The sequence below is a fragment of the Nipponia nippon genome, unplaced genomic scaffold (genome assembly GCF_047370975.1).
Source record: "Nipponia nippon isolate SJK-2023a ecotype South Korea unplaced genomic scaffold, ASM4737097v1 scaffold_6, whole genome shotgun sequence".
NCBI lineage: Eukaryota > Metazoa > Chordata > Aves > Pelecaniformes > Threskiornithidae > Nipponia > Nipponia nippon.
In genome coordinates, this window is record NW_028262380.1 from 57356485 (window position 1) to 57629703 (window position 273219).

General features: G+C 39.3%; 2 protein-coding genes and 1 long non-coding RNA gene across 4 annotated transcripts; all 3 read right to left on the reverse strand.

Annotated features, from left to right (window-relative positions):
* Positions 1-10517: 10517 nt before the first annotated feature.
* Positions 10518-135077, reverse strand: DKK2 (dickkopf Wnt signaling pathway inhibitor 2). Of its 2 annotated transcripts, XM_087736705.1 has the most exons (6): positions 135038-135077; positions 133567-133668; positions 53694-53902; positions 14982-15132; positions 14151-14300; positions 10518-13620 (listed from the first exon to the last, which is right to left on the reverse strand). In XM_087736705.1, exons 3-6 carry the CDS (start codon positions 53826-53828, stop codon positions 13370-13372), a joined length of 687 nt encoding a protein of 228 aa, XP_087592831.1. In that variant the 5' UTR covers positions 53829-53902; positions 133567-133668; positions 135038-135077; the 3' UTR covers positions 10518-13369. The 2 variants fall into 2 exon arrangements, with proteins under 2 accessions (XP_087592831.1, XP_009472941.1); XM_009474666.2 differs by lacking the exons at positions 133567-133668; positions 135038-135077 and having other exon boundaries at positions 53694-54447.
* A 41838-nt stretch (positions 135078-176915) lies between these two features.
* Positions 176916-180329, reverse strand: LOC148051497 (uncharacterized). The gene is made up of 3 exons (XR_015699852.1): positions 178996-180329; positions 178813-178872; positions 176916-178015 (listed from the first exon to the last, which is right to left on the reverse strand). It is a non-coding gene; the product is annotated as an uncharacterized LOC148051497 (long non-coding RNA).
* Positions 180330-195243: 14914 nt separating this feature from the next.
* On the reverse strand, positions 195244-247197 carry PAPSS1 (3'-phosphoadenosine 5'-phosphosulfate synthase 1). Its single transcript, XM_087736320.1, has 12 exons — positions 246990-247197; positions 238887-239001; positions 235352-235587; positions 233862-234000; positions 231654-231772; positions 223711-223824; positions 221631-221742; positions 218366-218571; positions 215940-216075; positions 214220-214488; positions 210175-210404; positions 195244-198353 (listed from the first exon to the last, which is right to left on the reverse strand). Exons 1-12 carry the CDS (start codon positions 247047-247049, stop codon positions 198215-198217), a joined length of 1875 nt encoding a protein of 624 aa, XP_087592446.1. The 5' UTR covers positions 247050-247197; the 3' UTR covers positions 195244-198214.
* Between the last annotated feature and the right edge of the window lie 26022 nt (positions 247198-273219).

Consider the following 273219-nt stretch of genomic DNA (forward strand, 5'->3'; position numbering starts at 1 on the left):
TCTAGTGTATTCAAAAAATATCTTATGTATTATGTTGAAGTGGCTGTCTTTCCCTTCACTCCCTTCACCAGTCAAAACCAATTCCAAAATATTGTTTCACAATTTGTGTCACTAAATACAGATTTTCTGAAATTTGTCCTTGGTTTTCCTAGCTTAGATGCATTTGAAAAACAACGAAAAGGGCTCTAAGGGACAAAACTAATACAAGTAGAACTATGCATTTTATTAGAAATATGATGTTTGAAAATTTTCAAAAGCAGTTGAAAATTGTTTAAATTATATAGAAGCATGGTCCTTAAGACCTTTTCTTTTTTTTTTTTTTTGAGGGAAATGGGCTTGTTAACAGAAGCAAATAAAAAAGAGAAAGTGGTTTTTAGGTTTTTTAGTGGAAAGAGTGATATAAACAGATGTATGATGGTACAGCTGATTCAAAAACCAAAAAATTGTTAATTCTGACATGATATTTTTATCTTGAGAACTGTGTGAATTACCTTAGGATTTGAAATGAACTGTAGATTTTGTCCCTCTCTTTATCTAGTGCTTTTGGGATTGTTTTGAAGATGGTGAAGGTAATAGACATACAGCTTGGCTGCAAAGAGTAAGGGATGCTTCCAGATAAACTCTGTTATGTCATTGACCTCACATTCCTCTGATACATAGACTGCTGCTAAGTGCCCTTAAAAAGGGAAAGTTTTGTAAACTCAGGAATAGGTAAAGGATAATATGTAAAAGCTCAGTTTTCTGTTACTGCCCAAGCATAGCTGGGGTCCAGCATTTGTCCCAGAGCTCCAGACTTGGTCAGTAAATACCAGCAAGACTTCCTAGAAAATACCTGAAAGGCCCTTCCACCCCAGCATCGACCTTCCCAGTCCAGAAGTCCAAACACCCCTTCCCTTTCCACTGCAAAATCAACCAAACAGCAGGGAAAAAACTGACCTGAGGCAAAGCAACTTTCCAAAAACTAAAAATGAAGCAATTTCAAGGAAAAAGATCCAAGAAACTTACCCTGAGCAGAAACCTTGCCCCTTCAGGAGAAGGAGTGATGTGATAGTTCAGTGAGACTTCTCTGGTTTTAATGGTTTGGTATTGGCTAGCAAAGGAAATACTGATAGCGTTGGGAAGAAGGGAGGGAAGAAGGAGGCATGTTTTTCTACTTAGAAAAAAAAAAAACAAACAAACATGACAGTCGTATACAAAAGATGTTTCCATGTCCAACTTGCCTTTTTGAAGGCTGGCATCTTTTTATGGTCAAAAGCTATATAGCGTTCACTTAATTTATGCGTGGCAAGTATTGGTTTTCTTTAGATTTCATTGTATTTTGTATAATGTAATGAGTTTCTGTATTACAAAGCTTATTTTGTCTTATTTCCTTTTCCTGAGTTGGTAGGTGAATGTCTCTTAGTAACCACACGAATCAGACTGGCATGCAGAGCACCAAATAGGTGTCATGGTATCGGTCAACAGGGCCCGATGTGCCCAGCCTCTGTGGGCTTGTGCAGAATCACACCTGTGTGGCTCTGCCAGTGTCTGAGTTGTCCCTTTGTCTGAGCAGGGAGACACATGTCCATAACCTCTTCTAAATGGGGCAGGTGCTTGCTCTTCTGCCCCCAGGAGAAATGAACAGCTCTGCTGAACTGCACCACTCAGCTTATCCATCATGTCTCCTTGAGGGCTGCCTTGCGTTGGCTATGAGCGAAATCACTTTGCCTGTCCACGTGGGATGCACGGTGCTCCTGGGGGGCTGGTCAGGGTTTTTTATAAAACCTCAGGGTGCGCACAGCCTCTTCCTTTCCTGAGGAGACCCCTTCTTATGGGCCGTGCAGTGGCCAGGCTGTGTCACCTTGCTCAGCGTGGTGCAGCTCGAGCTGATGTCTGTGGCCCAGTTCATGTGGCCACACCAGTGTGAGCAGCTCCTCAGAGAGGCACCTGTCAGGAGGAAAGAAAGAATGCGCCTCTCCGGCTTATTTCCACCTCGGGCCTCGTTATAACAAAACAAGAATTGCCAGTTGGACCAAAGTGAAGCCGAGCTGGGAACTCTAGTTCTCCGGGAATAGGTTCAAGACCACCAACCATGTGCGCAGAGCATTTTACCATCACATCATCAGGACAAGCTGGAGTCCCCTTGGTCATGGCTGGACTTGGACCAGGGTGCTTCAGGTGAAAGGTCATGCGTTTTAAAATTGGCTTGACAAAGTGCCCTGTTCTTCCCCCCTTCCTAATTAATGGCCCTGTCTAGACCCTTTTCACAGTCAACTCTTCCACCTCCTTAGCTGGCCAAAGCCTGCACCTGTCCTCACTCCCCCTTGCAGGCTGTTTTTAATTCACAGCCCCAAAGTCTCTCTTCCGTCAGTCCAGGGTTAGGTTGCTGTATTTTCCAGGCAATAGATTAAAAAAGTAAGATTGACAAATGAGTTTAGCATATGACTGTCATGCATCATTTATTTTAAAAAAAAAAAAAAAAAAAAGCCTAACGGGAAGGTCCATCTACTGCTTGTTTGCCTTGCCCGTCTGGGAAATGGAATTTAAATTACCACATTGCTTTAGGAGCAGCTTGTAATCCCACTATAGCGAACTCATATGTTTTTCATGGGATGGGAACAGCAGATAATAAGAGTTTCTGTAGTTAGCATGATATCAGGTGTGATGGCAAGATAAGCTTTAAAAGTATTGTTGTCCTAGATGGAAACGTACAGCCACAGAAACAGCAGCTCTGCCTTCCTGGGAGAAGACGCTGAAGCAGTGCCATCAGCTTGCCTGCATTTGCAGGCTGTGTATCTTCCCAGACACCTGCAGCTTGATTCACATTCTCGCTGAAAAGATGGAATAACTTCCCAGAGCCTGTAACGGGCTCACTTTTATGCAGAGTATGAGGTTTTTCACTCTTGGTTTAGTACAGTATTTTTCTAGCCTGTTTTTGATTTGCAAACTCCTAATTTTTTTCCAACTTACGACAGGCGTGCTTTCTAGTTTAAGCTCTCTGAACATGGGGGTTTCATGGACCACAAGTTGAAAACTGTTGTGGGGCAGGATGGTGCTGTGTTTTCATTTTGCTTTAGGAATCGTTAACAGAAGAATCCCATCTGATGTTTGTGTTTCCAGTTATAGTTGGAAATATAGTAAAAATAGTAAAGATAATAGACCTTTAGCTGTGAACTAGGATGCTTTTGTGCTAAGTGCTGTACAAATACAGAATGAAAAGTCAGTCCCAGCACCAAAGAGTTTAAACTTCAAGTACAGAGAGATGGCTGCAGACTGGGGTGGAGGAATGGGTAAAACAAAACAATTGGGCCATCCTGGTGGTTCGGCTGCTGTCAAAGATGCTTGTGGCTGTCCTGGTTGTTTACAGGGAGTCTCTTCCAGCAACAAAGAGTTAATGTGGGTGAAAACTCTTTGAAAATTTAATGAGCAGTCAATGAGGGGGGCATCATCAGGCAGGGTGCCGGAGCCAGAGGGAGGGAGAGGTGCTCAGGAGGGCACGCGAGGTGTCCCTCGGGGGCCAAGGTGGCTCCGTACTCTGTTAGAGGTGTGAAGAACAGGGAACGAGAACCAGATGCAGTGACAGCCAGTATGTGAAGTGCTGATTAGAGGGGTACAAAAACTGCACCATGCTAGGGTTAGCCATGGGAAGCTTAAGTTACGGATAGTGATAGATCTTCCAGTATTGATCTTAGGCAGTACCTGACCCACTCTTTTCCTCCTGCTGTCCATATGCTGCTTAAACGCCTCTCTTCTGTGCACCAAGGGTACAATTCATCCTCTTGATCTGAAAACTATGGGTCTGGTATGAACTCAGCGTCAAAGCTCTACCTTTACTTAGTGGAGAAACAGAGGCAAGTAGCAGACAGTCATCTACAGGAGCAGGCTCTAACGTGGGGCGGGTGAATTATTTTCTCAGCATCTCTTGTCTGCATGACTAATCTCGTCATGACACCTAACCTTCGGACAGTTAAAATTAGCTGAAAGGAATCCTGTGCCAGGTCTCCTCTTTGACTAAACCCCTTTTTTAAGTACCTATAAGGTTTTTTTAAAGCATTAAAAATAACAACTTTAAAAATGTAGTAAACTTCAAGTTCCCAGGGATACTCAAAACTACTGTTTCTAGAGATAATGTATTTTCTGACCCTTGTACGGAACAGAAGAAGGAAAGTTACACTCCATTTCCCCTTGCCAATGTTACCCTCCTAAGAACTGGAAACCATTTCTGTGATGGGAGCTTAGACAGGGAGGGCTGGAGTCTACAGCTCTTGCTATGACCTGAGGAAATTTTCTAAATATCAAGGTTGCAGTATTACTTTTTGCAAAAAAGATGCAGCGCTGATAATGAACACTTCGTTAGTATAAAATATGTTTTTATCTAGAGCTGACCGAACATAAACATCCATGATCAAAAATGTTTTCTACCACCAAATGGAAGCAGTGAAAGAAAATAATAAAAAAAAAAATCTTTTCCACAGGTTTTCCCACCAGCTCTAGTTCTGATGAGCTTTAAACTACAGCATTTATTTGAGTGTCTCCACAGGTACTAATTTAAATGTCAACAAAGCCGATATGAGCATTTAACTGCTGATCACTTTAGCAGTTACCGTGCTCGTCCCAAAATCCCAGTTGCACGAATTTCCCTGGATACAAAAGCCTCAGATGTCCTCAGTACAGCTGTCAAAAACCTCCTGCTACCTCTCTTCAGCTATTCTATAATGCTAACACGTACTTTCAGCCAAAAGGACCACGATACAAAGGCTGATAAGGAGACTGAAATGTGAGTGGCTTTCAGTGTAGAAGTAGCTTGATGAGAAGTTAGTAGGTAATAGATGTCTCTCTCATCAGGCAGAAAAAAAATCCAAATAGAAACAATAAGGATTTGGGGATATTGGGGATAAGCCAGGTGTATTTAAATATGGAATGAGCCACCTCCTCTCTTGGTGACTTCAAATTGAGATGACTGTGAGGGAAATATTATTTGACATCATGTGCAAGTTGTGCTTTAGGAAAGTGTTTATGACTGTGTTTAAAAGGGCTAAGTGGGTAAAATACAGTAGCTTACTATGCTCATACCTACATATTACATATGCATTATGATGACCTACTGTTTCTGACATGAAGAATTTCAAATTCTTGCATCAGGTTACCTTCTCTCAGCTGCTTTATAGCACTTCATCATCGTCTTCACAGTAATTTTCTTTCTAAAATAATCAATAAACCCTTGACCCCTAAACCAATCATCCTTATTCTCCTCCGTGAATCTTTTCCTGCAACTGTTTTCCATTCCTGGGATGTTGTTACTGCTGATCTCTGAAGTCTTTTCAGTTCTGCATTGAGTGTTTTCTGGGTTTGCTTTTATTTTTCAGGAAAGGTGACCTGTGCCACATGGTGACACAAGGACATTTGATAACATGACTGAAGTGCTGCACCTCAGCTGCCGCCGTTGACTTCTGTAGGATTTTCTGCCTATTGGATCATTGGTAAATCAGCCTCTGTATACTCAAAGTGTTTATGTTTCAGAGACGTATTTTAGGAAATACTTAGACTGTACTGAAAGAAACAGGAATTTTAATGTTTATTTCAAGCTGTTGCGAAGTTCATCTCGCGTTTCCTTGACAGTTTGTCTACTCAATTTGTTAGTGCTCAGTAGGTATTAGAAACAACTGCTTATTTCTGCTTTCTTTTACATTTCATGCAATTACTTTGATTGAAATTCTGCAGTTGGGCAGTTAGAGGTGGAATATTCCTGAAAGACTCAGCAAATTCTAGCAGTCTATTTTTTTGAAGGCAGAAATGTGAATTAATAATCAAAAATAAAATTAGATTTGAACTCTTGGATGAAAACTAATTTCCTGTGTTGTTTCTAGGATACATAAAATTACTCTGATAACGCAGCTGAGGAGCTCATCAAATGCATGTTTGGTCATGTACAAATGAACCTCTTTGTTCAGATGGGGAAGACAACACTAGGGAAGATGACCCTTATTAAAGGTAAGACGCAACTTAAGTAATTACATCTTTTGCTACAATGTTTGCATGCAAAGCAAGATTTCTTCATATGGGTGTCTTCCTGTTCACTTATTCAGAGAGGCTGTATCATCAATGGTGATAATGACGGTCAATACATAAATTATATGGCCAGATTTATGGCACCATGATAGGAATTGCCTGGTTATATCCAATTATTTTCAATAAGTAATTATCACAGTGCACCCAGGGTGAAATCTTATTGCTGTAAATGCTGAAAGATATACAGTAGTGCAATGTGTACCCTGATGACAATATTATAGTCTTGGTGTCAGTCAAGCATTGAGGTGAGTTGGACTAAAGCACTTACATATTTTCCATTTGAATCATTAAGATAGTGCCCTGTACAATACGAGTGCTAAATGATTGCACTCTGTCATGGGTGACTTTTAATTTTCAGCGTTAAGCTTTAGAGGGAAAATTTCTTCATTTGATTCCTTCTGCTTTTTGAAGATGTACTTATTCTGTGCATCACACAATATGGTACGTAATTGCAATTGTATAACCGTACATTTCTACAAGAGCTTTTAATAAGTGAACCTCAAAATGTTTGGAAGTTGGTACTTGAATAAACATAAAGAATTCTGGATTCTGCTTCAAAGCTTCTGAACCTTTTGAATATATGTTTTGAGCTGCAAATCTCATGAAAACAGTCTCGGCCATGGGAATTATTACTGTATGATTCTATTTGTTGTCAGGCTAGTGATACAGTAAGAATTGTATTTTGGCGTTTCCACATCTGACTATGCCAGAACTAAAAATCCAGAGGTGCAGAAAAATGAAAATGAATCTGATAAACTCATAGATTTTGATACATTTTGAAGTCTCACTGGACACCATGGAAGCAGAGGGAAGGCCTCTTGCTTCACAGTTATTTACAGTCATCTTGATGAATTTCTGATGGAGATCATTTATGACTTGCAGACTGTTCTTCCCATAAACATTGATCGCCACACAGGTTAGAAGGAAGCTCCAGGATACGGAGCACTAGCTTTCAAGTAATTAAAAAGTTTTAATAACTTAATCCAGTAGTTCTCCAAACTTAACACAATATTGCTAGTTAACAGTGTGCTGCATTGGGAAAGGCAGTATCGCCGTCTCCTGAACTTAACTCAATAGGAAACTTTAATGTTATTTGAAACAGAAGAGTTAACGGTTCTTTGAGAGCACATCCGTGAGGATTTTCTTTTATGATCCGTTGTTATAAAGAAGCACTCCTACACTATCCATAACTGCTCAGACAGTGAGACAAAGACATTGCCCAAATAATTTTGAGGTGGATTTTTCTAAAGCTTTGGGTGGTCACTGGATTCATTAATATGAGGCATTCCAAAATTCCTGGCAAATTTCTTCCAGAACCATGTCATTCGTTACTTTGTATGTATCTATATAACTTGATGGCTCCATTAAAAATTATTGTCATTAAGGAAAGAAACAATATATGTGAGCCCTACGCTTACAGTTGTACTGAATTATTTAATGTTTGATTAATAGTTGATTTTAAAAAAAAGTTTGCAAGCCTATTGAGTGAATATTGATGAATAACATACTCTCAGAAATAAAGAATAGCTTATAAGGAATAGAAAACAGGAACATACATGCTATAGCAGCCACACAGGTATACATTTCTGATTTGTTGACTACTCTTTGGCCAACTTTGATAACAGCAGTGGAGAATTACAGTATGAGTTTTGTCAAGGACTCAAAGACTAAAATCTTTTTGTGTTAATTATGTATTTTTTTCCTCCTCTCTTTCTGAAAAAAAAAAAAAGAAAAAAAAAGCCTGTGCTTGTTAAAATGTTAATTTCTTCTAAACGATTATTTCCTCTGCTTCAGGAAGTTGGCATGCAGCAAACCACTTCTAAATCTAGCTGCAAGCCGGTACTGGAAAAAACAAAGAGTTTATTTGTACCAGACACTGGTAAATAAGTAATTGACACTCATGCTATAACAATAAGCAATTCCAAAAAAAAACAGGGAGCTGCCAGAATAAACAAGTTTGCAATGAGCTCCATCCAATGCTGTGTATCCATCTGGGTCAGTCCCATCTGTGGCGGTCACAATAATAGCTCTGGGACCAGCTGGAGTTCTGCAACGCAGCAGCTGTCTCCTGCTTTTGTCTCTTCCTTCCTTCTCCCGCAGTCTTCCAGTGGGATCCCTAGGCATGGGCAGGGCACAGGCTATAGCAGGGTTGTCCGAACAACGTTTCTGAGGGTTGGCGATGAATCCAAACACTCTGGAATTACTGGGATTTGGATACACAGAGGACCAAGGTGAGAGGCAGGCTGCTGCTAGAGGGACATGCTCAACACTTCAGCTTTTGAGGCACGAATCAGGCCCTCCCCGCTTTGGGCCAGTGCTGTGGGGACGCGGCTCAGGAACATGTGTGCCCTTCCTCCGTTCTTGGTAATTGGGTGGGATACGATGAACATTCACGGTTTTTGCAGTAGCACCTAATGAAATTTTGAGGTAGATTTTCCCCCCTCTCTGCCATTTCAAGCTTCTGGCTGGCTCTCTCCATTCACTCTCCCTCCTGGCCCCCATTTTCTGTGCTTTCTCCTTACCTCCTGCATTGCTGCCTTAAGCAGGTTTGTAAAAAGCTGGCAGAGCAGTGAGGTAAGAGGAGCCTGCAGCAGACATTTGCCATGTTTCAGCAACTGACAACAGTCCTATGACGTTGAAAGCAAAATGTAAGGTAAGAACGGGTGTAGGGTGTGTGTTGAACTGTAAGCACTCTTTGGTAGTAGTGGGCATGTGAAAAACTGTATTAGATAGTAAGGCATTTGAGCAGAAAGTTTCTGTTCATCTCGGTGAAATGTTGATTTAAATGAGGGAGCGCAGACCTCTAGACTCTGTTCCTTCACTCCTGTCTAATACAGCATCAGAAAGATGCCATACATCAGACTGGTGAGCTAGGTAAGAAAGCATAACTTTATTATTAGTGTGATTTAAAAACAAAATTAATGATGCCTTTGTGCGGAGTGAAACTGTGCCTAGCGCAAAAAACCCCTGCATTCCCTTTGTCAGGGACTACAGGTGAGGTTGTTGGAGGCGAGGGGCAGGGGTCGGTGTGTGTCGTGTCCCGTCCCCCCCCCACCCCCGCCGTGGACAGTGTGTCAGAACACTCAACTGACAATCCAAAGAGCTAGATTTCTTTATTTTTTGTAAATATTTATTGTCTACATAATTCTCTTAGCAATGAAGTTTTTGAAAGTTAAGAGGGTAGATCTTGAGAATCCTAAAAGCCTTGGCTTAGAGTATCTGCTGTATGTGTTACTGCTGGCTTTGGCCTTCAGGAGATCTTTTTTTAAATGGCTTTCCTAGAAGGAAAGGAAACTGGAAGGGATGAAAAATACTAATTTCTTTGATAGCATTTACCTTTTGCTTTTGGGGGTGATGATGCAGGGCTCTGAAGCAAAAGCAGAGAGGGCTGGTGGGTTGGTGACAGGGAACAGTATAGGAATCCTCCTTCTCAGCCACTGCCCGAGACACTTCACGGTGGGGTTTTTTGCTGTTGTGGAGACACTGAGGAGGAAAGTCGGAGTATGCAGAAGATGATGGCTAGAATTCCAGTGAATTGTGTTTTAGGTGTCAGGTGCTGGATGTATGCTGTTGGAAGTGTTGTTTTACAAGTAAGTGCATAAATCTACTTTAATTCCTTTCATTAAAAACCATTTAAAATCATAAATACTATAGGTCACAAACAACATAAGCCAAAGCAACTAGTACAGTAATAGACATCCACATGTATACTGTAAATCAAATATATGCTCTTACAGAGTAGAAATCCATTATTTTTAGGAACGTTAATAAGTATTTTCAAAGAGATGTTGCATTGCTGAGGCTATCCTAGGCTAATAGGAAGAATATTTGAATTGTTCAGCAATAATCTCTTCAGTACTTGTGGCATGACAGCAGATTTCTGAAATGTTACTGAGCCAAAGTCACTCTTAATTCCCCTGATGAGTGACACAGTGAGTGAGAGCAATTATCCCCAAATTTAGCTGCTCTTTTATTCTCAAACTGATGTATATTTCCCCAAAATATTAACTGAATGGCTTCTAAACAATCAAACTTCAGTCTTGCGAAACTGCTTGCATGCTAGTCAGTTCAGCTATGTTGCTCAGTATTTGTGGTGTGCAACGAACCGCCTGTGCCTATTGTTTTTGTTCCCAGATTAAATCTCTGAAGGCTTTGGCAGTCTCAAGCTCTGCTGAAGTCATTGGGCTCCGAGGAGGCTCACAACTTTATGTTGCTGTTAAAAGTGTCAGAATTTTCAAAGACCTACCCACCAAATATTGCAAATAACAGTAGCAAAAGCTTTTCATTTTGTAAAAACACTAGTGCGACTTGGAGACGATTCAATCCTCCAACTGTACATCTGTTTGAGCAAAGAGTTACCAGAAACAAGTAACAAGGATATTGAGACCATTGCTCAATAACCACAGCCATTATTTTGCAATATTTATTGAGCTCTGCAGGGGTTTCCCTGGGATCAGAACTTGGTTGGTTTTAGTAACAACATTTTCAGTTGTGTCATATGGATTGTTTCATGTTATTAGCGCTGAACACTGTTATCTGCCCTTTCAGAATTGCTAGTTATAGATCTTGCAACAATGCATTTGTATACAGTAACCTATAGCAAAATGCTGTGTAATTTGAACACCAGCTTTACCCACCGTGAGCCTCTCTGGTATCTATCGCTATCCCGGGCACGTGTCTGGGCGCCTTTCCTGTTTAACCTCGGCGATTGAACATTATGCATCCAGGTGCGTTATTTTCAAAACTTATTTATTCTTGAATGTTTAGGTGTAAACTGTCCCAAAAGAAGCGTATAGTTGCCACTTAAACCAGTTTTGTAGAAATGACATGTGGGGATTTTAAGATGATCATCATGTGCTTTACCAAAACTCAGCCTACATAGTCCTTTGAGACACAAGTACAACCAGATGCTTTTTCATGTACAGCTAAAATATATGTGTTTTTTTTTTCAATAGATTTGCATATCTTTCCAGAAAGAACTACTCTTCTTAAGCAGCAGGTAAGGAAAAGAATATGGGTAAAATATTTGGGGAGGAATGGGAAAGGACATTTAATATATTTAATCTTATTATACATTTTTCTACATTAAAGTCAACAGGCTGCAAATATATTCTGCTACAAAGCTTTGTGTAAGAAATATCTCTATAAGAAAATACATCTCATTAAACATTTCCTGTAAATAAATTATCCCAAATAACTATGTTTTGCAAGAGGAAAAAGGGGGGGGGGGGAGTAGGCCAATGGTAAGAAGAGCTAAAAATTGCTGAGAGCCCATTTCTGCAACCCCCCTGCTCACACTGGGTATCATTTTCTTTAATATGCAGTCACAATGAGAGCAACAGAATTCCTCTGCTGAGTATGTGCTGTGTCAGTGTAAATAACACTTGCAAAATTGGTTCCTGTACTTTTTTAATATCTTGAAATTATGCTATTTCTGAGCCTTATTCCTGTTTCAGTTATGTTGGAAAAACTCTGAAATAAGCAGACTTGCAAGGATAGGACTGCAAGATAAAACTCTGACTGAGACTACTAAAAAACGGAAGACCCTGTCTCTGAGCAGTCCCTCTAGGTCAATAAAAACAAACTCCAGTAGGGAAAGAGGCATGTGAAATACTCTTATTTAGTCTCTTATGAAAGACAAAGGCAACGTAGCTGAGGTCTGTCTTCTAATTAGGAAGTCTGAGACAGGTGGTGTAGCTAACATATAGCTTTAAAACAACCACTGCTGGAGACATGACAGTGGAAAAAGGTGTCTTGGGTATGGGTGACGTGGTCTTCAAAGTTACACTACATACGGGTGTACCGGCATTGTTCAGAACTGATTAAACAGAAAAGTCCCTTGTATTACAAAACATGAAAATGGGTAATTACAACTTAGCAGTAGGTCAATTATAGAATCAGACTTCATTACAGAAATAGCAGTCTTTTTACCAATGTCTATACAAAGGAATACTTGCAAATAAGTAAAATGAAAAAAGTTTGAAAAGACCTGGGAAGACAAGTCAAGGGATAGAGACTGTCCTTTTTTTAACCAGTACACAAACAATGTAGAGTTGTCAGTTGTTTCCGCAGTCCATGTACTTCCCTCATTCCTGGCAGAACAGTCCAGACTAGAGGACATCAAGTTCAGGCTGAATACGTGCTGGAGGCTGGTATGCTGTCACATCGCGTGATGTTTAACAAGTCATTTGCGGACGTACCATCTTCTTACATCCTTTTCTGCAGGAGAGGAGGTGCTCACAAGAGCCAACTCCTTTTTCTTTGCTGCCTCTAAGAAACAAATGCGTTATACTTCTGCAGAGTGCCATCAGTAGCCTGTTGCTACTAATAAAATGTAAAAATTTGAGTTTGTAGCAGTATGCTCTAAACACCTTAACAAATGTCTACATCATCTGCTATAACAGCAACAGTGACGCAACTTCATAACCCTGCATGTTAGGCACTTCAACACTCCGCTACTTCTTTTGGAAATATCTATAATGCAAGTACGCTTAGGCAAAAAAAATATATTCAGGACTAATGAGCAACTGTCTGTATATAATTCTGGATTCAGCATGCACCTATTTGCTTCATCTGTTCAACCCAATGTATACTAGCAGTAAACTGAGGCAAATACAAGCGATTAAGAGCCACACTATGACATTGAACTACAAAAAGCATTTCAATTTACCTATGTATAGGAAACCAACCCCTGTTTAAATACTTCCTCTTAGAGAAACTGCTGCTCTCTTGAAATTGTGAGATGGCAAGTTTTCACCTCTTTCATAAGGGCCTGCAAAACATAGCACTCTTGTCCTGCAGGAGTGCTTTCTTTGCTGAAGTGTCAGCCCTGAATGACAAGGACGTGTGGACATTCACAGTAACTTTATTTCCATTTCTCACACCTGCAATGTGACCAATAATGTGTTGACAGATGAGTCTTCCTGGCCTGCGCAGCTTCCTATAAGAGTACAATGCATACAATTTATTTAAGCAGTCGTTACCACGCTGGAAACCCACTGTACCCTACCACTGAACCCCTGAAACATCACAGGACAACACAGCAAGGAAAGTGACATTAATTTCCACTGTACTTGTTTGCATACTAGCATTTCCCACAAACTGTAGGTTATTTACAGAAGAGTCGCACAGCAGGAGAACTCGGGCTGCACTTGGGTTTACCACCAGCTCAAAAAGAAATGCATTTGGTGTGACTTCTACTCCTACCCTAACAGTTACTTTAGCCATTCTGCTTTCATTTGCAGTCCTCATTTCCCACCATGCTGTAATGCATTAAATACATAAAGCCACAGTCACTTAATACTATCTTCCCAATCCTCATTCAGATTTTCTGGCACACGTGAAGTCTTGATTTAGAAGAGGAGGTCGCATCTTTCCATACTTTGCAAGACAGCCCCTTGGCACAGTCACATCGTTGGAAAATCTCCAGTCCGTGGGACCCTTTCTTGCGCTGTTTGGTGCACACCTCCCCCTGATGCAACACAGGCTTGCAAATTTTGGTCCAGAAATGGCGAGCACAGCAGTGTCCCTCAATACAGTCTGATGACCGTAGGCAGGGATCACCTTCATGTCCTAAAAAGAGCAACCAAACTATTTTACTTAATGGGAAAAAGTGAAAGTACAGATTCAGTGCAGACTGATGCAAATGATGCTCAGAAAAAGGAGAGATGATATTTCCATCTGTGTCTATTTGAAGGATGTAAGCAGAAGGGAAGATATGAATTAGGAAGGTTCAAGGGGGTAATTAATGAGACCTGCCGTAAGACTTAGTAAGGAGAAATTCAGCTACAGGATTGTAAGCAGAATTACAAGTGCTTAATTAAATGACTGCTACAAGAGGAGGATGTGTGCAATCTTGCACAACTGAAAAATGGATTGTCAGTCCGCCTCTAATACAGAGAAGAAAGCAGATGCTATTTCAATCTCAGGAACTGTTGGTTGACGTTATATCACTTTTTGAGTCATGCTGTGAATTCTCACAATAGACATTCACTCCTGGTGGAATTACTGCCTATTTCTGTTTTGCATTGCTGTATCTTAACAGCAATAACATTATTCATAACATGAAGGAACAAAGCAGTGTAGGGCAAATGTGATCTTACCTTTTATGTGTGACAGCTTGGAGCGCGACCTCCCTAGGTTTTGCCATCCCAAATCCTTGCTAGCATAATGACCGTTCTTCCTGTTGCGTGGCCCTTCTAGAGCAGGGATGTGAGGTGTAAGGATGCTTTCAGTTACTGGTATGCAAATGCCTGCGAGGTAAAGACAGTCAGTCAAAGATTTGAACAAGAGGAAAAGCAGCCGAGAGACATACGCAGACCAGGATCAGGACCAGGACCATGAAAATGCTGGGGCTTGGCCTCAGTGACACTCAGCTCTAATGGCACCTCTGTCCCTGATCCCTGGCACCTAACTTCACCACAGCTCTGCTTCACTCACTGTCAAGACAGTCTCACTGTCACTCTGGCTTTATGGGCTGAGCACCTGGAGACTGCCTCGTAGACATCTCTCTCCAGTCTCCAGAGGAGAGTATGGGAACGCAAACACTACGGTTATAACCCCCCGGCAGGGAGAGCAGATCAAGGATTCATTAAGTCTCTTTCGCTTCCTTAAAAATATGCGTTCATGTGCAGTCTTCCAGTGAATCAAACCACATTGAATGTAGTGCTGTGATTTCCGTCAGCAGCAGCAGCATTTTTGGGTTTCCCCACCCTAAAATGGGAAAAAGTCTGGTAGTACACAAGCCTTGAACATAGAAATACTATAAAAGAAAATGAAGTGGAGTGGAATAAAGTAGAAAATGAAGTTCTCTCGGTTTAGAAAAAGAAGCACAGTCACCCAGAAAAAAAATAATGTTGCTGGGAACACTCAGCGAAATAGATGCTATCAAAATGCTGATATTACGGAGGAAAACCGAGAGTTGACTGACGTACCATTGTTGCAGCGGTTCCCAGGGCAGCACATGCCGTCTCTGTGGCAACGCTTCTTCTTCCTCCGGCACATCATGCATGCAGACGTTGCTTGATGAGGACTGTGACAGTATCGCCCAACTTCGCATTCCTTATCGTTGGTACAAGGATAGGCCTAGTGGGTAAAAGAAAGGTTTACAGTGAAGCACTGCTTTGTACAAGGCATGTATGCCACCCATTTAAAAAAAAATTAAAAAAATCACCAAAAACCCCCAAAGAAACCGACAGTTGAGATGCCATTCACTGGGGCCATGAGATGCAGGTAGGGATGCTCCACTGCAGCCATACAGCTGCTGGTGAAGACGTATCTGCTTAAAGAATCAGAGAGACACAACCAGCTCCCTGGTGGTTTCATCTTTTCTTGCCTCAAACATATGTTGGCACAAGAGAACTCATATTTTTGTGGGTTCAGGCCTCTGATTCATAGACAAGAGCTTAAAACTCCACAGTGAAGAATAAACAGAGCCATAAACTCCTCTCTGTCAGTAAAAATCCTGAAACGCACCCTGCACTAGGTAACGTTTTAATTTAAACTCCAAGGAGGCATTTTCCTTCGATAGTTGTCACACACACTGATGGATAAGTTCACTGTTCTCATGGTGAACATCTGCACCACATTGGTACAAGCTCCTTTGCAATTGCGCCACTCCCCACTGGCCCATGCCAGTTGGACTCCTTGGAAGTGAACAAACATCACTGGTCAGCATTTCACTTTGATAACCTTTACTTCACTTACGGGCTTAGTATACTCCTTCAGCTTGCCACCTGCTAAACACCACCCTATGGTATGCAGCATGGAATATATTATAAAGCACAAACTGTTTTGCACATATAGTTCCCTGCAAGCAGAGACACACGTATACAATTCTCCTATATTCATCAAAACCAGCATGATCTTACTGGACTTTTAAAAAAAGGGTGTGAAAGCACTGTATTCTCCCATAAAGAGAGAGAAAGAAAAGTTTATTCCTACAAGAGGAAAAGACATGATGCTTTAAGGAGACATAACAACACACACTGCCACATTTCAGGATCCTTTCTGCTGACTCCTACACAGCTACAGGTATGCTCTCTGTCTGCATCTAATTTTACTGCCTATTAAATGAATCATAGATTTTTTTCATTCCTCAAAATTATACTTGAGGAATTTGTTTAGATAAAAAGATGAGAATAAATTTTGGGCACTTTCTGGAAAATGACTTCCTCAACTAATTTTCTCCAGCATTTTAAATAAATCAAACTATTGCTTTTACTGTTTTCAAAATGACTCTTGCAATTAATTATTCACCACAAACAAGGAGCTCAACTGACTAATTTTTAATGTAGGCTGATTACTTTTCTAATAACATTTTAAATCAAGGCTTGATTATATTGTTCTCAGAAAAGAAAATCTTGGAGGCTATTGAGAATTTGCTCTGGAAATTGTTCTTTTAGATGGAGAACTTCTCGTTTCTCTGTCTTTGTGCCATTCTGCTGAGAATCACAGAAGAAACAAGAGGTCTATAAAACTAAGCAAGTTGCTGTAGTGCCATTAGTGGGAGGGGGAACCACGCCACTTCCCATGTGATTTCATTAGTTGTTTTCTTTGTGAAAATTTACTTTACAGTACCACAAGTGCTGGGTGGATATTTCCCAAGTGCTGCTGCCCCGTTACTTCTGCCCTCTGAATATGTGTCATTGAAGAATGATTCCAGAGTGCAGCTGTTTGGAGTAACCTGACATATGTGTAAGTCTTTCTCCCTTAAGAATAAACATTTCCTCTTGAGTTCATCCTCTCGAGGATGAACATCAAAGAAGGCCAGATCTTTTAGCTAGGAGTAGCAATAAGAGACAAATGCAAGCATTCACCTGTTTGGTATTCTTAAGGCACAAATGGATTCTACCTATTCTAGCGAAGCAGAACTGAAGTGGTCTTCCGTCAATCTCATCACTCCTTTCCCTCATTTTTCCAGCAAGAAATCATTAACACTGACTTAGAATTTATGATATAGTTACCATAAAAGTAAGGCTTCCCTGACTTAAATGAGACCTTACTAAACTAAGGATCTTACAATGTGGAAAAGCAATTTTATATAGACTTGTGCATGGTTATACTGAGTTTGGAAAACACTAACACTGCTAGCTGGGGGCAATGCAAATAAAAAACAGATGAACTAGCTAAAACCTGGAGATGAAGGCATTTTAGACCCTTGTCTGTCATCAAGACCTTCATAACCGCATCTTTTTTCCAGTATGGGCATGTGGTATACACCTGCAACTTGTCAGCAAGAAGCCTACTTGCAGTTTTCTTTTGGTTCCTCAAATGGCTTTTAAAAAAAAAGAGTTCCCTGCTCCTGCATGGTGCTAATGAATGCTCTCACATACCATATCTAGTGTCTGTTTTACTTTTGGCTTTTAGGCTGTGACATGTAAAAGATATTTTAAGATATGCATCTAATTGCCAACTCTCAGCTCTGTCTTTAAGAATGGTAAAAGTAACAAAAGGCAATTTTGGCATTAAAAATTACCAAGGAAAGTGACATAACTCAGCCTTTAGTCTTACTCTAGAGCCCCATCCTAAATAAAGATGACACTTTCAAAATGAAAAAAATAAGCCAAAACATTCACCTACCTAGGCAAATGACTGCAGCACATCAAAAAATAGTTTTGTGTTACATGTAGCTCAGACAGCAACTGGCAAGACCATTCAAAACCCCAAAAGACCAGCTGCCAGCCAGCTATATGAAAAACCCTCTTGCAAACGCCCAATGCCATCAATTGCCTGGATCTTTCTTCCAAACCCACCATCCATTTGATATCCTAGCCATCAATCACAGAGAGCTTGAAACAAAATGCCTACATAGCCTTGCGTCTGTCTCCTAGTCACTAGACATTCATTAGAATAACTCCTGCTCCCAGCAAAGTAATTTCTATCGCTGCGCAGTATTCGGTGTTAAAACACAAAAATAAAACAAAATAATATAGTGTCTACATAGCCTTGGCTAACGGGGGGAAAACGTGTTCATAATCGTCCCATTGTTGGCAGTAGCTGAGCCAAGCTATGTATAAATATGTATATATTTCTAAAAATACAGGATAAAGAAAACATACTTGTAAAAATGTACATGCTAACAATTGTCTATGCAGGAGTGAAGGTTTTCAAAATCTCCTACACCACAGTGCCTGAAATACAGACTTCACGTTTAGAGAATTGCAGAGAACATTTCCTATATACAACACAAAGACACAAATCAGTCCCAGATGGAGAGGGAAAAAGCAAGCTGTAAACCAGCTCTACTTCCACAGCAATGATAACTAATTCTACAAGGCACATCATCCCTTCACATTCTTTAGCTATACATATCATTTTCTGGTCGTAAATCTCTATCCACTAAACACAGCTTTGATATTATGGGAAACCAGATGAAACTGAGATAAAATATGTAGCACTCCCTGAAGCTGCATTTAAACAATCATCTTTAATTTTTTTAGCTCAGATTACAGGCAATCAAGTCACCCGTAGCATGACATAAACTAGATTTGCCTGTGATAATGAGTTGCCTTTTCAGAATGTGTTGTCTGATTAAAAGCGTTGTTGCCGAGATGTTTTCTCCTCAGTCTTTCCAATTACTTTTGTATCCTTGTATAAAAGATACTGTTGAATGCGAGTCCAAAAGCGTACAGCAAAGATGTACTGGATTTTTTGCGATGTTGGAGGATTCAGGCTAGATATTTAAACAGGCACTGCTCATGCTGGGCCAGGATGTCCCCTGTCCCCTGCGTGAGTCCACCAAGACTAACCTTTGCCAGCCAGGGCATAGCAACACATAGGTGTTAAACTTTTCTTTTTGAGAGAGAGAATATGAATCTCCATTCCTGCCGTACCTGAATTTATATTCAAAATGCCAAGTGTGCATGATAGAAACACTCAAGGAAAATGATGCAGATGGTAGAGAAGAAAAGTTGGGTTTTTTTATAGTTGAACAAGTCCTTCCAGGAGTACTACTGAGGCTCTTCCTTTTGTATTAACTTCACGGTGAGGCTGAGGAAAGGATTGACTATCAGCTTTTGTGACTAAGTGGCTAACGCCACTCACTTGATTTGAGGAGCGTGCAGGAGTGAGGTTTATTTCTACCTTTGTCTTCCCCTTTTGGCAGAGGAGATCTAACTTAGCAACTTTTCTCGGTGCAATGACGTTTTCTTGATATTTTTGCTGAGTCATTTACTATCCCGCATATTTTATATGGTCATCCTGAACCACAGAGTTTCACCGCAAGCTGGAGCAATACTAAGTGGTGGGACTGTTGTGCTATGGAGTCAGTCAGTCCAAGTCTTTCTCTCTGGCACTATAAAACGTAATGGAGAAGCACTCCAGGGGAGAGTAAGACAGATGCTGTAATGTGCTGAAGGGTGAGTGAGTAGACTGATAGCAGACACCCTTTGTTGAGCTTTGGGAGATAAGGGCTTGAATTTCAGCATGGCCTCCAGCAAATATTTGAAGACAATATTCCCGGCCAGTGTCTTAGTCACCAGGCTCTCATTTGCTCATATTATGATGTCTCATTTGTTTTTCTGCTGAAGCTACTTCACGCTGTACTAGCTAACTATGTCAGAGAAAGGCAGGAAGAGCCAGTGGCATTTTTACCTAGGCTGTGTCATCACTTATCCAGCACAAGCAGTCTTAGACACTGCTGGCTTCAGACCCACCTTCAACGCTGAGAGGAGCTGTCCCTAAATAAGTGATTTGGTGGAACAGATATCAGTAGTGACTCCCTCAGAAGCAGTTAACTTTTTTTTTTTTTTAAACACATCATAAAGTCCAAGTGCAGAGTTGGTCCTGGCAGGAGATCATGGCTGCTATCACTCCCAGCAGAAGAAACAGCATGGAGGTTATTCATGACTCTTTTACTGTGGATGCTGAGTAGCACTCAAGAAGAGAACTAAAGTCTCACATACCACATAAATGGCAATATCACTGCGGTTACTATACTGGACACTCGGCCAGCTTCTGTCTCATACAATCATCCCATGGTGGTACTGGGGACTGAGCTGAAGAACAGGAGAAAAGCCACAGCCAGTTGTGCCTATGGAAAGAGCGCTGTAGAGCTACCAGGTCAATCCTTCATCACTCACTCTCACTTGGCAAAGAGGCAGCAGCCATTGCAAAGGTGAGACAAGTGGCTCAAGAAAATGGACACATACATTATCCCCGGAACAGTCTTGCTTTCTAGGTATCAGTGTGTTAGAAATCAAATTCAGGCCACTACTCACAGTCTTGTACATACAGAATCCCTAGTTATTAATACTATATGCAAATACCTGTGCCACTAGATTATGTATCACATCTACCAGAAATGTCTTTTTCTGCTGTCTAAAGACTTCCCTTTTATATCACACCTATATAGTCTTTCATATTCACACCATGCCTTTGAGACAGCTTACCACAAATGAATTGGTACTGCAACTCAGTCTATTACTCACTTGTTATTTAAGGAAAAAAGGTCATTTTCTCTATTTCAGTTAATTATACTTTTATAAATTTTAAAATAATGACCATAAAGGAGGTGGAAGCTGACCTCTCTACAGCCAGTGTGCTAACTGATCAAAACTGGCCTGAACTATAGGCAAGAGGACAGAGTTTCCACCCTCCACACAAGAGATGAACAATAGAGCTTCTTTGCCCTTTAGTCTCGGGACTGCACGTATTGCTTAATATTCCACAGCCATCAGGCACGATGAAGCAACCAACTGGCTCAACCATGGTGAGAGCCTCTCCTTCCCATCCTGCTTTGGACAGGACAGAACTATCCTTCTGAGCAAGGACTTAGTCCCCATAGAGCAAACATATGAAATAGCCACAGGGGTGCCAGGTCTGCTTTTGCTTTTCTCTCTCTCTGAAGAATTAGTTAATCCAAATTAAAAGCATGCCAATAAATTAGGAAATGCAAACATATGCTTTAACCAAATAGCCTGCTGTCAAGACTAATTACAAAGAATGCAAGTCATTGTTTGGCTTCTTGGTTGAGCCTGATTCTGAGTTGGGATCTCAAATTTGTTTTGGCTTTTAGCAGATCAACATTGGTGGGACAGTTGCACACAACATGTGGCCTGTAGAGCTAGGTGAGTACGTCATTCGTCCCACTCACCTCTTTGGAGACAGAATAAAGATCCTCTCTATGAAAGTCAAGGAGAAGACATAACACAATCTCACAGGACACAAACCTTTGTAACAATGGAAAAAAGAGCTCTTCATTCAGAACCACATAAATGTGATAAAGCAAAATGGAGGGGGGAAGGGGGGAAGCCAAAGCTTTTGAACAAACCAATCAACCAAACTCTCAACTCTTTGTGGGTTGTTTTTTTCCCTGCAAGGCAATTAAACTACTTTCTGATAGCTTCTCAAGTGTATTCAGACAAGTCCATGTCTAACTGACAAACTTCAGCCTAGCTTTCTCCTAGCTGCTAAGCAAACACGTACATTAAGATGTGGATGGGAAATGACCGTCATTTACCACTATTTTGTTTTTAATCCCCAATGAGAAAAGAGTTTATCAGCAGCCATCTGGAGCAATGCAGTTTTCTCACAGCACTGCTGATGTTGCTTTTTTCTATTCTTAGCTCAACACAAGCATAGATGATAGCGAGGGATCTCACTGTGCACAAGCAGAAAGCCATGGTTAATTTATCCCACAGAGGAAATCATGCTGTGCTCTCAGACAGCTCCAGACATGGATCCTGTCTCAGACTGATCTCACCAGAAACTCTCAACTCTCAGTGACTGCTACAGCATAAACCATTCTAAAAGGAAAACTCACAGTAGTTGCAATGAAACAGATTTACTCCATTCAGTTGCCATGACAAGTTTAACGATTCAATTTTTCTCACTGAGCCTCCTTGTTGTTAAAATAATACATCTCTGACCCACTTCTCTGCCAGACCCAGAGAGAAAAGCACCATCTTCTGCCTCTAGATTAAGCACAGGCACTTTCTTCTAGCAATAACTTATTTTTAACTCTTCAACTTCAATAACTTATTTTTAACTCTTCAACTTCAATAACTTATTTTTAACTCTTCAACTCTTCACAGAGTGCTACATTGTAGATACTTATACTGCAACCTCCAAAGATCATTCCTTCAAACTGTGCGGCTAATGGCCCCAGAAGCCTGCATTATTAAGACAATAAATATTCATGTTTCAAAGTAATACTCAATCCACTGCTAGACCATCAGGGGAAGAACATTTCTAAAACGTGCAGTAGTCTAGCTCTCATGAATTGCTAGAGCCAAAGAAAACTCAGATCTTAACAACCAAGAAACAAACCTCACTGAGGTCCCTATGAACCGACAAGGCTGCAGGACTCACGTGGGTCCCGACTCAGGCTTTCCTCAACAAAAATGTCATGGAAAACAACTTCCCGTTACGCAAGTGGTAGGCAGTTGTGCAGGGAGCTGTGCTTAGGGGGAGCCTGTAGCTGCACCTGGTGGAGAGAGAGTCAAACACCTTAAAATAAACACAGGAGCTGCGTTGTCCTGTTGCGCGCAGAGCTAGCCAGCATGAGCGGTGCCTCCTCCAGTGCAGACAGAAAACCTCCAAAGACTCTTCCCATATGAAATCTCACTCATACTGTGACCCTATGTGATCTCCTGGCCCACGTGGTGGAATTCAATGAACGTTTTAGGTCTACAGAAGAACATCTTATTCAATAGCTTACAATTCAACACTTTTCTTACAGAACTACCTACATTTCGTGTCCTACTGGGAGGAGGTAGTGTGTGTTTAAAGCTGGCCTTGGCTTCAGGAGGACATACAGAGAAAGTAATCTGAAAGACTGCAAGAGGATCAATTAAATTCCTGGGTAGATACTATTATCTGAATGCCTCAATTTAGTGCATTTTACATGCATTATGAAAGTATAAACTCAAAGGTTTAAGGCTCTGAAAGTCATCCACCTTACAAGTTTATTCAACTTGATTCACCTTCAATTCCTTATCTAGGTAAAACCTGGAATGAGTTATATTTCCAAATGACTTAAAGGGCAGCACACTATGCCCAAAATATGCACAGATGTATGTTGTTTATACCACAGAACAGCATAAACTTATCATCAGGACGCAGCATATACATTGTAGTTCCCGAGGCAGCACAGCTATGGGTCTTCCTATTCTATCACACCTTTAACGCAAATTATTAACCTTAGATCCGTATCTATGGATCCATGATCTGCTGAATCATGCCATTTCAAAGGAAGCATACCATGTTTCCTGCCCTACGCACACTGTGCGTACACAGGTGCTCAAGTTTTACCTCCCTACCTCTTATTGTCACCATAGGATTAGATAGCAGAGCTTCCTTCCCACCATTTAGAGACCATGAGCCTCCTACGCTGCTTTATTTTGAAGGAGGCTTCCTGCTCCATAGAACTGGTACCTTACGGAAGACATGATTAAAGAAGGTTCAAAAGTTTGGGGAACAGTCAGTTTGACCCCAAATTTTATGGACTTTGTGTCAATGTGTATGATTCATATTGTCTGGTGAACTACCAGCAGCAGCATTACAACAGAGGGCATCAAAACAATGTAGTACTAAATCAATGTGACAGGAAGCCTCTAGGTCTCGATTTTGTCATTTTTGAATGCATCACCAAAGACTGCTCAAAGAATAAAGGTTTGCTAACACGCACTTTGTTCTATGTTCAGCCTTTTCAGCAGACTGTTCTTGCCCTTTTATCTCTGCCTTTTCCCCACCACTTTTCTGATGGTTTAGCTTTTTAGTTTTGTCTCCAATTAGCTATTTATCATCTGTTCCAGAGTAAGATTCTTCTGGCTTTTTGATCATGTTTACTGCAATGGATGAACAGCGGGTTGCCAAAAAGTGTTCCCTCTGGATCTATTAACTCTAGAAGTATGGAGTTTTTTATTAATCTAAGAATTAGTACTACCGAGATAGAAAGAGCTAGAAGATCCTATAGCTCACAAAACACCAAGCATTAAACCACAGGTAGATACTCAGATATTGTGGTTGGGAGTAGAATAACACTGTGGGGAACTGACAGTAAATTACTGTTCTAACACCTGGGTCTGAAGATCCCCAAATCATGACGCACTTTCAAGGTGGAGCTTTTATTGGGAACCACCTCTACAAGCATGTATTCACAGCAAGAAAAATGAGGTGACAGCTTTACCTTCTGTAGTATAGCTACTAAGGAAGTAAACTTCCTTTGCCTTTAAACATTCACAAAATCTAGAAAAAGCAAGGGGGAAGCCCTGTCTTACTGAAGTCAGTGCAAAAACTCCCTTTGTCTGCTGCAGCGCCTGGAGAGAGAATGCTTCCAGGTTATAAACATTTGTGCAGCGTCTGCAGTCCTCACCCTGGAAATGACTCTTAGGTATTCCTTGCAGAATATGCTTTGCATTGCAGAATACAAAGCATTTAAGATGCTAGTTTTCAAACTGCAGTTTCTCTGGCCTTCATGTTTAAAAGGACAGCCCCGAAAACATGAATTTGTGTCAGCTGGAGAGACAGCCAGATGCCGTATGTCTGAGAAGGATGAACCTCAGTCTCCATCTCAGCAGAGTGCTGACTGCAATCTAACATTGTTACTGCATGTCAGCATTATTGTTGTCTCCCTGATGGTCATTTAGGTGAGAACACCTGGCTCATACGCCTCTTTCAGTCCCCAGTTCTTTCTCTATGCATCAGAAACCACCATGGTCATCTGATATTCAAAACACCTTCCCTCTTTTCCTGCTCTACATGAGCCCCTCTGCAATGTGGTGGCCGTGACTGATCCATTGCGAGGGGAACTGAGAGGGACCGAGTCCTTTGAACTCTAAAGCACCTACAGAGAATTGAAATCGGACAAAAAAAAATCAGTCAGCTGAGTTTTAATATCAGAACAAACAAACAACGCCAGGGCACCTGCACCAGCTCCCGCTCTCCAGTCTCATGCACCACAGAGAATTCAGAGACGTGGCCCCAGAAGTTCATGAGTTTTAAGGACAGAGAAAGAAAAAAATAAAAAGAAAGGGTGATATTTCTTCAGTTCTTACATCTGGTCTGCATGAGCGAGACTGAGAAACAGGACGAGTCAATAATGCAACTTGGGGCTTTCCCCTTCATAACAACAGGAAGAATTACAATACGAGAGCACGGCTCCTCATCCTGACTCGTTCTAGGAGCAGTTATGCTCGTACAAGGAGCCAGCAGTGCTCACGCAGTGGGACTACCTGCAAAAGAGCAGCTGTCCTGGGAAAGGGCTTGGTCGCAGCCCCCTGAGGGCACAGGCAACCTCTGTGAAGTGGTTAGACTCATATTGCTGTTCAGCTGACTCCTCAGGAAAAGTAAAAGGAAAAAATATAATACTAGGCTATTAAGGCAAATTATCACACTTTACTCAAAGGAGGCCAAAGATAGCAGAAAAGGAAAGGACCCCTAAAAGCATCATTAAAAAAAATCATTGTACTCTTATTATACAATTAAGTTGGAGCTGCCTACCCAACTTCAGCCTGTGGTAAATAACGTAGCAATCAAGGTTTCAACACTATTTACCCTTTTTTCCTTTTTCTTTTAAAATGCTCCTGGTTAATTTTGCACAAACAAGAAATCAGGAACAGCACAGCAAGGCAAGAATAACTTGTGAGTAAAACCAGATGAACACCAACATATTTACATAGTGTAATGACTTCACTATTAATTCAAACAAACCCAGGCCCCAATTCTCAGAAGAGCAAGCTGAGCACATGCAGTCCAGGAGGCAAGAACAGGGTGGCTTCAGACTACGTCTGCTATGTCTGCAGCCCCTGAGTGAGTAGGGACTGCTCTTAGTTTCAGTCTGCAATAGCCACTGAGGGACCATCTTGCATTCCAGACGTTGTACTCCGACTACACCCACTTCTCAATCTTATGGGCCCCTTTCCATTTTCAAGCAAGACTTCCTTCAGTGCTAGCCACCATAACACAGAAGAGAGAAGACAATAGGATTTCCAAAGATATCTGATTCATAGAAAAAACACCTAATGTCATAGACATGAGAGAAAAAAGAGAAGGAAAAAAAAAAAAATCCAGACTCAGGTCCACTATCTAACAGGGGACAGTCCTTTCCTGATAAAGGTACCAAAAAAAAAAAAAAAAGTCCAAAGAAACAGGAATAATCCTACGCAATTTCTGAAACAAGCCAAAATGGACATTGTCCTATTCTAGTTGTTGTCAGCATGCAATTGCCTAGGATTCTGGCATTTAACATTGAATGAACTATAAATCTGTTCTCCACCCTCAAAATAAGGTGTTCTGCAGCTGAGACTTGTATTTATCCTCTTCCCTGCTATGTTTTACTGTGTCTTCTGAACTTATGTTTTCAAGTACTCTCTTCTTATCTGAAAATAATATTCTTTATGTGGAGTTACGGAATCTCTTCTTTGTTCCTAGATGTCTTGGATGTTGATCAACAAAAAGTCATTAAAAAGTTTAATCCTCTATGCTTGGCACTACATCAGTCTGAGAGCAGTTTCTTTGTAACAGCCTTTGGAATAAATATCCATTAAAGATTTTTTTTTTCCTTATACAGGTCACCCACACTTTATAGTGGGTGGCCCTTTCGTTTATCCCATTACTATATTTCCACTTCTAAAGCTAAGCCAGATGCAGCAACCTGATACTACTTTTTAGTTCACGCAACTTTATTGTAATGAAAACTTCCGTGTGTATCTGATACTTGTTAGGAAAGCCAAAGAAACAGGAACCATGGTAATATTGCACCACCTTCTTGACAACTTTTATTCTGCATGAGTTGGATTCTCCAGGCTACTGCATGCTTCATTAGCAAGCATTTTTCACATAGTCAACCCATATTTGAACTCCTCTTGTTGGTATTATTTGCGTTATTAACCATGCCCAGAGGCAGTGTCTAGGTGCTGTACTTTCTTATAATTCTGCATGATCAGTTCTTTTACTGCTAGATAGTCTTCATAAGCAAGACCAAACAAGGGCAGAAAAGATTTTAGGCTTTTGGTTGGTTGGTTTTGTTTACCTTTTTTTTTATTATTTCTTCTTTCTTTTCTCTTCTAAACAGATGGACTCAAGGGAGTGGAGATTAAATGGCTTGGCTATGCCAGGGCCACATAAGAATTCCACAGTGCACAAGTAATTTTCTTCAACCCTCATCCATTTAACTGTATGATTCTTTCCTTTTCTGAACTTGTACCCTTCCTTTCAGATGTACTAAATATAAGTGACTGTGTCTTTAACAATTATCTCCTCTATACAGGAATACAAACACAAATCAAGATGGCCATACAAAATATAGTCCTACTTTCTAGTCATACCCATGGAAGCGTATTTTACATAAAGAAACTGATTGCCTAAAGCATATTTTACAGATGAACTTACTCAGACTATTTAACAACTGCCAAACAATTCTTAGAGCATGGATATGCGCAGAGCTCTCCTTACACTCCATGCTGAAACCAATCGTTGCCCATGGCTATGTGATTATGGCAAAGGAAGATTTCCTTCCTTACCTTTTTGCTAGAGTGTTTGCTGGAAGATGTAAAGGAGATGTGATTTATTGTTTTCCCCGTACTTCACATGACAGTTGGGGGTGGGGGTGGGGGAAGTTTTAATTAGGCAGATAAAAATATTTATAACTAAGTCTTGGGTAGTTCAACTAGCAGCAGTGGAATTATTCAAATGCTTGAGGTTATTTATATGTTTACACTTGTGAGAATATAAATATATTTTTAATAGTTTACTGTACACAAAGCATGATTCACCTCTTAGGCAACAGATTATTTTCCTAGTTACATAGCAAGGAAGCAGAAAAGCAGACTAGACTGACATGAATGAAAAGTACTTAATCACAGAAAAGTAATGAAGTAATGGTAGATGGCTTTCCTCAGTCACGAGAAGGCTATTTCCCAAGTCAACCAATTCTTTTTCATTTTCCTGCTCTTCAAATTCTGCCGGAGACAGGACAGCACAGAATACTTTGCACTCGAAACAAGCGAGACAGCACATTTCCCTGGCGAGGTGCCCTTCGCGCCATGTCTTTAGCACTGTGCTCTGCAGAGCACTCGGGCTTGAGGATTTCTCTCCACCTGCACTGAACCAACGGTTACGGCAGTGCTGGTTACACACTTGCTCTGCCGAAAGAGCTGCAAAAACCACTAGGCAGCTCTTTGTGTATCCAAGTGTCTAAATTCACTTGAGCGTTTGCGTGCTTTGTGAAAACACGCAGGAAAACAGCAGAAAATGCACCCTTTCCCACAGACCACTCAGTCCCAAAACAGGCACAATTCCCACTGGCTTCAGAAGTTTCCCCCAAGTAGGAAAGTCAGCCCATAACGTAACAAAGTATCACTGTTAAAATGTTAGAGTGTCTCCTAAATTTGGTGAATTTTCCTTGAAACCAATTCAAAGGGATTCAAATGGGGTAAGAGCAAATGGCACTTCGCCTGCTAAGAGGATCTCTCAAAACTGAGGCACTGGGACACACAGCCTTGCAGCTACTTGCTGCCTCATTAATTCCAGAATTTAGGTTCCTGCAAGTCATGCAAAATGCTCACCAGAATAGAGTGGAGAGGGGCTAAACATCAGGTTTTGCCATCATTTCCTACACCAGTCTCTTGCCAGCCTTCCTACATGCATAGGAAGGGAAGAGGGGAGAGAGTACAAGACCTCTGTAGTGCTTTGCTGCTACAGCTTCATGTTTTGACCCCTGACCAGACGAGCATGAGTAGAAATGCCCCTGGAAAAGCTGGAATACCATTTTCACTGCTATTTGTTTTCCCTGGTATCAGTGGCACAGAAGCTATCAGCTTCTACTGCAGCCTGCTTCACAGGTGCTAATGCTCCACATGCTGTGCGTGGGTGCAAAGGCTAAGGGAAGGAGGAATGGCTCCCTCCACCCCCAGTCCCTGCAGGGGAAGGAAGAGCTGCTACAGAGTCCCAGTTCCTGCTGTGGGAAGCTGCTGCTCTGAACAGTCCCGTAAAGCCCGTTCCAAAGCCTGGACTCTCTGAGGCCATGTTAGAGTTACGCTGTTGCAAATTAATTTTTTTTGGACATACATAGGCATGGTGCATAGCAAACACTGGTATTATTCCTGAAAACCCGGACTTGGTCCCTTTGGTGCACTGTTCTCATTTTAATCAACATAACCTCATTTAAACATGACACTTCAGGACTTGGCCCAAAGGCAAGACAGTGCTCTACCTTGAAGGGTTAACAATTAGGATATATACTGTAGAGAGGTAAGCTTTGTCACTAAAGCAAAACCGTACATTTTCATCAGTATAATTAAAATGATCAGTCAAAATTCTTGGTTTGAGGGTGTCAGGCTGTCTTGAGCTTCAACAATAGGGCGTATGAATTACTTCATACTTAGCTTAAGTTTTAGATAGCACATAGTGTACTTACAAAGATTTCATCTAATTTAAGTACCTTTATCCAGGTTTATTCAATAGAAGAGATTTTTTTTTTCTCAATTAAACCAATGCAATCATGCTGAAGCCTACGGGTTGAATGTGTAGAACAGCATTGGGATCACCGATATCAGTGTAGATACTGAGAGAAGTCCCTCAGTAAGCCGTATCATACAAGTACTGCTCATCAGTTAGGTCTCTGTATGCTTCAGAATATTACTTGAACATGCAAATACAACTACATTACTATTTTGACATTTTTCTAGAACATTCTGAGAGAACATAATCACTCTGTTCCAAAACATCCCTCTCCAAATCTTTTCTCATTTTCTCTCATCTTGTGTTAACAAGATTTACCATGCTTGATCACACGATCTAGAAAAATAAATGAAGAAGCACATGCTAACGCAGTTAGCCCATTTTTCTTTAAACAGAGGACAAATCTGTATACACACACACCCCTTTGCGATCATTGACCTCACTATTTCTCTCCTTTATTTTTAAGTCCTCATTATAAAACTCAGTGAAGGGAAATCAAAGGCACTGACAAGTATCAGCATTAGCAGCAGTGTCACACCAGGAAAACCCAGGTGTTTGTAGAGCGATGGCCCGTAGGGACTGTGTGCTAGGAGCAAAATACAAATGCCTGCATCTTCCCCAGCACCTCTTCCAGCTATTTATACAAACCTTTGCCGACCTTCTTCCCTCATTTCTTTTCAGTGTCAGCTTCTTTTTACTCATGGCTAAGCCACAGTTGTTTACCATATACCAAAAAATTCAAGTTAATTATCTTAAAGTCTTCAAGTCAAAGTACATCTGGTTTGGAAATGAGAGTCTCTCTTAGGCCCGGCTTTCATGTAAATACACACACACACACACATCTGAATGGAAAAACGCCTGCGTGTTACAGATTTGCTGAGGAACGTGCAGTAGTACCCTTATCATTCCTATCGAGTGTAACTCAAGAAAGACTTTCGGAAAGTTCAAAAGAAAAGCAGCAAACTGTTGTTTTAATGAGACTCCATTAGGCAGAACTCCCTTCATGACTCTCCCGGATCATTGTTTTCATTAGCAAGCTACATGAGTAACAGCAAAGCTATTTGTACAGCGCTCGTTGCTCGGGCGCAGGCTCCCTCTCTGCCAGAGTGCTGTCTTTTAGATGTTCAATCCAGCACTGCTGTTATCTGCTCTGTGAGAAAAAAAACTGATGCAAATGAATGGAAATTTTGTGGCTGGCCAACAAAGGGGCTTTCCCAGCCAAAATCAGAACAAAGGTTTAATTTATTTAGGAAATCAAAAGGCTAAAAAGGCATGATCTTGCAATCTCTCCCTAACGCGAGCAGTCCTTGCTGTGATATATAATCCCGTGGTTTCGCTGGGCTTCACAATGGATTTACTCATTAAAGACTTAGCACATGAGTAAAGATTTGACGAGCAGGTCATCAATACATGACAGCATAAAAATATTATGCAATGTAAATTATGTGTGAGTTGGAAGCATTAAGTTATTTTAGAGCAACTTGGGCAAACTCTTGAAAAAGAGGCATACACACGGGCTGGTTTGTTCACAGAAAAGCTAAGACTGTGTGTGTCAATTTTTCTGAAACACCACATCCACTCATCTATGCACAGAGTAATGTCATGGTCTGACAATGTCCTCAAAAATCCATTTTGTACATCTGAAATGAAACTCTTTCAAAGCTTAAATAATCTGCTTTTGTAGACTAACCAAGTCTATAAATATTTAAGTCATTAGACACATTTGCAAATCTAAAAGTATTTTAAAAACCATTACTGCATTCAGAAAAAGCAGTTGTAGAGCACTCCATAAATCTACTTTTTCTGCTTACTCTGAGCAAAACCCGTTCCAATTTCAGAGTTAAGACTCCAGTTCAATACTACAGAACAAACACATCTGAGAGAATAAACCAGATTACTTTTTGATCCAAAGCCTTTCTCCGTTGGTAATTATGGCTAAGATGGTGCTCACATTTAGGCTGCTTCACACAGCCACCAAACCTACTCTAGAAAATGACCTAAGTACCTACAAATTGTCCAGTACATGCATGGCCCCATCGATTCTGAATGGATTACTGATGGAAGGTTGTGCCCTAAATGAGGGAATACAGGAGCTCTGTACTTTGAATATCAGGCTGCTTGTGGCAAAACAGAAAAGACCCACAGGTTTATAGTCAAGCCCCAGCTGAGAAGGGTGGTGGATCTCTACCACCTACTGTCAAGCTCTAACTTCAGTGCATAATGTTGCTCCTCCGCCAGTCCCTGCTGGATGCCTTCTCACGGATGGCACAGGAAGTCTGGACTACAAACGTTTTAGTTCTCCAGATTCTACCTAAGTTTTGTCCAAAAAGAGGAGCCTAAAATGACTGGTAAAACTTCTAGGGTTGTCTGGGAGCAGTTATACCTATCGTTGTCGCCAGAAGGGCGCCTGCCACTAAGGGAGCTCTGGAGCTGCTCCAGAGCAGGGTGCCAGGGCACAAGGCTACAGGCACGGGGCTTGCACTGGCAGGTGGCACCTCCCGAGCGTGCGTGCAGTAAGCAAACGCTGCTAATAACACCTCATTTCCCCAAGAGTGCACAGCTGTGGGTAAAGTACAGTGACCCTTCCTTTGCTGCCTTTCAATTAACTGCTAAATCTCATTTTCAAAATTCAGGAACTAACACACTTCAGAAAACAAAGATTATTTTAAAAAAACCACCACTTTTTACCAAAGAGTTTGCAAGAAGCAATACTACTGAAAGGCTACAAACAGTCTGATGTGGACTCTTGGAGGAGAATCACCAGGGAGCACAAGCAGGGAAAAACTTTTTAAAAATAAAAAGAAGTGCTTTTTTATAACAGCCTTGGGAATAACATATCAGCAAAAGGAAAAACTGCAACAAAAAGTGCTAAGAAGCAGACTTGGGTACCATTTAGAGACCGGTCTGCATCCATAACCAGGACTAGTGACTATTACGAGCCAGGCTATCATAGATTTTATATGAATTCTACCACGTTCAGGATTTCAAGAGAAGGAGACATACATAGGCTTTCATGCTTGAAAAACGTACCGCCTACCTATACCACATAAACATGCTAAAACCTATACAGAGATAACATTTGTGACTTAATTTTTAAAATTCCTTCCCTTATCTAGATATATGTCACATGAATGTATAGCAGAGATACAGCGTGGGACCATGCTGGCATATGGCAAATGATAACAGAATATAACAAACAACTACACCAATTGCCAGTATTGTTATAACCATGTTATATATAATTTTTTTCTACTGAGAGGCAGCAGAGGAACCTCAGTTACTGACAAGACCTGCATTGTTCTAAGCAGAGCAGAAATAGGAATTCCAGTGTAAATGCCAGAAAGGTTCAAATCTAGCTCTGTAGTGGATTTACAAAGAGCTGAATGAGGTCCAAAGTCTTTTAGGATATGTCAACAAATCAAATTGAAAACACAGCTATTCCAACAAGGGATCTGTATGTACTTACATACTGCATATTGGTATACCTGCCATGTCAGAATGGGGTTTAGTTAACGTGGTTAGGAAACTCTTCATTTAAGTTTTATTTGCTTTTCCCTTTTGAAAACAGCTTACTATTTTCTTTTTTTCTTTTATGGGCCACCAAATTACATGTGACCAAATGTACCTATTTAGTGAAAATGGGTTCCATTAGTATGTAATCTTATCCTTGCATTGTTTTCTTCTGAAGAAAAATAATGGAGAACAGGTGGTGATGCTTAGCATCAGGCTTCTGTTTCTAGAATTACAATCTACTGGGAGCCACCAGCAATCTCTGAAAGCTGTCATAAGCGCTCAGGAACTAGTATGATCCAGAGCACACTCAATACATTAAAGCGTCTTTTTGAAAATTTAAGTAGGTGTGACAAGAGAAAACTGGCCGAATGGCGCAGGGATTCTAACGTGTCCCTGCAAAGGGTCGTGATTTCCTTCTGCATCCCACAATAAATAACTCAAGCTGGCTTCCATTTCCACAGCAGAAATTAGACATTTAAAAAATGCAAATAGGTACCATATGCACTATAAACCTTTCTGGTTTAGTGTTCAAATGCAGCCGCATTCACGTTGTTGGAAAATATGGGATTTAAATTCTCCTAGAAGAACATTAAAAAGCTGTTCCTTTACACTTACTTGTTCTTTTCTCAGTGCCACAAGAAACCATCGGTGTTGATAAATATCTCCTTGATGTAGTTTGAAAATCTACTGATGTCACACCGCACAAATAGTTTTACCCAGTGAGTCACAACACTGCATGTCGAATGGACATGTCCTGGTTTTATCATCCCATCCTTGCCTTACCAAGTAGGAAGTTGCTTAGAAATAATTCTATATAACTGACAACTCTGTTTCCCAATGCATTCTCATGATGAACGTGAGACAGAAACAACACCAGCTGGCACACCTATACAAGCAAACAAGCGTTATAGCTGTGTTTTAAAATTTAGCTCCAAAGCTGAGGAGTAGGACAAAGACAACACATATTTGCGTGGCAATTTCAACTGACATACAATTTTACAAAACCAGACATCGAAGGCTGGCTGATATCCCTAACTACTGTTCTGCGTCAGATATGGCAAGATATACGCTTACAGGAGGAAATAGTTAACGCAGGTTTGTTTTGTGGCATTGTAGTTTGAGAACGATAGGAATTAAAAGAAGATAAAGTTATTTGCAGGGCCAGATTTTCTGTTGGTGGAAATTGGCAATCTCCCACTGATTTCCACAGGAATATGTCAAGTTGCACCAAGTAGTTAGATTCCGCATTCCAGATTTCTTGCATAGCTATACGAGAGCAATGTTATATTTATTATTACTATGGTTATTTCTTTTGGGAGACCTTAGTCAAAGTCAAAGCGGTCCCTGCAAGTTGAAATCAGTTGACACTAGGCTAACTTCTGTAGGCTTTGGGCCAGAGTATATATATTTTAGCCATCTTCAGTCTCACCTGTATTAGTTTTCCTCTAAAACAGGAGGCAGTGTGATGAGCTGCAATTCTATAGAAATCATATTCTGATTCAACAGCGCTTAGGAAATTATTTTACTGCTTCTGGTTTTCCTCAAAGTCTTAATGCAGAGAGAATGCCCTGATCTCCAACGAGTCCCATGTAAGTGTCTCTCCACTTGAAGCCCTGTGGCTACGACAAAAGAAAATTAAAAGGTGCCCACTGCTTTGAAGATAGTACAGAAGGAACTCCACTTTGCAGAAGTAAGACAAGCCCACAAAGCTGGGAGAGATGGCAAAAGAAAAGTATTAGGGGAAAGAAAACTGCAAATATTATTTTTCCTTCTTGGTATCATGCTAACAACAAAGTTTTTCCAAGACGAAAAATGCAACTGTTGTCACAGGTTGTTTTTAACATAAGGAACACTAGGGGTTTTTTGCTACAAAACCTCTTAGTCTTAATTAGCCTTTCCACCTGAAATCAGGTTGCTGAAGTAAGGGATTATGTTAAATTGTCCCATCAGATCCATCTAGAACCAGCTGGTTTCTGAATTTCCTTAATACAGTACATATTTCCTCCCATTTATCACCCCTGTTAATCCAGCTAAAGTAACTGAAATCTCTTCTAGCATGCGCATCACCAGCAAAATTCTTGACCAAAAGACTTTTGGTGATTAGCGAACCAGAAAAAGCGCACAGCGTGATCCCAGGAAAGCTTTCAGCTCCAACAGGTAAAATCATCCTCATCCTCCTTGTGAACTGACCAAATTTAAACATTGACAAACAATACACATGAAAGCGCATTATGCCATTTTAAAAGAAACATGTTTCACAATAATTTTACTTTAATTCCAAACTTCAAACTTATCTTCAAAAGATATTTGGAAAAGGAAATTTGCTTATGCTTTGAGCAGTGAATAAGACTGAATAATGAAAATTAGAATCGTAAATAATTTAGTTTTGAAGAGACCTAATTTCTAGAAGGTTTTTCCCCCTAACAGGAACTGAAAGTTTTCTGTCTTTATCAAAACTTCTTGAGAAAATGTTCTTTTATGACATTTTTCCTTTTCCTGGTATTAGAGATTGCAAAGGCAGTTCTAATAACATCAGAGTATTGGTAACAAACAGAAAATAAATTATAACATTCCTGCTTAATCCACATACCATAAATAGTCTTAGTATATATATGCATATATGTGCAGATATATGTCAGGCATAATGTAAAAAATAATATACAGGTCCAAATTAGGATATGCTACTACAGTGAGAAAGCCAGAGACATTCTCCTCACTACACCATCCCTAAAATTATGTCCTTGGCTAAAATCCTGAAAGGAATTTAAAGGCAGAAGTGCTTTAGTTACCTTCTGAAAAAACTTTTTCCACAGCCTGACTGATCGCTTGCTGAGTCGATTGCAGCACAAATTCACCTTAGCCTGGAGCACAAAGATTGTGGATTTAGCGCTTACAAATATCACAAATTTACAAGTATTGTATTGCTGAAATTTCCTTTCAATTCAGAGGACTTGCACAGGTGGACCAAAATCAGTGCAATTCAGGGAGAATGAGGTTTTCCAAGTTATAATAGCTTACAGAGATTTTTCTTTTCAGAAAAAGAACCTTGGATTTCAAATACACATGGCTGCTTGAAGAGGCAGCAGAGTTATAACACTGCATGTTAATAGGGTAACTGGCCCTTAAGTCCCTACACTACTTTTCCCTCCATGCTTGGATAACATACTACTACTACTAAACTTAGCTCCATGGTAGAAGTGAATTCTTCCCCTCGTGAAAGGAGAATATAAAGGCAATAATGATTAATTTAACCAAGGAACAACCATGCTAGAATGAATGATAAACAGGGAACTGAATGCTTGATTTTCCCGAAAGTCTCATTTTGTGCTCTATTTTTGTTGCCTGTCGGACATAATGATTTTACCATCTTCCTTCAAAGAACAGAAAGCTTCATTTTCCAAATGATGTGTTGCCAGATGAGTCTGTCCTGAATTGTGTCATTCTGAACTAGCTGGGAGATGGTACATATGCCTGAATTGTATATATTACATGAGGGATAGCGTTCATGGTACTGGGATTTCAACAGTTTGCTGATAAGCAAACTGTTTACTTTTCGCCCAGATTGCACTTCTCCATAAGCAGAACATTAGTACCTTGTAGCAACACACTTTGTAGACAAACTGCGTTGCCTTGCATTTGACACAGTTGCTCACCCTTCTCAGTTTGTAAAATCTGGATGCAATTTTCAAATAAAGATCACTTTGCTGAACATTTATTTCTCCTGTGGAATTACTTTACCAATGTTTGGTGAATAGGCTCTTTTCAACCTTGGGGGTTATTTACTTAGATTTTTATTCTCTTCAAAATGTTGGTGGAAAATGTTTGTCTGCTGGAGGGGCACCACATGCTTCTGATCTGAAGGTTGACTGACTTCTACTGCCTAAAAAGCAACGAGTCAGCAAGTACTAATACAGATGGGAGGTTAAATTATCATTAAGTATCTAAATGAACTGGGAATTACAGCCGAGTTTCAAAAGTCTGTTAGATTAATTGAGTTCCAGTCTATTTCAGAGTCCTGGGAACTTAGATTTCTATACACTCAAGAGTTTACTAAACTGAACGATATAATATCGCGAAGAGATGGATGAGCGAGCGTGAAAGCTGAGAAAGATGGAAAATGAATGCAACGTAACCTGCCGATTCAAGAGCAAATGCAGGTTCCCAAAGCAAATACTTTTCCTATCTGCAATAAATGGTGATATTCTTCTGCTTAGAATCTGTACAAATTGTGAATACAGCACATTTTTTTCATTGAAGGATTAAAAAGAAAAAAGCAGCTTTTTATGCCAAGAATTTTTATGGGAAAATGGAGCAGTCCCAGTGAAATCTTGCAGTTTCCATTACATTTTTTTTCTGTTTCCTCTTAAGCACTAAAAGCATTCACTAAGTTCTGATACTTCCAGGAATTCTGGAACCAGAATATTTTGTCAAAAAATGGAGTTCCAGAAGTAGAAAATATGTTAGGTATGCATCTTTTCAAAACAAATATTTCTAAGGCAAGTTTAGAAAAACTACTGTTTAAAGGAATATTGATTTAAACAGTATCATTTTCAACTGTGTACTTCCTATTAAACTTTATGACATTTAACACCAGTCTGTATTAATTTCATCTGTGTCTTTCTTCTCTGAAAATACGCTACTTCCCACTGGGTAAATGTTTGGATTAAAGTTATCATCTTTCAAATGTTTTGAGTTCCTTAAAATATCACACAGTTGTTTCAGAGAGGAGCATTTCCACATAATGGGGAAATTCAGATGACATAGTGTGACAAATTTTTGGAATCAACGCCATAAAAGTTTAGCATAACTGATGACTCAGCAGACCAAACATTAGACTAGAAACGATAGGCTTCCACGCATAGGTGAATCAAAGAAGGGATTTTAAAATTTTTTTAAATACTAACAATATTCATTAAGTCAGAGCTGGTAACTGGAGACTGCAGCTAGGGGGAGCAGTGGAGGGAACACAATATTTTTAGACTCTGCAAATTCCCACTTTTGCCTGATGCGGAGGGAGATCTGGTGAAAGTGGGAAAAGACATCCCCCTAGCACTTGTAACACCGTGACTCTTATTTAGGCTCCCTAAAATCTCTGGTCAAATAGATCTGAATTATCAAGTAAGAGATTCTTGGGTTTGACTGTAATCCTGAGTTGCTCTTTCTCCTCAGCTGTCTGCATCTGTTTGTAGATGGACCCAACCAACCCTGTACTTCCCTGGCATGAGAGTAGTTTCCATCAAAACTGTAGCAACTTTGGAGACGTTAGACTTTTCAGAAAGCTGTAAGGTTGTTCTAACAGCATAAGTGATAAATATAATTTGCACTAGTAAAGTGTTCTATTAACGCATCACTGAAATACAGAGTATATTTAAAAGGAGAAAAATCTCACTTTTGTCTTCCTCAGTTGCATATTTTCATCAGCTTAGAAAACACTTCACCAAGAGGCAGGAGGGAGTATTGACTGCTTCTGCCATGAGCTCGTGAGGAAGCGACACTTAGGCTGCTGTCAGGTCCAAGTTTGCTGACCTTGTCTACGGCGAACTCTGCCTTCAAACAGAACTGTGTATACAGAAGGGCTGAGAGATCTGAGCAGAGAAAAGAAGGTGGATCCTGAAGGCAAATTTAAGTCAATTCACCGTGTTATACAGAATTTACCATAGACGCTCACTACGAAATTACAGGATGCATTTAGGAAGTGTCTATAAAGTATGAAGATACTCAACCCTATGTGTAATGATAATTTGGGAGGGAAGAATTTACTCATGAGCAAAAAAGAGCTTGAGGAAGTAACAAAAGAACGCAAAAAGAGCCCCCAAAGCCAAAGACCTTCATTCTGAGTGATGAATGGCTTGAAAATCTGACCCTTTTGTGAAAGTATTTGCTTCCGTAGCTAAATGGTAGCAAAATTCTTTGAAAAGCCTCCCCTGACTTCTGTGTACTACATACTTTGTAAATCTGTCCTAAGCCTCTTTGTCTATTTCTTTGTTTTTCCATGTCCTTTTCATTATAGTCATGTTTTCCATTCGCCGCAGCAGCAATCTCTTTGGAATATTTAACATGTAGTCTAGGAGTCTCTCTGGATAACAAACCCACACTGAAGTCTGTGGGAGTATTCATGCTGATTTCAATGGGCGTTGAAGAGGATATGAAAATCAGTGCCCACTATCATAGACCCAAAGATCGAGTCCAGCAAAGTATTTAAATATTTGCCTAATACTTATATATATACACATCCTAACTGAGATAAACAAGACAACGCTGACGTTGAACCACATATGATCAAGTTTCCTGATAAATTGCAGTAACAAGCTAGGTTACTTATGACACTGATAAAATATAAATTTATATTGATTCATTACATTGATTAAAATAATAAATTATTGATAAACTACATAAATACATAAAAGTTGCCATAATGTATCAGAGCAAAGTGGTCAGGCCAGCGTCCTGCTAGTTGCAAATACTCTGAGGAGTAAGAAAATAGGCCAGTACAGGAGGATTTCTCCCAGACACATTCTCCCAGCTTCAGCCAACAGCAGCTTAGACACATCTGAAGCTGGAAGTTTTACGACTGTGTTTAGTACCTACCAGCGCAACATGAAAAAGTAGATCCTGGCTGTCTGATAATTTCACACTGTCTGCTCTTGGCTCTTCTTCTAGGGCAAACACTGAGTGATTGCTCCCCACTCACCATTTCCTCATTTTCTTCATTATTTTATATCTCTCTGTCCTGTTCTCCCGTGGGCATCCCTTTTCCAAACGGGGGCATCGTGTCCTATTTAATTTCTCCTTTGTTAAAGCAGTTCTGCTGCTGCGATCATCCCTGCTGTCCTCCTCCCCCATCTAATCCTGACTGCTTCTATATCATTTTAACAGTTATTTAGCACCATGAACTTAGAAGTAGTGTAAAAATGCCCTCTGTTTTGTTCTCAGTTCCTGATATTCTGCTTGGCTTTTTTTTTTTTTTTTTAATAATATTGAATTAATAATATTGTCTCTCTCGGCTGCTGCTGCACCATTAACTGATAGCTAAAGTGACTCTAATTTAGAAGTTACCACTGTACGTGCCTAACTGCCATCACATTATGCCATGTACATTGCTTTATACCTATAGAAATGGAATTTTACCTGTGGGTTTTATTTCTCAGATGTTCAGTATACTGACATTTACTGCAACTCTTTGTGGCCCATTTAAGTTCTTACTGTTCCAAATACATTTCATTAAAACTTTCTGTGCCTCACTAATCCCCCGTTTTCCAGACAATTTACCAGTAAGTTGAGCAGCATCAGTCTCTAAAAGATTTGTGTGAAACTTTGCGTATAGCCTCCCTGCATTATGAAAGCTGGCCGTTGAGTCCTGCTTATTTTTTCCTGTCTCCTGATCAGTTATTAGTTGTTCTAATCAGTTATGAAATGGGTTATGCCTTGGCAATTCAGTTTCTTTTAAGTTTTTCTACTTGAGCTCTAGCTCCGTTCACACAAGTATTTGAAGAGCAGTGGTGAATTACTTGCCAGAAATGCTGTGGTTTGATTTTGATCTGTCATTAGCCTGGTAAGAGAGTGCTGTTTTGAAACATTACCCTTAATATTATCTTTACAAATATGATTAAGGCTGAGTATTAAGAGAGTGGTTTTTGAGGCAGGCTGGAAGGAAGAGGGAAGCCTCAGCCTCGCAAATGTTATCGGGACAGCAGAGCATTTGAGGTCTTTTGTTCTGGAAAATATTCAGGTGAAACATACTGTGAAAATAAGCTTTAGAAGAAGCAAATGTTCACAAAATGTCCTCTAGTAGCTACCGTTTAAATTAATTTCCTGCCAATAGGGTCATTTAGGACAGAAGGGGATCAAAAGTAAAAGCAGTGTGAAATTTTACTAACAAGTGGTCAAAGCATACAAGCACAAAGACTTCCAGCGACGTCAACAGCACCAGGAGCAGCAGAGCTCCCCGTCCTGCAGTAACACAGACACGTGTTGTACGGCCGACAGCACGCGAACCGTGTTCATGGCTGGTCTTGTCTGCTCGTGCTGTTTCAGCAGCATGGGTCACCCCGGCTGAAATTCAGCCCTGCACCACCTAAGCAGCCCTTCAAGCCCTCCAGCTGGTATCTCACAGAAACTCGTCTGCCCTTCAGTCAATGGGTAAAGCTCAAATTCAAAGTGCTACGTCGCAAAAGTCTTGCATTTAAAAAAACAAATGAACAAACAAAAACCAACCTGCCAAAACCCCAAACAACGCCCCCCCCACACACACAAACTCTACAACTTGAGACCCAAATACTGACCAACAGCCAGAAGGAGCACTGGAGGTCAAACCGAGGAAAGAGAGGAAATCAAATCCAGAAACTGAGTGTCAGTCTCTGTTGTGCAATCTGTTTTCACAGAATCAGCTAAATCTGAATTAGTGAATTCCACTTCATCTTTTGCTCCTACCGCCGCTATATCCACGGTATCTGGGAAATGACTTAGACACATCTCTGGAGAACAGCATGGGTCTGGTGCTTCCAAAAGGCCAAAGTCAATATGTTCATGTGTCAGATACATGTGCCAGGGTAGCCGTCCCAGCTGCGCAGCACATGATGTGTCAACTGCTTTACATAGGGTGGGTCAGGAAGAGGCTCATTAAAGAGAAACGCTACAGCTCTGCTTGCAACATCTCTGCATCCTTGTCCAGTTTTACACTAAAAAAATTTACTGTGCTTTAAGAAAAGGGTTACTCTGGATGGAGATCAAAACCTGTACAGAAGGGCCAGAGGAACTGTCTGGTACATTAGATACAGATCCATTACCAATCTTTCATACCATTATTTCATCGTTGAGGGGACAACGTAAATTATTTTGATTTATCTTTTTCTGTAATGATAATTATAACAAATTATTCTGATGACCAAATTCTGACTGTCTTACATAGGTGATGAAAGACAAGAGAGCTCCTTCTCGCTGAGCATGCTTTGCAGCGACGGAGTCTCAGCTGGATGATTTCCTCTGAGCTGAATTTCTCTCCTGAGTGCAAAAGGCCACGACCCTGCTCCCTAAAGGCACGCAGAACCTAATTCCCACTGAAAACATTTGGGGAGCTAGGTGCATAAATACCCTTTAAATTCATCCTATCTGTAAACAGGGCCTAACCTTTGAGATGGCTTTCTGCGCAGAAGCATGTTGCACCTCTTGGATAAGACAGGCAATGAGACTGCACATTTTGCAGAGTACAGAGCCAAAGTGTGGCATTTCTGGGCAGCGTGAGCTTGCGTCTGTGGCCATGTTTTTTTGGTGCATCTGCTGGGAAATAGTGCTGGAGGAGAGTGAGTTACATCACTTCTTTGGGTACTAAATTGTCACCACCATTACGGACGTTCCCCTCAGTGGACCTGAAAGCTGTTCCTGAACAAGTGGTGATATCATGACGTGGCTGTTATAGAAGATAAGAGGTTTTGTCTCATTTTCCCCATGCTTGACCCTTCCACTCTGACCTTTTACTTGTAAAATAGGCTTCAGTCCCACCAAATTCAATAGTGACAACTGCACCCCAGACCTGGAACTCATACACTGCTATCATACCTGTTCGTACAGCTTAGACACTGGCTTCTGTTCATCTAAAACCTTTAAAGGAGACTTAAGACAGGGTTATCCTACTCTTCTTCTGTTTGTTCCTATCAGAGGGGGATTTTGTGGATAACTCGGTGAGACAAGAGCCTGAAAGGAGATACCCCCCCCTCCAGTGTCGAATGGTATCTCGGCTAGCCGGGCCTGACTCTGGTACATGCCTGTTCAGAAAAATGAGAGATTTTCACAGTGCTAATCCCTGTTACACAGACAATCTGCAGCCCATTTGCTATTCCTTTTTGGCTTTATTTTTAACAGGGCCTTAAAACATATTTTTCCTTAAAATGACAACATTCTTTTCTGCCCTCTTTGTTCGTGGGGCTTTGTGTGCTCATAAACAGTTTGAGAGTTCCCTTTGCACCTGTGGTGCACATGTGTGCCTGTAATAGAGACTCTCTTATCTACCCTTCACTGATAACTTAAGAGGACAGTGTTTAAGAAAAGGCACTATCCTTGTGACTGCGATAAACAAAACCAAACCCAAATCCCAAACCTACAGCAGTGACAGTAAGGTCAGCGTGCCTGGGGAAGGCTCATTAGAAATCTGCTTTCCCAGGGACTGAGGGGTGTCTCTAGTTTTGCTCTCTGGTATTTAGACCCTCCATAACCTAAGTTCATTGAAGTGCACCAATAACAGAAATCCCCACTTACATTTTAAATGAACGTCTTCTGCCTATCAGGCGTCTCCCTGCATGGTCTTTAAACATTTTACAAATGTTTTTTAATGAAGCCATTCAAAATCCCTGTCAAGCACAGGGCCAAATATGTGCTTCCCGGTTTGGCAAATCAGGAAAGCAAGCGGGGAAAAACTAAACATGAAACTTTGACTTTTAAACTCATTCTTCCAACCACCCGATTACTGTTCCCGTCCAGCGGTCCAGCCTGTTGTGTCTTCTACACTTCCAGTGAAATCCAAAGATAAAAAAACCTCTTGCATTTTCAATAATAATAATAACAATAATAACAATGCCTTTTAAGTTATAATTTATCTGTCTACCTCTGTTGTTTAGACAATAATTAAACCAAGATTTTCATATGCATATAGACAAACACGTAGGCTAAGAAAGCCTGAGTTCCTACATCTGAAATCCTTAGAAAATTTTGCACTACCTAGCACATTTTAGATATTTATGCAATACCTCCTATTTCCCACTTAATAAAAGATGCATCTTCTCTCCCATTCTAGTCACTTCTCTAGAGAAATGAAGGGACTAGTCTTTCTTATCCTCCCTACTGGCCCCGAAGTTGGAGCAGAGAGGCTGAGGGGAAGGCAAGCAGACCTGCGACTCTTTTCCAGCTGGCAAACCCTGCTCAAAGACACAAGGAAGCAGCCTGTACCATCCCAAGGTTTCGCTCCATCCTTCCTTGACCTCCCCGGAATCCGTGTTTCTTATTTGGAAAATTGTACCAAAAATGCTTTCCGATTAGCATAATCTGAGGAATGCTAAAGCTATGCTGCTACTCGAAAACAACTTGCTCAGAAAATGCCCCCTGGAGACTTGTTTACACAGCGGGGAGCAGATCAGCACGCATTAGGCTGCAGTGCTGTGACTTCTCTTTTCGGCTGCCTCATGCTGGTTATACTCTGCTTGCCCTGACATCATTGGCCAGGCCCTGGCACCGGGGTCTCAGTGGAAGGAAAACCCTAAGTCAGCCTAACCACAGAACAGTTTGGGATCAGCAAGACTTTCCCAGCCTCTTTCAGCTTAAGCAGTGATATAAAGTCTGAGAGAAATTTCCCTCCACAGAGAAAACCTTAATCTGCTGGTTAAACACCACCACACACTACAATTTGATACTTAATAAATTGTCATGAAGCTATAATACAAGTATTCACTTGGTCACTTATCCTTGTAGCAATAAAAACCAATTGGGACTGAAGTTCAGTTGCAATTTGTTGCAGCTGCTGTGGCAAGGACCCCCTCAGAAAGTAATTTCCAGAGGATTCTTCTTGTTAAAAAGCCATTTCCTTGGCGAGGAGTGGGAAGTCTGGAAGATAGCAATGGGGACAAAACCAAGCACAGAAGTTTACAAGCATTCCAGAAGAGCATTTTCAAACCCCTGTATTTATTCAAACAATTACAAAAACATTTTATGCAGCTAAGCAGTTTAGCCCCTCCACCAAAAGATAAAGTAGACTTTTAAGCCTAACTGTTGATAGGTGGTTTTCCTCATTACCCCTAAGATGACACACGAGGCAGCATCAACACTTGGCTCCTCCCTGGACAAGGTGTGGAGAGGGGATGGCAACCTCCTGGTTTCCCAGTCCTTCCACAGCTCCCAGGTTTTCCATTCTTCACTTCTGACCCACACCCACACTCTCTCCCCACCACAGGAGTTGGTTGAACTATTTTGTTATGAATAATATACATTGCAAATTTAGCTTTGTTGGGAGTAACAGGAACTGAGAGGGTCTGGAAGAACAACTTCCAGTCTCGCTGGGCAATCCCATGGTGTTCAGCTCACACGTTATGGCATGTAGTTGGTTATGCGGGTCAGATGGTATCATTATTACTACCCGAGTGGATGACAAACCGAAATTTAAGAATGACAAGTCTGGTAAAACTTTCAGGCTATGCTAAACACGTGAAACAGTCCTCACATTTACTTGGTGGCTCCCATAATCCCAGGGAGTTAATGAGATAATCCCCCCGCAAAGAGAAGACTAATGATGCCAGGCTGTTTATCTCCGTAAATGCTCATACATTTATCATCAGGTAACATACAAGCCGTGCCACCTTCTCTAGCCTGCCGAATGGTCACCCTGTTCCCTGATGCAAACACAGGATAGCAGCCAGCTTTTTCTTCCCTTCTGCTTCTTCCATTGTTATTTATGCCTTCATGTTACTCACCATATGGTCTCTCTCTATGTGAAAGCTATATGTTAACTATTTAATCACAATTTGTAACTCTTTCTTTGGTGAGGAACGCCATTGTCCTCTCTACCTCTGAAAGAGGAAATGGCCATTTGACATCTCTCTCCTTCCCTCCTGCCTGAAGAATGACTTGGGAGAGGATGCTTGAAAAAGAACGAAAGTATCCACCCAGTACTCCTCCTACCAAAGGGGAGAAGTAGAAGACTCACAGCTCAGTCTTGTGTCCTGGACAACCTAATGCCCCACAAGAGAGAGAGAAACACAAACTTTTCTTTTTTAGGATAGAAACCGGGATCCTGAGTCTCCTCAATTCACAATTAACTGGATGGGAGGCAGGCTCCGCTCTCTCATTTTCAAGCCAAAAGAGAAGAAACAAAGAAATATGGCAAGTTCTGGAGTCTGTACTAGCCCAGCCAGGCCAGGCCAACAGAAGCTTCATTTGGCCATTTTTCACTCAGCTGCTACTGAAAACATACTGCAAAACCAAACTGTCTGCCAAGCCCAAGGCTCCCTAACACCATCTCTTGCTTGCAGCTCTATGTCATATTGGACAGAGGTTTTTCTCCTTTTAAACCCATGCTCTATAAAAACTCACCCTGAACAGAGACCGTTTAAGCCAAAGCACCTCTGTGTTCTACTCCACACGAACACACCCACGGTAGGAAAATCAGGGAAAGCACTCAGGCACACCAGTAAATCCAGCCATGAGAGCGGGTGGCAGGTGGAGTCTTCCTTAGAACTTGCAGCATTGGGGAGCCCAAAATCCGTTTTCAGTAGTGACTTCAGAGAACAACCTCAGCTATTTGAGATGGGACCCAAGCCCCAGTTAAACACAGGACCTAGATTTCTATGGCTTCTTTTGAGTTGACATGAATACTTGACACTGGCCATCCAGAATACTGTGGCTGTACTTCATGAAACACTAGAATTTTGTTGTTAAAAAAAAAAAAAAAAAAAAAAAACTAAACGGAGGGGAGAAATTCCTATGAAAGCAAAAAGGTTAAATACAAGATGGCAAAGATGGCAGTACCTTTTTTTTTTTGACGCAGTCTAAATCTTTCTGATGCTTCTGAAAATGAATTGAACTAAGTTAACACCAACTAGATTAGTTAGGCTTAGCATTTTGCATTTCTGTTAGTGGTTTTACACAAAGTTCTGTCCCCAGCTTCCAGATACCTTGTTTTACAGCAAAATGTCCAGCTTTAGGATCTTTGCAGGCTGTCAAGAAGAGGTGCACCATTTTCTGTAGGAACACGTAGCGAAAGAACTAACTCTGGAAACTACCTTGCTCTGTGCAAAAGGAAAAAATAAGGGAGCTTTTTCCCCCATCAGATGCATTACTTTCCCTGATGCCATTCTAGTTAAGAATGAAATTCCAAGAAGAAAAGTTTCCTGCTGCAACGTAAACATTTTCTGTTTGCAATTCCTTTCAAGAGATCTCCGCTTTAGGCTTTTCAGACTTGCAGGGAAGAGATCACACTGACAGCAAGTCACTGCTTCACTCAAAAAAAGCTGCCAAAACGCATAGAACTGAACCCTGTCCTCTCATTCACTGGAGCGATAAATATGCTTTTAAAAGCATGCACAGCCAGGTTCACACTTACATGATGCACAGAGAATGAGGCAGAGGGCTTGCAGAGTGAAGCAACACCTCATTCCCGAGCATGTGCAGAACAGTCCACCTTTGCTTACTGCTAAAAATGCTAAACCAGTGCCATTTGCACTACATATGTGCAACATGCATGTCTCCAAGATTCATTACTGTGCATATGAAAATTCAATCATATCAAAGCTTAGCTTTAAGAAAGTCCCAAGGGGCTGAACTGAGTGCTTATGCGCTTTGAGGGGGAAAAAAACAACTCTTAAACTTTTTTTTCTTTTTTGTAGCATTGCTCTGCTCTTTCCCTTACTAAGAACAAAATCATAGATGGATTTAGGGCCGATCCCAAGAAAACTGTAACTAAGATGATCAAAACTCATTAAATTATCTGAAAACTGCTGTGCTTTGGTCATTTAGTATGACCATATGTATCCTTTTACGCCATCTCTCCCTCTCACTAACACTACTTTCTGTAGCTCATTCTAGAACAAAGGATTCTGCAATGAGCTTGGAAGTATCACAAATTCACCTATTTTCACATTTCATTACAATTTGAAAATTGCTTTGTGTTCTTGAAATTTTTCATTAAAATAAATCTGCCCTTCGGTCGAAAAGAAAAAAATTATACTGAAGAAAAGTGACGGTTTGGGGACACATACAGTCATTGCACATCCTATATGTGATCAAAAAAGAAGAGACGAATATTCATGTTCTCTAATGAAAATAAAGACTTTTGCATGCAAAATTAATTTTAAAAAGGTAGCAAAACAAACCGTCTGATCTTCTTGGCTTTTGTATGGGCCTTTCACATCCATGGATATGAAGCTCATAGAAGCTGGTTTCAACCTAAAGGTACCAGAAACACAGCCTAGAACATAGCACTAAAAGACAAGGATTTCCAAAGAATTATCCTCAGTTCTCTAAAAAAAAAAATAAATCTAAATACACTTAGAGTTTTACCAATGCAGGAGAAGTGGAGAGGCAGCTTCTGGTTTTCTTCCCCATTTCTGTAGTGTCATACAGACTTCAACTCCTCAAACCTATCATAAATGTCTAATGACTGCAGTGCCAACACTGACACGAAGCTCCACAGCAGGACACGGTGACAAGCTGCGTGCCAACCACGGGCCAAGCAGGGGATACCGGCTCCAAGTCTGGCCCAGTGCACTCTGACTTTTGCCAGCCACCACCAGAGTGTGCATGGGGGGGCAGCATGAGCTTGGCGGGGACTTCTGCAAGCCCAAGCAGAAAGGGAAGGTCTCTGCTTTGAAGGTGTTCTCCAAATTAACATTTTTACATATATATAAAACTTGTTTGGATATACTTAAAAAAAATTCTCAGATACACAAAACCTGAAGAGGAAAGCAATGCTCGAAGAACAAACAGAAGCAGGAGCTTCATGGAACTCCTCCTCTGCAGAGTTAAATTCCTCCTAAATGACATTTCCAGGGTGAGGCATTTGTAAGTACAACTGTAAAAGGACCAAAGGCTCAACTGACAAACCATGAGATACGAAGTGCTTGCAAGATGCATCCGGTGTTGAGATAATTAAACTCAAAATTAAACTTGTGCTATATTTGCATCTGCAAAGCATCAGTTAATCAAACATAATGAGTTAATCAGACTCATTTTTCTGAGGGCAAAATGTAATCATGCTTCATCATCTTTTGTGTTGTCCTTAGACTCTGACAGACTTGCCAGACAGCAACTAACTCTTCCTAAGTATTTACACATTCGATAACACATCAGAGTCCTGGAAGTTTTCTAGGCATTGTTGCAACATTAATAGGAAATAGTTGTAGTAAACCCACTTTATAGGAGCTTTTGCTCTACATTAAGAAGTCAAATAATAATAACAACGAATTGAAGGGGACACCAAGCATGACCCAGGATAATACCCAGATAATACTCTGCATCCCATTTTTGCAATCAAGAGACAAGCCACTCAGCTATTTAGCAAGATTGCTGCCAGTAAACGAGTATGTCTCCCAGATTCCTAACAGCGAACGGCAAGAGCAAAAAATACATTCTCTGGTGACCTCTGCAGATTTAGCAATTCTGTATTTTTTTTTAATTTAAAAAAAAAAAAAAAGAAGCTGTTGCTGGATGCAATTTCTAGGTATTATAATTAATTTATTTTTAATCCCACAGAGAAATAATTTATACTGTCTTGACTGCAAGCTATTCAAGATATTGCGGTTACATTTTTGGTGTCTTTGGTGCATTTTATTGTAACGTTCTCAGGGCACTGCAGTCAATTACTACATCTCACGCTGTTTTACTTGCTACAAAGCATCATCCAAGCATTTTCTAGCAAGTCCTTGTGGGTAACTACGTCCTGTTCAAGAAACACATGTATGTCCATGCGCTGATAGGTATGAGATCAGTGTCAACTTAGCCATTTGGATTAATGCCTTTTTGGTTTGGCTTCTGTGGTCTCAAGCCTCTTAGCTCAAGCTGTGACAGAGTTTAAAAAAAAAAAAAGTACATTTTTAAAATTAGACCAAGTACATTTGGAATACAAAGGCGCAGCTGATATTGGTCTATCGTGCTTCTGAAGTATTAAAACTTGTCCCAGCTTTTCACTCACTCCTCTCTCCCTTTTTCCAGACCTCATTATCTCTTACTCAGCCCCACAGTAGTGCCGGTCCCCTCTCTTGGCCATCCCAGTTCTTCCCCTCATTGCTGCTGCTCCCGTCGTGCGCGTGGGGGGAGCAGGAAGGATAGTCTCGGCAGGCAGCACAAACCCAACCAGCTATGCACCAGCAAAGGGAATGAGACACACGAATGCTCGGGAAAAGAGCTGAAAGAATGCCTCTTGGCCAGGACTTGGAAAGGGCAGAAGATAATAGCGCCCTATAAAGAAGGAAAACAGCTGGAAATAAAGTTTGGTAGGTCTCAGCCTACCAGATCATTAGAGGCGGTTGAATGTGAAGGATTGCAATCCCCAGCACTGGTGGAGGGGACAAGCCTCAGAAGAGAGGGGACTATAACCCAGATGCAAGAAGTCAAAAAGATAGGAAATGAATTAAAGAGGCTACAGAGCCATCATCCAGGAATCTACGGAACAGTTATGCCTTTCAATTACAGCTACAATACATGGGATTTTACCTTTCAAGTTGCATCCCTGTAGTTGAGCGAGAACACAGTGGAAGCTGTATCTAGCACGCAGAAAACTTAATCCACCTTCGTTGCTAATCTGGCCTTTTTCATTTATGACTCTATTCACTGTATTGTATTTATTTAGAGAGATGGTATGTCCAGAACAATTTCCTAGAAAGGCTACAGTACTGAGACGTTAGCTGTTCCTAGAAGCCATTTCTTTCTCTAAATCAAGTTTTGAAAGGAAACTGATGGCAGATGGTATATAGTACTGACCTCCCCAAAAGTAACGGAGTCTAACGTGCTCTATACGGTCCTATTTCTGAGCATATTTTTCCCTTGTGGAAATGCTGTAGATACTTTCTGATTCTCTGTGAAACTGGGAAAACATTAACAGTTTGCAGAAAGGGGAAAACAGCAGTGACAGTGAAGATCAGTGAAGACAGTGAAATCTCACCAATTTAGCACATCAGTGCTTCTCATTCTCTGCTGATCCAAGGCAGTAAAGGGAATAAGAACAGAGAATAAATAATATTCCTCAGAAAGACATAAAAATGTAAGTCTTACTGAAATCCACATTTGCCCCGCCAGTCCCTCCAGCAAGGCGGATCAGCTTGCTTTGCTCATGTGAGTATTTTCATTAATTTGAACTGGAACGCTGCCTGACAAAGGAGTGCGGGATCTTCCCTTTCTGGGCAGAAGCACTGTAACTACCAGCTGAAATACATCAACACTCCAGATAAGCCATGAACTATTGTATCCGTTGATTTATTGCTGATTAAAGACTCCCAAGTTGCTCCTAGTCCTGAGAATTACCATAATTGAAAATGTTACATTAACATATTAAAGAAATGTTCTGAAAGTGCATTAGTCTACCAAGCTGAATAAGTAAATCGGTTGCTGGCTGAGGGTCCTTTCATCAGTTTTGGTGAGAGTTCTCCGATTTCCACTATGTGTATCTGCAGAGAGTTGAATGCACGGCTCAGAGCTGTCACAACTGCAACAGCAAAATTCTATTAAGTTTTCCTTTAAGCTGCATATTGTTGGTCCTTACTAAAACTATTTCCTAGATGTAAACAAGACAACTCACCATTTAATGTTACCAAGGTATAAAAGGTACTGCTACTTTTGACACGTTATAAATTCCACTAATGCAACAGATTGTTTTAGAAAGAAAAGGATAGGCCTGTTCTTTTAGCAAGTGACATGCAAAACTTCAGCACAGTCCCATAATCTAAACAAATCAAGTACTAACCTAATAAGAGAGTACTTTAAAAAAAAATAATGAAAACATCACATCTTAATTGGTTGAGACGTGTGACACCACTGTTAAAAAATGCAGCGGCTTACCAACCCTGCAACTGGAAGTATCGCCAAAGATAAAGCATTATCACAAAAGTAACAACTTTTATTTCTTCTTCTTTTCTTCTTTTCACTGCAATTCAGTGTTAATTGTGTTGCTTCAGGCAGATGGCCGAAAGTAACATCTACAATTATTGGTAGTACACCTGAGTCATTTTCACAGACTACATCGGCATGAGACCGCACAGGAGCCGGGGACAGAGTCCCAGGGAGAGAGGGTGAAATCAGCACCGACAGCCCTTGACAGGAGGTCAGGCTCTGCTCCCTTGGAGCCAAAGTCACCGATTCTCCAGGGGTCTTTGCTTGTGCTACAAACAGGACATCTTAACGTGTGTGCCACCGCTTCTACCATTACGGATACTTACAATGTTGTCTCTGACTTGAAGTGTACCTTGTGAGTTCATGCCAGTAACTGGAAGTCCCCGGCAAACAATCCAGGTTGGCAAGTAAGGGGCAAATCTTGCAAATGCAACCGGTAGGCCGTGCAACTTGTTTTCCAGGAACTAGGTGAATTATAATCAATCGTTCTCAACATTGCACTGAATACACATCGAAGTGCTAAGGATGTTGTACATAGGGAAAGGTAGCAAGACTTCCCCAAAAGGCAAAAATTATATATCGTGTTTGGAGCTGTACAGCACAGCCCCACAAGTACCCACACTGAAACTCATGAGAATGAGATAACTCTCAGTGGGAAAATAGGTCCTATATACTGACTTTTTGCGAATACGCAGAAAACAAAACAAAACCCAAGGAGAATATATAAAAAAGCATATCATGCTCCTGTATTTCCTCAAGGTGATTTAACGTAGTAATTATTACACAATGTGCACTAGGAAAGAGAACAGTACTTTAGTAATATGAAACTTCAGCCCAGCATCTGTTACTGAACTTTGCTTAGAGGTAAGGAGAGGCGACCAAATTCTGGGTAAATTATAAAACAATTGAGTTGCTAGGGAAAGAAAGCTTGGAGGAGTTTAAAAACAAATTTCTCACACGCAAAAACCAAAACTACCACCACTGTTGTTATGCCTGCACACAAAACCAAATGATAACATTCAATTATAAGGAAGCCGATGTGAAACCCTTTAGCAGACTCAGTGGATTGCTTGAATTTGCAGCTTCTCTGCTGCTTTAAGGAAAATGTAGGCAAGACACAGACCCTTCAGGCACCGAGTATTTTGCCTTTTTAGTGCTGAACGTTGGCAGCTCCCTTGCTGCTACGCTGTTTGTTGCTTATGAAAAGCAGCTGTATTTGGAGGTACTAGTAATACCCAATAAACTAAAATCTATATTCTCTGAAGAAGTCTACCGCCTTCAACACCCCAACGCGCAACATTCATACCATCCAAGTTGAGACTTGATAGGGAAGTAGAGGACTGATGTCTTAAAATGCTGCGTTATAGTTTACCACAAAGACAGTTGAACGAAGATAATTTTCTATCAGACTTCCAAATTTCCAAGCAGGGCAGAAGGGAAAGATGACTGCATAAGCAAGTCAGGGTCTTTTTTTCATAGAGTTTCTATAACCTTTTCTTTCTTCCTTTCACTCAGACTTCATATTCAGGGCTGCTGCTCCCTGCTTATCTTAACTGGACATAACCAAAACTTCCACAACCACTGGAGTGTATTCTGGACAAGAAACCTAGAATTTATTTTCTGTCATATTAAGCAAATAGATGTGCCTTAAACTATACCACTGGGACAGCATGGTTTTTTTATTCTCACCATGGAGAAAAACATCAGAGATCAACTTGCTAGGTGTGACTTTTAAAACCAAGTTTTTTTCACCGCTGTGAACACAGTTTCCACTTTATGCTCAAATTTTCCTCACCTATTCAAACTCAATTCATTTAGTGTCTGAGAGTTAACAAGAAATGTCTTCCTTTCTAGCAGCCTTTTGAAGGAGTCAAACAAAGAAATGCTGGAGGTGATATTTTTTTAGATTACCCTTTCTTCCATCAGTTATTAATCCTACAGAGAAAAATGAAAGGTTTAAAACCTTCCAACTCCCACTTGCACAGTTCTTAACACCAGTTATGAGATGATACAGTCCCAGACAAGCCCGATGAAGTAAATTAATTAATTTAACACAGTAAAGCTTTGAAAACAATGCGAGGGGGGGCTAGCAATTACTTGCATATAGCATGCAGACGGACAGACACTCGAGCAACGAAGCAACATCCTACCTCTCCTTGCCGGTGATAGTGCTTGGGAGGTTTTCCCATCTGCTTTAGCATTTTGCCCTTCTTACTGCTAGCAAGCGTCAGTCCCTGGTGGATGCCTGCAGATCTGTTGGTTGCCTGAGTTGGAGCCTCCCCCATCAGGGTGGACTTGATGGAGTTCACCTTGGAGCTGGAGCTGTCTAGCTGGGAGCTCTCCACGATCAGGACCGCGGCTAGTAAGAGGAGACAGCAGGAGCACTTATTCCACATCAGCACGATCATCTCCCCTCCCCCCAAAAGGACTATCTTTTTTCTTTCTTTTTTTTTTTTTTTTAAGGCAAAGAAAACAAAAGAGAGAAAAAAAAGTTTTTAAAAATATCTCCCAAAGTTATTAACAAAGCAAGGGATTTCAATGCCACACACTCAAGGAACTGCTGTTCTGAGAGACACGGGAGAAAAATAATAAAAAAAAAGAATCCCCTAGGTAAAAAACGTGTCAAGTTAATAGGCACTGAGCAACTATCGGGTCTGTGAAGTGATGGCTTTTTCCTCCAGGTCCTCGAGAAGTCCAGGCAATTCTTTAGTAACTGAGAGCAATAAGCTACAAGGAAACTGCACCCAGGGCAGCTCCCCACCAGTGCCGTCACCAGCACGTTTGCTTAAGCTTCAGAGGAAGAGTGAGTGAGTTACTTCCCCCCACTCCTCCTCTCTCGCTGCACAAGCCAGCAGAGAGGAAACTCAAACCAGATCCAATCCAAGCAGCACCGGCAAAAGCTGGGCTTAGTTTTCTTTCACTCTCTCTCTCTCCCCCTCTCTTTACTTTTTATTCCCCTCCTCCCTTTTCTGTCTTTTGCCTCAGCCTCTGCAGCCAGCAGGAGTGAAAGCGCCCGGTCTCCTCCTCCTCCTCCTCCTCCTCCTCCATCCCTGCCGGTGCGGGGCGAGGGGCTCCGGGGCTCCGGCGGCGCGGCGCGGCGGGCAGGGGGAGCCCGGGGCGGGGGCGCCGGGAGCGGGGCAGACCCCCGGCGGGCTTCCTGCGCTGCTCCCCTCGCACTCGGGGGGCTCCGGCGGCCTCTCGCTGCCCCCCTTATTTTTAGAGCCGCCGGCAGCGGGTGGGTGTCCCTTCCCTCTGTCCCCAGCCCAGCGGAGGGACAGGCCGCACGGTGACTCTGGCGCCCTCCGTCCCCCCACCCAGCTCCCACCTCTCCGGAGGCCACTCTCCCCCCAGCCTGGCAGGGACCCCCTCTCTCCGGCCACGCACAGCCCCGGACACGCGTGCCACGCTCCGGTCCCCAGCCCAGAGGTGGAGGTGGTGTCGCCGAAGGGGATGGGGTGACAGCAGGCTTTCCCCGCACGGGCTCCCCGAAGCGCGCTGCGGAACTGAAGCGTATGTTGAGGTGCTCCAGCTCCGCGACACGCTCAGAAGTGCAAAGCACGCTAGTCCTGCAGTGCTGTGAAAGTACGGGGCTGACAGGCAAATCCTGCCAAATCTTATGGCTGAGCCTCCGAAGTCGTTTGCCTAGGTAAAGAGCACGTCCAGCCACTAACAGTGCACTGCACTATTCCTAAACGTGACACTTCTCAGTGCCACTAGCAACCCGAGAGACTTATTTTCTATCCATCTTCTCCATTTCCTTGGCATGAGCACACATCCGATTGCTGTGAAACATCCAGGTGCTACTAACTACACCCATGCGCTCCGAGGCACTTGCATCTCCCTGCCGTAGCACCAAACCCACTGGATTTCAGAAAAAGGAAGGTAAACAGGGACACAGCGCAAAATTAGCAGAACCGGGGTAAACCCAGCTCTTCTCTTTTCCCTGTTACCTGCAAAAGATTTAGTGGAGAGAACATCACCATGGGGCACTGCAGTGGAGCAGCTACCAGCCCCTGTCTTTCCCCTGGACATGTGAAGGCGGGGTGGAGGGAACAAAAGAGGGCGAGAGGAGCAGCTCTCTCGCTGTCCCACACGTTCATGTACAAACGCTACCATGTCTGGGAACAGCACAGAATTGTCATGTTTTCCCCTCTCCTGAGGGGTCCCTCCTCTAACCTATCAATCCTTTCCAGTTACTCTACACCTCTGCACACGGCCGAAGGGGCGAAGCAGAAATGCACCCCTGAAATTCCATTTCTTCTACATAACAGCCGTGCAAAAGGAAGTTGCTAAGGCAAGTAATACCAGGGCGGAGTGGGGCACTCTTTTGGCTCCCAGTGCTCCTGCTCCCAGTGAGCAGAAGCCCTCCTGGGGAACAGAAGCTCTCTGCGGGTAATACTCTGTGAACCTCACCACCTTGGGTAAGTTTTTTAAAATATTGTCTATCTATCGACACGTGACTGCTAGCAGTGTGTCCTAATGTTAGGGCTTGTATTGTATTAAACAGAGCATCTTGTAAAGAGTAGATTAACTTAAATGTTTTTCCACAGCTCAAACCTTAGAATTGTTTGTTGAATCCCATATCACAGGGACGTTTTTTTGTTTGGGTTTGTGTTTGTTTTTTTTTTAACAACTGAAATGACATATCAGCCCCCAAGACTGGATTGTAAACTGTCCTACAGGGCATGGCATTTGGTCTGACTCAGGCTTCAGATGAGCTCACGTTTACTGGTTTTGAAGTTGGAAGCAGTTTTATTAGCACCGACAACCAAACATGAAAAACCAAATACCGAAAAACCCAATGTTTCCCTTCTTCACAGCATTTCCTTTTTCCATCTTTATGCAACCTTAAATAAATTAAAATTACATGTCTATCTTCATCCCTGATAATTCCTGAAGACATTTGTAAGGAAATGTTTCTAAAAGATCAGAAAGCAATGTGCAATTTCACAAGAAACTGATAAAAACCAGTCCTTTTTGTTTTGGACACCCGGCCCTGCTGGTGTTTCACCCCTCCCAAGCCCAAAAGCAAACCGCTATCAGGGCCACAGGAAAAGCTCTAACAGATAATTTCATAGCAAGTTGGCAGAGAGCCACATAAACACCACACACACACACAAAATGGGTAAAATCACAGAGAAACACGCAATCCGCTCAGAGGTACATACGCGGCGTGTATGCACACGTCCATGGGCAGCCTCGCACACAGACACAGAAGCGCTGACGTCCACCCGCCCATTCGCGCAGGATCAAACCGAGGTGGAGAAACAAACTGGTAACAGCTCCCTGATTTCCAATAACAAGTCAATCCTGCATTTCCTCTTCCTATTACCACGGACTGCCCTAGTCACATTCTGTGTTCTCACTGGGGATAAATACGCTGCAGAGAACACTTAAGTTACAATTCACATCTCTCTTCCTGGTATTCTCCATATATCCCACCACGGAGCCTTAGCCCTGATCTGTCCTTCACAGATGGTACCAAATTTGTAAAAATATCAAGTCAGCAGGTTTTGCAAGATTACCACAAAAACTGGACAAGTGAAATATCATTTTCTCACCCCAAAGACATTTGATAAAATGATAATGTGGGTCTGAACTCCTGATCAAAATACATGGGAGGCTGTGTTAATTCATACTTCAGACAGCCCCCTTCTCCAAAATACAACTCAGAATCTAGCATATATTTAACTGGGCTCTCAATCTGTTAACTGACTTGTTTGTTAACTTTGGTGACAGCAATAGCAACCCCCCTCAAATTATAACTTTTTTGGCTGTTCTCTTGTGCGCACTAAAGAAATACTTCCACCCACTTGTCTTTTGCTTCACTGAGGGCTATAAGATGGCATATTGTGTTAGTATTCGGCTGTGACAGATACTCTTTAAAAAAAAAAAAACCAAACACAAAAAATATCCACCTGTGTTTCGCTTACACAGGAAGGAATAGAAATTTATAAGTCACTGGTGGCGTATTCTCCACCAGGGTTGCTTTGAATAAGGGAGGATTACACAGCGAACAAAATAAACTGATGAGACATGCAAAGAGAATCCATGACAATAAAAAACACAATATGATGACCTCATGCAAGTATCATTCAGCTCTTCTTGAAATGAATGGACATATGTGGTATTAAAAAGAGAGGCACACAGCACCTAAAGGACCAGACCGTAAGTAGACTCTGTGTAAATTAATTAAATATATATCTATGAATATCTTATTAAAATTATTACTCAGATTAATAAATGTAAAAAGCAAGCCACATTCCAAGTCCTTTTAAGTAAATCACAAAGTCCCCATATATTCATAACCTCTAGAAATTTGAAGAAAACTAGGGAGGAATGCTCACAGCTTTTCAGATATTTAAGAACGGGTGCCCAAACTCATTTTTTCAAATCAGTCCGGATTCAGCTAAGTATGAAGGTAATCAACGAGCTGCATTCAACTAAGTTTCCAGACATTAATTTAAATTTAGTGGGAATGGAAGTGGGTATCTTTCCAACAGGGCAAGACCTATCTTGTAACTCACTGGTCTGAAGGGAAGATAGTCTGCAACATGCCTGAGGAAATGGGAACGGGTTTTGCTTCGCTGCCCTGACAGATGGTTCCCTCCAGAGGAAGCAACAACCCACTTCACTGCAGGGCAACTGCTGCAGACCAACACGTTGCTTGAGACCAAAGAAATCAGAAGTATGTGGACAGGACACTAAACCTGCGTTGGAGGGGGAGCTTTTTTTTTTTTTCATCTTAACAAAAGGATGAAGGTAACAAGATCTTGGTTTGCCACAACAGTTCTTGTGCAAAGGATAGATAATACTTGCAAAGAAACAAGCTGTTTGGTAATTTTTTTTTCCCCCACTTTTAACCAGCATTCAGCCCACACTTTTGGAGGCTGGTTAAATACAGACTTCCAAACCTAGTCATGGATTTCCTATGCTCCTCATTGCAGCAGCTCTTATGTCCTTTAAAGACACAGATTTATTTCACAGTATCTACTCAAATAAGATAGTATGGAGGCAAAAATACCAAGAAGCATCTCTGTTTTTCAGATTTAGGACTGTGCCACTACAACCTGGGTTTTGAGAGACACCAAGAACTTCTAAAACTCTTAAGTGCCATGGAGGGTCTACCAGAGGAACCACCTACAAAAACCAGTGGTTGTTAAGTGCATGAAGTGCACTAAGCAGAGGTGGTCACACTACTGAAGGTCAGGCAGAAGGAGAGTTTGCCAGTAAGTTTGGATGCCTAGCTGGGAGAAGCTAAGGCCCCCATGCTTTGTGTGTGTGTGTGGTTAGTCAAATATTTCAGAGCAATAGTCTTTTGCTCAAAACAATATTTTACAGCTAACTGTACAGAATAATGGAAGAAGCATTACCCCAAAAACCACAGTCAGTGGCAAATGCTACATAACACACGGGACAGTCACTAGAAATCTCTGAAGTACCACATTGCAGAGACCGAACCTGCTCCTTGACCATTGCGTACATAACCACGAATCTTCCTGGGATCCTTCTGAGGTGGCATTTAGTGCCCCAACTTGGGAGGCAGACTGTTTGAAGACCCCCATGCTCAGCTTCAACTGCTAACTCCTCCTGCAGGTTTCCAGTAGGCAGAAGCAGAGGCTGTGCTGGTTACAACCCACGCACGTGCAGCACGCCGGTCAAGAGGGCAAATGTTCATTAAACACCAGCGGGACCTCCAGCTGCAAACACTGAGAACTACATCAGTGAGCCACAAGTACTCGGTTCTCATTTAATGTTTAAAATATCTGTATTTCAATACAGAAATATGCATTTATATCTCTTTGTGACTAAATTAGCATGCTTTGTGTAAGAAAAGTAGGTTTTCCTTTTGTCTTATTTGCTCCCATAAAGAGGACGCACACAACAAGTAAAGCTTGTACTTATTTCTAAATCAAGTATTCATACCCTGAATACATGTTGGAGATTTAAATGTTCCAAACACATATTTCTGTTTTACAAATGCTATGGTGTTTCTTTTAATTACACTTGTTTATAAATTTAATGAAAAAAAAATGAGTGGCCTCAAACAAATGAAGGTTTTTGTAGAATTTTTCCAGTTTCACTACTTATCCTTGCCAAAACAAAAAATGGCAAAAAAAAATATAAATTTGTTAGTATTTTCATTGAAAAATATCAACATTTTAATTGCTTTCCTACTATCTCTTTATTTTTCTATATGAGCTCCCCCCCCTTATATTCTTTGCCAAGGAGTTCCATTAGATTCCTGGTAGCCTTGTTTTAACTTTTCTTGGAGGAGAGGGGATTTTATGGAGCCAGGAATGGCATGGAAGAGTAAACTTTTTTCCTCTTGCTTTTTCCCCCCCTTTTGTCTCTGAAACTTTTTTAAAGAGGAAACGTTTGGAAAAGCCAGAGTCTAGCAGAAATCAAGACAAAAGCAATAAAGGAACACAAGAAATTAATATGTTCAATTTAAGAACAAAAAGGAAATACAATGAAAATGGGGAGATCATTTACCGACCTGCTCCAAAGGGCCCGAATTACACACTGTAAATGCAAAATATTATGGGCCAGATTATAATCCTGTGTATTTTACAGCATCTATATTTTAAACTGCTTGACTTCATTTGAATCATTTTTGATTTATACCAGCTTTAGTTCAGCCTAATGTCCTATGTTTTTCTTTCCCTTAAATAAACAAAATTACCTGTTCTTCAAATTAAATCTGTTTTTAATTCTATATAGAACATTTTGGGATACTTGTTGTATGAAAGACATTTTATAACACAGAGGTGTACTGTTTTTTGTTATTATTTTTTAAGTTCACCAGCTGCATTGAATTTCCATTGCCCCTTACAGCAACTCTCACAACTTGGATATGGCCAAATCTCCCTTAGCACTGCCCCTGGGGCCCACTCTGTCTTTTATTTAATTTCTAACTAAAAAATTCAATCAGGACCATCAAGCAATACATAGTTTTGCTAAGGCTGCAGCTCAACAATACATTTTCTTTAAAAAAAAAGCACATTTAAGGAGTTCCTTCCTCCCCTCTGTCCTCCAGCTCTTTATGGGGATGCATTTGGGGTTTTCTTTCCTTTTTCACCATTTTTATATTCAGCTCACAACCAAACCCCCTCAATTTTCCCTCCGCACACACAGAGAAGGCTTTGCATGCAGTACAAGGGCAAGAGAGCACAGGCACTGGTTGTAGGATGGGGACAAAAGGCAAGGGGATTCCCTCACTCCAGCATTTCCACCAAATGCATCATGTCCTGGGACTGTGGCCCCAGCAAAACAGCCAGAGGACAGGCTGGGGCATGCGATACCCAAAAGCATGACAGGTGGGTGTCAGCTCCAGAAATCCACACTAACGCAGTCTATGGCCACCACAAAACTCTTCTCCACAGGTAATATTTCTGTATTAGCATCAGGGGAACCGCTCGTTAGAGCTTATGCCGTGTTGCTACCAGCATTGAAGTCCATAGGTATGCCCGCTGCCCCAAGAGCTGGCCCACTCCTCCTCCTCTTTCCCTCTTGACAGAGGATGTGTGAAAGCCGCAGCCCTGCCCCTGCGACCCAGAAGTGCCAGGGAGCCCCTTCTGCAGCCGCTGGGACAGGCTGCCAGGCAGGTAAAGCTCTTCCTCCTCCTCCTCAGCCTTCATCCCTGACAGCTCTGTGCTGCGGGACACGCTGCCAGCGCAGTGTGGGGACAGCATAGCGAGGTGCTGGCAGCAGCAGTGCGGCATTGCTGCTCGGGACTGCCGGCATATCCAGCAATTAGAGCAAGCCAGCACAGCGCTCGCTGGGCTGTCACCACGAACAACCTCTGGCAGGGGTTTGATGCCAGCTGCAGAGCATCCACGTGCTGATGTCACGCCCGCCTAGCCGGGCCACATCAAGAGGTCCCAGCTCACCTCTCCCTCTAAAGGTTACCCTCTCCCCAAAACTGTCAGCAAGCACAGCCGCTGGTGTAATTGCTGCCTGGCCCGGCTGAGCCGCGACAGGCGGCCCCGGCTGCAGCCGGAGCAGGAGGCACGACTGCAGCCCAGAGAGAGGCAGGCTCGCAGCATGCAGCCCCGGTCATGGAAACAGGAGAAGAAATATCACATCCTTTGATTTCTATATTTTTGGGTCTAATTCCTCATGAGCAGGAAGGCAAATGATGCAATAAAACTGTTTTGAAATCCCTATTTATGATTTTTCTCCTGCTATTTTTTTTTTTCAAAAAGATAAGTACTGAATGTTACTGTTATTCCTCATAAATAACTCCTTTTCCTGATGAAAACAGTCCAGGATGGTGTCGCAGTTAATTAATGACACAGCATGCTGTGACTGGCTTGGTTGCTTACAGTTCAGGATTTGAATCAGCCCCTCTGACAACCATTAACCCTTCAGAGTGGGAATCACCGATTTCTTGAGGACAACGGAAGCAAAGGGAAACACTCCCAGCCCACCAAAGTTAACAGCCGTTGACAAACTTTGCTTCAAAAGCCAAATGTAATAACCAGTCAATTTAAATTATTTTAAGTCACTTCATTATTTTTCTGCAAAACATCTTCACTGTGTCACTGAACAGAACTCAGCCTGACCATGCTCCCAAAGAGGTACATCTTTCAGCATTGATCAGAGAAAGAAGTACTTTCCAAAAGGAAAGGTTTCAGCAAAACGCAGCAAAGGTGCGGGTCTCGTGCCCGGGAGGCCACAAGTCAGACCCCCTGGTCTCCCTGACGGGAGCAGATAAGCGCGAGCCAGACGTGCAGAGCAAGAGGAGCCGCAATGGTCAGGCGGTATTTTCTCCTCCTCCTCCCGCGTCCGCATGCAGGACTGCTGCTGGCCCCACCAGAGCGCTCCCCAGCACCAAGCGCCGCGAGGAAGATGTATGCGAGCTATGCTGTGTATGCACAGCACGTGGTTTTCCAGAAGATCATAACGCACAAACCAAAACACGAATTCGCAGTAGCCCAGAAAGACGGCTGACTTGATATGGAAATAGCTGAAATTTCAGCCTCCCTCCCCCAGCTGCATATGTTGCAGAGTTGTTAAAACAATAAAAACACTTATAATTAGCAAGTCCACATACACCCATTTTCTTTGCAATATTCTTGGGAATATTGAGCCAAGTTACTCAAACTTTCCAAAGAAAAATAACCGTAAGGAAAATTCCCTTCTCAGGAATGAAAGCAGCAGAAAATTATGAGGCTGAAAAGGGAGTTAGAATGGAAACCATTGTGCAACCTTAGCTATAATAAGTACTGAAAAAGCTGATTCCTGTTTATTACATTTATCTCGTGTTTTCTGATAAATGCAGTCACATCTGAAGACTGTATAAAACAGCAAATGTAAAAATATTTTCAATCATTTGCTTTGGCTTGTAAACCTACCTTAAACAAATGTTTAGGATGGTGTATCTACAGGCTGTAACAAATATCCCACTCTCAGAGAAAGAGCAGAACCTCTGCTTTGCAAAAAAGGGAGTTAGGGAGGTTGCTTCCTTCTCTGTGTGGTTGCTCAATTTTACTCCCCGTCTTTTTTTAAGAAAACAACTGAAAGATAAAGACATAAGTCTTCTAGAACATAAACCCCTATGCAGTTTTTTTTAGCACAAGTATATTGCTGTAGAATCAGGAAATCATATGACATGGCAAACATTCCTTATCCACTATATAAGAATTTATGCTGAATGGTTAGTTCATTAAATAGAGTCAAAATCTGTTCTACTGACAGGCCAATGCCAATTGATAAAATAAGAATCTGGTATTGATCACTTATGAGCTGCCTCTCCAATTGGGTTGTGTTCTAAAAAAAATGTAGACTTTATAAATAATTGTCCAAAATAAGGGACATCTCACTTCTCTTCTTAATGAAATAATGTTTTAAATGTCATTCCTGATCAACTTAGTCCTTTCATTCCATTGTGCTTGCAATAATTGGCAATATATAAAGTAAATGTCTAAATAAAAAGTAATTTTTGAAAAAAAAATTGGAACATTTTGTTCTGCAAATGGATTTCGTTTCTGGGATTTTTTTAAATTCCGATTTGTTTCAATTGAAACAGTTTTTCCATTGAAAAGCCAACTTAACGACTGCTTTCTGGCCACCTACAAAGGTGTGCTTTGCAGGGGACATGATGTTTCTTGCGAAAGAAGAAAAATAGCATTCCACATGCAATTTTCACAAAAGTGGGAAAAGAACAAATGAGTATCCCACTCTTGCATGGCAGAGAAAAAGAACCTCAAGCTAGCACCCAAGATACCCCATCTCTTTGCTCTATCTGTTGTTGAAAGTGGACAGAAAAAAAGAGGTTCAATCCATATTGTTTTAAAGACACTTCCTATATGTCTGCTAAATAAAGTAGCAGCAAAATCCAGAGTTATGGGACTTCTCCCCCCCAAGAATCTTCGAAGAGGCTAAAATTAAGATAGCCATTCAACAAACTATGCAGGCTGCATTCCTGGCTACTCGCATAGGTGATGGAGAGCAACTGTGAAGCTCAATAGTTACAGGCAAGAACGACGTGTTGCAGTTTTCCTCTTGTGCATGTATGTTTACACTCCGTTCCCTGGTTGCAGTCATTTTCCCATTTTTCTCTCAGTGTAAGAAGACGACAAAAATGATCAGAAGGGGAAGGAAGGGGAGCCTCTTCTCTTTGGTGTGCAGCCAGTGTGATAGAGAGAAGGGAGCTTGCTTCACTGCTCAACACACATATACCCCAGGGAGCATCTAAATTTACTCCCATTCTGGCATTTGGTAACTCAGCCCCGCTCTGGCCTTTGGTAATTCAAAGACAATAACTATGTAAACCTCAGCCTAAGCTTCCTTCCCAAAGCTTGGCTCTTCCTAGCACTGTGCTCCGGGGCCTGCTCTGTCCCAGATTTTTCCAGCTGAAAGAGTTAATCGGACCTTTTTGCCAGCCTTACTCAGCATAACTTTTCTGGGAAGAAGTTAGCATGTGAGCCTCAAGTGGTGACTCGGAGACCCCTGCCAAATGAATTCCTGGTTTAAGTCCATTGACACCGATGGAGTGACAAGAGGAACAGAACTGGTCCTTTGCCTTTTTTGCTATTATCCACAATAGGCAGCTCTATTTTTCTGCATAACAAGTACCAGAATCCTGAATGTACTGGCTGCCAAGAAATGCAGAACAAACAGACTTACATGTTTTTCCCTTTATTTCCATCATCTGACCTTTGCTTTTTATGTCTTAGGAGCAAGCTGCAACTTTATTTACATGTATAATCTAGATGAAATACCAGTTTGTGTGTAGAAAGCTATGTGGACTTTGATCTTTGAATTTGATTTTCCGTTTTTTTCAAAGCAAAACATAATGAATTAGTGGAAACATGGAAATGTTAGGTTTTAGAATGATTCTCATTTCATGTTTCTGATTCTTTCAGCCCAGGCTAGATCTTTTAGGCTTCCCTAGAGGCTCAAAGCCTTAGTTCATAGTCCAAAATATTAACTTGTATCCTGACATAGTAGGTACTGAAATCAGTCATATTGCCCAGTTGAATAATGATAGATTTTGAATCCCCATAGAAGTACTTGACTGCAACAAAAGCTGTTACTAGCCACCTCAAAATTGTATAAAGTACCAGTAGTGAGAGAATGAATGATTAAATTATTAAAACAGTGGAATTCAAATTATAAGAAAGAGAGCAAAAACTAACAGGGAAAGGGAACAAGTTCTAAGAGAGTCAACAGGAAGAAGTTAATCAGATAATAATCTAGGAACGTTTTATGGTTATTTTTTAAATAGGTTTTAATCCAAGTTGCAAACCTGCAACTTACTACATTGACTCTTCTTTCATTTGCCAGTCTGATCAATTTTGGACATTTCATTTATATTTTAAAATCTTAAGTGTTTTACTTCCATGTATCTGCCTGCACTTGGCTCTGATTGCCCATGTGCAAAGAATACCTCACTTCTACCCCATACTTTATGTCCGGGCCATGCAGTCTTCCTAATTTTACACACTAAATGAAAAGAAGTTGTTACTGATACATGCTAAATCTTAATCTTTCTTGGTCAGGAATTTTTCACAAAATAACAGTAAGTAGCCTGCAATATTGAAATGGGGGGAATGAAGAAGAAAGAAAAATAAAGTGCGGACTTCAATGTATGGCTTCTTTTTAAAACAAAGCATCGGTTCTGATATTAATTTTTAAATTCTGTATAAATTTACTGAAAAAAATCTTTTATATCCATGTCTCCATGCATCACAAGCATACTATTGTGATAGAACCATAATACTTTATCTAAAACTCTGAGCGAGAGAAGGTTTTTCACAGGGATTCTATAAGTAATCAAGGGGAAATTAATATGGATTTACTGTTACAATATCTGTTTTATTAATTTTTTTTAACATACATATTGTCTAACTACACGTCTTTTTTATTATCTCTCACAACTGTTGAATAGACCTCTTGTCAGTCTGTTAGATACCAAGCTTCCTGAGACAAATGAAACTATCTCAGTTTCGCAGGACTTGTAAAGCAAGAATGTATGTAACCTGCTTTCTCAAAACACACGTGCTGCAAATAAAGATATCAAGTGTACTGACGTTTCTGCATTACAGCTTAAAATAACATCCTGTGTGATCCCTATATGCTGTACTGTTAGCTCAGTTTTGGATTTTCTAAACACTGGGTTTGCTTTCAAAGAATAACGCTCCGGTTCCTGTACAATACATCAGTATATTGGCTCTTCAGCTGGGAAAAAAAGTTAAGAATGTGTGGGCTTTGGCTTCAAAATTAACCATGCTTTAGTAATCTAGTATACTAAACTGTTTCTTATTAATGTATCATGCAAATACTCTCCAGTCCTCCCGCAAGTCTGACACTTTCCCAACATATCAATAGCAAATGTTCTGTGAAATGCAACTTTTCTGATGTAGGCCACCCTGACTTTTAGTGTGATCTCAATCCACCATCCAAATCTTCATGGCAGATGCAGAATAGGGTTCTTTAATAAGGGAAACAATATTGAAAAAAAAATGTTTCTTGCTAGTTTGATACATCGAGTTTGTTTTTCTTCAGTAAAGAGCCAGCTACCTTTTTTTTTTCTTCCCTAATTATGGCTGAACAGAGTTAAGTTTGTTGTGTTTACCAAGTCAGAATGTAAGGTAATTTAGGGGGATGGCTGGTATCAGTCCCTCAATAATGTAACTATTTGACTTAAAATATAATTTTGAAGTGCGTCAGCTTAACCCCAGCTGTTTTCCGTCTTAAGGCAGATGAGACTGAGAACGTACCCAGGGACTTTTGTTACATGACAAACGAGCTTCGCAGAGGCTCTACGACAACTGTCCCCATCTCCCAGAGCAGATTTTTATTTAATGTTGCTGTTGCTATGTCACCTGGCAGCACTGGCCACACTCACGTCCCTTCTCCAGATGGTGGCGGTGACTAAGCGAACACACGGTGGTGTCGTATCAAGCTACAAGAGCTACTTTTAAGCAAGTTGTCTGGGTGCTGGCTGTAGAAGACAGCAGGTTAACCTGCCCTGCTATTCAAGTGGTTTTGTGGTTTGCCTGGGCTGACAGCTGCCCCACCGAGGTCGCTGCCGGCACCAGACTGACACTCACGCTCGCCGTTTCAAAGCTGCCTCTGCACGCTGGACTGCAGCCTGCAGCGCAGACATCACCATAGGTCCTGGCCCAAACAGGACATCGTTTAAAACTACTTATGAAGGGTAAGGGAGGAGTATATAGCCATTTATGTTTAGCTTTCATACACTTATGTTTTACATCTTTTGCACTTAATTAGAGCCAGTGTTATCTAGTCTCCTCTGTGCCTCAGCCATATCATCTTTCAGAGGCTTTTCATAGGCACAGTTGCAAAAGAGTACTTCGAGGAATGATTAGGGAGGATAACTTATTCTAATTTTTAGCTATTACATGTCCAAAGTGCAGCTTTTTATCTCTCCTCTGTTTTTAAAATTGTCTGCACAGATGCACGATGCTTTTTTCCACCATAAAATGTACAGTTACCAGTTCACAAAGGGAATACCAAAAGCACAAGAGAGAAAAGCCATGTGAGCTGTGGGAAGGCAGATCCAGGGTGACTCGGTGGCTGAGCAGAAGAGCAAGCTCAGAGATAGAAGAGTGCACACATCAGGGGTGGGAGGCAAAGTGAAGAGCTTTGGAAGCTCAGGTGGGGCTGGATGCTGACCAGACACTGGTACCCAGAGCACACAAATGAAAAACTTAGAGAAAGCAGTGCCACGATCAGTGACGTGGGTTAGGGAGAAAAATCTAACGGATGTGTTTCAACTGAATTGCATGCCAGAGAGGAGCTGGCAGGTTTCAGCAGCCACTCATGGACCACACAAACATTTCACCTCTTGCCTCTTTAGACATGGATGGGAGATGCAACACCCAACCTCAGCAAACAATGAAGTTCCAGAGTCCCTCTGCAGGGCTCTTCGCTGCCAAGTCCAAGAGAATCGGTGGACTTTTTTTTTTTGTTTGCTCTCTTTTCCATGTAGCTCTTGGAGCTAGGAGATAATGAAGAATGATGCTTTGGAAAAACATGGGCTACTGCTCAACCAAGTTCTGTTTGTACCAGTAGGAGTTTCAACTAAACCAAAATCTAAGTGAAGTCATCCAGAATTTGGCCCAGGACTCCCAAAGCAATGTCTTCTGCCATATTTCATTCATCATCTATTCTTAACCAATCAGTACTATACTTGTGTCCTCTCACTTCAGCAAATACAAAGTTGTTACAGTTGTAAATGACATAAGTGGCTTTGCACTCAGGCATAATGTGAAACACGATAAAAACAAGTGGGAAACCATTTTTGCTAGACTTATTTGGATTATGCCTTTTTTTAACCCCAAAATTGAAAGCAACTGGAAATACTTAGGAAATTCAGGAGATTTAGGGGTTGTTTATACAGCAGATGAAAATAACTGACCCAAATGCCTCTATATTTTAAAGCTCCAAGGTAGGAGAATAGTTTATATATTAAAAATAGCCAGGTCCTCTAGGTTCTATTGCCTACAGAAAACTTAAATCTAAAATAATTGTTTTTAAAAATTGATTTCCTTTAACATGTGTACAAGATTAAGCAGTTACAAACAGAAATACTAGATATTCTGAAATATTTATAGTGAATATCAGAGTTGCTTATTCTGGCAGCTTCCATAAGAAGGGATCAGTATGGTATCTACATTTTTTTTTTTCTGGAGAAACATCAAGAAAAAACGGTAAGAACAAAGAAGTGGGTAAAATAAATTCAGAGTAAATTGCAGAGCATACCTCTGCCTCAGTTCCCAGGTAAAGAAAAGGCACCATATGCATACTAAAAGACTAATCTAAACTTCCTTTCCAATGTACTCGAAAGAGCAATTGAAATAAGTGGGCTGCAAGTCTAACATTTTCTATTTGCAATGCAGCTATATCTGATTTATACCTTTTTTTTCCTTTATTGTTTCTCTTAAATCAGGATTTCTGTACCTTCGAGATTATGAAGTACGGTCACCTGCCCTCTAGTGAGCTACACAGCAACTGCACCTTACTAGATGGAGAATTGTCATCTCATGTAAGAGATGCTTCTTTACTATGTGCTATTTTTCTCTCAAAGGTATTCAACGTGTTTTCAGCTCAAGCCTTCTGAATCATGTAGTTCTCTGTGAGTCCCTATTTTGAGGGCAGGAAATGAAATGTCCTGAATTAGGGAACACAAATATTTAGTCCAGTGAGCAACATTTAAATCAAAGCTAGACTTTGGAACTAGAGAAGTCCTGTTGCTCCAGCTAAGTATCAAAGGCTCGGTGTATCAAGAACATTTTCATAAGAGTTTTCATATTGCTTGAGGGGAGGGAAAAATCCTAATCCGAGCAATAAATGCACAGGATGTTACTGATTCAGAAGCTGTGATAATTGTAGTAGTACACACAGTAGTGCTACGGCTTGGATGTGCTTTTCTGTGTTTTGGAAATAAGCTCTCTCTACCTACACCACTGAGTGAAGCGGACTGAGGCACATCTCCGAACATCTCCTAGCATAAGGCCCTGGGCAAGGATTTTCTGTATCATGCCCTTTTGGACTGGATCATCCAGCCACTTTTAGGCAGTAGCCATTTGGAAATGGAGCCCTGCTGGTGCTGAGAAAACAGTGCTTGCAGCAGGTTTATACTATGCTAATGCTTGGCTGGTGGATATTTAGCCTTCCTCTTCAGTGGGCTCTCATTAAATACATAAAGATATTTCACAGGCCACATGTGCCTTCTATGCCACAGGCTGGCATCTCCCGCGTTAAAATGATGCTCTCATTGCAGCTTGGTAATTCAGGTCTCAATCAGCAGCTTCACCATTCACACGAGTAAAGTTTAACACGTGCTTGAAAGTTTACGGAATTGGATTAAAACACAGGATTACCCAAAGCTTGCCACAGTTCCTTTTTGCTCATTTGTGCCCCCCAATGCATCATTACCCACACGCTTAAAGAGTCTTACTCTGTCATAACACATAATATTTGGCCTGACACTAATAAAGGCTGATCCATATGAAAAGAATAAGAATTGCTGTTGCTATTGCCAATGGTAATAATGAAGCGTCCTATTCACTTCGTACAAGTTACAGATGCGCAGAACGTGTGATTCCTAGTTTATGATAATGATTATCATTCTCCATAATTAAGAAAAAATTGCACTATAATTATTCTGAAAGCAACAACAAAAAAAATAGAAGAAAGTTTAGTATTAACCCTGTTTCTCTAGATGTGCTCAGAAAATGACATAATACGTCAGGAAAATTAGCGGCTCACGTACAGATTAAATATGTTTGGAATGTCAGTCTCATCTGAAAAGTAGAAAATACCTTTTTGAAATGTTAATTGAATTTTTTTGTGACAAATGAGGAACTGTTGTATCCAAGTTATGCAGTACAAGTAACTGTTGCTCACTACTTTGCTATGTTACCAGCTTTATACCAAAAAGCAGCATAGCAAATGTATTTTCCATTAGTTAGGCTTTGGCGTATTTTCCAGCCAAGAACTCTTGACCTATACACATCCATGAAGTCCTTCTTCAGCTATGCTAGGTTCATCTGTGCACTTAGCTGGTGGCTTAAATGTATTTCAGTCTGATTTTTGGGGCCCACCTACCTAAAGAGACATATCAGTCCTAAAATCCCCTTTCCATAGGGAATAGCTGCAGCTTATAAATACGTTTTTAATGTAAGTCTATCTCCTCCACGTAGGAGTTTACGTAGGAGTTACTACTGCTGTCTGAAAACCTTGTCATCCCAAATGGGGTAGTAGTTGGAATTTCTCCACGTTGGGCAACAACAACTGATCTTCATATGAAGATGGTTACCTGGATGCAGCAAGGTAGTTATTCCAGGGGAAATTGTGGCTGACAGCATAACAGAGTATGGTTAGTAATCCAAGTGACATCTTGGAATATGTAAAAGATTAAGTAATAATGTCTGGACTGGACCAGATCAAGACAAATCAGAGTCCAGTGGGAACTTTAGTGGCTAAAAGAGCACTAAATAATCTCAGGAATCCATCTAAAGATTCAAGATGAAAACAACCCCATTCCTTTGCTTATATCCCCCCTCGGACTGGTTCACAGTTTTGTTGGTGGTGGATGCCTGTCTCTTTAGTCAATGTCTAGCCTGTCTCTTTAGCCAATGTCTAGCCTGTCTCTTTAGCCAACACTTTATAGCAATAAAATGTTATTTATGTGAATAAAATTTATTTGTTAGCAACAAATTCCAATTTTTACCAAATATGGTCTCCTTTCTTTGTGTAGCCCATCATGGGTCATAACCAAAGGAAAAAACCCACAAAGTTTTACTGTTCACGTTAGAAGCCTTCATAATGGATGAATGTTTATTTCCAAAGCTTTCACCCAGAAGTAGAGATCAGAACGTGTTTGGGGGGAGGTAAAACTACATTTCTATTTGAGAGGAAGGAAGACCATCTCTTCTGTATTGACAATGGCCTGCTGAATTTCCTACCTACCACGTATCCCTACCAAACTAGAAAGTTTACGATCCTAAGTCAGTGCATTTGGAAATCTTGCCAAGAGAGCCTTGACCTGGTGTATGCACACATCATTTTTACAAATATGTATTTATTTTTAATATCAGTCTTGCTGTCTCACCTTCCCACCTAAGCCAGAAGCGGAGCTTTGGAATTTGTCACTGTCTTCCTATTAACTCTGTGTGAAAATGTTCTTCCCATGCTTTTAAGGCTTTACTCAGGACAATAATCTCACCTAAACCTGCAAACAGGCAACATAATATGGCAAAATAATGCATTTATAAACTGCTAAATAAAACAGCAAAGCAACTACCATTCATTTCTCCCCTGTCTAAAACCTTGTATCCCAGCCCTTCTCATTAATTTAATGTTTAGTAATCTGCTAGCACCATCTCCCCACTGTTGTAAAACACTTTTAGAGATAACTATCAAAATACCCCAAAGCCCAATATGCATCATCACCTTGATAACTAAGATAACTTGGACTCAGCTTTCAGAAAAAAAACAAGCTAGAGAGTTTTCTCTGAATGGTTATGGTATATTTTTTTTAATTCTTTTTGTTTGTCCATGCCCCAACTTAAAGAATTGTGCATGTAGGTTTCAGAGCTACTGAGGCCCTGCAGCTCACCCTGCCTTCAAGAGGGTCTTTCTATAGCTCTGACATAGACACATTGGAGGAGAGCAATAATAATAGCAAACCTCAGTTAAGGTTACATTTGGAGTCCCAGTAGAAGACATAACTTACAATTCATCCTTTTTCTCCTGAGATGACTAAATTATGTTGCCCCCTGCGGTCAAGTCTGTATGTATTTTAACTGCTTGAAGGTAGATAAGGGCTTGGGGGTCTTATGGACCATCACCTGGTCCATAAAAGAGACATTTTCTGAAAAATTAAGAGCAATGTTAGAACCTTTGTCCCCTCCACCAACTCTTTCAGGAACTGTTGTGCTGATTAGAGATGATGCTGGCATAGGTTCACACACTGCCCTCTAAATAAGAGAGATCATAAGGGCAAATCCTGTGCATTTCCGTATTAGGTCTCAATAGCAGTCCTACCTAAGTCTCTGAAAACACCCTCCCAGGCAATAAATGATAATCAAACATGCTTCAAAAGAAGCTAAGCAGAGCTCTGAAGACAGAACAAGAAAGCAGTCTACATCCACAAAACTCGTACTGTGTCATAAATCTAATCTATGTCTCTCGTTCAGAATTAACTGCTGTGCTCTTGCTCTAATGAAGTACAAGGCCAACATATTCTACCCACCTTCACTGAAAGCCAGTAATAAAGCTGTACGTGTCTCTGTGCAGCATCAAAACAGATTTCACATGATTGTTTTAAATAGCAAGAGGACTGCATGGAAAGATGTCTGTATTTTCTTAATAGCTGTAACCACACTACATAGCACATGTCAAAATTCTGAAAAGAGAACAGATTCCCAATGCTTTGTACAATGTATATAGTTTCTTTGCTTTGATGTCTTTGCTTCTTTATTGTATTAAATTATCTGGATTTAAAAAAGACAAAAAAAGAAAGTTGTCTTTTGTCTTATTACTGAACTGTCAAACATTATATGAGCTAAGAGAACAGCCAGGGCCTCTGGAACAACTTGGGGAGTGAAGGAAGGAAGAAGGGAAGTTGTTAAGTATCCTGACTATTTGCAGTTAGGTATTTCAGCCACAGAGATTGCAGGGGGACCACGTTGTTCTAAAAGTTACTGTGAGTGACTTTTAAAACTTACATAAAAAGGGATCTACCCTATTACTCCTTAGGGGAGTCCTGCATCCCTCTCCCACTACCTTTTCCTGCAGTTCTCCTCTCTCCCCTAAGCTTCCCAGAGGGGCTTTTGCACTGCAGGATGGAGCGGTGATGGCAAGTGTCTCTGGTCACTGCTCTGGGGCTGGGGGGCAGATTTCTTGCATGCTTTTTCTTCTAACAAGCAAGCATGACAGGGAGAAAAGATCCATTTCTCTTTTTTTAATATCTAGGGGAAAGTGCCTGCCAGCAGGAATTATATTCCTTCCACTGACTTTTTTTCTTTACCTGGAGCATCTTTAAAATCAATACCAGCTGTTGTGGAGAAGGATTTTGGTGCCCTAAACAGAGATTTATGACTTCAGGAGAAGGAATAAGAAAGAGGAGCACAGAAATCTCATAGAGAAAAGATTCTGCTGCCATGGCAGAGCTGTACATCAAATAGACCTGTCTCTGCAGAGGAGCTGAAAAAGTGCTCCTTCAAATTACTCATGCAATTGTAGACCTGGATAAAAACCCTGGCCCTTTGAAGTCAAAGGCAAAACTCCAGATAATTTTAGCCTGGCCACAATTTCAGCTTTGGACTCAAATTGAATGCAAATTTAACAAATCACCAGGCATAATATGGTTCAGGTTATTACAAAATAGGCACGAGAGAGAGAACTGGCTGTGCCGGATCAGCATCCTGTGTGCTGGAACAGAGGCCTCCCTTGCCCTTCGCTCTGGCTTATTCAGTGGGAGTTTCCACAAGCTCCGCTTGCTGCGCAGCTCAATAAAGGCACAAATTCCAGCCTGTAACCCTGAAAATAGAGTCGGCTTTTATTAAACTGAATGGTTCCTTTTGTAAAAATAGTCCCTGAAGTTCACTTTCAAGGATCTGGGAGACTGGAATCTGCTGACCTGGCTTGAGATCATCTAGGCCCTAGACATTCACAAATCTCTGTCTATAACATCAGAAATGTTCAAATGCTAGTAGATGGTGATAAATTGCCATTTTGAGGTCACAAGAGGGAGAATTAAGAGTTTAAATGGAAAAACGTTAGTGGAAGTGACATGAACTTACAGGTCTGCAATTGATCATATTTAATAAATGTTGCTCACATATTTCTTGATCTAGAGCCAATGGCTAATACAAGCATGAAGAAATGTAGGCTCCTCCACCCTCCATGTGCTGCTTCTGAGCCATAAACAAAGGCTGACAGAGCGTGGAAATGGATAAGGTCAATATTTAGTCCTGGAGTAGAAGCTAAGCATAGGGTGTAGGCAGGAGAGTGCAAATTTCTTGGGGCAGTGCAGGGTAAATCAGTTCCTGGAGGGCTCCACACAGCAATGGCTAAACCTCTTCTTGTAGCTCAGGTATGCTCTGCTGCTCTCCTTAGTGCAGACAAAGCATACATTCGTTTTCTAGTTTCTTACGTAAAATCATTGATATGTAAAATAAACAAAGCTAGAAAGATGACCAGCAGACACATAATATCCAGGAAGCTTTAGTATTTCCCCCCTTGAATTCCAATACTTATTAGAATTTCATTTAAGACAGGGAATTCACGTACAAAAAGTCATAAGAACGTAGACCAATTTTGTATGTTTTATATGCTCTCCTTTGAAGCCTACAAGCACAGTAGCAATATCATTGCTAACACTAGGAAATAAGCTCAGATTGCACATGAGATAGGGGAAGTCAGTGAACGTTGGTGGGACAAAGCAGGAACAAGGAACTTGGCTCTGCCACCAAAGCCAACATGCTATAGACCTATACACTGAAGCTCCAGTTCCAGCCTTTCGTGTGTTAGCATCAGGGCCAGCTTAGGCAACTCTTTCCCCTTACTTCCTTCTTCCCATGCCACCTCTCAGCTGAGCTGGGTCAGCTATCCATAGGCCCACATGGAAAACCAGGGGAAGGAGTTAATTTTACACAAACATAAACATGCACAAATGTTTACAGAAATAATCTTACGCAAATGAAAGGAAAAAAGGGTTATTTTAAACCAGAGTGGGACAACGATCTCATTTGCCATGCCACATGACAGCAGCATCAACAGTACTGTGGGCCAGCATGGGACTGGAACAAACTGCTGGAGTCAGAAGGAGAAGCAATGGATGGCACAGGGAAGGCTGCCTGCAATCACTGACTCTCAGCAAGATTAATACTTGTTTCCCATTGATAAATCAAGTCCCATGAATATCAGTAAAAGCAGAGCTGGGAGTGCTGTGAAGCTCTGATGTTTAGCACTGCTCAGGAAAAACTGAAGCTACCTTGCAATATGAAAATTCACAGCTCTGACTTTAAGAGGTGATGGTCAGTGATGGTTTCTCACCCTGATAGCAACTCTGATTACACCTGATTACAACTCTGTTTACACCTGATTACATGATTTGCTATGTCAGATCCCAGTCATAGCTGCAGGTATAGACCAATGCCACATTTAAACCATTACAGGAAAAAAAAAAAAAAAAACTAAACGAAAACTGAGGCAGGAAAAAGGTTTAAATGCATTTCTTAAGGTGTGTTAGACTTGCACCAGAACTGACCATACCCGAGTGCTATCATTTGCAAGGTTGGCATTATGAACAATTTTGGAGCCTGCTGTAGTATAGGAACAATTTCACCAATAGTAAACGCATTATTTAAATACTGAGCATTAACCTTGGGTTTTTTTGCTTGGCTACTAAAATAGACTTACTTGACTAGACTTCCTTCTAATGAGACCAAGACTTATATAATTTCTTTTAGTAAGAACCCTACTTAAACAGAGACTTGAAAAAAAGGTGCAGGTTTCTTCTAATCTTTAAAATGCTTTTGCCTTCATACTTACAAGAATTTAACACTGAAGCCTCTACAATCTAATGTAAAAAGGTCTGTTTCCGTGTGAAGACTAACACTTCAGAGGTCTTGACATTATTTGATATCAGAATAAAGTCACCAACGGATTCATTCACATTAAGAAGTCATGTAAATACTGCCTCCAGTAACTCCACATGTAACTTCATTGTAACAGAGGCACTTGTGGTTTAACAAGCATTTTATTTGCCACGGAAAATTGAAGGACAGCGTACAGCAGCTCACAGAGGGTCTTAGTCTCCTGAAGATAACATGTGACACAAAAAAGCCTCAGCAAAAGCCAACAACGTGAGCAGTTGCTCAGCAATCAAATCATGGTGCATCATTTCAATGTCATGAAGCTGAGTTTACAGCAGCAGTGTCACCATTTAAAATCAACCCTTAACAAAAGCAGCTGCTGAGACAAACACTTTTCTTCTGCTATACTTAGGAGATGGACACAACAGCCACGGGGAAATTCCAAGCTGCAAAATCACTCTTGGTGGTTTTGGCCTAAGCCACATCCTGCTCCAAGGTGCTGAGTGCTCTTGCAGAGAGGAAAGCAGGAGACAGCTGGAGAGCATACCATCTTTCCTAACAGGGATGAGGAAAACCAGAAGTGACACCACATGGCACGTTCTACCATGCATGTAGGTAAACTGGTTGTTTTTAAATGTACAAACAGAAAAACAGCGCAGCAACTGCCTCTGTAATTTCAAATGTCATAAAAGAAACCAAAAATTAATTATATTTGTCTCATGATTGGTGAAATTGCAACACTAGCAATACCAGCAATTTTGCCCAGAGCTTAGCCCCAGCTTATGACAGGATGTACACAACTGTGGGAACTCATCTCTTCAGGAACTGGAGGTAAAATGCATGAGCCATCTTTTTAACCAAACAAAGCAACACACGGCATGTTCCCTTCCTACCATTCCTCCCCAAACTCAGTAACCTCAAAATCTAACACTCTAGCATAACGGGGAGAGAAACAAGGAACACATTTGTTTACTTTTTGAAACATCTTGGGTATCAAGTGATGCCTCATGCTTAATGCCCGAGACAAGAGGATTACTCTCAGCTGTAGACTGGAGAGCTGACAAGGGAAAATTTGAATTCCATTTACTAAAGTGATGAATTGAAATCTTATTAACTGTTGACTATTAACCCTCACCAAATCTGATGTCCACAGGAGTTCCCTCTTCCTGGCAGGATCCACCAATGAACACTTTCTGCCTACCTCAGTGATCTTTTAGGAGAGGGGGTTTGCCTTTTTAACTCACTCATTTTTTTTCCTACCTCTTTGGTTATGAGTTCAGCATGGAAAACCATCACTGAGGCAACATTATTTAAAGCAACCTCTAACTTACATCCCTTACTTGAAATTTTCTTTTCGTTACAGAAAACACGTAGCCTACTCTGCAGTAAGGATCTCCATATGGTAAATGTCTCTACTATTACTGCTCAATCGTTTCCACTCCCATTGTTCATGCTCTGCTATCCTCTTAAATAAATACTTCATCAGATATGGATAAAATGTATACATTCTTTTTTCAAGGGAAGTGAGAACAGAGATCATTGTTCAAAGAGTTCACATTGAAGTCTTTCCTACCTATTAAGATCTTCCCAGAGTTTTTTTTTAGCTTTATGCTTTGCTTTGGATCTTCTTACCTATTTGATTCTGCCTGCAGTTGTACTCTTTGAAACAGTGTTAGTGTCCTGACTTGTTTGTGTTCCTTCTACTCCATCACATCTCATCTGCAAAACACACCTCTTTGGGACAGCTTAGCTCTCATTTAGGGCTCTCATAGAGCTACCTTACCCCCAACATTTTCCTGTGTCTTGCTCTGAGCTTCCATCTCTTATTGTGACTATGTTTTCATGCAGCATGATGGAGAAATATGACCTGAAATATGAATGCCGACATGACAAATCAAAGAAAAAAACAGTCTTAAATTATGCCATGTAGATTAAAATCTAATTCTTGGGACTGTGCACACATTTAATAACAAGACCTTACATAGGAGCTACGCCCCAAAAAGAGGGCGTGCATTGGTAGCATCAAACCCTGGATTGCATGGATTTCTCAGATTTATGTGGCAGGTTTCATTTGATCACCCAAGTTCAAACATACACCTCAGGTTTAGCTCAACACACTTTCAGGACTGCCTGGGAATGTCACATTCTAAAACCAAGGTATTTCTATAAAGTTAGGACTCAACAGCTGAGTGTTTGTAGAGCTGTTTTCAATTATAACATTAAGTCCAACAGTTTAAAGCCAAGACTCCTAATTTACAACAGTACTTGTTAATTTACAACACTGAGCTTGTATAATGTTTAAGTAAACACTGCACTTGTGGATGACAGAAAGCTAAACAATGAAATAAAACTTCAGAAACATATCTACTCCTGCAGTTTTCAAAGAGCTTCCAGTTCTCCAAAAACAAACAGCTCCCAGCTGCCCAGCATTTATACTCATGCATCCTGTACTGCTAAATATGTAGAGAGAAAGGGACCAACAGCCCAAACGTTTTTCATTCAGAAGATCCTTCCATCAAATCAGATTTTAAAGGTAAATTCTGCTTTCATCCACTGTATTTAGTTTTGTTTTGTGAAGGGAGGGAAATGCGGAGGAGAAAATAAACACTAAGGATAAACACAAAACGTACTTTATTTTTACCACTGAAGAACTAATGCAGTCGTCAAGTCTTTCTTCCAATTAAGCTAAACCCTAGTCTTTTTAACGAGCATTCCAGCTGAAGACGGCTCCCTCACGTTTCAGCCTTCTGTGGCTGAAACAAGTCAAATTGCAAGCTCTTCTTCCTAACCATCCATTGCCTCACCTCCTTTCCCACTAAAAAAAGTTTCAGCTACCCAATTTTTTTTTTTTTCTCTCTAAAACGCCACTCTCCTTTTCTCACTCTTGCCAAGACCTCAGTCCTAGGGCTGATCAAATAAGTAGAAGCTGTGCAGAATGTCAGTTTTTCAGAACACTATCTTCAATGTATTTGTCTAAAAGCCCAAAATAAGATGGCACTGGAAACATACTATTTTTCAATGAATTATCGCAATTGTTGCAAGTGGCATACATTTCATTTAAAACAAACATTTAACTAAAAATCTATTTTTTGGCTAAACCATCCCAAAAGCCTGCTGTTTCAAAAACTCTGCAGAGGATGATCCCCTTTAAGGTCCTGCTTGGTTTTCCCCTCAAGTCTATAAAATCAGAGCTTTCAGAACTTTTGAGCTTTATACTGAAATAAAGCGGTTTGGAGAACATTTCAATATGGAAGCCCTCGAAGGGGCAAGAATGTAGAAAATGTGTTTCACAACAGTCTTCCATGGTACAGAGTATGAAGAAAGGACTCGGAGACTGGAAAAGCTGAGGCATGTTCAAAGAAGTTGAGAGCCTCAGGGCAGGTTTTGCAAAGCCTAAATAATGACTTGAATAACACTGGTGAGCCACGGAATAGGACCAAGAGCATAAAAGGCCTCTTAAGGAGAAATGGGATAGGACAGCGGCTTCACAACAGTTTTGTGAATATGTGCTACTCAGGATCTATAACAAATTTAAAAGGGTTTAATAGACATTATTCTTTAGGGGTGGGTGGGGGTGTATGTCATGTTACCAACAACATTTAGTCCTTTGGGAATATTCTGCATATTTGTGAGCAAAACATTGTGTAACAACCTAGGAAAATGCCCTCCAGACTCTTTGCCAGGTCTCTGCAGCAATCCAGCTAGAAACATATACAGCCTAGTCCAGAGAAAGGCCAAGAGTGACAATTCCCTCTCAAATTAATGGGATTTTTGAGTGTTCAGCATCCCACAGTTGTCGAAAACCTTTAAGTAGCAGTAATTGCAGACAGCTCTCTGACTTGGGCAGGGAGAGAAACTTGGGGTTGACAACCTGAATAGCACTCTGCCCAGGTGCCCATTCAGCTACTTAAGACCAAAATGCTGACATTAATTACTTGTTCATTTTTGAAGGCAAAATTCCCAAGGACACCAGGGGGATTCTGCCTATATTAGCAAGGACTTCAGGCTTTGAATTATTACTGATAAAGACATTAAAAAAATAACAGGGATGATCTCCAGCAAGATCAAATATCACATATATAGTTTTAAATTTTGAGACATTTGTCTTTTTTTAGGGTCTAGAACAAAGATGAAGATATATCGCATTGAGGTCACCTCACAAAGAGCTGAAACTCATAATCAAGTATAATTCTGCAAGTAATAAATGCTTTCAACATACTAACATAGACAAAGTCAATCCCCACCAAAAAAACAACAAAAAAAACCCCCACAACCCAGAAACACGATAGGAGGAATATTATCTCATCACAACACTTGAACAGAAATGAAAAGCAGGCACTGAGAGCTAAAACAAATATTGAGAGATGGGAAGTTTGAAGCAGAAGGCTTAACATAAACTGGAGAAAGGAGGGGTGCGATGCTACTAAATGGAAAGGTTAGTATTCTACAGAAATAAATTATATTAGACTAAAAGATAAGTACAAGTCACATCAAACCAATCTGCTCTCCTGTGACAGGATACATGCCCAGTGGATAGTAAAGCAGAAATAAGTGTCATGCAGTTTGAGCAGAGCAAGTCTTTTAATACTCTCCCCCTTGACATTTTCATAAGCCACCAAGAGGGAGACAGACTAGATGAAATACTGTATTCAAGGAGTTCCTATTATTGGCTCACTAACTGGAAATACATATATACATATATATTTATATATAGACATTCCTAAGGAGCCTGTCCTCAGTTAGGTATTTCCAGTATTTTTAATAATAGCTTGAATTATAACAATATGCAGAGCATTAAATAAATGCTCTAAGTGGAAAAGGGCTACAAGGACAATGAAGACAACAATTAATTATTTTTCATAACAATACTGATAACATTGAGAAATAATCCATATTAAAAAAAAAAAAAACAACAACAAAACAGCCGCCACGCGGGGTTGTGACTAAAAGTACAAAATGCATATTAATATGCCTTTTTTCATTTAGCAGAAATAGAAGGCACATGAATGAACACTCAGCTGATAAAGTCTACCCACAGTTACACCACACAATGTAAGTAGCCTAAAAAGAATTGCCAGAAAAAAAGATAAATCATATTATTCATTAGTGAGGACTTGTAACAACCCATGGGGCTTCAAGCAGGACTAGAGAAACACAAATGTGAAAGCATAAATCACAGCTAAAATTATATAAATAAACCAGCCATAAAACAGGTATCTGTGTTCTCTTTCTTGCCTCCTTGCTTTTAAGCTTGTTTTTATGTCTTGCAAGTTCAGGAAGAAAACGTATCATCCAGTTCCAGTTACATTTCACCCAGGATTGCCCCGAGGTCACATGGAAGAGGCTGGTGTTGGCAAAGGGTTGGGAACAGATGATATAACATTGTGTAGGGATGCCACTAGCAAAACAGAGAAGAGGCTCGGTATGAAAGCATGGCACAGCAAATTCCACCACTCCTACCTCCTGCAGGGAAGAGGGTTTCCATTGACCCAGCCTCTCTCCTCACTTGCCCTCCCCTGGGCTCCAAATGCCCTGTCAGTATGCACATTCCACATTCCTCTGGCCTATCAAAGAGATATTAATACATTCCTAGCATGGCATTCGGGGGAAAAAGTATGCCCAAGAGATGCAATTATACTCCTAACTCTCTCAAAGTGAAATACGGTCCATCGCTGTCAGGAGATACAGGGCAACACATGGGAAGAAACGTATTCACAGGGAATAAAGACAAGGTGTGGCTCATGAAACTGGAATTCAGCATGGTTTGTTTGAATGGCTGTTTTTAATTTACACCTTCCTGAAAGCACCAATAAGCTTTGGAAATATGCACCAGTATTAAATCCCATGGACATCAATGGGACTGCAAGAGAGTACAGGGCTCACCCAGGCTGCACGCTCAGAGATAAAAGCACACCTAAGTGTCTGGCTGAATCAATCACCTGTGGACCTTTAACTTATACTAATTGACAGAATAATGTCCTCTTGCATTAAATCAAAATGGGTTTTGTATCACTTTGTGGATATCTTGGTTATCAAGTATTGGACACAGGCCCAGATGTTGCACTGAGAGCTAAGTAGTGCAAAGGTATGTCATCACAGTTTTCAGTGAAGCCATAAATCTGCTGAATTGCTGTGTGACTCTCGTAACACCAAACTGAAGCGAACTGCATATCCTAGCAAAATAAAACATTTCATACAGATTACTTTTACAGTGTGTTGCCTTACATTGCCATTTGCACAATAAATATCATATTTTGCTGTTCCATAAAGTTGTGTAGGAAGGTTTGAGGTCATACACAGAAATGCATGAAAACTGGTTTAAGGAAGAGGATTCATCCCCACAGGCTACGAAATAAGGCTCTGATACAGTACGTTCAAGATCTGTTCGAGTTTTGCTATTGAACACAATACAAATAGGATTTGGATTCAAATGAGAGGATTTTCTACAACACCTGTGGATATTTTTAATTCCTGCAATACATGTTAGGTCCCAAGACTGCATCTGGCAGTGGTCAGAAGGATTCTTCCCTTCCTGTCTCTCTACCTTCTTTGGTAGTAACTGCTGGATCACACTGACTTTCCATTCATATTTCCAGATAACACAGTATGATAGAGGTTCCCACATCAGACACCTCAGGCATCTTTCCCTTTTCATCTAAAAGAGGTTCTTCTAGACTGCAATAACAGTCTTTTCTTAATAGAATGTAATCTGTTTCTTAGAAAACACAGAAACAGAAAATGACTTGAAAAGTGCAGTATAAAAAAGCATTATAAGAATTAATAAAACAGATGCAACTACAGTGTATCTTTCATGTTTCAATATTCCATTCATAACTGATTGGAAAAGCCTGCTCATTAGCAGCAGTTGTTCTAAAAACACACAGTATTTGTGAGTTACAAGCACACGAGCAAAGGAGCTAGAGATCTTTACAAGCAAGCTTTTGACTTTGTGGATTCCTTAGTGATTTTCCAATATTAAAAACAATAATAATAAAATCTACTGAGCACTTGTTAACTCTTTAAAGAAAAGTAATAGTATTCAAACCACATAAATACAATATTCGTCTCATCTATCAAAACATACTCCAGATATATTCCATATCAAAATATACTCTAGTATATACCCCAACATGCGCTGTATGAAGGCACAGCTGCTTGTTCCATTTTATGAATTTTGAGTAAATGCTAAGAAGATAATGAGGAAAGGGGGGAAAAAAAAGACACAGACAGCCAATGCAGAAAGTAGGCATGTATGATATGACACTAGTCCACTCATTTCTTTAATGCATCCCAGCCTGCATGAGAAAAGCCTTCTGAGGCTCCACAATCAAAACTTTGTGTGATTTCTCCCTTGGAAAACCCTAGCGCAACAAAACGAGCCTTGCAATGTGACCCAAAGGACAACAAAGAAAGTTCTTGGCAAAACGATAAAAGATTCAATTTCCATAGCTATGGCGCTCTAACGGAGTATGTCGCTTTTTGATTAGACCAACTATGAGATCATCTCCAGCACAGAGCAAGCAAGCGCTATATTGTCATGCCAGGAGTATGTTGCTGTTTGCACTAAGGCAGGAAGACTTCCTACTTAACACTTAATTTATTTTTATTTAAACATTACATAGCTGTAACATAAAACAACAAGAACCTGGTGTTGATGGGTGTGATGATCTCTGTACTTCTGCGCTCCCCATCCAAAATGGCTTTTGGTCTTTTCAGACATACGTAACAAGCACAGTCACTCCACTGAAGGAATGAGGTGATTTCTGAGGCAACATATTCCCAAAGTATTCAAAACTAGTTGCAGACAAAATTTGCACTTAGTTCCCAAAATCAATTTCTCTTCATGCTTTTTGTTATCTTGATTAAAATCTCCCTTGGGACAGATATTTCTGAATAAAAGTGTCTTATTTCTTAAAAAGGGGCTTCATATAGCATATCTGTTGAAGTTCTCTTGCTTTCTGCTAAGAGGCTGCACAGGAGGTAGTGTAAGTATTAAAGAAATCACTGATCAAAGCCAGTTTTATAGACGTAAGCAAGAATGTACTTCACCATCAAAAATATGGGTAGGTGAGTAGGGAAAAGCTAAACAAAACCTTGAAGTCTTAAACTGAATAGAAGACATAAGGTGAATGTACCCGGACTGCACTTATTCTCCTATATTCTTCCAGTGCTGCGTACAGATCAGCAAATCAGGTGTGGTATGATTTAAGAAACATAATGACCATTTTTCCTACTGTTTATTTCCAAGAAATAGTGCTACTGGTTCAGAAAATCAGGCACAAATTGGCAGCAATAATCCAAAGACATAGTTTTACATTTAAAACTTTATAATTTCTTAACTTAGTATCTGCTATTAGGTCCAAACTTTACAAAAGGGCTAGAGAATCTCTGTTTCATGCTACTGTTTTTTCATCAATTTTCATCTCAGGTCTTAAAAAATATTCTTGTCCAGCTCAATGTTTCAAGTGAAAGCAGAAGCATCTATGAGAAGCAGTGAAATAAACGTTTCCAGCGAATATTATCAGAGTTGCTACCCACTAACCCAATTGAAAACTTGTGTGAATGGAAATGGATTTAGCAAACAGTTTGCACTAACAGACATTTGCACCCTTATTATGGATAAATGTATACGAAGGATATTTATCTCCTTCTGTAATGTTTTTTCTTAAACTTGCTGTAATCTTCAGCTATCCCTCTACTGTGCAAGAAATGCAACTTCAATTAAGAGCGAACTGCAGCTGAGAACCTGGAGGAGTATTCAAATCGCTGAACGTCTTATACCTTAGCTTCTACAAGATTTAAATTTGGAAACTTAAAGCCATGACACCCTTCACTCTGAAGACGAACGCACCAACATTAAGATTCTGTTCAGGCACACAAAGCGTCCTACAGCCGTAAAACCCCAGTTCATGATCCAGTTATAAGAGGGGAATAAAAGCTATTGCAATTTGCACAACTCCACGGAGCAGGAATGCAGCAGTATTGAAAATAGCTTCCAGGCCGTGATCAGGCACTGTATCATAAGCGCTTAATGTCAGGTACCCCAAAGAAAGGTTTGATTGCCTGAGAGTGACTGACAGGGCTTTGATGACCTGAAATATATGCTGCCTCATCAGCATTTAATACCAGTTCCAAATAACAAAGCAAAGGAGAAGAATCAAATCAAATCAATCCTGACAGAGGAACTGAAAGGGGACCAGTGACGATGTCAGCGTTGCTAACTGCAGTACCTATATTCTTTTTATTAGATCCCTTTCCCATAAGTAATCTAGGCTGGCATAGAAAAGCTTCGTCATATTTCAAGTTGTGATACTTCAAAGCTCTGTGCAGTAGCAACAGGAGAACATAAAAACATTAACTTGGATCAGTAGCTTCAGCTCGGGATGACAAAGCCAGTCACTAGCAACGTGCATCACCCTTTAGAAATCTCCACCAGGATTAAAACTGATTCTACTTTTTGTTCTAATGGTACTTTTTCTTGCAGATTACCTGGTCTCTGTGGAAAGACACTAATCTAATCTTCTACTTACCACCCTTCTTTGGATTGACCACTGCATTCATCACATACAAATGTTAATTACCATTGCTAAAGTAAAAAGGAAAAGATGGAAGTCTTCAATCAAAGCCTCACAAATCAGTAAAAGAAATGAGAAAACAAAAAAGTTCAGTTGCAAATATTCCTCTTCCAAGTGTGAGCTGTAACTAATTTAAAGTGCATGTTGGAAAGAAATGTATCATCTGTTTACTAAGAGCTCAAAAATCAGGGCAAATAAATGGCTCCTGAGAGGGTGATACTCGGAGAGAACCAGTAATTCCCTGTTTTAATCCATCACAATCAATGACAAGAAATGTATCAGAATAGTCAGCTCTCCCTTTTACTCATTACTTTTCATTAAATGGATTAAGCAGCTTAAACCAAACTTTGTGCTGGTTCACATTAGCAAACTGAAAATATATCTAAGGATGTTCTCTGCATAAGATTGTATAGCTAATTACAATTTATTCAATATGATATTTGGAAAGTATTTTTGGGTTTTCAAATTAGGCCTATTTTACTTTCAGAAAAAGACTGCAAGACAAATATCCAGTATGTCCTTAAGCCAGACCTGTAAATCAATGAAAAACAATTTTGCATTGTTTTTGAAACCCTGGCCCTGTGGACGTTTGTTCTGAAGGGTAGCAGGTGTCAGGAGATTGCCTGTGTAAAATTCCTGCATGATAATATTCCCACCTGGCTGCAGCTACTGCTCCAAGCTATGATTTCCATCCTATATCGTTCCTACATGAACAGCTTTGAGGCATCACAACATGAAATATCATATAACATTTTATACCACCCTGGATTACTTATGGGAGAGGAACCAAATAAAATTGGCTCTTCTACACATAGCCCACGTGCTTTCTACGAATTTTGTATAACCATAGTTGTCTTTCCCCCCCCCCCCCCCCCCCGCTGACGAGAATAACTTGTTGCAGAGGCACCTAGCCTGAGCTGGGACTTTGCACATTTCATATTATTAGCCTTCAGGGAGAAAAAAGAAGAAAATCCCTTCTTCATCTGTTTTGTGCTGCAACAATATTCTGATTTTTTAATCTATATTATTTCCAGTAACTATATAAACCAAAAAGACAATGTGTGTGGGTTTTTTGGGTTGGTTTTTTGTTTTGTTGGTGGTGGTTTTGTTGTTGTTTTTTTTTTTTTTTTTAAGTGGCCAAAGGCTCATATGCAAAGGAGCTGTACCATTTTGCATCTAACTTTGCATGGAATATGCCTACCAAAATATACGGGAATGGATCAAGTGTTAAAAAGATGGATTAAAACCTTTGAGAAAAATGCATGCCCACAGTTTACTACAATTAAAATGTGAAAGGTCCTTCTTCTCAATAGAAATAGATTTTTGCAAGGTCACAATGAAAAACAGGTATTAATATATTTTTCTAAAGCAAATAGTAAGTTAACCACCTCCATGGTTAAGTTCTGGTGCCTATTCTTTCTTCACTAGAAGTAGAAGTCATCATAAATTACATGTTATTAATAGAGGATTCCTAGAGCAAGGATTTTGCTGAACCACAGTATAAATTATTTTTCAACTATAAAATAAAGGAAAAGTGAAAGTCCAAACTTCACCTGTTGGCTCCACATCATGTGCTGAAATTCAATGTACATGTTCCCAAACTATCTTGAGGCAGCAGATTCATGCAAAGCCAGACACATACACTCCTCATGCATAAAACATAACACCTTTCAAGTGCACAGGCTAAAGGTAATTTACATTTACACCTTCTTTTCCCATAAATAATTATTTTCACACCAAATTTACAATTTTACTTCACTCAAAGAAAGCAAACACCTCTGTCTTATGAGGAACTGACCCTTAATTTCCCCAATAGTGCCTTCATTTTATTTTATTAATTTTATTTTAGTGCCTGCAATTTTATTTTATTTTTTGGTTTTTAGTTCTTTCAATAGGAATGCATTATATAAGACAGTGGGTTTGTTTGAATTTTGGCACTTCTAGGACTGCAAAGCTCTCTTACAGCTCTTGCATGTCTCTCATTAGGTCTTGCTTACCTTACAGTTGCCCACCTGCCAAGGGATCAGCATGCCAGACACCTTCCCTGATACTCCCCAAACCTTTTCCTGCACTGGGGAAGCACCCAGGATCCTGATGTTACCAGTGGCTTTCATTGACTTCATTTGATGAGGATGTAGCTCTCCAATTTTTCCACTCTGCAGGACAGAGGGATGCTACCTGCTTTAAACACATCAAAGGGAGGCTATTCTTATTCTGAGTATTATCAGAAGATCTCAACTTGATCACCACAGTAGGTCCAAATCCTCATCCAAAACAAGAGGAACCAGCTTTTTAACACCATGAAGCTCCTGTGAGAGGCTGGGTGTTTTCCTGCCACGCTGCTGGCCTGGGTGCACTGTACTTGTGTACAGTAAACACTGGCATCTGGTGGCAGCCGGGCGAATCACAGCTCTACCTTCCTAGAGGCGCAGCAGGGAACAAACACAATTGTTTCTTTAAAGATAGTAGCATATGCATGAATTGATACCCAGTGAAAAGGCGATCGTATCTCTGATTGTGACCATCAGCTGTATTAACAGCCTTGCAAGTACCTCGTGATAATATAGTTATATTCCTGGCAGGAAACTTGAGTCAGTTCAGCAAGTTTCTAGTGCAGATCTGATATGAATGGTTGGCCTGAACTCCAGGGGAAAGCTCGAAAGATAGTACAGGTGGATGGGGCTCCTGCATGTGGAAAACTGGATACCGGCGTTTGGTTGACACCGCAATTTGTCTTAGATTAGTCTTAGACCAAAGCCAAGTCATTTGACTGACTTCATATCATCAGTATAAAGCTATTTTGTTGACACAGATTTAGGCTGTAAACAATCGCTGAGATTAGCATGTGCCTTTTCAATGAATTCCTAGCTAGCGCTTCAAACAACTCCTCGTTTCTACTTCAATCTTCTGTCAGCACAGCGCCCAGCCTTGCAAGGTGTTATGTGGTCTCAAATGCTGTTAGTGAACGTGGACGTCAACAGGACTTAAACCCTACACAATAGGGCCGCTTCTCCTCATTTAAAAAAAAGAAGAGGGTTTGTGTGTGCAACTATTGTCATTCCCATATATTTTGCTGTCCATTTCGGTGTCTTCTGTTGCATCTCTGTTGCAACATCAGGGAGCTTTTCTCGTACAGAGTCTAGACAGATACTGCATATTTGAAATAGCATGAGTTGTTTGGAATGGGGTTTGTTTATGAGCCTGGAGTTTTATGTCCTTATCTGAACCAAACTGCTCATGCTTCTGAGCATCAACACATAGTTGCTCATCAGAAAGTTGTCTCTCCAGACAAAGCACGTTGCTCCCAATTTAGAAGAGTGAGCGAACATATTTTAAGCATAACAAAATTGGAAGGGGCTAACAAAACGACTACAAGAATGGTTCAAGGTCTCACTTAGATTCAGTTCATTTGCTTTCTTCAAAAGGAAGATTAGAGGAGTAAATTGATGTCCTTGCGTGCCTGTCTGAGAAGAAAAGGAGGAGACTGATAAAGGCTATTGAAACCAAGCAAGATAAAATACAAGATCCAGCGGCTGAATCTGTAAAAATTCAGATTAGAAATCAAGAGTCTCTTTTTTCCAAGTGAAGGTTAACCATTCAACCAGCCAATACACAGCTATCATTGACTGTCCATCACTTGAAGTCTTTAATTCAAGATTCGATATTCTTCAAAAATACATATTCTGTCCCAGTCAGCTCCTGAAGCACTGTAGAAAACATGGATTAATGATTTACAAGCCTGAATTCTGCAAAGAGCCCGACTAGATGATTTTAACAACTTTTGGCCTTCAAAGTTTATAAATACTTGGTATCAAATTGAGCATGTGAATAATTCCTTCTCTATTTGCTAATTTCAGTGACTTCAACAGGACAGCCAAATGGCTTAAGTTTTAGCATGGGATTACATGTAATACTGACGCAAGACTGCGATTAGAATCTGTAGGAGGTTACAGATGTCTCTCTAAGTGAGGCTGATCATGCAGCAGCTAAAAATCCTATAGCATTCTCAAGAAGAATAGGGAACATTGCCCATTTCCCTCTCAGTAAAACCTCTTTAGAGATTTGGATCTGCTTAACAGCTGAGAGTCAACTACTCTTTACAGAATCTGTTGTGATAAGACATTTAAAATACTTTAAAAGTAAAAGAAACTTGGAAAGTTAAATTATGTTTCCATTCATCTGACTTCATTCCAAGTCTGTAATGCCTATTACACGTCAGCTGGGTTACATTTGAAACTCATTTTAAGTAGTAAGCAATGTTCTGGAGATCAATATAATTTTTGACCTGATGTATCACAAAAAGTAGATTTATAAACAATATTGACCAGCTCATACCTAAGACATCACATCAAAACTATGCCATGCTCTTTCTCAAATTCTTTCTTGCGTTCTTCAAGTCTTTAAAAGAATACATCATTTTATGCTACATAAGTCTCTCATTACGAGCCTTAGAGCCTTTTATAGGTTTTCTGGATTCTCCACAAATTTCACCCATAAGTAGGAATTAATCTGCCCCAGGCTGGAGTCCAAGTACCACGTTTTACAGCCCATTTCTTGTAGGTGAGTCCCACAGTTGCCACAATGACTTTCTGCATACGGTACCAAAATCTGAATTGTCTGTCATTTTAGGACACTGCACACTGTATGAAATGACCTGCTACTGCTAAAAAAGCTACTGCAAAGCTAAACAAATCCAAGTGCATGCTTAGAAGTCACTTCATCAAGAAAATACAGTTTCCAAACCTGTATTTTTGTTATTTTAATACTTCCCTATGCAGCTTATAGCACCTTCCAGGAGGTATAGGAACAGCAGGAAGGCAAGGCAATGAATATGGTGGGTGTGCGCCTGTATTTAAATACATAAAAGCCCCACACCAAAAATCTCAGGAAGGCTGAAAAGGAAGGCCTTCTAGTCTTCCTTGTAAGAGAAGCATGAAGAAAAGACCCCAGTCACTTCATAGAAAGATCCTGCCTGGTAGTGCAGTATCTGAGGTGGATTTCACATTCAAAGCAAGAATTCAAATTCTTTGCCTTTTATATATATATATATGTATGTGTGTGTGTGTGTATACATAGGCATGTGGATACGCGTGCATGTATAACACATGAGCATCACGTACGTGTTTTGTTCGCGTTTATGGGGTGTTCTGCATGGATTTTCTGCTGTCCTTGCCTGAAAGCTGACAAGATACCTGGGAACTTCTACACTGACCTCAGCAAACTTTGCTCGGGCCTCTCAAAAAGCACCAGGGGACAATCTGAATTCCAGAATTACGTTGCTTTGAGTGGCTTCCAAGAAGGCAAACAAGAAACTTTTTTTTTTTCCTGATCACAGAGCCTTCTGAACCTTTTGGGGAAGCCTTTGAACTTCCATTAAACGTGATCTGTTTAATGTTTGGATCTGTCGAAGGAGAGGCAGTCAGATAAAACTGGGCCAAGGCTGAAATGACTTGCTTCCAACACCTCTACAGTTTAATCATATCTCCCTGAGCACCTCTGTAGATAATTATTGAACTAGACATTGAAAGCGATGACTGACAAATAGAAATAAGGCAAATAAAGATTATCTATCCTTTTTCTAGGCATCCAAAGGGATATAGACCTACAACAAAGGAGCTTTACATGTTCCACTGCCTACCGTAAGCATTAAACTCTTCATGCCTGACATGTCTTTGGAGCTGAAAACTGTTGGCAAAACATTTCTTGTTTTTGTCTCAGTCTAGGAAAATGAGATATTGTTTCTGTATTAAAGTACTCTGAAATGAGTCACCTACAGCAGCGTAACTTGCCATATCCATTTGGTAACAATAGAACAGACATCAATTTTCAATCTTATCAGAAGTCACCAAGTCCATAAGTATTAGTGGCGCCTACTGAATTTTAACCAGGGACCTAACAGAAAACATCTGTTCTTTTACTTCACAGCAAATCAATAGATTAAATCAACATTCTCTTTTCTCCTTTATTCTGTTCATTAAAGGCACAGGTTTTCTTTCATTTTTCTTCCATTTCTTTTAATAACTCACTTCTCCTTACAAGTCAAATCCTAGTATATTATAGAGATTTCTATGTCTCTTTCTGGGCTTACTTGGGGAGACATATATCTATACTCTAGCAAAAGACAAGCAGAAGTAATTATTTTTGAGGCACATATTTACAAAGATCTTGGTAAAATTATACCTAGTATTTGGACTGAAGCCCAGGAATACAAAAAAAAAAAAAAAGGTACTAAACCAAAACCATACCAGGACAAATAATATTTATTGCCTTTTTTCAAGTCTATTATGCATGCTACAAAGTACAATGCTATTACTAAAAAATCTGCCTCTGACCTCATACATTTCACCAATGTGCTATAACATCACAACTGTCAAGTATGATGTGCTTTGCGGAGTCACCCACATTATGATGCTTATGTAGATAATTCATTACTAGATTCAAAACCGAACCATGTTTGTACACATTGTATCATCCCACCAGTACTGCGCATTAAGTTTGCACCAGGACATACTGAACAACACAGCCTAATATCCAGCCTAATGTATTTATAAATGAAAAGCGCTCTTCATTTAAATAGTAGGAAAAAACAGGCACTTCTGGACTAAGAGGAAGAGAGATTAAAGTAGAATTGATCAAAACACAGAGGCAGAAACTGTCATTCTGCTGTGAACAGCAAAATTAGTATTAAAAATGATCACCAAGATAGCAAAACTGAGATTTTCTCTACTTACACTGATGTTAAATATGTCTAACTATAGCTTAAGTATTACAATTTTTTCCCTGAAATGACAGCTCCAGATAGGGATCTTTAATATTACACTGAGATCAAATTTATGTACACAGTTTGCACCTTTCCTCTTACCTGTGGAGATTCCACATTGCTTATGCAGTCTCATATGAAGCCAAAATATGACGAAGTGTAAGTTAACATACTTACTTTTACCCTTGATGGGTAGATGTAAATAAAACACAGGAGAAGCATGTTTAACTTGAGTTGAAGTTATGTTACATTAATGATATGCATTGCAAGGGTGTTACGAGAAGTGTGTGATAGTTTTATTTCATTATGTATGAGAAGTTGATAAATATAAACAGCTAGCCTATAATAAGGTGATATATACAAGTATATAACATGCAAAGATAAATCACTGCCTGATCTAGATAACAAGAGTTCTGCTAGAACACTTCATAGTATATTGCATATGTACTACAACCTGGCAGAAGCTCCTACATAAAACCAGTAACACGGGAACAGGGTAGTGTAGCATCCACTGCCTTACAACAATTTGGATCATGGCTATTGCCCCATGTCATGACTGACTTAAGTCACAGTAAATCAAAACCCATCTTTGGCTCTGTGACTTTGAAACACACAATATAGTGACCCCAGAACCATGCCATCCGAGATTTTTCTGTCAATTTAGTGCACCACCATGAGAGTCTTGCCACTGGGACTATTATCCCTCAGTGATCTAAAGCTTGACAGAACTTCTCCTCACAGCTTGAGGTGAGGATTAGGAGAATTTTGATTGGGGAAAAGAAAGTGGAAATTAATTTAATATGGTGTCAAGGCAAAAAGAGACAGAAATAAAGAAACATCTCTTAGGATAAGAGAAGACGACAACAGAGGGAAAAAAAAAAAAAATGAGAGAAGTGGCAATCCACAGCCAAGCAAATATTAGTCTGGAAGGGTGCAATGGCTGAGCACCCCACACTTGGCATATCTTGTCAGCCAGGAAGGGAACTGATTTAACTGCCATCTGATGAATGACAGAACAGCAAAGTCAGTCTAAAAGTGGGATATTGTCGCTTTCTCTCTCAGTTCCCATGAACAAAGCAGATTTTTTTCATTTGAGATTTTGCTTTGTTAGCTATTAAAACAATGATGCCTCACTTGCTACTGAATAAAAACAATAAGAAACGGGAGGACCCAAGATGACTGAAACAAAACTCCATAAAATAATTAAACCTCAGACCTACCCAAATGCTGACATCAAATGTGTAAAAGTCATTGATAGTTCTCCGTCTCATTATGGGAAATGGAGATTGATGAAACACAGCTGTGTTCACAGCAATTGATGGCATACATCATCATTTCCACAGCATTCACATTAAATTACTTAGCAGCTATAGTGCCAGTATAGATTATGGGATAACCCAGCCCTTTCTTTTAATCTCAGGCATCTGGAATTTCAGGGTTAGATGAACCTTTTTTCCTTCCCCTTTTTTTTAAGGCAAGACAGACAAAGTAGTAATACCAAAAGTATGAGAATACCAAGTCTCCTCTAAGGAATATGTATTCACATCACACTCAAAAATAACACTCAAATAAAGTCATTCCTAAATTTTAATATATATTAATATCCAACCACAGGAGCACAGGAAAAGGGAGAGAGGCTTACACTAACAAGAAGCTCAAAAAACATCCTGTAAAAGTATTGGCAATGCAGCATCTTTCTGTATGAACCACAGCTGTGTGACTTGCCTACTTTCATTGCATTAGATGAACTAGGAGCATCATAGAAAGGCAGCTGAAGTGACAGAAGGTCCAAATGATCCCTTCTGACCAAAACTAGACAGTACTTAAATGCAAGACCATTCTGGACCATATTAAATTGGTCCTGGAATCACAACCAAGATGCTTAAACACAGGAACTTTAAGTACTGGGAGATTCGGCTGAAATCCAGCTGATGTGATTAAAACTGGGCAAGTGCTTTACTTGCCAGTTCAAGGATTCAAAGGCAGGTTCTGTATCTAAAATAACTTTTATTTTGAAAGCAAACTCTACAAGTAATAAGCACTGTGATTCTACCGTGTTAAAAAAAAAAAAAAAAAAAAAAAAGGCAGCAACTGAACGTGTGTTTAAACAGGAGGCCAGACTAATAAAAAGAAAACCCTGTATTTGCAGGTTATTGTTCTCAAAAATTAAAGTCACCATGATATCTAATAGAGTAATAGCATAAGGAAGCAGCCACACAGTAAAGAGAATGTCTTCTAAAACTGTCAAGGGGTAGTTTAGTCTAAACCATAGTGTAAAGTGTGAATAATAAATACAGGAAACTTGGGAAGTCCGGTGGACTAATCTCTATAAAATAGCAATAGCCCCGGGAAACCGTAAGAGTAAAGCCACTTGACCATGTTATTGATTTTATGAAAATATGTTCCAGAAAACCCCCAACTCAGACACGTCTCATTTTCATGCCATAAAGATCCTTTATGTTCTACAAAATTTGAGTTTCCCACCATTTCATTTTAGTAAACTTTGAGGTGATTGTTACATTACAGCTTCTTTTCCTGGTGTGAGTTGTTGGATTTTTCTGCTTGTTATCAACTCTATTTACAATCTCATTGTTGTAAACTTTTTAGGAAAGGTCATTAAAAAAACCCTAATTTAACTACTAGCAGGTTCAGTAATAAAGAAGGTAAACAATTTCACCTAAAGCTAGTGAAAATTATCAAGGTCATTAAAGATGCTTAGCACTCAAAGCAAATTCTGATTTGGTATTTGGTCACTGCATTTGTAAAAAGGGAGTTCACATTTGTGAGGTTCATCGCAATACCTTAATAAACTGTAACTCAGCTGTCCTGAGCCTAGCAGTTTTAAAACATTTCATATGAAATAGGTAAATATTCTGAAGTTCCATTCAGCATCACGTGTTTAATGCCCTCAGTTAGTTGAATGAAAAACCAGAATATATCCTATTTCTTGAAAACTTTTCACTGTTATTGATGACAGCAAATGGCTGTGGCCTAACTGGTTATAGGTTGTGTTATATTTATTTCCACAAAAAGTAAAGCACTGTGCATACCACAACTACAGTTTTAACCTGAGATCTGACAGCACTGCCAGCCTGCTCTGTCTGCACAACATCCAACCCCAATTTTCATTCTGAACTGAGAGCACTTTGGTGCTTCAGTACCTCAGTTAGAAGCTGCAATAATTAATTCAACACAAGGGGATAATATTTCACCTCAAAGCATATCCCAACAAACACCCCTTCCAGCCTGCTGGAAAGAGATGGCTAGATCGTACCTACTTTGCAGAAGTCATCACCTCCTGTACTAACTCTGCTTGTAACAGGACAGAACCAGGTAGCAAATAAGAATAGAGGTAGAGGAGCAAGTATTCAACATTGTCTTCTGAGATATCTCAGAGAGAAATGAATACAACTATTGAGCACATGTAATTTATTCCCCTTAGTCAACACTGCATAGCAACCTGCTGTACAAGGGCAGGACTACTGAGGGAGAAACAACAAGCAATTCTTTCAAGCCGGCTGAGATATTCTCCATGTAGGAAGACACTGCCTACCTGGAAAGTACTCTGAATGCTTTTTTTTCCAGTCTTAAACACCTAAATGAAATCATATGCTGCAACTAATAAACTCAAGGCAATGCTGCATCTGCCTTAGCCTATGCTTCAATCGTCCCAGGACAGTCACGAACCCAAATGATCTAGGGGAGCCAAAACACACTATTAAACAGATTATTCCATCATTTCTTGAGAACAAAATAGACTCATTAACCTATTGTAGATATTTGTACACATACAAAAATACAGCTGTGCACAGCTTTCCTCAGAGAGAGGAGAAGCAGCCTGGACCATTTTCCAGGCTGGATGGTAAGGTTTCACACTTCCCAGTTTTGTCAGGTTGCTACATGTCACAATGACATTTCTGTTCTCTGTCAAGGCCAGATGCTTCCCCCTCTCTCCCCTTCTTTATTTTCTGTGTTTGGGGAGACACCTCTCTGTCCTGGGAACTTCGTTTGCAAATATTTCCCTACCTGAAATATTTGTCCTATCTTTGCAAGTCCCTAAATGCCCATTCTAGTTGGGGGTCCCAAAGTTTGATTTATGCAAGCAGTAACTGAGCCATATTACACTGTGATAAAGCCATTCAGTAGTCATGCAACTCTGTAGCAGCCTAGTATATGGCTGTTTTTAAGTGTGATTTCTTGTTCCGTTGGCCAGATGCAATTGCAGAGCCTGGGGAACAGTGATGTATAGCAGTAGACTATATTTTTGGTTTTACTTCATTTTTGATCCTCTGGTGAGCTGTAGCAGAATGTGTATTTGCTGCTTTAGCTAGGCTGGGCTGGAATCTAACGTTGCACATATTGATTAGGAAGGGCAAACTCTGTCCTGCATCCATTTTTGCTGTGCTCCCATGTGCCGTTGAAAGCAAAAGAATAAAAATGCAGCATAACTGGCTGATGTTTTATGCCTCAGAGTAATTTCTCCACGCCTTGCATCTTCACTGCTGTTATTCCAAGGACTGAAGTCAAAGCAACCAATTCAACCTATGTTTGACCACCCTGACAGAAAACTCCTTTAAAGATCTGCACAAAAGGCGCTGGGAAAATTACAAAGATCATTTGTCTTTCCTCTCTCATAGCATCATTCACAGTGCCTTTCCATGCTCCCCAGGATCAAGTACTTCCCTAAGAGGTTACTGTATTTCTTAAATAGCTATATTTTTAGCTCCATCTGCCTGTGTTATATACCTACTGTATTATATACCTACATGCCTCAGATGAATACATGATTCATAATATCTTCTCACCTACTGCTGTCCACAACTTGCTCAACCACAGAGCATGAAAAAGGGATGCCTGCTAGTTGATCACCATTGCTACGAGTGACCACGAGTAGCAAGTATTCTCTACTGACCCCATACTCTTGCATACCATAAGATGTGTCTTTGAGAAGCGAGCCATTGAGTGTTTCAAACTATTTTATTCTTCCTTCTTAAATAGTGCTCTCTCAGTGTAGATGCAGGTGACACCCTACAAGAGTATTTTGGATATACAAATCTCTGCAGGGGTAGCTCTCTGGGTGGGCCATCTCCAAGATGGGAAAATCCCCAAGACTAGCTCTGCAGAGGCCAGCAGCGCTTACACAGGGAGCAAGACAGCAGCAACGGATATTACAGTAACTGCGCTGGAAAATTCCCCCCTCCTCCCCTGAGCATCTGTTCTACATGTGTTGAACAGATCTTCTTTGTCTCTTGTCCAGCAACATGCGAGTGAACCCGAGTTCCCCCAGGGAATGGAGGGATACGAGAGAAGTCGGCATAAAGATTTGTGCTGGAAGGATAAAAGATAACAGCCTGTCAAACTGCAGACCTTTAAAGCTTAACACTTTCTTTCAAATTTGCTCTCACACTGCTATCCACTGCCAAAATATAACAAGTTTGAGACCCCAACTTACGTTTACTGCTTCTTATCGAGACATTTCAGATGAAAAAAAAAAAAATTGAGAAAAAGGACAGCATATAAACAGAAAAATCTAATTGGTAACTATTTGTATCTTAAAATTATAGTGAGATCTGTTCAACTTTTATCAATCACAACTGTGCAAGACAGCCTACAGACTCAGGCAAACATTTTCTTCAGTCATTTCTTTGCAGAAGTGACTTTATTACTTCACACACATACGCCTTCCTTCAGCCCCCTCAAAAAGCTTCAATTCAGTTTAACCCTGATAAATTCAAAATGCCAAGACATCATATCTTGTGTAGTTGAATGTCCAAGCCACCTAATCATGTGAACTTAATATAATTTCATGTAGAATCACAGAGTAATCCAAGGTCACTCAAAACAGCATGAACTAAAATGTTGGGGTTTTTTATAGCTTAGGGTGTCCCCATGAAAGCACTGTGAAAAGGTTCCTAAGCTCCCTGCAACAGAGCTGGCTTCAGAAAAGTACAGTTAAGTCAGAGCAGGACAATCCCTGAAAAAAATAAGTTACTAAAACATAGTATCACAGTATAACAAGACCATGCTGTTTTCAGGTCCCAAGTCCCCAGTAAGAAATTTAGTTGGTAGCATTTGCCTATACTAGTCCTCCTGGAGTCAGTCTCATGCTTCAAATTCACAGTGTAGACAAATTTACCTCAATTTCCAGACTGTAGTACATGTTAAAGCATTAGTACTTCAGACTGTGCTTTGAGTAATTCACACAGTTTCTGTAAATAATTTTCATTAGAGGAAGAAAAAATGGCCTGAAAACCATTCGATTGTCGCTCCCTGAACAGAAAGACTGCAAATGCACGTCCTGAGGGATATAAACCATGTACTCAGGTGAAAATCTTCAGCTACTTCACAAAAAAATTCGGAAAACTTATACACGCCTGATACGTAAAAATGGTGGCCCAAGTTTTTAACATTATCAACTAATTGAATTAATGAATATTTTGAATTTTATTCTGTAGTACTGCTGTATTAAAATGCTGGCCTACTCTCTTCTCAGGAGGCAACTTAAACAACCATGAAGCAGGATAAAAATTATTTTAGAGCCCAAGAGGCACCTCACTTCGACATTTTGAAATGGTATTTACTTCAAGGTAAAGCAAATGATCAGTAAAGGAAGCAGTCATAAGAAAAGCAAAAAAGGGAGGGGCAGTGGAGACAAAGGGAGAATTTGGGACAAAGACCATTCGGAGAGGTGAGACAGCAGGTCCTGCTTCCACAGGGAGTTGGGAGCTGTACCTGACTGCTGCACCAAGGAAGCGCTGCTTCCTCCATACCCCTATTTCCAGCTGCCTCCTACATGCTCTGGCATCACCCTCAGGGTTTCCATGGGCAGGCATAGGCAAATAAGATACACCGGAGTTGTTTGCCTTGTCTGCACCTGGAGCCAGCCCTGCACAAGAGATAAGAACATCAGCTGCTTCCTCACACACCCATTCCCGGCAGAGAGGGGTGTAGTACAGCAGTACCAGTTCCTACAAAACCACCTGTGACCCCCAGGCTCCACCTACAGAAGAGCATGCAGCATGTGCCTGAGATCACCCGGATCCTCCATCCCTCAATCTGGGTGTTTGCTCATTGCAGCTCTCTTCTCACACAGGCCACCCAGGAGCTGACTAACAGGAAAACCTATTAGCTGCTGTTCACCTGGTCTAAATTTTAAAAGGTGAACAAGAGGGTCCATATCCTATTATGAATCCCCCATGCTCTCCAGTCCCACAGACTATTCCATTATTGCATTTCTTGTTGAGTACAGATCCACATTTTGATATTGCGCATGATGGAAATTCTCTAGGTTTTCTGGAATTCATTACAAGCCTGATCCACTCCAAGCATACTGGAAAGCATGAAACAATAGAAAGAGCCTTCCAACTGTCACCTTGGATTTGTCATCAAATGTGGAATATTATGGGAAAACTTTCAAGAGGTGAAACGTATACCTTCTAAACTGGCAAAATAAGCAAAACAACACTTCATCATGTTTAACTGGCTCTCAGGTGTCTCCCTATATCATTTACCTGTCACTGACTTGAAGTTAGCTACAGTAATCCTGTCAGATGGGTTTTAAGCTTTATCAAGGGTCAAAACCATGCAAACAAAAATTCCAATCATTTTGATATTTTTACAGTGTGATAAAATATTTTAGCAGTAAGACTCTACTGCCTGTGCATATGCCATACACTTAGCCCACAGTGCATCTTTTAATACAGTGTGGACAGTTAAAGTCACCGAACTGTATCAGCTCATTTCTAAGATACAAATTCACTGCAAGCCATCAATGAAATCTGTACAATGGATCTTCTCAGGTCTGCTGTGCCATCTATGCAAAAGCCTAGCATATTTCATCTACAGTAATATCAAGACTGCTCTCTGAAAACTTGAAATACAGCCATTGGCTTCTGGTCTGACGTAAAACATAGGCATTGCTGTAATTTAAAATGTGTTAGTTACAACATTTTCTTCTATGTTTTAATGCAGCGGAGCGCGTGTTGGCTTAAACCCAACAAGGAATTTTTGACAACTTCTGCACAGCTAGAATCACCAACACAATTTTAGGTGACCTGTATGGTCAGTTGGATAAAATTTGTAATACAGTAGCTGTATAAAAGCAGTCAATCATTGATTCAGGAACTATTCCTCATATAGTCATTTTTGTTATTTAAAAAAGAAAACATACAAAAATTAGTACTGCAAGCCTTCTGCTGTTGGCTATTTTTCCTCAGCATAGAAGCACAAAAATCAACAGCCTCTGCCTCTCAGTAATAAAAGTATAGGCCTCTGTATCCACATATTAATACTATAACATTTGAAGATTCTGAGTCTTGGCTAAAATGAGTCCATCTGTTGTGCTCCAAGTAAGATATTCCCATAAAATACAGATGCAATAAGAGATGTACACTTGCAGTCTCAAGCTTTGGAGTTTAGGAAAAAAAGCTAAACCTTCTGTCTTGAAGAAAAAAATATCTAAGGCAAACCAACTAAGCACAAATGGCTTCATCTTTTGATGTTGCTGGATCAAGCATTCTTTGCTGGCATGTTCAGAATCAAAAGAAACATCCTGATAATGAGACATAGTGTTTTTGTGATCTCTTTTGATTTCCTGTATTAACATTAATGGAATAAAGAAGGCAACATCTGAAGTCTAAGGTCTTCATTCTTGCCTAGCACATTAAAAAAAAAAAAAAAAAAAAAAAAAAGTCCTTTGTGGCCAAAAGAGAATAAAAAAAATTACTTATACATCCCTTAGACAAAAACCATATAAATTTGTTTTGTGATATGCAAACCTATTTCTCATTAAGTTTAATGTTCTCTACTTGCTTCCCTCATCTGTTTGCTCATGCTCCATTTATGCGAAAATTCACATAAAAGTTCAGGCCATTTACACTGGTCATATCCCCAAAACAGGGTTTACCTGAAGCTAACATGATACATAGGTACGTACTCGCCTATATACATGAATTTCACCTGTTGCTTGTATATTTATGATCCTTCTATAGAAGGAAGTCTTCTTAACAACCGTCTCGCTCCCTGACCTCCCAGAAAAATTGTTTCAGGAAAAATAAAATCTAATTAGGTATCTATAAACAGATATGTTTTTTCTTTTCCTGAGTACTGACAGCGAAAATCATCTTTCCTCAAGTAAAATGAAGTTGGAATACAACTCTGGCAAGTCCCACTGCTCTGCCTATCACCTCTGAACTAATTTCAGAGGAGTCTCTATTTCTAGTTTTTGTTCACCCCTGCCACGATGAAAATACAACAGTTCCAATTTTAAGTACAGAAACTAAAGACCAGCAATTTGAAAACTGTTCCAACTAAATGTTTTTAAAAATATTGAAAGTTTTCAGTTCACTGAGGCACTTAAACGTCTGCATAACTTCAAGGATATGAGTTGATTGTATTGGCTTCAAACAAGATTATCCCCAAACTGGAGTTTTAGGTATATATAGCTTTTCTCTGCTCTGAGTTAGAAAGACACCTTCTTTGACTCCGATTTAATAAGGTACAGCAAATATATGCTTAAGGATGATGCCTTCTCAGTCAGCCAAAGAAGGTAAAATCAGCCATATCACAGAAGTGCTCCTCATTGTTTAAGCCATTTATCTACACTGCCGAAAGAAATCACTGTTTTGTATGCGGCTTTGAGAAAGAGAGACTTGAGTGCTACCGTGTACTGGAGAAAAAATGTTTATGAGCCTCCCATTAGCCATCCAGGATGCCGCAGAAAAAATGGGGCCACAGGCAGTTTTCCATCGCTCGCTCTCTGAACGTACAAGTAGGACTCAAAGAGACAGTAATAACAGGCCCAAAGAACCTGTAATCTCTGTGCTTCCCCATAGGGCATCCTAACAGCTGTACGCAGATGTGTCCCTTACTTTCAGTACCAGGTCTGCAAAATAACATTTGGTACAACAGTACAAACTTGATCTACCACCAATGTGGAAAAAAAATTGCATTTTTCTCAAGTTAGCCAGAGCCTAAGTTACACACACTTCAGGATGGCTACTGAAGGACAGAGGACACCTATTCTGCCAGGCAATTAAACCCACCAGGGCAAAGTTACCCTCTCCAAACACATTTCAACTAGCAAAATTATTTTGGATCAGTTTGAGCCACTATAATGCTTACCAGTGACATATTTGAGGCTGTACTGGGCACCCTAAAATTGGATTTGCCATCTTATTTAACCACTCATCGTTTTCACTCCTCCTTGGTCTCCTATCTATCTCAATTTTGCAGCCAGATACAATTCTGAGGAAAGTACAGTCTTTGTAGTGCTCAAATTGGAAAAAAAAAGTTCCCCTTGCATTTGTTTTATGATTATAAAGTTACCCCCACATAGGTTTTTATATTGAAGCATAAGAGAAATGAGGTATGAGAATAGATGTTAGTTACAATTACTTCACTGAACTTAAAAAATAAGACAAAACACTTTTAAAGAATCTGCAATTTTTTCATGTTACATTCTCTAAGAAAAGCATCCTTCACTTAGATATCAAAATAGTTACAGTAGTAATAAATGTTATACAACCACTGACTGGACCAGAACATGCTGAAAAAGAGCATCATGCTTTGGACTTTCAGTGTAGTTACTTCATCATTCTTATTAAAGCCTTATTTTTGGTTATCTAATTTCTCAAAGCTTATGCCTGCATAAACATTTAAGCTTCTTATTAATATAGCTGAGCGTATTTCTTTTTATCTTAATATATTCAGTACCTCAGAAGGCGCCACAGCTGGAATGCAGCTCTTGGATACGATCATAATTGCTTCAAAGGGAATGGGAGAGGTCAGCATGCCTGAAAGAAAAGATATTGCCACTGCCAAGGACCAAAGAGATTGTGACAAGATGGGAATACAGAAGTTAATATAGAAAAGGAAAGATAGCTAAGAAAACCAGGGACAGAACCAGTGAGGTTCTAGTGGCAGGAAAGTAAAATTCTTTGCTTTCTGAAAAACCACCACAGAGCAAATTCAACAAACAGAAAAAGCCTTCACAAGAGGCAAGTGAAGGTTGATAACCCAGCGCAGGGCTACAACAAAGAGATTCCTTACAGAAACATGGATCAACTTAGGTAAAACAAAAGGACTTTATAAATCTGTATTATTTCTGAGAAACAGCCCACACTGTTTTAGTCAAGCTAAAACATTGTGAGGTTCCGACATATTTGAATAGTTAATTGGGCTGTTTGTGTGTGTGCATGCACTGACATCTTTAGGTTTTGGCTTTCAGCCATACTGGAAGTAGTGAAGTACCATAGGAAAATGCTTCTTGCAAAAGAAACATAATGTATCAGTTTTGTTCAAAGTAATATTAGTAAATCAGTGTAAATGAAATCAGCATTTGCCCACAGTTGGCTCAAAGGGAACAAAGTTTTAAACTTATTAAGAAACTTCAAAGGAAATATGAAAAGGAAAAGGTCTAATGAAAAGGAACATTTATATGGAGTTTCAAGTAGTTTGTGCCCATATACAAATATTTGTTCAGGGATTACTGTTAATGAAAATTCTTCTTACCGAGTTCAGCCTTTGTAACATCTTTCAGTTTTCCTTAAGTTAGCCACATCCAGCAAAAGAAGCACTCCAGATGTTGTAGTGTTTTTATGATGCAGACAGATGTCTTGTAGGTAAGGTCACCTCAACCATTTCAGTTGTGTGTGTTTTGACCCACATTGTTCTTGTCCCATTCATTTCCGTACACACAAGAAGTTGAGCTTCTTTCAGGTAAACAGTAAAAAGCAATGAAGAAAAACCCAGATTTCACACACTCATACTTTACATGGTCAGACACCCAAGTACTCCCACATTAACTCACCATCCCCAGCACGTACAACTCTCATACCTCTGTGAAAACTTCACGTAACAAATGCTACATTTGATAGCCAAGTGCAATGACAAGCTGACAAAGACTGGTGAAGGACAGACAAGACAGGAGTGTCATTTTGTCCACTGAATCATAGAATCATTAAGGTTGGAAAAGACCCTTAAGATCATCAAGTCCAACCGTTAACCTAGCACTGCCAAGTCCACCACTAAACCATGTCCCTAAGCACCACATCTACCCTTCTTTTAAATACCTCCAGGGATGGAGACTCAACCACTTCCCTGGGCAGTCTGTTCCAGTGCCTGACTACCCTTTCACTGAAGAAGTTTTTCCTAATATCCAACCTAAACTTCCCTTGGCGCAGCTTGAGGCCGTTTCCTCTTGTCTTATCGCTTGCTACCTGGGAGAAGAGACCGACCCCCACCTCGCTACAACCTCCTTTCAGGTAGTTGTAGAGGGCAATAAGGTCTCCCCTTTAGCCTCCTCTTCTCCAAACTGAACCACCCCAGCTCCCTCACCCACTCTTCATAAGACTTGTGCTCCACACCCTTCACCAGACACGCTCCAGCATCTCAATGTCCTTCTTGTAGTGAGGGGCCCAAAACTGAACACAGTACTCGAGGTGCGGCCTCACCAGTGCCGAGTACAGGGGCACTATCACCTCCCTGGTCCTGCTGGCCACACTGTTCCTGATACAAGCCAGGATGCTATTGGCCTTCTTGGCCACCTGAGCACACAGCTGGCTCATGTTCAGGCGGCTGTCAACCAACACCACCAGGTCCTTTTCTGCCAGACAGCTCTCCAGCCACTCCTCCCCAAGCCTGTAGCGTTGCATAGGGTTGTTGTGACCAAAGTGCAGGACCCGGCACTGAGCCTTGTTGAATCTCATACAGTTGGCCCTGGCCCATTGATCCAGCCTGTCCAGGTCCCTCTGTAGGGCCTTCCTGCCCTCCAGCAGATCGACACTTCCACCCAACGTGGTGTCATCTGCAAACTTACTGAGGGTGCACTCGATCCCCTCATCCAGATCATCAATGAAGATATTGAACAGAACCGGCCCCAGTACTGAGCCCTGGGGAACACCACTCGTGACTGGCCGCCAACTGGATTTGAATCCATTCACCACCACTCTCTGGGCTCGGCCGTCCAGCCAGTTTTTAACCCATGAATTAATCAAGATAACATCAGTCAAGAGGGCTTAGCACATGCAGGAACCTGCAACTGATACCATCAATGGCCCAGAGTCAACAGTAAATCTAATTGTTTTTATAGAAAAACATTGAGCTTTTGGAGAAATAGGGTTGAGACTACAATTCCGGAAGACCAAATATTTTACTTCCCCCATTGTCCCACTAGTTTAGTCTATAAACAGATTTAGGGTATGCCATCCTCCAGCTACAGGTATGTATCCCTCAGCCCTTGTACTGAAACCCATCCGAGTTTATTCATTACGAATGCAATCCATATCCGCTGCACCTGGATACTAGATTGAGTATGTCATTCTTCTGCTTGTCAGCATCCTCCAAAGTACAGATATGTTTGATATTTTAAAGGAAGACAGATTACTATCGAAATTGGACCTTCCAAAAGCCTATGTAAATACAATCACTGTATTAATTTCAGATGCTTGAAAATTTGACAAAACTGCATTAAAAAAATTAAAAAGGCTGTTTCTAGTCAGAAATAGTGCTAGCAAGTAAATTTATGCTAGCAATGTTAAAGAAATATACACAAGACCAATACACAAAACAAATTGCTAAGCATACATTATTAAGTATGAAAATAAAAACATGCAACTTAAATCCATCCACACACAAAAACTTGTTGTTTAAAAAAAAAAAAAAAAAAAAAAAAAGCTTCACTGTTGTTCTGCGTGAAATTTTCCATTCATTTCATCCAGATTAGCAATTGCAGCTACAGATTCCTTGGGTTAGAGACCCTCAACAGTAACATAAGAATCTATATGCTCAAAATATCTCTTTTACAAGAGGTCTTGATAGATGTCAAATACTATTTACTTTGGGATGTCCATCTCCAGTAGCGATGCATTGGTGGTAAAGCAGTCCAAACCATAATCCAGATTCAGAACAAATCCAAATGTTTCTGGCAAAGTTCTTTGCCTCATGACAAATCAGTACTTGCTATTCACATCATGACTCCATAGATACGGAATGGACATACTTGTTTACCCTTTATCCTGCTAAGAGAGAGTAACTGAAATCTGAGCAAATCCCAGGCACAGCCAAGTGGTAAACAAAGACTGCAAAGCATCCCATCATAGAGAATATAGATATTATCATCAGAAACAGTTACTCGTGCCTCATTGTGCCTTGTAGAGGATGGTAACTATTGGAACAGGCACTGAACCATCAGAACAGATGAAGCCTGGAAACAGCTCCATGAGTAAGCTTTGTGAGGCTGTGCAGATCCCTCTCCTGCACACAATTTCTCTGGGCAGAATTTTCCAAGGGCTGCAAGTTCATTGGCCAGGTCCCTCTGAACTGCGTGACAGGTAAAACGAATCTGATTTTTCACCATAGCACATTTAATTTCTTTTTCTCTTTCTAGGTTTTGAACCTGAAGATAACTGGAAAATGCAAGTGGCATTTTTCATTTATGCTATAGACTGATTTTTTCCTACAACCTATCTTGAATTGTCCTTTTAAAAAACAACTCTAAAGAGCAAGGGTTAAAAACGAGTATCACTAAATGTCACAGAATTTAGCATAAAAATTTCAAGGGTTACCAATCCTTGTTTTGAATTATTTTGGACAAAGTCATTTAGGTTTGGTGTTACAGTTTTTCCACGCTCTTAAACAAAAATTTGCAAAGCAACAGTTTTAGCTGATTTCATTTCAATTAATTGCAACCTAGAAGTCTATATTAATTTGGAAGGGCTCACAAACAGCAGAACCCCTCCAAGCCTCTGATTCTCACACTGAGAATCAATGCATCTATGCTTTTTCCTGACTTACATCAGAACTGTCTGGCTATCATATTACAATTACTATCATAGTTTTGAAGCCAGCTTTAGTAAATAAGAAAGGCTGCTGCAAACAAACTTGCATCCTCTAGTTACAAGCAATACAGTTGCTTCATGAAAGGAAGAACCCTTGGCAGCAGAGTGCCTTCTAGCACAACAGTGGAGCAAAAGTTGAGTAACAGATGGTCTAATGTCCTCTACTGATTCATTGGAAACGTTTTTTGCAGCATTTGAGTTTTCCTTGATGGCTTTTCACCTGACTATTGATCACAGTTGACTCCACTTTGTTCATAGGAGGTTGATCATATCACGCACTCAAACTGTCCCTCAGCTGGTCTGCAGCGTAACATACAGAACGATAACCTATTTGAATTGACGATTCCTTTGTAAATGAAGCCAAACCACAAGATCAGAACACAGTGATTGCATAGAAGGGCAACAAGTGACATGGGTTATTTACTGATTGATACTTCCCTATAGTAATAACACAAGCTTCTATTGGAGAACATCTGGAAACATTACAGTTCTTTAAAAATAATGAGGTCTATCAATCATTCATCTGACCACTGAATATGAAAGAGCTTCATGTTGTCTATAAAACAACCAGACTTGATGCTACTCACTCATGACTGGTGATTTCACTTTGGCCAGGACAAACAGGTATCTGCAGAGCAGCTGCCGTAGTCATAATATAGAGTATCTTCTTTGAATGGATTCATGTGCCAAGACTAAGGAGTGCACAATGTAGACAATAGCTCACCAAAGAAAAGAACAAAGCCACAACTACAAAGGTAAATAAGTCAAAGAGACTTAGCTCAGTAAGATTTATAGGAGTTATCAAATCTTGAGCATGACTTCAACCATCCAAATGCTAACAAAAATCAGAGCCATTGGTTGTTTAATTGTTGTTTTGTTGTTTTGTTTTTTTTTAAATTATGCCAGTTCAAAGAATACAGGTTAAGTCATGGAATTACTAATTCTCTGTCAGTATAAACTAGGTAAGACTAATGTGTAAGAAGGAGATGTTACCATACAGGGTAAGTGAAGATAGACCTGGAAAAATAGAGGTGGAATTCAGTTTTGCAAGAACTTACTGCTTACTAGTGGCAGTGTGATTTCAGAAAAGCAAGCCCAAATGCTTACGTAAGTGGCTTGCATTATTCATTGTAACATCACTTAGTTCTGCAAAGACAAGCAAACTGAACTGTCAGGTATTCCCAGCTCTTTTCACTCTCCAGTGTTGCACAACTGGTCAATCCCACATCTCCTACTCACTGCACACATTGCAATGCATTCCGATGAGCAGTGCGTGAACGAGAAACTGGAGAAAGGGAAGAAAGGAGGAAACAGTGCAGATGACAAGGGGGAGAAAATGACAGTGAGGATTTCTTGAAGTTGCAGAGAAGGACAGAAAAATAGGAGTTTGATGTGGTAGCTTAAGAGGCTCTGCATTGCTTGGGGCAAGTAGAATACACTTGGGTTTTTTAGTTAGAGAATTTTCTAATGTCTGCCAAAAAACTGGGATTCAATCTGACTTCACAGATCAGATCCTTGATCCAAAATATTCAGACTTGGGCAACTAACATTAGACACCTGTATCCGCATGAAGGCATCAAATCAAAGGTCTGAATTTCCTTCGCAGCTCCTACCAAGTGGAATTATTTCAAATTGCTGGAATTAAATGTATATGGAAAAGCAGTTACTTGGATCCAAAATATGTATGACCGCCTCTTTTCCATACATTTTTCCAGGAAAACTGAAATAAGGTGAGTAATTCTCATTTACTATCCAAAATGCCATTTCAAGAGAACCTTTTGCCTGGAACCCTGAGTTCAAGTAACTTTCAAGTTTGGTGCAAAGCCCTTTACTATTCCAATGGCATTTCCTCTACCGTTCAGCCTCTACTTTTCTCACTAGCTTTTCCTTTCTTTGTTTTCATTTCTTTGTCTAGGTGGGGAGGAAAGAATTGGCTAGCCAGTCACATTTCCAAAATAAAGGTAACAGAAACAACTTTGGAGTAGAAAAATCAAAGCTAGGGGAGAAATGCACTGACTTCTCCTATCAGGCACCAGTCTACACTTTCAGCAACATTGCTGTAACACTACTTCCCTCATTATCCAAATCATTTGGTCCTGCCTCTTAAAAAGTTATTCTGAGGGCTGTAGAAGGAAACGGAAGAGTTATACAGAACAGTGCAAAGCACAAGTGATAAATGAAAATGTGGAGAATAAAGAAACCACCCAGGCATGTAGGAGGCCAATGAACTACCCAGGTCACTAGAAGTAAACAAAGTCTGATTGTCAATTTGTCTACTTTTTTCACCCAATTTTTGAGTGAAAGAAAGATCTGCTATCATCCATTTATACTAATAATATATGATACTACCATATCACCTTGGGGAAACCCAGCCAGGACCATGACATGATATATCTTCCAATTCAGAACAGGCAGCACTTCGTGAGGCATAGCCTGGCTTGCACAAAAGCCAGCTCTGAACAAGGTACAGAAATCACAGAGCAAGAGCAGCCCAGAAGGCAGAGTTTGACTTTTTGAGTCACAGTGTTTGCTGGCTACTGTCAAGCAACACAAGGATTCATTGCCATTACCCAAAGCCTATGCTTTCTGAAGACTTTAGCTCTGAGAGTCTTTTTATGGAAAACCTTGATGCAATATTATGCCCTCTTGTATAGGCTGGAGCATGCTCACTCTCCCCTTTTACTTCAGCCAGAGCAGAAGTGGCACTAAAAGGACTCTCATTTGACACCAGCTGAACTCGCATCAAGACCCATGCTCATACCACCATGTAGAAGACTCAGCTACCCTAATGTCAAGCATAACCAGCAAACAAGGGCAACAACAAGAATTTGCAAAAGAAGGGTTGGTAATAAATCTGTTTCTCAAGCAAGTATCTGCTATACAAGTACATGCACTACAACTCAGTACTTGGGAAGCAGCTATTTATAAGCAGAGAGATGAATTAGTCTCATTTTTCACATTCAGTACAAGACAGTTTCTCAAGACCAGACTGATGAAAGGGGTGAATGCCGAGTCTGAGGCCAGATGGAATATTGCCCTTTCAGATCAATGTAGAAAAATGATCTTTTGCCAAACAAATAAACAGAGGGGAAAAAAAAGAAGGCAAGCCTAATTATACCAACCTTTCTAAGAAACATTTCCAAAAATACTTATTGGCCTTATCCGGAGTGGAAAGTTTCAGAAGGAGGAACAGAGGTGTTTTATTATAGCTTGGCATGAGTAGGGAAATCATAGGAATTATTCCTAAGTGTGGCAAATGCAGCTGCTTCTCAAAGACACAGTTTAAGGGTTCTACATAAAGCCATAAAACTCTTGAGAGACTTGTGAAGAGCTGGCATGGTTTCATTTGAATTTAAGAATTTTTTTTTTTTTAAACAGCCAGTTGGATTCTATTGTAACAGAGCTCAGGGCAACACCGTGAAGACAATAGTGGAAATACAGTGATCAATTGCTCCAAAGCATCACCGTGTTCAAGGCTAGGCCCTCTAAAACTGCAACTAACATGACACCAATCCAAAGATTTCAAATAACGAGAGGAGAAAACTTGCCAAGGATTATAATGTCCCTTTAGTTTTAGCAAATCACGGCTACTGTACAGAAACACACAAGAACAATTCAGAAGAAAAAATTTAAATGCCTCATTAAAGCTTGCCAGACTCGCATTGCGACTACAGGAAACATTTCTGTTGTGTGTGAACTTTGGGTGGGGAGAGAGATACGAAGGCTGGTGATTAGCCACAAAGAAAGGTTCGGACTAGGCAGAGGTAACACTACATGGCCCCTTTGCTGTGTATTAACTTTTCCCTTTAGGGGGTCATACTGGTCAGTACAGGGATAGGGAAAAAGGCTAATATACAAGCAGAAAGTTTCTGTTTTCAGCATAAAATTCTTCATAAACAAGGAGGAATGAAAAATTGATAACTTCATTGCTGAAAATATTTTCGTCATTGTGATGCCGACGCAACCAAAGACTGCTCCAGGCAGTACGGTAATACACCAGTTTCCTATCAAAGCTGGGTTTTGACTGGATCAACCACAAACTCATGTCCTTTAGGTGGAAAGCTTTACATGTTTGTCCTCTGCATTTTTGAAAGGCAGAGGATTTCTAGCAAAAAGATGATTTGACCAAAATACTTTTACAAACAAGACCTAGGTTGGAAGGCAGCAGTAGGGTTACAGGGGTTGGTCTGGCTTTGGGGTAGGTGCTGGGAGCATTGGCTGACCAGACACCAAGTATGTTTTAGACTCACACTCAGGAAATCCAAGCTTCTTTGGACTCTCTTGTTCACCTCATGGCTCACACCAAACATTCACACAACTTCTCCTGCTTTTTCCTTCATACATTTTCTTTCTACTGCCTCACAGGAAAGCAGAAAGACTGTTAGGAGTTTGTTCAGGTCTGTTCTGCAGATCTACAGAGCACTTGCATCTAGGGTAACAGATAAGTATTTAACATTTGAGAGACTGCTGATGAAGATGGGACTTTCCCAAGGTTCATTCAGCATTCATCTCACATGCATCAAAAATCCCAATTCCTCTGCTTTAAAATTTCCAGCATATATTTTAAATTTCATTTCCAGTGCACACATAAACCACGTTTATGATTTACTAGGAAAATTCCAACATGGCATTCAGTAAGAATACCAATTTTTGTTGTATTTATCATTCTTTTAAATCCTTGCTTACTGTAATCACAGTTTCCAAGACTGCAGGAACTATTTAATACAGTGCTAATCTAAAGCTACAAATACAGCTCATCAAGCAAATATTAAAAGGAGGTTCCGTACATTTCAGAGATTTATCCCAAGCCAGCACTGCTGCATAATGGAGTAGAACCATTCATCCACGTATTTCATAGCAAGATGAAAGATTGCGGTTTCCACAAAGTGTGAATGTCAACAAATGTCATCCTTGGCAAGCAGGAACGAAATCATAGCTCCTGGACATAAGATATTTCACTGAAAATACTCTCTCCTGTATAAAGCAAGGATATTTTACTTCAAATATGTCAAACAACCACTAAAATTGTTGCATTTTCACACAAGGGGCGTGACATGACCAATAAAATCAAGCCACTTTCATCCCATATGGATTAAAAGAAGCACTTCAGACAAGATTGCATTCAGAAACACAGTATGAAATAGGCACAGCATGTGGAAGCAGAGCTTTTATCAGTAGCAAATGTCATCAAGACAAAGTATGAATATTTTACAGCTTATTTCCAAGTACATTTCAAGCGTGCCTCACTTTGCATCAGGTCTTTAGGCAAGGAGTTTGCTGTTGTAACAACAGATTCACAACATTGCTCATCAGCTGATCTTGAATATAAACAGTTTGAGTCTTCACATGTGATAATATGAGAACTGAAAATAAATATTCTTAGAGTGCTACAACTATGCCATCTCCCACTATTTATAGTTCTTCCTTTGGTTTCAGCAAGCACTGGAGCTGGCTTGAAGTTATAGGGAGTCACTCACCATCCTTTATTTTGAGAAAGTCTAGAATTTCCTTACTCTACAGCAACACAACTCTATATAATAATCAAAAGAATAATCTGCATACCACCTCATTTCTTCTTAAAAGCAGAGAAAGCAAGAGAAATGAATTAACTATTAACGAATTTGAAAGTATGTATTTCATTCTGAGTGTCCCTTCAGTGGTAAGCACAATGATTAACTCGGGTTAGGCATATCAACTGCTAAACTTGTCTACTGTAACTCCAGTGGGCATGCTGAGCCTTTTACTTCTAATAACAAGTATGTGATTTTCCCTTTTAAATTATGCTTCTTCAGGTAGAAGACAAGCAGTCTAGCTATATTTTATACTAACACTCAGTCCCCAAGTCACTGGTTTTCTTTTCAGCCTATTGGTTAGAGAATTAACCCTCTCCTGTTTTTCTTCAGAACAGATAAAAAGTAACTGTTCATACAACGGTGGTAACGATAACCAATTTCTCAGGCTCTGCCAAAATGAAATATGTCTGCAATTTCCTATTTTCTGGGTCCTCTTTCTCTCCTGTCTATCCAAGGCATCAGCATCAGCTTTCTTCACTGCTTTGTTTCACAGTTGAGACTCTGCCAAGATTCATCATTTCCTGCTTACACAGCAATCTAAACCAGACCTTTTAATCAGATTCCCTATTGTGAATCTTTCCCTCTTCACTTTTACCTAAGACTCACGAGCCCTGAGAATTAGAGAAGTGATGGTTTGTTTCCATCTTCTCCTCTCATTTCCTTTCTTTTATCACATATTCAAACATGATTTAAAGGTGAATATACACAAAAATACAGAGATCGTATCTGAACTCACACCATTTTTTATGCTAGCTGAGGGCACTGACTAAATTTAAGTCAGTTTCTATCCACAATTTCTAGGCAAGGATCAGTTCAAGTCACCAGTTTAATATAGAACAGCTATCAGCTACAGATCCCAAACCAAAAGACCAATATTTCACAAAAAAGTATTTTAAAAACTGGGCCCACACTTTTTAGAGAGCATTTTGCCCAAATTATTATTCCTTTGCAATTAAGAAAAGACTGGATTCTTTAATAAGCACAAAGTGGTATACCTGTCATTAGCCCAACAAGAATAGTAATGTGATTTTTTACTGCTAGGATGTTAGTCCACAAGTTTATAAGTAGTCATTTCGTTAACTGCAGGCAACATAGGGTTAACAGAAAAGAATTCCTCTAACACTCTTCATTTTCTACAGTTACATGCTGGCAACTCCATGTCCTATTAATTTCCAAAAATTAGCAATAATTTCAAAGCTTCTTTCATTAATGGTATTAGTGATTGAATGGCTTACGGAATTGGCTAGAGCTCAGTGTATAGCCCCTTCAATTCAGAACAACCCTACCTTGTCACTCAGAGTAACAGTTATCTGAAGGTTAACTTCCTCATGGTAAAGTTTGGTGGACTCAAAGACCTAGCACAAAATGGGCTGAGAGCAAATTCATACTACATTCAAAATCAGACTACATTCCATACACAAATTTCCAAACTAATACACATTCTTACAGCTGCATAGTCAGGAGCAGTATGCTAGACCCAACCAACAAGCTGGGCAAATAGTTGGACATATGGCTCAGGCTGCTACATTGGTAAATGATGAGCTCGCAGGTCGTTGTTGCCTTTATCCTTTGTCATAAACCAAAACTATTCAATTCCTTACATATTTTATTCTTGTTAATTCAATTCCTGCTGTTCCTATTAATTATGTAAATATTTCATGCTTCTCTGTCGTTTTAAGAATATGATGTCCCTATCCTCCACTTGCAAGTTTTACAGATATTTTTTTCAACTTTGCTGTTAGAGGAACTCCACAGTCAGAAGATGAGCATTTGAAAGGGGCTGGAGGCTAAATGATTTGTATGCCTCTCACAGCTCAGGTTTCCGGAGGAAGCCTGGAAGAAGTGGTGCTTGTTAAATGCTAAATTCTACAGAGAAGGCTTCTAGGACTCTCTCTCACTGGCACCACAGTAATTTCTAAACACAGAAAATCCTTGTGTATCACAGACTCCATTCTCTATTTTCATAGTTCGCTCTCTAGCTCACCAGAGAAAGAAAACAAGATAATAACTGTAGGTTTTCAAAACCAATTTTGCTGAATGCTTTCATTGTGCATGTATGAATAAGCAACAGTTTTTACATTGAAACATCTCAAGCTTACATTCAATGACTACTGAATGCTCTTTGAACTATGGCCTTCTTGTTCGTAATCATTTTGGAAAAGCACAAAAATACTAACCTTGGGTTTTCTCCTCACCCCTTTCCCCACAGATTATTAGCAATCAGTATTTTAAACAATTCACATTTCTATGGCATGTTGTAGAAGCATTCTGCATCTGACCCCATAAAACAATGCACAGTAGGCAGTATGGCACCAGAGGCCTGGCAGGGCCATGAGACCAAAAAAGGGAGGGGTTGGTCACTGGAAGGCCGATAAAGATACTAGCAAGCATCATTAAAATCTACAAACTATATTGATTTAGAGCTCTTTTCAAGAGTGCATAGTCCCTTGCTCTTTTAAAAACACCCAAACTCCTCAAGACTTGCTTACAAGGCAGGAAAGAAACTAGTCCTTTTCTAAAAAATCTGCCTTTCCCAGCTGTTTGAATTGAATTGTCAGTTTCTGCTGCTCATTTGCCCTTAGGGTATCTTGTGTTCCTTCAGTACTCTTTGGACATCACAAATGGAAAAGCACTACTTTGAAGGAAACAATAAAGCAACAGGACATAAGCAGTTAAACTAGAAGTTCTTATCTACATCTAAATATGACTTTTGTAAGAGAAAGGAGATTTCAAAATATTATTGCCAAATTGAATTCTTTTTCAAGATTTCTTTTTAAGTGATAGAGACCTTTTTAAGGTGGTTAGAGTATTAAATAGTTCAACACTTAAGATTAGTGTCAGGATGTATTGTTTATTACAAAGAAAAGTATCACATAGTAAATGTACCCAATTGGTATAAAAAGGTGAATGGTTCTTAAAAGTATCTTTTTTTTTTTCATATTAAAGTCCAAATAAATGCCTGAAAAGACATTTGCATCTTCTGCAAGATGTATGAGAAAATCATTCATTGATTAAAGAACAATTCTCTCACTTGTAAAAAGCAGAGCATTCCCACAGTTCAATACCTTAATATCAGCTGGCAAAAACTGTTTTCACATGACAATCTGTATAAATCCACAGAAGTCCCATGGATACTACAACATCAACAGGGAATGATTTAGCCCAGATTCTAAACTCGCTAAATACAGCAGTGATTATATCTGAGAGGTGGTAAGGACATGCCATTATATTGGTCTTTTAGTCTTCATTAAATCTTCTCACAGCTGTTATTCATTTGAAAATTTTTACCAGGTTAATCTAAGGAGTTTCTGAAGCTATCTTATTCTGGAAATTTCTAGAAAGACAAATTACTCAGTCACAAGTTAATTATACAACCAAATTTCATCCACCTGATGAAAAGGTTTGGCCTATAGACATGACTTACTTTAATAGGATTAATTTAATATGTCAAAGTAAAACGTCTTGCAAGATCTGCAGGGCCTAGAATAGATGTTATCTGCTTGCAATTCCAGAACTACATTGTCATCCCTAAAGAATTACCTAAAATTTATACTCTGTTCAGTAATGAAACAGTTTAAGTTTGCTTAAGGAGACAATTGTTTAAAAACACTCTCTCCCACAGTTCTAGCCCTGTTGTCACCTTGGACTGGAGGTGAATGATCTTAGTCATGCTGTGCTGATCTCTTGCTACATCTTGAATGTAAGCATTTTTCTATAAAAAGTAACGTAGAATTGACAATGCTACAAGCTACGCAATGTTAGACAGTTCAACAAGTTGCACATAGCTCCTAAAGAGGCTAACACAGGTCAAAAATTGGTCATACAACTACATTTTCTTTAGACTACAAGAAGCCCCATAGAAGACATGCGATAAGGGAGGCTGACCAGAAGTTACCTGCAGAGAAACTGGATAAATTATTTGATTATGTATTAACAACTGCTAAAGAAAAGTAGAGAAAGACAAAGGAAGTTCAGTGCCTCTGGGGAAAGCACAACCTGAATCTCTCCTATCTCAATGAATGTGGAACTCAAAGGCTCACAGAATTATGACTTCTTAGTTATAATATAAATAGCTCTATATGAACAGGTTGCATGTATGAACAGCAGCAATTACAATGGAAGCCAACACTTGAACTCCTTAAAAAAAATAAGGCATCAAAGAAATAAGGCTGCAAGAGTGCCTAGGCTTTGACAGGCTCCCATATTTCAGCCTTGTTGGCACAATACACATTCAAAGTAACGTTCTCTGCCATAAGTGATTCAAATTAGGAAAGACTAAGGAGTGAGTGGAAGATCTAGAAACGTATTTGTGATATTAAGCAGTATGGCAAAGCTAAGCTGTAGGGAAAACTCTAGTCTTTATTAAATGACAAACATTTCTGTGGCATGGATTCTCTTCTGAGATCTCATCCAAGGAAGGTCCTTGAGATAACCTCATAATTGTAGTGAGCTTTCTTCCAGAACCCTATGCCTGCTGAAGAATCTGCATTATTTTCCTCTGGGCTATTTAGTTCTTTGGAGAACGTCACATTGTATAATGAGCCAGATGTACAAACTGACTTCACACAGGATTCAAATGTCATTTGCCTTTACTTACTATGCTGCATTATTTTTGCAAAAGTCCCTAGTGGATGTGAAACCATCTCAGATACTCTGGGATTTGTTCTCAGAAAAAGAGAGCTGTTTCAGCCTAGCTTAGCTCACTGTCTTTGACCTCGGTCAGCAAAACCACCTCCCATCATACGCACATGCCTGTATCTTCTCTTCTGCTGAAAGTATTTTTTGAATCTCCTCTAGTCCCTCTTACAACATCTGGCTTCTTTGTTCTGCCTTTATTAATTTTCCACTACTTCAAACCTCCTGCCTACAGATAGGAAGAAAAAAACCCTGGCTTTCTTAGCCCATTGTCACAAGCTATTTCCATCTCAACAACTAACTTCCACAAGGTATCCCTGGTCTGCAAGGAATGTGGTGAAGTCCTGGTCAGCAGCATCAGAAACAGGTTTGAAAGAGATTTTAAAAAAATTAAAAAGTTTCATAACTCCATGAAGTCAACCAGAACACACTACCTACACACAGATTCTGCACAGTTATCAAAATCATAAATACTCTTATGTGGGAAAGTTCAGCCCAGAAATGCTTGCACACCCTTGGGAAATGCCATTGATTTCCCTTCCAAAGTTTATGTCAATTTTATCCACGTGGGCATGAATTAACACCAACTCATAAATAATGAAGAGTGAAAGACAATTTAAATAAATTATTTGCAAACAACTTAGGAGCCAAAAGCTTTTGCTTGAAATGTTCTCTCAGCAATTTCAAAACAAGGAAGAAATTCATAAAAATCTAAGTCTTGCACTTAAATAGACTGCAAACTGAAAAAGGGCAACATTTGCATGTATTATTTACTACAAATAGACCATCCTTCTCTTGATGAAACTCTTGAAAGGCTTAGGGTAAACTGACCTACTGTGCCTTTTCAGCTCCTTCCTCCATTTTACAGAACAAGGGAACATTTGTATATGCTTTAAGCAAAAAATACTAAGGACCAGATTCCAAAAGGAATGCTGAAAAATCAGCCTAGGTGCATACAGACAAAATACATACATGCAGAATGGTTTTAAGGTAGGCTGAGCAACAGTCTGCTAAGTAGAAACAGATACATGTCTGTAGGTACACACCTGTGTTAATATGCCAATGTGACTCAAACTAGATATATACGCACCTCACTCAGTTTCAGCGTAGTATAGCTATAGGAAACAGCCAAATCAGGCACACGTGCCTGGCCGTGACACTGGAATGTGGACAGTGATGAATCCTTATGTATAGAGTGTCCATTCAGCTCCTCAAATATGCATGTGGAAGAAATATATATTTTTAATGTAATATATTATTGTTGTATATTAAAAACATATTTCCAGCATTTACAATATATTGTAACTATAATGAACCTGCCACCTTTAAATAATATGAATAATGTATGGACAATGCTGTATCGCACATGTGCTTCCTGTAGATGAAAATATATTTGACAAATGGTCTTAACTGTCTTCCTATTCTCTCAATACCTGGCCAAGTAATGACTGAAATTGGTGGAACAGGATCGGGCCAAAAATAGCAGTATGCAGGTAATGGTACGTAGGTATTTGTAGGTAATACCATGAAAAAAACGGAGCAGCACATACACCCCTTGTTGCCAGTTAAGGATTACATGGGTACTCATTAATGTAATTGTCAAAATATATGACTACATACATATATTCTCACCATCTCTAGAGTGCTTCAGTATTGACAGTGTATAAACTTTAGCAAAAGGAGACTCTGAAGCAAATTTCAGCAATTTCAGTGCTTTTCAAAAAATCCCCTAAAAATACAAATCTGTAGAAATGTGATATTCTTACTTTTTCTCTTAGGGGAGAAAAAGACAACCCCAGAAAAAAAGTCAGATTTTTTTTTTCTGGAACAGTGGGAAAACTATTTGGGGCAGAGCCCACTTTTATAAAGATTAATGAAAGAGTGGAGAATGAAGTGTAAAATAGATTAAATATTTTATAAGGAACATAAGGCAGAAAAAGAAATATGCTCTGAATGATAAAGACCATACAATCCACCACGACTTCTTTTGGTGTTGAGAGAATATTTGAAGAAGGAAAGCCTGGGAATCGTGTGATTGGAGTGGTAAACTACACCTTGTAATCCACATTATGAAGTAATGATTAAAATTAAGTGAGAAGAGCGAGAGCCAAGTACCAGTTATGACACTAATTACACCTACGTCTTTGTAAGCTCCATGTCTTGTTGCTTATAAAGGAACTGGTTCTTTTTAGGAACCAGCTACAGCTGGTTGCTTAAAAAAGTAAGAACAATAAAAATAAATTGCTAAAGAACTCTTTTTCTTCCTCCTTCTGAAAATAGATGATTTTCTGTCAACATTCTTTTTACGTGCCAAGTTTTACATCATTTTATATCACTGACATTTCTGATTTTTGTTGCCTTGCTACCTATTCAATGACCTAAAGTACCAATGTAATAAAAACCCAACCAACCAAAAAACCAGAAACAAAGCACTGAAATGGATGAAAACTGGAATACAGACAAAAAGTGAAAAATGGCTGACTTTTTTTTTTTTTTTTTTTTTTAGGAGAGATGAGGAAGAATGAGTACTGTTGGTCAGATATGATTAAATAAAAAAAAGTACAAGCCCTGCTTCACTTCTCCCATCTTGGAACATACCACTTTCTTCATTAATGTTTAAATTTGAAAAACAAAGCCAAAATTAACTGGATAATAAGCTCATCAAAAAGAAAGCATTACTTTCTGAATATTCTGTACGAAAGAGTAAAATTCTGACATGGGCTTTTTTCCCCATTTGATTTCCTACTGAGCTGGTGAACAATTAGAAACTCTGAAATCTGACTACACATCTTGGACACAAGCTCGCCCACACTGCTCTTGACAAACCTACAGTGTGCTCTGTACCAGACAAAGCACAGAAGCTGACAACATACAGCTAACCTTGGGTGAGCACAGATAAACATACAAGTCCATATGAAAGAATTTGACGTATAATGTGCAACAGGATCATCCAAATAAAATATCTTAGTTTTGCATTTCATTTCTTCACAGGAATATGGTCCTAAGATTATGTGTGATCATACATGACTGTGTAGCTGCTACATTGCCGTACCAATTACACTAAGTCAGTGCTATTTTTCTACATAAGCAGTGTTGACAGAAACGTATGCTGCAGCCCTGAGGCTGTAGAAACGTGCAAACTCCCAAATGGAGCCTTTATTTTATCCACATTGCTGTTTGATAAATCTGCTATTGGTTCTTTTTGTTCTCTGTCTCTAGTCTGTATTAATGCTTAAAGTACAACCCTGGCCATTAAGGAATATTGTTATACGAGAAAATTATCAGCTCGAGGAGGAAGGTTATTATATAAAAGACATCATTGTTGTAAACTGAAGTGTTTGATTGGAGGTATTTTATAGCTAGGAGTTACAATTTTCATAGCTTAAAGCTGACTTTGAAAAATAAATAAATCTTCTAGGAAAACGTAATAAGAAAACAGAATCTCAATTCATTTTCTTTTTGCTGTTGCCTTGTCCATGATGCAGGAAGCCTAACAAGCAAGTTCAGCTCTATAATCACTTTTATGTTTCTGTGAGATTGAAAAATGATAATTTGGAAAACATTAGTGTAATTTTTTCTTATTTCTGTAGACTTAGGTCCTGCAACTATCTCTGAAATCAAAGAAAGACTGCCAGTAAGTACATTGAAAGTTCGATCAGATCCCATATCAAGGACTTCACGTTATTTTGGTTTAGATTGAAGAGGAAACAATTGGTTTATAACTTTGGTCTCAGTGTCATAGTATATGAACATCAAACCACTAAATTCAGTTATACTGCAGTATATACTTAGCAGATGACTTTGGAATGAAGGCTCTGTCCCAACATCCAGCAGATCAGTATCCTAACATTTACAGTCACCAGCACCTGATAGAGCAGAGTGGTCCAAAGCCTCAGGCAAAGTACATATGGGATAACTGTCTGCCCACGGGATGGATCAGCTCACATAAAGGCTCTGGACACCCACATGTGGCATCTGCTCCTTTCCATCTCATCCCTAAGACAGTATCCAAACTTAGGAGTTACGCAGGACAGATTGTTTACACTCTAAATTTCTTTCTTCCCCTCTTGGACTCAGATATCTGAATCAAGAGTAGAGAGGCCATTCATTCACAAAAGCTAAAGCCCACTTCTGCTGCAAAAGATACTGTTTTAGAGAATTTAACAGATTAAGAATAGTTTCTATAAAAGAGGAGTGTTATCTGCCTACCATAAAAGAGCAAAGAGGTTAAAGCAGTTACCAAAAGAGCGGGGAAACCTTCCTTAAATCTACTCATTAGACTTAGAGGATTCAAACTTACACTTCCCACCTCCCAGCAAAGTGTTGTAACACCTAAGTTGGGAGCGACTGGGAGACAAAGTGCCATCCAGCCATCCTTTTGAAGCTGGACCTCTGTCTAGTAAGAAATGCTTTCCGAAGGTTGGCATACAAAAAGAAAAAACAATAGCTGGGTATATAGATAGCAGTGCTGTGTCCCGGTCAAGGTTATGCTCCCAGGATTTTTTCATCCATTTACTGTTTCATACAAAATTGTACATAATCTCTGGAACAGGGAACAGAACTTTTACCGTTACTAAAATCGGTTCAGATAATTCTAAGGCATTCTGTTATCTATATAAGCATCCCGTTTCTTTTTGACTCTCACTCAGTTCCTGCCTTCCATGACTTATTATGTTGGAGTTCCCAGTCCAACCACACATTCCGTTGGTATTTCTTTTCATCAGTTTTTAATTTGCTTCCTTGAAATTTCATGAATGTGCCCTTGTTGCACTACCCTCTCTGAAACCTTTTTTTGTCATTTTATTGCAGCTCTTTCCCTCTTGTCTCAGGGAAACAATTCTAGCCTTTTCATTTTCATTTCTTTTATTTGCATGAGTAATTTTCCACAGGATAACTAGCAAAAAGCATTATTCTAAATGATACGGCATAGTAGGTTTCTATAAAGGCATTTAATATTTTCCATATGATTCTTCACCCTTATACATTCTAGTGTATAGCTTACATTTTCAAACACAGCTGCACACTAAACTATCTATAGTGACTTCTTGACATCCCTAGACCAATCAACACAAGCTATTAATACATATATTGAAAGCAGCTACGCCATGTTATAATTCTTTGGAAAATAGGAAATACTCAGCGTTTTATCAGACTCATTAATTAATCCATTCATGCCTAAATTTCTTACGTGGTTCAGGTTTTCTTCATTTCTTCAGAAATTCATTTTTACCACTCTATATGGTACAACTACACTCTACCTACTCATCTCTCTCATCAAATTCAACTGGAAAAACATACTGTCAGCTTACTGTATTGAATATAAACCCATTAGGAGGTATAAATGGAAAGGGAAGGACAGTCATTTAATTGTCTTCTATGTCTAGGCTGCAAATTTCAGATTAAAAGCAGAAATTTGCTATGGAATACAGTTGCTCCAGAAAACAGAATAGCTGAATCACAGAAGTTATAGAACTGTGTTCCTTTTGCACTGGAAACACACAGACTAGGAGCACTTGAGGGATGAAAGAGAATGGTTTGTGTCACTTGGGAATTATTACATCGTCAAAGAAATTCCTCAGGAGCCATTGCCATTGTGTTTGCCGACCCTCTGCGACAGGGCAACTAAACAAAGGATCAGGCTAATAAATTATGTAAAACACATTCAGCTGAAATAGCATGTTCAAAGACATAGGAAACACACACAGTCGCACATTCGATGGAAAATGGTGAATGACGTGAAATCCAATAGAAACAGGGAAGACCCACTTGCTCCTCAGCTGCTATTACCTGACAAAACTCCTTGGAAAAGGGGTTCTGATCTAATATCTAGGAGGTGTAAAATAAGGATATATTCCTAGAGTTCAGAAAAAAGAAACAGAAGGAACTAGTGCTGAGTCTACCCCTCAGAGCCATGGACCACCGCACAATAAATGCCTTGTACAAACATCAAAATGAGCCCTACATTGCACTCCCTGCTATGTTTGTAGGTGGTGATCGATGGGAGTTCTGGGTTGAATCTGGTAACCGTGAAATAACTATGCGTGTATTATTGCACCACCTAGTTTTACAAACGTTTGAGGAAAAGCTTAGAAGTGAGGGGTCTGTATATCTCGCTCCATTTGCTAGCATCAGTTCTCACAAAATACCAGCTGGCTGGAGCCAGGATTTTACAGAGGATGTACCAATTCTGGCTGCAGCCAGAATTTTATGGAGTCATCTTTAGCGATCACTCCTATAACTATGCATACTATTTTAATACGCTCTCAAAAACAGAAATAAACTTTTTGTTTGCAACTAATTTTTGCAACTATGCTGCAGTCAAGACAGTGCCCAAAAACTTTATGTAATTAAAACAGCCATTGTACATGAGAATTTTCTAAACTCTCTGTGCAGGATGAAGTGCCTGATACATTCCTGACCTGCCAGAAGAATTGTGAGCTCTCTGAAAATTTATGGGAAAGATGTATAAAAGAAAAGTATATAGCCAACCATTGGAATTTACAGACCTATCAATGCTATTGAACTTAGTAAAATGAAAACCTCAAGCAGCTACACTTCGGAACAGTACACGTGCTGTTTTGGATCCTTAAGAAACCAATGATACAGAATAAGATTAACAGTGACAACTTTTGAAAACACATGACTTGGGTAAACTGCTAAAACCAGATTCTACCTGTGTTATTTTCTACATGAAATGGTTAGTCATCTGCATACATAAAAGCTATTCTACAAATTAATAAATGAAACTACTGAAGAATATAAAGGTAAGAAAAACAAACCTAAGGTGCCCAAGAAGATGAGCTGAAGAGAATGAACTCAGTTAGATAAATGCCTAGACATGGCGCAAGACCACATTCAATTTTACCTGAGCTACTCAGTAGCAGTCTGGACTAGTCTAAAACCATAATTAAGCAAGACAACAGGTTTGGGTTTACAAGCTATACTGCTGATGCTTTGGTCCTGAGCTCCATTTTATGAAGCTACCATAATTATGGAAAAAAAAAAAAATCAGTAAAATCTGTTTTCTACTCTTTCCTAGAACTCACCCAACTAGGCTTGTGGTGTCCTGTGACTTGCTGCTGCTAGTTCCATGTCCTGTTTCTGCCCTCCCCCTAACTGCTTGCCCGCTTATTTCTCCACCCATTGCTCCTCATTAACAGAGACTAACCAAGCAGCTCTGTTTCAAGGAAATGTTACTGCTACAGGCACAGCACTGTCCAAAATAAGGCCATTTATTTCAGAACTTAAATCTGAACAAATCATGAAGTTTAGCTTTATAATATTTTTTTTCAATACGTTTGACCAGACGTGGGGCTAAGCAGCAAAAGCCAAAAATCAGTTTATAGTTTCTCTAACACTTAGGAATATACACAAGATTATGGACCTTTCAGCTGGTCATGCATTTCATATTTAACACAGCCTGGACTCCTCCTTTGTTGTGCAATTTAACAAAATAGTGTGCACTACGCTGCTAGAAAACACCAGAGACTATACAACCTACTCATGCTTTTTAAATATAACGGATGTCAATCTGGTGGAAGAGGCTCCTGTCTGGAATGATACCCTTGATGAAATTGTTTTAAAATCAATTTGCAACGCAAAACTCATGTCAAAGAAGCAAAAAGGCAAAGAAAAACTGTCATTACAGACAAAAAAGATAAAACAATAACTCATCACCGTCAATCACTTGGTTTCCAGGTGTTGTTTCCTTTACCTGTTGAAGCAAAATGTCACTGTGTCAGACACTTCACTTGACTCTGCTACACAAAGCATTCAAAGGCTAAACATGTCTTGCTATCCATCTGTTTCCAATTTATTGTACTGCTTCCCTCCAGATTATTCTGAAATGGCTAAAGCAGCATGTTGTTATTTGTGGCCAAATACGACCATGCTGCACAAAGCCAATACAGCTAAAGATATGATCGACCAATGTCCTCAGATAAGCATTTCCAGTTCCATCTCTTTCATACAGTCTTCACATGGAGCACCCTCAGGTCTTTCTTGCAATCTTTCTTGTAAAAAGAGATGTTTCTCAGTATTGTACCGTTGACAGAATGACAGAGCCTAACAAATTTTTATAATGATCTGAACATTTTCACCTAATGAATTCTGTGCCGCAACACAGAAGATTGGTGGTGCCATGTTTTGTTCTTTTTCTGCCATAATATATAATACAGAAGACCAACAAGCCAGACATAATAAGAAAACAGGAAATTATAGGTCTTTTGTATGCTGTAGGACTCTAGTTCACTGCTCTATCTGTGGCCACAGAAACAAAAGATAGGCCAGTGTAAAAAAAAAAAAAAAACAACCTCTCTGTTTTGCATATAATAAAAATTCCTTCTAGAAGTATGTTGGTAGAATAATTCCTGTAGTCTTGGTTAAACACCAACTCTTCAAACCCAAATGCAGATTAGCACAACCCACCCAATATTGTACAAACTAATAAGCTTTTAACATTGTTTTACATTTCCTTTATAGTTTTCTTCATTGTTTGTCCCAATTCCTACAGTCCTTAATTGTCCTATTTTTCACAAGCATCTCAACAGAATATTCTGAGGAAAACATATACTGAGCTATACAGCTGGAGATCCAGTTTCATAGAGTGGATGCAATTTAAATTTTTGGTCACAAATGTGACTAAAACATGAATTGGAGAGGAGAATATAGGTATCAGTAACAAGCAAGTTTATCAAGAAGTAAAATTAGCTCAGCATTATCTGTGCTGACAATTGCATCAATGCCTTTCAAGATATGAGAAACTTTTCCAATGGAAAAACTCATGCCTAAAGAAAGAAATCTTGCTCTACGCCGTGATTTATCAGAACAATTGACATCTGAATTCTCACGAGTGGAGATCAGAATGAGAAAGCTCACTGGCATCTATAGTTGTGAATACTACCTGACCTATGAGGTTTTTTTGCATGAGCCAGGAGGATAGTGCATACAACTGAAACAGACTGTTTGAAACAGTTGTACAATTTCCACCCCTGGAGGTTTTAAAGAACCAGCCGAATCTGTAATAAATGTTTTAGATATAGCTAACCTTGTTTTCTGGTACAGGAATAAATAGATTACAGCTCAAGATGCTTTCTAGCCCTACTTTCTATGATGCTGTGATAGAGCAAACGTTTCAACGTAAATACTCCGAGCATGGATTTCATCATGGGCAGTACAGCTTGAACAATAGAGTCTGAAGCATGCCAATTCTAATAGTAACATTAACATATAAATAATATTTACTTTATTGGCATTGACAGCAACAGAACTACAGAAAGACCAACAACAAAAACTGAGCCCCTTGCTTGTCCATCAGTAGCATGACCAAGCTGGTACTCCACTGACCCTCATGGCACACCCAGACTAGGATCTTGCCTGAACTTGATGTTTCTCCATCACCACCACATCATGTTTTCCCCAAACACATCATCCTTCAATACCTGCTAGACTACTAGAAAGAAGTGGTTCTGCTATTATCAACAGTCAAGCCTTCCTACCCAGTAAGCCTCCTCTGTGCAGAGCCTGGCACTCAAGGAGCAATTCCGCCCTGCCGAAGAGCTCTAGTCCTTGGGCATCTGGAGACCATTCACAGGAGTGTTCCCAGAATCATGATGAGACTAGAAAACCCACAACACTTTCAACAAGTCTCCCTGCAGTAATTATAAACAACCCAGTCATGCACAAGATAAGCAATCCTCAGTTCAACTGCTGAACAATTACTGTTGCAATAACCAAATAGAAGAACAGAGATTTGTGAACAATAATATTCGAGTCCCAGGAGATAAAGAGGAGGAAAACATCAGATAAGTATGTTAGACTCATTCCCTACACTCAGGGAAGCACCCACATTTGTTCTTGGCTTTTCATTAATCATAGGCTCTGATGTATACTCATCCAAGCAGATTTTGTTCTGAAGATAATATAGCATTTATTAATGGAAAAGCAGAGACATTCTTAATAAGTGAGGTGTCACTTCTTCCTGAATCTTCAAGTGCCATATTTGCAGATAGAATGTTCTTTGAAAAAAGGAAATGGAGCAAAACAACAGCTGCAAGGACAATGAAAACTTTTGGAGTTAAGCCACTGCAACGTCTTTATTTTGCTAAAAATCTTTTGATGAATCATTACTAGTTTTAATTTCCAGTGGCACTGATAAAATTTATGTACTTTGAACAGCAAAGTGGATCTACAGTCTTTCATCGGGGACCAGATGTTTTAAAATATACCTAAGACGTATCCCATATATAAGCTATTTGCTGTAGATTAATAAAAGCATTTGAGGAGTAAAGGTAGGCAAGCATCACAGTGCTAAGAGATTGTTTCCAAAAAATTGATATTGCCATTTTCACACATTTGGTGTGGTATTCAGTCAAACTGGAACATCAGTTAATCCAACATAATAACATGAATTAGCCAAAGGAATAAAACAAATAATTAGAGGTGGTTATGGATCTAGTCACTTGAGTAATCTAGGTTATTTGACTCAGGGAGCCTTAGAACAAGAAAATTATGAACAGATTACTTTTTTCAACTAAAAGTATAGCAAACCTGGTCATCTTCTGTACTGCAGATTAAAACATTTTTTAAAAAATACAAATCGATTCTTCTTATTTCATGAAATGATTTTTTTTTTTGTAAAACAAAGGGTAAGTGATTTAATCAAACTAAAGACGACAAGATTCTGGTAAGATCTTATGATAAACCCTCATGTGAGCACTGTTTTGATTTCATTTTCCATGCCATTTTATGTTTTACACAGGTATACAGTTACAAATTTTCACCTACAAAAATATTCTTAGTTACCTTTTCTACCTATGGGATCAGTTTGTAGGCTCATATAACTGCCCAAAGCTATTCAACCAAAAAAAGGTAATTTCATTAATTTTAAAATTCGTATCGAGCAAATCACACTCTAATCAGAGAAAAAACACAAGGAGAAACAAGAGTGAAACACGACAGTGGGAAAGACATGCTTAGCTCTAGCTTTTAGAGATATGAAACATACGAATTGACTACTTATCTTTCCAAAACTCCTCACAGAACACCAGTAGACTCTTGAATTACCTGAAGCACTACTTCTGTGTTTTTCACTTGGGCTCTGTACAGAGTATAATACCAAATATGCAAAGTTTCATGTATTCAACCGTGGAACAAAAATGTCATCTCAAAACTGTCTGCACTCATGTTTGAAAGTTCTGAAGTAGGCAGCTATAATAAGAAAGAACAAAATGAAAAAAGCAACAAGTTGTCCTTTTTTACAAATTCAAGATCCCTCCCATTGAGTATTCAGGCTCTTTTTTCTGCTACAGCTTCAGTTCCAGCAGAGAGAAGGGAATCAGAAGGAGGAGGACAGATCACCACCCTGAAAGCTAGAATGACATGAAAGATGAAAGGCATGTGAAATTGGAAAGAGGGAGGGGAGCAGAGCAGCTCCTGAGTCAATGGCTACAGCAGCAGAAGTTTATGCTCTTGATTTTTGTTGCACAGACATAAAAACTTCACTTCCTTCCTTAAGCCCACGTTTTAGACAATTGTATTCAAAGGGTACAAACTAACACTGCTATATTGTATACAAGAGGAAGAAGTGTCTAGGAGAGAATCCAAGAAGCAGAAAAAGTCTTCTGGCTCTGAAGCTAATAGCCTTTGTACCACTGTCCTACAATCCTTTGACCTTCCTTCCCTTTGGATGAAGAAGCCTTAATGCACCTCTATGACAGCCTATGAAGGCTACAGGTATTAACTTGGTATTTGGCACTTAAAATTATTGTGCATATCTTTCAGAGTTTGTTTTTAAAGCATTCCACGTTGCCTCCTGCATTATTATCAGAGCTACCATAGAATACTACAGGAGCCAAGCTATACCAAGAGCGCGCGCTTCTGGAAATACGTACCCTAGGGTACCACGTGTAACACTGCTATCAGTTCACAGGGCTACACCATCGTAGAAGAAACAGGCCCATTATTCCACACAATGCAGGTTCATTTTTCAAGTTAGTTATGGATTACCCAGATCTGCAGCTTTACCTAAACGTAGGGTACCCAAGTCCCCACATCATCTGTGCTCTCACTTTCTCCTACAGGGAGAAGGAGAAGACAGCCAAGGAGCGAAAGTGTTATGGTTCTAAGCTACCACTCTTGGAAATGCTTTGGTCCCATTCCCTGCTCTCCTAGCCTCTTATGACCTCTATGCACCTCTTCATCCTCTTAATCAGGTTAAGTATCAAAAATAGCCCCTCATTATCTCTAGGCACACGTGGAAGGATAAACACACTAAAGGCTGCATGTTAATAAAGCATTGGGAACCAAAAAGTTCTATGCTCGCTGCTTTGTGTTTCAGAACAGCGGGCTAAGTTTTGTAAGGATTATTTCTTACCCTAAGCAGGTTGTTTCAAATAACTGTGCCCCACAACAGGCAGTAGAGAGGATGTCTCTGTTTTTGTTCCTAATCGCACTTGTGTGTTCTGGAGAAGAATGGCTGGGAAATGTTTTCTTAGTAATACTTTTGATTTGGTCTGCCATTGTTAATTTAAGGACACACTATTTCATTATGTTTCTCTTCCTGGCAGCCTGCGCAGTAATTGCACACAGTAGCTAGACACAAGTGGACTAGCAGTTCTGGAACTGTGAACAGGAAAGATGAACAATTTGAAAATTAATCTCTTCTTCTCGTGGTAACAAACAACTGAAGTATTTGTAAAAAAGCAGTTTTACACCAGTTCCATTTTACTGCACACTGAATAATGTCAGCCAATTATGAAAGGTTTTGTGCTATTCAAATAGTAAATTAGCTCCAGCTCCTTCCTGGAGTTCATTATTCTATAAACTTGACTTTCATGGGGGTCCAAAGGAAAATAAAAGGATTTTTGAGGAAGAGATGCCAATTTCAGCTGGAGATTAGCGTGCTTTATTCCACTGCTCCTATTGTACTTGACACTAGAGAAGGAACTCCTAGATCAATCCCAAAATGTGGTTTGTTAGTGAGTTGGACTGCTTACAGTATGTAGCATGACAGTCATGCCTGTGAGAGGAAAAAGAAAAATATAACCCACAGAATGTGGACACAGAAACTGTTTTTTCCTTACTATAAAAGTCAATCCTACTATTGCCATGACAGCTACTTTTTTTTTTTCCCTCTTCTTTTCCTGAACCAAATCTTCAGAAAGGTCATACTACCGATGTTTAACTGCAGGCGACTTTTTTTTTTTTTAAATGGAAATAAAGCTTTCTTGTTAAAACACAGAAACTAGTTCTCACTTCAGCATCCAGATCAGCAGATGGGTTAATACATGTGAGGTGCTGAGCTCTCCAGGAAAGCCAAGTCAGATAACCACAACAAAAGTCCTTTTATTTAATTGTTGATTTTGTAAACGTATTATAAAATTCCAGAGCAGGTTGGAACTCAGGTCAATGTATCCCCGATTGTGCAAGATTTCTTCCACACACATTCTATTTTTTAAAACCATTATTTAAAAAAAGAAAAACCTCAAATGACAGGGTTTAATCAGGAGAAACTATTCCACAATATAATATATCTCACCATTAGGACGTTTTCTTCCCTCCAGATGTTTTGGCAAGAATTTTTCAATTCCACTGTTCCCACTTACGGTCCCCTTTTTTCCAAGTCTGAGTTCTTCGCCCTCTCTGGAATTTCCATGTAACAAATACAAAGCCATCATGGTCTGTCTTGGAAATTTTTTGGCCAAACTTCCCATGTTTAGTTGCTTTTATCTTTCCTTATTAATATGTTCTTCCACCCCCTTGAGCATGTTTAATTCTTGATGGGCCGTGCTTGAGAGATAAAAAAAAATGCAAGGAAGAAAGATGGCCCAAGATAACATGAGACTTTTTCCAGCTAACTCCATAATTAGAACTCATTCAAAACTGTCCTAGAAGAATATTTTCACACATAGGAGATCATTGGTTATGAGGAGCAACAAACAACATAAACCAAAGCAATTTACCCCTTTTGTTTGAAGCACTTAATCCTAACTACTGCAGGTGATTTCCACAAGGTTGACGCATAGGAAACCAATGACATGCACACTGGCACTAAAGGACTGTGTGATGAAGAGAGATGAAGGAGAGGGTCAGCACAACAGGAGTGAGAGCTAGTATCTTAAAGGTGGATCATATAGTAATAAATATTCATGAGAAAAAGGAAGAGCAAACATCTGGAAGGCAGATCAAATTATTTGGGGCAGGGGAGACGGACACGCACATTAAAAGCACTGAATCTCAAGCATGAGCCCAGTCTTCAGTGTTGTAAGGCTTAATACAATATTAAGAGTTTATAACATAGAAACTTCAAAATAACTTGTCAATACTATACTGTGACAGATGTGTTTCAGATGCACCTGAAGCAGCCATCTCTGTCCTAGCCAGGGTAGCAAAGCACAATAGTACAACAGATCAACAACATATACCCAGCACATACTCAGTAGATAAAGTCTACCGTGCTGCAGCCCTACTGCTGTGCATGTATAAATGGCTTTTAACTGGACAGTTTAGACATGTCATGAGCTGTAATCATCCCTCTGATTGACAGCAGGGCATACCCAGCTCTAGCTAAAGATGTAGATTGTTTTTGTTTTTTCCTCCTAGAGTTTGATAATTGTATGCACCTATTTAGAATTACATCAACTCATATATACACAAACACGTGTGTGTGTGTATATATATATATATATGGAATTACAGTTCAAACCTGTGACTCGATCCATGGAGTTTAAGATCCAAATCTAGATCCAGATGCTTCATGTGGGGAAGTTGGTGCAGGGAACAGAAGACTTCAGAGTTCTAATGTGCAGCAATATGGATAGAGGTTCTGAGACCAGCTCGAACTTTGTGCAAACAAAGACTAAAGGTATATTTACATTAAAACTAAGGAATAGTCATTTTGATCTTTTTAGCAAAGGAGAAAAAACTTAAGAGCAACGCTCTACAGGTGCCATGTGTGTTCTTGTAACAGTCATCCATTTAGACTCAGATCTGGCTCACCTGTGGAAAGCTGCTGTTTCAATCAACTCCCAGTGAAATCACAACACACCCTTTGTGTGCTGGCGGGCACAAGAAACATTCCCATACTCCAGCTCATCTCCTTGAACACAGGGATTTCTGCTTCCTACACCTGACCTGAGCATCTCTTAGCAATGCTAAGACTACCAGGGAGAAAACTGCATTTTATGTATTTCTTCGACAGTAATACATTTGGCCAACATGATACAGAACTGTTTTGCAAGAGGGCAGAATTTGTCTCCTGAGTAATGGGCCACATTAGGCTGTTAACCCAAGGCAGAGCCAGTGCCTGCAAAACATGAAGTCTCAGCATGAAGTATACAGCATGATGATTCTTATTACTTTTCCCAACCTGAAATCTACATAAAAGGAGTAATCAGAGATAAGAGGACAGTACCTAGCAATATACAATATAGTACACTTTTTAAAAGCAAGCGCTTTTGAATACTATCCATCTAAAGTTTGCCTCTCTCTGGGCACCAACCTCAGAGGTTCAGCACTATGAAAAGGATTACTTATGCTGAAGCAGAAGTCCATAAATATAAGTGAACTTGAAGTCTTTATAAATAATTTTTGAATGGCTAGTACCTGAATTCAGTCTACTGATATACTAATACACTACAGATACAGTCTCAAACACATTAAAAGTAATTTCTTTCTTACCTGGAATAAATGCTAAGAATTGGTACAGTGTATTAATTCAGTATTTTAACCAATTTATTAATTGGTTGAAGCAGGAACCAGTGTTACAAAATAAGGGGGAGGAATCATTTTAATAGATACAGTATATAATCTGCAGTCCCATGAAGCAGTAAAAATTCTACATTTCAGCATTGCCAAAATTAGGACCATCAGCAGGAGAAACACACGGGATGTAAGTTAGGAATACAGTTTTACACAGGAACTAATCAGATACATAAATAAAACAGGTGAGATTTGTGAGGATCAGAACATAGACAGTACGCTTATTTACCAAGAACTAGGAAAACACTTTAGAAGGAAATACGCTAATGAATACATGACCATGGGGATGCTCTGACTTACGACATCTAGCTGTTGTCCTTAAGAGCTAAGATGCAGTCCCGTAAATTCATCACCATACTCAAATGGAATTACTGGCAGGAGCGAAGGGATTCAGAACATGACCTGGAGTTAAAAAAATATCCCTATAAATGTACAGAATGTTTTTATCACCTTTTCACGTATTGGGGTGGTATACAGGACAGTAGTGTTATGGGTACATTTTAAAAAAAAAACAAACTCTCTAGTGTCACTCAGAGGTCCTTCTCACTGGCCCCAAGGTCTTTTACCAGTTCTTCATTGAGGAGCTGTACATAAAAAAGCCTTGAAATCAACTTGCACCTCCTTTTCTATAGTTGGACTAATTTGCAAAAAAAATATCGCAGTGTTAAAAAACCTAGAGGCCACCTCTATTTTACAACTGTGCAACTTCCCACTCTTCCCCAAGACCCCCTGCAATGTTTGGTGGCGCATACAATTAAGATCAGACAAGCCCAGTGGAGGATTCATAAAACAAACATAACATGTCTCATGTAGCAGTATGAAGCCATTCAGTAAGAGCAGACGTATCAACAACACAATGCGTCTATTTGACAAAATAAGACAGATTTTTCTCATTTCTGACGTGTTAGCTTTACCTGCCAAAAGATAAGGCATTGTAAATCACCAAAAGAACTAATGGACACTGCTGATTAAGAGAGTGACAAAAGCAAAGGGCAGGTAGAAGCTTCCAGGTCATAGGCATACACAAAACTGCACGTGGGAAAACCAGAGAATGAGGAGTCTTTTCTCAAAACTGAGCTGAAGCTGTGACTAGCACAGCATCACAGCTACACATTAAAGACTCCTTAATATAATTTTTTCTGTATTAATGAGATCCAGCCCAATTTCAGGCAAAAGTTTTTTTTCTTAATGCAACTTTGATTCAAAGCAATTGGAAAAAACACTGTGGTTTCTAGAGCTATTTAGTCTAACCAAATGTGGGCAGATCCTGCTGATAAAGGAATGATTTAACTGAAATGCATTTCTATAATCAAAAATAAACTAGGCTAGAGAGCTCCAGACCAGTCTGAATGAAAGAAAACTTTAAAAACATCAATTATTTCTTGCAGCACAGTTAAATACTAATGCATCCTCTTTAAACTCCTTCCAGTCAATCACTTAAAAATGACAAAACACGGGGTTAGAAGGGAAATAAAATGTAATGTCTGGCTAACTTCCCCCTGTGGTATATCCAAACACTGGAAAGGCCCAAATAATTTACACAGATGTAAGAGAACAGAACCTGAACTTCAGAAATATATAGCAAAGCCCAGGTTTAGGCTAGACTTGAGCCCCTGCTACAGGAGCCCCTTCTTGTGCCATCCTGCTGCAGCAAGCCCTAAGGACAGCTTCTTAATTCAGTTCCATGGTACAAAGAGAGATAGCCACCTTTCCACCACCCCACAGGAATCACAGGGAAAGTAAACCAAAGCAACAGTAAAAACCAACAGACCTCTCCCAGCACGCACATGAAGCCTCTCCTCACAACTCAGCCTCCCACACTACACTGCTGGCTGCAGTGGCTTGCAGTTGAAAGCCATGAAAGGAGATGGAGAACACCTGGTCCCCCCTCCCCAGCTGAAACCTATCCAGCCTTACCCGAAAGGTGCCCTGCAGGGCATTGGTTGCTGTCCTGTAAACATTTTAGACACTATGTGTGTGTTCAGACTAGGGCATTTTCCCCCTTTCCCCATCTTCCTAACCCAAACCTGTAAGTCCTGGAAGTTGGTCATTCCCAACAGTGGCAGAGATTGAGCAGAAAGGTTAAGCAGGTCAGTGCAGGAGAGTAATCTCTCCAGTATCTCCTGCTGGGAGGTATCACACCACTCCTACGCTCCAGAAACCTCGACAGTTTCTCAGAGCTGTTTGTAATCTGGTCAGCCTACTTCAGCTTGTTGGTTACATCACACTTGTAGGAGAAAATATCTTCAAAGCATTCCTTACCCTGTAAGCTATTTGGCAAAAGGAGAATGATGACAACTCTTCCTCCTCTGGCTAGTCCAAGAAACCCTCTGTTTCCTTTGCTCTTTAGATGTTCTGACCAAAAAAAAAATATATATTTGAATTGCTCCAAACCTCTCTTCTTTACCCTGCAAAATCAAGGTAAAATCTAAAGTCTATGAAGACATTTACAAGGCATTTTCAAATACATGTTTTAACATATGTAAGATAACATCTTCTAAATACACGTATTGCACAGATTACTCTATACTTTCTTAGTTTTCCTGTGTGGGATCGTGTGTCCCAGCAATGTTCCCAGTTAACTGCCAATACCCCAGAAATCCTCCCACAGATGCAGCAGCCAGCTTGTCTTTCCACAGTCAAGTCATAGGAAAGAAGGCAGCCATGCCATGAACTTTTTACTACCCCAGCTATCTCTTGCTTTCAGCAAATTCCTGGTTTTTCTGTATGTACTTCTGAGAGGCACGTGTAGACAGCAGGTACCTCAAGCCAACTCAGAGGCCATCCTTCTTTCGCATCCGAGACAAACACTTCAATTCTAGTCCTCCATTTGACTTTGGCCACTGGGACAAAGTTTGATTTTCTTCTACAAAGCATACAGCAGTGTGCCTGCACCGAATAGTCAGGGATGCCTCTGGGCTGGAAACTAGACTACAACATAACAGGATTTTTATTGCAGTTTGCCTCCATCAGTTGCCTTCAGCAGTATTGTCCTCACGTAAACGACTGCCTACCTCATCATTTGCTGCTTCACAAAATCAAAGGGAAAACTTGTCCCTGATGTACATCTCTGACTATCTGTCACTGTAGTAGCATCTCCAGGACTCAACCAGGTGATCTAGAATAACGGAAGAGATTATTAACAAGGGTGCAGAAACACAAAGCAATGCAACAAGAAAGGAAGAAATTAGAACTAAAGATGCTTGGAGGAGGTCAAGTTTTCCTCCTTGTGCAGTAATAATCCTTAGATTAGACCATTGAAGCATCACCTGCAATGCAGTGGGAAAACTATTCTCTATTTTCCCAGACTAACGTTTCTTGCATCAGCCTACATATTCAGTTTTCTATGGCCATTTGCAAGCAATAAACATCCCCTTATCCTGCAGGCTCTTCTGACATAAGAATTTCATTTGTTGAGTCTAAGTTAACACCTAGGATGACTTTGCCTTCCAGATCACACTGAAATTGTAATTTCCTTCATTTGAAACACTGTATCAGTGAAACAGGGCACATTCTTCCTCAAACGCCATTTCTGGAAAATGACAATTTTTTTCCCAAACACACAAATATTTGAGCAATACTCTCATATTAAGCAGTGAGGATAAGTTAGGTCCTTATAGATATACAACTGCTTGCTAAGAAAGGACTCATTATCTTCTTTCTATGTTTCCAATGTCATCAGTCATCCTTAATGATTTCCCCAAAACCATTTCTGTGCAGACATTGCCATTAATTATAACTGTCCTCATAGCCCAGTTTCCCAGGATGCAAAGTAATTTAACTACAGATCATTAATATTAACATAGGAGACCACACAGGTGCATAAAATTGGAGCTGATCTGAGCTGACTTTGGGCTTTCCATCTTTTCAGTGACATTTTGCCTGAACCAGACAAAGGATTGCTTTATATCAGCCATAGGAGATCCTGCTCTATTTTGAGGAGAAAAAATAAGTAACCTTCACATAACACCATGCTGTCTCAAAATAGACTTGTAACAGTGCATTTTGCAGGATGATTAATTTATTTATAAATTGATATTGCAGCCAATTGTCAATTGTTTTCCTGAAATCTTTATTGTGTTGACTATTATGAAAAAAATTCCTTTGGAGATACTGACTTTGTTTGATTAATTTAATCTGAATTAAGCTATTTATTTTACACTCTTTGCAAATACCATAGCAAATGTAAAACTTCCTCAGCTACAGATGCCTACGCTTTTCCAAAACATAGAATCAGTTTTACAGTACAGTCCATGTAACACATAGACAACAATCATTTTTGCCTCATTCCTTCAATGTCCGAAGTTTACATCTCGTATAGTAAGGCAGTTATATTATTCTTTCTTTCCATAATCGGCACACATCTCCATAAATAAAAACATGCATTCATATCAGATGCAACGAAACAAATATAAATACCTCCATTTACATCCAGTTTACCATATTTATTAGTCACAATTGACACATCGTCACCATAATCCTAAAATCTAGTAAATACTTTGAACAAGATAAACTTAGTTCCTGGTCTACCTACCCCAAGTCTTCAGGGCAGTTTTTCTTTCTTGTAATTACACTGTCATTTTCAACAAGTGTTTTTCCTCTTCTGATCTACAGAAGACCCTGACAATCAACAGTGAACACTGAGTATGGATTAAATATTTCCCTTTTATGATATAACTATCATATAGTTATATCATAACTATTTCCCTTTTATGATATAACTATCCACAAAGCTATTCCATAATTTGCGGCATCATACATGTTTTTAAGAGTATCTAACCCTGAACAACGTTGGAGTAGAAACAAGCAGAGATTTGCTAGTTTCTGGAACAGCAGGGAAAGGAAGGTACAGCCTTAACTCTGCTCCCTGAAAAGCACAGGTATAAATCACTCCTCACCAAAGAAAAGAGAGAGAACTCCTTGGCGTTCTAGACACAGGACTCATTATGAAAGAGATCTAATCACTAGAGGTTAACTGTAAAACCACAGGGGTAAAAAACCATCAGTGTGATTTTCAAATTGACAGTATGAGATAGATGAGATATTAAAACAAAATCCACAGCTAAACAATTCTTAAGACGTTCTGTGGCTTGGGAGGGAGGTGGGTTGTTACAGAATACAATACACCAATTATGGAATATGGACATTTTTTGACAGTGAAACTGAAACAGACCCCATTAGAAATAGTTAGCTGGCGGTTTTGTACACAAAAATTTAAAAGTATTGATATGCAGCTCAAATGTCAGGAATACAATTCAAAAAAGAAAACAACATTGTTTATAGTTATAGATACTCGCAAGTGCTAGGAGGAAATACTAGCACATCATTTTGCTTTAAAGCTAGTTATTCCTTCAGTAAATAAGCTGGAAATACGGAGGATGCAGCTTTGTGTTGTTGTGATAAAAATCATAAACATTTAGCTATTTTATTACTTGTTGCACCTGCTTGCACACAAGTCCATTTTCAAGGCTGGGGAGAAAAAATATTAAGACAAAATGATTGTCATAGCTTAAAATTGCACTAAGATTAAATTATGTAAATGAAATGAAAATGCTGAACTTACCATTTTAGGTCAGCTTTCCCCCTTCTGCACACATAAAATATGTCTTTTGCCTGGCTTTGCCACCAAATACATTCTTTATACAGGAACTACTGGAGTGTTCAGTGGATCAAAGCTAGTCATAAAGGTCTGTGTTCCTGCAAATCTGGTGTGTATGTGTTTTACTTTAGGCACATGAGTTGTGACATTAAACTATAAAAGGGATGATATACACACCATTGAATATATTGATAGTAATGTATGTTCTTAAAGATCTCCACATAATAATTTTTTAACAGACATTAGATGGAGAGGAAGGGATGAAAAAATAGAAAGGTACCATAAGTGATTTAAATACATTGATGTACTATTTCTACTCTAGCCTCTTCTTGTGTAGCCTTTCCTTACATTTAAGTAAGTTTGTGATACCAAACACAAAAAAGAACTTTTGTTCATCTATTTAAGTGCATTTGTTGCTAACTGTGCCTTAACTTAGACTTTATCTTTTTGATAAACAAAACAGAAATAAATTAATAACCTCGCTCCATTATTCTAAGCTAAAATGTTTTGCAGCAGGTTAAATACAGTAGAAATGGATCAAAAAGATAGCTTTCATATGAAATAAGCTGTTTTATTCCTCTTGTAATAGTATATCTAAGTATAAAAGCATCCAGGTCCACAAGACATCTGAAATTAGGCAGAATTTTTAAAAAAGGACTAAAATTTGGAATGAAATAAACTTTTTGCAGTTGTTTGAATCCCAAGCCTAAAACCTCTAACCCTGAAAACCATAAGGGAGTCAGCTGGTTTTTTGACCTTAAATTAGAAAGCCTGTTCCCATCTGAAATACATAGATTTTACCTTCTATCATTATAGCTCTCTAACAAAAAAAAAAACAACAACTTTGAGAGGGTGGGTTTTTTTCTTTTTCTTTGCAGACTTACTAATGTAGTTGGAAAAAATAATCAGAATTTTATAGTCTGACAATTCTCCTCCAGAAGACAGCCAATGAAACATGGAAATTTTGGTTTACTCTGTAGGTCCCATATACAGTGATTAAACTCTGCATGGCCTACAAAGTGAAGATGAAGAAAATGGGACAAGAGAATAAGCATCCATTCTGCTTTAAAAAAATATGCACTTAATCATTTCAGTGGAGAATTTTGTTGGCTTATCTAAATGGAAATATCTTGATTCTTCTCTTATTTTACATCCCTTTTTACAACCATCATTCCATAGAGCTCAGCATAATTACCTGCAATTCAGGTCTGGATCCAGCCACTGCCAGAGCCTAGACTCCAGTTTGAAGAGCCCTGGCCTTTGGAGAGGCATCAATTTTCTCACTGTAAAACAGAAGCGAAAGTGATTCTGCCTGGCTTGTCAAGGGAAGAACCTGCCAGCAATGAACATGAAGTATGGCTGGCAACAGTGCATGTAATGAAACAGACATACAGAAATCCCACCTTGCTTAAATTGATGAGTTGGTCACTCAGGACTCTAACTCTATGGAGTCTAAGACTGTGCCTTATTCCTTGGACTATAGTGCTGCTCAGCAGGAGCTTCTGATGTCAATGACAAAGCCAGAAGGATAACCAAAGTTGAAGAACAATTTCCAACATGACATAGGACCTTTCATTTCCTTATGTTATACATTCTTCCAGGTATAGATTTAATAATGCAACAGGAACAGGACTGTCATCCACTTTTGATCAAGATAAAGGATTGGTTTGGGGTCAACTCAGCTAAAGATTCAGTATTAGTTCCAGCAAAGCCAGAATCTTTCAAGGTCTTGAAGTTCAAAAGGAAACTAGCAGGAAGATAACACTTCAAAGGCTCCTATTGAGATTACCGATTATTTTACTCGACTTCTTTAAAAGTTCTATTAAAAGATGAAAAGTGTTGTCTCCCAGGTGACAAAGATTGTAGTAGGCGAGTCAGGACATTCCATTAATTAAGTTTGAGGCTTCTCAGAACCCAGATTTCTCCAGAAACCTTTATCTCACCTTCTGTCTCTCTAGACTCCTATCCCTCGTGAGCCCTCCACAGCCCTCTCCTTTTATGACCTTCAGTGAATTTGTGGCTTCACTGTTCTAAGTTACACAGTGATATAAATATATATTTGGCTAGCTATTTCATAGCAGAGGGTTTTTTTTCCATCTTCTTCTGAAGCATCGGGCATGGAATACTGCCAGAGACAAGACACTAGATCAGGTAAACCTGATTCCCTGAAGTAAACAGGGAATCCTCTTAGGTACATCACTAGTCTCACTCTCTTTTACTGTCTCTTTTCAGGAAAAATACTGGGTGCCAATCTTCCCAAACCCTTCATCATCTAAGTGTCTGATTATTATGTTGCACCTAGATGAAAACACTTCATGCTGAAATGTAACACATGAAGTCAAAGAAGCAAAAGGAGAATCATAATCAGAGAATTTTATGCAGGCCAGCCACGTACAGAAAGAGATGCAGAGCTTGTCAAAGTGGCACTCACACCTCCAAAAAATTGGGACTGTCGTTAATGGGAGAATCTCAAAGCTGCCTCCTGAATAAGTTAGAGACAGTTGCCTTGCTGAGAGAGAATAGAGACTGAACGTACATGGTGCGTCTGAATGACATTGAGAAAAAAGATTGGCTATGAAACCTCAAATATTTCACCAGGAAAGGTTGCTTTTTGAGAAGCTCAACCTGAGATGCACAAAATCAAGGAAAGAGAATTGCTGACTACCTACATAGAATCATAGAATCGTCAAGGTTAGAAAAGACCCTTAAGATCATCGAGTCCAACTGTCAACCTATCATCAATCTGTTCAAATCAAAGAGACACTTTACAGGTTTTATTTTGGTAAAAAAATACCTGAGATTTTCTTACATTCCTTAGCCTACATTTTTTATAAAAATCTTTACCTGTGTTATCTCTTTCAAATATTCTGTTTGCATATTACTACAGCGTTGTTTGAGTTAAAGATAATGGGATAATAACCATTTATTCTTCAACTAATGGTATGGCAGATGTGAAACTGGGTGAAGTAGGACCTATTAACAAGTGTTCAGCTCCCCTCCACATCATCCTAGGCTGCCCAAAAACTAGTAGACTGTAACAAAATACAATCTGTACAGACTGATTGTAGAGTAGGTATCCCATGAGTCATATGCAGAAAAAGAATTTTGCGGTGACGAGCAATAGCCAAGAAAGCCAATGGGCACATAGCACAGATATGAAGCACACCTGATCCTACAGACTAAAAAGGAAATTTATAAGAATTGAATTCTTGGGACCAGGGAGATCACCAGGTCTGATGTCATAAAACCATTTTTTCCCCAACTTAGACCGTGAAAAACTCTGTGGGAAAAGTTCTTCTGCCTCACAGATCACTGAGGAATATAGAACCTACTTGGGTTCCTGTCACTACAAGACCCTCAAATATTGCTCTTTTCTGCCCTGAGTTAATCTCCTGCTCCGTCTGAAATGCTTTATACAAAGTGGTTAGTCTCGAAAAGGGATATTTGGGTGAAGTATATCTCCGGTGATAAACCAGAGATATGACAAAATATTCTAAAATTTCCTTCTGAGTTGGGACTTTCTGCAATTCAAGCTACCCAATATGAATCCATGAGGCTATATGGAGCACTGTCCCCTCATCTTCCTCTTTTCAGGTTGCTGCCAAATTGTGATTCTACCTTTATTCAGCCATAGCACGTACCCAGAATCCTTGTTATTCTGAGATGGCAGAGATCCAGATAAATAGCTTGAAGTGCTATTGCAGCAGGTAGTAAGGAGAAAGGATCATGGCCACCAGTTAATTTAGAAATAAGAATGGACTAATCTGGGAATGCAGCCTATGTGCCAGGACTTGCCCTGAATACACCCTATCTGAATGTTCTAGGACAACTTCTGTTGAAATAACATACATAATATTACACAGTTAAAAAGGAAGCTGTCTTGATAAAACCCTGCTAGATTAAAAAAAACCCAACAACTAATGGACTTGCTTTCCCAGACTCTTTGACAATGGATCAATTTCTGTGGAATTGATTTCTTAGATAGGATGGATGCTTTCCATTTCCTCAAAAACCCTGATGGCTTAATGGTTTAAGCATTATTCAGTTCCCTTCTGGATTGGGCTGGTAACAGCCTAGTAATGTGAGATCTATTCAGATTCTCAAAAAATCCTGGATTTTGCTTTGTTGGAACTCTTAAATATGAATTCATTTGGGCTGAATAATATCCATGATATGCTTGGAGATTTTGCTGTGGAAAATCCCTTTAATAAAGAACAACATCTGAGATCTTGAAATATGCAGAGGTGTTTTTGCAATCCCCAGAGTACAGAAAGCCTTGAATGCTTACCAAAGACGGTGATGCATGTCTATTCCATCTCCTAAAAACACTTCCTCCTTCAGATTTACAGTCACTAAGAACACAGAGCAATTTTGATCAAAAGAAGCAGCAGCAGCAGCTGTAAGGGAAAAGTGTTCATTTCTGATTGCCTCATCTGGACTAGAAGGGAGTAATAGAATAACTTTATTACACCAGATGCAGTGAAGGGCTTTATTTCATTTAATCTGGAGAACAGAGGAATTTGTCACATAGGGAAGATGAAAATAATCTTGTTCTTCTCGCCACCACCCAGGCATGATGGTTATTGGCTGAGTCCACAGAAGAAGCTGGAGTTTATGATGACTATTTACTTACTTTCTCCTGCATGACTGTCCTAAGAGGGCTGGTATTTTTCTACGCTCCAGAGACATCTTCTGTTGAAAAGTTATTTTTGTTTGGTATTTGCTGGAAAGCATTTGTTTTGGGAATGTTTGCTTCTGGGATTTGTGGTAGACTCGAAGTTTCAACTCTACACCATAGCATACTATTTGTTCCTTGGTACAGGCTTTGTATTTAAGTTGGAATTTATTAACACTTATTCTTAGAACCTTCTGTATGCTGAAGCCATTCTTGACAGGCAATGTACACTGATAACAAACAATGGCCAGAGATGTTTGCGTTTGGGGTTTTTTTTACTCTGTGTCCTTTGAATGACAGTACACGTACCATGTCATTTATTTGTTTGAACTTAGTTTTGAGGGTTGTATATTCTGCAATTATATTTATACCATTAATTCAGTATTATGGCTCTGGGCAAAGTCCTCTTTGAGGAGGAGCTTTGGGCAAAGTTAATAGATATGATTCATCCATGACTTATTTTTTTGACAAATAGATTTTAAATGCCACTGTTTCTGACATGCTAATATATTACAACTTCTTAGGACAAGGGGTACTATCTATACAGAATGGAAAGCAGGGGACAATCAAGCCCAGTATTTACCAATGAAGGAAGGCCAGGCAAAGGTATTAAGTGTGTTTTCTAGAATATAGAAAAGGAAAAGCAAAAATTATTCATTTCTTTTCCTCTAAAAGGAGAATGATAAGTAATAACTTGTTTTCAACAGACTGGCAGGTTCACTAACGTATATTTGGCCCACAACGCAGCCAGGAAATTGGGATCCAGTTCATATCCCTTCAAGCAGAGTGTCCAATGTCATGATACCAGGTTGCTCCCATTCCAAGTCATGAGAGAGTACACAGGGGGCAAGTACTTCAAAGTTAGATACAAAAATATAGCTGTGTCTAAAAGTACACAGACCAGAAGCGCCAGACAAATCAAATCTTGTATATGTGACTGACCATGTAGACATCTTTCTGGAAAAAAACAGACTTCATGAGGATGAGTGTGTAACAGCCATAAATGGCTTTCATGCAGAAGTAATGACACAATGCTAGGAGAAAAGAAGAAAGATTCTGGCAGACCGGCAGTCTAGCAGTTAGACTCTTGCCTGAATTCAGCTCTGTCACCCACCAGTAGAAACTCTCTTAGTACTCAGGATGTTTCTACTACATGTTTCTCCTATTTTCTGGTGTCTTGACTATAGGAGTAGAAACAGCACTAGTGACAGAAATCACAGGTAAACCACAGGTAAAAATCTCTTTGAAACACAAAACAATATGCCCTCACACAAGCACTCACAATACATGGTTAGGCGTAATTCTTTCTAACACCCTTTTTATATCTCAGTTTGCAAGAATAGTCCTGCCTTGATACACTAGTAGTCTAGCTGGAATTCCACTTGTTATTATGGCCAATGACATAGGAGTCACTTCACCTTTGGTATCTTCATAGCACTTACAATCTTCCCAGTTTCCTTAGTTTCCAAGGCCACAGAGGTCAGGCAAGATTACAGGGGCTTTGTAAGTACTCAGACAGAACAGCTACAGGAAGAACCTTTGATGGCCCCATAATGATCTAATACCACTTGAAATCATGTCCTGTCAGTGTTTTTGTCATTGACTCTGCTTGCAAGTTGTTTTTTTCAGACCCAGAAAGATAGATCTTACTTCCTCTTCACCCTTTTTCATTAAAATGTCTAATTTCATTCTCCCAGGGCCTCTCTATTAGCATTTACTCCTTCCCACTAGTTACTATATTAGAAAGAAACAGAACACCTTTATAAAAAGATGGGAGGGATTATCAGGCACTGGGAGGCAGTGGCTGCTAGTTCAGAGAACAGAAAAGTACAAAAAAATGCTTCTGAAATATGCATACATGGTGCACAGTGTCCTGTGCCTGAGGAATTGCACCTACTTTCTCCATTAACTGGACACAGAGCCAAAGCCTATCAGGTCTGCATTATTAATGCTTCAAACCATACATTATGGCCTTAAATATCAGAGTTGCCGAACTCTGTTTTAGTCACTGGAGTAGGCAGTCAGTATAAGATCACTGCCAACATCCTTGCGTTCTGTTAAATAGGGTAAAATGAAGTCATGCTTTTGCTAGATTAAACTGAAAAGTAGCAGCGTGTTCTTAACTGAAATTCTTTTGTGCTTGGCACAGAACAACAGAAACACCTTTCCTAAAAAGTATAGAAAGCATCAAAAATCAGACTGTAATTCAGCAATACTTTTGGCTTTTGTGTAAAAAGCACTGGCTGTTTCTGCTTCTCCATAAGCTAGTTATTTCCTTATGCTGATTTCATTCACATTGGTATAAATTTTTGTTATATTTAAATGCATTTGTGAGGTATGCCGTTCCCAATTCTGGAAAGTGCTTCCTACTAAGAATAGGATGTTAACAACAGTAATCACATCCTTTCCTGGATCATAGCCATTCCAAGGAAATTAATAGTCCTTATACCCTACCTAACTTCACTGATTCCAAAACTTCTTTTCTTATTATTATTTATTCCCCATCTCTCCTGTTTCGTGGGCTATCACTCCGTTTTTAATCCACTTGTATTAGAAGACACCGATGTTACCAGGGCACCTTCCACCGCTTACGCAGAACGCATGGCGTGACACGGCATTAGCTCGGAAGAGGCGGTGCATTCCAGGGATTCAAGCGCCACCTGCTGCGGATGAGGGGCAATGCGCGCTGTGGAAAGCAAGGGAAAGGGCATTTGTCAGAGTCTGAAATGCAACTTTCCTTTCTGAATGCAGGAATATCCATATGAGCACGGAGTTGGAAAAGATGACCTCCTGCGGTCCTGTCCAACTTAAATTATTTTATCATTCTAGGAACAAAATGTCAAAGCAAAGGTATTCAAGGAATGATGATTTTTCCCCCCTAAGTGCCAGTGCTACAAAGCCACAAAGCCTGCTCTAGATCTGAAACTCTAGCTGTTTGTTTGCTTCTTTCCCTATACTATTGCAGCTAATAAAGATTTTGAAACCAGAATCTAGTAAACAATTGATGATACATGAGCCAAGAAAAGATTGAATTATGTATCTTCCACATGTTGCAGTCCTTGGAGACAAACTTCTGCTGTATACCACTTATACAAAAACTGTGTTTCTGGAAAGAAACACTTTAATATTAATCTCTGGCTACCATGCCTCAGGCTGGGCTATCAGCTTCATGAGTGAAGAGAGCACCTTCAAGAAAAATAAATTACTCATCTTTCAATTGGAATTATTCCATGCTGAGGTTGCATTTGGTTTCCACTTTCATTTCTGCTGAGAACCTGAATGAATCCGATGAAGAAGACCTATTACAGACTCAGAAAAATTGATCGATGCCCATGTGCAGTGACAAAGAGGAGAGTTACACAGAGCTTATTGAAGCAGAGAAGCATCAGTGTCCTTGTTTTGGCTGGGATAGAGTTAATTTTCTTCTTATTAGCTGGTATAGTGCTGTGTTTTGGATTTAATATGAGAATAACGTTAATAACACACTGATGTTTTCGTTGTTGCTGAGTAGAGTTTACACTAGTCAAGGACTTTTCAGCTTCCCATACTCTGCCAGGTGCACCAGAAGCTGGGAGGGAGCACAGCCAGGACAGCTGACCCCAACTGACCCCAAGGAATATTCCATACCATATGACATCATGCTCAGCATATAAAGCTGGGGCAAGAAGAAGGAAGGGGGGGACGTTCGGAGTGATGGCGTTTGTCTTCCCAAGTAACCACTACGCATGATGGAGCCCTGCTTTCCTGGAGATGGCTGAACACCTGCCCGCCGATGGGAAGGAGTGAATGAGTTCCTTGTTCTGCTTTGCTTGCACACACGGCTTTTGCTTTGCCTAATAAACTGTCTTTATCTCAACCCATGAGTTTTCTCCCTTTTACTCTCCTGATTCTCTCCACCATCCCACCGGGGGGGAGTGAGTGAGTGGCTGTGTGGTGCTTAGTTGCTGGCTGGGGTTAAACCACGACAATCAGGCAGAAGGTAAGTCTAAACTAGTGACGAGAAGAGGAGCAATCCTTGCCTAGGAAGGACTCTTCTTGGAAGAGGCTTTCCCAGGGCTGTGATGTGCAAGTTCCCATGTCTCTAATTAGCCATATCACCCAGTGAGAACAAAGAAGTGAAACTGATTGACATTAGAGAGAACAAGCGGTAGACTGGGATGGGATTTCCAGTGGTTCTACAAGCAAGAGAGAGCAGCTGATGATAAATTGTTTTAAGCACTAAGAAAAACCTGGAAGAGGCAACTGTGAACTCATTTTGAATTTGCCAACTGACATGCTCATAATTCTTTAATCTATGGTCAGCAGGCTAGTGCCTGAGCACAGACACTGACTCATTACTGCTTACCTGTAGGCAAGGGTAATACAATAAGAGATGACCATCATGTAAAAACAATTCCCAGAGAGCCAGCATTCTATCCCCTCACTTCTTGTTTTCATCTCAGCTCCTCTTCTGAGAGTGGAAGAATCACATACACCCTGTTTCAGTCACCTGCCCTTGGATAAACTTCATTCTGTGAAAACATAAAAATGAAAATGAGTAATACAAACCTTCCCAGAAAATTTGACCTATATCCTATGCATGTAGAAGCTGCTTCCACAGCTGCCTTGGAAAGAGTTGTTTGTCCTTCCCTTTTGGCCATGAGGAAAATACCTATCTGGCTGACTATCTTTTCTCAAGCCCAAAAAGACACATTAGCCATCCTCAGGGAGTGAGCAGCAGTGGCTCTGGCTAATGATAGCAGACCCGAAGAACTAGCTGTCCTACCTGCTGGAGAGCTCATCCAGCAAACCACTCACGGCTACAGCAGATGTTAAAGCTTTACAGCCACATTTTTTCTCCCCTCCCAGCAGCAAGCTCACACAGCATGGAAGTCTGGAGAACTGGTACATTAAGAGTGTGCAGGATACAATAAAGGATGTCCAAAGGCCTGCTACTGTGCTATTCACTGGCATGCTCAGCCTAGCCTTCTGCACCCTCAGCAGCTTCATGGCTGCACATCAAGGAAAGAAACAAACCAAAGAAATGCAATTGTTGCTCAAGTTGCATGCTTATTTTTGATTCATTTAATCAAGGAACTGAACTACCATTACTGCTTTTCAGCACTGATGGTGTTTTATGTTTCTGAAAATATCTTAAACACTTGCAAAGTGAGCTTTTGGTACTGATGAGCTTGGTTTATGCTATCTTATGCAACCTCACAGCTAGAACATTTAAAAGCTTTACAAGATAGGAAGGTGGGAGAAAGAGTCTAAAAACATAGATCCTGAGTTACAGTTACAGGAAAACAAAGTTCACAATTGCTGAATGATATTTGAGTCTTTTATTAGTTTCAGGTGGTTTTGTGTCTTCTTTACAATTCACTTTCCATAGATACTCTAGCAAAAAGTTTAATGGCAGACACAACCATCAAAACAAGGATTTATAAAAAAGGAGTACAGAAAGTGTGCCTAATGTATTTTAAAGTGGCAGTCCCAAATGTCTGTGCTGAAAATCTATTTTAAAGTTTGTTCTGAATACCACTAAAGTCTGTGGAGATTATTATGGAGGGTCTAAAATCAAGCTATAAGAATATTGTGATTCATGCTATTGTTAATTTGCATCACAGTAACACTTAGGAGCCTCATTTGTGATCCATGGACTTTTCTGAGAAAGGGATCACACATAAAGAACAAAAACTGACCCCCATATTAATGACAAATAATCTTCATTTGAAGCATATTTTGAATACTCATTACAAATTGCTTCTGAACAAGCTACAAGCCAAACTACTCTGCAGACACTGTTTGGTGAGTAATGCTGAATAATGAATAAATTCTAGAAAATTGCAAGCAGAAAGGCACAGCACGGATCAGATAATTTTTTCCTCATGCTTTTTTCATCCATCTCTCCTCAGCAGGTACTTCTGGGGCAAGTTGCCATGGGTGGTGTTGATTTATTTGATTAATAAATGTCCGTTCACTTACTAAGCAACCAGTGAAATAAAGTCTCCCTGCAATAAAAGTATTTTATATATTATAGTAAATTAAATGGAGTCTTTTAATGCCTCAAACAGTAATGTATTTTTAGTAATCATGTTCCCATCACATAATTTTAATGTACCAGCTCCATCTTCAAATAATTTCTAAAATAAAATGAGATAGATAGAATTATAATGTGCTACAGCTGGTAAGAGAAAAAAAACTTCTGTTCCTCCCACACTAGGTCAGTACCTTCAGGGCTTTAAGCATGATACAGAGCATACTCCATATCAGCTAAGCATGATACAGAAGTCAAGCCATAAATCCAGTGCAATAGCATGTTTTAGCATCAAAAGCACTTCCAGGTTCATTGTCAACCACACCAAACTTCAGCAAAGGCACCTCAAAATCTTTCACTTTAAAGTGTTCTTTCAATAAAAATATGTTGGGATATCACAGATCGGAGATAAAAAACACATCAACATTTTAAAACCAAAACATTTTAAAGGAGGAAAGTTGTATAGAAACTAATTTACTACACATGTTTTACACATACAATACAAAAAGGGGTTTCTACAGCAACATATGGAAAGTATCTGAATCAGTAAGACAATGACCTTCATAAATCACTCCAGGTTCCAACTTTAAATTATGTCTTGTTCCCTCTCTCATGGGATGTTCACTGCATCTCAAACAAACTCATGGTTATGTGTGCACAGTATTCCTAGCTTTATAGGGAATTATGTCATATCAACACATAGAGGGCATGTAAAATGAAGAGTAAAGACATTTTTACATGACTCTGACCAGATGAACCCACATACTCCACTGTATCACTTCCCTTTGGCTTATGGGAACTTTTTTCTTCTTTGTACATGATTTATTAAATGGACTCACCAAAACTTTGGGGGATTCCTCCTTAGACTTTATTTATGCAACAGTGCACTGTGGGTGGCAATGGCCAAGAATAATGTGGGACAGAAATCCCATTTCCCTAACCTCAGGTACATGAAGGCTTCAGGTTCATGCAAGCCAAAACACAACTGCCCATGAATACAGTGAAGATTTATGGGATTTTGATCTAAAGCATGTTACAATTCAGTTAAGACAGCTGCTTGTGGCTAGTCTTACCTTTCCCTTCTGGTCACGGATATGTTTACTGGACAAACATAGTCTATAGTATCAGCCTTTTATTTTGTCTTCAAAAGCTACAACTGGGCATATTCCTCTCCTAAAAATAACGTAAAAAGAGAGTATATAACTGTACATGCTCCAATTTTATCTCCTATTTTCAGTAAATGTCTACCTGCTCATCCTGTTTGTATAGTCTCAAATGACCACCTCAAATTAACACAACTTTGCCCAGTGATTTTAGATAATAACAATGTAGCTTTAATTGCCTGCTCAGTATGCTCTATTCCTTCTCTAGAGCTTTCTTATCCACAAAGATCTTCAGAGAAAACTTGTAGTAATTTTAGTCAACAATTTAGCAGTCAATACTAGTCAACAATTTAGCAGTCAACAAAATGTCTCCAAATCCAAAGTTTAGTTCTACCCGTAAAGGCAATTATCTGCACCTAGCACATTCTCATTCAACAGCTGCTAACAACTATTTTCATAAGATATGTATGCAAAGCCCTATCTGCCCGTTGCCTTCATAAAGCCAAACGCAAGAATTTACATCACACTTCATGGACATGATTGATATCATAACCCATATATTTCTATCACATTGTTCTTCACTTTAGTGAAATTTTAGTGAAGGCAAGATACAATAAAAGAATTTTACAGTGCTGGCCTTGAACATACACAGGTTTGAACAGTATATGATTTCAAAATCTTTATTATTGAACATGTAATAAGAATATAATCCTTTGAAAGGATGCTTGAACTACTACTATGAATTTAGTTATTTGTAAACTAACTGAACTTGTTCTGGAATATGCTGACACATGATAAACACGAAATCCTAAAATTCAGCTCAGATGAGGATCATACTTTAGTAGAAATCACATATCCATCTGTATAGTTCAGTTGAATGTGGTAAAATAAACGTTCTTTCTCCAGCTTGCTAACAAGGGATTTATGAATTAATAATGTTACTGATTTGCTTAAACATTTAAATCTGTAGGATTCAGAATTTTCTTTCTAGCAACCAGAGATTGTTTAAAGCAATGAGACCAAAGTGCAGTAAGTTGCAGTTTTACATAATGGCTGTGTAAAACACTAAACAAAAATTTTCCAAGTTTTCAGCCAAATAGGAGCCACTAAAAATCAAAAACTGATATGAAATTGGTTATTTTTATGTAATAGATAAATAGATGGAGACTACATTTTTATTAAAATGGTAGCTGTTTATTTCTAGTGACCTGGATTTGAATTGAGCTTTAATTTGAAATTGTTACATAGTTGTTGGAACTTAAAGAGAAAAATATAAGGTGTCAGTCTGCAGTCCAGAGACAATTCTGGTTTCTGACCTGAGAGCAGAGATTCTCATAAAATAGCATTTGTACTTCCTCTCAAACCATTTTCCCAGGCAAAGTTAAGAATATCAAACCCCAGACAAAAAGAAAGCATGATATTCAGCATATAGGCAAAGCACAGCCACGTTGCAATAAAGACAAATTAATAAACCACAACGATACAGCACAGGTAGCTGTGAAGAGATAGAAAATACCACTGGTGCTATTTCTTAAGCAAGACACAGTATTTTTTACTTTATCGGTGGTGAACAATTCAGTTTCCCCCAAGGGTGACAGGATCTGTCTCATATTTTCAGAAATACTGATCAGCTTTCTGGAAGTAACCAACAGAGTTTCAGTGGAAATTTTTTGCCCTCTCCCAACAGGAGTACACAGGTGAGTGGGCAAACACTGTGAACAGCTAGTGGACATAAAACCAGCCACTTGGAAATAAAAATTCTTGTTCGTGCAGGTGCATGTTAATGATGTTCTCAAGCATTGCTTTGAAATTCATGTTACAGGTCAGCCTTTCTGTTTTTCTGTATGCAGAGCCAAATTGAATCCCTTGGATAACTCCCTCGCCCTCATTAAACTGTGCCAGCTTACACCATAGAGAATGAGGTAAGGAACAATTTTCCGCTTTTTAATCTAACACAGATGAATTTCTCTGTATGTAATATCACTCAGCTTAATATATAAGCTGATTAAGCAGCAGAAATGTAGATGCTGGATTTACATTGCTAAAGGGGATGTATATGAAACACCATATTAATTTTTTGAATGCATTTAAGTTAACGGAAGATCCTTATTATCATGACTAAATAAAGTAGTTCTGACTTTCTGATGTCTGTTTCCCCTTTACTGGGACTAGCCATGTGAATGCTGCCAAATTTATCACTTCTTCTTGGAATGTCTCATTTGCATCCTTTACTGCTCATGCATGCGCCATAACAACTGGATCAGGACTTCTCCTCCCCAGCTTCTGCACTGCAGTCATCAGGTTTCCTGAGCAACCTGACTTACTCCCCTAAAGCGGAGGGACCAGAAAAATTCCTGAATGTAAGAACTAGTAAAACCCCTTTCCAACATACTATAATGAGGCCATGCCAATAATTCCATAGTCAAAAGGTAAGAGTTTCCTTTAAACCATAATCCCAATATTGAATTCCTGCAACAGTGGGAAAGAAAGGTGCCTTTTGATTTGAAATGTCTCCTGTCTAGACCATACCCAGACAAGGATATTTGTCGTAAAATAATCAGACGAACCATTTTTTAATTATGAGACACTGAAAAAAGTGGAAGTTTGGAGTTGGGGGGTGCTATTTGAAAATTACACTCTTTCTCTCTGTCTTCTTTTTTAGCCCTCTTCTAGTCAAAGGCTGAAGAACTTCAAAGATTAAAACCTTCCTATGCAAACCAGCCCTCAAAGGGCTATTTCTAACAAAAAGAATAATGTGGATATATGTGAAATGATTTCAAGAGCTTCCCTGACATAACTGACAAAAATTACAGTCTTTGCCATGCCTTATGTAAATTTTTCATATTTGTGTTTTACCTGTCTACATTTTATCTTCAAGGACATGTTTGCTTACAAAAACAGTAGTGCATTGGGTTTGTACAGCTGCAGGTCAACTCCTACATCACTTAAATCATGGGAACAATTTGAATATTCAGCATCTTTGAAAAAATACTTTTGCTTGTATATTTAGGGACTAACTTCAGGCAAGTGACCTGTTAACTTTTCATTATGGAAGTAAATTATAGCGTATAACCAGCAGCTCATCTAGTAAACCTGTCGCAGATTTTTTTCTTCCCACAAGAATCACAGATGGTTCAAGTGACCAAACCCAAATTTACTGCATGAAGTCTAAGCAATTAGCTCAAGTTCTATAGTTTTCTTACAAACTGGCAGGGCAGTTACCACGTGTTTGGTATTCTCTGAACAGTGGGTGTGATCAGAAGGATCTAGACCCATAGACACACACTGTTCTTTCCCAGTGAACATCAACCACCACTGCCAACAACTTCAGCGCCTCTGCCAGCTAGGAAGGTCTGATAGGGAGAATATTTTCTTAAACTATAGACACCCAGAAGAAATACTGCTACCCTATACACCTGTTCCCTTCTTCTGGACTATCCAGTGCCATGTGGTCTGTAGTGCTGAAGAGGACCAATGACAAGTTTCAGACAATGATCAGTCATTTTCTCAAAAAAACCCAAACAATTTTTCCTCTAAACACAACAACCCAAAACTAACAGAGGAAAAAGGTGAAAACTTAAAATGCCCTCATAGTCCACTGAGTCTCTTAAAATAAATGCACAACACAAAATACCACATTGCACATTCCAAAAATAACCTCCTTGCCCTTGTATTTCTACGCTGCCTTAGGCTATTGACAAGAACCCTCATAAACCACCACTCGCCAGCAGCATCTGGCAATTTTTAAAGTTCTGCAATAAAAACAAGAAAGGGTTGATCAATTTACTTGACACTTAAAAATAAATCTAATTCAGCCAGGGATTAACAGCAGAATGTTTAGGCCAAAGAATTTTGCCAGCAAGAGTTATTCAGGAATAAATACTGACAAATCAGATTTCTAATGAACTCCTGGTCCTAATTTTGATTATAGAGAAACTATGATATCTAAAGAACACAGATTTCCTTGAGCATCATAGAATCAAAAAGGGTTTCTTTGATGGGTGGTTGCTTTAGGAACCCCGGGTTCTGACCACATACAATCTATTTTAGGCTTTTTTTAAGGCCAGGTTTTGCCAAAAAGTTAACAGCCTCATTAGTTAGGCATGAAACTTGCTCACAGAAGTTGCGGGCTCCACAGGTCATTGCCAGCAAAGCTGATAAACTTCTGTGAGGCCTCCAATACTTTTTTTTGCTGGTTATAAATTTGTAAGCTCCTGAAACTATACATGGTGCCTCATGGGACACCACCACTCTTGACAGCCTTCTGGTGAGCTGCCAGTCTCAGGTGAACTTCTGATGCAATGGAGGTCTCACTACACCTAGAAGTGCAAACTATTGAGTCATTTTTGCCATTTTAGTAAAGATAAAGGCATTTCTTAATAAAAATGCTTAGGTAAAACAGAATTAAGGCTGTGGATACATTGTCCTTTAAAATATGCATCCCCTAAATGTCAGAAAACCTGGAAATTTGTAGTTAAGCTCCTTATCCTTGATCCTGTAACTTCACTGTTCTTCTGTCTCAAACCACTTATGACAACTCTCTACCCCAGCATCAGACTTCCACACTGGCCAGCAGATTACTCTTCTTTGGTGCCGTCCAATACTGAAGTGAGCATGATGTCTGGAGGCAGACCTGCTCCAGTGGAACAAGAATGGAATGGAACAGACTAGAATTTGACATTGGACTCTCAGTTTGAAGACACAGGTTTCTGCTGAACTTCCTTAACTGCGGGCATAAAGCATTTTCAAAGAGATGAAGAGTAAATCTCTGCTCAAACTGCTTGAGTATCTTGATCTACATGCCAAGAGATTTCAGAGCCAATAAGAAAAAAACATGCCAGAGTTAAATTGAAATGAAACTGGCTACATTACTTGTGTAGCTTTTGCATTTCTCTCTGGCTGTCTTTGCTGCTGATTGCTACCATTTGGTTTCAGCTGCCTTGGGCACTGCTCCATCCAGTTCAAAATTAATTCTCGCAGTGGCCAAAAACCTTAGGAGACTTCTTCTGTACTGGGGTCCCCAGCCTGCTCTGAGAGATCCAATAGGCTCAGATCAGCATCTGCACTTTTTATTGCTATCCAAACTAGAACAAACCTCTGAATATTTTGAGATTCACACATCACCACTATACTATTATTTCTTAGACACTCAGTGTTGCCAGTATAAATTAAACAAGCTTTGTAACCTATAGTTATGGCTACCCATGAAATATAACATAAAGTACAATGCAGAGAACACAGCTGCACTCACTTTAGTTCTACAGGTCTACACTGTTTTGTCAGATTTGATGAACTCTAATTACATTGAAATACCCTTCCTCTCATTCATGGTCAGAAATCTTCCCCTTATGTGCATTTGTCTCTGTAACACACTGCACCTAGGGGACAGAAGGAGGATAACAGCCTTACCTTTTAACTCCCGGTCTGTCCCAAGAGCTGAACAATGGCTTATATCACATTGCAAACAGCAGTTTTATGGAAACAGGGTGACCCCCTAGCCTAGCAGTAACATACCATTTACCTCAGTTTTCTCAGCTATAAACATTAAATCAAAAAAAATCCAACAACAATCTTTTCATTTTCCACTATTTTCCCACACTGAGGACAACATTCTGGGTGACATGTGAGGCATGATACTACACAGCTTCAGCAAGGCAAGTTACACACATAAACACAAAGCAAAATGCCATGAGTAAGTAGGACACGGATCACAGGGAAGCCTGAGCTGGCATGGGGAAAGCACAGCTGAATAGCCATCAAGTTACTCTTGTCTCAAAACCAGAACAAGACCCCAGAAGGGAGTGTAGCTATTAACTAACTCACTAAGCCGATCATGCCGTCTTTCACCTACTAACCACCACACTTTTACCTTGGCTTTTGAGAAATAGGCCAGGGAAAGAAAAAAGGATTTCAGCTAGTTAGGAAACTCATCCACACTGAAACATGTTGGATTAAAGCACAGTAGGCGGGTCACCACCCAAAAGCACTAAAATTGTCCTCCCACCAACTTCTCTCTTGCATGTGGGAGCAAGGTGCACCTGAAACCAATGGAGGTGGTAGTTTGTCCTGTTCCCTGATGTTGACGGGGCAGTTTGTGGAGCGATGTGGGTAGCAAGACTGGGAGCCATGCACATGTGTTTGGGTCAGAGACACCGATAAGCTTGTTCTCACAGCACAGGCAGATAGAGAGCAGCCAATACATGACATGGGCCTGAAGAACACTTCAAAAGTCAAAGAGCAATTTAAAGAGGGATGAGAGGGAACTCTTTTGGGATAGGGGCTTTTTTGTATGTTTGGTGGGTTGATGTTTGTTTACTTTTTTAAAAATGACACTTCGTATATAGAAAGCAATAACTTCCTGCTCCTGTATTAAGTTAAATGGTCTAGATCTGCTGACTTGAAAGCAGCAGCATCAGTTTACACTGACCAAGAACTACATAAATCTGCTTTTATTAAAACTGTAATAGTTTGAGCTACAGACTTCCTCATTTTTCCTGTGATCTTGTTCTAACTGCTCACTGCTCACTAATTTGGAGTGTTACCAGTCTGGGGTTTGTTACTCTCTTTCCATTTCCAACCAACGTGATAAAAGTAACAATAGTTGAGGAGAATATTTTTACAGTAAGTAAATTCAAAAGGCTCTGAAAGGCTTTAAAAAAAAGCCTTTATAAAAAGGGAGGTAGGCATTTCTTTATCATTTAAAGTAATCATGGCTCAGAAGTTGACATATTTTTATGTGTTAGCTTGTTGGATCAGACATGGAGGCTATTGTTAAAGAAAGTGGAAGCAGATTGTGGGAAAGAATGTCATAACTGCAGACACAAAAACACATTTCACTCTCACTGAAGTTTGTGGTACTGATTGGTTTGTCCCTGTGGTGTTGTGTGTACAGTTAAAGTGGACTGAAAGAAATTGAGACTGGTTTGGACCTAAAAAAAATGAGGATATCTTCCCTGGACCATAAAAAATAAACAACTAGGAGACTGAACCTTATTGTGAAAGGAACATAACGGAATTATTGTTACCTCACATTAACTTTATGCAGATTTCACAAACACTTCCTTTCAAAGTCATTACCATGCATTAATTCTTCAGCAAAATTAAATATACAATAAATAAAAACAAATATTTGGAGGCACTTGCATTATTTCATGGAGCTATCCATTAACTGTGTCTGAAGAAAAGACAATTTCTAGTTGTACTTCAATCTGTGAAAGCAAAATTCAACAATTTATAGGCTTAGCATAGCTTTTTCTCAACTTCTCGTATGATCAATGATAATAATAATAATAAAGCTTACCCTCATTTTCTGTTGCTCCTCCAAAATAAATGAAAACATTATATTAGCCTCCTCCTGAACTCTGTGGCTGGTGAAAAAAAAAAAACAGGAGATGTCTCTAACATTTCTTTCCTTACAACTGGTGCACCAATAGTACATTTGTGGTTGTAAGAAATTGTTTTGCCTGAGACAGTTTTAATAAGAATAGATCTCCTTCCAATTTTATTGTGGTTAGTCTAAAGAAAAACTCCCTCATTCTATACAAATTAGGGTTTTTTTATAATGAAGAAACTCAAGGCTTCATGAAGAAATGGTTCCTTCACATACTCACAAGACAAAAGTTTTGGAAAAATATCCAAATAAAACTGGGAACGTATCTATTTTTCAAGGATATTTATAGATGAAAAATGAATCTGCACCATTTGAATTAGTTATGCATTCTCTATGATCTGTGTCTAATTTAAAACGTAAAATCACTAGTACTCCAACTCAGCTTTTTTTCGTTCCATTGAATGCAGTGACCTTCTCAACTAGTCAGAAACCAAGCAGGAGCAAATAACAGTGACTTATTAATGATTTCCAGGCATACCTGGCAGAAAGCTTTAAAAAAAAAGAAATCACAACCAAAGTCATTGTCAGAGATGGATGCAAGAATCCATTCTTGTTTGTTTCAGAAGGTTGTGGTTCATACTACATCTCCTTCACCAAAAGATTCGTCCCTCTCCCCCTTTTCTGGGAAAAACACTTATCAGCACCAATATGTTTTTCACAATGTATACTTATATTAAAAAAAAAAAATCTAAGAAATATATTTTCCTTTCACAAAATGCAGGAAAAAGTGAAAAACTGTTTCCAATTTTGATTTCTTCTGTGGGTGAGCAGCCTGTAAAAGACATGACATGGACTTGATTGTCTGAAAATGAGAAGAAAACTCAGATTCTTCCATGTGTCTCACATTGGAAACTTGTAGGCTCCTTTAGCAAGGCACTCAAAATCACTAGTCACTTCAGCAAATCAAAAGCTTTTAGATTGAGCCCCTCCAGAGTAAAACCAGCAAGACAAGACAGTGCAACTGCAATTAAACTGAGACATCATGATTGTTCTTTTCAAGTTACAACTCTTCCATCCAAGTTCCTAATTAGAATTTTTTTTCATGAGGATGGATGCAATTAATTTTTTCATTGTTGGATTGCAACAACCTGACAAAGACTGCATGGTGGCTGCATAATGAGGTATTTATCTGCAGTATAATGATACAGAAACAATAAATCTGTCCCTCTGTATTCTAAGACATGTAGCAGACTCACTCACAGGAAGAAAACAATAAATGAAAATACTTTTGGGCATTTGAAATTTTTTTTGTGGTTAGTTAACAGAGGATACTACTTTTCATTTATATGCATATATCCAGAATAAACATTTAAAAAACAGATGGCCACAAAGAACGCAATGCCCTGCTTAACCTTTATATTCCAATAATAAAACCCACAACGTTCAGAGCAACAGCAACAAAGTCAATGCTTCTTTAATAGCTTCATTTGGGATTTGAACTAAGAAAAGTCACAGTGCTACCACTAGTAACAGACCTACTACAAACAGACTAAATACCAAGCAACAAAAAAATGCCGGAACAGAAGCTTAACTTTTTTCCTACCATTCATTGTTGGAATGGTGTTTCACTGCTCAGAAAATGGCTCTTGGCACATTTTTGTCTTTGATTTAGATTAGGGACTTACATTATGGAGTTCAGCTCATCTGCTAGAGTCACTCTTTTTTGTGCAAATAAACACCAAATGTATCAAAACAATGCTGTAGCCAAGAGTTGTAAAACAACCTTTGGGAAGTCCAAAATGAGTAAGGTATCAAACAAGGCAAAGCACATCATCCCTCCATTACAGAAGAAGGCCTTTTTAACTCTTCTCTAGCATGTCACTCTTTATAGTTGTTTTTTTATCCACATCTCTATCTCTTTCCCAATGCTGAATGAACATAGGTTCCAAAATCTCAACGTTTTATGCTGAACAGAATTCTAGCCAGACCTAATGAAGGCACACCTGGAGAAGGCACTCAGTTGCCTCATCTTTCTCATCTTTCTTCATCTCCCTCTGTCACTCTTACAGTTACATCCTTGCCTGCCATGTTAAGCTCTTCTTCCTGGGCTGCACGTTACATCTGTTACATTGCCCTTAACCTAAGAACATTCCACTTTAAGCAGCTTCCATCAGTCCAAACTTCAGCAACCAAGAGGCTGAGCACAGGCACAAAATACACTGGACAGTGCACAACCAAGAGTGTGGATCCAAAAGAATAGTTTTTGGGTAGTGTCAGGGCAGAAAATAAAGAGGAAGAAAACAATACAATGAGATGATAAGGAAGAGAGGAAGACTTGGCAAGGAAAAAAGAGAAAACAAACTAAATCTACTAGTACTTGATCTTATCTTTGCTGGCATACTGGGCAAAATTGCTAAGGGTGACTCTTTTAGTGAATATTAAATATTTTTTTCACACATTTCTGAGAAGTTGAAAACTTACTATCCAGTTGGATTAAACATTTTTTTGAGTCCTCAGTTAAATCTTGTATTCATATTTTAGCATTTTAACCTAACAAAAAATTGATAAATATTTATTTAGGAAAGAATAAAACAAACAATTTAACATGCAGAAAATCAAAATAATATGTCTTGAGAATATCTACTAGTATTTCCCAACATTTTGCACTACTTAGTCACAAAGTCATAAAATATCAAAGCAGGAAATTAGAAGCAAGAAAGGAAAACCAAACAGACCAAACACCTTCAACAGAGATTTGAAAACAAAGTGTACACAAACAGAAGGCAACTACAGTTGATAATATTCTATCAAAAGAGTATTGCATGTGAAACTATCGAACCAACACATTATAACTTGGGTTTCTGGAAGCAAAGTTATAAGTTTAAACTGTAAGGCATATTTTTTTGCCATAGGTGAAGAACAAAAGAAAACAGTAAAGTGTTTAAAAGATGGATGTAATGAAATTATCAGCAATTTAGACTGTTGCCTGTTTATCATCCAGCACTTCAGAAAGCAAGGATAGTGTGAAGCAAGAATTAAGAATTAAAAAGAAAAAAGATTTCCGATAAGTCCTTCAATAGATGGTAAAAGTATATAATTTTTTTTTTCATTAATCTTGAAATCTTGGTAAGTGACAAAAAAAAAACCCTGAAAGTCTTCATTCACTATGTAGTATACAGAAGACAACAAGGTATTAGTATGCCAGATAACTTGACAGCACTTCAGGGCATGATTAAGGAAAACCTTATGTGGAATTAACTTAATAGAGAGCTAAACAGTAGTCCTCTGCCTTTTCTCATTTCCATATCCATATGTATTTTGCAATGGATCTCAGACTCCTTGATAGTGAATCTAAGCCCTCTGAAAAAAGTCTATTTTTCCTCTTAGTCTCTCTTTGCAGACTGTCTTTAGACACTTGTGTACAGTTGACAGCTACTGAACTTATAACTTATGAAAGTAACAAATGCCAGTTGATACTGTTTTAGAAGGCAATACTCTTAGCAAAGACACTTGACTTCCTTCTCAAGGGTTATTACAGAAAAAGTGACTACACAGATGTAACATACAGACTTTTACAAGATCTCTGACTTAATTCCACACCACATTCAGTTTAAATCATGAACAAGTGAAATGCACCTTAGATGTCTTAAAACCAAAGTGTTAGAGTCAGTATTAGAAAAAACATCAAATGGCATTATTTCTTGGGGGTTCTACAGTATTAAGTCTCACTCAAATGAGCATTGTCTGTACCCTCTGGAAGTCCTCAGTGACGATGACAGTAGATATACTAAAATACAGCAATAACAAGGAAGACAGGTTTTTGAGACAAACTGTTCTGAATTTCCTAGTAACTCGCATCCTTTCAGACGATATTAATTTCAATTATGTGAAATATGAAGTAATGCATTTGGGAACATGACATGCAGGCCATACCTACAAAATGGGGACCAACAATCAGGAGCCAAGGCAATTAATGAAAACCAACTTCTCGGAGCTATGCTGTGACTATAAGAGGCTGTCATGCATCTCAGATGTCTAAAGAAGGGAACATGAGTGGTAGACAAGACAGGATCTCGTCTCTGCATGCAACAAAGCACAAGGGAGCACCTCATCCACTTTTGGTATCTGTGTTTTCTCTACATTTTTCAAAATTGTTCATAAAAGCATAAGTAAAACTGAAAGCAGCATTTTTCCTTCCTAGTCCAAAGCAGAACACAGTTAAGAGATGCATCAAGACTTTTGGCCAATTTTAGCACATTATACAGTATTTCTAGCCACTGTCCCCCGACATCTCACTCCATCCTACTCTAAGCTTTTCTCAGTGTGAGTTTGAAAGCTGCTGACTATGTGAATGACTTACTGACCTTCAGTCCTCCCCATCCCTGCCCCTGATGAGAGATTCTCATGTTTAACTTTTGTAAAACTGTAAGGGATTACACTGGGGACAGCTTATATACACAGATGTATAGGCACACATCTACATATATTTGTGAAACAACAAAAAGTGCCAGAAGACAAAGTTCAACGATGCCCATCAAACTTTGAACAGGAATGAAAAAAGCCATTTGTTCAAATCCATGTTAAGGCACCTAATTAAAGGTTCGATTTTCAAATCCACTGAGAAAAATTACATTAAATTAAAAATAAGCCTCTTAATCAGATGCCTATGTCTGGTCATAGAATCATTTCATTTGGAAAAGACCCTTAAGATCATCAACTCCAACCATAAACCTAACACTGCCAAGTCCACCACTAAACCATGTCCATAAGAGCCACATCTATGCCTTTTATCCCAGGGATGGGGACTCAACCAGTTCCCCGGGCAACCTTTTCCAATGCTTGACAACCCTTTCAGTGCAGAAATTTTTCCTAATATCCAATCTAAACCTCCCCTGGTGCAACTTGAAGCCATTTCTTCTTGTCCTATCGCTTCTTACTTGGGAACAGAGACTGACCCCCACCTCGCTACAACCTGCTTTCAGGTAGTTGCAGAGCAACTGGACACGCTCCACCACCTCAAGGTCCTTCTTGTAGTGAGGGGCCCAAACACAGTATTCGAGGTGCGGCCTCACCAGTGCCGAGTACAGGGGCACTGTCACCTCCCTGGTCCTGCTCACCACACTGTTTCTGATACAAGCCAGGATGCTATTGGCCTTGTTGGCCACCTGGGCACACTGCTGGCTCATATTCAGCTGACTGTCAACCAACACCCCCAGGTCCTTTTCCGCCAGACAGCTCTCTAGCCACTCTTCTCCAAGCCTGTAGCGTTGCATGGGGTTGTTGTGACCAAAGTGCAGGACCCGGCACTAAACTTTGTTGAACCTCATACAGCTGGCGTCGGCCCATCGATCCAGCCTGTCCAGGTCCCTCTGCAGGGCCTTCCTACCCTCCAGCAGATCAACACTCCCACCCAACTTGGTGTCATCTGCAAACTTACTGAGGGTGCACTCGATCCCCTCATCCAGATCATCAATAAAGATACTGAACAGAATTGGCCCCAATACTGGGCCCTGGGGAACACCACTTGAATGGATTTGAATCCATTCACCACAACTCTGTGGGCCCGGCCATCCAGCCAGTTTTTTACTCAGCAAAGAGTACGCCCATCCAAGCCATCAGCAGCCAGTTTCTCCAGGAGAATGCTGTGGGAAATGGTGCCCAGAGCTTTACTAAAGTCCAGGCAGACAACATCCACAGCTTTTCCCTCATCCACTAAGCGGATCACCTTGTCATAGAGGAAGATCAGGTTAGTCAAGCAGGATCTGCCTTTCATAAATCCTTGCTGATTGGACCTGATCACCTGGTTGTCATACAGACTCTGTTTATTATCCAAGCCAACAAAAATAGTAAGTAAACTTTATGAATTCCAATACAAAAAGAAAATACAAACTGCCACTATAAGCTGTGTAAACAGCATTAGCAACAACTGCTACATTCACTAAAAAATTACAAGTTTCCAGATTTTTTTTTCTCCTGTACACATAGAACAACTATTTCCTTAGTGCCTAGATAATCTAACCTTGAACTAGATAAAAACCTCACTAATGGGAGAGCAGAAAGTAAGACCCCTGAAAACAACACAGTGTACAGTGTCATTTGTCACATTTGAGAAAAAAAAACGCCACTGTTTCTGCAAAGGGGTGTATTTCATACACATTTGTGAAACAGAAAACAGGTTACCTAAGTATCTCAAGCATACTTCTGCTATGACACTTGGATAATGAATAAAACAAAACTTTAGCTTAGCAGCACACATGATATGGAAAAACAGGCAGCTTTTCCCTGTATCTCCAGCTCAGCGATTGCTTTATTGGTTGGCGTTATCACAGAAAAATTTGAACATTTCCAACTAGAACACTGAAAAAAAGTATTTTCCTCTCTCAAACCAAAGGTGATTTTTAGGTGAGTATGGTTTACCTTTAGTACTAAGCCATGATGAGGCATGGATCACAGCATCAGACAAGGTTAGGGCTGCCTCTCTACCTGCACTACAACTGTTGAACACAGCTGGATTGCAAGGGAACAGCTACCAAAATTAAATAAAAGATGCTTCTGTCAAGCAACCCACCTAGAATTTCCCTCTCATTCTCCTGTAGTTTGAAGGCTCCAACTTTTTCTGCAAGCAGGTATCAATAAGCTATTTTAAGAAGTGTGATCTTCCTGAGAAACACTCATGATGGAGATACTAAGAAGAAAACTGACGTATCATGTGACACCACAGACACTGCCACACTTAGAACATCCCTTCTGCTATCCACCATCTGCTTCCGTTTTCACAGGTGGTCTAAAATATGAAACAAGATAATAATTCACAATGATCACTTCTCATCCATCTTGCTGACAATGGCTGTAAGGAAGAGGACCAACCACATCACCTCCACCCTCCGTGCAAAATAAATAAAGAAGAAAAAACAATTGCATTACTCTGCAAAATATTCTTTTCTAATTTTCTACAAAGGCAAATATGAGAGAATAAATACATATGATAGCTATACAATGCATGATCTCGTTTGCAGTGCATTAGAGAAAATATGCCCAGCAGCATGTTGTTTGGACATATGGGTCACGTTGACTTTTTGGCTGCTTATCATCAAATGCCAAACATGGCCATGCAGAATAACATTTGCTTCTTTTATTCTTCATCTAATGAAAAGCATTCCCTATAGGTACTTAAAATATAAGAATCTTAAGGAGCAGAAAAGGCTTCTCCTACTGCAGGATTTGCTTTTAAATTTCATTTTTTCCCTAAAAGGCCTGATTTCTGACATCAAGAGAGCAAAGGAAATAAGAATAGAGGTCTCATTTCTGATTAAAGATGTACCAACTAAAGAACATCCTAATTAACAAATGATAAATTGTCTGGGGTTTAACAAAGACATTCTTATTTTTTAGATTAATTTTTAGTCTCTAGAGTGGACAGATTTTTCAACATAACATAGAAAAGCTTAGCAGGTTGCACATTACGTGCACTGTTTGGCACCATTTTGTCCAACCTATGGCCTGACTTGTGTTAGGATATGCCATTATGTCAGTGCATTGGAACAGGATTAGTGGCAATCCTTGCCATTTTTCGATTTCTCTGATGTTCTCATTTGAGCCTGTTACCTTTTAATTTCATACTCTGTGAACAGAAATACATTCGTATAATTCTGCTGGTCTTCCAAAGAATACACCCAGTGCTTTCAGTATGCAGCCCAGATTACAAAGATAATCAAATGACAGGGAGATACTATCGTCGCTTTTTTTTTTCCCTCCTGCCTGGATGCAGAGAAGGAAGGAGGAGTGACTGCAGTCCAGTTCTTCATTTTATGTATGTTTCTTCTCATCAGCTCAGTTTCTGACATTTAAGGAGAATTGGTATTCTTTTTACCACGCCTTCATTTACAGAACAGGCCATTTATGATAGTTTTCTACATATTATACTAAAACCATGATGGTAAACATATTTATTGTAATAAATGAGTTACAACTAAGAACTTCATAATGAAATGGTAATAGTACATAAGACTTTCTTCTTCAAAGCACAAGCCTCTACTACTCCAGCTAATGGAGAATCACTAGCAGCCTGTGACAGCTACACAGTTGTAACCAAACCCAGCCATAATTTCCTCCTGCTCAACAGAATTTCGGTCTCAAATATCAGTAATGACGTGCCTTTATGGACATAATAAAATAGATTTCACTATTCATATAAAGAAAGAAACCTTTGTTTGTTTGCTTAATGCAAAAAATAATCTTCCAAGCCTGTCTCAGGGCATTTAATGAGGACCTAAGCAATTAAGTTTGGATCTTTAGTGCAGGAAGATCCTGTATTTTGTTTAGATTCATTTGCATTTTCTTTCCAACTGACCTTAGACAAATTACAATATCAAACTTTTTACCCCTCAGACCCCATCTGAGTTTTCTAAGAATCTGTGGAAGGTTAGACTCTTACATTAATAGGACATACCTGGCTGCACATGAAAGCAGGGAAAAAAAAAAATCAGCAAAAACAGCATTGCAGATTTGCATTAAGAACATTTATATCTGCCTTCTTCATGTGGTTTCCATTCAGCACTTAAAATGTAACTCTGCATGGAAAAAAAGAAGTTTTGTTAAAAAGTTCTGCTCTTGCTAAACGAGATATCATTTGCATCTGCTGACAAAAGGTTTTATTATCATAACACTGGAAAGCCAATGAAATGAACAGCAGCAAAAGAGCAAACAGTCCTGACAACTTCATTTTTGTTGATGACAAACAGAAAGAACTGTGTGATCATTGTCAAACAAGCCCTGGGGCTGATCCAACTCAGTATTTGACTTTAGGAATATCATTATTGGGATCCGAGTGTGTAACATTGTTAAATTATGGCTTACAGCAAATGATGAAGACTCACTGACCCTGTTGACTAATATAAGTAATCTGCTCTGTGGCCATGCCAAGAAAAAAATTTGTTCTGTATAACTTGCTGTCACATCCCACCTGGGGAGGAGGGGCGAGGAGTGACTCAGATTCACAAATCCTCTTGGTGTGGATTAAGGTGGGCCAACACTCAAGGCCCATACACAAACACCAGCTTCAGTAGAAAGCTTTTATAGAGACAGAGATAGAGTACAAATATTCAATACCCGCCAGCCCTCTCACAATTATATCTACCCCAGCTATATGGCTAAGCTATGTGGCTTTATGGAAAATTGAGGTAGGCCGTGCAGTACTTAACTACAATTTAACAACTTTAACAACTTAATAACCTTAGGAGAAATGAAAGAGAGAGAGGGGGACAGAGAAAGAGGGATGAAGAGGAGAATCACCAGTCCTGGATCCAGCGCTGGACCTGCCAACAGGGGAGAGAGCCCCTGAGAGAGAGCGAGAGTCCCTATTTATAGATTTCAGTCTCTGGACTTCTAGAACCTTCTCTCGCCCCAGTTCCAGGAGTGGCAGAGATACCAGTCGAATTAAGAGGGGCGACCAGTCAGACCAAGAGGAGCAATACCAGGACCCGCCCCCAGGCCGTAGGGGTGCGTGTGGGCGAATAAGGCGCTTCACAGCCCGCGGGGATGGGGCCGAGGCCAGGCTGCCGTGTCTCCACAGGGCTCCCTCCCTGTCTCCCCCTCACTGCAGGGCACCGTCCGGTCCTGGGTCCCAGCGACCATCGCTCCACATTGTGGTTTTAGCACCCGGGCTGTTTGAGACATCTCGTAGTTTTGCACTAGCAGTTCTCTACACTTGCATGGTACAGACTTCACGGGCATGGATTTGATGTAGCTTCTCATTAAGAGAGCAAGGTTACTCTCAGACACATAACCACCAACCTAAATGACATCCTAAGCCAGTCTCTATCACTGTAATCAGAAGTTTTCAAGGAAGCAGAAGAAAAATAACAAACACAACCACGTAAATTATCACAATGGATAAGAATGTTTTATATCTCTGCACTGGTTTTGACTGGGATAGAATTAATTTTCTTCACAGTAGCTAGTATGGGGCTATGTCTTGGATTTGTGCTGGAAACAGTGTTGATAACACAGGGATGTCTTCGTTATTGCTGAGCAGTGCTTACACAGGGTCAAGGGCTTTGCTGCTTCTCCCACCACCCCACCAGCGAGCAGGCTGGGGGTGCACAAGAAGCTGGGAGGGGACACAGCCGGGACAGCTGACCCCAACTGACCCAAGGGCTATTCCATACCATATGACGTCATGCTCAGCATATAAAGCTGGGGGAAGAAGGAGGAAGGGGGGGACGTTCGGAGTGATGGCGTTTGTCTTCCCAAGTAATCGTTACGTGTGATGGAGCCCTGCTTTTCCGGGGATGGCTGCACACCTGCCTGCCCATGGGAAGGAATGAGTGAATTCCTTGTTTTGCTTTGCTTGCGTGTGTGGCTTTTGCTTTGCCTGTTAAACTGTCTTTACCTCAACCCAGGAGTTTTCTCCCATTTACCCTTCTGATTCTCTCCCCCATCCCACCAGGGGGAAGCAAGCGAGTGGCTGTGTGGTGCTTAGTTGCTGGCTGGGGTTAAACCACAACAATCTCAATTTTATATTTAATTATGTGTTTGTCTTTGAATGTGCTAACAACACCAAAGAAAAAAATGGAATATTACATTGATCTGGGACATATTCTGAACTTCATTAACAGCACAGAAATCATTTACAAAAGACCTAGCAGGGTTGTAAATGATGAAATAAATATGGAAGGTGGGGGGGAATGGAAGCTAACACAGTACAGTCGGAGAAAAAAATAATTGATAACACCAACAGTCAACCAGAAGAAGAATGTATTGTCAAAAAGAGTTAACGTTATTATGTATCTATATTGCAACAGTGCCTGGAAGACCTGCTGAGAACATGGCCCTACTGTATTAGGAGTTACGTAAAAACAAAACAAAACACCAAACAAACAGTTTGAGTGCTGTCCCCAAAGACTTCTTTCTCTGACAGCAAATCAGGAAATCATGGCTTAAAGTTACACCATGTCAGGGCCAAAGAGATGGTCCTCTGCTGTTAATTATGTATAAAGTCACAGCTGTTAACAATGCGCTCTTATACTGTGCCCTTTAGTTACACTACTAGAAAAATATAATGAAGTGGGTATGAAATTCAAATATGAAAATTACAGATAATTTGGGGCTAATTTATATGGAAAAATTCTGTATGCTAAATATTAAAAGTAGGGTATGATTAAGAGGTCTTTCCAAACATAGACAGTGAAAACTTGGAAATTTGAACAGAAATAAATATCAGAAGTACTTCGAAAAGCAGAGAGAAAACAGTTATGTATTATTAACATGAATAGAATGTCACCCTCAAGGGCAAACCTCTACAGCATTAGCATATCACAAAGCGATTAGGTTGTTTTTTCCTTGTGTAACAAGATCAACTACTTCATATCCAAGAGCAGAAAATTATAACTATTTTACCAGATAGGTAGCATTTCCTCATATAACCTCATAATTGGAACAACAACAAAAAAATAATCAAAATGTTACAGAATCTGCCTCAATCCTGCATGACATCAAGAAGAAATTAATTATGTTAATAGAAAATTGCATTTTTCATCCCATACCATACATCCCTTCCAGTGTATTTATGTATATTAAAGCAGATAGCGAGAAGCTTTGCTGTTAGTTCGCTATTATGCAAAGCTTAAGTAGTTTGACTCACTTTGCAAAGAGGTATTTTGGTTTTGGAATTTTGCTGATCATAGGTTTGGAAACTGATTTAAAGAGAGATGTTTCTTTTGAGTTTTATTGCTGTGGCAGTTTTCACCCCTTTTAAGCCAGGCCCTATTTTCTCTGCCAAAATGTGCAATTACTTGATAACTAGCAGAATCTGACTTAAACTTGTATCCCCAGTACAGACTTCCCAAGTGGCTATCACAAATAGGCACTTGAGGGTAATTAAACCAACAGGACGGCAGCAAGTGGAAAGCTTGCTTATCTTGTACTTGTCAGCATGTATATAACACAGCTTTCCTCTCTGCCAGGAGCCCCTAAAGTGCTGCAAAATTGGAACCTCCTGCTTCAGCTGATTGTTTGGCAAATTGTTCTTGTGCTACAGCTGAGTGCATTTTTTTTTGGCCACAGATAATTTTTACAATAGTTTTAAAACACAAACCACTGACATTGCATTTTTTTAAACATACAATTTTGGTGCACTGTTGGCTAGTTGAGTCTCTTTATGCAAAGTCCATTCCAACAAAAAGAGCACTGTTTACTTCAACAGTTTGGATCTGGACATAATGAAAAAAACAAGTTTATTTTCTGAATCGCCAATGATTCAAAAGACTTCAGTGAGGTCCATCCACTGCTGTAATCTTTCATGAATGCTGTGAATTATCCAACAGAAGCTGCCATGCTGTTGCGGGCAAATTATCAAAAGGAAAATCTGTTAGAACCAACTCTGAAGTCAACATCAAAGACTAGGGGAAGAGATTTTTTTTAATGTTGAGTTTAATCACAAAAGGTGTCACACCCTCTGGTCTTCACTTAAACAAAGAAACTTCAGTGGAAGTTTTGCCTGAGAAAGCAGTTCAGGATTGGGTTTATTACTGGTCTTAGGATCCATAGCAAGTTAAAAACCGGTGGGGATTATATGTCTTGTCTCAAACACTGGCAACGCTATCTATGGCCTTCTGGGGCTGCAGATAGTCAACTTTCTGAACAGCTTTTTAGTATCTGATGAACTTTCTGACTCTTAAATGATATCTGCTTTTCATATCCTTTATTAATACAGTGATTATTAGGCCAACGGATTAGAAAGCAAAGTATCTGGAATCTATTCTGACCTTCAGTTGTTTGCTATGTATCATCAGTTAATCATGTCTTTTCCTCTATTTCCTGCTCATTCACTTCAGCTGTTAAGGAATACTGAAAAATAACACTAAGAACTGTTTATTACTCTTAAATATGTTTGTATGGCAGGGTTTTAGTTTTGCTCTGGTCATCTGCATTGTATCCTTACACAGTGACACTGCTGAAGATCTCTCTGAATTTGCACAATGTTGTTTATGATTTGTCTCTGCTTAAACAAGAGCAAACGTAGCCCCAATAGCCCCATATTCCAACATGAGTCAGTGAAGACCCCTGTGTAGGTTTGAAAACTCTCTGCATTTAGGTACAGTGATTACAGGTTAATGTTTTTCATGAGCTCCTCTGAATTAATGCATATATTAGGAAGCAAGATATAAGCAATACCAAAGTAAATATACCTGATACATGCAACAATACTCTAACAACAGTTTTGATCTAATAATATAATTTTACTTGCCATTGGGTTGTAATGGCCACCAGATGCAATAACAAGATCGGAAATTACGTGGGGAATATATTCAGTAAGGAACTTAAAGTTTCTAAAAAATAACAACGGCATTGCTGACTATAGGGGCTAACAGCACTGCTAACTGAATTTATATTGACCCTGATAAACCAAAAACCAACTACTGTCAGTGGAAAACCTCCAATAAATTCAAAATGCATTTTTGGACCTCCAATAAATTCAAAATGCATTTTTCAAGATAGGCAAGATACCATGGAAATCTTGTTTTGACACCAATGCCACAGTTTCCCATCCCTCATAAACCTTTCCAAAGCAGGATTAGTAATGCTTCAGGTGTATCAGGGAACTTCTTTTTCATCTATGCTGCCTAGTCCCATGTCTGTTCCCCCAAAACTGTCCCTAAGGAACTTCACGTTCTTTGAAGGTTGCAGTACAAGGTGGGGAAGCTGAGTTCTGTGTCCCTTAGGCATATGCAACCCCCTACATCAACACAGCTCCCACCAGCAGAACTGCACTGACCACACCAACACAGTAGCTCTGCTCCAAGTCCTTGCCAAACAGACAGAAGCGATGCCAGTATAGAAATGTAGAGACATAGAAACAAATGTGTAAAGTATCAACACACACAGTTTTGGGAGGGTTTGGGCATGGGCACAGAGATGAGCAGGGACACAGTAAGGCCAAACCAAGCTCTAGAAAGTAAAATGTGCTGTAAATACTGTACTATTACACAGCTACTACATTAAAGCCACAATACTACTGTGGTACTGATATACTATTCATCACTAGTTCACACTTGATAATGCTGTGTATTTAATGAAATAGAGTATAGGAGAGTTAAAAATTACTCATTGAGGAGGCAGGAATAGTATAGTCATTTATTCTCTGCATCAACTTTGCCAGATGTGTCTTTTAATTCAACCACATTAAGTGATGATTATTTGCATTACAGCATTCACCAGCAGCTGTAGGAAAGTGGGATCGCGCTTACACAGAAAACTTAGCATTTAAATAGAGAGGAGAAGATTCCTTCTAGACAGAGGATCAACAGACAGATAATGCAAGGCTAGGAACAATGAAACCAGTAGGAGATAAGATGCCTAAGGAGGGGTGGATTCACCAACAAGGCAGCAGCAATAGCTGTGGCAGGGCAGAGCAGCATGAGCTCTCCATCCTGTGGGACAGCTGCCTCCCACTCAGCTAGGCACCTCTGAACATCTGGCCCCAGTGCCTTGCTCCAGGTCACATGGGAAAGAGGCAGCGAAGCCAAATCCATTTCTTTCAAGATCCAGTCTAGCTCTTAATCATAAGAGAGCCCTTCTTTTTGCGGTTGAATTCACTATGTTTAGAATAAGAACAGTGTACCCGGAACACTGAGACAAGAATGAAACAGGAGTGCTAGGACATAGACATACTTTTTTTCCCCTTGAAGAAGTTGCAATTGCAGTCAAAAGATTTGGGGCTCTTTTATTTTGGGGCTTTTGTTTGGTTGGGGGGAGGGGAGGTTGAAGGGGTGAGCGGGAGATGTTAATTTGTTTTTTAACTAATGCTGGAAGGTTTCAGGCATTAAAAGGTACAGCAAGCCAGTTCCAGACTTCTTATTTCCTATGCCGCAAATAACAAATGATAACTTGTTGTCAACGAGTAACCCACATCAAACAAACAAACCACTGCAGAAAGACCTGTTCTGGTAAATACACAAGACATTCACAGACATTACACAGAGAAAACCAAACCATTCAGGCACTTGATGCAAATTATTCACTAGGATTTAATGTTCATTGTCCAACAAATGGGTTTAATTTATCAATACACATTGTGCCAGTTGCACAGAATCTCCTGTAACTATAACTTGGACAATAACTTTATGAACTATATCTGACTTATTAAATTCTATCCTTTTATTCATGTAATAATCCTCCATATCACTTGCAAAGTAATAGGGTACTTGGTGCAACTGATGATGACAGCGTCTTGCTGTTAGCAGAAAAATAATCTTTCCATTGACTTGAAGACGGTTGGGATGAATAGTTTTCTCAGCAAAATGCAAAAGCAAATGGTTAGATCCCTGTCTTCCTGAGACTCACTGTGGAACAAGTGAGAGATTTTGCCAGATGAGCTTAATAACTTCATTTAGAATTATTTATCAGCACTCATCTGAAAAGCTTGTTGACATCAATCTGTACCCCACTGCTCAGGAAATTATTTACTTTTTTCACTTCCCCTTTACCCTTAGCTTTCTTACCTTTAAGCTATAGTGAAAAGTTTATCAGCATAAGTTCTACATTTAAATCCTTCTCCACCAGCAGTATGCTTTCTCTATCTGTAATTTCCTCTCAGTAAAATGGTAGTTAAATTTTTTTGCAACAGTATTCCCAGCCTGTTCTCATTGATTCCTTACTTAATGCCAGAATAACTGATAGCTGAAGTGCTATATTCTCAGTCTTCATATGTAATATGAATTTAGTTTTGCCTTCCTTTAAAGGTGCCAAATGCTGAACAGGTGGTTTCAATTCATTATACAATTTACACTATGGGTCACTCGGTGAAAATTCAAGCAGAAAGGTAACGGACACGGTATATCAGAATACTCAAAATAAGGAAGCAACAGCCAAACCAAGAGTAAAATTATTTTGCAAAGTCACTGAACGTTTCTCTAAGTCTGAAGATAGTCTCCAGTTTGACCCTGACCCCCTCCCCCCCCTTTTTTTTAAGGCCCGAGCTCAGTAAATATTTCAGCGTAAGCCTAACTGGGTATCTGTCACAGAGCAAAGTTTAAGCCCCACTTGACTATGTTTAGTCAAACAATGCCGTAAAGAATCAGGTCATTGAAGTAAAACAAAATAGATTCATCACCAGACATGTGCTAAGACAGAGGAAGGGTGAGATCATACTGGGACTTCATGCTTCTACAACATACTTGTCTGAAAAAATGAACAAGTGGGTTTACCTTTTCTAGAAAGGTTTCACTTTTTTCTGGAAAAACAGTAGAAATATGGAATCTTACATTCCCATTCCTGAAGAGATAATGTTTCTAGTTCACTCAGTCACCTTTAGAGGTTGGAATCTGGAAAAGGTACATGTAACTGTATGTAGCACTACTGCAATAAGTGTTACCTCTGCTCAATGTCAATAGACATTTTGATTATGTTCTTACCCCATGAGTAAAGTGTTATTCAGCCATGCTGCTCCTGTTTCAAGAGAAGCCTCCTTAAGCAACATTCAATCTTCAATTCTCCAGCTAAAAGAGAATTATACTCACCATGATCAAAATAGAATAAGGGAATCAAAAAGCATTACTGCTGCTCAACATTGTTGTTTGCCTAAAAGGTGAGACAATTGGTGGAAGGTGCTTTGTCGTAAGGCAAACACAGCGTATTTGAAGTTAAGAAAATTAATGGCTGAGGAGCTAGAGCTGGAGGGAATACTTACAAAACTGTGTCAAAGAGAAAAAGGCAGATGAACAACACCTGAAAAAAGGTCAAGCCCTATAACGAAGAACTCCATATGTATTTTAAGGTATAAAGGCTCCACTTCTACAGTCTCCAATGTATCTAGATGCATTATTCATCCATTGCTGGTCAAAGTTGTTTTATTTCCTTTGCAACTTACCAATTCACCTATGTCAATATTCATATGAGGCATTTATCAAACCACAGACTGTTACAGAATAATTATTGTTATATAGTTTATTATACTATATAGTCCTTATTACAAGCAACAAGAATGGACAATATTTACAACACAGGACAAATTTCATTATTCTGAAGCCAATTTTGTCCTTCTGAATTCAAGGAATTGTAAAGTTTTTAGTCTGAATCCAGCTCGCTTAGTACCTACAAAAAAGAACAAGTATTAAATTTGCATTGCTAATTTATAAAAAAAAAAAAGTGTTTCTGGGTCTTTGAAATAAATATTGTTCAAATGAGTCAGATAAATTCACATTAAAAAAACCAAATTAATACTGTTTATGGTATTTTCTTAATTGTTTTTCTATGTGAATACTTTCCGGGTTCCACCCAACATCAGGATCTGGCAAAGATATTGAAATAAAGCCAGGAAGGACACTTTCATGCTCTTTCCAGCTCCCATCAAGCTTCTGGCATGCAACTTGTTCAGCCGTTTGTGGGACAAGAAGAAGAAAGTGGCAGTGAAAAGAGCATATGCATGACAGCAGTTAGTCAAAGTCAGCCCAACGAGGAGACCAATTATGACATTCAAAGCAACAGAAATAAGTGGAAAAGAAAAACACACCCTAACCTAGTGCAGTCATCCTAGGATGTGATCTTTCTGATTTTGCCTATTGTTCTATAACATGAACTGGGACAAGACCTAAGCCTTTGGCTCTTTTGTGCAACAAATGTGTCCATAATTGGCATTTTGAAGCAAAGGTCCATCTTGGGTATCTTCACAAAGCTAATTCTGCATGATGTTGAGTGCTTTAGCCACCCTTGAGTTCATTGGAAATCAAAAACATCCAGTGCTGCTTTGGATCAGATACTCTTAAGAAATGCAACAAGAAGAGCCGAGAATTTGGTTGAAAACAGGTAGTAGTCTGACACAGCTGCTATGTAACAGCTCATTAGTGGTTTCTGACTGCTCCAAGGAAAGCTGGTAGGTATTTATTTGGAATGGACACATCTGGAAACGACAGAATCATAAAAAAGGTCAAGAGAAAAATGAAATAATAAAACATTGTGCATACAGTTTTTCAACACAGTTGCTCCCTTTCCTGTAAAAATAAGAATATAGGTGAAAGGACTTGTGTTCTTTCCCTTCCTGAATACAATGAGTTTATAGTGGAAAACAAGTAGCAAAATATTAATTACTTTTTGACTTACAGGTGCAGAAACTCAGCTGTCCAACAACCAAAGTAAATTCTCCTCAAATTCAGGCTCCTCCTTCTGCCCACAAATCAAGATGGAAGTTTAATGTCCATTTTCTCTCTTCATGGGAACTGTACAGTGCTCTCTCGCAAGCACTTCTTTACAGAAAAAGCTCATACCAAGAGAAACTGGATTTATGCCTAAACCCTCTGTGATAGACAAGATTAGACAAGATATTTTATTTCATTGCTCCTCTAAGAAATTAGGTAGACAACCTGGGGAGGGGTGTAAAAGACTGTGCTTGGCAGACACAAGACAAGATTGATGAAAGAAGGCCAGACGGGTTACAAAATGCAGCAGGAAGCTTCATACAGGGGACAGAGTCACTGAACTGACAATGTTAGGGACGAGCCTGCAAAAACAGCTGGCAGGAGAACTGTGGGACGAGTGGGAGCAGGGAAAATCTTTAAACCTCTCATGCCTCTCCCTATCAATCCTTTTTAATTTACTTTACTCAAAAAGTTAATCACCCTATTTTTTATTGTAGTAAAACCTAGCCTTGAGCTTAAAAGCATTTGAGTCCATTTTATGGAAATCATAAGTGGTCTAAGGCATGCTAATACTGAACAACCTTTGGCCTTAAAGCCTTTTTTTACAGTTTGCAAGGATAACTTTCTTCCTTAAAATGAGAGAAAGACTACAGTGAGAATACAATTGAGAAGACAGCATTTTTTCTTAGTTTTTCCTGAAGTTTTTTCCCCCCCCCCTTTTTTTTGCCACCTGAAGATATAGATTAACAAAGAGATAGTAACTCCCATGGAACAGATGTTCTTCTACAGCTGAGGAAGGTGATACAGTGCAAAGATAAATAAATTTGTTTTCTTAAGATGGGGGGAAAAAACCATACATTGAGCTTTGTTAGAACTAACAAAAGCAAGTATTTTTATTCCAAAGCATGTCCTTCAAAGTGTCCAGATTTTCTTCCATGGGTCAGTTTTGACATTGCAACAAGCAATTTTCATCAGAGCAATAATTTTTTTTTTTTCTAAATAAAAACTTTTGTTCTTCCCTTTTCTCCCCCAGGTGTCATAGAATAATTTAGGTTAGAAGGGACCTCTGGAGTTCATCTGATTCAGCCCCCTGTTCAAAGCAGGTTACTCAGGACCTTGTTCAGTTGAGTTTTGAATGCCTTCAAAGAGGGAGGTTTCACCTCCTCTCTGGGCAACTTTTTCTAATATTTGACCACCCTTGCTGTTTTTTCTAATAACTAACAATTTCATTTGTTGCCCTTTGTGGCTGTTGCCTCTTATTTATTGCTGCATACCTCCAAGAAGTCATAGAATCATAGAATCATCAAGGTTGGAAAAGACCCTTAAGATCATCAAGTCCAACCGTTAACCTAGCACTGCCAAGTCCACCAGTAAACCATGTCCCTAAGCACCACATCTACCCGTCTTTTAAATACCTCCAGGGATGGGGACTCAACCACTTCCCTGGGCAGCCTCTTCCAGTGCCTGACCACCCTCTCGGTGAAGAAGTTTTTCCTAATATCCAACCTAAACTTCCCCTGGCACAGCTTGAGGCCATTTCCTGTCGTCCTATCACTCCTTACTAGGGAGAAGAGACCGACCCCCACCTCCCTACAACCTCCTTTCAGGTAGTTGTAGAGGGCAATAAGGTCTCCCCTCAGCCTCCTCTTCCGTCTTTGTCTTCTCTAAACCCTCCCATTACATAGCTTTAGACAGACACAAGGTCTCCCTTTAGCCTTCTCAAAGGGTGCATAAAACCAGCTCTCTCACCCTCTTCTTGTGCTTCATGTGCTCCGGTCCTCTGATGATCCTGGTGGCCCTGCCCTGGGCTTGCTCCAGTATGTCAATGCACAGTCACATTTGTCTCATGTCCTCTTTGTCTCCTAGGTCCTTTCTGGCATAGTTGTCACTTAACCCTAAAGCAAAAAACAGAGTAAATATTCATGCTGATGAAAGACTCTAGTGTTTTACTTTACCAGGGTCTTAGAACTCTATCAGTTCTCTTCCTGAAGAGCTTGGATTTGGTCTTAAATTGTGAAAAGATGATTGGGCAAAGATTCAGTCTTACAAATGTCCTTAGAATATAAAAACTACAATTATAGCACTCTTGCATCTGTTATTGGGGCTATTCTACCATAACCTTGCGTGATGAATAATGAATCAAGTATCTTTACTTCTCAGTCCAATGTCGCATCTTAATAATCCAATTTTTATGGAAAAATTAATTGACTCAATGTGAGTAATAAAAAAATGCAATAATTTGCTTCATTTACAAATAACTTTGAGCTGAAATCAAACTATTTAAACTGCTGTTTAAAAAGGTCAGCTAACCAATATTTATTATAGCCGAGGGACTCGTAGCTTACATAATACCAAGACACAGGAGGAATTTATAAAGAAACTTTTGAAAGAAAGGTCTTCTGCGGAAAGGATTATGCTGTCCTGATCATACAAAAAAAAAAAAAGAGTCTCTATTATTCATTAAAAGATTTAAGCAGCCTTTACAATGTATTTTTAAACATTTTAATCGTATGAAATTCCTACAGAGATTACATGTTTTGTTTGCTTATTTAATTTTGCATGTCATAAACCAAGTAAGTTCTCTCAGAGTTAATTAACAAACAAAACTATGCTATTTGTAGTAAAACTAATGGATCAATGTCGTGTTCATGTAAATCTCTGAACTCCCACAACTATATCTAGCATTACTTACCAAGATTAATCAAATCACCTCCTCAGACCTTGTTCTCAGGGTAAATGACAGTATAGTTTTCTTTCAAGCAAGGGAAGAGAATAGAGGAATTCAAAAAGTTTAAAAATCTGAAGACAGGACACCAAATGTACTCAGCATTTGTTTTTCATCACAGAACGCCTTATTACCATTATATTTTCTTACCTCGCAATGTTTTTTTCTTCTATGATACTGAAAGGCTGTAAGGTCTTTAGCAGACTGCTTCCCAGTTAACTCAAATACACAGTGATCATTTCAGCAGGCATGTGCAACATCTGCCAGCAATAAAACAGCCGTTGAGATCTCTATAACTCTTATCACCCTCAACAATTTGATGTAATAAACAGCACACTTTGTACCATAAGATTTTGAACTGTTATCTTCAGGTGTCAATTTAAAAGCATGAATAGGTATAATATCCCATACACTTTGAATGGACTTTCCAGTATATTGAATATAGAGAAGAGAGGCATTAAGTCCATGTACTTCAAAAGTATATAATAGTTTATCCGTATTTTTATATAGATTTTGAGAGAGATTTTACATAGGTTTTTTTTTCAGGTGTTTTACTGTAGAGATTTTTAGATGTATCCTAATACTCTACATTTCTAAGGCGGCATAGAATATTCTGTGGCAAAATACGTTTGTTTTTTAGAATTAACAGCACATTTAAACAACTAAAGTATTCTATACAGGACAGTTGATATCAATTTGTGTGCAAGACAATTATATAGTAGGCAATGATGGGATACATATATCCATTTGACATGAATATCAATGTGATTTTATGCATACTTCATTTTTAGCCAGCTAATGACCCACTCTTCAAATGGCAACCCTGTGATTAGGAGTGTGTGTGCCTGTATGCCTGAATACAAATACATAGGAAAGCCTTGAAACCATCTGAATATGGCCACCTTCAAACTTGGGTGGTTTTGGAGTGCGCTCCCCGCTGCCTTTTCCCTTTGGGCCTATTAGTAGCACTAATGGCGACATCCAAATCCATGCTTCACAACTCCCAGGATTTTGATAAAGGGCTGTAACTGAGGATTTATTCAAAGTACAGTGTTAGGTTAGCAATGGAAATACTTCAATTCCTTGTAAACAGTGCTTGCAGTGCAAAAAAAGTTTTTGCTTCAATCAAACAGGAAAGGTATTCTAACCACAGCAGGGGCAGGAGTTGTTTTATTCTCCATCTCTGTCTACTTGCACCTATTTTATACTGTTACAACTCTCTGTGTAACAAACAATAACATCACACTGGCATAATAGAATACATAGGGCCCAGGATTTTTATATAAAAGTTGTTCACTTTCTACACATTTTCTTACCACCAGATAACAAAGTTACCTTGGTAGGGGCTGGAGTGTGTGGTTACAGCAAGCCTACTGCTCCAAAAGAACCACAGATGTGCACACCTAACTTGGGTTACTCCTTTTGAAAGAGAAGTAACTTACCCTGAGGCAGAAGTAAGAACTTGCACACACAAGCAATTTCCAGGGGGCAGCTTGTTCCCTCTGTGTTAACATCACTGCTTTCCACTACCAGTTTGTGAGTTTGCACTATTGACCTCTGTGAGTGAATCAGCACTTTCCTCTTTAATACACTTTGTATACTACAAGTTGTCATGCAGCAGTTCCACTTAAAAACATTAGTAAGAAGAATATGGTAAGAGGGAGAGTCACACTATTAGATATAAAACACTCAAGGATTTTTTTTTTCAACCACAATGAAGAATAATTTGCAGTTTATGAGCAAGAATTTTCCAAAAATGAAGAGCTCCAACCCTTTCCCAGCAACAAAAACACAGCAATCAGGGCTGGCAGCTGGCATGCTAAATTTCAGCTGAGTAAAATTAGAAATGCCTCACATGTGGGAGCTTAGGAATTGAACTTTTCTAGCAAAAATGCAACAATTCTGTGTACAAACACTTCTGTTCTAAGAGGTTTTAAAATCCCTCACTAGCATAGATGTTTATTTCCATCTTTATAAACTACAATGAACTAATTTTTGTTCAAGGCTTGTATTAATATCTTGTTATAAGAAAGACTAATTCTCCTAAAGTAATTTTTTTTTCCTTTGCAATTACATCTTCTGTTAGGATTAGGTAAACATCTAAACTAAAAGTACCTTCCATCTTCATACATTTCTTGCTGATATCAAAGTATGCCTCTCCTAGGTACTCTTGTTCATCTGACATTCACAGCAAATGGTTGCTGACACTAGTCACTGGAAATCAGCAAAAAATGCAGGTGATCAGCTTTCAAACACAAAGCCAAAATGGTGTATTAGAACCATCTATACATGTACATTTCACACTTGCCAAACAGAAATGCATAATGGATAACACTGGTTAATAACAGATATATTTTCAAACTTTTAAGAAGCCATTACCAACAATGGTGGGTAAACAAAAATTTAAACTTTACAATAGTGAGCAGCATTGTCTTTTGAAAGAAGTTAAAAGAGCTAAAACACAGCCTAGCAGTTTTAATCATGAAACGAGTTCTCACTAGAATTGCCTGCCTGCCTGCTGTTTATGATTTCCGTATTCCAAGAGTTTTTCTGTAATGAAGCTACAAAACCACCAGGCATTTACCCCTATTGGCTTTTCTGGAGTTCATAGATCCACCAAGCAGCATAATCAGGAAATACGTTTGACATCATTAACCTGCTTATGTTCCCCTCAACCTTATAAGGAAGAAGAATTTGGTCACAGCTGAATGTTTCTGCAAGTCACATTCCTTTGTACTGCAGTCAAAGTGACATATGCAAGCTGTGAATTTCTCATTCAGGACAAATTATAGTACAGATGAATATATTCTGTAGAAAGACCTTCCTGTGGATCAACTGTATACCTTTGTATAGCTCCTCCTCTCACTTGCGGTATTTCACCTGGACACTCCTACATCATGCCCAGTTTTGTCTATAACACCTTTCAAAGGCATGTGGCCTTTTTATGAAATAAGAGAAAGAGAAACCACATCTCTACGTAATTTTTTCCAACAGGTAATCATGCTCACGACAAGATACATCCTTATTTCTCATTGGAATTTCTTTGACAGGTTTCAAGACACTGTTGCTGTGTCTCTCTCTAGATCAAGGATCTCTGCTCCTCCCCAACTTTAACCTAACTCGGGCACTTCTCAGTTTCTTTTTGAACAAACTGAATGAATGATAGAGCATTTCAAATGCCTTTCCGTAAAATGTTTTCCAGTTCTAAATTTATTTTGATCTTATTCTGGTTTTTTGGTAGTCTTCTCTCCTGTGCTAGCCTAATCTAATGCCAATCTTCCTGGTTCTGTAGAACAACAGAATCCCACATCCCTTCCTAGTGTTGCTCCTGTTCCCTGTTTAAAAAAAAATTAAGAACTGCAGTAGCCATTATAGTCTCACTGCAAATAAAGTTTCAACATTTTTCTCACTACAACACCATAACCCTTTTTAGTGTTCGCGCCCTACAGAATTTGCATGATATATTGATCTTCCCACTATTTGAATCACAGCCCTTATGAGAAATAAATGATGAATTCACTGGCTCACATGAAAAAAAAAAAAAAACAAACAAAAACAAAAAAACACCAAGACCAAAACCAAACAGAAATAACCCATAAGATGAGCCTCAGTGAAGGTTTCATGAAAGTTTGCTGCTCATCCACTGAGCTTGGTAACTATCAATTATGAAACACTAAGGCTATTAAAGAGCCATTTTCTCAAACATAAGGATCTTTCATTTTGTCATTGCTTTGTGTAGAAGGAAGGTCAGCTTTATTTTTTAGAAGGTAAAAATCTAAACCAGGGCTATGAAGTAAATTGCTAGAGCTCATATTTTTGCATTACAGTAAGACCACCTTCCAAGGCTCACCTTCTAAGTTATATTTCATTTATTCTGAGACACAAAGATCACATTATCTCTTCCAAAGCTCTTCACGAAGCTACAAATATCTTGATATTATGATCAACTAGAAGACAAACTACAGCAATGGTGTTTAGAAAAGAAACCCAAACCATCACACTGTCTCCGATTCCCTTCCCTATGATTTTTAGCAATAGGAATAGAATTAATATCTTCTAATCAGTTCCATATTCTGCTGCCTCAAGCAGTACAGGTGCCCAAAATGCAGATGAAACTTAGAGTTCATACATGCTTTCAGAGGTCATGTGTTTTGGGGTTGTTCCTTTTTTCTTCTTTCTAGTAATCTACACGATTCCTGGCTATAAATTGTTCCTTCTAGCAGCCACATGCCATGATTTTGCTGGCTATTTTTATTCATTAGTACCAGCTGCTTCACAGTGCCTGGAGGTAACAGAAAAAATATGTATATGTGTTTTAACCATATGGTAAAAACTGATGAAGGCCTTTTATGTAGGATAATCCATATACCCAGGGTAAAATTCACTCTTATGCAAAGACCAGGCTAAAAGGCCTGTTCTCCACTTGAACCTTCAAGGACTCACATCACTTCAAGTTTCTAAGCCAAATCCAAGTGTGTACATTTGCATTGCTCCCATGAAGTCAGCAGAACAACACCCGTTTCCATCAGTGTGGATTTTCTGATCAAGTGGTAAGCAAGCCTTTATTAGCCTTCTGCACAGGGATAGATTTTACCATTGTGCTTAAAGCTAGAAAAGCGTAGGCTCCCTTCTAACAACCATTAATCATGCTACACTTTGGTTCCAAAAGTGTTCTGTTGCCATCACTGCTAAACAAATAAGGTTTTCTCTGAGATTATCTAGTTCCAAAGTTTAACATATAAACAAAAATTAAAATGGGGATGAGATAGCTGCAAAAATAATGTATTCAAAGGACGTGTTCTAATCGCCTAAAGTATTAAATTAAATCAAGGACATTAAGTGCTAGCACATAATCAAGTGCAGAAGGCTTTACTTCAGCAAATACTAAGTTTGTGCACAATAACAAGTTTCGTACCTCTTAACCACAACAGTCCCGAACACAGAATCATAGGACACATCAGAACAAAATACAAGATCCAACTAGGGAGGGAAATGCGGTTGACAGAAAAGTAACAACAAAAGAAGGTGGAAAAGAGCCACGGATGGATTTATCCAGGGGTACTATTAGGATCCCAAGCTAAACTAATTCCAGGAAATTATCTTGATTTCTTTTTCCAGTGGTTACAGACTATTCTACGTGACCTTTTTCTTTCCAGGATGATCTGCCAGTTCGGTTAATGGATTATTTTTAATTCATGACATTTCTGTTATATAGCAATAGAACAGGCTCTTTTTTTGTATGCACAGATGCATACATTTGTGAAATTTCTTTCCTATCTGTCTCACGTTTTCTCCTTTACTACTACTTTCAGGTATGAAACATTTTCTCATTAATATAGCCAGCATATTCTCTGGCATAAGAGAAAAGGACAATCAAGTCCTATGAAATCTTGAGCATTCATTTGTGCTGCAACTTAATTAAAAAACTGGACATGGAGAAAAATAGCCGTGTATCAACGGGGACATAATGTCTTCAAGATTTGCCATTGGCTTAAACAGAAAAAAATTCCTAAGTGTGGGACAAAGTTATACCTACTTAGAAAGTTAATTCTCACAGAACTCCTCAGCATTATAGAGTAGAATTAATCTCTTAAAATGACACCAAACTGAATTTTACCAAGCAATTAAAAGAAAGTTAACAGCGGACTTTTTCCTTACTACAATCTCTGTGAATATCAACCTAATTCAAACCATGATTTTTCTATTCTAAGTATTACAAGAGAAAAAAATTTTAAGAGCTTTGCTTGAATCTAAAAATGGCCTTTATGAAATCCTGAACAGTAATAAAATCTAACAGCAGTGAAAGTCTCTTTACCTTTTAGCTTAACAGGAAAACTTTGCTCAGTGATATTAACTATTCTTTCTTTGCCATTGTACATGCACCATGAAGTTAAAACAAAGTAGTGCAAAACCACACTGCGTGTGCTTCTCTGAGTAGGGAGGACACCATCTTGAATTCTAAAAAGCTTCCCTTATGTGTTATATGTTGACTTTGTTCTCTAATGGCAATATTAAGAGACCTAGGAGGTTTGTCTAGGTAACTTTGACAACTGAAGTCAGTAACCTGAAAGTGCTTAAAATAATGTTTTGCATACTCCCTTAATCTCCAAGAAACATTCCAACACTGAAAAAGATACTGTTTGCTCTTCCTCACAGATTTTCATAGTACTGACTTTCAGTACACAAAGCTTGGTTGTATAGCATGTATCTTTTTCCCAATTGCCAGCAGAGAAAGAATGACAGGATCTGAAAAATCATGTTCTATTATTTCTGCCAGAGGCTATGCATCTGTCCTCTGTACAAAATAGCCAGGCTAACCAACTACTTAGCTGATTAAGCAATATGGCATCCAGCTCGTTCTTCCATATCTGTATTAGCCTGCAACCCCAACAGGGGTAATCATGTGGCTTTGTCACTGAAGAAAACAGATGAAACTCAACAGAAACATATGTTGTGGTTAAGATACTTTCTCTCTTTTCACATCTCTCTCTCTCTCTCTCTCTTCATGTATATACAAACACATACAAATACCTTAGTATCTCTTGAATGTGAACAACATTGAAGAAAAAAAATATGCCTCCCAATTATCGCTTCATTATCAAAAAAATCTTTATATTACAGGCAAAGTTTTTTTTAAAAAAGCTCTCTTGTATTTCTCATTACGTGACTCCTACTAAATAACACTTAGCACTAGAGCTCTACAGAACTAATTCTGCACGCCAGAAAGGATCAGTGACGATCCCACCTCTTGATCATAACTTAGAATAAAACTCATCTAGTAACACCATTTCACCATACTGAGTGCACCGTGCTCACCCATCAGGCAAGTTGTCCTGTGGCAACAGGCTAGCATTTCTAGTGCACATTCCCAGTAAATGAGAAAGTCATCACATGAAAAATGAATGCAAATTTAGTTTGATAAAAAAATTTTGCTTCTAAAGATGGCTGAAGATTTATGTCTGGTTTTAATCTTAATTGAACTGGTTAAGCCACAAGCAAAACAGTTTGGTTTATGGGTGATAAGTATTATTTAATATAAATCCAGAGAAACCAAAAAACCAAAAGTGATAGAAGTTAGATTTGACAAGTTCTTCTGAAAAGCAATGAAAAGCCCTATCAAACAGTAAAAAGATGAATCTAGGCTCATTTTATGCCCCTCACACTCTGATGAAAAAGAATTCCTTAAGATGAAACAAAAACCTATAAAACTACATACCCCAGAAACAAAAATTCAAATATTTTTGCTTAGGACTTACAGTGAGAGAAAAATTAATAATTTACTTCATTATTTTCTTTATGACAGAAGTAGCTTGATGTCATTACACTAAATGGAGGCTTCTATCAGAAGGAAACGAAACAAAAAACAACAAACCAAACATCAGTAGCTAGATATCTCTTTCTTAAAAAGAGAAAATGGAGAGCAGAAAGGACCATGTTTCAGAAGTTCTACTCGGATAAATATATACTCCACAACCGTCTGCATAAAAGAAAGCTTAAATAAGCCCATAATTAAATCCTATTCGGTTCCTGCTTTTTTATTTGGGCAAAAGATCAGAGCAAATGCAAATAAGCGTGTCACATATGAACAGCAGGTCTGGCTGGTATTTAATTCTGAGGAAGACCAATACAGTTCTGCTTGTTCAGCATAACTCTGCAAAGGGAAGACTTTTATTCTTCTACACATATTTACAGAGATTGTTCAATTTTACCAAATAGGACAGAAGGGGACAAAGAAATCCCTCAGCAACCGCTGAAGTTTTCAACAATATTCCAATCTTCCAATTAAGTCATTCTAATATACAAGACAGCAAGGCCTGCGTAGCAGTGTCAGGAAAAGATCAAGTACTGACTCCTGCAGTGAAACCGCAATGCCCTTTTTTTGCACTTGCAAAATGACTTTCCCAGAGACAAGATTCACCTCCGAACATAAGAGGGTATCTGCCAGCACTGACTGCTGCAGAAAGAAGGTCCAAGTGGCTTGAAAGTCTACCAAGGCAAGAACATGCTAAGCCAGCTGTTCCCATAGCAGCCTGTTCTCACAGAAGTCGACGTAGCATTTTGCACTGCACCCATTAAATTAATCCCAGAGCATGAGCAGTAAGGGCAGATCTGCTGTTATCCCCTTGGGAATGACATCTTCTAATTAGTGCAAGGTCAACAGGCCCACAGAGGGGCTGTGACAGAGCTCATAGACATGCTCATGTGTAATAACCATCAATCTGCAGATTCACCTTCATGTTTTCAGGCTGGGCTGAAAACACTCATGGTACCCGAGACAAGAAAAAAATCTAAAACATAAAGAAACTTAACACTTTCCAAGTGCATTTTTCTGTCCTCCTGCAATTTAAAAGTGCTATTGATTAAAATATATTTAGCAGCTCTTGGATAATTGAAAGTAATTTTAAAAACAAGAAATGGTGATACTCAGTTCTTTGAACAGGCTTAATCTTGCAGCTTTTATGCAATCAGCTTTTTAGTAAACAACCCTGCTTAAGACCAATATTAATGAAAACACTAAATTCCTTTAGTATTTTGTCTGTGCTGATTTGAAGTTTTAATGTTCCCCCATCCGCCCACTCATTGCAGGATTGGTATGTTCCTACTTGGAGAACAGCGGGCTTTGCTCTTTGTTTCCAAAGAAGCCTGCAACAAATATGCCTTTTTGATTAATTCCCAGTTTGTGCATCAGTACCATGGATGGTGTTAGAACAGTTCTATGAACATTTTGCAAATGAAGTGCTACCAGATGCAGCTTAATTGTGCCATATTGCAAACAACGAGGCTTTCCTCGCTACCATGATTATTTATCATTTTACCTTGAAATACTGAAGAATCACGGCTTTTATGTCAGATTAGTAGCAAAAAAGGTTTAATCTCTTTGATTCATATTGCTTATCATGGAAGCATTAGAGAAAACAAAATATAGAACAACGGAGAGATGAGGTCAAAAGATGATGTATGTATTATTAAGAGACATGAAGAGAAAAAGGTAATTCAGAACTCCTCACTTTCTTGATTTCAGTTGCTTCCGTGTCGCTTAACCTCGCGCTGTTTTTCCTCATTTTTGAGGAGAAACCATTCTGATTGCTGCACCAACAGTGATACATCATGGCAAGAATAAAAAACCTCCTACAAATAATTGCAGTGCTCTACTTCCAGATCTGGCAAATCTTTCAGCAGGCTTCACGCTTACATTGCCACTTGGTGTTCCATAGATCGAAGTACACAGAAGTAGAGACAGAAGCGTATGGAAGTAGAGCAGTCACAAGCAATTGTAACTATCTTTACCATCTCTCTGGCTACATCAGAAGAGCTGTTTCTGCCCAATATGGAAAAATCTCAAGATTTCTGGAGCTGCAGCTGCTCCAGCCTTCACAGCTCTAGTTAAGAAGCAAAGGTTTACTGGGTTTGGTTGGGATGGAGTTAACTTTCTTTACAGCAGCCCATATGGCACTGCGTTTTGGATTTGTGACCAAAACAGTACTGGTAACACCCTGATGTTTTGGCTATTGCTGGACAGTGCTTGCACAATATCAAGGCTTTCTCTGTTTCTCACAAGTAGGCTGTTGACTGGAAGCTGTGACATGAAAAGCTACAGCAGAAGCATAGAGAGATGGTGAACTAGGACACTTTGGTTCATACTACAATAACTGTTGCTTTCAGCTCCACGGGGGGGGGCGAAAAAAAAACAAAACAAAACAACACAACACAACACAACCAACCACACGCCTAAAACCACAGACCATGAAAACATGCTCCAGAGATAGTAAAAATAGCAAAGCTCACTGAAAAGCACGCTCAGGAAACCCCAAAATCTGGCTGTGAAAGAGATCCAGCATCCACCACAGTGAGAAAGCAGCTGGAGAGTCCAAAGAGAACCAACTCCTGGAGCCCTGCAAAGATAGCTAGAGTCCAGGTAAACCCTAAGTACAAAAGGTCAAGGCCATCAGGTCCAAAACAAATAATCCCAAAGCAGCCAAGTTTAAGGCAGCAAGCACATGGCAGACGATGCTTGCTCTTCTAACGAGAAAAGCAAGTGGAAGAACATTAGTACTCTACACGATCTCTTCTTACACCAATAAAGTTCAACATTTTGTGTACGCAAGACTATTCTAGATGAACATTCCACGAGATAAAGTGGTGGTATTTGCTTTGGCTCCAACTCCGTATCTAAGGTACAAGAGATCCAGTCCCAAAGTTCAGGGTCTCAGTTCCTCTTTTGCTCCACTTCTTTAACTGGAGGGCAAGAGTCATCGTTCCTTCAGATGCTTGCCTTCTGAGCCTTGGTTGGTTTGGAGCTGTTGTCTTAGCCTCCACTGGGTTCTTACTTGCATTTGCAGTAATGTGCAAAGCTAGAGAGCCAATATATACCAGCAACTTTCTTGTATGTGGTGGATGTAAAATGGAGTTTGACCTAAATAGGAACATGCTAACCCCTCAAATACTGCCTACTCCATTTACAATCTTCTTTTATTCTTCCCTTTTGTTTTTATTCTTGTTTCTTTGAATGCTTCTGTACAATGTAATTTTATATAGACAAAATTTATGAAAACTTATCAACTGTTATTCTAGAGCAATGGTTTTACACTTGTGAGCCGCACTTCCCAGAAAGGCTCACAGACTACCATTAAAGGAACCTCAGAAGATAACTAAATAAGAAGATTACAGGCTGACTAATGCTTACTGAAACAAAAAAACCAACCAAACAAAAAAACCCTACACACCTGTAGTAGTCTGCAAACCAAAAAAAGATTGTAGGCCCCTGTTATACTGGCCCTGACCAAAATCAGAAACTCCATTGTCACAGAACACTCTCCAGCTCCTTCTCTCATAGTTTTCACACTGACTGATGAAATTGTAAACTGCATGAGTCCCGCTGTAAACTGCGATGCTTCCCTCAGCACATAAAAGTTGAGAAAATTTTCAGTCTGAAACAGTAACAGAGTATTTATGAGAAGATGAAGAAAAAGATACAAGAGCAGAATATACTATGAGCACATCTTTTATTAAAATTGCACATGGAGATTGAGCGACATTGAAAATTCCACAGGAACCATGAAATGCATAACAAATTCATACTGCATAGAATCCTCTTCGATGCTGAAATTCTTCACATTAGCGGTAGTCTCTGGGGATATACACAGGCACAAATCTCTCATTTTTAGTGGGCAGGACTTCTTTAACTTGTACCGTAAGCCACTGGCTAAAAAGCTCCTAGTTTACATTTTTGTCTATTTGGCTAGTTAAGTCAAGTCTGTTTCTTCAGAAACCCCTATTGTGTCACGTTTAAGAAAACAGCAACTTACCCCTTTTCTGTCAAAATAGAAGGCCCTGTGTATTCCAACATTCAGTCACAGACTTAAAGAGAGGAGGGTTAGCACACACGCTGCAGGCTCTCAATACAATCTGATTCATTTCTCCACAGGCAGCCCGATCTTTCTTCAAGTTCACATTGATGAACATCAGTGATTTCTTCCAGAGTTAACATCACAAAATCAGTGTGGAAAGGCACCTGCTTCCTTAGCATTAGTTTCAAGCTCTACAGACACGTGTAGGATAATAATCAAACCAAGAATGGGCAAAGAGGCTGAATTTTCTTTCGCTAGTTACACAGTTATGTAGAAAGCTGAAATGAGGAGATGTTGCAAGTTACATACAGGTGAAAAAAGTTAATTAAGTATGTCTAAACGAAAAGATGAGTTTGCTTGTTTGAAACTCGCTAGTGTAGGATTGGTCTAGATAGACTACGATTTTCAGTTCATTGCAATATTCAGCAAATCCTCAAACTGAAGACAAAGCAACTGTTTGAATAAGAGAGAGAACACACTGGTCCCTCATCAAGACGCATCTTTAAGTACGGAAATGGAAAGATCAGGACATTTATGTTTCATTTTCAAGTACATTAAGAATGTGAAAAGGAAGCTTGTTGGTTCTTTCTTTTCCAGAAAACCACTGACTGAACAATGCTCATTTCTTTCTGCACATCTTTTAGACAGAACATGCTGCTTTGAATTTGCAGTTATATCCCAACTATGATTTAGGGCCACAAAAATGATCAGAGGGTTGGAACACCTCTCCTATGAGGAAAGGCTGAAAGAGCTGGGGTTGTTCAGCCTGGAGAAGGCAAGGCTGCGGGGAGACCTTATTGCAGCCTCTCGGTACTTAAAGGGGGCCTACAAGAAAGATGGGGATAGTTTTTTTTTTTTTAGCAAGACTTGCTGTGACAGAACAAGGGGTAATGGTTTTAAACTAAAGGAGGGTAGATTTAGACTAGATGTAAGGAAAAAAATTTTCACGATGAGGGTGGTGAAACACTGGAACAGGTTGCCCAGAGAGGTGGTAGATGCCCCATCCTTGGAAACATTCAAGGCCAGGCTGGACAGGGCTCTGAGCAACCTGATCGAGTTGAAGATGTCCCTGCCCATTGCAGGGGGGTTGGACCACATGACCTTTAAAGGTCCCTTCCATCCCAAACCATTCTATGATTCTATGATTATAGAAAAGGCACAATATTCTTTTGAAAGAATTACATTATTACAAGATGTGGTCTTCTATTGTTAGTGCTTGAATGAGGCTATCCTGGAATTCTTCACCATCAACTCACCATCTTTAAATACAGTTTTCTCCAGCACATAAAGTATTTGACAAGAAATCCTAACAACATGATTGAAGGACATCCCTGGAACCAAAACCTTGTATAAAAAGGAAACGAGCTATAGTGGGTTTAATAGTTGATGAAAATTCTGTACCCAATCTCTACATAAAATTAACCTTTATGAGACTTTTTTTTTTTCTTTGTACAGAGGGAAAAATGACCAAACTCCTATAAGTAAAATAGCCAAGAATGTTTACAAAGAAAAACTTCAAAACTTTAATGTTCTTTGCAAAGCCATTTCATTGTGGAGCTCAGAATTGTGCATGTATTTAAAAATACTCACAGCAAAACAGGAAAAAACTATGAAGAATTACTGCCATTCTGAGTGTCTCTACCAAGTAAGGCAAACAGATTTTCAGTTTTCAGAAAGAGGCAGTATTTTTTCCTTGAAGAAATAATGAACAAAGGAGTTATTTATAACTGTTTCTAATGAAGAAGTGTCAATAATACTTAGCATTTTGCACTGTACTTCTAATGTTGACTCTGATGGCATGTTTATTGCTCTGCTTTCACATAGTATGATAGGAAACTTTTGCTCATATAATTATAACACTGATCTTTCAGACTGTTTAAATATAAACTATAATGGTGCTTAACTTTTTCCTAGTGGAAAGTTATGCTTAAACATGATCTTGTCTCATGATTGCCTTCATTGTCTGGAAACAATTGAATCAAATGATCAAAATCTTGTTTTTCACAGGTGGTAGAAGAACTATAAACAAGGCAGAACTCAGTGACAGATGAGCAATTCTGCAAACAACCTTCTGTGGATAATTCAGCTGCAGTTTTCCATTCTACAGTGCGCAACCCATTTGAACCCAATGTTTAAGGGCCAGGGAGTCTCCTCTGCTTCCGCTTAAGCCTTTGAGAAAGCTGTTGATGAAATCAAATTAATAGTATGAAAGCCTAAACGTTTTCTCTTTCTCTGAGGACCACTCCTGAAATCAGATAAATGTTTCCATGTTAGAGGAGTGGGTTTGTCCTGCTAAACAAAATATAAAATGCACCAATGATGTCCAGGGAATATTAACATGTGGATACTGGTGTCTCTCATCTGTCTCATCATAATTATTGCAACAAACAATATCAATCATTACAGAAATAATAGATTTAGACCATAAAAATTCAGACACAGGTCATCTGGGTGGAAAGCCTGGAGATCTGCAGGTGCTCAGCAAACACTGAAAACTCACAGCTTAGACTGCTAGTCTTTTACTTGCAATCATAACTGCTGTTATGAAATGAAAATAAGTGGATATGGCCAAAATGTTAGTATTCTTCTCATACAATGCAATTTAGAGTAATGAGTGTAGGACTCCACAGACAAAACAGCTTTGTTTGCAGAGGAAGCAAGATTTGCGTGCTATTTGGGTACTATTTCCACCCCACTGAAGTTTACACTGAAACTGGTATTTTTTTTCTTATCTTTTTATACATAGACAGGTAGCATTCTGACTACAATCATACTTCAAAGCATTGTGTAGATGTATTTTAACCTGAAGGTCAGGTGACAGTCCTTATACTGAATCCAAGGCCCCTTGAGTTTTATGGCATATAAAATCTCTGTATTCTCTGTTTTAAGTTGGAGCCATTTACAGTCTAAGAATTCCAGATGTGGCTTTAAAGCAGTGTTTTCTAGCTTTCAGTGTAGTTGCCTTCCCCCCTCAACTTCAAAATGATATCAAGATGAGGTTTCTAGGGCAAACAGCTCTGGAAATGTTGAAGGCATGATTCTGGCTCATGCATATATATACCATCCCATAAAGAAGAAAAAAGTGATTTTAATAAAGACTAAATAATGAAAAGGGATACAGGTAAAAACAATCATAATACCACAAGAGCAGACACAGAGCTTGCAGGAGACACAAAGAAAATCCTTCAATGAAGAAAACCCACTTCAAAAGCCTAGTAAAAATCCAGTTATATTCATAATTAAAAAGTTTTTTGTGAAATGAGAAAGCAAACTTAAAAGAGGCCCTGCTATTCCAGTCCTCAGGCTTTCTTCAAGGTAAAACAACACAACTGAGCAGAAACCTCAGCACAGTCTTCCTTTAAATCACATGTTTACCCAACACCTGTTTGGCTGCTGGCAAGGAACTCTCATATCCAATGAATTGGCCATTGAAGGCTTTAAATTTACCCTTGGCAATCTAGCTCCTCAGCTCCATCTTGTAAAAAACTCTAACATGAAAAAAATGGAACTAGTGTCGCTCTCCTCTTTAACAGCAACTAAGTCAGGAGTTTTGGTAAGCAAGTTTCCGAGACCAATTCATAAAGAACAACAAAATACTAACTCTGAACTATCAGTTGCTTTCATTCTAGCATTTGATTTGGCCAACTCACTCCAGGCTGAAGTCCCTATTATTTTATGGGTGGTGCTGAAGGATTCTGTGTCAGGTTTGAGGAGCAGAATACCATTCCTACACATTGCTTACTAGTGTTCAAGCATCACAGTAAATCTCATTCCTATAGATGGATAAACAGACGTGCATGCAAACTTAAATGAAGATTCAGTTTCCATCTTATTTTTTCCGGAGGATTCTCCTATATTAAGTGAAGGAATAGTTTTCCCTTTCCCTGTCTTTGGAGATGGTGCAGTAAACTTATCTTCTGACTTGCAGGGAAGTAGAGATGAGAGCTTTTTTCTGTGTTCCTACAGTGCCTATCACAAAAGCTTAAAGGTTCATGACCAGAGGTACAAGGGATGCCATGTGTGTAAATACTGAAAGTGACACACAGACACACCTGTTTTTTAAGCTGTCAGTGTTTATAGGGAAAGGGAGTAATACATTGATTGGCGCCTTTAATCCATCAGGAAGGGAAAAGGATCTGGACTACTCTGTTAGTATTTGGTCAGGATGCTCAAAGTAACTTTTATTCTTTTTGTAGCATGGAAAGGCAGTAAGTTTAACCCTCTGTGTGACCCACCTATGGAACTTTTTGAAATTAAGGAAATATAAAATGCAAGGGAGGTCCAAACTCAAGCCAATTACAGCATCAGCTACACACCACCACACCAAGACATCCACTCATTTCATCGCCTTCCTGACTCCTGAATTATTCCAGATACAGAAGCTTGGTTAGCTCCAAACTGCATCTAAAAGCTCCTGTGACCTAGTCTACATTTTCCATTTCACACCTCCGATGTATTACTGAGTCATTAGTGCTCAGATCCCCTACTGAAAGAAAAAAATCCAACAGAATTCAGCATCTTCAGCATTCATCTACTATTTTTCCATCACAGCCTGTAGATCCTTATTTGAAAAGTTACCCTGAATATTCATGTTAGTCAAAAACAGGCATACGGGAGCTCACATAGGAAAACAGAATTCTTCGCCATGAGGTTCTTTACAAAAAAACTTGCCTTTTTCTTAGGTTACTCATAGGTACTGCAGGAACCAAAGTCATCTGGAATTAATCATTTCACCTAGCAAAGGTAGTAATTTTGTACCATTTATTTAACCCCAAGGATTAGGGTTTGGTAATCTCCACCTACCTCATTAATCCTCGTATTTTGGAAAGCTGGGTCCAGATTGTCCTTGTATCAGCCATACGGTTTGAGGGTGTTACTACTTTCACACATCACATGCCCAATACATCAGAATGATCAGCTAAAAGTTAATAATCATCCTTAGACTGTACAAAAAGCACAGGATAACAGCCATAAATTATCCTGTACAAGAGCAGGTAAAGAACCATTTATAAGATAGATCAATGTAGACGCAGACAGTGGGAGGCAGGGGGAACACTTCGACATTTTTCATTTTAATGAACAGAGTAAAACACCTCTTGATTGTTAAAGCAAAATGATCCTTAAAGCAAAAGGACATACTTGGAAGTTCGATTTTGCTGCTCTTCATAAGAAAAGAACACACTTAGATAACTGCTTAGATTCGTGATTCATGTACATATCAGTATTTTTCCAGTAAAAAAGGGTTGCTTTAGGAACAGAAGAAATGAGACAATGGAGCTTTTTATTTTCCCAACTGGAAAGTTAGGTCCTGCTTGTCCTCATATCCATCACATGGTTCAAGAGTATTATCACTTTTGTACGGCATGTTCCTGAGGTCATTGCTCTTTGGTGACAGAGCAGGCATGGGAAGACAGGTGTTGGGTGTAACAACGATTACCTCATTAGTCCTGTTGCTGCCTCCTGGAAGACACCCAACTGTTGTCTCAGAAGAGCCTCAAATGCCATAGCACCCGTAATGAAGTTGAACCTACTGTTAAAAACAGAATGTTAGGACTGGCCAACTGACAACGCTACCCACTGAGATAAGGCAGAGAAAAGCTAAAGAGAGACAGACACTGGCAAAAGAATAATTTCTGGGGTAGCCCTTTCCTGTGAGTATGGCTTCCTTAAATAAGGCAGCTGCAGACAAGAGGAAAAATTTGAACTCTACAGTGAAAACTGATATGATACAGGAAAATATTGTTGTATAGAGCAAGTCCTGCCCACAAATCAACCAGATGCTCCTGTTCTTAATTAGCATTATGCTGGGAATGCCATGGCTGTTGGCTTAAACTTAGAATAAACCTGAAAGCTTCTTTAATATAGAGCCTTGCAAGGAATGCTTTCCAGAAGCACTCTAACAACAGGGCCTCAGCATCAAACCAGCTAAGTATGAAAACTAGATCTGCTTGTTATCACTGTATTAATTTGCTTGAAGGCATTCCTGCTTCTAAATTAACTTTACAGGATGATTCACATTCATGCTCACCACTCCCACTTATTTTCCAGACTTCATATAGCACACATAGCATTTTTAAAACATTAACTTCTGTAGACTTTCACCTGTGTTTGCTATTCTGCCAGAATATTTTTATTATCTTTCATCATAGCTAGCAGAAGAATCAAACCTGACAGTAAGGAGTCCAAACTCCAACTCCCAACAGCAAATCCCATTTTAGCAGCAGATAACTCTTGTTCGCCTTCATAGTTAAACTTGAAGTTTTGCATGAACAGCTGCATGCAGATGAACTGACTCTCTCTTCTGTATTTCACACATCCTACATATTGATACAATCTAAAAAGAAAGCCAAGTTTGAAGAAAATCTGTTCAGCAATTTTGAATAAGCAAGCTTTACGCTACCAAAACACAGTCGCAAGTCATTGTTGTGGTTTGCTAATAAACATGCTTCTTGTCTTTTCCCAATTCTGCCTTACTTTTTATCAGAGGTAAGAATCCCATTAAAAGATACTTTCTACATCTCTTCAAAGAGACAGAGGAAGAAAAAAAGAAGGCAGTAATTCTCAAAGCATATGTCTTAAATACTACTGCGAACAACTAAGCAAAGATTGCAAGAAGCATTCATCCTGTTCATTACACAGGTCCCCTCATCACAACCTTCTCCCTGTCCAAAAAAATCTAGACGAACATATGCTTGATCCAGGCTCAGCAGCAGGCCAGTATCAACATTCTAAAAACAATTTTGAGCTGGTTCCTCCTAAATACACTGTTTAACAACAGAAAAGTAAGTTTCTGTGAGAAGGATATGAGATAGTTTCTGGCTAACAGACTAAGAGGGCTTATGACTGTTCCACTGATTACCTGCAAATGCTTGAGAAGGTCCCAATAGGTAGAGTGTTACTTCACACTTGCAGAAGTGTTTTACTTTTCATTTTTTATGTTTTCCTTTAGCAGTTAATGTTTCACATACTGAATTAACCAACTTCAGGATTATTGAAGAATCCTAGAAGAAGGACATATGCTTTGTCTTTCAAGCAAGTAAAGCTGAACCAAGAGAAGGAGATAACTCTTTGGAGACCTTGAAAAACAGCCCGAAAATTAACCTCAGGACTAAGCGCTTGTACCACAGGAAATGCCAAGATCTAAGGATTTTTTAAGTTTTTCTTGCAATAATTAAACATGAATTGAAGGTTGGTCTGCCATACCTTTTTTAAAAGTTGTAGTACCCTGAACAAGTATTTCTGGAACCAAAAACCGGCAAGTTATATCAAATGAAATAACACATTCCCTACTGACACCTATGGCAACAAGCACATATAAAAAAAATCTGGGTTAGTTATCAATCCAAAGTGAAAACTAGATATTTTCTTTCATTCATTACTTGGCCATCTTTACAGGTCCACAGCAGAAGAGAATCACCGGACAATTCAATGAACTCCAAAACTAAACAAAGAAAGCAAAAAAGTTTAATTATGCTACATAAAAAAACTCTGCTTTTTGATTACATATAGTGAGAAACTAATGTTAAGTGCTTCTGGAGATGATGATGAGATAAAGATGAGGACACTTTTACGGATGTTTTAAAACTTATTTACTTTTTTTGTTTATAGATAATCTATCCATAGTTAAGGGTCTAACCATTATATTTTCTCCTACAAACTACTAAAACCAGACACTACCCAGCAGTTTAAATAACATGAAAAAAGCTGCATCTATTTAACAGCTGCAGAACTCATAGGACAGAGGCAGTAAAATATAAAAAAAGACAAGAGTTAAAAATCCTACTGCAAGAATGTTAACTGTAATAAAAGAGAAGACATTAAAACCAGCAGCTAGTTAGGTGCCAGGACATAATAGAACCCATAAGGACAGGCAAAGAATGATGCTAAGTTAGGGAGAAAGAGTCTGTTTTCAGACAACTTCCTGACAGACACCACAACAAAGCAACATGAACGGTGACTGTGTGGTCCCCTTCTTGTAAATAATTCAGGCGTCAAAGGTTGATCTGTAGTTAATAAGAGGCCTAAGCCTTCTCCAAGGATTTGTAGTATTCTGTCAGCACAGTCCAAGCCTTAGGAGCCATGAAGCCTTCCGGCGGGTTTTGTCCTTCTCGAGCCAGCTTGCGCATGCGGGTCCCCGATATAAATTCAAAGTCTTCATGGCTGAGACAACAGGAGTGAGGGCAAGGGGGGAGAGGGAGAGGAGCAAGGGGGGGAAAAAAGCACATATTTTAAAATCAGGCAAAGTTGCTCATATTTCTTCTACTTTCTTGATACTTTATAAATTCCTTCTTGGGAGTATAATGCTGTATAGCAACTGTCATTTCCAGACATTCGGCCAGCAATGCCAGTAAATCTCTAGAATATACACCTTCTACAATATTCAGCTTAGGTAACTCCTGAGGTTTAGCAGCATGATCCAACTGATCTCCAGTGGACTGAATTGAGTCTGTGCTTCCATCTAGCCTGGCTAACTCTCTATGAGGAAACAGGGAACTGCTGTTGAGAGAGAACCATCTACCCCGCCTCCTATCTCAGCCCTCTGTGATGCAACAGCAGCCATCCTATTTTGCACCTGACCCTGCCATGGCAGCAGACCAGCCCTATGTGCTGGTTGAAGGTTCCAGTGCTGGTTGAAGAAGGTCATTTAAGTGCCACTAGAGAATGTGAAGAAACAACATTGCATGAAATCTTAGTGAAGGACAGTTTGCAGAACAGAGAAAGTAAAAGCCTCAGAGTCGAGAGGCAAGCTCCACAGCTTCTGCAGCTGGACCATTGCAAGCCACTGAGCATGCATATACATATATGTGCATATCAGTAAAGTGGCACATACAGTTCAAAATAGAGAAAAAAGCAGGGGAATAATAAAATTACCTTCCCCTAAAGATGGTTTTCCCTGAAAAAATAGAATTCAGTTGGACAAATGTACATATGAACCCAGATCAGGATTGTTTATCATTGTTAACATAACAATCTAAATTAATATTAACTTCCCAGGTATGTGGTCATAAGCAGCAAAAGCTCCACAAGTTAAACTGTTACAGGACTGAAACAGGAAAAGCAAGACAAGAATGCCAGAGTTCTACCAAATGCTCCAAAGGAAAAATTATTTATTCTTCAATTAAATACTCAATTTTACTTATGCCATTTGCTCAATTTGCAACATCTATGCATTACTTATTCTTCACTTGTCTGTTTGAAATAAAAGCCAAGTATTGATCTCAGATGCACATGCCTTAGAAACAAGAGCCAAGTGTGCGCATCAGAGGGCAGAACTTGGCTTTAAGTGTTGAGCTATGCTCAGTAGGGTATGGAAGTAAGCAAGATGCAGAAAGCATTCCACAGTTCCCTTTCACAAAATCACTAGCCCCATAACTTTTTTATTTGAATTGTACACATTTACACAGCAGCACTGCCATACATGCTCTTTTCTTATTGCTCTCAGTTTGGGATTGTGGGTTCCTGGAGTGTCACAACAAGGCATAAAAACCTACTGAGCTTCAATTCTGCAAAATATAAATTACATAAAAATGAAAACTTGAAGTTAATGTAAGCCCATGGGGAAAAAAAAAAAAAAAATTATGTCACTGCTATTTATAATGCCTGAAAATTTTGTTCCTTGGCAGAGAGATGCCTACTGTTCACTAACACTGCTTGAAGGTAACTTGCATTCTTTGCAAAGAACTATTTCTATAAAATATATGCGGGGAAGTGATAAGCCTGGTTAATTCTAGCAGAAAAATACTAAGTCTTCAGATGATCAGGAAAAGAAGAGTAAAGCAAGTGCTATAAAGTTTCTCCACATGTGGTTTTCTCCACAGTGTGGTAGCAATACCGAAGTTTGAGCATTAAAAAAAAAAGTTAGCTGCTTTATCCCCTCCTTGCCTATTACGTTTTCAGAAAAACACTCAACTTCCTCCTGTGCCCTACAAGTGAAATAAAGATACTAAGATGATAAATTTAGATATGCCATATAAGTTTGCTTCAATAAGACCCCCAGTCCCTTTAGCTTCTTCTTATCCTTAGTTGCATAAAAAGAAGCTCCAGGATTTGGAGATATCAAGAAAGAGAGAAACATGAGAAGAAGCTAAGGAGATCTGTAGAAACTATAAGAAAATGAAAGAAAAACATGAGCGAGGATCATTTAAGAAACATACTACATTCAGCATCTCATAACATTTCCAGAAATGTTTAAAAATACTATTAAAACTTACAAAAGTACTGATGATGCCCTCTCATTATCCCAAACTTCTCTTTTGAATGGGTTTTTCTAAATAAATAAATAATAAACCCCCGCCCACAAAACAAAAACCACCTTAACTAGTAATCACTGAAGTGACTCAAATGGAGCTTTGACAATGTATACTGTATGCTGAAACAACACAGTAATTCTTGCTTTTTTAAAAATTACTGCATTTCCAATTTTATTGTTTCCAGTTTAATCTCTGCTTTCATACCTAAAACAGAGTATTTGAATAATACTCAATACTCATTGTCTTTACTAATGGGAAAAATGAAATCTCTTGAATATCAGAAACAGATTTCCACTAAGCAGAAATACCTTATCAGTACTGGCACTGTGATGTGATGTGAACCACAAGCATTTTGAAATAAAACATATCAGTATGAGTAATTTGCTTTTGTGGAAAAAAGACAAAACAAAACACAAAAACCAGAAAGAAGAGTCAAGTAATATTGTTAATGGTGAATTTTGAGGATATTAGGAGTTACTCTGCACAAAATGGATTTGAGCGGAACATGAGGGGGAAACATTTGACTATTAAAGCTGCTATGAAATATAAATGCCAAAGCCATCCAAATTCCATTCTCAAGTGAGATTTGGAATGACTCTCAATGAAACTTAACCCAAGCTTTTTCTGAGCATGGGATTTAAGTGCCTTTGAAATTTTTATTTAGTGGCTGCTGGAATTAGCTTTCTTTGGGCCACAGTATATGTTAGTAAATGCTCATAACATTGATTTGACCTTTTACTACCAATTGAATTTGACTACTATTGACGTAATATTTGGTGCCAATGCAATCAAAAGCATTCTCTAAAAGAAAGAAGAAAAAAAGGCAGAAATAAATCCACAACAAAAACTGGTCAACAGAAAACCAGTCTTGGAACATACTACATTGAGACTGGCATTTGCTCCATGGCATAGCATCCTAGAACCCTATTACGTTCACAGTGTGGAAAAACCCTTACATACACATGCTGTGAAATCTCCTTACTTATGGAGGACAGGGCTAGGCAGACAGAAAATACATAACTTTGCTGTGCTCTCACACATCTAGCAAAAGGAAAAAAGGAATTTTTTCTTACACTTCAGATTGTGCTCTACTTCCACACACAGAGCTATGTGTATATACAGACACCCACAGGTGCATAAGATAGTATTTTATATTTGGAAAGCAGTGATTTATTCAGAATAACACAGGAACAAATTTGTGCTGTTAATTAATCTTCACACTATTCACAGTAACTGAGCATCAGACTCAAATGACGCTACAAACCATGCACAGAAGATTAAGAATTGATACACCAGTTCTTTCCTTTCTTTCATTTATGAAGACTAATGTTTTAATCTGTTAAATACATTTCCCTTTTTTTTGTGCATTCAGTAGGGTTTTTTTTTACTATAATACCATAAGCGACCCCAGCAACGATGACAGCTCTTTATACTTTGTTATGAGCTCAAACACTCTAAAAGCAGTGTGTGAGGCTAAGATTTCAAAGACCTTACAGTTCTTGAGAGAAAATAAAGAAGTTATCACCAGCCTGCACGTGTGAAACAACTGCATGAAGATGCCCGCAGTCCTACAGGAAACCTTTGTTTCTGTAATCTCTGAGGCGTCAATACAGTACCTTAATACAGCGACTGAGGAAAATATTTTTTCCACTTCAACAATTATTCCCTACAGGTTTAATCTAAGTATAAAATATATTACGTAATTGATTTTTCACTTGGGAGCACTAAAGATCAGTCACAATCTTGGGAAGCCCGACCTTCTGTTAGGGCATCTGGCACTGTGCAAATGACCTTCTTGGAATTCCTGTTCTCTGTGGAGGGCAATGTCTGGTGCTATAAAGGTCTTAAGAAATTACTCTTAAATACAAGACTCATGATAAAAGTACAGACCATTCATTCATAGTTTTGCCTATTCATAAAAATATGGGTTTTGGTAACAAATACATGGAATAAACCTCAATAACATGACTTATTCACCCTCATCTGGCTTCAAAATGACTGCCATGTTCTACTCAGCTGGTAAACTTCAGATCCGATTAATTCCTAGAACAATTCACAGCCTCCTTATTTAGGATTCAGTCCTTTAACTATTCTCCTCCAACTTCACGCTTCCTGAACAGGATCTGTCATGAGGTGAAATCTAACTTTACAACCCTTTTCAGAAGGATTTTCACTGAATTTAAATTTGCCTTTGCAGCATCAAGTCATGACTTACTCTGTAACTCCTACAGGAGCAGAACGTTGTTGCTTGCAGTGTCAAGTCTTCGTTATGTCAGTCTATGTTATGCCTTGGGAATGCCCCATGATGTTGAATGAACCAGCTAGTATCAGCGAGGTTCAAAACGTAACTGGGCATGAACAAACTCTTTGTGAAAGGAGAACGTAACAACGTGATTAATATCAACACACGCAAAGCAAATCCTTTACCTGCTGTGAATGAAATTCCTTTCTGACTGGCAAGAAGGTTTAAGTCTTCTGAATTGGTGTAGTGTTTCAAAGTATCCTAAATTATGTACTAATGTTAACTGAGAAACCATATTTCACACAGCTAAATTAAGGAGGACAGTCAAGTGTGCTTATCTCAGCCTCTTACTATCATTTTAAAGATCAGGTATTACACCAAACAAATTTGGGAACAGTATTTACTTAGTTGGAACAGCTGTCGTGTAAGTATGACTTGACAGCATTAAAGCAGTCATGACAACCATATTAAAGGTCCGGGAATAAACTATATAAAGTTAAAATCTCTCCTCTTCACAGATAGCCGTGCTTCATTCACATTTTACAGAAAGCATGAACAGTCTGCTCCAGTAACCTTACTTATGGGTTTCTTTTAGCCAAAATGATCACATCAGTTTTCTTTCAGGACAAAAAGAAAAAAAATTCATTTTTCCAGACACTGCTGTGGCTTTTTTAATTGCCAGACTAATTTCCTTTCTTAATTGAGTTTTTTCTCAGCAGCAGTCTGTGGCTGCATTTTATAGGACTGATCTTCTGTAAAGAATTGGGAATCTCTGCTCACCCAAACAACTACTATTATTAAGCCACCAATCCCAAATTACACTTGTCTGTGGTAACTGTTTGAAAGGCCTTTTTGGCTGAAGAAACACACTAACTATTTTTCTGAAGGGATTTCAGCATTGGGTAGGGATTTTTTGGGTGGTGCTGATGTTTTTTGTTGGTTGCTTTGTTCTTTGGTTGTTTTTTCTTTACACTTCAGTCTAATAGTGGTTCACAGATCAAACATTCATTTGGAATTTCTCCATTGTAACTAGAATTCTTCCTATAAACTTTTCCAAAACATGTTTGGGCATATTCAATTATTGATCCAAATTCTATGAAATCAAAGAGGGTAAAAACTATAAGCAAAGGACTGTACCATTATTCATACTAGTTTCTGTATGTATTATTTCTTCAGAATTATATGCAAATGGAATGCTCAAGCTTCCCACTGAAACTTAAATTAGGCTTGCTATCTAACTTTAGCAACAACAAAAAGGGATTTTTTTTTTATTATTATTATCCTCATTTTGACCACAGGAAAAATGAAATTAAGTTAGCTCTACCTGTGCTGCTATACATCACTTCAAATGCATTCCTCAAATCCCTTTCCTAAATCTGAGTTTCAGACACATCATCTTCAAAAATATGTTTTAAGACTACAGTTCCATGAGGTGCTAAACCTAGGTCTAAGATGTCCAAGTAACAAATTAAAAATTGTGGTGGCTTCATGAGGTAAAATGCAAATATAGTTTCAAGCCATTGGTTGTTCACAGGTCTTAATATTTTAAAGGGTAACTTTAGTCAAACAATTTGTCTGAGTTAAACTTTGTGCACCACTCTGCAACTACAATTGCTGTGCAGCTAGTATAAAGGCTTTTACATCAGTCTTTTCTTACCCCCTTTCCTCACACACAATGCTCCATGATTATCCCTGAATGCAGCCAGGATATCTCTGCCTTTCCGTATAAATAGGGCTACATGTAGATGCACCTGCTGCCAAGTGACTTCAGCTCCAACACAGAACCACAGCAGCTCAACATTGTTAACCAGCAGCATGAGGCCCTGACACTCAAAATCAACAGTCACCTTCTCCAGACTGTTCCCAAGCAGAGATACCGTGTCTACTGAAACTCCAAGGGCAGCTTGCATTCTGGCAGATACTAATGAAAGTAGCAAACAAACTTAACTTCTATATCAACTCCACAAAACTGCACTTGTGTGGACGCCTTTTGGAGCTGAAGACCTTAAGAACAATGACCTCTAAGAACCACAGGCAGCACACCTGAGAAGTAAGGGCCTTTGTTACTAATTTGGAGAAAGGGCCAGTGGCAGGCTTTTTGATGCTTCCTAGGCTTGCCACCGGGTCATGAGCAGCTTAGCCACAGCAAGGTATCACATAGTTGCTCAGTATCTTATGGTACATAGCTGACCGGTACCAACCCAGCATGTGGAAACCTGCCCCCACAGGCACACATGGAATGCTATCAGCAGGTGTTACATCTTTCTCATAAAAGCTGAGCATGAATGTTTAGAGATGTCACAAGAAAAGCAACTCTCTGCCGCTGCTAATGCTGCAGCCCCAACTTGTCAGACATCCTTCTGGTAACTGGATCAAGCTTTTGGTAACCTCTCACCACTAGCCAAAGATTCATCCCCTATCGTGCCCATGGCTTGGGATTGCCTTCAGAAGCAGCAAGATAATTCACTAACATCAGCAAAGAGCCCAACTGCAATAACCTCTGCGTGTCTTTGCTTCCAAGCCAGGTGTGGGTCCAACTCTGCCAAATTAGAGAGACAGCCAAGATAGCAGGTGGTGTCCATTATGGCTTCTCACAAGCACCTTCCCAGATACAGGAGTCTAGGAGGCCTGAAAGAATAGAAGAGATGACCACTCGGGGAGAGAATAACCACTTCCAGCAGCTAAAACGCACAGCTCAGCTATAGCTCAGCCGAAGGGAAACCCACTTGCCTTCCATGTATCCATTAGTGATGTAAATTCTTGAATTGCCTAGTTGGCTGTCAAGTCTCCAAGCCTCAAAGAACTGAGAAAGGTGCAATAGAAATCAAATTACCCCTTTCCAAAACAAGTCAGAGCAATGCTTCTATGCATACAGCCCTCTTCCCCACATTTTCATGCTGTGTTTTTCACCAGGTAAGTGGTGACCTCAGGAAAGCTTTCCACAAACATCACTATTTCACACCCAAGGGTGTTCCACCAGTACTGATCCTCTCATATTTCCAGACAATCCTCTATTCCCTGCCATCCTCCTTACAGAGTCAAACACCACATGGTCCAGGAGTCTGCCACATTTTCAGCATTACACAGACTATCTTGAAATGCAGCCAGCTGCACCCACCCAAGCTCTAACTCTGTCTGGAGCCTACCACAGTGTTCTGTCTATGGCAAGCAGGAGCAATAATGGCTCTGTCTTCAGGGAGTCTGCATGTGTCCGCATTGCCATCTAGAGGATTGCCGCACACTCCAGACCACCCTGTAGTTTACAAACAGTATCTAAGGAAGGACAGGACAAATGGTCTTACATTCTGACAGCAGGACGGCAGAACTGCACTCTAATAGCAGCATGGTCTTTTTTCCAAGACAGTGACAGAAACAGAAAAAAAATGCCTCAAACCAAAGGGTCCCCACAGGCATGATGAAAGGATAATAGGGTGCGCATAATGCAGTCTGTTACAAAAGACAAAATCTGTTACCACAGATTTTTTTTTTTTTATCATTTGCTCTGGCTAATGACAGAAGTACAATTTGACTCCCCTTGATCTAAATCAAATCTATCCTGCGAAGAGTACAGTATCAATGATCACAGAATCAATATTCTTCTACAAAGATTTTCTGTTCCATGCAATGGGAATTCTGGCCTCTCACACTGCTACTCCCCTTCTATTCCAAATTATTAAGAAGTAACACACCAGTATAACTATTTCATTTTAATCTTTGTGTATTTAATTTCTAAAACTTGCTGAATTACTTGGACAACGAACAGGACAAATACCCGTAGTATCTACTACAACAGCCTTTTGAACCTTATGTTATAATGTTTACAGGTTTGCATAAAACTAGCAATATTTACATCACAATCTAGTTACAATGCACAGTAATGAGGACTTCTAGATGCATCTCAAATAATGAAAGGGCAGTGAAGTGTTCAACAGGTAGTTAAGAGGCAATAAGTTTAGGAAAAGACTTTCATGTCATACGCTTGGAGTATCTTTCCCTCTGATTTTATTCCTCCTAATGAAAATAGCATATATATCAGGGCATAGGTCTGATCTCATGCTACTGTCCATAGCTTCACTTGAGGAAAAAAAAAAAAACAAAACACCTGCTGCAATGGCATCCAAAGACAAGCTTCACAGCACTAAGGGGAACCTTACGCTGGAACGCTGCCTATATGGGAAGGAGGAGGAAGGAAGAAGAACATCAGCAAACTACAACTGCTAAATAAGCATCCCTGACTAACTTCAATTATAAAATATCTGCAATGCAGTAAATTGTCAAATTTCTAAACATATATGGACGTTGTAGAGTAATACACAGTGAACCTACTTTAATTCTTGTCAGGTTTCAACAGATTCACCCTTATCATGCTGCTTATGATTTCCAAACAACAGAAGAACATACCATAAAGTTATATTTAGTTATGTAAGAGGCAACGAGACTTTGTGGCTTTTAAAAATAACAGCAGACTAATTCAGGTGCTTGGAATTTACTGCTGAAATATAAAGCATTTACATAACTTACAGTCAAGGTTAAGCCAGCATGCTATCTACTAATAAACATAATTCATGGTAAGAAATGCACAAGCTGTTGAATAAGACTTGTTGGCTGCTAAGATTGAAGTGGCTCAGGTGGATCTCGACTGGCAACATAAGGGTGAATTATTTATAGATCAATGGGCCCATGACACCTCAGGCCATCAAGGAAGAGATGCAACATATAGATGGGCTCATGATCGAGGGGTGGACTTGACCATGGACACTATTGCACAGGTTATCCATGAATGTAAAACATGCGCTGCAATCAAGCGAGCCAAGCAGTTCGAGCCTCTCTGGTATGGAGGACAATGGCTGAAATATCAATATGGGGAGGCCTAGCAGACTGATTATATTACACTCCCACAAACCCACCAAGGCAAGCGCCATGTGCTTACAATGGTGGAAGCAACCACCAGATGGCCGGAAACATATACCGTGCCCCATGCCACCGCCTGGAACGCTATCTTGGGCCTTGAAAAACAGGTCTGATGGCAACATGGCACCCCAGAAAGAATTGAGTCAGACAATGGGACTCATTTCTGAAACAACCTCATCGACACCCAGGCCAAAGAGCATGGCACTGAGTGGGTATATCACAGCCCCTATCATGCACCAGCCTCCAGGAAAATCGAACAACACAATGGACTGTTAAAGACTACACTGAGAGCAATGGGTGCTGGGACATTCAAACATTGGGATACACATTTAGCAAAAGCCACCTGGTTAGTCAACACTAGGGGATCTGCCAATAAAGCTGGCCCTGCCCAATCAAAACTTTTATGTACTGTAGAGGGGGACAAAGTCCCTGTAGTGCACGTAAAAAACATGCTGGGGAAGACAGTCTGGGTTATTCCTGCTTTGGGCAAAGGCAAACACATTTGTGGGATTGCTTTTGCTCAAGGACCTGTGTGCACTTGGTGGGTGATGCAGGAGGATGGAGGAGCCCAATGTGTACCTCACGGGGATTTGATTTTTGGGTGAGAATAGCCAATGATTTGAATTGTATGATGTTAATTGCTATATAATGCTGTATATTACCACTTCTGTGGTTGCTATATGCCATATCAATGGTATTATAGTAAGAATCACCCAGATTAATGAAGAATGAACTTTGATGAAACCGAGCAAAATGCAGCAGTGATGGAACCAGAACTGGCTTCAGCATGCAACAATCCAACACCACACACCATCTCTCCTGCCCTGAAGGACTGTTATGACAGATGGAGCCCAAAGTCATGGACTAAAGGAACTCAACGGACATTTTAGAGGGATGGCCCATAGACTAAGGGCATGATATCTGTGTGTTTATATCAAAAGACAGGAACAGTGGTGGTGATTCATTGGAACGTATTGGAAAGTGTAGGACCTGGACATGATGTAGATGGTATAGAATAAAGGGTGGATACTGTCCTGGTTTCAGCTTGGATAGAGTTAATTTTCCTCATAGTAGCTGGTATAGTGCTGTGTTTGAGATTTAGTATGAGAACAATGTGAAAAACACAATGATGTTTTAGTTGTTGCAAAGCAGTGCTTACACTAGTCGAGGACTTTTCAGCTTCCCATACTCTGCCAGGTGCACCAGAAGCTGGGAAGGAGCACAGCCAGGACAGCTGACCCAGACTGGCCAAAGGGCTGTTCCATACCATATGACGTCATGCCCAGCATACAAACTGGGGGGAGTTGGCCGGGGGGGTAGCAATTGCTGCTCAGGGTTGGGCTGGGCATCGGTCAGCAGGCAGTGAGCAATTGCATTGTGCATCACTTCTTTTGTGTATTCTTTTATCATTATTACTATTATTATTATTTCCTCTTCTGCTGCTGTCCTATTAAACCGTCTTTATCTGAACCCATGGGATTTACTTTGTTTTTCCTCCCAGTTCTCTCCCCCATCCCACTGGGGGCAGGGGGGAAGGATGAGCAAGCGGCTGTGTGGTGCTTAGTTGCCAACTGGGGTTAAACCACGACAACTGTCACAAGCCACAGTGACATCTTTGGAGACTTTTATACTCAGTGTAACTGCAGCATAAACAGATGAAGAACAAGAGATAAGAGATGGGTTCATTTTTACAGATCAATCCATCCCATGCTGATTTCATGCTTTCAAGGATGAACTGTGTTGTACAGACATACTTCTGCAGTTAGAAGCAGTAGGAAATAGAATATAAAAAATACAAGTTTTTTTTTAGAAAAACATCTTGCTTGACAGTTTGTATTTCAGTACTAACTTCAACTGCAGTTTGATGTAAAACAAAAGTACAGTTCAATAATCTGAATAAAGAGGTTTAAACTAAAATGACAAGTCATCTTCCCAGTCCCGCTCTTTGGCACCCCAGCGACACATACAGTGAGTTTTGGACTCTGCTATGCCACATGTGTGAAAAATAATATTGGAACATGCAGAAGGTGAAATTACCTGTCTTGTAACTGGATCAAAAAAAAGCTGAAAACCCTGGGACATACAATGGACTTAAGGCATCATTTTGCATTATTGTTAAGCAGAGCAAATAACTATTTGTCACCCTCTCCTGTCCACTGTCTTCTCCCTGCTGCACTCTCTCATTGTTTCTCTTCCATCATATCTGATACATACTTGACATCTGAGAAGCATATTTAGAAAGATGTATCAGCAGAAAGCTAATCTTACCATTATAATAAACAGTAATATTTTTCTGTGAATTTAGCAATCTGTGCCAACACGTTCCAGAACTAGAGAAACTCCAGTACCTGGGAGGAAAACAGGAGCTTCCGGTAGCAGCTAAAGTTGGATAAGGTTAGTTGTGCTGTGAAACCACACCCAAATCATGTTGAAGGCAAGTTGCATTCGTGATCTAAAACCATATCTAAACATTGCCATCTTTGAGCAATATGAATTTAATTAAAAACAATTTTTTATGTGGGTAGGGGGTAAAAGGCAGCTATTGCTCAAAAAGTCTTAAAACAAAAATACAACTTACTGATCAGAGTCATAATAATCCATGCACTTCATTTTCTTATTATAAGCTGCAACTCTGAAGGGTACAATTTCCAGTGCTCGGAGGCCTGGAGCCATTGTCAACACTTTGGCACCATGGGTTGGTTCATACAGATCCTTCCCGGTGTCAGGATGTGGCATCCCTGCTGGATCTCGCCCTACAATGTAGAAGTTAGCTCCTGCAACCATCCGTGATCTACAGTGCCACTGAACCTAGAACAGAGACGGGGGAAAACAGTTAACAGAAGAAAACGGTCAAAACATGACCCTTAAAATGTGCATGCATTGTATAATTACCACTTTTTTCCTAATCAGACATGATTTTTACTATGGAGCCACAACAAAACAAAGTATCAATTATGTGAATCACCACCAAACTCACAGCTAAGACATACTATTCCTCTGTTTCATTTGCACATTAGGATACTTGAAAAGTTACTTTAGCACAGTGTTTAGAAAAGTATAATCAGGGCAAGAAAGATGGAGCTCATCCATTTCTTAACTCAGTTCTTCCTGATGATGTCTTCCTCCATCCCTTTCCTTTCATACAAAAGGATGAATGCGAAAGCAACTGCTTTGGGAAGCTTAGTGGAATCTAGCCATATATATCGCTCTATTTTAATCTCAGGAATTTTTCTAAAAAGACACCCTGACCAATAGATAGCCGTGAAACATCTCATCGAAGAAAGACAAGATAGGCTACTTAAACACAGTGTTCACGAGTGTTCTAATCAACCTATCTACACATTAAAAAAGAAATATTACCAATGCTCAGCATTTTCATCTAGTGCATGTGGCAAGGATGTTGTCCAAGGCAGGACTTTAACACTTAGTCTGCATCGATATTAAGACCCAAAGGACATATAAGCTAGGTACATACTGCGCATGAATGCTTGGAATAGGCTTTCAGAGCACTAAGACTGCCTATTTATACCACAAGCTTCCAAGATGAAAACTGATAAAGCAAGTCTAGCTTTGGTAAATATTTAGTCACTTTTCCCCAATTGTTTCGAAATAATTTGATTGTAACATATCCATATGAACTGAGGAAGAACCAATGTCAAAATCAGAAACTTTAGCTTTACGGAATTTTTGCTTGGATGCACCAACTCCCTTCCACCTAATATTTGAAGTGTGGTAAATATTGACAAACAGCTTTCCCACATTACTTTGCTGCGCATTTCAAAATGAGTGGTTTCATAACTAACAACTTGATTTTTACTTTTTTTCCTTATAGCTCAGTTACTACTGAAGGTAAAAAAAAAAAAAAAAAAAGATACTTCAAAGGAAATTCTGTACACAGGCTATTCAATCACCCGCACCCTACAACCAAAGAAATGCTTTCAAATTATTTAGAAATGCATCTCTCACTAAATACGGTGAGAGGATTTTTTTTTTCTCCTAAAGACTGTTTGCAGTACTTACTAGATCCTAGACTGTTAGATGTTACACTTATGACAGTTTTTAGACTTATTATGCTATAAGGACTGTTGGTGAATTTTCTTAATTTGTTTTTATATGTAATGTTTTCAACAGAAAATTTAACCGTACGGTACAGGAAAAGTAAAATAACTTTTACATTACTGTAGGTAACAAAGACACACCTCTTCAGGGAATGTCAGTAAGTTCTCATACTGGGAAGTATTCCCTTAAAAGAATTGTCATACCACCTATAAAGCTTAGTACCTGCCAAAGGATACTCAGAGAAGAGTTTAAAAAACCAGCAAGTATATAACAGTGGTTTCTTATATGTGTAGCCTTACCTTCACACAAAACTAAAGGGCCTACCCAGTAACTACTAAAATAGCTTCACAAGTTGAACAGTAATAAACATCTGTCAAAACACCTGTCAAGCACTAAAGGAAAAAAAAAAGAAGGGGAGGCAAGAGGGGAAAAACCCCACAAATCATAGGACAAACATTGCTGCCACTACCTTGTAGTAAATGGACGATGCGATGGATAAATTTTCCTTCCATTACAAAAAAAATTTGCATCTGCCTACTGCAAATCTTTACATAAAACAAAATCACAGTGTTCCATATTTTATTCACTGTGCATGCTGTTCTATGGTAATAAGCTTTAGGCAAGAAGCTCAAAAGTGATTTCTCAAAGTAGTAACTAACCGTTAGTTCTACATTAGTTCTATAATCCTTACAGAAACCATTCAAGGAGGAAGCTTTGCAGTCAATATGGACAGAGTTCTGTAAATCAGTAGTCAGATAATGAAATTAGGAGCCAGTCATGAGTTATGAGGGTACCATTGGTATCAGTTTTCATTTGACCACAGCCAGACATTACACATGACAGATTCCACTGCTATTCAAGCGTATAGTGTACTATGGAAGCATCTGGATGATGATAGCTATACTTATAATTTTAACATTTATGTTACAAGCACAGAGTGGGCCATACACATGGAATTCCAGCATACCACAGCAGCTAGCAGCATATTTTCTGAAACTATTCTAGCCTAGTTAAGAAATTTAAGTTTCATGTTGTCATTTGGGTAACAGCAAGTAAGAACTCCATTTTGAATAAGTGAAGCTATTTGACTAAGACAATTTAGAACAATGTAAACCACATGTTTAAGACATAAAACTAGCAGCTCTTGTCCCATATTTCTATACATCCATACTACTTCAGAACATATTTACTTTCCTAAGCAGGTGAATTTATTGCATTTTGATACAGAATTTTCTCTTACAGAACCGTTTCTTTTCTTTCAAGGTAATTATCAAGAATGTTAAAAATGCAAAAATGCTAAACTGATGCTTTAAAAACATGTCCATTAAAGTCTCCACAGACTAGAAGGCCACATCCATCCTGCAGATAACCATACTAACAGCTGCTTGTTGTTCTGCAAAGCACTTGTGCTACAGAAATGAATCTGGTACCAGTGTCTTTTAAATGACCTATGGAAAATGATTAAAGGAAGAGTCTCTTTTATTACTTGGCTACAAACATTACTGTCAGGCTGCACTCTGAGGTCACTGGAAATGTCATATAGGTTAAGAGAAAACTCTTATTCTGTTCAGAGTAAGGATTGTAGGTTTTGTTCCTCCTCATATACTCATGAATACAAGTCTGAAGTAGAAGATTTCTGTTAATTCTCACAAAAGGTCTATGGGAACAGTACAATAGTCCCTACAGTAAATTACTTACATGCCTCAACTAGATCTGGACTGCAGTTTTTTCTGTAGGACTGAAAGGCACTGCAAGCTCTGTTTCATCAGTCAACTGGCCAGCAGAAAATAAGCGACACCAGCCTAATTTAATTCCACTGGTGAGATATCCTATCTATCAAAACACTACCACAGAGTTAACCTCTTGAGCCTGGACAGAATTTCAACTTCCTGTGACTTTGGGGCGCGGGGGGAAGTAATGAGATGGAGAACCAATATCCCCTAAAGAATTGCCCTCAAATGAGAGCATTTGCTCTCTCTGCTGCTTCCCACAAACCTCTAGGGATTCCAACCCAAGACCTGGCTTCTAAATAAAGTGTTGCCAAAGAATTATTTCATACGAAAGCCTTGAAACAATTCTCTCTGAATTAAGTTGCCAAAAAATAAACAAGTCCTTTTTGGGTTTGTTTTTTTTTTTCCCTAATTTGTGTATAGCCCTCCAACATACAAACTTTTTGCTTAACAGTCATAAAACTTAAGTATCTTAACATTCAGGACAACTATTTGGTATGTTAACAGATCTTATAATTCCTTCTGAAAAAGACTGTAAAAAAGGAGGAAGGATTAATTCATTATCATACCCTTATAACTATAAAGAAAGGAGCACATAAACCCAGTATTGTCTCCCACCATTTCCAGCAAAATCCTCCAATATAGACGTTTCTTCATAGAAGAACGTTTTGGTTGATGACAGATGGAGCCTTTATAGTCTGGTTTTCCCAAGGAAAAATTAGTCTCCTCTCTCCATTAAAAAAGCCACAATGCACAAACATCAGGCATAGCACGAAATACTTTAGTGCACTATCAAAGGGGCTTTGTTTTGTTTTAAATTCTTGATGTATTTACCTCAGTTGGTCCAGCATACATCATGGGGGAAGGGAATATAGCCACCACTGTTGTTTCTGGATTCAAGATTCCCTCCTCCAGTACTGCAGCATGTTGCTTCATGCGCCACATGAGAGGAACGTCATCCTCCTTTGTCCAGCCTCCAAGTGGATGCAAGAGTAAAACTGGGCGCCGGTAGCCACGTTCCAAAAGCTGCTTATGAGTATCCTGCATTAAAAGAGCATGCCCATTGTGCACTGGGTTGCGTAACTGGAACGCAAAGACAGCATCTATGGAGAAAAAACAGACAAAAGATACAAGGAAATCAAGTTACTTTATCAGGAGTTGTACAATCGTAGAAAAATTTTCAAACAGTACAATCTTTCCTCTGAACTCTATTAAACAAGTATAATAGCAGTAGTCACAGGTCATTAAAGAACTGAGTTATTATAAAATCATTACACTCAATAAGCGAAACTAATAAAAAACAACCATACTAAAAAAAAACATAAATCAGCTTCATTCATTTTTGAGATTTCCACAGAATTACTCTAGTTTCTCCAATAGCTATAATCTTCTCTTTGGATTTTTCACTTGCATGAGCATATAATATAAAGTTAAATTCTAAGAGGAAATCAAACTATGCTAACTGTCTTAAAGGCTCAATGTATCATCAGGAGAACAAATGGACATGTTTGTGACAAAACAAATGAAAGCGGATTTAATGCGACTTAACAGTTCCTTCACCTAAATAGCTTTGTAGAGTTTATGCACAGTAAGAACAAAGCAAGGCTAACTGGTATTCCAAAGCATTACAAACTCTTCGATGAAAAACACTGCCTCAACCACGATTTCTCCCTTCTGCAAATTAAGATGAACTAAGGTACCCTGCAAGACAGCAAAACCACCATCACCAAGAGGTTTCTCATTAAGGAACCAATGAAATCTAGAGAACAGGGCTTTTTCAGGTATCAAATATATTTATTTAGGAGCTAGCTAAAACAAAGATTGGTATCTCGAACCTGCAGATCCTGGAAATACTGACCACACTAGAAAAAGACAGGAGCTCAGGACCAATCTCAGTTTGCATTCTTCATGTTAATCTCTTCCCTCACACTTAGAAGTGCTTAGCAGCTGCCTGCCAGCCACTGGCACAATGAAGGCAGTATGTTTGTTCTCTGCTTTATGACACTACTCAGCTTCTTAGTTATCTACTTAACACAACGGCTCTAGTGAGAAAAACTGTTTTGTTTCTTGTGCAACGTAAAGCTAGCAGTTAGCTCACAATTTTTAACTGTGATACATTCCACTTTGCACCACTGTACTTGCATTACTGTCATAAGCTTTGCTCCCCAGAAGCAGCATAAACAGAAATAAACATAGAACAGCATGAAAGCTCAGCACTCAACCATACCTCTACAGTTTTAGCCGAACCTGATAATTTTTAAATCATGTTCTATCACATTTTAACATTATCTTTTCTTGCATTAGTAACATGTCTAGTGTGCACAGAAAGATAAAATTCAGAACCTCAGGCATTACCAGCTTCTCTTGTGTATTTAGGCAGTACAATGCCTGAGGTCATATAAATTAATACCAGTAAATGGCAAAGAATGCCACCTAGGAGAGCATTCAAAAAAAATCTTCATCTTTGAAACAATGCTAGCCCCTGTGGTATTGAGGCAGCAGGCATTTGGATAAATCTTTGCAGGAAGAAACAGAACAAGAAAATTTTACTCACCAGCATCCATTTCCTTGAATTTCTGCCTTAGTTCAGCTGGAGTGAGACGGTATTGATCAAGTCCATCGTTCCAATAAATACGATCAAGGACCTGTAGATCTCCACCTACAAGCCAGTTCCCTTGCTCCATAACCATCTAGGAAAAGAAAGCAAAATCCTTGTGAGGATTGGTTGTCAGCTTCTCCCGAGCATCTAGAACATTGCAATGGGGGCACATCTTTACCAAGAGAAGAGTTCTGGGTTAATTTTATTTGACAGTCTCAAGTCAAGCATCAATGTTTTTTTAAAAAATAAAATAAAAATAATAAAAAAAAATCACTGGAACATAGTCCAGACATGTTATACCATGGTGCAGGAGAGGTGCACAAATCTTCAGTAGGCATATGCCTTTCTCTCAAAGTAAAGGATTTTTTTAATAGGTAGAAATGCAAGTAGCCAGCATTCTTAACCAACATTATTACATGACAAAAAGAGATAGCAGCCAGAAAGCCTAACATATCAAGTACAAAGGTGCACACTTTATAGTTGTTGGTCAAAGCAAATGCAGTTCCAGTATCACCCTGCAGTTTACAAGATTCTGGTCAGCAATAAAGTAACAAATAAAACAGTTTTGATTAACTTTAATTTATGAATAAAATCAGAATCTTTGAAGTAGGATAGCTTTTGGATTTGTTTCACAGTAGCACTTTACCAAGGCAACATATATTGTACACTCACTAGAATTTGTTTGATATCTTCAAATATCACCTCACCCCTTAAGAAAAAATAATTATGGCAAGCTGCTTAACATACTCTAGCAATGGCCATAGAAATCACTCAGAAATTATTAACTTCTGGGAATGCATTTGCTTTTGAAGATGGAACCACAAAAAACTTCCAGGTTTCATACACATTTCTGATAGTTTTTTAGCCTTAAGTAATTTAAAGATGACAACAAATGTTGACATAACATAAGACATTACATAGTAAACCCACAAGCCAAAATTAACTGTGGATTTTTCAATTTATTTTTACTTTGAGATAGAGGACCTGCTGGAATTAAATGATGCTACAGTCACTATCCCCTTCCCAAAGAAAATGCCAGACTTAGACATCTTACCAAGGTGGGGGGAAGGTGTGATAAAGATATGAAGATGAGAAAACTGCACTACAGTAACTCTCAGGCACCCAAAGTTTTCTGATTAATTTAGAAAGGCCACCAGATTCATGTGCTGTCATGACAGTACTATGCACACATTCATATGCTGTCATGATACTACTACTATACACTCCAGTACAGACATAATAACATAGCTCCTCATCTTCTACGTTAGTTTCAGCCATGTCATTCTGTAATTGCTAATGCATTATAACAAGTCATTCAAATCTTGTCTGCATCAGATTTTCTTAGAATTTATTAAATTTGTGTGAAGTTTTCAACAAAGGGGTATTCTTATGTTCATCAGCACAGAACACATCAAGGGCTTTGAAAATTTTCCAGAATACTCTTACTTGTATCTAGCAGGAGATGTCCTTTTTCAGATATACTCCTGAATACAACTTCAGTCAGTAAACAGATGTCATTACACATTAATAAAAAAATTGATTACACATTAATAAAGACATTGAAAAATCCATAGTTTTCACATATGTATAACTATTAGTCATACAGATACTTTTAGAGCAAATCAAAGGCTTTCCCTTTTTAAAAGCAAGCTCATAATTCGAGGTTTGTTTGATTTCTTTTTGTCTGATTTTAAGTCATAGTTGTAAACAAAAAGATACTATAGAGACAAATGGGGGAAGAAACATATTTTGTCTCTGCAGAGCTCAGATGCAACATTTACATCAGCTTGCAAAACCAAACACAAAACATTGCGATGAGTATGTTACAGTTAGAATATTTCAGTATGACATACACATAAGGTCAAGATAATAAAACATACTGAACACAATGGATGGGAAATAACTCCCCAGAGAGTTAAATTATGAACTCTCCAGGAGTGGGGCCTATTTCAAAAGCAGCTAAACCAGGCAGTTCTCACGTGCTCCACATGCAGGAAGAACAGAAGTTTTCTTGCCTTCACAATGCGTATATCTGCTGATTAAGGCGCTTTGATGACCCATCTGGCTACACAGAGGGATGTGTTTCCTAGGCACACTAGAGGGCAAAGTTCCCTCTTCTGTAGCACAGATTCTACAGTATGTTCTAAATTCATTTCATGTGTACATATTGACATTAGATTTTCACGCTAAGTGCAGCCTATTCAACAGCTGCACAGAACAACAAAAAAAAATCACCGTTGTTTCTGCTCAAATGTTTTAATTAGTTCTCAAAGTAGTTTTGCTGTCGAAATAAAACTAGTCACAGACATCAGTTCACTTAATTTGCAGCGCCACAAACGGTACAGCTAATAGGATTAGATTTTCAACTTTTAAACACACACCTTGATATAGGGATGTTCCTTGCATGTTGTGCCCCATTGCCTAGCACAGCGTTCCTCTTTCCTGTGCTCATAGAATTCGGGATTACGGAGAATGGCCACACGACGACCTTCATACACCAGTGCAATTGCTGTGCACCCATCCAGTCTTTCTTTGTCTTCTTGAGTAGCTGTTAGCACTATAGGCACTGACAGATTAATAACTCCCCCTGCAGAATGAAGGGGAAAAAAAAAATGGGCCCTTATCCTTAGTAATGGTCATCAATGACATTATGAAAATCTACCCTCCTAACAGGCCTCAGTTCAGGCTGTATGTGTACCACACAACAGGTAGCTCAAGTACTTATTTTAACAGGGTTGAAAGCAACTTTTAGAATAAACTCTTGCATAAGATACACATGCTATAAAAACGTGCAAGCACTGAGGTTTGAGAAAGAGCAAAGACAGTACTGAAAATAGCAAGTATTTATAGCTGCACACAAGTATTTAGACTGTGGGGATACTACTTTTTTGGGATCTCAAATGAATAACTTGTTAAAGAACCTATCTAGTAAGCAGAAATACACAATTGACCCTTTTAAACAGATCACCTAAAATATTAGGCAAGATTGCTACTGGAGTGGATAATGAGTACAAAAGAAATAGCATTCTCAGCAGCCATATTTTCAGTCCATAAGAAAAGTTCAATGCGATAGAAGCAGCCAAATGTACCCACGTAGCTAGCATATATAATTCAACTATTTCAAAAGGCGACTTTTGCTGTTTACTTAAAACCGTATTCAGATTCAAGCATATGTATTTCAGAAAAAACTGTTAAGTCAGGCAGACATTTTGCATAGTTTGTTCAGCTGAAAGCTTACCAGATACTTTACTTCTAAAACTAAACCAATGCATCTGAATTTTAAGGTTGTGTGTGGTCCTCACTTTTAAGCATTTACTTCACTGCTAGATGCTGGAAGTCTTGTTTTTCTTGACTACAGGAGTGAGATTTGAGAAACCCAGTGGAATACATACTGTAAGTCTCATACAAAGGCTTGAATTCTAATGAGCATACAATTGCCGAAAGAGTGCAAAACTTTTGGGTGGTCTCCAGGAGAAAAGTCACGGCCCCCTTAAAGTTAATGGGGGTTTTGCTATTGACTTGAGTGGGGCCAAGACTCTAAATAAGGCTGATTTCCCCGTTATTTGAGCAATACATTTTTTTATAACCTTCTCTCAATTTTACCTTAAGTGTGGTAGGAAGTTAAACTTTATGAAGCTGGATGAAAAATTTAAGAGGAAAATAGATCCCCCCTTCCTTCATAATGCAAAATGAAAAGCATGCTGCACATCTTCTCCTAAGTTCAGTCTTAGTGCTCAGAGTTATTTTCAAAGCATCTCAACTTGGCAACAGTCACAGAGAAGGTGATATGCCACTCCTAATTTGATAATTAAAAAAATCCTTTTGCTTTGCGAACAAGGAAATAAATATTTCAAACTGGGAAGAGATCTCAAACCTGTTAATTATTAAAATTTTGTCAGTGACCCATAATAAATATATAATATCTTTGACATCTGTCTTCAGCCACTGTACAAATGAGAAACTGAGGCAACGTAGTGGAGTGAGTTTCTTAAGTCACAGGTGAGGACAGTGTCAGCTTGAGACTATTTCAGATAACTTAAGCTTCTAAGTGAGAATATTAACACACCTGCACCAATCTCCACAATGCAGAAGTCAGTCAGTACAAACACTGCATTTAGAGCCCAAAGGATGAGATGCATTGCAGGTATTAAACATTTTCCCTCTCTTGAAAAAAATCAAAATCCTGGAAAATGACTGCTGCCGTGAGACTCCAGAACTAACATACCAAGCAGGGAGGAAACTTTCAGGATGCGTTTTTGACTGAACCATTCCCACTGCTTCAAGCAGCAAAGCAGCTTTAAGGCAATCACATTTTTCTAAAAAGGTTCTCATACATAAATGTTGCAGTAGATATCTAAGAAGAGGAAATGCGTTAGCATCTAGAGGAACATGACTTTTCTATTCAAGCTTAGGACTGAAAATTGTTTCCATCAATAAGTTATTAGTTATTTTTCATTACTCTTACTTTTTGCAGCATACATGAGGTACTAAAAACAATTGCAAGAGAAGTTTAAAAACTCGCAATATTGCCATATCTGAAACACTCACCTATACAAGGTCTTAAAAGCCTTATAACAATTCTGATTTACAGAAGACGACAGGGCAGAATAAGAAGCTACAAGCTATGTTAGCAGCTGAATGCATAACATGCCATCTGCAGAGCATGTTTCACCTGAATGGACACACAGAAGGCAAATGGAATAAAAATAAAACTAGCAGTTCAAAAACGATACTGCAAACTTTAGATACTCCAAAATAACAGGATGACATTATGTTGCCTAGGATAGTATCCGAGACACTTAGAAAAGGGAACTAGAAAATGAAAGAGGGACAACAGATGTCTGGATCATAGAATTGAAAGACAAGTGACAATTTTTTTTCTGCTATTTGGTCTCCAGCAAGAGAAGAGTAATGCAGAAGGAAGTGAGGAGACAGGAATTTTTACTATCCCTCTTTGATATATAGAGTGCAAAAAAACCTAAAAGGCTGGACTAAAACAGAGCCTTCAAGAGGAATAAATGAAAAATGACAGAGGACCACAATCAAATTCCAAAACCTGAGGTTATTATCACTTGTTGACTACCTTAACTGATGCTTGCTCTTAGCCAGTTGGTAATGCAAAATAAAATATATTTGTTTAAATCATCACAAGATAATTACTAAGTCATAGTAATTTAATTACATGTGACAATTGTCCATAGTCCTCAAATTCTGATTTCATAATTGCAATGGCTCCAGCACTCAAGTCAGTTTGTTGTCCTTTCTTTCATTACCATTACGGAACAAATCTTTTGGCACACAGAGCTAAACAGCAACTAAATTGCAATTCTGAATTCTAAAATAAATGTCTTCAAAACAAATTAGAAACATAGATTTTAGGCTTAAATGTTTTTCAAAAATGAAAAAATTTGAAAAGTATAATTTATAAAGGCAAAAAGGCAAGACATTCAAACACAATGGTAGGTATAAAAAGAATAAAACCATCAAGCTTAAGACTGATGATCATAATAATCTAGTCTCTTTACCCCAGGTTATGCACAAGCCTGATAATGTGTGACCACACCACCACCAAGAAGCAAAGCATCAACAATATTTTAGAAGTAGGATTAGTTTGCTCAGTTTTACAAATGGTAAGTTTTACCCTACCGTCAAGGAGGCAGTCAAAATGAAGGCACTGTAGGTATTCTCTCTCTCTCATAAAGCCATTCAGGGGTGTTGCCCAACCTTCTGCTAGCACTTGCACCCATTGCATATCCACCTTGTAAAGAAATGGAGAAATAGACTTAGAGCAGATAAAAGTTGTTGCTTAATGATTGGTGTCACGTATTAATCATAATAGATCATGATTTGCCCATAAAATGCAGGACAGTGTAAATGGAAGATTTCTCAGTATTACATTTTTTAATCACTAAGAATTCAAAGTTTCTACAAGTACAAAAAAGAACAATTTGTTTCTCATTGTTCATATTTTTGGTTATTTTCCAGTCCTTACACTAGATCAAATTTCCATGTGTTAAAAAACAAACCAACAACAAAAAAAAAGCACAACAACAAACTTTATTTGTAAATGTTTGATAAAGTTCACCTTAACAGAATTAGAGAGTCCCACTTGCATTTATTTTTTAACAAAGCAAGATAACCAAGAGGTGAAAAAAGAAAAAAAAAAAGAAAAACACCACAAAAATTACCACAAGAATCGGAATTATGGGGGTGAACATTAAAAGGTCAAATCTTAAAACAGATTAGAAAGAAAAATGTTATTGCAGAAACTAGTGAGACAACCCACAAGTAAAGTTCTCTTGGGACTAGTACTTAGTTTAGTTTAAGAGGTATCAGCTTACAGGGAATTTCCTTCCTTAGCACTTAAACAGTCACACTATGACTTAGTGTGTGGCCTCTATTATTTCTGCATGTCCATTACTAAGACTTGGTCAAGTCTTTGACAAGGACAGGCTTTGCTTGTGCAAGTCTCCTTTGCAAAAAAGAGCATGACTAATTTTATTACACTGTTTAATTTATGCTGCGGCAAGTACAACACACATTTTCTTCCCAAGCTAATGTTATATACTTGCTTGATATTTAACAAACCACTGGTTGGGGGTGGAGAAGGAAAGGATTTGTTTTTCTAGATAGGGAGCAATTTAGAACGGGACACTACATAAATTTAATAATGGTGACCTTAAATATTTATTCCTCATCGAAGCAATAAATAGTTTTACATATGTGAAAGGATCTAGTAAGATGCAGTGAAAGGAAGTATTAAAATTTATTAGTAGTAGAAGGCTAGGCAAATTTTAAAACTATTTAATTCAGTGCTTAGTATGTCATCTCAATCCTTCCAAGTCAAGTTACTCACAGCAGATGCTCAACTCTGAGCTTAGTCAGCTCCTAAATCAAATGCTTAGCTTTAAGTTCTAGTAATACTGTCAAAAAGCCAGTGAAAACACTCATGCATTTTATCTGTGTTTAGGTCTAGTTCTTAAGAAAAAGAAGATGAGGTACAACAGAAACACAGCCAGAATCAGCTTTGTCTAATTAATCTGAGTTGGAAAATAATACATTTAACCAAAATAAGAACAGAGTTGATCAAGTTGATCCATGCTTTTCCACATTTTCTCTGCTGGAAGCCAGAAAAGTAGCATGAATACGTTCTAACTAGAAAAAACAAACAAACAAACAAACAATAAAGTAGATCTGATCATCTCTGTAGACTTAAGTTTGCAACTGTTTGAGCCTGGTATGTAAGGTTACTATCGTTCAGCTGAAGGTTACCACTAAGGAGAATCAGGAAGCAGTAACCGATTTCCTTCATATTTCTAGGTTATTACAATTCAAAATAAAATTTTTTGTGTAAGTAAACTAAAAAAAAAGTTAGTGATTCTTCTAGAAACAACTACTCATACAAAGATACGCCAGGTATGGTTGAGTCCATGGATGGCAAGGGGAGGAGGCAGCATGGGAGGAAGCTGCTGAATCTCCAGGCTTGGGATAAACTAAGTAACGCTATACTAGACATTATTTATGAAATTACAAAGATTCAAATGTTATCTCTAGTAAGTGATCAAAGAAAACACAGATGCTGTGATTTCTCTCAAGAAAAGAGTGAAAAAGTATACCAAGATACATTCTGTAACCAGTACAGATATTTCGACTATATCTACTTTCTCTGAGCAACAGATTAAACTGTCTTTCAACTTCAGCAATGAGAAAACTGAACACACAATACCTTATTTATTTCCAAGGTTAACAGAGACTCAGCATCAGTTTTGGCCAACTGTAGCTTGTTTTCTGGCACATAAAGCTCTTTCACCTCATAAGAGGCATCCACTGGTACAATGTCCTGTATAAAAGGAATAAATAGAACTTAATGTTTGCTCAAAATGCTTCTTGGACACTGAACACATGGTCAAGAAGTAAAATTCTAGTATTGCACTACTCTGTAGCAAGAGTTTATTCATTAAGCAATTTTTACTCCTTTAAAAACCGGCACTGTTCCAAGATTATGATATATTGCTAGCCAAGCTGCTGGCTTGAGTAACTGAAGTGAAACATTCCGACGAGATTTTTTTCTAAACCTGAAGTATCCCATATAACATTTACCTAGTAAATACTTAACTATTTAATTAAGTGCAGTTTTTATGACTTATTAATGCCTACATTATCTACAGCAGAAAGAAAGACTCTATGCTTTTACACTTGCTAAAGAAGTAAAAAAAGTTTTAGAGACTGAGCATTTATAAATTTAAGTCATTCACTATACAACATACATCAGAAGCGGTAACATGGAGGTTAAAAAAAAAAATATCTTTCTCAACTGAAAGTGATTAATACAGAAGTACAAATTAAATGTATTACCTACAGCTCATGACATAACTTCAGTGTCTTAATCTATATACTAACACTTAGAACATTTAAATGTGAGGCCATCTGTGCATACATATATGCAATGAACTGAAATCTAGTTTTATAACCAGAATACCACAGAATATAATTTTTTTATTTGAAAAAAATTACGTTTTCCTCCATGTGTTTTAAGCAAGACATTCTCACTCCACAATGCTCAAGACTCAAGACCTTAAACTTCTTGTAAGATATGAATATAAGTATAAAAACATAATTTTTAAACAAAAAGGGAGAAGGGAGAAGGCCATCATCATAGAACTTTAAAGAGTCTCCTCTGACAAAGGATGGTGTAAAATGTCAAAACCCAGTCAAATGTTCCAGAGAGATTCAGCAGCAAAAAAAAAAAAAAAAAAAAAAAAAATCTGTGAAAAGCAGCTGACAGTTCTTTTTAAAACAGGTTTTTCAGAGTTTTGGAAACTTTTGTAAAGTAATGCTTTACTTTTTGAGGAAAAAAGCTCACCCTTACAGCAAAGTATATACAGAACCATAAGAAGAATAAAGACATTATCTTTATTTTTCCAGTATATGCAGCCCAGAGTAAACAGGTAAGCCTGTAGGAAACACAAAGTTTGCCCAAGCATTTTAAAGCATTTATCCAAGCATTTATCAGACATTACACACTATCTCCATGGAAAGTAAAACAAAGGGAGTGGGATGATGGAAGCAAGTGGGAAATAAAATTACTGCAGGAGAGAAAGATGTGGCGAGTCTCACTGGCTGTTACTTAATTCATATCTCCAAAGACAAATAAAAGGAAAACAAATTAAACTAGCACTTAGAAGTTGTGTTTTATAAGGAAAAGCTCAGCCCATTACGTATCAGACATCATTTGGGAAGCTGATTTTATTAGACAGTAAGTTAGGCAAAACCTGCCTTCCATTTTCTCTGCTTGAGCAGCAGCATTACAGCCCAGGAGACCTGCAGCAGACTCCTGACACAGCAATAAGCCCAGAATCAAACAAAGCTATTGCCTGCTGTAAAGAACAGCAGACAAGCAAAGTATAATGACTAAGTACACATTATGCTGCTTCACAGAAGATTCCCCTCTGGACCCTAGTTCATTACCATGTTAGAATGTCCTAATTTTACAAACCATCAAAAGCTTAAAATAAATGTGCCTATTAAAAAGGTCTCTTCAGATATGATCCTGTTTTTAGTGTCCCACTAATGGGCAAAACAATGGAGAAAAAGGTTTCACAGTGCAGTTTCTGTCAACAACCTACCTCATTATAAGGATGTAAACAGCTTGAAGACACTTCTAGCAACACTGAGTCAGACATTTAGAGAATTTGTAGGATTAGTAAACCTAGATTCCCTTGCAGGCATAAAAATGGTATTTAAAATATCTTAAATTAAAAAAAAAAAAAAAAAAAAAAACAACCCAAACAGCAGCAAGAGGAATCCATAGGTCTTTAAACTGTATGAATTATAGGAAAATGCTAGGTTAGCAAGCCATCTAGTGACCACTTTAAGGTAGTAACTTTACTCAAAGGTTCATTCTACCGAAGGACAAGTTACACAATATTCCTCAACATTATTTCTTAATGCATTCATATAAATAACAGCAGAATAATAATAAAAAAACCTAGATGCTTTATGGGAATGTGCCTCCTCAGACTGCAGTGGTAGGTACTTTGCTGATGCTGTCTAACATCCTCAACAGCCTGTAAAGAAAGGGCCTTCAGGCAAGTTTCTGGTAGATGGGCATTCACAAGTGACATCCAATTTACAATACTGAATGACTCGTCTTCTAAGTTCATATTAATTGAGGTGTGAGGCCACTGAATTATTTATATATGGAAAAAACAAATAGAAGTATTTGCCTGACTACAATAATCACTGAAATTTTGGTAGCTACAGCTTGCAGGGAAGTTTGTCAGTACATTAAGTACAGGGAAAACTGAAAAGTGCAATGACAGCCACGATCTTAAGAGAGAGAGAGGTATGATTTTCTGGACTGAGGGCCTCTTCTCTGTCCATCAGTTGTGTTCTATCATGTTTTAAATTCACTTGAGCCATAGAAACACTCCTCCTGTTGTGCCAACAAGAGGAATTTCTGACCCCAGCCATTTACTGCTGTTTCTCTCAAATCTGTAAAGATGCCCTTTACACATTTGTTTTGGTCAAAATACGTCATGTTTAGCTTATGTAGTACATCTATATCAACCTAAATCATTTTGACTGAAAACATTTAGGAAATACTCATACAAATCTATCAGTCAGCAGATCTAACTGGATGATTGTCGCCTAACCAGAGTCTCTGTAATTAACATAGAATGGCTCTGAACCAAAACCTTGTCTGTGCCTTTTCCCAGAATACGGAAGTTAAACACAAGAGAAGCAAGCAGAAGAAACAAGTAACAAAAACTTCACAGTATTTAATGATTACACAATTCAATGTAACTGAAGCTTGTTCTTTAATAATAACTCCAAAATTATACATACTTTTTTACCAACACGAGCTACTGAAATCTATTTCTATAACATTCAGTAGTACATTTTCAAAAGAAAACAACCACAACCAAAGCACACATACCTCAAAAATAGGAAATCCATAACTTAAAATAGAGGAAGTTCTGCTTACTTTCCTAAGCATGAGAAGAAATCAGTGTTTTATTGATGTGGGAATTACAGAAGTTGAATACTGAGGTGTTTTTTTAAATTATGCTTAAAAGCTTATACTGGTTTCTGCTCACTCTGGCTTACATCTTTACTGTTGTGTGTTTAAATCTTCACTGTAACAGTATAAAACTAATAGTATAATCTTGCATATCCTTTACACAGAGTGTGGGGTTTTTTCCCCCAGCTTCTCACACAAAATAACTATTAGCCTTATCACAGAATCACAGAGGAGCCTCTGGAGACCATCTAGTCCAGCCTCCTGTTCAAAACTGGTCCCAGTACAGCAGGCTGCTGAGGAACTTGGGCCAATCAAGTTTTGAATATCTCCAAGGATGGAGCATCCACAGGCTCCCAGGGCAACTTCTTCTAATATTTGATCATCTTTATAGTGAAAGGCTTTTTCCCCTATGTCTAGTTTGAATTTCCCATGTTTCATCTTGTCTGTTGCCCCTCATCCTACCCTTGTGCACTGCTGAGAAAAGTCTTCATCAGTCTTCTCTAAACCTTCCCATTGGGGTGCTAGAAACAGTGACAAGACCTCCTTTAGCCTTCTCTTCTCCGGGCTGAACAAGTCCAGTTCCCCTCAGCCTCTCCTTGTACAGTGACGTGCTCCAGCCCCTGACCATCTTGGTGGCCTTCAGCTCAATTCACTCCAGTACATCAGTGTCTGTCTTCTACTGGGTGAGGGAGAAGGGCACAAACCTGGACATGGTATCCCGATAAGGTCTCACAAGTGCCACGTAAAGCAGCAGAATTGCTTCTCTCGACCTGCTGGCCATGCTCTTGCTATTACAGTGCAGTATGCAGTTGGCCCTCTTTGCTGCATGGGCACATGTTTTCATAATGCTGACGAATGTTTTTATAATGCTGAACAATTTATTTCAGTTCTCTTGTGTCCTCCTCATGTCTTAGGAAGAGAGTTACTTTGTTTAGTTATCAAAGAGGTGAGTTATTCCACACAATGTCAGCATATATCAAAGTTAAAAGACAGGTATGCTGCAAGTTAATGTCATTGTACTATATTTCATACAAATGCTTGTTTCCAGCATTGTAAACCATTTCTAAGATCCCTGTGGTCTACACTTTGTCTACCCAGTTTGTCCCACTCAATCACCTTTTGCTGTAGGTATTTGGTTTGAACACTGCATCCAAAAAAAATAACAGTTGCATTTTTACAAATTTTCTGCTGAAATTATTTTGAAAGCAGGAGGAGACAGGAAACAAGGTTTCAAGTAAAATAATGATTTGATACCCAGCTAGCAGCTGGGTATCATTAATTGTGTCATACTCTGAATGCCTAATTTACAGTCAAATAATGAAAAAGTGGGCTGAAGACTAATGCCTGCTCTACAAGAATGTTACAGATATTAAAAATACTAAGCTCACATGTTTTAAGTTTCTCGATTAAAAAAAAAATCCACTGAAAGATGTTATGGACCCTGCTGTAATTCATGTTGATGACCACGGTGATCACACAGAGTATTCTTCATAACCGGATTTTTGAGACATGAATGAGGAGCTAGACAAGATTGAGAACTTTGCTCCAGAGAAAATCACTGTGTTGTTACAGTGATAGCTGCAGTATAATTTGAGGTAAAAAAAAAAAAACACAAAACCAAAAACAACCAAAAACCAATCAAAAAAACCCCCAAAAACAACCACCAAAAACAACAATAAAGTTTATATGTACACTCACAGTGGATTGATCTAAATAGTAGTAGAAGTGCATAATCAGGTTCCAGTTTGGGGGGTGGTATTCGCAGAGCCGCCATAAGTTCATGTCCCTAAGAATGGGACTTTTATAGAAAGGTAGTTAAAAGTTTAAAGCTTAAAAAGTTACCTACTGGAAATGCAACTCTTTCCTTGTACACTTTTGTACTTCCTTAACAATAAAGGTGGCATTCCTGAGCTATGACTTCTTCAGAAAATATTTTCTAGGCTAAATATTGAACTTATTCCACAGTAAGGAAATACGAACTTTGTGCAATGGGCTAGATCAGCTATATTTGTTGACAATAAAAACAAGAACTAAAACAACAAAATCTTTACAGCCAAACACCTACACGAGGCTTGTCTGACTCCATTGGAAAATATCAGCAGATTGAAAGTCAAATTTATCAAGCTCAAAAGATACACAAGCCTTTCTGACTGAAAAAAAAAGTGTGCAAGCACTAATTTGTATAGTACTGAGAGCAGTTAGGGGGGTGGAGGGGGGGAGGAAGTTTTCATACGACTCAGACTTGGTAGCTTTAGGAGATACTCATGAGTACCTTGCATTCTAGGTCCCTAAAAAGAACTTTGAAGTATCTATTGCATTTACGTGCAAAGAAAGCAAACCAGGTGACCCCAAAAAAAAAATTATACCACACAAGAACTTCCCAGATTCAACAACTGCTTATTACTCCTACTTCTGTGTGGTTACCTCCCTTTTTCTTCCATAAAAGATTGAACATGTTTTTGGAAAAGACCTGGTACATTCGTTTCAGAGTTCTTTTCAAATATTACAAAAAATCCTAAGAACCAAATAGTTCCACTACCTATAAAAGAACAATGTTTCAAATTCTTGTTTAATACATATATATGTGTGTATATCTGTCCTCTATCTCAACACACATTTATACCATTCCAGCTGTCTTCTTTTTACTACCATTATTGTCTGAACTAGTATAAAAATAGTTCTTGAAATCCAAGGATTACCAGTGTTTTGAGCAGACTTCTTCCCAAAGTTTTTCACAGCTATTGAAGCAAAACAAACATCCCAAATTATTTTTAATGCTGCTGGTCTATGGTCTTTTTAATAATACATTATGATTAGTAAATAAAGAAGAACACAGACACAGCTTGTTCCAAATAATGGAAACCTACAGAAATTATATTCTCAAGATATCACTGTATTAATATGGCCTGAGAACAAGACATGCCTGTTAAGCCATGCCTTGGTTTCATTGTCTCTCATTAAAGTTAATTAATCACTAAGATATCTTGGCATTCATGATGCTGTTGTCTATAAATTAAAAAACAAAAAAAAACAAAAAAAAACACCAGTGGTAAAATGTGCCTTAAGCAAAGGACAGAGCAAAGCTGACTGGGCCAGGAGCCAGCATTCAGCACTGTGTACTAAGTGTACTAACACAAGACTTTGGGGATCACTATCTTGGCACACGCGGCATTGGTTTCTACAATTATGAAATGTACTGGATTGTTCTTCTGAGCAGGAGGCACAGGGCCTCCCACAATCAGGAACTGCCACCTCCACCACCTAGGTAGGACTCCTACACAGCTCTCCCTTTTTCTTCCAAAAAAAATATTCAGATGAGCATTAGGGTAAAAATCTAGAAATCTACTGCGGTTTTCTGCCCTGTCTTATCTCCTGAGCAACCTTGAGCAAGCAGTGATCTAGTAACAGAGTTTTCTTGAAAATTTAGATACAAGAGACTAAATCTCTCCAGAGCTGTACTGGCACAGAGGGTTAAAATTAACTCCATGCTGGCTAAAGGATGAGGGCTTTTGCTTGTACCAACTTCAACACTTGGGGGAGCTTTACTCAAGCTACTGTCTACACCCTAAATTTCCAGAATTTCCACCTCACAAAAAAACATGAATAATTGTCTGCTAGAGTATCTAAATTAAAATAATTGTCCGAAATGTCATCCCACTACCCAGTGACTATAGATAAGAATGTAAGGAGACACATTTCTTCTACATGGAGATTAGCAAATTCTGGGCATATGGTTTCAAGAGGATAAAGCCATCTCATGGCTGCTTCCACTTTTGGTGAGTTTTGGGTTTTTTTGTCTGCTTGGTTTTTTTTCTGGGTGGTTTGTTGGGGGTTTTTTGTTTGTTTATTTGTGAGTTTTTTTGGGTTTTGGTTGATTGGTTGGGGTTTTCTTGTGTTTTTTTGTTTGGTTGGGTTTTTTTTTGGTTGGTTAGTTGGTTGGTTGGTTGGGGGTTTTTTTAGGTCAGGTAATGAGCTGAACCCACTTATCAGAGAACAGGAGGAAGCCTGGAGGCTTCAAAAGGAATGGTGTAGATTGCAGGCATGAATGAGGAAAGAGACCTACCTTTTCAGAAGTTATGAAACATTAACTCAACCGAGTCATTATCAAGAAGATCAGCTTCCTGAACTGGTCATTATAAAACTGCAGGACCACTTTTACTAGTGCAAGAAAAACAGTGGAACCAAGGGAAACCAGACACCACCACAGCAGCCCCTCTTTAAGGCAGCTCAAATTACTGTGTAAGTGCATCCCTGTCTCTTCACATCTGCAGCATATATTAATTTGTATGCTATAGAGACAGAGTAAAAAAATTCAGACTCTTACAACCAGTTTTAAAGTCAGCATTCATCATTGCTTCTGTAACAACTGAAACAGCCTTCTCTCCCTTCCAGTTATCAGTTATGCTAATCAATATAAATTAATTTTCCACTTGTCCAAATCCTATTTCACTTAGAGATCAATGTTGTTGCAATGTTTAGGTTTAAAAAGGAAACACACAATAGGACAAGTTTAAAAGCTAGAATTTAAAGATGTGTAAGTCTTTAACTTTTAAACACTGTCTCTGCTTTTCCCAGCACATACATTCAGATTGCAGACACAAATGCTTTGAAAAAAGTTAGTAAGATATATCTGCATTTCTGCTCACCCTCTCTTGAAGAAGTTCCACAACTTGTTGTATACAATCATTCACATCACAGGAATCAGTTTTCAGTACGAGCTCTGGGGCTTCTGGTTTTTCATACTCAGAGTCAATCCCAGTAAAACCTACAGAACACAAGACAAAAATCTTAAGCAACTTTTTCCAAAAGATCACTCCATTTTAACGTTGTTCACAGACAGTTTGCTACATATAAACCAACACAACAGGCAAGAGCACAGAGTTTTAGCTTCCTTAATACAGGATTTCTTAGGGAAATCAACAGCTTTTTTCCTTATCAGACCATCTGCTAATTCTACTACATGACTGCATCAAACTTCAGCATTCTGCAGTACACACATAGCACATTTTTGTTGAAGTTATTTGATTTATACCATGAATAAAGAAAGGAGTGCTAGCAGAAGAACTGTGCACATCAACCCATAGTCATCCATCAGCTGTCCTTCATTATTAGCTATGATTGTTGGGGGGTTTTTTTAATACAAAGCCTGATGTTGAACAACCAGTATATATGTAAATTTGCACTCATGCCACCAAGCAGTACTCTGAAGAGTACGGAATTCCAACACCTATTAAATTAGTTTAGCTAATATACCCATGTTAAGATAGCTGTTAGTGTAATGAAGATGTGTGTGTTTATTATAGTTATAACTATTGTCACAGACTGTACAACCTACCAGTGACACTTGTTCTGGCCTACTTAGCTAGCACTCTGCTTTGAAACAGAGGAGATTCTGACTAACCATGCATAAACAAGAAGGAAAAATCAAGCCCAAAGGCAAAGCATGTAAGCAGTACAAGTCAAATCTGCAGCAGAAATATCAGCTGGGCTACAGCAACTGAACATCTGCATCCTCTACAATTGCACATACAAACATTAAAAGTTGAGTTTATCACTTCAGACTTAAATACTCTCAAAATTAGTAGCTTAATTCCCCATCTAAGAAAAAGATCAATTGCTGCAATACCCCATGTGATAAAGAAAGGCTGGTATCTGTTCCAAAACCTGTATACTTTATAATTATCTGATTACTGGAAGAGTGGGAACAGGGGGCACAGAAGGTGTCCCGTTACCATTGCCAGAGAAAAAGATAACAGTTGCTGACATTCCTTGTGAACAGGCAAGTTCATTTAATTTTCATCCTTTGTATATCAGACAGGTTATAAGATACAGCCACGGCTAGACCCACTTGTAGCTTACACTGCGTACCTCACTACCGCTTCTAAAGTAACACAATTCCATTATGGGGCTTGTAAAATTAACAAAATTTTAAGGAAGCTCCACAGCACAAATAAGCATTCTGTACAGAACTGTATCTTTGTATCGTGCCATCTCAAGCCATCTTGCTTTGATTCTAAGCAAACCTTCAGCCTTATTTAATCCTGATCTTCACGTGATATATTTGGTAGTACTAGAAGTATCAAGCAACCAGTCATGTGGAATGTCTTAGATTTCTTGACTTTTGTATCGCTTTTGATTACTGGTGAGTTAATCGTTACAGCATCTGCAACCTCAACCCCTGAAAGTGATTACATTAAAAACTGCTTTGCTTAATACAGGTAAAAAGTGCTATCTTCAGCCTCTGCAAACTGTAAGATAACACAGAGCAAAGCAACACTTGAAACAATACTTGCGATGAGTGACCACATATTTAAGCTTTTTATTGCAGGCTGTACTTAAATGTTGATCTGAGGCTGGGGATAGGAAATCATTTTCAGGGGCACTAGCATAGAACCCTAATTTCAAAAGAAAAGTTAGTCTCTTCAGAAGTGTTCTTAATGGTCTTTACAGAAAGATGGTGATCATGCTTTACTTTTTGGAAGAATTTAGTAACTCTTATTAATGCAATTCTTCATAGACTTTAGAGAGAATCAGGCTCTTTTTTAACTAGTCGATGGACAGACAAAGGAGAGAGACTAATCCTCAATCATAAGAGCTTGCAACAGAAACCATGTAATCTGCTCAAGGTTTTTTGACGTGAGGATAGCCAGTTTTGCCCTTTTACTGCCCTATGCATTTAACTAGTCAGTTGCATGAGCTAGAGGTCGATTCCAATTTTCTGCTCCATCCTGTCCCCAATCCATGCTGCTTTTAAGGGTGGTACACTCACAGACTTGAGCACATCCACTTATGTGGAGTCAAATTACACCAATGCTTCACTTATGTAGAAAGAATGTGACTACATCTAGGTTCACCTTTAATTTCTCCAGCCCTGGCTTTCTTATAGAGTCCTTTAACATCTCGCTGCTCACAGACATGCAATGGAGCATCCACGAATACTTCAAAAAAAGGCAAACTTGCCCCTTCATGAATTCGTCTAGCATTATTACGATCCTGAAACAAAACAGAAAAAAAAAAAACTAGGAGATTGCACCCACATATTTTGATTGTCTTTCTGCTTTCGAAGTTCATTTTAAAAAAGCTGACAGTAAATTGTAAACAAGTTTTCAAAGTTTGAAAAAAGAAACATGATTTGACCAACTGATGCCCTGCAAGTGACATCAGTTTGGCTAAGGTTCATCACATGGTAAAAGCTGACATGAAGATTTGAGATATTTTACATTAACCTGATTTATTAAACAAACAAACAAAAAATAACAAAAAACCAAACCCAGGCAGAGAGTGCAGAATTTTCTATACCTGCCCCTATCTTAGGAGTTACACACCCAACAGTTACGTTTGCCTAGCTCACTGAAGTCAGAGGAGATACTACCTGCTGCTCCTGATAGGACCACCCTTCTCTCCAGAGCACCAGATTTCTCTACATTCATTAATCTGACAAGACTTGTATGCTCCAAATATTATTTTATTTGTATGGCTTGCCAAGCATTGCAACAATTGGTGAATTTCATTTAGAGAACAAAAAACTTTCAAAAAATCCGCTGAAACCATCTCTTACTAAATATGGTTATTTTCCCTCATATCTAAAGACTTCTGTTTTACTGCAGGATTTTGAGTTCCCCAAATTATTATCAGAAGAACTGTTTGTACCACTATAACTGAAGAAATAACACCTTCTCATGCTGTGAAACATCTGAGCTACAGCCCCTGGGTCATTCTTCAACATATTTGGTGTTCATACATCCTTTTTGTCTCTCCCATCCATGTTCTCATACACAGACAAAAAAAGTCTTCACAAAGCAATGTGAACATGGATTTAGGTTAATTTTCAGTATTATCCAATGTCATGTTGCATACACAGAATGGAATAAAGTAAAAAGAACTATGGGCAATTTAAACATCTTTCTCTTAAGCCACTTGGTAAAATACAGCTCACACCATTGATTCACTGAAGGAAAAGTTGCTTTTAAAAACAGTTTAACTTAAGTGTATACCTAATCTTCATATTTATGAAGTACTGGAATCTACATGGATCAAACAAGACCTTTAATTTTAAGACTCTTTCTTGGAGTCCATTTGGGTTTGTTCCTAATATTAGATTAATAATTCTGCCTAATAGACTGAAGGACAGTTCCAGTTATAGGAGGAATGTAAACTTTTTTATATAAGACTAATGTTTCTGAAGTTTGAATAATCATCTCTAGAAAGCACAAATGTCATAAAAAACCAAGCAAGCATTTGATTCTAGCTAAGTTCTGCAAGGGACTCCTATAACTAAAATTCTGAGTGACATTTTGCTTTTTGTATTTTCCCTATACTTTATCTAGAGGGTTTTCACATTTACCTGAGTATAAGGAGAGATGAAACTAGTAATGCACACCAAACCAGCATCTGCAAACAGTTTAGCAACCTCAGCAATACGACGGACGTTTTCTTCTCTATCTTCTGGTGTGAAACCCAGATTCTTATTAAGGCCTTGGCGAATATTGTCACCATCCAATGTGTAGCATGGAATGCCATGGCATACTAAATATTCCTCCAGTGCCATGCTCACTGTAGTCTTCCCAGCACCAGATAGACCTAGAATATTCAATAATAATATAAATATATATTATAAGCAGAGAAACAAGTTAGGACAAACTGTAGTACATGTACCACTGCTAGCATGAAAAACCCAAAGTGACAGGCATCAGCAGCAATGCCTTTTGGAGATGCTTACCTGCAATATAAGCCAAGTGCCTTTTACACAGACAATAGGTATAGGGAGAGTAAGGCACAAAGTTAAGCGTGCAATTAGAAACAGATAAAAGACTTTGGCCTTGAGAGCTGCTGCTGCTTATACAGGTGGTGCACATTCCCCAGTGCTGCTGCTGGCAGTTGCTACTACCTGAGCAAACTAAATTCAGAAACCCAACACAGAGTTAAGATGTTACATTTACATCAGAAGAGGAAGATCTCACACTGAAGTGAATTTCAGTCAACAAAAGAAATGGGATCAGACCAAACCACACTCTGTTCTTACTCCTTGCAGAGTAACAACATTGAATTAGACACCACATACAGAACAAAACTCACTCACTCAAGACTCATACACAGCAGTCATGCTCCACTAACCAGAGTGTGTTAGCAATAAGCAAAGACAATTTTAATATTAAACTTTAGTCCAGTTCAGAATCTTCGGCAACAAACCTTTAAACAATTGAGAAGTTTTGCTGGCACTAAAAAGTCTGTTTGCTTTAAGTTGGAAGTGTATTTAAATAATTTTCCAGACCGGATTTCAGGAGTTTATCTGGAGCACATGCTTCAGCTTATACAGAGCAACTGACTCCTAAATGGGACACAAACTCTGATCTTCATAAGATGACATTAATCCTTTGAGTAAGAAAAAAAATTAAGGGTAATGGTAGTCTAAAAAAAAAAAAATAGCACTAGTGAAGAAAAATGTTTTAATCTTTATTAGTGGTGGCTAAGATTTTTCAGAAAAAGAAGCAAAAAAATCACACAAAACAGCAGTTTGGTATTACTTCTAAGACCTTTACAGCAAAGGATAAGAATCATGCTAACAAACATGTTCTAAGAAAACACAAAGTGCAAAGGAAACCCTGACACCTGCAATAGTTTAGGGTAATTTAAAGAGGAGGAATTATTGCATTGGTTCCTCCTTAACTCAATTTAATATCCAGAAGATGCAGAGCAGTCTACTGAAAACATAAGAATACACTCATCCCAGGACAAGCCCTGCATAAGAACCTAAGCCATCACTTTTCTCTTCAGAAAAGCCCACACATCCATCTCACAGATTTCAGTATGGTTTGGCTCATAGTCACAACTCCCAAAAAATTGCAGAGTTGTGAATAATGATCTATCATCATCTATAAAAATTGCCTATATTTTCTTGGACAACTGAAGTTTCTTGTGTCAATGCTTACCTGTCTACTTTGAAAAGAACAACAGCTATACATGATGAAGTTGAATGTTGTGACTTAGGCCGGAACCAGCTTCCAAAAGTGGAGGTCCTGCTCTGTTGCCCTCCCCTCTCTCCACTCACACCATCCTACCTCTATTATTCCACCACCTCTGGTGCCCGTTAGCCAACTCAGTTTGCTAATCTTCCCTCCCTCTTTTTTTTTTTTCTTTTTCTTTTTTTTCCCCCTTTTTTGTGTGTGTGTGGAGGCTGTGTTAAGTTCACTGATGTTTTAGCAAGCTGAATCAGCTCAGGGTCGGGCTTGGCAAGCACTACAGCTTGTACAAGGCAAGAGAAGGAAAGCAAGGCTGAAACAGAGCAGTCTTCTTTTGGCAGCAATTAAGTACACCCCCTAGAAAATAAGCATGGCAGTCCAAATTAAGATCTCGGCAACTTCATTTACTTCTCACTGATGCAGTCTTTGACTTGCAATTTTTGTCCCCACGCCTAGCTTGCTATACACTGAAATGCTCTAGCTTTTCACACATCATTTGGTCTCCAATGTGTAATGAAATGCAGAAATTAAGGTTATATAATAATTAAAAACAGCTTTTAGGCTGACAAGTCTTTAAAATAACTTACACTCTCAAAATTGCATTTTATTTTACACATGAAAATAATACTTTGCTTACTTCAATACCTACAGTCCATTTCACTCCCTAACATTAGTGCTCAAATATCTTCAATAACCTAGCTTCCCCAACACACTCTTCTTAATCCCTTACAGCCTTCCTACTTTTCTGTATTCTACCACCACCCTTCTTCCTCCTGAAAAACAGTGAAATTGGGCATTAAGATTATATTTGTTTAAAAAGAATGATGACTGGAAAATGTTGCCATGTAGATAACTGAGAAAACATTTTTATCGTGACCTTTTTCAAAAGGATATTAATGAATTACCAGGAGAAACAGAAAGGCAGCCTACCAGATCATTCGAGCATTGAGAGACAGGCTGCAGCTACGTGACAGAAATAGAGAGAGAAAGGGCTCCATTCTTTTACCAAAGAAATACATGACAGCAAGCTACTCTATCAAATCTGTTTGGAACGGCTCCCAGCAATTTGTTATCAACTACCGCTTTACCTTTCACACGTCATTAACACCAGTGGAAACAAATTTTATCTAGTGTAGTAAGTTTCTCTAATACTCTGTGAAGATCTTTTGTATTGCAATACAACAGTGCTCTAAATGGTTTACAAATTAATTAAACAACACATTTTGTTATATTTATTTTTTATTTTAGTTTCAACTGAAAAAAACTTCAAATATGTTGAAGTTTCCAGGAACTTTGAAAGACAGAACAAAAAAATCCCTTCACAGTTATGAAACAAAGCTGTCTTCCAGAATTTACTTACTCCCTCTTTTTACAATCAAAACAATTCAGTGAAAAATACGTGGTGCTGATTTCAAAAGTAACTCCCGGTATGCATTGCCTCAACACACAATTGCTGTCCAAATGCATAAGTTTATGTTGAAATGTTATTTCAACCCAAGGAGACAAGAACATTCCAAAGAGAAGAGACCTTCACAGAAAAGATTCAGAAACATGGAATCTCAAAAAAATATTTAGGTTTCATTTGTTAATAGGTAAAATGGACAGTAAGAAGAGCCAGAATTGGTTATAACACAAAACAAACAAACCACAAAAAAACATACACTCCAAAACTCAACCAGAATTAAGCAGCAGACAGTGCCAAATAAACAACGCTCCTAGAGCACTGAACAAAATACATTCTCAAGTTACTATCTGTCCCAGAGCAATTTCTTGCTAGTCTACCTAAAATAGTAATAAAATTGCATCAAGGTCTTAGATTCTGCAAACATTCAACTTTGCATGAAGAAAAGGAGCTGCAGCTAAGTAGCTTTTCAGGACAGTAACAAAACCAAAAGGATCCTCAGAAACCTGTTACTGTACCTGTTAACCAGACTGTGCATCCACGAAAACCACTTCTTGTTCCTACCACTTGGCCTCTCTTATTCCTGCTGACATGATGAGCTTGGTAGGTAACATTGGTCGCCCTCTGCATTCCCTGTAAAAGAAGTTGTTGATTAGGTCTTTAACTTCTGAAAAGGTGAGCTGGCAAAGCATACTAAAACTTAATTCACAGGCACAAAGACTTGGAGACAGGCCAATGGTAGTAAAAACAATACCCAATTCATTAGCTGCAGCACAGATCAAAGGACGCAAAGGAAATTAGAAAAGCCACCCATAGCAAACCACATCCCTTGTGCTTCTTCTGTGAAACTTGGGACTGGCAGGTTAGTCAGCTACTACTTTCAAATACAACTTGTTTAAGAAAAATCAACCATAAAAATAGAGATGAACTGCTAGAGCTGCTAGACTTTACTTCTATTCAAGTCATTTAAATCTAAGAAGATCAAATAGATTCACTCTCTCTCTGAGCTAAAGGTTTCTGTCATAAAACAGCCAAACATTGGCTTATTTTTAACTCTTAAGAGGCCTTTTCATTGCAAACTATGCATGCCTGGTCCAACTTTCAGTTCAGCAGACACACCTCCAAACCACTCTGCCTTTACCTAGGATATCGTCAGTCTCCAGAATAGAGACAGTTATCATATATTCTGAGTGTTTAAGGAAAGTACTATTTCTAAGCAACTTATTAAAGAATTTACTTTAAAAGATAGGATTTTTGTAATATAATTTTAATTAAAACAATGCTGGTTACAGACTTTCTTAAAACTATTTTTTCATCATAATAAGCTGCTGTACAAATATCTTAAGTAAGATAACACTACTGTCTAACACATCTCACAATCTAAGGTGAGGGAACCCACAGGAAGATGAGCCTCAGCATTCCCTTGAACTTTGATGGTATCTAATTATATAAACTTTGTTCATAAAAGATCAAGACCTTAGATAACCAGACAGACTATGAACAATCAAACAGAAGAGAAGGCTTAAAAAAAAAAAAGGTGGGGTAGGAGAAAAGGTGGGGTAGGAGGGAGTAGTAGTATATAGAATCGTAGAATCGTCAAGGTTGGAAAAGACCCTTAAGATCATTGAGTCCAACCATCAACCTATCACTGCCAAGTCCATCTATACCATATCTTCAAGCACTGTATCTATCCGTTCTTTAAATACCTCCAGGGATGGAGACTCAACCACTGCCCTGGGCAGCCTGTTCCAATGCTTGACCATCCTCTCGGTGAAGAAGTTTTTCCTAATATCTAACCTAAACCTCCCCTGGCGCAGCTTGAGGCCGTTTCCTCTCGTCCTATCCCTTGTTACTAGGGAGAAGAGACCGACCCCCACCTCGCTACAACCTCCTTTCAGGTAGTTGTAGAGAGCAATAAGGTCTCCCCTCAGCCTCCTCTTCTCCAGGTTAAACAACCCCAGCTCCCTCAGCCACTCCTCATAAGACTTGTGCTCTAGACCCTTCACCAGCTTCGTTGCCCTTCTCTGGACACATTCCAGCATCTCAATGTCCTTCTTGTAGTGAGGGGCCCAAAACTGAACACAGTACTCGAGGTGCCGCCTCACCAGTGCTGAGTACAGGGACACTGTCGCCTCCCTGGTCCTGCTCGCCACACTATTCCTGATACAAGCCAGGATGCCATTGGCCTTCTTGGCCACCTGAGCACACTGCTGGCTCGTGTTCAGCCAGCTGTCAACCAACACCCCCAGGTCCTTTTCTGCCAGACAGCTCTCCAGCCACTCTTCCCAAGCCTGTAGCGTTGCATTGGGTTGTTGTGACCGAAATGCAGGACCCGGCACTCAGCCTTGTTGAATCTCATGCAGTTGGCCCTGGCCCATTGGTCCAGCCTGTCCAGATCCCTCTGTAGGGCCTTCCTACCCTCCAGCAGATCAACACTCCCACCCAACTTGGTGTCATCTGCAAACTTACTGAGGGTGCACTCGATCCCCTCATCCAGATCATCAGTGAAGATATTGAACAGGACTGGCCCCAGTACCGAGCCCTGGGGAACACCACTCGTGACCAGCTGCCAACTGGATTTGAATCCATTCACCACCACTCTCTGGGCTCGGCCGTCCAGCCAGTTTTTAACCCAGCGTAGAGTGCACCCATCCAAGCCGTGTGCAGCCAGCTTCTCCAGGAGGCCAGCTTCTCCAGGAATGTAATATGTAATGCTGCTTTGAATTCTCTTGCTTACAAACACATTGCAAGATATTTGCACTATTTTCTCTTTCATCATTGTATCAGTGCTAGCTGGAAAGGAAAACACTTACGACATTTAACAAAAAAGAAAGAAAAGAGGATATTCATCTATGGAGTACTAGCAGAGAGCTGTTCATAGTTTTAGAGAGAGACGCCACAAAGCAGGGTTAACAGAAAAATGGTATCTGCTTATGGCTTCGAGAACTGCTGCTACACCATTCTTCTGTAGAAAAACACTTCAAAAGTTTATCTGTAACTTAATTGGAAGTTATGAATATGTGTGATTGTATGTCCCCGCTTCTATACACAGCTGGGCTCATAGTTAATACAAACAGAAACTCAAGGTAGGAACAGATGTGCAGGTTTTCAAATACAACAACTCAGTAATTCAGTGTGACAGACCAGCATCTAAAATTAGATGAAGACTGAATACCAACCCATAAGAAACCACCACCTGCAAATGGGTTATAACCATACAAAACGAAGTTATACGTGCTGATCGTGTTATCTTCAAATAATTTATCTCCTAAACCAAAGCTGTTTTGTACACAGTCAGTGCAATACGGCTAACTAAAACCAGAAGTCAAAGAGTCAAAAAATCAAAAAGTCTCTCTTCTCATAGTAGAAACAATTATGCACTACATAAAACTGGAGATCTCAGCACGCAAATGCATAAATTGTGGAATTAAAAACGACAAAAAAATTTAAGTACGTAGCCTTCAGTTAAAAGAAAGACTTACTCTGCATAATGAACGTACACAGCAATTCAAACTAATACATTAACAGCAACACCCTTTCTCATTAATTCCAGTTGTACTGTATTGTACCAGGCACCGCATAAACAGAAGACAGTCTCAAAGCACAGCTCCCATGCCACTGTCTCTTTTACGTTAAAACATAAAAACACACATGCTTTGCTTCTGGCTCCTGGCAATGAGTCTGTTATCAGACTCAAATACTTTGGAGGTCAAATGTCTCATCCAGGGAGACTTCTTCCAGTCTGTATTCAGTAAGTTCCACCAGTTTTCTTTGTTTTCCAGAACTAGCAAAGCAGCGATGAAACCGATCAGGGTATTGCACTAGGCTTACAAAACACATGAAGCCCTGAGGAAGCAGGCAAGAGGGATTCTTAAAATGATGAAAAAAACCACAACTTTAAAAAAGAAAAAACAAAAAAGCATCAAGTAACAAATTAGCAGAGATGACAAATCACAGCAACGAGAAGGCCAACAGATCGCTAGGGTAGAAGGCACACAAGTGCAACAGAACAGCCAGCAAGCTCAGCGGTGGGACGATAATCCACCTGTGCTTCAGAAGCAGCCATCTAAGACTAAAGGTTAAAGTGCCCAAACAGTCTGCACGCATTCAAAAACACACCCAGCCCCACCTTTTGTTTAGGCACACATGCACACAAACAAGACAGCTCAGTACTACTCCTGGGCAAAGTAGTAGCAAAATCTTCCTTATCTTCCAAGAGAAAACAGCTTTTTATAGAGGTGCTCTAAAGAGTTAATAATTTAGCAAGTCATTCTCTCTTGCTGCAAAAAAACTCTAGTAATGTTTCCTAATCACGTCCACTTTGCTACTAGATGATTCACTACCACCACTGAGCAACAAAAGCTGAACATTGGATCCTCAACAATGTAAGTTTTTAACTGCAATTCCTGATGTATACACTTACTGCAAATATTGACGTGGCACAGAAAAATACTCAGGAGCAGAAATCATTGGCTCACATTGGTTGTGCTCTTAAATAATTTAGCCAGTCTTCGAATTCCTGTACATAAAATTTGATGAGTATCAACTGATGAAATTAAATGGCCATCCAAAATGACAGCAGAAATAAAGAACAGTAATTTTCTTTTATGCTATATCAAAGCGTCGCTCACCTTGGAGATCCACATTATCAATGTTAAAAGAAATGAAACATAAGAAAATGAGTAACAGAAAAACTCAATGTGATGAGCAAGTACTCTTTTAAAAAGCTATTTTAAACTTCTTAGCCTAATTACATTCAGTATAATAGTTGCTACTGAAAGGACACACTGGATTTTTGTAAAGGGGCTAATAAAAAAAAAGGGCATTAATCTCAAAGGTTTATTTATCTGCTTTTTTTACAACCATCAGAAATTTCCTCTCTGACTTGCCCACAAAAATATTTCTTCCACCCCATGTTACACATTAAGTGCTTCTATGCTACATATACAAACACTGCATTTTGGTATTTTCCCTCCTACTCACCATGTTAAATAGATATAATGCTTCAGTCCACTGTTTCATTATAACAGTAATGTCAGCTGAGAATGCTGACCTATCCTTCCTTTCTTCCCCCCACTACGCTAGTTTGTTTCTCACATGAAAAGTGAAGTGCCATAACAAGCTAATATCTTTGTACTGAAGATAAAAAAATCAGAGTACTAAAGTAACAAGCCTTTCACAGATGTGCATAATAAGATGAGCAAGGAAGGACGACTCCGCAGCTTAGTTTTTTTTGGCGTAAAGGTAACCTTTTAGCTTTGCAGGTAGTTGACTGGGGAAATGAATGCAGACGTCCAAGAACTATGGGAACAGAAAAAAGAAAGAAGTTGGGGACCAAAAGGAAATACTAACTCTGTCAATCTGTCTGTGTAGAGATTTGCCAAGATAGACTTGACCCATATTTTTTTTCTTATCTCATTCTTGATGTTTTGCCCAGTTGCAACTATAATTTTTTCTGCCAAAGCTGGCTATCAGTGCCAAACACCTTTGATGTAAGAACTCAGATCAGACATCCAGACAAAGAAGAGCAAACACAAGTTGCAACACCAAGATCAAAAGACAGCAGAAAGGAAAGATTATTGCTTAATTGTTTCATAATTAACAGACAGATCACTACACTGGCATAAACTGAATTTATTCTTCATTACTTCAAGCAACAATGAAACATAGCGCTTCTACAGTCACTTTACATCGAATTTTAACTTTTCACAAAGCAAGGCCTCTGGGGTAGGAAGTAAAGCTTTCAATGGCAAAACTCCTGAAGCTACAGCACCAACTTGAGACAGCTTTGAGGGTGGAAGCATCAGGAAAGAACTGTGTAAAGAACAGGCACGGTTTCTATACAAACCATATATACTCAAGAAGCTATGACTAATTCCATATTCTTCTGCTCTAAGATGACAGCCTCGATTCCCCAAGCTAACAACTCCCATAAGCTAACAACAGCAACACATCCAGCATCACCTCTGAAACGTAGTCTTCTCTTTAATGCCTTTCCCATTTCCCAATCACCTCAGATGTTTTCTAGGCCATTTGCTAACTTGCTCACCATGTGCCTCTTATAAGCCAGGGATACCCTGATAACAACACATTTTTATGACATTTATTCTTCAGCACTGATAACCAAATGATAGGTTTCTTTTTCCCTCCAAACTGCTCTCCTCAATAGCCAAACAGCAACTCAAGCAGACTGAACGTTGCCCGTTTTCTTTGTCTGCATACGAACACAAGCAAGGAGAAAAGACATAGGGCCAACATAAAAATTCGGCTACCACAGATGCTAAAACAATGGCACTACACCTGAGAGTCTGTTTGTTTGCGTATTTAGATGAAGTTTCAGGGGCTGTTCACCAAACATCTGCCAGGAGTGCCTTCCAATAGTTACTTTCTCAAATTCTGGTTTGAAAATTTGTACTTCGATTTGGACAATTGTGCTTGAGAAAGAAGGGTAAGCCCAGAAATTATATCTGAACAATAAGATGTTTTACGGTTATTAAAAACCTAACAATTCACCAATCCATATTCTGCCGTAGCCTACAGCATTACATTTTCTCCTGCTTACAACAAAAATTCTTACTTTTATCCTCACAACTGCCCTCCAGAACACAGTTTGCCACAGTGATACTGATACAATAAGGCATCTAAACACCTTTGCATGTAGCACCACCCAATCTGCCAAATGCATGCTCTCCTGCCACATACACAGACTAGCTAATCTTTACCAGATGTCCTAATGCTGGGTCAGTTTCAAAAATCACAGCAGCAGAAAGCAGACAAACTTCTACAGTACTGTGGATACAAGCAACTCAGTGATAACTGTACTACAAGGAGCGTATTGTTACCTGCTGCACTAACAGCCCGACCAAAAGCAGAGACAGCTTATTCACCAGTGCTGGAGTGGAGTTATTGGCTGGCATCAGAGAAGAAAGTGCTCCACACGTCTTCCTACCAAGCTAGTGTAATGGCAGTATTTGTGGCTATGTTGCGTGCTGCTCTGTAACTTGGAGCTTGCTGTGCTCCAAGGTGGGCTTGGCGAGGGGATTGCCACAGACAGAGGTGTGTTTGGAATAGTGCTGGATGCCCAGAGAAAGTTTGGAAGCCAAGGCTCTGCCTACTCTCCTAGGGGCTGTCGATTCCATCGGGGTATAATAGGTCACTTTGACTTTGCTCCCAGCTGAACAGATGCAGAGTCAGAAGCTCCAGAACATTTGTCTGTGGAGCGTGTGATTCAGCAGCATTTTTTTTCCTGGTAAAGCTTATTGGGTTATAAAGAGCATTTCACCTGAGGTCTTCTGAAGAAAAAGGGAGAAGTGGAAGACTTCCTCTGCTTGCCACATAACATATAGGGGCTGCTAACCTCAACTGAATTCAGCAAACAGTTAATGTCAGTTAACTTTTTTTTAACGTAGGATTCCCTGGTTTCAACAAATCCATCTTGGCTTTGCTTCTGACAAATTAAATGATACAGAGTAACTTCTGAATACACTTTGTTACCCCCACCCAGACATGATCAACTTCACTATCTTCGTAACATCTGATTTTGCCTTTTCCTCATAGAAATTGAAAGAATGTAACTTACCCATTACTCTCTTAAGTAAACAAGTTTGAACTTGGACACAGCAGAAGGGGCTTGGATGGGCAGAACATCTACTGAATGCTTTTTAGTACAATACCAACTTCCCTGTTTTTCAGGCAAGCGTGAGACTCTTTTCTTCTTCTTTAATAGATTTGTCATTTTAATAAGAAAGTTGTGGCCTGTATTACTCACAGCAAGACTTCAAAGACTGTTTTACAGTGTTACTTTCATAACAAATGTTTTCTGGATCTTATCTCTCATCTGCTTCAGCTCAGCATTGTTTGAAAGAAATCATACTATTTTTTTTTCCCCACTTGTCTTGCATCATCAAAACTATCAAATGTTCTCTGTAAAGGACTGCACTGTATCTTCTAAATAGCTGCATTTTGGTCTTCGCTGTAAACCAATCTTCCCCCATCTTTATGAACAAGAATGAAGGCTTTGGTTAGATATTTTAAGCCCTGTCTCGACAGTTTTCCACAGAACACCCGCCATACAAAGAACCTCAGTCTTTGGCCAACCTAGGCTTATGAATAGCCACATTGTACATCGCATTCTTCAGTCTTCCTTCTTCTAAAACGCTGGAAGCTGAGGGCTCACGACAGAAGAGGCAGGGATGAAGCCCCCAGACCCCCGCTCCTCTCCGGACGGGCCTCCTGCCCTTCCCCGCAGGCAGCCCCCGCCTTCCCGAGGGCAGCGACGGAAAACCAGCACCCACCGGGGACAGGGCGCAGCCGCCCCCGCCGGGCTGCATGGCGACGCTCCCCTCAGGGAGCCCGCGCGGCCGTTCCGGTAACGGTCCCGGCTCGCGGCGCCCTGCGCGCAGCAACCGCCGCCCGCCCGCGCCCTCCGCCCCGCATCCCTTCCCGCCCCGGGCGGGCGGCAGGGAGCGGGGCAGGGAGCGGGGCAGGGAGCCCCCCCCCGCCCCGGCTCCCGCTGCCGCCCACTGCCACATCACCACGGAGCTCGGCCGCTTCTTCCTTCCCCCTCCTCTCCCCGCCGCACGCCCCTCTGCCCGCAGGCGCGGCGCTCCCCGCCCGCTCACCCAGCTCGGCACCCTGTTGCTCAGCTTGACTTTCTTGCACTGGCTCTCGGGCAGCTCCATGGCCGCGGGGGCAGCGAGCGGAGGAAGGGAGGAGGAGAAGGCGCCTTCCCCACCGATGCTGGATGCGGATGAAGGCGCTGCCGCCGGGGAGCCGTTCTGCGTGCGCGTCCCCGCCCGCGGCGCAGCCTAAGGTGGTGCAGGGAGGAGCCGCGGCCCGGCGGGAGGCGGGCGGGGGCGCGTCGGAGCCCAGCCGCGCGCCTGCGCCGCGCCGTGACGCGCCGCACGCCAGGGTGGGCGGTGGCAGCGGCCGGCGGCCGCTTCCGCCGCTGCCGGCCCTGCTGCGGCCCAGAGGGCCGGGGCTGCGCCTGCTCCGCGCTGTGACGTTACCCTTGGGCGGCGTCACGGAGCTGTTCTCTCTTGCGTGTGACGCCCTGGATGGCGCACTCAGCCCTGCGCCTTTGGAAACGGAGGGGGCTGCAGCGATGAGAGGCCGCTTGCCTGCCCCTGCCGCCGGGATCGCTCGGCTGGCACCAGCTCCCCGCCTTCCCGGTTACCAGGCGGAGGCGAGGCTGTTACGGCCCTGAGGCCACCAGGAGAAGTCGGGGAAAGGGGCTGTCTCATTCGTCTGTGACAGGGGCACGCTAAAGACAGAGCCAAAGCGGAGCACTCCTTCCCCTGCCTTTGAAGAACGACGGGGCGTTGCTGCAGAGCTTGAGCTCGGAGGCGATGGCGCGCCGCGAAGCAGCAGAGCGGGCACCGGAGGTGATGTAGGCACGAGTGACTTGCAAGGCAAGGACTGCTGCCGTTAAATCTCCCCCCGTACGAGGATTTCCCCAACAAAGCTAATCCCGTGCTGTGTTCTAGGAAATGTCCCTTGCTGTGAATTGCGAACCAGAAGCTCTTGGATTCTTACTTCAGAAGGGAACGGCTTTAGCACTCGGGTGCTAATCTGAAGGTGGAGATGATGCCATGCTAACAGGAGTTACGTTTGCTGTATAAATATTAGCCCATTTGTATTAGTTCAAGAAAGGAATTGCTGTAGCACTTAAGTGCTGATCTTAAGATGGAAATGGTGCTGTACTAACATGAGTTGCATTTACTGTAAAAATATTAGCCCGTTTACAATCTGTCTGTAGATCGTTTGCTCTCTGACAGTTTAATCAGGAAATAAAAAGGCCCTCTTTGTGGATGAATGTTTACTCCTGCTATATCAGAAAGATAGCCTTCCAGAGATAATAAGGTGTTGATTTTAAAGCACGTTTTGAAATTCAGATTAAAAGCTTTAAATCCTTATGCAAGGTAGATGACCTCTCTGAAATCAGGAAAAATAATTAGAAATGCTCTCAGGCAATCTGAAGGTCAGATAGAATTAATACAACGTAACTAAGAGGTACAACAATTGCAGTTATTTCTTTAGGCTTGACCTGAATGACGAGGTTGTACAGCATGCTGCCCTGCAAGTAACTGTTCAACAGATGGTCCCTGGCTGTATACGGACATTCTGGCCATGACAAACAGCGGCAGAGGCAGGGCCTGGATTTTAATTAGCAAAATCTCTCACACAGTGCTCTCCCAAGCATAGAAAGAGAGCCAGCATACTGCCGTGGAACAGTGAGTCGAGGGCTTCCCCCTGTTGACTGTTCAGTTATGTCTAGGGCACGCTTCCTTAACTGCGCTGCGCACAACATTGCTTTACGTGGCTTAAGAGTAATTCTAAACGTTACTTGCAATCACGTTCTTTTTAAAATTCTACTGTTGCTGTATTCTAACTGTATTGATATAGATTGGTACTACCTGCAGTCTGAGAGACAACAGTGGGAAGATGGTAGTTTGCAAGAGTTGTAAATTAAATCAAAAAACACAGGCAGCCCACTTAACTATGCAAGTGACTTCTTACAGGTGCGTTTGGCTCCCCTGTAATCCTCACACGCAGCAAGACACGCTGGATTTTTTTAAATGGTCTGCATAGGGGTTTTGTGTTGGTCAGCTGTTTGCCAGCAAGGAGTTCCATCTTATCATGGGATTTTTTTGCCACCTAGTTTCCAAAGAAACTGTGTTGGATTCTGATTTGAAGGTTGAGAAAACAAGGCTTTGAGCACAGGTGAAGTTTTAGGCAACAGCATTTACAGTTTGGAAAATCACAAGCAAAGAAAATGCAGTTGTATTAATCAAGATGTATGCACAATACTGCTCAAACAGACTGAAGGCAGGGAGCTGCATGATTCCTTCCACAAAATATTGAAAAAAACCACTGATGAATGGACCATGTAATAGTGAAATCTGAAGTGTAACTGCAAGTATAGACACTGGTGGCCAGACAGATGACATAATTTGAGAGGTAATAAAAAGACATTTTTCAACAGCAATTCCTAAAACAGATCACCTTTTATGACTACACTAACGTTCTAAAATAATGTATACGTACGTATGTGTATATAGTATAGTAAAATATTAACTATATCATAAAGCCACATGTGTAGATGAGGTATGTCAGGCAATAACCAACATTTACATATTTTACAGAGGATAACATTGCACACATAAGTCGTATTTCATCAGTTCTTGTCAATGCTGTTTCAGTGAAAATGTAAATATATTTTTGGTGTACAGAAGTTTGACACACAAGTCCATCCAGAACTGCCCAAGCATTTTTCCCCCTCTAGCATCTTAACCTCATAAAACTATTAAAAAGGGAGATGAGAAGAGCATTCCTTAAACATAGGAAGCAAAGATATGTTAATTTATACAAAGATTTGGGGAAAACGAACAGGCTATGAATTCTTTGTAAGGTTATGTGTGAGTTCTGCATGACTATTAAGGGGTAAGTTCCAATTCCACTTCCCTGACATCTTTCATGATGGATTTAGATATCCCAGCCAGGTGTTTTCTGAACTTGAAAAGCAAATTTCTGTGGGAGCCCTTACTGAAATTCAAATCAATAAACAATCTCTGATGAATTGCTGTTATTTCTTAATCTGCTTCCAACCTGAGATCAAAAACTGTTCTCATGACAGTAGGTGCTCTTGCAACCCTTCTCTATGGAGCTAATGTATGTATGTATGCCTGTGCCCTTACTACATGTTAAAGTCTGGTAAGAGAATGATGGCAGAAATTACATGATGAGCTAAATCTTTGGCCAGTCTGAGCCCCCAAAAAGAAGACCTAGTCTACTTCTGGAAGAACCACCAGAATTTAGTATCCTTGAGTTGATTGTGATGCTGAATACTTCTGTCAAAGAGCTACTCTGTTAAATGACCATAATAAATTTAGATTTAACGTTCTTGCAGGAGCAGCAAAAACAAAACATCCACTACTGTTGTGCTTAATTTCAAAAAGGAAAATTACATAAAAATGGAGGTACTTGTTAAAAAGGAATTACTAGAATCTTTATAGGCAGCATGGGGACTAGTTAAAGTCACTGTGTTGGATTCTGATTTGAAGGTTGAGAAAAACATAGGGAAATCCTTTCAGTTATGCAAAGGGATAACGCCATAGAAAATAATTCTCTACTGAGCTAGCTTCTGCATAGCCAGTTGTTGTACTATCTAATACCAGTCAATCCCAGACATATAGGAAGAGTCCCAATGTCCATGATTTAACATTATCAAACAGAGAGATACATGGTACCATACAGTTTCAGTCTCCAGTAAAATCTAAGCTACTGACCACATTGGGAAAAAGATGAGAAGATTTATCTTAGGTTATATTCCAAAAAAATGTACAAATTTGCACAGGAAAAAACCCAACTTTTTAAAGGAATATTATTTATTTAATCATAATATTGAAAAGTTATGATGTCTGATATTTACTTTTTAATACAGTGTTTCATCGGGCAATCTGTCCCAAGATGTCAACTGAAACAACAGAGCTAAATCAAGCTTAGGATGTTCAAAAATAGACAAGATTATTTTGAGTAGCTTCCAGACATCAATTATAACATAAAAAGAATGTCTGAATTAGACTTGACTACAGACTAGAGTCAAAGTATTCTGCTGTTAAAGACTGACCATCTACTTGTATATGACTGATATACAAACCAGAAATGCATTACCTATAAATATTATCTTTAAGATGCGTGTTCTCTTATTTCTAGGAAGAAAAACAGTATTAATGAAGCATTCTCTAGAATCCACCTACTGTAGTCACTTTCAATAAAATGAGAAGTTAGGGTAGAAATTCCTTTAATACTGGAATTGCTCCTGTGGTAAGCATTCTTGTCATGGTAATGTAAAGATGCATCTATTTTTTTTTTTCCTTGAAAAATATCCACAGCAGTGTAACTCAGGTAGTCATGCAGGCTGTCTGCAGTTTTGCTTTTTTTTTTAAGATATCATCTTCCATGTAGATGATGCTGCCTACATAGAAAAGGCTCATCACTGTTCTGTCAGGATTGTTTCCAAACTTTATTTCTCACATAAATAATTCTTCTTTTGAGACCATTCTGGTAAGTGAGAACTTCAGAATGCCATATAAGCAGATTAAACATTTTGTTCAAGCTCTTCTCAAGTGTTTTTCGACACTGGAAGTAGGACCATGAAGCAATCTCTAAAGGTTCTTAACCATAAATTCCTTATTCAATTCCACCTATTGGAAGTGCTGTTTTTCTTCTGTCACCAGTTTCGTGTAGTGGAGAAGATGACTGCCAAAAACTACCTGAGATTAATGAAATTAACATGTGGATACTTCACCTGTCACACAACTTGTGTTTGCAGACAAGATATGCTCCTCTACATACAAAATACGCAAATGCAGGAAGTTCTGTTTAACTCCCATATTTGAGAAAGATGGGAATAGAAGATATATTTCTGGGAACCCATTCTCTGTCTTTAACAAAAACTTTTAATAAATTCTTTAATATTTGGACTGATATGTATGTCCAGCAGAAGAACAATCTGGCCCAGCCGTTCAAAGAAGCCACAGAAAGATTAGCAGAAATGCTAATGAAAACCCTGGGTGATGAGAATACCATTTGTTTTCCGACACGCTGCTGAATTTCAACTCAGATTTCTTTTCATGTCCCACAATACTGAGGATTAGAGCTCTCTTCCCAGTTATGTTGCCAGTATTCCATCTGCTGAGTTTGCTCTTTAGATAGATAAACTCACTCCATGTGCCATCAGTGTTCAGAATGAAGTGGTCTGTTTTGGCCAGCAGTGAGGGATGATGGTGGGTGGCCAGTCCCAGGTAACACAATGGTGCTATGAGAAGCTGAACCGATGTCATACAAGGTAACAGGATACACAGCAACACTGTGTTGTCCAATGGAAGGCTGTCTCTGACAAAGTTCAAGAGAGGTAGACCGGGGGAGGTACTGGCTAGCAAAGAGACAGCAAGGGGCAGTGCAGATACTAGAATTCTGGCTTAAAACTCCTGCAGAGTTCACGGGGTGCTCACCTTGTAAAGTGAAATAAAATATGATTTTAACAGTGAAACAAGGAAGCCTTCCAGGTGTAGAGCAAAACTGCATAGTGCACAGTTTTGAAAAAGTTAATCTTTGTGCTCCATATTTTGCAAAAAATGCACATTTCCTCTAGAATGTTCCGAGTGCTGGCATTTCAACTGCTGTAAAAGCTGTGATGACCACTAGAGGTCATTCAATGAATAAGAAATAATTCATGCTATTGCCTTTCAGTTTGGTAATTCTCTGGTTTAGGGTTTCTTTGTTTTATTTTGTTCTTTGTCATTAACAACATAAAGACTTTACAAGAGAGCTAAGTACTTATTTCTGAAGATAACTGACTATCCATGTGCTCTATAGGTACACAGTGACGTAGGTAGACCTAGGTGACTGCTGAGATTTTCAGGAGTGCTAGTTAATTTGATTGCGAACTAGATATACACCTAGAAACCTGAATACTTTGCTGCGTGCTTCTCTGTGTCTTCAGGTAATTAACACCCTTAAAAAATCTGGTCCTAATTCCAATGTTCAAAGCTTCAAAAATATTTATCTGTATGACAAATGTCTATTTTCCATATAACATTGTTTATTTTAAATTTAGGTACTATACAATTTCACCTCGTTGTATCAGTCTTTGATAGATACAAGGACGGGTGTATTGTTTATTTAAACATCAGCAGCAAGACTGAGAAACTGTAGACAGAGGGATGTCTAGTGAAGCTGAACTGGGGACGGGATAACTCTAAAGGTGATTTCTCTATTCCTATTCAAGTCTTTGTTCAACATTTGAAGAAAGCTACTTTTTTTCCTTTCTTTTTCCACATCTCTGGATGTGACACTATGTGGAAAAAGAAATCTTGTGGCAATCTTGTAAATAAGCTAAACCTGGTGGGGTCTCTGGGATTAGGAAGGTTATCAGGCAGGCAGACAAAGAAGAAAACTGGGAGAAGGATGAGCAGTTACGGCTCCTGTCAGGTAAGCAAAAGATGAAGAAGAGATATGCAACAGTTCTTACCCTAAAGCCAAAGAAGGACCAGCTCTTCTTAGCTATGATCCTAGTAGGAGAGACAAGCTGAGAAAGAAAGTGAATGTGAGCTAACACTTTGTTTTCTTAGGGATGAGGACATACAGAGGACTTTCACAACTGTCAACAATCCCAGGACATAACGGCCCTAGGACTGCTTTTGCCAAACCACAACTGTGGAAAGGGAAGTTCCTTCCAAGAGAGTAGATGGTTTTCAACTAAAGTAAATATATTGTACATAAAGATTTGCAAAGCAATTTCTAATGTCACTGTGCTATTGAGTTGCTTTCTCACCAGCTACAAGTATTCTACCACTTTCTGTTTGCTACTCACTACATACATCATTTAGCTTAATAATAGTTTTTGTCATTAGAACACAAACAAATTTTCTTTAATGAGGAAAGCCCTTTCTCAGAAATATTTGTAATACAATTTCTTCTTCAGTCATTTGATTTGTTGCAAATGGAAAGTGAGCCATTAGAGTGCTTTTCAATAATTTATTGCTCTCAACATGCAAATACACCTCCTAAGAATAACACGTTTAGGAGAACAATATCTATCTCATCTCGAAAAGATTTTTGGACAGCTAAATAGGGGGCTGTATCACAAGCACACCCACCTGTTGGAAACAACTGTAGCAGTCTGACTATCTGTTTGCTATGATTAATGGGATGAAATTTAACAAGACCAAATGCCGGATTCTGCACCTAGGAATGAGTAACAGCAGGCACAAGTATAAACTGGGAGAGGAGTGGCTGGCGAGCAGCCCTGCAGAAAGGGATCTGGGGGTGCTGGCTGGCAGCAGGCTCGACGTGAGTCAGCAGCGTGCCCTGGCAGCCAAGAGGGCAAACCACGTCCTGGGGTGCATCAAACACAACACAGCCAGCCGGTCAAAAGAGGTGATTATCCCGCTGTGTTCAGCATTGCTGCAGCCTCACCTGGAGTCCTGTGTGCGGTTCTGGGCCCCACAATTTAACAAGGATGTGAAGGTCCTTGAATGAGTCCAGAGGGGGGCAACAAAGCTGGTGAAAGGGCTGGAAGGCACGTACCGTGAGGAGCGGCTGAGGACTTTGGGCTTGTCTAGTTTGGAGAAAAGGAGGCTGAGGGGCGACCTCATTGCTCTCTACAGCTTCCTGAGGAGGGGAAGTGGAGAGGGAGGTGCTGAGCTCTTCTCCCTGGTATCCAGTGATAGGACGTGCGGGAATGGTTCAAAGCTGCACCAGGGGAGGTTTAGACTGGACATTAGTAAGTATTTCTTTACCGAGAGGGTGGTCAGACACTGGAACAGGCTTCCTAGAGAGGGGATTGATGCCCCAAGCCTGTCAGTGTTTAACAGGCATTTGGACAATGCCCTCAACAACATGCTTTAACTTTTGGTCAGCTCTGAAGCGGTCAGGCAGTTGGACTAGGTGATCGTTGTAGGTCCCTTCCAACTGAAATACTCTACTCTACTCTACTCTACTCTACTCTACTCTATTCTATTCTATTCTATTCTATTCTATTCTATTTTATTCTAATGAAACCATGGCACATTTTGAGATCGTAACTGGTATTTACCCCAGGAATTATTTCTTCTAAAGAAATTTTAAGAAAAGTTATTTTAGTTGTCTTTAGCAGTTTTGGCAAATACACAGAATTTCAAGCTCTCTTTTTTTTCTAAATGGAAATAGCAAGTTCCAAGATAATTCATAAATAGAATGTTGCCCACAACAACTTTAAAAGACGGAAAAAATCATTCTGTATGAAAGTGTTACAAGCTACAAGTGTTGTATACATGGATACTAAAAGATGATCAGTGAGTTACGACAGAATCACTAAACTTTGAAAGGTAGCTTCATAAGAATCACCACTGAAAAAGTACATTAAAGACTTCCAGAAGAGTATGGTTTGCTTGTTAGAAAACAGGACAAGGATCATGAAATGCATACTGGAAGGGAAAAAGTCATTTATACGTTATACCTCCATTATTTGTTGTTCAGTAGCAGACCTTTCAACGTAAGTTTTGGAGGAATACCCAGAACTATTAAAGTCACATAGATGCTAACCATCCTTGAAAAATGAGTACTTTAAGTAAGTCTGCAAAATTACTACTTGACTCTAAAGATTTTTGGCTTGTAATTCTGTGTTTCAATTTCCCATTCTGTAACATATAAATAATAATTTTTACTGTAGCTACTTAATTTGAGGAAAATGCTTTGAAACTGAAGACTTTTCATACACCCTAAATATTACTATGTCATATGCATTAAATTAAGTTATTCTACCATGGTGGCATTTGCTCGTATAGAGTTATAAAATGTATTTTGGTGGAGAACACCCAAGGGCCAAAGCTAACAGAGACTCAAAACACATTTCTAGTTCAGTTCATAAGGTGCTTAAATCCAGCGACTCAGGAACAGGGAAAACTCTAATCTAAAATATTTAATCAAACTACAGACATTTTCCTAAAGGTTAAAAATATGGCATTATTTGCCAGATGCACAAGTCTGAAGCAGCTTTAACTGAAAGACTTCCTTAAAGACATCGCTAAGGAACCTAGAATTCATATTTTCCCAGAATAACTGCTTTAATCCGCAGTGGGATGCATTACCAATCAGAGTTATGAGCAGAGTTGTTGTTGCAAACCATCCTGGTGATACTTCACACCCAGAACTGGTCACTTCCTGTGGCCCCCCTTCTGGTTAATGGTGGCAGCAGCAACGGTTGGTTGGTTGGTTAGTTAACTAACAGCTAACTTGGTTCCCAATTAGCAACCTCTCACTTCAGTGCCTCGGACAGATGCTTGTCTCAGCTTGACTTTATTGTTGCTTTGGTCAGAGCGATACAGAGAACAGCCTCTGAAGTGTTTGTACCCAGATCTCTCACTGACTTAAGTTAGAACAGATGCTTAGTGCACATAATCAAATCAAAAGGAGCTGAAGGTTTTAGCCCTTTCTAAGAGGCTTTCAGCCCAGTAGCTAACAGGATCAATCTCTAAATGCTAGAGTAATCATTTATTTCCCTCCATTCCCTTTGATGTCTGAGAACAATATTCTTTGCTATGCTGACAAACACACCAGCAAAATTGAAATAGGAAAAAAACAACAAAAAATGCTGGCAGTTTAAATGTTCTTTCCTGTGGGTACAGTCAGTTTGGTCAGACCCATTGACTGTTAAACATTGTAATGAATATACTGTGTCTATGTGGAGCACATCTGTACTCATGTATCTATTATAAGGATTTGAGTTATCTATTTGATTATGAACTGTGTTTACCTTGGACTTAAAATATTGATTGTAAGCCCACATGCCATTTCTTTACCTGCATTTTGAAGCAGAATTCCAAGAGAAGTTGGCATAAGATCGTAACATTTTGGCTATTATCTTTTGGACAAGGAGATGCTTGTATTACAACACACCCTTTCTAGTCTGCAGCAGGAGAAAAGGATGGAGCGTTTAAGCTACATATCACCTGGTTCCAGAAAGTGATGACAAAGATAAAGAAGTCTTATGGAAGAGGGGCTGAGAACTTAAAAAATAGTAAGAACTAATCTACTTAGGCATTTTCACCCGAAGCAGGTAGAGCAATTGCAGGAAGGAGTCCTGTCACATTGAACAGATAGACTTCTAGTGATTTGAAAGAAAAAAGCATGTTGCATTTAGATACTGTTTTCTAACCAATAAATCTGCTACCTTATAAGTAAAGACAGATCATATTTTAGTTCTTTTGCCATTTGCTAAGTCTTTGCCTTCACATCTATGTATGCCCAAAGAACTAAAACATAGCCCAGAACGTCCATGCAAATTGAATTCTTCTAGAAAGTGTGCTTAAACAACAAAGGAGCCTGAAGAGTCAACAACAGGCACAGGCATCAGTTCCTTGAACTGTATGTTCAGTTTCAGAAGGGAGCATTAATGTTTGCATCTTACAATACAAACACAAATGAAGCAACTGGAGTCTCTTCAGACTCCAGAAGCTTAATACACACCAGGCCCAGTGGACTGGGAGCAAACAGCACAATCCGGTTAAGTGTCCAAGGGACAGACTGACCTGGTTTGCGGCAGCATTAACTCATGTATTACATTGTGTTTCGTTTGGTCATGACAGATGTGGCTGCAGTTTGTTCGGCATTTCTAGATCCTTATAAAGGTTATGTCTTTAAATGGCCTTTAAAATCCCTGGTTTAATATGTGTTCACTTACATGTTCATTCACACAAAGGACTCAAGTAATGTTCAAGAGAATGCCTAATAGTAATTAGAGAAATCTTAGGAGATTTATTACTATGATGAATAATTTTTCATATTAACAGTATTACTCAGAGTTGGATTGTAATGATATAAAATACAGCCATGCAGGAAAAAGAATGTTTCAACAGTGTGCTTTTGTTCTCTAGAAAACTGTGCTGCAGAATCATCTTTCAAGACGTTATGAGAATGAAAAATAAAGCTCACAGTAATTTGAAAACAGAGAACATCTGAATAGGAAGGACAAAGAAGCAGAACGGAAGAAGTTAAATGAGGTAGAAAACAAAGAAAGCTTTGAATTTGTAAAGCAAGGTGTACCTCTGGAAGAATCATCACCGTATTCATATCCAAATTTTCCTTTATACAAAGCCTCTCATTTCAATCTTCTGTTAGTCTGGAAATCAAAGCAGATGATCAAGATGAAATTACTTGAAATGCAGGCATTCATATATAGAGCCATCCTTTCCAGGAGATTGTTCTTCCTGAGTAAATTTGAGAGACAAACATCAGTGCTCCATAAACATCATTGCAACGCTTAATGGTTACATCTAGGTTTAGCTTACCACATGTAAACACAATCTATATACCTGAATCGGCTGTCAATCAACAGAGTGACACCTAAAGTCAATCTACAGTACACAGGGGAAGAAGCATGAGGATTTAGTTGGTTAGGTTCTAAGCCAAAATGCTTCTACATGGAGGTCTGACTTCAATAATTTACCTAAATAATTACATTGACTACCTTGAGATAAGGCAGCTTTAAACTCCCTCTCTGCAGGAGCTGGGCAGTGGAACAGAGTGAAAAGCATGGTCTTGTTACTAGAACAAGATGGAATATTGCCAAAGGACTATTTTATCCATATTTCAACAAACTCTTTTTTGGGGGGGGTTGGGGGGTGGAGGGGAGGTTGTTGTGTAGAATTTTGTCATAGAAAGGTAACCTGCAATGATCAGGGGAAACGTCATGACAGGAAATAGTTATTCGTTGCTTATGTGACTATTTATGATTTCAAACTCCTCCGATTAACCAAAAATACAGCTCAGACAGAGATGGAAATTAAGTTCCTTCTAACGGAATCATTTTAATTTTGCTTATTAAGTTTTTCTTTATTCTTTAGAGCATCTTTACTGCTTTATTAAAATTCTGTGAATCAGGGATAGTATCTTCACAGCAAACTCATTAGACTTTGTTTCAACTCACACTGATTTTAGTCCCTTAGCTTGGTAAAGTTGTTACTTGACTTCATCCAGAACATGGTTTCAAAGCTGCACATGAACGGCTGGCTGCCTGCTGTGGGGGTAGCTCCATGTGATCCTAAGCCTTTGTGCTTAGTCCCTTTGACCTGGTTAAACTGACCTGTACCATAAAATTACTTCATTTCTTGCTGCCACTCACATTCACTTTGCCTCATGTGCCTGGAACCATCTCCATCTACTTGGATCCTAAATATTTGTCGATACGTGGAGTTTTTCAGCAGAGTTATAATGACCAGTACCTAGTGTGTGGAGACAGGATTTACCAACAGAAGTTCTTGTTTCTGAGTTTGGTTTTAGCTACTGTCTGTCTTCTGATTTTTTCTGGTTTGGTTTGGTGGAGCTAAAAATGAATGAGGGGGGCTTTGTGGAACCTGTGATTATGGCACTCAGTGAAAATTGCACCAGATGAAAGCCTAGAGCAACTATTGTGGGAAACCACATCAAGAACCACTCTGTGTATATTTACACAGCAGCCTATAAAGTTTTATTCTGATCTGGCATATGAGTATGTCCTCCATAATCTTCCTGTGTAATTTGAAATTGTAGAAGTACAGTTTAATGTATCTTTTTTAGCTCAGAGAACACATTATTCTCAGAGAATTTCGTAGGTTTCTTGGGAAATTTCCCAGAGATATAACTAAGGAGGGATGGGCTAACCTGTCAAAAACGGAAGAAAAGAAGAGAAAAAAGAGAAAACCAAGATAAGCAACTTACATACGTACTTGTCTTTTAAATGATCTCTGTGCCTGTTTGTATGTCAGGGAAGTGTAGAACCTGAACCTTTATATTACACCCAACTATAAAACCAGTCATTTCTCTACAGGTACTATATCGTGAGAGGGCTCAAGGCACAATGTTGGCTGCCAAATCTTTCATACAGAAGAACAATTTGTTTGACATGTAGAACACAAACAAACTTCCCACAGACTTTCCCCTGCACTTTAAACAATGCAAACTTTTCATGTTATTTACTCAGAAAAATTGTAATTGAGATCCGGCAGGTGGTTTTCCATGGCTTCACACTGCATAAGATTCGCAGCTCAAAGAAAAAAAAGAGCAACCATCTTGTTCTGAGATGGCACAGTGGTGTATCTTCCGACTGAAGGAAAACATGGGATCGACAGTCCCCATACAAAGTAACTCAAGCACACTCCTCCACACTCCATGCTTGTCAGAATCTAAACAATTTGGCAAATTTGGATAATTTCCTTTGCTCCTCACTTCAGCCTCACCCGTTCCATCTAAGACTGCAATTTTCAGGCCACTGGCTTGAAAGGCTCTGTTGTAGACCTAACATTTGTAGCAACCCTTGTGATATATCTAGAGAAGAGTGGCCTCTCTTCAGAATCTGTAGTCTCTCACTTCAGAGCTCATATTTGCAGCCCTTGGTTCACTGTGGTTTAAAAAAACTTTGAAGCAAAATGCACTCTTTGGCAATAAGGAAACCCACAGGCTTCTGGCCCTTTTGATCAATCTATCCGATGCCTAGGAAAGCAGAGGCCTTCCTCATCTTAATAGGCATGTCCCTGAAATAGCTGACATGGTACACATTGACCACCTATTTACATTTCAGGAGGACATTAACCAAAAAACCCCAACAACCAGGAGACATTGTTTTCAAAGATGTAGAAGAAGCTACTGGAGCTCCTTGAATATCACAGTTTAAAAAGGAAGGCATCAGACCAGGAGAGCTTTCTTTTTGGATGCTCTGGCTTCAGGAGAAACAGCTCCAAAATATCTGTGGCCAAGGCTTTGTACTATGAGTATTAAGAGAGTAAGACAGACAAATATGGGAGAGTCAGAACCTAGCGGGAAATATTAAGGCCTTCCATATTTCCAGATAAATGGTCAAACTTTAAGCCCATGCTTTACAGAAATTCTAAGTTGAAGTGCTTTCCCTACTAAACAAAAATCAGATTTCTCTGGAGTCATTACTGGGTATGCTAAATGGCTTCATTTACAGTGGATATTGCAAAGAAAAATCCAGTTCCCTACGCAAGGAGCAGGAGTTCAGATTCTTTCTTGAAATTTTTGCAATTCTCCTTCATGATCCCTTTCTACAGCATAGGGCAAACAATTAAATTATTGTTTTATCCCGGAATGGTATTTTTTAAGTAAGTTTGAGGTAGATGTTGTAAGGATCTAAATCACAAGTTTTATTTTTCACATTAAAGTAAAGGATATAACGACAACAGTTTCAGATGCCTTAGAGATTTCAGCTCTGCAGTGCTCTGCCAAAATGGAAAAACTCAATTTCAAATACCTGTTGCACAGTAGGATTTGTACCATTCCTTATGGGAATACCCTGATCTTTGTTTTTGCTTGTGCCCTTTGCAAATTCTGGCAACATTCTCCAGAACGCTGGTCAGTCAGAATACTGTGCAGTTGATGCATCTTTCCTGTTTTGGTGTAGATACAGGAAAAAACATCACGTGTTAATTAGGAAATATATCTGAGAAGGTCAGCACAATATAAACAACTGAAACAAGCATCACTTTTTAAGAACATAGCATGTGTCAGAGAAGAATGATTCAGACCAAACTGATTAGTAATTGTTATGGTAAATCACAGTGACTTCTAATAACAAAGACAAGGAAAAACAGGCATTTCAGCGATTAACTTAAATAAGAGACAGTTACAGCGAGGCTCCTCCTTTTATCCCTAGTTTAGATACAACCCCTGTGGATTTGCTGACCATTAGGCAGACTGCCAAATGAGTCCTGTATAGTTGTTGTTTTAGGTGCCTCAGTTCTGCTCCTAACAGCACAGTACTCTTTACCAAGCTTATTTTTGGAATGACAAAATTTTTAAATCAGTGTTACTTTGCCTGAAAGGGTGAACTGAAAAGCAGAGGGTTAGTTAACTAAGTGAACGAGGCAAGTATTGTATCATATTACTAAAGATTACCAAATGGAGTATGGGGAGAGAAGAGGAAGTAACCAAGTAAACTACAACCCTATTAAACTGACTTTAATAGTATGCAAGTTTTTAAAACACACAGCATAGAAAAGAACAATTAACATATCAAGATAAATGGAAATTTGAAAAACAGTGAAGAGTAAAAAATCATTTTATGCGAAGCAGACTATATGAGATCTACCTAGTTGCTTTTTTTCAGATAAAACCAACTCCTCCTTTTTCTAGTTAAAATAAGCCAAATGAGACTAATTTTGATGTACCTTATTAAACCATTTATACATTAGCCCATGAAAAATTAGCCCACAATGGGAAAAAGGTTTCACTGTGAGAGAAAATAAGAATTCAGAGGTAGGAAATGAACTGGAATCAGATCAAAACTACAGAGAAAAACACAAATTCCTTGGTGTTGGACGGATTGTACTATCTTCACGATCAGGGCAAAAATACAAAGATTCAACCTGTTGCATGGAAAGGGGAAGTGTATGTTTGAAGGAAAGTTACCAGCAGAATTCTCTAGGATTAGTTTGAAGACTAAAAATAGTGCATAGGATCATAGCTAATTTTGGCACAGCATAAGTGTGCGCTTATGACATTTTCTGATGACAAAGTCTGGAGGCAGTGTCGAACTAGAAAAGGCTTGGAATATCATAAAGGTCATTGAACTTCAGTTACTGAAAGGGAATGAGGTTAAAATGTACAAAGTGCAAGGTTGTACACTTTGGAATTAATAACAGGAATTTTCTATTACCAGCTGATAGTTCATAGTTTAAAAAAGATACCTAGGTAAAAAAAACTAGTATATTCATGTGTTGCAGCAGAACTATGTACTACCGGGGAGATGAAGCTAGGAAACCCTCCCCACAGTTTTCCTATAGACAGGCAAGTATACAACATATTATGCAAGAATTTGTTATGACCTTTTCTGAAATAATGTAAAATGGGTGACAATCGTGATAGAGCAGATTAATAGGATTTACCTTATTTGGCTTATTACCTTATTTCCTTATTTAAAGAAAATCTGAGAAAAGGTTTATTATTGCTCTCCAAATATACTGGGGATAAAGGAGGATAAGAGAAACACTGAAAGCAAAGATACTTAAAGTAGAACTCAGTATCAGCATAAGATCACCTGAGTAAATTGCCATGAAAATTTATCATGGAGATTAGAAAAGTTCCCAACTGTCAGGGACATAAAGTACCGCAACAGCTTCCCAATAGGAGTATGGAAGCAAAATAATCAAACCTGTTTTAAGAGGAAAGATTGATAAATTTACAAATGGGATTATATGACCTGTTTTAACTACTGCAGGAAGGAACTAGACTCCTTGAAATTGTTTCTGATCCTGTGTTCTATTTAGAAAAAAGCAGATGAGAAGGCTTAAGCAATGAAGGAAGCAAAAGGCATCAAGCAGATTTCAGTCCAAATATAAAGGAACAAGGTTAAATGAAATGCAGCTGTGATCTGATCACCTGGACCTAGGTTAGCTGGCAATAAGGCAAACTCTCTTACTTGAAATTTTGGAAAACATTACTATTCTGTTTCTTTTACAGCATACCCAGCTGGTCTTACAACTACAGTTCTGGGACGTTTCCAAAGCTGTTATGGGAGATAGATTTGTGTCCTCTCTGAGCAGTTCTACTTTCATTTCAGTTATAGCAAACAAGGGCCTGTTTTCACTATACTGATAGTCCAGAGCCAGAACCTCTTTTGGTAAGGCTCCTGTATACCCCCAAAAAAACCCACTTTGCTGCCCAGGGATATTCTCTACGTAGCAACAGCTTTCAAGTCTTAGCTCGAGAGCGTTTGGCAGAATGGGAAGGAGTTCCTGTAATTTATGTACATACGGCACCTTTCTACAGCTGCATAAACCTGAAGGTTTTGTTTGCCCTAAAGCTTAGCTGTTTTTGCCAAAAAGAGCAGTTAGTCCAATAAAAAGCAATTCTCTCTATAAACCTTGCCTTGAGCATCTTGTAAACAACAGGGGAAAGTCAAAACCTAAAAGCAATTTTTGGACCACCTTATTTATGATGGAAACAATTTTCAAAAGTCTAAATAAAGTAACTCATAGCCAATTTTCCACACCCAGTCTTGGGTTCTGCATTTTGGTGCCCTTGTTTGGCTGGATGCTCATCTCTGGTTATAACCAAGTGCCACAGTTGCGCTGCCTCCATCCTGCAGGTGACTGGATTCATTCCCTTCCAATAGCCATGCCCTCACTACAGCAACCTCCCCTTGGACGGTCTTTTCTCCCATCTCCCCAGCACGGGTGAGCCCAGGGTAAGTCGCACTCACTTGGGCCATGAGAGGCCTCAGGCCAGAGCCTTCTGCAGCGGCTCTGAGGGGGCAGCTCTCACCTTGGGGGCGCCGGGGCCTCCCGCCCTGTCTCGCCAGCTGCCTGTCGGGCAGGCCTCGCCCCCGCTCCAGGCCACACGCCACTTGTCACAGGCCCCCGCGCCCGGGGCAAGCGCCGGAGGCCTCAGAGGTAGTCCTGACGCTCGGCTAATGGGGGCGAGGTTGCTCTTTGGCGAGCAGAAATCGTGGGCTCCCACAGGCGAAGGCCCCGGCGGCCCTTGGGCGGCGCGCGGGGGACAGCAGAGGGCACTGTGGGCCCCGGGCCCTGCGGCGGCCGTTAGTGGCTGCCGTTGGGGCAGCAGCCGGGGGTGGCAGCAGCCGGGGGTGGCAGCAGCCGGGGGTGGCAGCAGCCGGGGGTGGCAGCAGCCGGGGGTGGCAGCAGCCGGGGGTGGCAGCAGCCGGGGGTGGCAGCCGGCGCCGCGGAGCTCCTCGGTGGGGGCAGCCCGGACGGAGAGCCGGAGCCGGGGCAGAGGGGCCTGGGGCTGCCACGGCCTTGCCGGGGGCTGAAACCTCAGCCCGAGCCTGGCCGGGAGCGGGCCGTGGGGATGGACCGCTCCGGTGCGCCGGTGAACTAGAGTGAGCGGCAATCCCAGCGCCTCGGAAACAACGCTCATCGCTCGTAGGTTGTCCCCAGGCAAGAAAACCTCACCCTTTCCCTCTTATTTCTAGTTAAACCCTCCAATTCAAAACAAAGCAGCCCCCTTCTCCCCACAAAAATCAGCTAGTTTATCCCTGACTCCTCTCCGTGTGCTCCTGCAACTTAGGCTTTTCCACAAAGAGATTTCACTGTAAGGTCATGACTTGTAAACTCTTCGGGTGGTCTCCTCAGGCAGCCAAGCATGCAGGCTGTGCTTTTATTTTAAGGAGAAATGAGAAAAGCATTTGATTACAAAGGATGCTCAAACAGGCCTCTTTAATTTTGATTTCTTCCCACTTTAAGCTATAAATATAGCTGAAGATTACAAAGGGTTGTAAAGTACATACCAAAAGACAACATTTACAATTTTCCACACAGCTACGCCCTAAACCAATAATATATGGAAATCTGTCCAAAACTTTGAAGTGCTATTATAGTTTGTTATATGACAAAACACTGGGGTTTCTATGTATTTATTTAGCCACCTACCACTCCCTCACCAAGTTTTTAAATCCATTTGTTTGCTATATAGAAAAACATACTATTAAGGGGAGTTGTATTTTCAAGTTATTTGTATTACAAAAACATTAAATGAAAGCAAATCCATGCTAACAATGTCTCTTTGACTTGTACTTGCATGATAAAATCAAGATCTGCTTTTAATCTATTTTGGGGGAGGGGGGAGAAGGAAGCCTTTGATCTGATACACCTATTTTCTTAATTATTGTCCTCCCACTGAATGTTTTTCCTATGATTCTAGCATGAAACTTTTTTTAAAGTAATTTTTACCTTGCATCCCATTAAATAAACAAAACAAAACAGAAAAAGACAGATTAGTAGTAGTATTTGTGCTCATTTGGGAGCGCATTGAAGGCAGCACTTGGTACAGATGATCTAATTTCACCAAAGGATGTAATAAAGCAATACTGAGGATTAGGAAGATTTCCTTTCCCTATTTAAATTCTCTGTCGTCTGGATTATAGTGCCTCATGCCTTCCAAAACCAGATTCTATTATTGCAGCTGATGGAATTATATCCGAAGACCAGATTTTTTTTTTTGCATGGGAATTTGTCAGGTTGCACTGCCTACTTTGTGTTTTAATCTGCTTTTTCCAAAGTGTATCTCATTTGCAGTTCTCTGTGATGTTCCCAACCTAGGCAAAATTGCACTTTGGTTCAGATAGACATCCTATATTGTGATTTCACTTTAGAGCATTATGAGTGTATTTAGTATGAGTTAAATCTCAGATCTCTTCTTGTATAGTTTGATCTGCTTAAGTTCATGCAAACACCTTAATGGATCTGAATTATCTCAGCCAGGTGCTGGCTGAAGGATCAGGATACTTATTTCTCAGGAACAAATGGTAAATTTCCAATAGGGGTGGACTTGATATTTACTGTGTAACGCAGCTTCTCTTCTTTGCTACATTTATAAGAAAGCCATTCTGTTTATATGGGAAAGCTTGAGTAGAATCCACTAAAGTCATGTGTAGTTTGGCTCCTAAGGATTTGGGGAAAGCTAAAAGAAAAGATTTGGTTTAAACACTGGATTGAAGCAGTGTTTTCTTGGAAGAAGAACAAAAATATTTTGCCATTAAATGAAAATATTTTTAATTACAGGAGAAACCACACTGAGTGATGCCTGTTTGAAGCCTTGTGTCTACAGAAATGCATTAAGAGTAAATTTCAAGTGTTTCCATCAGATGGCTGCTATGCATTGGATAGGGTTCTTAGTGCAAATAATTCTACAGTAGTATATGATAAGTTCTTCCTAATATTAATAGAAGCTATGTTGCTTCATTTTAAACAGTTCTGACAATTACTCAATTGTCTATGCATCTAAAATTTGTACTATGCATCTAAAAATTATTAAAATCCTAGTGCTGTGTGCATAGGTGTGTAGCAGCATTGCTAGATATGTGCCTAGAGCAATGCTGCTACACACCTATGCACATAGCACTAGGATTTTAATACAACCTTTTTTTATAGGCAAGCTAACCTGAAATTTAGTGTTTCTGCAGTGGAAAGTTGCAGCTAGCAAAGAGCACACAATTTGTCTCTTCTGTAATTTTAGACAAGAAGGGAGTAATACTAAACCAGTTAAAACCACTAAGCCAACTGCAATTACTCAAGTAATTTACTGAGATTACTCAAGAGCTTAAGTGTGGGTACTTGTGAATGTGCTGTAGGATTTATCATACCCATAAGTTCTCACCTCAGCTCTTGGTTTCCAACGAACAGAGTAGAATTTTCCAATAGTATTGCTTTCCCTATACCATGTATTGGGCTCAAAGCTGGCTTAATGGAATTATGGCATGGTACTAATACTGCGTATCAGTTCACTGCCTAGAATTATTGAGGACTATTTGAACTTTTGTAACTGTAGCAATGAAGACGAAATGAAGAAGACCCTTCATGAAGTGGAAAGAAAGGCTTCAGGAACAATATTGGCCTTAATGTCTTTCAATGTTCCTTGTTAGATACCCAAAGAAGGTATAGTTTTTTGAGATGTAATGCTCCCCCAAATACTGATCCTGCCTATAAGCTTCTTGACTCAATCATCAGTGCAGCCAAAACATTATGTGGTGTGCATGTGCAGGCTGCACCACTTTAAGTAAACAGTCAAGAGAAACGCTTTGTGTTGATTCTTTGAAAAACACCACTGACAGCAATCCAGATCATAAGACTCTCCTCCCAGTACCAAAAATTGAGTGGGTGCTACAGACTGTGAGGAAAAAAATACAACTAAATTTGAAATGAGAGATTGTTCCTTACTGTTCGCTAATTTCAGTGTCAGATTATTTTAATTTGAAGCTGTACCTCATTGCCTCTTTCAGGACACAGAAAATAAACTACCTTTACCATGTTCTTCGGAGAACCCAGATCTGTCTGATAGGGTAAGATTCATCTCATTTGACTTTAGCTGGGTATGTATCAGAACTAAGCTAGTTGCCTGCTTTTCTTCTATAGTTATCAGAAAGAGAAGAGAAATGATTTATCCAAGCTGCTTTTGAATGCAGTGTGTTAATTTCTGTCTTTTTAGATTGGCTACAGAAAGCCTACATGACTTACAGTAAATACCAAAGTTTCAGAAAGCCAAACCAGACAAGATGAATTTCATAGTCTGCAACTTGGCTGCATCTTTTTCGTATAAAGATTAACAATTTTGGAGCACAGCTTTAATCCTTCAAGAGTTAGCTGCATGAATGTGTGTGTGTAAACATTTAATAATAAATATTTAATATTTAAATATTTAGGGGTTTATAGTGAAGAATATGTGGAATCAGACAATCCCAGGGAAGGTTGCAATAGGACATTTAAGTCAAATGATAAACCGTAACTATTTGAATAAGGTTGATCTATTTTTATCTTTATAAATGTGATCTATCTAAAGGCAAATTACATGGGAGTTTATGGGGCAACTGAAAAGTAGTGGGCTTTGTATTGTAATTATTAACATAGATTTTATTTGTCCCCTTGCTCTATATAGGTCTTTCTGGACATGCTTCACTGAAATGGAGGGTAAGTAAATACATCTGGATTTGGTACAGAATAGTAAACTGAAATCAAACAGTCTAAGCTGAGCTCCATTTTCCAGCATCTAATCCATTTACCAATTCAACAGTACAGCTTTAATTATAGTAACATGATTTGTAATATATTAAAGCAGTAGGAAAGGCTATGCTAGATCTGGGGCAATACATGACAAGAAAGTAAAAAAACAAAAAAAAGGGAACAATGCGGGTTTTACTTGCAGACTCTAAACTCCAAAAGACTCTCTGTAGCACAAATTGAAATCCTGGGATGCCTTGAGTGTTTACTGACAAGTTAATGGTGTTAAGGCATCTTGAGAAACACCTTTAAATACAGCTGGTTTTACATGCTTTAGCATGTAATCCCTTTACAGTCGTCATGGAGTAATTGTGCTTTATATGTAAGATTTTTTTTCTCATTGATATACTTAACCTAATCCTCCAATGTCTTATGTGCTATAGAAAGTGAACAGAAAAATTTGTATATTGGTAATTGAAGCCATATACATTGTAGAACTGTAGAGTTATGTCTGCAGTGTTTTGAAGAGAAACTCAAGCTAGATTCAAATGAACTAGCTCAGCTACTGGAAGCAGTGTAGCCATGGCAGCAAGCAGTTCAGTGTCAGCTGTAAAATCCGCCTGTAAAGGTAAGTAAATATTTGGACAACTTGCTGGCACAGAGTTCTTGTGCTACAACAGTTACACTACTTAGCTATTTTATATGCTGCTCAGCATGACCTCAGCCTAAGAAGACAGCATAGCTGTACCTGTTGGCTGCTCAATGCCTTGCACAACAGGCTTGGAAGCACTCATGAAATGAAAATGAAATGAAATGAAAAACGATACCAGTTCTTTATGAGTATCTGTCTAGTAATCTCTTAGTCAAAAATGTGAGACTGTAACAGATGCTTATTCCTAGTCTTGAGCTGTCAGTACCTTTTCCCTCCCCAGTACTGGAGTATCCCACATCATTACAGAGAAAGTGATAATAGTTATCAGTGTATCCAATGAATATTACCAGTTCTTGTATGTATATGTTTTCTACAAACAATGTGTTTACATATTCATCTAATTATGCAGATGATCACTTTACAAACTTCTTTTTGTTTCTCCACTCTTAAACTGAGGACTCCAAGAAGACTAGTGACTTTGGCCAGTACTGTTTCAGGGTGCCCATTGAAGGCCTAATTCCAGTCCTCTTGAAAATTGCAAACCTGGATCATTTCCCTACGTTGCTTTATAGTGCAGCCCCTATTCAGGGGAATATACATGTGGTAAGACACTATTCAATGTGTTGAAGAGTGTTAATCTCAAGCCTCTAGGACTGATCATTTAATATCCACATCATTTTGTTTCCTGCCCTGAAACAACATAAGCAGGCTAGCACTTCTGGGGCAAAGAGATATCCCATTAAGGTGCCTTCTGAGGCCTGTTATCTAAAGTTACTTTGCACCACTGCTTTTATATTCAGTGTCTGAGGGTGGTTTTTACATGGTGGTTGAGGTATTATTAGCAACTGAATGATTATTAGAAATCACTATAGCTAAGCCAGCTGACTTTACAATTCTGCTGCCCTTAAAATGGATTTCAGTAAAGGTTTTTTTCTAGAATCTAATTTGGTTTAGACATGAATAATTTACAGGCTTCTTTTACGAGACACCACAAAGGATCAATACAGATATAAAACATACCCACTACTGTATATGCCAGCTATTGCAAAATGCCATGCTGTTCTTTTCACAGGACAAATTGCAAACATATGCACCAATTCAATACAGATTATTTTCTTTAAATCGTACAAGCTATCCATTAATTCAGTAGCTAATAGTGATTTTTAGTTCTTTTATCTTTCTTCTAATTACAAAGTCAGATACCAACCAAAAAAAGTTGCTTTTCAGTGCTCAGCTTAGGCTATTAATGGCTATTCATTCCTCAGGGTTTATTTCTATTTTAAATCTGTGTATATATATGCTAATAGTTAGAACCTGTGTTTCCATAATGGGGGCAGCAAGGTGTTTGATAAGTATTTTGTCATATTCATGCTTTTATGTACTTATGCACAAAAGAAAACTGGACATCAGGAAATGCGGTTATTTAGATGGCGTATACTTACTTGGCTCTACGGTTACAAAGAGGCAGAAAAATGCATAGAAATGCCTTTGTCTGTGAACATCTAAGTTCTGCAAAGTACATAGATCAGTCTTTATACTGTTATAATTAGGCTTTAAAAATTAATATTGATGTGAATGATGATAGCTGGCTCTGTCTAGAATGATTTGGATCTGATTTGAAAGTTCTACATCTGAGATGTAAGTTCTGTAACTGAAGCAATTCACATAAATAGAATTCAGGAGAATCTAGAATACAGTGATGCCCTAGTATATAACCTGAACATTCAATTGACATTAATATCTAACTGGAATCTAGTTGGTTAATCTCAAAAAGTGGACAGAAACCAGTGTAAGTGGTTAGCTGCTGTAAACGGCAACATCTTAAGATAGATTACATTTACCACACACCCAGCATTCATGGTTTTTACTGTACAACCTCAAAATTTATTTATAGAATATGTATATGCAGAGTTTACCACCCACCAGTACAAGATAACATGGTAGTCAAGATGCGCCTGGCTCCAAAAATAGCATAAAATATATATTTTTTAACCTCTTTAAGTTTGGAGAAAATAAATATTTAGAAGTTACGCTTAGTTTATAATCAAAACATAAATTTTGCCAAACTCCCAAGTCTGACAGGTTTTACTAGTTCTTGTCGTTGAGTTTCAGCGATCAACCAACACAGGATTTACCCTTGGGGTAAACAGTTTGTATAATGTCAAATATGTGACTATGTGGAGTATACTACAAACTTACCCTTCTCCAGGTCTGGCCATTATTGTTAAAATTTAAATAACAAAGTAATATGCACCTGCACTTTCATTTGACCTTGGCTGCTGTCAGTGTTTTAAACCACATTCCTCTACTGCCTCTGCTCCTCAGAGATTCTCTAGTGCATTTTATATTCTGGATTAAAACTAATGTTATCCAGCTGCCCTTATGGGGGGTATTCTTCTGTATAATATTGGAATGACTCAGCACTCCCTGTGCTAGCCAGCTACCGTTAGGATCTAGTGATGTGTCTAACTTGTACTTTTTCCTTTAAATCTTAAAAATATCCTTCAGAATAATTTGTCAATTTTACCTCTCCCCATTCCCATTATCTATAGTGGAGGGAAAAATTTAAAAAGCCCAGCGTCGCTTCTCTTCCCTTGGAATAGTTTAGTTTCATTTGCAATGTCAGCAGAGAACTGCATGGCTTTGGAATTAGCATTTGGTATTCGTTAACTCGCCTTTCAATGTTAGGGGTTCAGAGACACCAGCAGCTGTAGCAAGAGCTGCAGCGATAGCAGGCCACCACTGGCAGTGGCAGCTCTTGTCCCTGTGTTAGATTCGGCATCATTTTGAAATCACTCACTGACCAAGAGCAGTGCACATACCTCAGAAATTCCCATTGGAAACTCCTATTCTAAAGATAGAACAGAAAGCATGCCTTTTGATGTGCCACACCAAAATAAAGAACGCTACTTTTTTTCTACTAAAAAGACTATAAGTAGTATATTTTTAAATACTAGATATGATAAGACTAGAAAAGTCTCCAGTTTACACTGGTAGACCTTCAAGAAGTTTCTTACATTTCACTTGAGCTATGATAGAATGTATTCAATATCTCTACTGCTGCAGTGTGCTAAACCATCTTCTACTAGGACAGTTAAATACGATGCATATAAGCTTGCTGAGTATTGTTTCTTGAATATCAGGACTAAACAATTTCCTGCATTTTCTAATTGCAGTGGTACATGAAAGAAATATAGGGAAATGTTTTAATCATTATTAGGCAAATGGACAGTTCTTGCACAGACTACTGATACGTCTTTTAGTTGTCTTGAAGTTGGATTCTGCTGTGTCTGTTCTGTTATTTTAATCTTTTCGTAGTTGATTTCCTTTCCATGCTTGTCCTTATTTACAAATTATTGCCTCATTTTGTTCTAACATGCTATGCTTTCTGTTTGTATATCAATATGTGCAGATTTGCATCTCAGAAACCCCCCTTTTTAGGCACTGTGGCACAACATGTCTCTAATACTTAGCTAACTTCCACACACTTCAAAATGCAGTGCTAGCGGTAGCTCAGCTTCAGAAGTCGGCTACAGCATCCTAAACTGTCACGGACGTACATTTGTGGCAGTGTTTCTGTTGGCTCAAAAGCACCTGATCACTACTTGTGAGGGTCAGGTGGACAGAAGAGGTCAACATGTCATTTGCCATACACTGGCCCAAAGCAGTGGGTGGAAGGAGGGTTTCCACACTCTGGGACAAACTGGAGTTGATTCAGCCACTCATACTCTTGCATTAAAGACTGAAGAAGTTGGTAATTTAGAAAAAAAATGTTGAAACAGACATCAGCGCTAGTAACATTGCTTGTTCTCTGCAAATGTGAATCTTCTTTCTGTGAACTTAGCTTGGATAGCACAAAAAGTAGTCTCAATGTATTAAAGAAAGAAGCTTCTTTCTTACCTCATTTTTACCCATTGTCATCAATCACTCTCACACAAAAAGAACATAACATGAATATAATGTTCTTCTTACACCATACTCTTAGGCTTTTTCCTAAGAGTTTAATCTAGTTTAAAAGGGTTTAAACCAGTTCAAAAGTTTTTTTTAACTTGGATCATTTCACTGAGCTGATTTAAAGTACAGGCACAAATAGGTTTTTTTCCTCATAGCAAAGGAAGCATTAAATTGTAGCACTTAGGTAGGAATGAGTACCAGGGGAGGAAGGGTTTGGGGGTGGAGGGTAGCAAGAACCTCTTTAATTGGCTTTGCCAT

Coding starts and splice junctions, on each gene's coding strand:
- DKK2 (XM_009474666.2), bottom strand. CDS start 53,951: ATGATCGTGCTGATGTGGAATAAGTGCTCCTGCTGTCTCCTCTTACTA. Junction 15,133..53,693: donor ACTATCACCGGCAAGGAGAG/GTAGGATGTTGC, acceptor TTTACCCACTAG/GCCTATCCTTGTACCAACGA. Junction 14,301..14,981: donor TGGGAACCGCTGCAACAATG/GTACGTCAGTCA, acceptor TTTACCTCGCAG/GCATTTGCATACCAGTAACT.
- PAPSS1 (XM_087736320.1), bottom strand. CDS start 247,049: ATGGAGCTGCCCGAGAGCCAGTGCAAGAAAGTCAAGCTGAGCAACAGG. Junction 235,588..238,886: donor ATGCACAGTCTGGTTAACAG/GTACAGTAACAG, acceptor TGAATATTCTAG/GTCTATCTGGTGCTGGGAAG. Junction 214,489..215,939: donor ATTCAAGGAAATGGATGCTG/GTGAGTAAAATT, acceptor TTTTCTCCATAG/ATGCTGTCTTTGCGTTCCAG.